Here is a 205,900-nt window from a genome sequence, read left to right as displayed (position 1 = left end):
TTCCATCCACTGAAATCCCTTGCAGGTACCCCCAGCTCAGACACCACCCCTGGGCTCTGTGCTCACCCAGAAACCCAAATTCTGCTCCCTCCCCTCTGGGATGTCACAGCAGAGCTCAGCCTCCATCCCTTCCTCCTTCCCCCTGCTCCAAACAGAACCCTGGGTACTGCTAGCATCCCTGCTCCCCTTCCTGGGCACTGCCACATCCCTGCTCCCCTTCCTGGGCACTGCCACATCCCTGCTCCCATTCCTGGGCACTGCCACATCCCTGCTCCCCTTCCTGGGCACTGTCACATCCCTGCTCCCCTTCCTGGGCACTGTCACATCCCTGCTCCCCTTCCTGGGCACTGCCACATCCCTGCTCCACTTCCCTGGGCACTGCCACATCCCTGCTCCCCTTCCTGGGCACTGCCACATCCCTGCTCCCATCCCTGGGCACTGCCACATCCCTGCTCCCCTTCCTGGGCACTGCCACATCCCTGCTCCCCTTCCTGGGCACTGCCACATCCCTGCTCCCCTTCCCTGGGCACTGCCACATCCCTGCTCCCCTTCCTGGGCACTGCCACATCCCTGCTCCCATTCCTGGGCACTGTCACATCCCTGCTCCCCTTCCCTGGGCACTGCCACATCCCTGCTCCACTTCCCTGGGCACTGCCACATCCCTGCTCCCCTTCCCTGGGCACTGCCACATCCCTGCTCCCCTTCCCTGGGCACTGCCACATCCCTGCTCCACTTCCCTGGGCACTGCCACATCCCTGCTCCCCTTCCCTGGGCACTGCCACATCCCTGGGCACTGCCATGTCCCTTTTCCCGATCCCTGGGCACTGCCATGTCCCTTTTCCCCATCCCTGGGCACTGCCACATCCCTGCTCCCCTTCCCTGGGCACTGTCACATCCCTGGGCACAGCCATGTCCCTTTTCCCGATCCTTGGGCACTGCCATATCCCTTTTCCCCATCCCTGGGCACTGCCATGTCCCTTTTCCCTTCCCTGTGCTCCCCCTCACTGCTGCAGGAGTTATCTGTCCCAGGGTGCTGCCAGTGGCACAGATGGCCTTGGAAATGTCCCCAGCACAGCTGTCACCTCCTTGTGCCCTCCCCCAGCCCCAGCTGGGGTGGGACCGTCCTCTGGAAGGTACATTCATCTCATGTAGTGCATTGAGGGACTGCCCTGGGCCCAACCCAGCTGTGCTGGCCCTGGTGTGACCCAGAGCAGCCCCAGGGGTGAGGGGGCCCACTCTGGGCTCCCAGCAGTGTTTGGGACCAGGAGCTGTCCCAGAACAGCAGCTCTGAGGGGCCTGGAGCTGCCCCACTGTCCTGCCTGCTGAAACCCACAGCACCCACCCGCTGTGTGCAATTCCTGCTGATTTACACCAGGCAGGGCAGGAGCAGGGCCCTGAGCTGCCCCACGGGGTGGATCCTGTTCCTGTGGGTCTGACCCCACACCTGGGGGGCTCAGGCCTCCCAATTCCAGACATTGCAACAAATCCATCAAGTACATTCTGTGTCAGTGGGGATTTGGTTTCCCCTTTCCCTCCCACCCTCCCCAACCCCACAAGAAATTGGCATTTGAAGGGTAAGAGCTTGTGCCACCCCAACACCACCATGGTGCCCCCTCCACGGGGATCCTGCAGGGACAAGGGTCCTGCAGGGACACCCTGCCTCTGGAATGTTCTGCTGGTGCCCATGCTCCAAATAAACCTGAGGGAGTCCCTCAGGGTCGTATTTTGGGGTGAATTTTTGTTGAATTTTGTGAGATACCAGAATTTTGTGAGGTACCAGAAAGTCAAACTGTGGCCCCAAACTCGGTGCAGTGTGGGGGTGACTCAGCTCTCCCCTTTAACCAGCCCAAAGCTTGAAGGGACAGACAGACAGACAGATATCCCCAGAGGGCAGTGTCTCCTCGGAAGGTGCAGTGGCACAGCATCAGCTCAGCACAGCTGCCAGGACCTGGCTTTGGGTCCTGGTCTGCACCAGCACAGGGACTTGGGCAGAGTGTGCTGGGTGGAGGGGTTGGAGAAATGGGGGAGAGAAGAGGAAGAAGAGGAAGAGGAAGAGGAAGAGGAAGAGGAAGAGAAAGAGGAAGAGGAAGAGAAAGAGAAAGAGAAAGAGAAAGAGAAAGAGAAAGAGAAAGAGAAAGAGAAAGAGAAAGAGAAAGAGAAAGAGAAAGAGAAAGAGAAAGAGAAAGAGAAAGAGAAAGAGAAAGAGAAAGAGAAAGAGAAAGAGAAAGAGAAAGAGAAAGAGAAAGAGAGGAGAGGAGAGGAGAGGAGAGGAGAGGAGAGGAGAGGAGAGGAGAGGAGAGGAGAGGAGAGGAGAGGAGAGGAGAGGAGAGGGGAGAGGAGAGGAGAGGAGAGGAGAGGAGAGGAGAGGAGAGGAGAGGAGAGGAGAGGAGAGGAGAGGAGAGGAGAGGAGAGGAGAGGAGAGGAGAGGAGAGGAGAGGAGAGGAGAGGAGAGGAGAGGAGAGGAGAGGAGAGGAGAAATTCCAGTTGGAAGGGGCTGCCATGATCCTTGTCCCACTGCCTGCCCAGCTGGGGATTGATCCAAACTTAACCCCATCCTGTCCTTAGACACCAGCTCAGCAAAGCGTGGCTTAGCCAACCACCTGAGATTAGCAGCACCTCTGTCAGAGGGTGCTGGGTGGGACAAACCCCCCTTCAGGGCTGTGCAGATGGACAGAGCAGCTCCAGCACCATTTCTGCTCCAACACTCCACCCGTGGGCACCTCAGCTTTCCAGGATCTTGGAACCCAGGCCAAAGCCCCTGCGGTATTCCAGGGGGTGGGATCCAGGGCCAGCCAGTCTCACAGTGAAGGGCAGGATGCCACCAGCACTGTCTGCAGCAGGAGGAGGAGGAGGGATGGAGGGCACAGCCCAGCCCTTCACTGGGCACACAGACGTGGCAATTCCCCTTCAGCTCACGAGTGCTGGGGTGGGATGGGCAGGAAATCAACACTAGGCATTCCCAATGCCCTGATCAATCACATCCACGCTCCCCTGGGTCTCTGCAGGCTGGTGCTGTGCAGCAGCAATGGGGACTGAGCTCCCATGGACACAGGATGTGCTGGGTGATGTCTGTGCTGTGCAGGCAGCTCTGAGCTCGCCCCTGGTCTCCCTCCATGCAGTGCCAGCCATTCTGAGTTTTGTTAGCTAGCTCTAAAGTGGTTCAACGTGATTTTATTTGTTGTAGTTGCTGCTCCTGTTGCTAAGTTAAAACTTTTAATATGAATCTTTTTGAGTGGTGTGAGGTGTCAGTTCTCTGCAGGTGTTAATTCACTCCCGGGCTGCCGGGAGCAGCTCCTATCACTGAGCTCTATTATTTCATCTTCTTCTTGCTGTTGTTTGCTTTCTCCAGGGCTGGAGCTTCCCCTCTTCCCTCCCCAGACCTCCTGGGCTGGGATGCTCCTCTTGCACTCACAAGCCTTTGTTGTAGACCACAGTTTTACTGGTGGTGGCCATGGCGATCTCCGGCTCCAGCTGGGACGTCTCGATCTGCGGAGGCAAAGAGGAGCAGGATCAGAGCCCAGGCATGGATCACTTGGAGAATTGATTCACGGAGAGGGAGGAGATGGGGATAATTCCATGCCAACCACGCTGCTGCTGCTGTTTGGTGTGTCCCCCCCCGATGAGGATGGGTTTGCAGCACAGGGAACGCTGCACGTTCTGTGCCTGGCAGTGCTCAATGAATTATTGAGTGTCTGAGGCTCCAGCACATCCCACCCAGCCCAGCCTCCCATCCCTTCCTTCCCTGCAGCTCCCGGCACCCAGAGCCCAGAGCTGGACCTGCCAAAGCCCAGGTGGTGCCTGAGGGAAGAGCCTGGCTGGGCTCCACCCTCATGGCCAAACCCTTCCTGCCCCTTTCTCCATCTCCAGAAATCTCCATCCCTTTCCTAATTTTTTTCCTTCCACCAGCTCCTCCTGAAGCTTTCCCTAGCTCTGAAATCACTTGGAATCTCTGCATCCCCGGGAGGGATCCGTGGCACTCCTGGGCAAGCAAAGACCCCGCTCCCAGCCGGGCCAGGACACCTGGGAAAACCTGGAATTTTGGGAATCCTGTACACTGAACCCACGCTGGTGCTGACACAATGCGAGGAACCCACGTTAAAAATCGAAATGCTTTTGAAAATGTTTAACCTAGTTAGACAAATTAGCAAAAATTTGTGCAAAACAATTTAGGTATTTAAAATATTCAATGTTTTTAAAAACTGGAAAAACTGTTCTTAGCTTTCAGCTGCAAAAACCCAACAAAATATAACATCAAAGCAATCTTAACATGAGGTGCAACATAACCCTTCAGCAAAGCTGTTAAACAGCTACTGAAGCATCATGGGAAATAGCACTTCATTTATTCAAATGCACATATGTCAGGTTTTTGCACCATATGTCATTCCAAGCTATTTACAGTAATAATTAAATCTTAATCAACGTTTAACCTCTGTAAAATGTTTGAAGGGATCTAATCACCCTTCAGACTGCACTAATGAAGGAGAAATATATAAACATAAAAAGAAAATGATGCATAGATAGCACACCAGAAAGAACAGTAATTGCAAAATTGTATTTCTTTTAAATATAATCAGCAAATTATGTAAAGTAAAGCCAACGAGTATTTTAAGTGAAGACATCTTGGGTGTCAGAGGTGTGATCAGCTAATTTTGTACTGCTATCCATAACAGATGTAGCATATTTTCTTTTAGTGCCATTATTAGCAACTTCACCATTGCTTTCAGTGCTGCAGCACAAAGTGAAGCATTGTGCCGGGAGAGCACCGGGAAAGGTGCAGCGGATCCGGATCCCACGGATCCCTCCCGAGGGAGGATCAGCCCTGCTCTGCTCTGCTGCCTCTGACGCAGCTTTCCTCCCATTGTCTGGGCAGCTTTCTGCCAGGGACACACGGAGCAGCTCCGAGGGTTTGGGGCTGGGTGGCTTCAGGAAAATATCCAGGGGGGAAGCGGAACGCCAGCCTGGGGGGCAAGGGATGGCTGGAGGGGGTGATGCCACACTGGTGCCAAGGTGGGGATGGGTCACAGGGTGGGTTCTGTCATCTCAGAGGGTTTTCCAACCTCAGTGATTCTGCTTTGAAATTAATTCCACCTGGAATTGGGAGGGTCAGCACCGACCGCCCACGGGAAATGGGGCAGCTCAAACCCAACCTGCTCCACAGAAACCAAACTGAGATGCCCCCCAATCCCACCCTCTCCAGCAGTTTGGAGAACTGGGAGCCCCAAGGAAGGCACAGCTGCCCTGGTGGAGCCCAGCTCAGTGCTGGGACAGCCCCGGGGTGCTGGGGACAGGGCTGTGCCCAGCTGGAAGCTGAGGCTGTGCAGGGAGAGGGAAGGAAGGAGGGAAGGAAGGAGCAGGGCTGTGCTCACGCTCTCGTGGGACACAATTCAAGAAGCAGCCAGCACAATCCAAGCTGAACAGCAGGAAGAGGATCCTGGTGGGAAGAGCAAAATATCGCAGCCGACTGCTGGGGGAAGGTGTGGGGCGTCTGTGGTGGGAAGTTTTCAGCACAAATTACAGGGAAGCCATCAGGAATAGTTTAGGCAGAGCTGAGCTTGTCTTGGTGGAAGGAAGAGATGAGATGAGATAATTGTTTGGAGATCCTTCCAGCTTCCAGCCCCTGGGCCAGGGGGGAAATTGCTCCTTTCCCCATGTGGGGAATGGGTTCTTCATCCATGGCAAGGCTGGACAGAAGGGTCTGAGGTGGGTTCAGGGAGGTGGGATAGGTCTGGTGATGGAGCAGAAGGACATGGGAAGTGTCTTAGGATTCATACTTAAGGTGGAAGTGCTCAAAAACCACATGGATGTGGCACCTGGGGACATGGTCAGTGGTGGCCTTGGCAGTGCTGGGGGAGTGGTTGGACTGGATGGACTCTGAGGGTTTCTCTATTTTAAGGATTCCATGGTTCTCATGCAGGATGGGCACCAGTCAGGGCCCCCTGTGACACCACCAGTCACAGACACTGCTTTGGAGCTGTGACACAAAGCTCAAGCACCTTCCTGAGGCCTGGGAAGATGTTGGACACACTGGGGGTGACTGGTTGGACTGCAGCCTCCTCTGCAGGTCTCCTCCTGGCTGACTTTAATCAAGAAGGGATTGAAATCTGCTCCAGAGCCTCGGGAGCCCCAAGGGGTGCATCTGCACCAAGGAAAAATGTACAGGAAATTGGGAAAGCTGCTCAGAAATCCATCAGGAGGAACCTGCTCCTCCCACCTGGAAATCAGGCGAAGAACAGGGAGATGGTGGTGGGTTACAGGTACTGAGACAACGTCAAATCCCAACTTTGCTGTGCACCAGCCTTTGACTCCCTTGGTGGTGTTTTTTGTTGCAAAGTGTAATTTCACTCATTTTGGGGTTCTGCTGTTCCAGCTGTCCAGAATCCTGGACCTGCTCAGCCAGCTGGCCAGGGAATTGTGACAGATGTGGAGACCACAGCTCCTGGTCAAGATTTTGGTGTCTCAGCTGCCAAGATGACCTTGATCATGGTCATGGCCATGCTGGGAACCCTCCTGTGAAGGAGCAGCTGCCTTGAGGGTGCTTTGAGGAGCAGGCTGGGCCTGCACTGATGGCACCTGTCCCACTGTCCCACACAGGGCACTTTGTCCCTTCAAACCAATGCCCACCATGGCACTGGGGTTGAATCGTGCCCATCCTCCTCTTCCCAGCTCTATCTGTGCCAAGGCAAAGGAGGGATCCCCCTCCTGCCTTTGGGATGTTACCAGGGAAGGGCCTTCAGCAATGAATCCAGCAGAATTCCAGGAGCAGCACTGAGGGACCCAGGGTGGGAAGCACCACTCCCAGACAGTGCTACAAGGGGGTTGTTTGGGGCAAACCCCAGGATTTGGGGCTGATGGTTGCACTGGCAGCTTGGTACCCAACATGGGGAGCTCTCCAATGAGGCTGTGGGAGAAGCAGGAACACCTTCAGCATCCTGGAAGCTTTGCCATAGATCCAGGGAGATCCCCACTAGGACACCACCAGGGTGCACCTCTCAGCTCACCCAGAAACATGGCTGGGATGAACCACAGCCCACCCCAGCCCCTGGGAGCAGGTGAAACCTGAGGATGCTCCTTTTCCTTCAGCAGACAGCCAAGAGCACCAGAGGAAAATGGGGAAAACCCCCAAAATCTCAGTGCCCTGACCCTTATTGAGCACCTGTTCATGGAGCAGCAGTGCTCAGGTATCTCAGGCAGGATGGCAGCAATGCCAGCAGCAGGGTGAAACCCATCCCTCCCTCCCAGGGAACCACAGCCCACCCCAGCCCCTGGGAGCAGGTGAAACCCGAGGATGCTCCTTTCCCCCTGGCAGACAGTCAAGAGCATGAGAGGAAAAAGGGGGAAAACCCCAAAAAATTCAATGCCCTGACCCTTATTGAGCACCTGTTCATGGCGCAGCAGTGCTCAGGTATCTCGGGCAGGATGGCAGCAATGCCAGCACCTGTGTCCCTGTCCTGGTCCCAGCACCTGTGTCCCACCCATCCCTCCCTCCCAGGGAACCACAGCCCATCCCAGCCCCTGGGAGCAGGTGAATGTTGAGGATGCTCCTTTCCAAGAGTACAAGAGGAAAAAGGGGGGAAACCCCAAAATCTCAGTGTCCTGACCCTTATTAATCACTTGTTCATGGACCAGCAGCGCTCAGGGCAGGATGGCAGCAGTGCCAGCACCAGGGTGGAACCCATCCCTCCCTCCCAGGGAACAAAGCTGGGAATCGCCTCCCCGGCTCTCCAGCTCTCTTCCCCCCATCCCTTGCCTTGCAGTGGGAGCCTCTCTCCTCTCATCAGCTCAGACAAGGCTAATTGGGGTGATAAAGAACTGGCTGGGAGTGCTGGCGTGGGCTGGAGGAACAAATGGTGCGGTGGTCACAGCTGGTGCTGCGGAGCCGGCGCGGGAGCGGGCGCGGGGGGCTCGGGGCGCTGCACGGGGGGCTCCCGGGGGGCTCCCTGTGTTTTGCATGGCTGCTGACACGGGTGCAGCATGCAGGCACGGCCGGTGAGGCAGCAGCAGGCAGGAAGCAGATGCTTTTTGTTTGGGGTTGATACTCATTTCTATCCCAGCTCGGGAAAAGGTGTAGAAAGGAATGTGCTCCGGAGAGTGCGGGGAGAGAGATAGGTCTAGGCTGGCTGCCAGGGATCCTGGAACGATATGGAAGGCAGCTAGGGGAGACAGGAGCAGATGGATTTGGCATACAGCTCATCACTCAGCCAAAAAAAAAAAAAAAAAAAAAAAAAAAGAAAAAAAAAAGGAGAGGGGGGGAGAAAAGGGAGAAAGCAGCCAATTTTGGGAGTGGGAGGGTCAGGGGACTGGAGGATGCTGCTCCGGGCTGGGGGAAGGGAGGGCCAGCGTGGCCACTGTGGCTGCTGCTGCTGCTGCCAGCAGGGAGAGGGGCTGGAGGCTCCTCGGGAGCCTGGGAAGGGTCTCCTGGCCCTTCCAGCAGCTCTGGGCCATCTCCTCCCAGGCCTGTGGTCACCAGGGCACAGCCCAGGGCAGGGCTGGGGGCTCAGAGCCCTCGGGAGGCTCAGCCAGGGGTAGGAAGGGCTGTGGTACCACGGGATCATGGAATGCTTGGGGTGGGAAAGGAGCTTGGAGATCACCAAGCCCAACCATCCCCAGCACTGCCAAGGCCACCCTTGACAGTGTCCCCAAGTGCCACATCCAGAGGGCTGGATATGCCTCCAGGGATGGGCACTCCAAACCTCCCTGGGCACTTCCAGTGCCTGACCCCCCTTTCCATGGGGAAATTCCTGCTGTGCCCACCCTGAGCTCCCCTGAGGCCGTTCCCCCTCTTCTTGTCCCTGTTCCCCTCCTGGCAGGAGCTGTGCAGAGCCACAAGGGCCCCCTGAGCCTCCTTTGCTCCAGGCTGAGCCCCTGCCCAGCTCCCTCAGGGATTGTGCAGCCCCTGCCCAGCTCCCTCAGGGATTGTGCAGCCCCTTCCCAGCTCCCTCAGGGATTGTGCAGCCCCTTCCCAGCTCCCTCAGGGATTGTGCAGCCCCTTCCCAGCTCCCTCAGGGATTCTGCAGCCCCTGCCCAGCTCCCTCAGGGATTGTGCAGCCCCTTCCCAACTCCCTCAGGGATTGTGCAGCTCCTTCCCAGCTCCCTCAGGGATTCTCCAGACCCTGCCCAGCTCTGTTCCCTGCCCTGGTCATGCTCCAGCCCCTTTCTTGTCACCCATTTGCACTCCCAGTCAAATGGGACCTTCCCAGTAATCCAGGAGTGCTGATAAATGATGGGAAATGTCTCCCCAAGTCCTTGCCCCAGCTCTCCCAGCCCCTCTGGATGGATACATCCTGTCCCATGGATTTGTGGAGTCCAGCAGCATTTCAGGTCACTGGCTGGTTCCCCTTGGATTATGGGGCTTGGAGCACCTGGCCTAGAGGAAAGTGTCCATGGAAGGTGTCCTTGACCATAGAAAGTGTCCCTGATCATGGAAAGTGTCCCTGGCCATGAAAGGTGTCCATGGAAAGTGTCCCTGTCCATGGAAAGTGTCCTTGCTCATGGAAAGTGTCCCTGTCCGTGGAAGGTGTCCCTGACCATGGAAGTTGTCCATGGAAAGTGTTCCTGGCCATGGAAGGTGTCCTTGCTCATGGAAGGTGTCCCTGTCCGTGGAAGGTGTCCCTCACCATGGAAGTTGTCCATGGAAAGTGTTCCTGGCCATGGAAGGTGTCCTTGCTCATGGAAGGTGTCCCTGACCATGGAAGTTGTCCATGGAAAGTGTTTCTGTCCATGGAAGGTGTCCCTGACCATGGAAGGTATCCTTCCTTATGGAAGGTGTCCCTACCCACGGAAAGTGTCCCTGCCCATGGAAGGTGTCCATGGAAAGTGTCCCTGCCCATGGAAGGTGTCCATGGAAAGTGTCACTGTCCATAGAAGGTGTCCTTGCTCATGGAAGGTGTCCCTGGCCATGGAAAGTGTCCCTGGCCACGTAAGGTGTCCATGTCCATGGAAAGTGTCCATGGAAAGTGTCCCTGATCATGGAAGGTGTCCCTGCCCATGGAAGGTGTCCATGAAAGGTGTCCTTGCTCATGAAAAGTGTCCCTGCCCATGGAAAGTGTCCATGTCCATGGAAGGTATCAATGGAAGGTGTTCCAGATCATGGAAGGTACTCATGGAAGGTGTCCCTGGCCATGGCAGGGGGTGGAATGAGATGGGTTTTAGGCCCCATCCCACCCAAACCACTCAAGTGCCCCCATGGATGGATCCCTCAGGAATGAGACAAGGACAGCAGTGCTGGCTAAGGAATCCTCCTGGAATTGCCACAGACCTGCAGCCAACTGAGGGGGACCTCAACGTGAGAGAATTCGGGAAATACTCCAGAAACCTTTTGATTATATCACAGGAAACATTTTTCAGAGCATCTCCAGCCTCTGGTTCCAGAGCCCAGCAGCTGTGGAGCCCCAGGGCCTCTCTGTGTCCTGCTCCAAAGGGCACCAGCCATCCCCAGGGTTGGCATTTTCCTAAATCCACAATTTCAGCTCTTCATTTGTCCATTTGCTGCCCTGAGGAGATATCCTGACAGAGATTTTCCTCCCATGCAAGTGTCCAAAGATTATCAGCTCAGCTTTGTTAAAACCAAAGACAAAACTCGTGGTCCTCCTCAGCAAGGCAGATTGTTGCCTGAAATGTTGGTGTTAAAGCTCTTTTCTGACAACTTCCCGGTTTCTCTATCCAGTTGAAATCCTGGTGTGCCCCAAAACTGGACACACTGGTTGAGAGATGTTCTCATGACTGAAGTACAAATGAATGATTAATGAATTATTGATATTCAGTTTTCTGCCCAAATCACTGAGTTGGGGAAAAACAGTTTTGAGAGAAACCTGAATTTTGTGACATTTTCCTTCAAATTAATAATAAAAATCGAATTTAAGAGGTGACCAGTACAGTTCTTTTCATTTTAGGTTTCTCTCAAGTCTTTCTGACCCCTGTCTTTGAAAGAAATGTTCAGTTTTCATAATAAAAAAACATATTCAGTCAAAATGTTTTTCACAAAGCCATGGAAAGTCTCCTGACAGGTCAAGAACCATGGAATCATGGAATGGTTTGGCTTGGAAGGGACCTTAAAAATCCTATCATTTCCACCCTGTCCTACAGCAGCTGAAGGTGGGTGCTGGTGGCCAAAGCCCTCACGGCAAAGAAAAATCTGGAATGGATAAATCTCAGGAGGCAAATATCCCAAATTTACTCCTTTTCATTGTTCCAAAGAATGGAGGAAAGCTGGAAATGCTCTGCCTGTGACAGGAGCCATGGTCAGCACTTTTCCACCAGAGCTGGATCAGGGCTGCTGCCTCATCCTGGGTTGGGGGAATTAAAAAGCACCAGAACTTGAAATGAAAGTTATCTTTAAACAATAAAAATGGAGGAAAGTTGGAATATTTGGCTGTCTGGAATATTTGGTTGTTTTGGCTTTTGAGAATTATTAAGTCCAGGAGATTACTTTTGTACTGCAATATTTGGCTGTTGTGGGTTTTGAAGGTTTTTCCATTTCAGGAGACATTTTGTTTGCCAGGGATGTTCCTGCCCTCAGCTGAAATGGGAATAACCAATTGCCCTGAAGCAAAGCAGATTTCAGGATTTTTGGGGCAGCTGTGGGACTGCAACTTCCCCCCCTTCACTGGGTTGGGCAGTGCTGGTTTCATCGCTGGATTTGATTATTTTAAAGGTTTTTTCCTGCCTAAATGATCATGTGGCTCTGTGGTTTGGTGGTGCTGGATTAATGGTTGGATTTGATGACCTTCAAAGTCTTTTGCAACCTAATTTCATGATTCTACAATCAAGGGTGGGAGTTTTAAAAGTTTTTTAAACTTTTGGGGAATTACCACAGCACAGCTTCTCTGAGGAAAAATACTCAGCAAAGACCTCAACATTTAATGAGGTGGGAAGAAGGGAAATGTGGATTTGGGTAAAGGAAAAGGGAAGGAAATTTGGGAATGTGGATTTGTGGAGACCTGGACATTAAATCAGGTGGGAAGAAGGGAAATGTGGATTTGTGAAAGGGAGAAGGAGGGGAAATTTGGAAATGTGGATTTGGGGAGACCTGGACATTAAATCAGGTGGGAAGAAGGGAAATGTGGATTTGGGGGAAAGAAAAGGAAGGGAAATTTGGGAATGTGGATTTGTGGAGACCTGGACATTAAATCAGGTGGGAAGAAGGGAAATGTGGATTTGTGAAAGGGAGAAGGAGGGGAAATTTGGAAATGTGGATTTGGGGAGACCTGGACATTAAATCAGGTGGGAAGAAGGGAAATGTGGATTTGGGGGAAAGAAAAGGAAGGGAAATTTGGGAATGTGGATTTGTGGAGACCTGGACATTAAATCAGGTGGGAAGAAGGGAAATGTGGATTTGGGGGAAAGAAAAAGAAGGGAAATTTGGGAATACGGATTTATGGCTGGAGCAGGGAGCTGTCCTGGCCCAGGGTGTCTCTGCAATGAGTGATGATAACAGCCATGATAACAGAGCACAGGTGGGATCTCAGCCCACACCTGGGGGAGGTGACCCCGCTCCCTGCATGTCCCAGCCTGTCCTGGAGCAGCAGCTCCTGAGCTCCAGCCCCGTGGTCATCCCCAGTCCAGCCCCCAGGAGCTCTGCTGCTCCCACTGCCCCACCTCAGGGACCCTGCTGGAGCCTCGGGGTGACATCAGGGACACCTGGCAGGCACGAGGAGCTTCTTCTTGGTCTTGCTGTTTGAAATCTGATGGTTTCTGAGCCTTTATTTGTGACTTTTGGGGGGTTTGGTTAATGCTGAGCTCTCAGAGCCTCAGCACTCCCAGCTTTATAAAAACTGGAAACTCAACCCCCAGCATGGCACCAGCTCCAGGTCACTGCAGAGTTGGGAGTTTGGGGCTTCTGGGAAAGCAGAGGGCTGCCCACAGCACCAGAAACCTCAGCTGTTCAAACAAAACCACCAAAACCCCCCCAGATAAAAGCTTTGAGACCCTAAGATTTCAAATAGCAAGATAAAACTATTTACTGTGTCTGATTTCCAGAGACAGTAGACACCCAAGGCCTCTGTGGGAGCTGAACCTTCTCCCCTCTGCTCTGGTGGTTTGCTCAGAGTGGGAGGTCCAGAAACCTCAGCTGCTCAAACAAAACCACCAAAACCCCCCAGATAAAGGCTTTGAGACCCTAAAATTTCAAATAGCAAGATCAGAAAATCTTCCCTGTGCATCTTCCAGAGAGAGGAGACACCCAAGGCCTCTGTGGGAGCTGAACCTTCTCCCCTCTGCTCTGGAGGTTTGCTCAGAGTGGGAGGGGGTGGGATGGGGTAAACCTGAGATTTCCACAATAAATTCATTTCCACAGCAGCTCCAGAAAGGTTTTAGGCTGGCACCTAAACCACACAGGAGCAACTGTGTGGTGACCTCAGGGCTTGTGGCTTTCCTCAGGACAGGGCTGAAGGAACTTCTCCCTGGATCCCTGGGAGAACCATCACATTCCAGGATGCAGTTTTTTGGGTTTTTTTGGAACATCCAAACCAGTGGATTGGTGGAAAAGTCACCAGCCCACTCCTAATATGGCCTTGAGAGCTCCCAAAATCGCACAGTTTGGCTATGATTCCTGATCCCTGATGGAATGGAAAGCACCTACACAGACACTCAGAGTTTCTCCTTTCTTGGAAGGAAAAAAAAATCCTACTTTTGAATGTGGACATTACTAAAAAGTTTCCATTTGGATGAAAATGAGCTCTTAGGTCCATTCCAGCAGGAATTCCTCAAGTAGCTCAAGGAAGAAGGAATTTGTTGCTCTTTGCTGATGACATCGACCCCAGAATTCTCCTGCTGTTCAGGAGGAAGAGCACGATGGAAGAGCAGGATTTAGGATTTCCTTTGGTGATTTAGAGAAGCTGAGTAAATTCCTCAGGATCCCAACCTCCAGCACATTTCCTTCTCTCACAGACCACCAGCCTCACTAGGAACAGGAAATTCAAAAAGCAATTACAGATAATTACATTTGTGAGATGTGATTAATAAGGCATCCTCAGCCCCAAGCAGGCAAGTCTGGACAGCTGATCCCCTTCCTTTGCATTCTGCACCTTTTGAGGAGCTCAGAGCTGCTCCAGATGAGCCAAAACAACTCCAAATACACCAAAAAGGACAAATCCAACCCTGTGTGATGAGAGGGGCAAGGCAGGAGATGGGCAGGGAAAATCTGGGGGTGCACAGATAAAGAGGCCTCTGACCAAGAATGATGATATTAAAGGTTTTTTCTGATTTAATGATTCCTGTGTGGTGCCAGGAGTCAGACTCTTCTTTTTCATTCTTCATGGATCAGTCCTGATTCCAGCTCAGGGTATTGCATGATTGCTGGGAATCACGGAATACCCTGAGCTGGAATGACCCATGGGGGGTCAGGCTGGGCTGGCAGAGGAGGGGCAGGGATTTGGTTTTCAGGCCCAGAATAAAGCAGCAAAGCCCAGGAGCAGGGGAGGGCTCAGGAATGGCCATGGCAGGGCAGGAATCCTGGGGAGGAGCCCCTCTGTTTACAGTAGGTGCTGCTGAAAGGTGTCCTGAAGAAAGACAGCAATTAACAGGCCAGCGAAAAAAATGGCTTCTTTCCACAAAGAGCCTTTTAAGTCTGTTTTTCGGGCCACTTTAAGGGTTAATGTTTAGCTGTTTATCCGGACTTGTCGGATGTCAGCTCTTTCTTTTGACTCCTAATGGCTTATAGCCATCAGGAGGTGAAGCCTCCTCAAAAGAGCTGGTGTCAGGAATGTTTTTTTATGCCCACCAGCACCCACACACCTGCACAGCCTGTGCTTGCAGGGGGATAGTTTACATACTTGAACCTGTCTCCCAGGGCCAGGGGTATAAACATGAAACCAGATCCTGTCTGACAGCCCTGGGCGCTGCAGAGGGTCCCTGCTCCCACAGGCACCCCCTGGCCACAAAGCACAGCTCGGGTCAGGCCCTGCTGCCCAGCTCTGCTGCTCCACCTGGCCGTTTTAGGGCTCTGGAGAATGCTCAGCACCTCTGAGTGGTGAAACAAAGGAGAACTGCCAGGAGCAGCCATCAAAAAGCAGCTGGGTCACAAATCAAAGGCTCCGGGACAGGCAGGGGAGGGAGAACAAAAGCACAGCCCCCACAGCCATCAAGGCTCTGCTCACTGCTGACCTTCCCTGGCCCCGAGGTGTCACCGAGACCAATAATCACCCAAACAGGCGGAGCAGGTGGAAACTGAACCACCCTGAAGTGGCCCAGGGGCTCCTAAGCAGTGGTGGTGGAGTCCCTGAAGGCCAGAGCCTTCTCCTTCTCCTTCTCCTTCTCCTTCTCCTTCTCCTTCTCCTTCTCCTTCTCCTTCTCCTTCTCCTTCTCCTTCTCCTTCTCCTTCTCCTTCTCCTTCCCCTTCTCCTTTCCTCCTTCTCCTCCTTTTCCTCCTTCTCCTTCTCCTCCTTCTTCTTCTCCTCCTTCTCCTCCTCCTTCCTCTTCTCCTTCTCCTTCTCCTTTTCTCCTTCTCCTCCTCCTTCTCCTTTTCTCCTTCTCCTTCCCCTTGTAAATACCCCTGGAACCCTGGCAGTGCCCTAATCCAGGGTGAACAGGGCTTGGAGCAGCCTGGGACAGTGGGAGGTGTCCATGCCTATGGCTGTGGGGGGAACAAGATGAGTTTTAAGGTGGGTCCAACCCAAACCATTCCATAATTCCAGGATTTTAGAGAAGCATTTGCTCCCAGAAGTGACTGAGGTCTCCCAGCTTCAGAGCAGGGAAATGCTTGGATTTCGAGATTTTGAGAATGAAGTGGGGGAGGAAAGCCCCATGGAAATGGGAGATGTCATGGTCCAGAAACGTTCTTTGCTTGGCCAAACTGGCTCCTTCCCTCCTGGTCCAGAAGAGTTTCAGTTGGGACTGAAAAATCCACAAATCCAAAGGGCACTGCAGGGAAGAGCTGCCAAATGAGTTTGGGAAATGAGGATGGCCCTGGGACAAGGCAAGTGCTGCCTCTGTGGCATCACCACCATGGATCTGCAGCTGGAATCCCACCAGGATCTGCAGCTGGAATCCCACCAGGATCTGCAGCTGGAATCCCACCAGGTGGAGCAGGCAGAAGGGAATTACCAGGACACAGCATCTGCTCCATCCCAGAAGGAGAACCTGAGGGAGCATCATCTCATGGTGGGAATGAGGAGTTGCCATGCAGAAAGGAGAACCTGGGGGTTCTCCTCACTGGAATGTCCCAGCAATGGAATGTTTGGGCTGTGGGGTCTCTGCAGAAGCAGCAGGCTCTGACCCAAAGTCCTCCCTGGAGCAGGAAGGGAAATGTGGATTTGGGGAAAGAAAAGGAAGGGAAATATGGGAATGTGGATTTGTGGCCTAGAGGCTGCAGGATCAGCAGCTCAGGACAAAGCACCCCTGCAGCCACTTTGGCTTTGGTATGTCTCCTAGCCATGGCTGTCACTGCCGTCTCTGACACAATGAAAAGCCAGTTCTTCATTCTCAATCACTGAAGTTCTTTGCTTATTCTGAATTCTGTGTTTTCCTTGCTCTTGTCAAAAAATCTTCCTGCATATTGAGCAAAGAGTAATAAAAAACCCCCAACTTTTAATAGTGTTCTGAAGACTCTGCTAATGGAGGAGTAGAAAACATCCTGCAGTGTTTCTTCTGTGAAGGCAGATGAGGAGCTGCTTTACTTAGAAAGCAAAAAGGGAAACTCCTTGCTCCTTGCACTTTACCTTGACTTTTGCTGTATTTGACACTGTAAAGTACAATAGTACAAACAGTACTGTAAAGTAAAAGGGCAGGAGAGGACTAAGCCTGGCATCCCTTCCCATGCTCTTAGGGAATCCCTTCACCAAGGAATGCTCTGGACTTCCTCAGGGAGATCTGGAGCACCTCAACCTGCCTCTGTCCTTGCCCTGAATGCACCTGAGCTCCCCAAAAAGTTCTGCTGTCACACTGACCTGGGGTTTATCCCATGGAGGGTGGCCTGACCTTGCAAGCTCTAAAGCAAACCCAGCTCCAGGTCTCCTTCTGAGGGTGGAGATGATGCCCAAGACTCCAGGTGGGAGCAGGACCTGGGGCAGATCCCTGCAGCCAGGAGCCAGGTGTGGCTCCATCAGAACTGGGGGTGACAGATGTGCCCCTCACCTGAGGAGATCTTTGCCCTCCAATGCTCACCTGAGGCCTGTCCTGCAGCAGGGACACCTGACTCCCCTCAGTGGGGCATTCTGGTGCTCTGGTGTCACAACTCAACTGAGATGAATCCCATCAGCCTTGAGAGACCCCAGGAAAAACCATCACAGCACAACTGCTGAGCACTGATGGATGGACAGATGACTCTTCAACTAATTACAGTTGAAAAGTGGAGTGTTTATTACAGCACTGGGCACAAGCTGAACAATTTCTAAAGGCATGTGCACCCTTTGAGAGTCTAAACTTTGTCTCCTAATTTGTTGCATATGCATTAAGTTTTGCAATAGGTTTATGCATATTTATTTCTTATTAGTCTTCATGCAGAGAGCTCTCTGGTTGTCTGTCCATCTCCTGCTCCTTTGGTTTTGGTTTAGTTCTTGTTTCAAGGTTTAAGGAACCTTTCTTATCTTCTTCTAGCTTGGAAGTTCACATTTCTTTCACCTTGTTCGAGGCAGTTTTGTGAGCTACGGGCTTTTGTGAGCACAAGATTTTCACAAATACAGCAAATTAACGAAACAATTCAAAGCAGCACACTTTACTTAAATCTGAAATAGATTTCTAACTTAAGTCCTAACCCATATCTCAGCACCTGCAGCGGGCCAGGCAGGGAATCCACAGGAACCAGAACACCAGAATGGCACAGTCTGTGTCCATCCACCAGGGCAAACTCTTCCCATCCAAAGGGAGCTTTCATCTCTTGGCAGCTTCCCTGGCAGCAGGATCCTCCAGGATCATCTGGAAAACCCAAACTGCCCCAGGGAGGATGGGGACAATCCACCAGCCATGGCCAGTGCTCCAGGCTGTGCTCAGATCCTGGAAGTCCAGACAGAGTTTAGGACTTCCTTGGGCCATTATTTCCTATCAAAGATGGGCTGGGAGCTTCCACTGGAGTTCTGTGCAACCCCTGGGGCTTGCTGTCCCCAAATGTCACCTCCTCTCCTGCCACTTCACCCTGCCAGAGACAGCACCATGCTCTGGGAGGGTCACTCATTCTCCAGCCTCTGACAGGAACAAGTCCATCCTCACTGAGGAATTCCAGAAACCTCATTAGGCACCACCACCCTTCATCTGAAGGCTGGGAAGGGCTCAACACATTCCCAAATACCTCAGATCTTCCCTCAAGTCCTACTTGACCCATTCCAGTGTTCAGCCACTCACTGTCCTGTAAATCCTGGAGGTTCTTCTCAAATCAATCATTTCATGGGCATTCAAGAAGCCCCCTGGGATCACCTCTTCATTTGAGGTTCACACGGAGAACAAAGATACTCTTGGCTTTGTCAGCAAGGGAAAGGCAAGGAGATAAACCAGAAGATAAGGGAGAAGATAAACCAGAAGATAAGGCAAGGAGATAAACCAGTAGATTAGGCAGAAGATAAGGCAAGGAGATAAAGCACAAGATAAACCAGAAAATAAGACAGAAGATAAACCAGAAGGCAGGAGGTAAACCAGAAGATAAGGCAGGAGATAAACCAGAAGATAAACCAGAAAATAAGGCAGAACATAAACCAGAAGATAAGGGAGAAGATAAACCAGAAGATAAATCAGAGAACAAGACAGAACATAAACCAGAAGATAAGGCAGAAGATAAACCAGAAGATAAGCTGGGTCAGCACTCAGGAGAGGAACCTCAGATGAACCTCATGGTGCTCCCGGAGCAGGAGGAAACCATCTCTGAGGCACAGCTTGAATCCTCTGCAGTCTTTGGGAGATGCTTCCCACTGAGCTCCCAGCCTCCTGCCAGCCCTCCAGGACCTCGTGGCACTTCTTTGCTGAGAGGAGCTCCTTCCAAGCCCAGCCTCCATCCCAAGGGCTCCCAGACTCCCAGGAAACCGTTCCCCAGCCCCAGAAGCAAAGCAGAACTTCTCACTTCTCAAACATTTTTCCCCCATGGCAGCTGGCAAATCCCTTCCCTGGCTTCTCATCCAAGTTGGACAAAATTACTGCAGAGAATCCCTCCTGCTCCCCTCCCCCCCGTGCAAAGCAATCCCAAGGGAGGGATGGTTCCATGGGGACCCCCTGCTGGATTGCATCTGATTTCCCTCCTAAGTATGGAATGGGGAAGCGTCTCGAGGGCTATGGCTGTGACCTCCATACAGCTCTTTTGTCAAGTGCCATTTCATTAAAAAATCAGCCTTTTAACTGTGGACACATTTCAACCTCACCAAATCTGCTAATTATTGACAGTTGGTGAAGAGGAGATTTCACTTGTTCCTCCTGTTAAACTGCATCTAATTAGTAATTACTGGTTCACTGTCATCTTTACTGCAATAATCCCACTGCACATTGGCTCATTAACCTTTTGCTTTTCTAAAGCAGCCTGCCAACAAGATGAAGGCTAAAACAGATTGGAAAACAATAGCTCAGCCTTGGATTTTAGGCTGTTTATTCCCCTTGTCCTGGAGATCCAAAAGGAAGATTATTTTAAAGGAAAGGCTGAAATCAGCCTTGTTCTGGAAGACATCTCGGTTCACATTGAGCATCATCCCAAAAATACCCTTTAAACTTCTCCCAGGTGAGGGGCTCAGGTGGTTGAAGGCTTCTCTGCCATTTTCCAGCTCCATTTCTCCCTTTCTCACCTGGCCCTGTCCACCTCTGTCTCGAGCATCCCTGCGGGCAGGGAGTGACAGGAGCTCCTGGTGGACCTGCTGAGGAACGCTCTGGAGGAGCAGGGCCCACGGGGCAGGGAAGCAACCCCGTGGTTCTTTCTGCTGCTGCTACACTGAATTTCATTTGCACAAGCCCCATTTTCGGTTTGGAGCTGTCACAGCTGTTTCCATTGGCAGTGCATAGCTGAGTAGGAGTTGTCAGTGGGGATGCTGCGGGATTGGGAGAGGGAAGAGATTCCCCGGGGGGCATGGGAGGCAGTTGGAGGTTGTGGGCTAAATGCATTAACTACATGTTTCTCCTAAACTTAACAGCAGTGAATTACTCCATGCATATTGATGGCTTTAGGTACCACAGTTAACACTATCCTGGGATGACAGGAACGTTTCTCAGCAGCTCCAGCGTGAGTATTCCCATGGATCCATGGTTTCGTGGCTGGTACGAGGGGTTTATTTTTGTAATGTTCTCTTTAGAGCCATAATAGCCAGAAACAAGCTGTGATTCTGGAGCACCGCTGCAGAAATCCAAGTGGAATTTCATCCCTACCAAACCCAGGGCTTGGCTAGGCTGGGTATGTACCCAAAAAAGGCTCAGGGTGCATTAACCTTGCCAGCACGTGGAGGCTGCTCACCTCCAGAGCTCCCTTTCTCTGTTTTCAGCCACAGCTGAGCCTGATTTCCCTGGAATTGTTGTAACACAGGAATAACTCTGGAGCAGCTACAGCTGATGGGACAAGGTGGGTACATTTACCCAGAAATTTTATTAAACTATTGCAAGGCTTCAGTTCTGCTGGAAAACCAATTGTGAGCTTGAGCCCTGTTAGGAGAGAGGATCAAAGGTGGCCACACAAACTCCTGGCCCAAAACAAGCCCTCCATGGCACATTAGCCTCTGTGTTTGCTCCCTGACCTCCAAAAGGTTCTGAGTGTGTGAGCAAGGGCAGAACTTGGCTCACTCACAGCTCCTGCTGCTCACACCACAGCCCTGTTTTTGGAACAGAGCACATCTCTTACACCTTGTTGCTGATCTGGTACAACAGCCTGGTCCTGTCCTGCTGTGCCCATGACCATGGGGAAAGCAAAGACATTCCCACAGAGATCAGTGCTTACACACTTCTAAATTCCTCATCTGACAGGACAGAATCATGGAATCATTCAGGCTGGCAAAGACTCCAAGCTGATCAAGCCCAACCACTGAAGTTCAGGGTCTGATTAGTGCCCAAAAATTCACAGGTTTTGAGAAACATTCCCTGCAAAGTTTCTTGGATTTCCTATCCAGAAATGGATCCAGAGGGGTTGGTGCAGGTAAACCACTCACTTTGCTCCCTTGAGCATCCCCACAGAAACCTCCAGAGATTCTGGAGAACGGGGGGAATGTCCTTTGTAAACACTCACACGTTTATAGAAAATGCAAACATAATGGGAAAATAGGCTAGGAGAGCTGGGAATGTTCCCCTGGAGAAGGGAAAATTCCAGGGGATCCTCAGAGTCCCTGAAGGGGCTCCAGGAGAGCTGGAGAGGGACTGGGGACAAGGCCTGCAGGGACAGGAGCCAGGGAATGGCTCCCACTGGGAAAGGGGAGATTGGGCTGGGATCTTGGCAAGGAATTGCTGGCTGGGAGGGTGGGCAGGGGCTGGGCTGGAATTCCCAGATTTTCTGTGGCTGCCCCTGGATCCCTGGCAGTGCCCAAGGCCAGGCTGGACATTGGGGCTGGAGCAGCCTGGGACAGTGGGAGGTGTCCCTGCCATGGCAGGGATGGCACTGGATGGGATTTAGGGTCTCTCCTGATCCAGACCATCCCAGGATTCTGTGACTGATCAGCCCTGGCTGCCCCTGGAGCCCCTGAGCCTGTGGTGTCAGCAGATGTGGGACCCAGCTGTGCAGGGCTCCCATCCCCTGGAGCAGAGCTGGGTGGCAGCAGGCAGAGCCCAGGCAGGCTCTGGAGGGCTCCTTTTCCCTGGCAGGGAGTGTGGGCAGCACACATCATCCTGTCTGATCCCTCAGCAGGGCTGATTCATGTTTGCTCTGCTCAGAACATCTCAGCTGCCTGCACAAGGTCACTCCCCACAAGGCTGTCACTGCTGCCTGCAATCCCAGTGTCCCCAGAGCCAAACCACTCCTGAAATTTCCCTCTGGGTTAGAATTCATTCAGCTCCTAAAATCAATGAGATTTTCCCTGCTGGAATAGCAGGTACTGCACAGGAGAAGTTATGTGAAGTATGTGTTATTTTTAGGAAAAAATTTTTCACTGAAAGAATAACAAAGCACTGGGATGCTCTTCCCAGGGAGGTGGTGCAATCACCATCTCTGGATGGGTTTAAAAAAGACTGGACATGGCACTTGGTGCCATAATTGAGGTGTTAGGGCATAGGTTGGACTTGATGATCTTAGAGGTCTCTTCCAACCTCATTATTCTGTGATTCTGTCACCCAGAAAGGCACAATTCCAGTGGGAGGTGTCCCTGGTCAGGAAGCAAGAGAGTCCTTAAGGTCCTTCCCAGCCCAAACCATTTTAGAATTCCAGGATTTTGGAGGAACGATGGCAATGTCTCCTTTGGGATAAATGAGGTTGGTGGTACCTGCTGTGGCCTTGCTCGAGGATTATCCTGAAAGGTTTTTCCTGGAAATAGGGAGGAAATTGGAATTTTCTAGGAAAATTGCACCAGGGAAGGCTTAAACTGGATATGAGGAAGGAATTCTTCCTGGAAAGGGTGGTCAGGCACCCCCAGGGCAGGTCCCCATCCCTGCAGGGATTTCACAGCCACGTGGCACTTGGGGACAGGGGCAGTGGTGGCCCTGGCAGTGCTGGGGGAACAGTTGGACTCACTGATCTCAGAGGGCTTTTCCAGCCTTAAAACTGCTCAGATTCCCTGGGAAAGGAGCAGAAGGGATGCTGTGTGCCCCAGCCTCCTTCCCACGGGCAGCCTGGACCTGCTCCAGCTGCACCTTGAGCAGGTGTGAGACCTGGCAGTGCTGCTCAGCCTTGCCAAGCCCAGCCTGGGAGCAGAACTGGGGATCAGCACAGAGCTGAGGGCCTGGAGCTGAGGCTGAGCTCCTGCCAAAAGCACTGCCAGGCTCTGGGGGTGCGCAGAGCCCACGAGAGGCAGGGAAATCACATTGCTCCTGCAACTGGGGCTTGTGCAGCTTCTGACTGCAATGCTGTGTCTGCTCCTGATGGAAGGGCTCCAAAAACGATGTTGACTAATTAGAAAAAGTTTAAGGAAGAGCCATATGAATCATTAAAGCTTCAGCAAACACGTCTTTTAGCAAGAGGCTCCAAGACTGAGATAAATTCAGGTTCTTAGAGAGAAGGGACAGTTTTCTCTCAGCCTGGAGACAGCAAGAAGGACAACAGAGAATTCCCAACGTGTTTGTCAGTCAGCACACAAGTGTACAGCAAGATTCCCTGGCTGGAAGTCATGGATAAACCCATCCAGACTGAAAAAAAAATGAATTCACGTGCAGACACTGATACAAACTCCTGATCCAGTGACAGGAAAAGAACCTTGTGAGAGAGCCCTTGTTTTTCTCCCTGTGGAATAGATCCCTTCTCTGGAAATGCACAGATTTACAACCAGGAAAAGCTCCAATCACCAAATTAAAGACTTAAAATAAACCCACCCTAGCAATTTGTTCAGCTAAATTGGTCTGGGTGATTGCATTGGTCATTCCCTGTTTCCTTGGCTGGTTTTCATTTGTTCACCCCCAGGCTGGGCCTTCCCAGGCAATGAAAAAGCAAAAAGCCCTCAGAGAAGCTCTGGGGAAGAACTTCCCCCTCAAAGGGGTGGTCCAGGCTCTTGGCTTCATGGACAGAGCTTGGGTTCAATATTTTAACTCCAAGGAAAGCCCAGTGTGAGGGAGAGGGGCCTTCCCCTGCCTGGTGAAGCTGTGCTGTTCAGGCGAGGAATATTCACAGAATTTTACACAGAATTCTACACAGAACTCACAGAATCACCAGGTTGGAAGAGACCTTCAAGATCGTCAAGTCCAACCCAGCCCCAACACCTCAGCCAGACCCTGGCACCCAGGGCCACATCCAGGCTTTGTTAAACACCCCCAGGCATGGGGACTCCACCACCTCCCTGGGCAGAACATTCCAGAACTTTATCACCTTTCTGTAAAAACCTTTTCCTGCTATCCAACCTATGTTTCCCTTGGCACAGCTCAAGGCTGTGTGCTCTGGTTGTGTTGGTTCCTGCAGACAGAGCCCAGCCCCAGCTGAGCACAGGCACCTTTCAGGGGCTGTGCAGAGTGATGGGGGCACCCCTGAGTCTCCTTTTCTCCAGCTGAGCACCCCCAGCTCCCTCAGGGGTTCCTCACAGGGTTTGTGCTCCCAGCCCCTCTCCAGCCCCCTCTGGATGGGCTCAAACATCTCAAACTGAGGGGCCAGGGCTGGGCACAGCACTCGAGGTGTGCCCTCACCAGTGCCCAGGGCAGGGACACAAACCAAATCCTCCAGGAATGGAGGGCCCACAGGAGTGGGGCATCCCCAGGAAGGCAAAGGGGCCGTGGTTTGTCCCCCCCCGAGAGCCCCAGACCCCACTGACCTCGGACATCTGCGGGAAGAGGCTGATGGCCAGGGGCAGGGCCAGCCCAAAGGCAGCCAGGCACACGAGGCTCTGCACCGGGAGCAGCATCCGGGGCCGGCACCGCAGCAGCCACGTCCTGCAAGGGAAAGGCTCAGTTAGAGCATTCCAGGGACAGGGGACAGTCAGAGCCAGGGTCTGCAAGGGAAAGGCTCAGTTAGAGCATTCCAGGGACAGGGGACAGCCAGAGCCACATCCTGCAAGGGAAAGGCTCAGTTAGAGCATTCCAGGGACAGGGGACAGCCAGAGCCTGAGGCAGAGATGTGGGACTGCAGGCTGCTCTTCAAAATGGGTTTATTGCATAGAAGTTACAGCAGCCTTGGGTCATGGGTGACAGAGCCATGCCTAAAGCTGCCAGCTCCAGCTCTAGGCAAGCCTGAGCACCCTTTAGTTTTGGTTACACTGCATTTTATATTTTCCTTTGCTGAGCATCTTCACACATAACAACCAATCAATACCTTTATTATTACTTACAGCCCATCATAATTTCTATCATTATCATGTTATGGTCAACACTTCCCAATCATATGAGTTAGTATGGTACAATCACCATGTTATGGTCAATACTATCCAGTCACATGGGTTAGTATGGTACAGTTTAAGCTTTGAGTTGTTTTTCAGTTTCATGCTGTGGAAAAATTTTAGATCTTTTTCCTACTTGCCACATCAATGTTTGTTTGCCTGTGCTATCTTTCTGGTTTTTTTTAAGACCTATTTCTGCTTGGAAAAAAGCATCTTTTTGTTTGTGGTCAACAAATCCTTTGTTGTAGTCATAAAACCTCCTTCCAGCTCCACTTAATTGTCCAGTAAATATCCCGGCTCAGCAATTGTCAATTTACACAAATATTGTTCTTCTATATCAAAACTTGCTTCCACCTCTGTTCTGCTCTCAGGTTCTACATCCAGAGAGCTTTCTGCCAAGCACACACATCTGTGAATATCTCCTTGTCAAACTTCCATCCTTCCCAAAGGGGAGTGCAGGACATCCCTGGATGGGCTCTGCTGCTCACCTGGACCTGCTGTGCCCCTCTCCTCACTGGTGTCAGCCCCCTCAGAGAACCATGGAATGGCTTGGCTTGGAAAGAGCCTTAAAGATGATCCAACTCCTCCTTATGCCATGGCAGGGACACCTCCCAGCCCTGCCAGGGGGGACAGCTCTTCCTCAGCAGGTCACCACCAACCCCAGCTCCACCCACCCCAAAATGGGTGAGGCAGAGCAGGTGAGCCCAGAACAGGTGAGCCCAGAACAAGTGAGCCCAGCACAGGGGACACCTGCAGCAGGCTGGGGCTGATGCCCTGTGAACAGAAGGGAATCAGGTCCTTGAGAGGCACTGGGAGCTCTGGGAGCTTTGGGAAAGGCACTGGGAAAGGCACAAAGAGCTTCATTAATGGGGTGATAAAGGCACAGCATTGACAATCCCTTAATTTGTTAAAATCCAGCACCTGCAGAGGGTGGCAAGGATGTTTGAACATTTCCTGTTCCTGGGGGATGTTTATGAGTTCAAGACTTGTTAACAGCAAACTGCTGAAGGTGCCTGCAAGGTCAGGTTCTGGTAATGACCCAAAAGTGACCCTTTGATGGAATTAACACCAGATAATTGGGACAACATTTGGCTAGTAGGAGCTGGTATATTAAATATATTCCAGGATAAATATTAACTAAAATATTATAAATAATAATAAATATTATTTATAAATAGTATATAAATATTATAAATAATAACGAAAATTATATTATTATAAATAATAATATTTAATACATGTTCTAAATAATAATTAAATAAATAATATAAATTATAACTGCCTCAGGCAGTTTACCAGTTTTAAAGGGGAAAATATAATTTGTGAAGGATTTATTCCAGAGCCATTTACAAACATGATCTCTATCATTCAACTGAAATAAATGGGAATATAAACCAACACCAAGACAAGGAGTTTTGTTGGAATGTTCAGTGTGTTTGAGGAATGCGGAGAGGGAGTGGATTTGCTGCTGGGTTATTTTGGACACAGGGAGCAGCTGGAGCTGGGCCAGGGCAGGTTTAGGTTGGATTTTAGGGAAAGGAGGATTTTACCCACCCCCAGAGGGAGAGTAAAAATATCCAGGGGTAAAAATCCAGGCTCCCCAGGGAATGAGCTCTAAGGCTACCAGAGCTCCAGGAGCCTTTGGACAGCTCTCCAGGGATGCCCAGGGTGAGATTTTGGGGGTCAGGGCAGGGTCAGGGGTGGGTGGATGATCCCTGTGGGTCCAGCTCAGGATATTCCATGATCTCCTTCCCCTTGGGGTGGTCACAGGAGCTCTCCTTGGCCAGGGAAGGTACAAGAGATGACACCAAGCCCTGCTCATCCATCCCTGAGGTGACATCCCTGGGATTAAACCATTCCTAACCCAAAGTGCTCCATTCCCAGGTGCCACCAGCCCTTCACAGCCCAGGGCTGCAGCCAGGCTGGACCCAGGTCACCTCAGTCCCTTGCTCCACATCTGCTGCTGGCTCTGAGCACTCCTGGGGGATGTGATGAGAAGGAATTCATGCCCTGCTCCTGCCTGAGCCTCCCCACCCTGCTGAGAGCTGCCTTCATGTGCAGGAGCCTGGGGAGAGCAAGCACCAGGGTTTAACTCCTCCAGCAGCTCAGCTCCTCACTAATAAGCTCTCGAGACAGAGTTGATCCTATCAATTTGTGCTGTGAAAATCAAACTTCTGTTCTCCAATCTTGAGCTGCTCTGTGCTGCACAGAGCATGGCTGCAGCTCAGAGCCTCTCTGAGGAGCCTGCAAGGCTTTGACCAAGCAGGAGAGTGGGTCACCTGTCCCAGCAGGAGAGCAGGGCACATGTCCCAGTAGGAGACCAGGTCACCTGTTCCAGCAGGAGAGTGGGTCACCTATCCAAGGAGGAGAGCAGGTCACCTGTCCTAGCAGGACAGCAGGTCACCTGTCCAAGGAGGGAAAGTCACCTGTCCAAGCAGGACAGCAGGTGACCTGTCCCAGCAGGACAGCAGGTGACCTGCTCCACACCCTGTCACACCTGCCCCATTACAGGACTGCCCTGGATAAGCTCTGATCACCCCTGGGTGCACAGGGGCAGCTCCTGGAGCTGTGATCACCCCTGGGTGCACAGGGGCAGTTTCTGGGTCTGTGATCACCCCTGGGTGCACAGGGGCAGCTCCTGGGTCTGTGATCACCCCTGGGTGCACAGGGACAGCTCCTGGAGCTCTGATCATCCCTGGCATGGGCAGGGGCAGCTCCTGGAGCTGTGATCACCCCTGGGTGCACAGAGGTGTGTGATCACTCCTGGGTGCACAGGGGCAGCTCCTGGGGCTGTGATCACTCCTGGGTGCACAGGGGCAGCTCCTGGGGCTGTGATCACCCCTGGGTGCACAGGGGCAGCTCCTGGAGCTGTGATCACCCCTGGATGCACAGGGGTGTGTGATCACCCCTGGGTGCACAGGGGCAGCTCCTGGGGCTGTGATCACTCCTGGGTGCACAGGGGCAGCTCCTGGGGCTGTGATCACCCCTGGGTGCACAGGGGCAGCTCCTGGAGCTGTGATCACCCCTGGATGCACAGGGGTGTGTGATCACCCCTGGGTGCACAGGGGCAGCTCCTGGAGCTCTGATCATCCCTGGCATGGGCAGGGGCAGCTCCTGGGGCTGGTTTTTGTCCTGCTGAAGCTGCTGGTAAGAGCCCTCATTGGGACATTCCCAGCAGCAGATCCTCGCAGCCTCCTGGGGCTCAGTTTAGAGCCAAGGCATCGCTGCTGCCACCACCCCTGACATCTTAATTTGGAACTGCACCCTCTGTAATTACTGCCCTGTCGGGGACCTTATAATCACCCAAGTAAAACCTTAACCAATTTAAAAGGATCCCAGGTCCAGCCCCCAGGTGTGACTTCCAGGGGTGCTTCCAGCCCAGGCCAGTTCAAATTACAAGGGCCGACCTCCTAATTAGGAAGAGTTATGGCTCGATTTAAAAAGGAGAGCAGACTAATTAACACATGTAGTGTAATGTCTTAATTGGGATTCAGATTGGAGAATTTGTGTGGTTCAGAATAAATGACTCATAATTAGCCAAGAGGTCCAGTTTTCTCCTGTCCCTGGATCCCTGCTCCCGACACCGAGCTGGGGAGGAAGGGGAGTTAAATATTGCATTTTGTGAGCTGTCAGCTGCACTGCAAATCCCTCTTTGCACCCATTAACCCCCCGTTGGAAGGCAGTGATGAGGAGCTTCCAAAGGGTTTCACTGCAGAGGATGAGCACAGATTGAAAATAAATTAATAAAATAAAATATCTGTGTGGAAATAAAATTAATATCCATGTGGTGAGGAGGGATTTAGTTCACACCACTGCCCTGCCTGCTCTGCCAAAGGGTTGGGTCAGGGAATGGGGAGGTCTGGACCTTCAGAGCCCCCTGACAGCCCAACTCTGGCATCTTCTGGAGCCTGAACAATGCCAGGGTGAGTGAGGAGGGGAGGGAGGTCACCCAGTCCCACCTCCCTGCTCCAGCAGGGTCCCCTGGAGCACAGAGTTCAGGATTGTGTCCAGATGCATTCTGAGTATCTCAAAAGATACTCAGAATAGAGATATTAAAAATGGAATTACTGAACATCTCCAGAGATGTTCAAAAAGCAGGGGAATGAGCCTGATTTATTCTCAGGAGCAAACCCCATCCCACCCCACATAACCCTGCAGAAATATTTGTGCTATTTCACCAAGAACAGGAGTTTTAGGGACCTCACCCCATGCACAGGACAGGGGCAGTTCTGGAATTAAACCCTGGTTCAGGTTATTCAGCAAGGGGTTGGAAAGTTTGGTCTCACCCTGGAAAGCTGCAGGAGGGCAAGTGAATCATGGAATGGTTGGGGTTGGAAGGGACCTTAAAGCCCATCAGGGACAGCTCCCATGATCCCAGGTGGATCCAAGCCCCAGTGTCCAACCTGGATTGGGCACTGCCAGGGATCCAGGGGCAGCCACAGCAAATCTGGGAATTCCAGCCCAGCCCCTCCCCACCCTCCCAGCCAGCAATTCCTTCCCAAGATCTAATCCAAGATCTGATTTCCCTCCCTCAGCTTGAGACCATCTCCCCTTGTCCTTGCACTCCCTGCTCCTGGGAAAAGTCCCTCTCCAGCTTTCCCTAAGCCCCCTTTAACATGTTCACTTTATTGTCCCCAGTTTCATAACCCAACATTTTTCTCTGTCCCATAGGCATAACAAACTGCTCCATGATTCTCCCCTGACCTCGGGATGGCAAAGAACAGCAAATTCCACAACACCTCCTCCTTCTCTTCCCCTTTTCCTTACAGCTTTGTCCCTTTCCCCCTTCAAACCCCGCAATGCCCCTTCCTCCTGGGATTTCCCTGTACACCTGTGGTTTTTTCAGAGGTGGTTTTGTGCTGGGAAAACCCTGGGAGAGGCGGGGAGAGGCTGGTGTTGGAGCGTCAGAGGGTGGGACGGTTGAGACGGACGGAGATGAGAGATCTCTGAAGCCAGGTCATGGAACTTGGGGTTTATTGCAGAGGGCCTGGGTACAGGGCCCTGCTGGGAGCTGCCAGCCACAGCTCAGAGCAGTAAAGAGAAAAGAGAGGGGCAGAGAGGATGAGAGGGTAAGAGAGTAAGAGAGTAAAAAAGGTAAGAGTGTAAAAGGGTAAGAGACTAAAAGGCTAAGAGAGTAAAAGGGTAAGAGAGTGAGGTTCCCATTCCAATACAATAAATCATCTTCTGTGTTGAATATTCTGATTCTCATAACCAATCTAGTACAATATACAAATCCTACAGCATTTCCATACAGCCTATAAGAATCATTACATTACCATACTGTGTTACATTTTAAACCCTAAAAACTCCTCTTTGGGCCCCTTCTGCCAAGCTAGCAGGGTCTGCTCTGACCCTTGGACCTGCCTGCAAGCAGAGGGTGTTGTTCCATCAAAAGGGAATTGTCACCCTGATTCTTTAAGATTTTCTAAGCCTTCTTATGTTGACATTCTTGTAGAAAACTTTCTCACACATTTTCTGTAAATAACTCATTGTTTTCCATTCCTTTATGGAGGAAAAGAAAGTTGATTGACTGTTGGTTTGTCCAGTGTCATTGGAGAGGTGGCACTGTCACCCTCCAATCCACTGTCACTCTTAGAAAACTATAAATGTTGGAGTCAGAAAATAAACTTCCCTTTTCTTTTCACCTTGAGAACAGCGGTGTGTGCTTGTGTTCTCTCGTGTCCTATAGTGACAGGGGATTAGCTCTAGGACACAAGTCAGCCATGCCATTGTTTTCCAGTTGTTCAGTAACTGAGGTATCCCAAAGCTTGCTTTCATTTCTTGTTTACAGTTTCCACATTCTCAAAATCTCTTGCCAGACAATCATATTTATAAAGCTTTCCTGTTTCACCTTCCCCACAGGCTGGGGAGGTTCGCTGAGGGCTGGGTAGGCCTGGAGCAGGCCATAGGTACAAACACACACACAGACAGTGCATCTGCTGCATGGAGACACGGCGCTGTAAATACACCTTCATTCAACTCTAATCCTATACAGCCCATAAGAATCACTACATTACCATACTGTGTTACATTTTAAACCCTAAATCTCCTCTTTGGGCCCCTTCTGCCAAGCTGTAAGGTCTGCTCTGACCCTTGGAGCTGCCTGCAAGCAGAGGGTGTTGTTTAATGAAAAGGGAGATGGCCATACCATGGCCTTCAGCTGGCCATGCCATTGTTTTCCAGTTGTTCAGTAACTAAAGAACTCAAAGCTTGCTTTCATTTCTTGTTTATAGTTTCTATATTCTCAAAATCTTTTGCCAGACAGTTATGTTTATAAGGCTTTCCTGTTTCACCTTCCCCACAGGCTGGGGAGGTTCACTGAGGTCTGGGTAGGCCCGGAGTAGCCCATAGGTACAAACACACACACACAGACAGTGCATCTGCTGCACGGAGACACGGCGCTGTAAACACACCTTCATTCAACTTTCATCGCAGCCTTCATTAGTGCTTTGAGTTTTGCATAATTTGGCAGCTGCCCCTGGCGTTTTTCAGGAGGTGCTGTAATTGATTCCATATGGGAGTTATCGGGGGCGCTGAACCGGGCCCGTGTTTGCCGGGGAGGAGGTGTCGGATGCGAAACCAAACATGACGGGAGCGAGCCCCAGGCTCCCAGCTGACACAGTCTGGGGCGTTTCTGGGCTGTTTGCTGCAAACGGGAGCAGAGGCAGCGCAGACACCGCCAGACGCCACGGGGCGCGGGGAGTGACGGGATCCTGAGGGGTTTTGGGGGGTTCTGGGGGATCCTGAGGAGTCCTGGGAGGTTCTGAGGGATCCTGGGGAGTCCTGGAGGATCCTGGGGGATTCTGAAGGATCCTGAGGGATCCTGGGGGGGTCCTGAGCAATCCTGGGGGATTCTGAGGGATCCTGAAGGGTTCTAGGGTGGTCCTGAGGGGTCCTGGGGGAATCCTGGGGCGTCCTGAGGGATTCTGAGTGATCCGGGGATGTCCTGAGTGATCCTGGAGGATCCTGGGTGTTCTGGGGGGTTCTGGGGAATCCTGGGGGATCCTGAGGGATCCTAGGGGGTTCTGGGGAGTCCTGGGTGATCTTGGGGGGTCCTGGGGAATCCTGAGGGATCCTGAGGGGTCCTGGGGGGTCCTGAGTGATCCTGGGGGTCCTGAGCGATCCTAGGGGATCCTGGGGAGTTCTGGGGGATCCTGAGGGGTCCTGAGTGATCCTGAGGGGTGCAGAAGGGTCCTGGAGGATCCAGAGGGGTCCTGAGGGATCCTGGGAGATCCTGGGGGATCCTGAGTGATCCTGAGGGATCCTGGGGGATCCTTGGGGGGATCCTAAGTGATCCTGGGGGGTCTTAGGGAATCCTGGGGGGTTCTGGGGATCCTGAGCAATCTGGGGGGTCCTGAGGGACCCTGGGGGATTCTGGAGGGTTCTGAGTGATCCTGGGGCATCCAGGAGGATCCTGAGCAATCCTGGGGGCGTCTGGGGGGTCCTGAGGAATCCTGGGGGATCTTGAGGGTCCCTGGGGGGTCCTGGGGATCCTGGGGGTTCCTGAGGTATCCTATGGGATCTTGGGGAATCCTGAGCGATCCTGAGGGATCCTGAGTGCTCTCACACTCCTCACAGCACCCCTCTCATGCACCCAGGAAGTTTGGGATCCCCAGATCCCCGTCCTGCTGAGCCTGTCAGGTCTCTCTGCTCTGTCTTCCAGCTTTTCTCACCCGTTTTGGGTCACTTTGGGAAATATGAGTTCTACCAGTGACCAGCAGCTCTGCTGTCCCACCCAGCCAGGCCAGCACTGTCCTCACCCTGCAGCCCAGCCCTGAGCCCCTCAGAGGACACAGCAGATGCAAAAGGAGGGAGGTTGGGCCTTTTTGAGCTTGATTGACACCATTAAAGGAGCAGTTTCCGTGTTTACTCCGGGAACAGCCCCAGCAGTTGAAGGTGTCACTGCTGGCAGCTGCTGAGCCCAAACAAACTTCACACAGGGCTGGGCTGGACGGGGCCTGGGAGGAGAAGCACCTGTGGGAGCACCCTGCACTCCCTGGCACGGGAATGTCTCCAGGAAAACCCAGGGACACCAGGGCCAGGGGGAACTCCTGCCTCACCCCAGCTCTTCAGGAACAAACATGGTTCAAGGAAAAGAAAACGTCCTTCCAGCACCACAAAGCACTGGCCAGCCCCCAGGAAAATCCATTTTTGCTGGTGCCACTGCTTCAGCTCAGCCAGAGCAGCTCTGCAGTGCTGATCCAGCCCGGGAACATCCTGGTTTTATGGGATTTACAGGAAAACAGTCCTGGGAACTGCTGCATGAGGAAGATCTGGAGGTGAAGAAGAGCAGAAATGCTCCTCTTCCATGGACACAACTGTTCTGCTCCCATTTCTCCCTCAGTTCCTGCCCTTTGCCAGCAGCTCCAGCTTTGTCTCTTCCACAGACACTGCCCAGCCAGCTCCAAGGCCTTCTCCAGGGCATCCTGACATTCCCGAGCTCTTGGAACCTTCTCAGTGCTTCAGACTCTCTGAAAGGTCTTCTCTGAGGGACACAGAGGAGACCTGAGATAAGATAAGGATGTAAGAAGAGCTCAGGTTCTGCTCAGAGATCCCCCAAAGTGTCCCCAGCAGATGCTGGTGATGGACTGAGCTTCTCCAACTCTTGGCCAGACCACAGAGGCCAAAAATTTGGGCTCTCCCAGCCCAGAGCTCAGAGTGAGGCTGCACTTAGAGCTGGCCTGCCCTATTCCAAGCAGCTGCAGCTCTGCAGGGAGCTGCTGGAGAAGCCTTGGATGGTGGCTGGGAGCAAACAGCTCCATCTCCCAAATTCCATCATAACAACCAAACAAAGGACTGACAGAAGGGGCTAAATAAAAGGAATAAAGGGAGATGGGGATGAAGAGCCCAACTTCCTGTAGTGGCTGCTGCTGTCCCCACACCTGTGGGACATAGAGACACCACAGAACCCCCATTATCAGTCACCCTCACCCCTCAGACACCTCCAAACCGATATTTCCCCGCGGCGAGAGCTGCCGGCACGGATATTATTTATAAAAGCTCAATGAGAATACATCTGCACGGATAACTGACACCGTGTTCCCTGCGTGGCATATGCAGGCTGAAAATAAACATTGGTTCTATATGTTCACTGCTCCAGCAGAGTCCAAGCAGCAGGAAATGCATGAAACATGGGCAAGAGCGGGAGCGCGGCGGTGGGAGGGAACATGGAATTACTTGGAGAGCAGAGAGGCGGCCCCGGGAGTTAAAATACACAGCAGGCAAAGAGAAGAGAGGAGCCAAGAGAGCTGAAAAAAATGGCACAAGAGACGAGAGAGGCAGCTGGGGGAGTTAAAACATGCAGATGGAGAGATGGCTGGGAGAGAGGAAAGACCTGGATGCGAGCGGAGAGATGGCGGCCGGGAACTGGCCACTTAAAATAAACTTTGGGAGCAGCGAGCTGGGGAGAATTCCTGGGGTCTGACACCCTGCTGGGGGCAGGGGCTGGGCCCTGGAGGGGTGGGAGTCCCACCCAGGTGAGCACCATCACCCACCTGCACCTGGAATCACACTGGGGATGGGAATCGTCCCCTCCTTCCCATATCCCAAATTCAAAGTACTCGAAGGAGTCACCCCCTTCCTTCCCCACAATCCCAAATGCAAATGAGGAGTCTCTCCCTTCCTTCCCCACAATTCCACATGCAAAACCACTGGAGGAATTGTTCCTTCCTTCCCCACTTTCCCAAATTTAAAATACTTGGAGCACTAGCTCCCTTCCTTCCCCATAATCTCAAATGCAAATCCATTGGAAGGATCATCCCCTGATTCCCACAATCCCAAATGCAAATCCATTTGAGGAATTGTTCCTTCCTTCCCCACTTTCCCAAATTCAAAATACTCAGAGGAATAGCTCCCTTCCTTCCCCACAATCCCAAATGCAAATCCATTTGAGGAATTGTTCCTTCCTTCCTCACTTTCCCAAATGTAAATCCATTGAAAGAATCATCCCCTACTTCCCACAATCCCAAATACAAATCCATTGGAGGAATTGTTCCTTCCCCACAATCCCAATTTCACAATACTCGGAGGAATCATTCCCTTCGTTCTCCACATCCCAAATTCAAACAACTTGCAGGAATAGTTCCTTCCTTCCCACAATCCCAAATGCAAACCTATTGGAAGAACCATCCCCTCCTTCCCATATCCCAAATGCAAATCCATTGGAAGATCCAGATTGTGGCTCCTGATCCTAGCTCTGCAGAGTGACACCTTCATCCTTCCCATTTACAGCCCCTGTAGGGATTTCTATAAATAAATGGATAATGCCTGCCTGGATCTCACCCCCATTAAAACACCCTCCTCAAACTCAAATCCCACTAAATTTATCAAGTTACACTTTCCCCAAATGCTCCAATGGATTTTTTTTTCCCCAAAATGAGCTTTCAGCTCTGAGTGAGCCCTTTGGGAACGAGTTTTAAGATCTGAGAGTTGACTTCAGCTCCCTGAGGCACAGACAGGGACACTCCCCATGTCCCAGGGCTGCTCCAGAGCTGCCACCAGCTCCACCAGCGTGGCCAAGCCACACCTCACTCCCCATCCCTGCTGCTTCTCACTGCCAGCCTTCCAGGAACCCGAGGATATCTGATGGAAAATGCAGCAGGCACAAAGCTCCGGGCACAATTCAGGCAGGCAAAAGCAGAGCCCGGATATTTTTATACCCACGGAGTTTTGTGGCAGCGAGAAGGAAAATTTTCTCTCACAAACGTGAATTAAAGCTTTCAATACGTTAAAATGATGATTTTTTTTTTTTTGGAGGGCAATCTCCTGTAAGTTCACAGATAAAATCAGTTTTAGAAAGGCCTGCACTGAGCACAGGTGCATTCAGCAAAGTCTGTATCAATCCAAGGATTTATGATGCCCCTGAGGACAAAGAAGTGATTTACTGGTTTTACTTTGCTGCAAAGGAGGGAGCAAATTTCACCATCAGTTTTATTTTCTCCCCACCTGCCAATCCAATTTTACTGCCAGGTTTATTTCAGCCTGGGGATGGCCCAGGATAGGCCCTCAGTGTGTCCTGCTGGAGACAATAATTTATTAATTTAGAGAGGAGAAATTTTCTACAAATTTCTCCACATTTTTTGCACATAAAGGATTTTATCTGTGGATATTCAGCAATAAAATAATTTGAAGCAATAAAATAATTTGTCCTGAGTGTTGATTTTTTTGATGGTTAAATGGGAGCCAGTTAAACCAGTGGGAACACACAAAACCACCTCAGTGCAAAGCCTCAGTTCTACATATGACTTGGAGTAAGCCCTGAGTAAATTATTGCAGAGTAAGTTACTCCAGAGTAAGGCACAGCCACTCCCAGGCACATTTCCAGCAGATCCTGCAGGTAAATCCTGGCTTTGTGGGTGACAAAGGACTTAGAACAGGGAAGAGGCTGCAGAGATTTTGTCCAGAAGGAGAATGAAATAAAATTCAAATGTTTTGCACAAAATCAGAGGGGTTGGAATCTGCTCCTCCTTGGAATTAGATGGTGTTTAAGGTGTCTTCCTACCCAAGCAATTCCATGATTCCACGATAATCTCTCTGAAAACCAGCTGAGCCCTTTTAATCTCTAATGTTTCCTAAAAACCAGGGGCAGTTTTCCACTGAATTCAGGAGTTTTGTCTCACACTGACCTTCCACCATGGGTTATTGAAACTGCTGGGCTGGCAGGGTGAGTTAAAATAGTCACACCAACATAAAACTTCAACAAGCTGGACATTGGTCCTAAATGATGGAAATTGATTGAAATGATGGAAATGATTGGTCCTAAATGTGGAAATTTAATATGCAAAAAAATCTATTTGGTGGATGAAATGTGAGGAGGGATCTTGTGGCTCTGCACAAGGAGAGGACAGGAGGGGACAGCTGGGGAGGTCAGGCTCTGCTCCAGGGAACAGGGACAGGAGGAGAGGGAACTGCACCAGGGAGGGTTTAGGATGGATTTGGGGGAAATTCCTTCAAGGAAAGGGTTGTTAAGCACTGGGGTTGGAGTCCCCATCCCTGGGGGGGTTTCAAAGCCTGTGGGAAATGGATTTATAGAAAATTCTCAACGCCTGACAGAAGGCTTTCATAGTGTACATCTGTATGCAAACCCTGAGATAAGAAATACTGACTTAGAAATGCCATAGAATAAGAGAGAAAGTGTTGAGAGAGAAGTTTCAAAAGATAACCTTACAAAAAAGACTCTATACTTCAGAGAAATAGAACTGTAAAAGATACACTGTAGTAAAACCCACCAGGGGTAATTTTAAATAACTATCTTCAAAACATTTACAACATAGTGGAGCTAAAGCTCATAAGCGAAGAAACACAGTGTATTATAATTAAGAAACAGCTTCTGATTGTAATAACATAACTTATAACATCTGTATTATCTCACCCTTCACATGGGACTAAAAATAAAATAAAAGTTTTTAAAACCCCATCTCTAAACCAGACTAAAACATAACCCAACAAAAGCCCTGTGGATGTGGTACCTGGGGACATGGGTGGCAGTGCTGGGATGGTTGTACTAGATGACCTTGGAGGACCTTTCCAACCATTCCATGATTCCATTAAATGGTTGGACTCAATGACCTTGGAGGACCTTTCCAACCCAAACCATTCCATGATTCCATTAAATGGTTGGACTCAATGACCTTGAAAGACCTTTCCAACCCAAACCATTCCATGATCCCATAAAATATCCATGCCTGGCACCCTCTGAGGCCCCTCCCTCCCTCCCCCTGGTCAGACTCACTTCTCCAGCACGGACATGATGATGGGAGGTAGAACCAGTATAGGCATGGGCAGGACCACTCTGGTCAGGGCTGTTTCCAGCAGGGCCTGTGGAGCAAACACAAACAAACAAACACATGCAGACATCCCAAACCAACCCAGGATGGACCTGCCAGGCTCAGGATGGCTCTGCTGAGGGCACTGAACTGTCACCCCAGAGTTGGTAGCAGCTGACAAACCTCAAAGCAGCTGGGAATTGCAAAATCATGCCTGGATAATGATTCTCCAAGCTCACTTTAAAAGCAGGCTCAGCTGTCATGTACAGGGGGTCAAATTGCCAAGCCAAAGCAACTTGGATACTTTTTGATGCAGAAAACATCTGGGTTTATCATCAATTATCCCATCTGAATAGAGCTACTGCTTGGCCAGAGCCTGGACTCTAATAGGTGGTGTCACCTATGTCACTGATGGGAATGAGATGGGAATCACTGATGGGAAATATGGAAGAAACATTGCAGGGGAGATGTTGTGGGGGAAATGTAGGGAAATGTTGTAAGGGAAATGTTGTAGGGAGATGTTGTAGGGAAATGTTGTAGGGGAAATGTTATAGGGAGATGTGGAGGAAATGTTGTAGATTAAATGTTGTAGGGAAATATTGTGAGGAAATGTTGGAGGGAAATATTGTAGGGAAATGTTGGAGGGAGATGTGGAGGAAATGTTGTAGGTGAAATGTTGTAGGGGAAATGTAGGGAAATTTTGGAGGGGAAATGTTGTAGGGAAATGTAGGGGAGACATTGTAGGGAAATGTTGTAGGGAAGTGTTGTAGGGAAATGTTGTAGGAAAATGTTGGAGGGGGAATGCTGCAGGGGAAATGCTGGAGGGAAATGTTGCAGGGAATTGTACAGGAGATGATGTAGGGGAAATATTGTAGAGAAATGTAGGGGAGATGATGTAGGGAAATATCCCACCATGGGCCAAGTAGCACTTTCAGCCCTTCCTGCCTGAGCTGAGCTTTGATCTCACTCAGTGCTGGGGATGCAGCTCCTCACTGCTGCTCCAGGAATTGTTTCCCATCATTGCTGGTTCATTCCCTGCAGGGATTTGGGACACACAGGGCTCTCCTCTCCCAGGAAACCCCAACCATGGAGCTGCATTGTGCCTCCACAATCCTTCCTTCCCGGCCAGACTCACCAGAGGGAGCAACCTAGGCAGGGCTTGGATTTATTGAGGCCCAGAGATGTCCCAAGGCCTGGAGGGGCTCCAGGAGAGCTGCAGAGGGACTGGGGACAAGGCCTGCAGGGACAGGAGCCAGGGAATGGCTCCCACTGGGAAAGGGGAGATTGGGCTGGGATCTTGGCAAGGAATTGCTGGCTGGGAGGGTGGGCAGGGGCTGGGCTGGAATTCCCAGATTTGCTGTGGCTGCCCCTGGATCCCTGGCAGTGCCCAAGGCCAGGTTGGACACTGGGGCTTGGATCCACCTGGGATCATGGAAGGTGTCCCTGCCATGGGCAGGGGTGATACTGGATGGGATTTAGGGTCCCTTCCACCCAAACTATCCCATGATTTTATGTCACAGGGACATCTAACATCACAACAAACCCTCACAGAGGGACAGCTGTGTCACACTGAGGATCTGCCACGTTTCACATGACAAAAGCCAGGATTAACCTATCCAGGAGGAAGAGCTGGGATTGGCTGGCAGCTGAGCAGAAGTTCTCAGAACTCCCAAATTTTACATTTAAGCTCCACCTACATCACTTGCACAGTGCCTTCACTTTTAATCTTCATTTTCTCTTTCAGCCATCAGGACAGAGAGGGGAGAGTGGGTCCTGGAGCCAGTTAAGGGAAGTGAGGAAAACTGGCTCCAAGAAGTGTCTCTGAGCCCTTCAGCAGATTGTTTTAATCCCCCTGTTAACCAACAATATGGAGAGCTATTCGAGATCTCCCCGTTCCTGCCGAGGACTGCAGAGCTGTACATTAATTGCTGTCTCTGGAGTGCCTTGGACAGAAGGAGGGAGGGAAATGCCAAGCATTATATTATTAACTCCTGTGCCTGGGCGTGTGCTCAGCACAGCTCCACATCTCAGTCAGAGCCCACTTGGAAACAACAGCTCAGGGGGTGCTCAGGAGCCAGGACTGCACCCAGGGATGGGAAGGGAGCAGTTCCAGGCAGGTGGCACAGAGTGGGTGACAGGGAGAGCAAACCAGCTGTTCACGAGGTTAACAACATCTGGCTGCCCTCAGCCAGCTTTGGGTGGCAGGTTTTGGCGCAGGATTGGCAGGGAAGGGTTGGAAAGCTGCTCAGCCCCGAGCCTGAGTCCTCCTCATTTGGGAAAAGGTGTGAGAGATCTTTGCTGGGTGTTCCACAAGGAATTCCTATGGAAGCACCAGGGATCTGTCCTGTCACTGTGCCCTTCCAAACCACCAGGGCCAGCCCCAAATTTCCATGTTCTCTGCATCTCCTCCACTCCCAGCTTCTACAGCCATGGACCTCCAGAGGCTGTGGGATGTGCTGGGGCTGGAATCAGCTGTGGCCCAGCTCTCCCAGCTCCTGTACTCACGTGTTTGGCAGCAACTCTGGAAGAGCCGACGATGTTCCCATTAGTGTCCAACACATCGATTCCCTCCTCCAGCTCCGTGTGCCTCATCAGGACCACGTTGCAGATGTTGGCACTGGCTGAGGAGGAGAAAGGCAGGAGGATCAGCCCTGATCAATCCCCACTGGCAGGTTCTGTTTGCCCCGACTCCAGATTTCCTCTCCTCAATCTGCTGAGATGAATTGCTCTGATCCCAAAGAAAAGATGGAATTCTCAAGGAGAATAATAACATTTTTTTTCCCCTCTGGGGCAATAAGGGTAAATAGACTTACAGGAAGGTCTAGTGCAAGGTGTCCTTGCCTGTGCTTGGACCTAGGTGGTCTTTATGTCCTTTCCAGCCCAAACTATTCCATAATTTCACACATTTTAGGGGAAAAGTAGCTCTGTGCACCATCTGACCCCTCCTCCTTGCCCAGCCTGTGGCTTTTGAGGCCTTGAGATGACCCCAAATTCTGTCTAAAGTCTGACCAAGAGTTGGGCTTGAGCACCACCCTCCCATATGCAGCCCATCCTCTCATTCAGGCACTTCCCAACTTCTCCCAGGGAAAAGCTGCTCATTCCCACAAAACTTTTGGGCTGATCAAGTGGCATTTTCCAGCACCCCCCACACCACATTTCCCTGCAAACTTTCCACCCAGAACTGAGACAAACCCACTGTTGCTGCAAGTACCAGTGCCTTCCAAAAATGTGTTTCTGCACTGCTTGATGGGTTAATATTCGCTAATTAATCTCAATTCATGTCATATAACAAATGTCTAATTTTTTGAGGGTGGTGGGTGGGTGAGCCCTCTCTGAAGGCAGCTCTGTGCAATCAAGGATGATTTGTGGTGACAAATGCTCCTTCCACTCGAGAGGGAGAGGAACACACACACACGCACACTCTGTCTCTCTCTTTAATATTCCAACGACCAGACCACTCTTCCCATCTATCAAAATATCTGTGTTCCCAACCCTGCAGCTCCTGAATCCCAGAGAAAAAACAAAACAAGGCCTTTCATTTAGAGAAAGTTTAGCCCCTGTTTTTTTTTCGTTTTTAACACTCGCACACCCCGTCCTGCTTGCTGTCAATCAGAACTGAGCAGATCAAAGAGCCCAGCAGGGCTGCTCTGGCCAGGGATGCCCTGGCACAGAGTTCCTGACAGACTCAGGATGGGGTGGCCAGCCCTGATGCTCCCAAGATGCTTTTCCAAGGCTCTGGATTGCCTGCCCTGGTCCCAAAGCCAAAAGCTGCTTGCATGGTTTGTCTGAGACGAGGCGCTCACGTCGCCGCTCCCCTTCTGCTTTCTGAGAGAGCAGAAACGCTGCTAATTATGGCTAAACTTGGATTGCATGGATGTCTCAAATGCACGAGGGGGGGGGGGGAGAAATAAATAAATTTATGTGCAGACAAAGTCATCTGCAGGATTTGGGAAGGAATTGTGGTAATGGAAACTGCGGCTCTGAAAGCATTCTGAGGGGCTTGGGCTCCACACCAAGCCATCACCCCACTCTTGGTGTTTGTAGGGATTCTTCCTATCCCAAGGTGCTTTCCACACTCTAAATGTGTCTTTGGGCATCACCTAAACACAACAATTTTAACCACAAACACAAAAAAGTCCCAAGAGAAGAAATCCTTCCTCCCTCCTCCTTCTCTCCAATGAGGATCTTTCCATCAGCTTTAGCTTCTTTCAGATCAGGGCTGGGATGGGAATTTTGGGGTTTTCTGAGGTAATTAGCCATGAACATCTCCAGTATGAAGCACACTGCATAAGGCTGGGTAGGGGGGGAGAGAAATAAATAAATTTTTGTGCAGACAAAGTCATCTGCAGGATTTGGGGAGGAATTGTGGTAATGAAAGCTGCGGCTCTGAAAGCACTCTGAGGAAACGGGGCTTGGGCTCCACACCAAGGCATCACCCCACTCCTGGTGTTTGTAGGGATTCTTCCTATCCCAAGGTGCTTTCCACACTCTAAATGTGTCTTTGGGCATCACCTAAACACAACAATTTTAACCACACACACACTAAAGCCCAAGGAGGAGAAACCTTTTCTCTCTCTCCCTTCTCTTCAATGAGCTTTAATTCCCTTCAGATCAGGTTTGGGATGAGATTTTTGAGGTTTTCTGAGGTTTTTTAGCCATTAACATCTCCAGTATAAAGCACACCCTCCCCAGTGACACCCTGGCCTTGGGGCCAGCTGTTTACACCCAGTTCTGGGGAAGAAAAGGGTGAATTGGGTTCCTTGAATTCCCCTGGGCACCGAAATCCTTCCCCTCCTCACCTCTGAGCAAGGATCCAGCCCCTCCCTGCTCAGACTCAGGCTCCAAGACCTCCTTCCTTCCCTGCTTTTCCAGGGAACACCTTCAGCCCCTGAGGATGCCCCAACCCCAACCCCAAACCCTTTTCCAGCCCCTGGCTCTGCAGGGCTTTGGCTGCTCCTCCAGGAGCTGCTCCCCTGCCTTGGTTTCCTGGATCCAACCCCTGGTCCTGGGTGGGATTTTTTTTTTTACAATTTGAGATTTTCAGCTGGAAAATTAACCTTGGAAGGGGGTGAGGGCATGGCCTGACCCAGCAACACTGGTGTTAAAGTGTCCTCCAGGCAGAGCTGCTGCAGTGGGCATTCCCTGATGGTGCAAACACAACCTTCACACAGACCTCTCTGAGGGCACCAAGACCTTCCCTAGCACCCATCCTGGCTTCCCAAAGCTCTGTGGAGTCCTCAGGACATCCCTGCTAGAGTCTGGGCTGCCTTCCACCCCAGCAGCAGCTGCCCCTCCTGTAGTAATTTGGGATGGGACCCTGAAGCTTGGATGTCCCCCCCAGTGTTCCAGCTGCCCCCAACCAGCACAGCCCTGGGGGTCAGTGCAGAGGGAGGCAAGGAAGGGATGGGGAAAACTCTCTAATTTCACAGAATCAAGGAATTATTAAGGCTGGAAAGGATCTCTAAGATCAAGTCCAACTATCACTGCCAAATCCACCACCCCATCCCTGAGCACCACATCTGTGGGGTTTTTGGAGCAAGGGCTTTACCCCAGTGTTTGGCTTTTCATATAGAAATAGAGAATTTCTGCCTTGCTGCTGGAGGCTGGAGGCTCAAAAGGAATTAGGAGACATATCTTAATGAAGGGTTTGTCCAGGTCTGCAAAACACAAACCAGCAATTAGTGGGAGGATCCCTGATGTCCTGGCTCATAACAAAGCCAGACAAATAAAACATTATCTGGGGAATTAATTACAGGCTAAACAAATTAATTATGGGTACTCAATCAATGCCAACACAAACACCTGGGTGTGAAAGCAGATCAACCCTGCAGCAAGGATTTCCTGCCTGTCTTTGACTCAAACACCCCTTAGAGCTGCCTCCTGGGGCTGGAACTCATCCCTTGTGCTCTCCTGGTTGTAAAACGCCAAGGAAAGCTGAATCTCCCCAAAACAGATCCCAGAAAAGTCCCAGGAAAACAACAACAGTGCCCACAGACCCCTGGTGTACAAGGAAAAGGCTCAGTGCAACCCCCAGAGCAAAATCCCTGTCCCCCCTGCTCTGCAGGCAGAGCAGGCAGCTGCTCTTGTGGCAGAAAAGAGGAAAAATGTCCAGCAATTCAGCAATTTAGGGCTGGAGGAACACAAAAACCAGTTCTCTGCAAATAAAGGAGCAGAAAGGCCAGAGAAAGTGAGAGCAGCAGACAGGTAAAGGGGCTTAGGAGAGCTCTGAGGATGTGGCACTTGCACAGCAAAGGAAAAACCAGAAAGGAGAATTTGGCATTATATGGCTGAAAAAACAACCTGGATCAGGGAGCAAACCCCATTTTTTTAGTGATTTTGCACCATCTTTGTAAATAAACAAGCTACACAAAAAATTACCCCAAAGCCACTGGTGATTTCTTCAGGGCTAAAATAACAGCATATGCAGGAGGTTGGAACCATGACCCAGCAAAGGCTGAGCGCAGAGCATCCCTGCCCTCAAACATAGGGCTAATAAAACCCCAATAAATGCTCCACCATGCCAGGAGCAGCCTCAGTTCTGCACACACTGGGGGCTGCTCTTAACCAGGGACTCCTCAGAAATCTGCACATTCAGAGCAGAACCATTTCTCTGCATTTTATTGCAAAATAACCCCAGTGTTGCTGCTTATTTGAAGATTTGACACAGCTCAGCCCAGATCCTGCAAATCAAATGCTCTCAGGTTGGAATGGTCGAGGACCACTCAGTGCTGATCACTCCTGAAGCTGCTTCAGGGTGGAAAGTGCAACTGAAAAGCCTGAGGAGCTGCCTCCACCAGCAGCTCTGCAGCATTTTTCTGCCAAAATTCTTCTTTGCAGAGTCGCATCCCTGCCTGCCCCAGCTCAGGGACCACCACTGAGGGGACATGAGCAGCAAGGGAGGAGCTGTGTCCATCCCAGTGGCTTCTGGGCACCTGCAGGTTTGCAGCCACCACCTGGAACACAAAGAAAAGGAATTTTTCCTTACCGACAGCGGGGAATGGCACAAACCTCTGGATCAGCAGCCGAGTGGCCGGGGTAAACTTGTTGGCTCTCTGGATCAGAACATTAAGGCCCACCTTGGAATGGAGAAAAGCAAACCAGAGGAGCAGAGAGTTAATGACCAGCAGCAGGGCAGATGGCACAGTTTGGGGTCCCTCCCCATGAAAAGGTGTTTGAGAACTAAACCTCCCCCAGCTGCAGGGTTTGGCTGTGTTGGGTTCAACCCTTTAGTCAATACAGGGTTAAATCCAATTATTGAGATCAAAATAAGGGTTGAACCCAACCTTTGGACCTAAATGAAGAGTTGAACCCAATCTTTGGGCTTAAATGAAGTGTTGAACCCAATTCTTGGGTTTAAATGAAGTACTGAACCCAACTCTTAGGTTTAAATGAAGGGTGGAACCCAACTCTTGGATTTAAATGAAGAGTTGAACCCAGTCTTTGGGCTTAAATGAAGTGCTGAACCCAACTCTTAGATTTAAATGAAGGGTGGAACCCAACTCTTGGGCTTAAATGAAAAATTGAACCCAACTTTTGGGCTTAAAAGAAGGGTTGAACCCAATGTTTGGGTTAATCCAAAGTGCTGAACCCAACCACTGGATTGAACCAAACCATTGGGTTTAAATGAAGGGTTGAACTATTGGGTTTAAATGAAGGTTTGAACCCAACTCTTGGGTTAAAATTAAGGGTTGAACCCAGCTTGGGTTTGTATGAAGTGTTGACCCCAACCATTGGATGGAACCCAAACATTTGGTTTACGTGAAGGATTGAACCCGACCCTTGGGCTTACAAGAAGGCTTGAACCCAACTCTTGGGTTTATATGAAAGGCTGAACACAACCATTGGGTTTAAATGAAGGTTTGAACCCAACAGCTGGGTTTGTCAAAAGTGCTGACCCCAGCCACTGGATTGAACCAAACCATTGGGTTTAAATGAAGGGTTGAGCCCATTACCGGGTTTAAAGTAAAGATTGGACAAAACTATTGGGTTTACACAAAGCATTGAACCCAACTATTGGACTGGACCAAACCACAGGGTTTAAATGAAGGATTGAACCCAATTATTTGGTTTAAATGAAGGATTGAACCCAATTATTTGGTTTATATGGAGAGTTGAACCCAACTGTTTGGTTTATATGGAAGGTTGAACCCAGTTGTTTGGTTTATACCGAAGGTTGAGCCCAACCATTGGGTTTAAACCCTCCCCTGCTGGAAGATAAGCCAGAACCCATTCCAACACCATCCAGTCCTTCTGGAATTGCCCTTGGCTGGGTTTTTGCCCAGGTCACCATCATTTTCCACATCCACCACAAAATCCTTGGGAGTGGCAGTTCTCACCCAGCTGGGAAAAACCCAAATTTCACTGGTGGTGGTGGCCCAGCACAATCAATTCCTTCGCCAAGGGTCTGGACTACACCACCCCATGCAGCATCAACATTTGGGCTGTAAAGTTTATTATAACCATGGATTTATTTTTGTTGCCTTGTTCAACCCTTGAATAAAGCAGAACTCTCCATCGTTTTTCATGGATCTGGGTCGTTGTGGATGTTCATAGAAACATAGAGGAGTCACTGCCTCCTGACTCTCACATTGATAATGCTGAAAGCTGGGGAGAATTTCCATCAAAACTGGCTTCGTGCACACATGGAGTTAAAAATTAACTAAATCTATTCATGGGGAATGACTTCTGTCTTTAAATTGCTCTTCCTTGCAATATTTTCTCTTATTCTTCTCCCGCCCAAAAAAAACCCAAATGCAAAAACTAAACCAAACAGCCCCAACCTGGGAATTTTCAGCTGGAAATGGAAGGCCTGAGCAATGTGTGGCTGAAATGTTTTCAACCCAAAATGCAGCAAGATTAAAAATTTTTTTTAAATCAGCCAAAACCAAAAAGCTGCCAGAAAAAAAAGCAATTTTTTTGGGTGGGTTTTTTTTTTCTTTTTTTTTTTTTTTTTTTTGGAGGAGGGGGTTTAAAAGCAAAGAGAAGCCTGGGAGAAGATATTTTGCAGGCTGCTACATTATACATGCACAACCCAGCTCATCCTGGCGTGCTGGAGCTTGGGAGGAAGAGGGGGAGAAGCACAACTGCTGGGTAAGCCCTGCATGAGCACAGGGCTGCTTCTCCAGCCCCAGGAAATATTTCCAGAGCCTTTCCCAAGGTTTTTACCCAGATCCCAAGCAGGAACTCTTCCTCTTGTCCTTAGCAAACACAGCCCTAGAGCTGAGTCCAAGAGAGCCATGGTGACTCTGCTTAGTCTGGACAGCAGTGGGGGCTTGTCTTGAACTTCCTTCCCCTCAAAAATGACTGCATGATTTATTTTTTTCAATTTTCCAATTGCTAGGATGAGTCTTTTCAAAGTCTGAACACCTCCATAACCTGTAACACTGTCTAAAATGTGTGGCTTTAAGAGAAGCCAGTTTTAAGCCTGGCTTTGCTGGTCTGCCCCATGGATTTGGGTATTCATTCTGGATATGGTTAATCTGTGTCCATGACAAATTTTGTTGGGTTTGTAGCCCTTGCTTGGAGGTTTGGTGGAGGATTTGACAATGAAGTGGAAGAGCAGCAGCTTTTGAAAGAGAAAAGCTGAGTCTGGGAGAGCCACCACTGTGAGGGCAGTGAAATAAAAGCATTTTATTTCCAGATTTAATGTGATGAACTCAGTCCCCACTTACAGCAACCCTCCTGCTGGGAACATGAAATTAAATGTTGCTGGAGATTAAATCCCATCTCCAAATCCTCAACACAAGGGCTGGATATAGGAAACTAATGAGGGTTTGTTTTCTACAGTTTGGAAATTGCTGTAGCTGATCTGTGAACTCCTTCCCACGGGTCATGAGGTGGGATGAGGGTAAACAGGGCAGGAACTGCTCAACCTCAAGCCACCAAAGCAAAAGGCTCATCAAGGTGATGTTAATGAGTTTAATTACTTGGGATTGGCCAAAGGACGCTCTTGAGGCAAATTCATCATTAAAGACCAACCCCAGGTTAATTATTGTGACCATCACCCAGTCACTGAGCAGGGTCTGCAGCACTGGTGATGGAAACATGGAACAGAACCAGGGGGAATTCACCCTACCCAAGCTGGCACAACCACAGAATCACTGAGGCTGGAAAAGCCCTTCAAGATCAAGTCCAGCCATCCCCAGCACTGCCAGGGCCACCACTGCCCCATGTCCCCAAGTGCCACATGCACAGGGCTGTGAAATTCCCCAGGGATGGGGACACCAGCCCTGCCCTGGGCTGCTGTGCTTGACAACCTTTGGTGAAGGAATTCTTCCTGAAATCCAACCTAAACCTTCCCTGGCACAGCCTGAAGCTGCTTCCTCCTGTCCTGTGGGTCCCTTTGCAGCTCAGCTTCTCTGGGCAGCCTGCTCCAGAGTTTGACAGAACTCCAGGATGGTTTGGGTGGGAAGGGACCTTAAAGAACATCCAAGGCAGGGACACCTCCCACTGTCCCAGGGTGCTCCAAGCCCCCATGTCCAACCTGGCCTGGTGCACATGGTCCATACTGTGACCAGATCAAATCCAGCTTTCTCCAATTGCCTGGTTTGCTGAGGTTTCCTCCTCCAGACCACTCCCTTGATGTGGCTGAGGGAGCTGGGGGAATTGGACACAGGGACACAGGAGTGGACACAGGGACACATGGCTGGACACACGGACACATGGCTGGACACACTGACACATGAGTGGACACAGGGACACATAAGTGGGCACAGGAATATGGGGCAGGACACAGGGACACAGGGACACAAGAGTGGACACAGGGAGAGATTCATGCTGACCTGACACAGGGATATGTGACTGGACACAGGGACACATGAGTGGACACACAAACACATGAGTGGACACAGGGATATGTGACTGGACACCATGAGTGGACACAGAGACACATGGCTGGACCTAGGGACATGAGTGGACACACAACTGGACACAGGGACACACAGCTGGACACAAGGATATGTGACTGGACACAGGGACACATGGCTGGACACAGGGACACACAGCTGGACCCAGGAATACGTGACACCAGCACTTCCTAACACCCCTCAACACTAACCCGGGATCAAACAGGGCCAGTGGGAGAGAAACCTCACCCAGGGCTCTGCTGTGCCTCTGGCAGCACTCTGCCCTTCCTCCCTCCCTCCTCCTCCTCCTCCTCGAGTGCCAAGAATTCCTGCCATTTCTTTAGCTCCTGTTTTGTTTCAGCATCAACAACATTCCCTCAGCAGAACATTTGTGATGTCACTGCACTTTGAAGCAGAACCATCAGACTGTCAGAGACCAATGTTTCTGATTCCTTTTCTTCTCCTTATCTCACAAAGTTCCGGCCTCATGTCTACCAAGACACCAATTATAAAACCATGGGAATTTTAAAAAAATCCTTGCTTTTTTCTGCCTTTTTATGAAGACTTTTGAAGCCTGAGAGATGGTTTTGAATGCCTGACATTGGCAATGACCAAGCCTACACCTCTTAAACCCAGCCTAGAGCAGTAAATCCATCAGAGGAGTTATTTCACTTCATATTGGGAGGGAATTTTTATAAAATAGAGGAATCTCAGGAGTCCAGTGAGCATTAGCTGGTAGATGACACCACCCAAACATTGCTTCATGGGCTGTGCTGGAGAAATCTCCACTGATTTAGGGGATTTAACTCCAGGGCATCCCTGAGCACTGCAGCTGGAGCTGGCTGTTCAAAGGACCTGGAAAGTCAACTTGGAAAGAGGGACTGGCTCCAAAGGAGGTTATCCCTATCCCCCAGTCACCAGATTGGATTAGAACTAATTGGATCTGATGAGTCCCATCCAGCCAAGCTGGAGAAAAGAGCATTAGGAGAAGGAAGGAAAAAACTCATTCATTAGGGCTGGGAGGTGAAGAGATGGAGGCAGAGAGATGGGAAAACTGGGCTCTTTCCCAACTGGAGCTTTCCCAAGCCAAGGAGAACAGAATGGAAGAGTCTAAGGGAAGGGAAAGCAATCAGGATCCGAGTGGGGAAGGAACTTGGTGAGAAGTAAGAGTAAGGGAAGGAGCAGACATCACTCCCAAGACAATTCCAGCAGGGATGGCCACAGCAGCCCCACAGCTGGATGCTTCAAGGGAAGAGAATGGTGCAGCCTGGAGCAAGGCTGGAGGAAAGTGGGATTCATGCTGAGAACACAACAAACTTGGTTTGGGAGATGGTGGAGCAAGGAGGATGAGGGGCCATGCCCAGGACAAGAGGGAGTTGTCTCATACCAAGTTTTCCATGCACCTGGATCCTGTCCAGAGGCAGCAGCACTGCTGGGGTGGTGGGGATGGGCTGGGACAGAGGGAAAGGAAGGGATGAGAACAAACCTGCTGGAAATGGAAACATCCCAGTGGAACGAGAGAGAAAATGCTGCAGAGAGGCACATGGAGTTTGGGAGGGGACAGTCACAGGGGGAACCTTAAGCATCATCTACTTCCAGCTCCCTGCCTTGGACACCTTCCACCATCCCAGGCTGCTCCAAGCCCTTCCAGCCTGGCCTGGGACACTCCCAGGGATGGGTTTGGCAGCACCCAGCAGGTGCCAGGTGCTCCTGACTCCAGGGACAGGACGGTGATGGACACTGGGAGCATTCCCAAAGAACCCCCTGTCCTTGTCCCCCACAAGGCTGTGGCTTTGGGAATGACTGCTCAGCTCCAGCGATTTCGGGGCTCCATGGAGGAACTGCTGGGCTGAGTTTCAGTCTGAGAAATCCAACCACTCCCTTTGGGGTCTGAGAATGAACAGGGAAAGGGATGTGCTCTCTTCAGAGCAGAGAGATGAAGACTTTAGGGCCAGGCACTGCTTCATTTCAAACTTAAACTTCATTTAAAAGAGAAGTTGATCACCAGCTCCTCGGATCCCCTGGGATTTTCCCCCTTCTCATGGAGGAGGGAGCCAGGCCACGCTCCATCCCCTCCCATCCCTCTCCCGACTTTTCCAGCCCCTGAATGTCTCCTGTCCGAGCAGGACAGAGCCGAGGCGGTGGGAGGGCTCCAGCTCTCCCGGCTGATTATGGACATCACACCCCATTCACAGGCTGTCAGCGCAGCCTCGCAGACAATTATCGGGAACAAGGAGAGGATTGGAAAAATCCACAGGGGCACCTCCACCTGGAGAGGAGAGCGAGAAATGGTGTGTGAGAGGTCAGCGTGAACGAGCGGGGAAGGAGGAGCAGCCCCACGGCACGGGAAGGAGCGGGAGTGCTGAAAAGGGATGGAATGGGAGTAATGGAAAGGGAAGAAATGGGATTACTGGAAAGGGAAGAAATGGGGTTGCTGACATGGGATGGAATGGGATTGATGGAAAGGGAAGGAATGGGATAGATGATGTAGGAAGGAATGGGATTGATGGAAAGGGAAGGAATGGGATTGATGCTGTGGTAAGGAATGGGATTGATGGAAAGGGGTTGCTGGAAAGGGATGGAATTGGATTGATGGAAAGGGAAGGAATGGGATTGCTGTCATGGGAAGGAATGGGACTGCTGGAATGGGTAAGGAAGGCATGGGGTTGCTGGAAAGGGAAGAAATGGGATTGCTGACATGGGAATGAGTGGGACTGATGGAAAAGGAAGGAATGGGACTGCCGGAAAGGGATGGAATGGGATTGATGGAATCGGTAGGGAAGAAATAGGATTGATGGCATGGGAAGGAATGGGATTGATGGAATGGGAAGGAATGGGATTGATGGAAAGGGAAGAAATGGGATTGATGGAAAGGGAAGAAATGGGATTGATGGAAAAGGAAGGATTTGGATTGATAGAAAGGGAAGAAATGGGATTGATGGAAAGGGAAGGATTTGGATTGATAGAAAGGGAAGAAATGGGATTGCTGGCATGGAAAGGAATGGGATTGCTGGAAAAGGAAGGATTGGGATTGCAGGATTTGGAGCTGCTCTTGGCAGAACTGGATCAGGGAAATTGAAATGCTGGTGGAGAAAGCTCCAATCCCACAGAAAAAGTGGGAGATGCTCTAAGGAGAAGGTCCAGAGAGACTCAAAAAATGACTCCAGAGGGTTCCAGAAGTGTCAACTCCGCAGTCACCAATCCAAAGGTCCCAGCAGCAGGGACAATGCAGGAAACAGGCAATGGCTGCTCATGGTCCTTGGCTGATTTAATTCAGACCTTTCAGCACAGCCCCAAGAGTCACTTCTCACCCAAAGAGAAGTTTGATCTAAGTCCTGAAGAGCTGAGCCAGCACCAAAAGGGATCAGCAGTGCCAGAGCAAATGGAGCTGGGATCTGGAATTAGGAATCAAAAAATCCTGGAATGGGTTGGGTTGGAAGGGCCTTAAATCCCCTCTCATGCACCCCTCACCTCCCACTGGGCCAGGGTGCTGCAAGCTGCCCTTGGACACTTCCAGGGATTGCCCAATTTCCCTGGGCAGAAGAAACCTACTTCTACATAGAAATAATAAAGTTGTTATAAATAATTATTATCTATATAAAATTATAATATCCAAAAAGCAATTGTTGCCAATAAAATCGGCTTAATGCAGCTTTTTTAATCTCCTAAAAGCGTGAAAAATAGCAGAGTAAGAGTGTGTGTGTCAGCTGGAAAGAGTTTCTGTCTCATCACAGCCCCCCTGATCTGTGCAGCTCTTGGCACTGGAATACTGGGGGAATAAAAAATTCCAAACATTTCAAATACATTTGGTCTCTCTCAAGTCTTTTTACTTCTCCCTGCCTTTGTTTGCCTTGTTTAGGAAAACCAGCTGGTGTTAATTGCACTTCATGCACCACCAGCATGAACAGCAGCCAGATATCAGGAATTGGAGCCTGATCCCAGGAATCCACTCAATTGTTTGGGGAAAAAATTACATTATCACTCTTCAGAACAGAATAAAATGAGGGAGCAAAAGAAAAGGCAGGAAAGAGGCTGGTTGGGGGAAAGTGGGATAAAAATAAATTACAATAATAGAAAGAGAAACGGAGATGTTAGAGGATGGAATTCCCAGAGCAGCTGTGGCTGCCCCTGGATCTATGGGATGTCCCAGGCCAGGTTGGACATTGGGACTTGGAGCACCTGGGACAGTGGGAGGTGTCCCTGCCCATGGCAGGGGTGGGATGGGAGTTGGGACTTGGGATCTGTTCCAACCCAAACACCTTCCCCAGCCTTATTTCAAGTGGTTCCTTCACCTGAGTCGTGCACAGGAGAAGGGATGAAATCCTGGACCTGGCACGGCTCTGTGCTCTGACTTGGGTTGGGATGGGAGTAGTTGGAGAGAAAAGGAAATATGGGGAGAAAAAGGTGGAGTAAAAGAATTGATTCCTACCCAAATTCACCCTGTAGGGCTGGAAATCAGGAGCTGTGGTCGTAGCAATTCCTGTCTCTAAAAAGGGAAGAAAATCAGGATATTTGCAAAGGTTTCCCATTTAACTGCAGGACAATGAGGCCAAAATCTGCTCACTCAGCCCTGATGGAGCAAGGCTGTGAGGCTGTCCCTGCTGTGAGGACAGAGGGTGAGGCACAGCCACAAATTCACTGCTCTGTCCTCTCTGGGCTTCTCCAGGCCCTTTTCCACCTGCACACAGGGAAGGGTCTCCCCCCAGTGACTGAGCCCACATCCCAGAGCTTCCCTGCTGGGCAGGGCTTTCTCCAGGCTGCTGGCAGCTGTGAGGGGTTTCAGCATTCCACAACTTCAGGAGTGTTTCCAGCTGGGATGTCTGTGGGGACACAGAAACCTCACTGCACACCCCCTGTGCCATCCCTGCTCTGCTGGGAAGGTTTTCTTCCAACATCAGAGAGGAGAAGAATCTTTAAAAGCTGCTACCCTTCATGTTTCACATGGAGGAAAACCTCCTCCCAACATCACGATAGAAGAACCCCTGAAGGTTTTTGCCCTTCAGGTTTCCCAAGGAGGAAAAGCTTCCAACATACAGAAGGAGAAGAACCACTAAAGGCTGCTGCCCTTCATGGTTCATGTGAGGGAAAACCTCCCTCCAACATCATGATAGAAGAACCCCTGAAGGTTTTTTTACCCTTCCTGCTCCACATGGAAGAAAACATCCTTCCAACATCAGGAAGGAGAAGAACCCCTAAAGGTTTTTGCCCTTCCTGCTCCACAGGGAGAAAAACATCCCAACATCCAGAAGGAGAAGAACCTCTAAAGGCTGCTGCCCTTCATATTTCACATGGAGAAAAACTTCCTTCCAACATCAGGAAGGAGAAGAACCCAAGAAGGTTTTTGCCCTTCACGCTCCACGTGGAGGAAAAGCTTCCAACATCAGGACAGAAGAACCCCTGAAGGTTTTTGCCTTTCATTCTCCATGTGGAAGAAAACATCCCAATATCCAAAAGGAGAAGAACCTCTAAAGGCTGCTGTTCTCCATGGTCCATGTGGAGGAAAAGCTCATTCCAACATCAGGATAGAAGAAGAACTTCTGAAGGTTTTTACCCTTCAGCTCTACATGGAGGAAAAGCTTCCAACATACGGAAGGAGAAGAACCACTAGAGGCTGCTGCCATTCATGGTTCAGGTGGAGGAAAAGCTCCCAACATCTGGAAGGAGAACCTCTAAAAGCTGCTGCCCTTCATATTTCATGTGGAAGAAAATCTCCTTCCAACATCAGGAAGAAGAACCCCTGAAGGTTTTTGCCCTTCCTGCTCCACGTGGAGAAAAACATCCCAACATGAGGGAGAAGAACCCCTGAAGGTTTTTGCCCTTCAGCTCCAAGTGGAAGAAAACCTCCCAAGCATCAGGAAGGAGAACAACCCAAGATTTTTGCCCTTCATGCTCCACGTGGAGGAAAAGCTCATTCCAACATCATGATAGAAGAAAAATCCCTGAATGTTTTTGCCCTTCATGCTCCACGTGGGGAAAAATATTCCAGCATCCAAAAGAAGAACCTCTAAAGGTTGCTACCCTTCACATTTCATGCGGAGGAGAAGCTCCTTCCAACATCAGGATAGAAGAAGAACCCCTGAAGGTTTTTGCCCCTCATGCTTCATGTGGAGAAAAACATCCCAACATCCAAAAGGAGAATTACCTCTAAAGGCTACTGCCCTTCATAGTCCATGTGGAGGAAAACCTCCTTCCAACATCAGGACAGAAGAACCTCTAAAGGTTTTTGCCCTTCATATTTCATGTGGAGGAAAAGCTCCTTCCAACATCAGGAAAGAGAAGAAGCTGTGAAGGTTTTTGCCCTTCATGGTTTTTGCTCCACATGAAGGTTTTTGCTCCACATGGAGGAAAAGCTCCCAACATCTGGAAGGAGAACCTCTAAAGGCCGCTGCCCTTCATATTTCACGTGGAAGAAAATCTCCTTCCAACATCAGGATAGAAGAATCCCTGAAGGTTTTTGCCCTTCCTGCTCCATGTGGAAGAAAACCTCCCAAATGTCAGGAAGGAGAAGAACCCCTGAAGGTTTTTGCCCTTCCTGCTCCATATGGAAGAAAACCTCCCAAACATCAGGAAGGAGAACCCCAGAAGGTTTTTGCCCTTCATGGTCCATGTGGAAGAAAACCTCCCAAACATCAGGAAGGAGAACCCCAGAAGGTTTTTGCCCTTCTCCACCCTGGACCATCCACAGCCCCACAGAAAGCTCCTGCCTGTCCCTGTGGCACTGTTTTGACCCCTTGAGCACCCCAGCTCACAGCCAGCACTGTTCCACACACCCAGAGCATCCTGGTGAGATGCCAGCCTGGGGGACAGGGTGGCACTGCCCAGGAGGCAGCAGCTCCCCCATGCAGGGAGATCTCTGCTTGCACCAGGCTGAAACTCCCCAATTTATTCCTTGCACATCTCACAGAGCTTCTCACACCTCTTTGCACAGGGGTGATTCCCAGAGCACCCCAAGGTCCCTTCTGCCCTCTGGAGCTGCCCTGCAGGCTCTGAGCAGCCCAAGGGATTCCAGTTCCCCAAGCCCTGCACAGCCCTGCAGCACGGACACCTCCACACCCACGGGGTCCTTACCAAAGCCTCCCAGCTGCTCGGGGGACAAAGCTCTGCCAAGATCCTTGTCCGTGTGTCCTGCCCCTCTAATCTGCCCCTGTTCCAAGAGGGAGAGGAGCATTAATGCCAAAACCACGGGATCAGCAGCACCACAGCGTGCTGGGGTGTGAGGGGCAGCAGCACGTCCAGCTGGAGACTGTCACCTCAGGGACTCACAAGGTGACAAAAATGCTGGCCTAAGCACTGAGGAGCTCAGGGAAACCATCCCATGCTTCCCCTGGAAGCTGTGGATGGAAAACCAAAGCATTGAGGTTGTTAGGATGGGGATTAGGGTTAAAGTTGAGCTGGAAAAGTGAGCACATCTCCTGGGTGAAGAGGTGGGAGCTCAGGAGGGCCAGAGTGTGAGTCCAGGTGAGCCAGGCTGGGTTTTGAGCTCAAGTGAGCCAGTCCAGGAGCCCAGGTGAGCCAGGCTGGGAGCTCAGGTCAGCCAGGCTAGGTTTTGAGCTCAGGTGAGCCAGGCTGGGTTGTGAGCAGGAAGGGACAGCACAGGGGACAGGAGCAGCAGTGCCCAGCACACAGACTGAGACATGGCAAACCATCCTGCACAAGGGTACCCAATAAAATGGAGTTTTCCCTCAAAACCTCAAGGCACTTCAACAACTCCACACCCTTTGGAAAATGGTCGGGCAGCTGCACAAGGAGCAAATTCTCTGTGACCTGAAAAAATGGGGAAATGTCATGGCCAGAGGGGAAAATACCAACTGCTGTGGGATCTGTAATGCTCCAAAGGAAAAGTACAACCATCCAGTTTTGGGCATATTTGAAACCCCAGTGTAAGGAATAACTTTCCCAAGTTGCTCCTCAAAACTGTTCCTGCCCCTTTGGGAAGAGCTGATCCTGCTCCTGATGTCAACCTGTGCTCCTGGGAATGTATTAAAAGCCACAAGAGCTTGATTTTAAGAATGTTAAAAGCTTCTCTCACAGGAGCTTTATAATCTGTGTGATTATTTCACACAGAACTGCAGAGGAGGCCCCAGAGCTGCTCCAGGGCTGGAGCCAGGCTGGGAGAGCTGGGAATGTTCACCCAGAGAAGCAAAAATTCCAGGAAAATCTAAATGTCCCTAAAGAGGCTCCAGGAGAGCTGCAGAGGGACTGGGGACAAGGCCTGCAGGGACAGGAGCCAGGGAATGGCTCCTACTGGGAAAGGCAGATTGGGCTGGGATCTTGGCAAGGAATTGCTGGCTGGGAGGGTGGGCAGGGGCTGGGCTGGAATTCCCAGATTTGCTGTGGCTGCCCCTGGATCCATGGCAGTGGCCAAGGCCAAGCTGGATCCACCTGGGACAGTGGGAGGTGTCCCTGCCATGGCAGGGGTGGCACTGGGTGGGATTTGAGGTCCCTTCCCACCCAAACCATTCCAGGGTTCCACACCGTGACCTGAACTCCAGCTCCAGCTTGGAACACATCTACAGGGGAAGATGTAATTCCATCCTCAGTGGAACATTCCAGAACTCTGCCTCTCCTCTCCTGCCACCCAGCGCCCTGCAGCCTCGAGGTCTCTAAATTAGCCTGGTTAATGAATTCCCCACCAATTAACGCACGAGGGAGAGTGGGAGTTCACAGAGCAGCCAAGGCACAGTGCAGGAGGGGCTGGATTCTGGTTCTGCTGCAAAGCTCGGGCATGCAGGGCCAGCCACACCCCAGGTGACAGCATTTGCTGGTTATCAAAACAGAGTTAAGTCAATTAAAAGACATCAACATGCTCAACAATCCAAAAAACATCTCCCAAGCAGCTCCTTAGTCATGAAATCCAGAGATATAAAGAGTTACCCACTGCTATTGAGACAGCACTTATGACAGCTCCCAAGTAGCCCTGGATGAACTTGGATGTCGGAGAAGGCTTTGGAAAGAAAAACAAAACATATTTTCAATAAACAAACTTCTGGTTATTAATATTCAACCCTTTTTTTTCCTTTTTTTTTTTTTTTTTGTTTGTTTGTTTTGGTTTTGGTGTATTTGTTTCAGAGCAGAGACAGGTTTAATTTTGTCATATTGTTCTGTGACACATGGGCTGTCATCCCAAGAGGCAAAAGCGAGGAAATGGTGGCCTCCTGAGCAAGGTCACAGGGAATGGAAAATTAATTGGCATCAGAAAATTATAATAATAGCAGCTCAAAGGAAGGATGTGAGTGAAATTCAGCAAATGGTACCAAATTAGCATTTCTACCCTGGAGTGCTGAACCCCAAACTCGCCACAGTCAATATTTCATCTGTGAAATGTTCTCTCAGTGAGCTGGATGGATTCCAGCTCAGCTTCCCACATCCCAACACAGGATGAATGGAGGCTGAGGAGAAGGAAGGGAGCAGGAAGAGCCCCAGCACTTTCCAGGGAGAGCCCCACCAAGGATGGAGCAGGGACAGCTTCACCAAGGATGGAGCAGGGACAGCTCCACCAAGGATGGAGCAGGGACAGCTCCACCAAGGATAGAGCAGGGACAGCATCACCAAGGATGGAGCAGGGACAGCTTCACCAAGGATGGAGCAGGGACAGCTCCACCAAGGATGGAGCAAGGACAGCATCACCAAGGATGGAGCAGGGACAGCATCACCAAGGATGGAGCAGGGACAGCCCCACCAGGGATGGAGCAGGGACAGCCCCACCAAGGATGGAGCAGGGACAGCATCACCAAGGATGGAGCAGGGACAGCCCCACCAAGGATGGAGCAAGGACAGCATCACCAAGGATGGAGCAGGGACAGCATCACCAAGGATGGAGCAGGGACAGCTCCAGCATTTCCCAGGGACAGCCCCAGCACTTCCCACTGCCACCAGCATGGACAAAACCCCTGGGAGATGGGATCATGGAGCTTCCTCCTGCTCCCCCAACCCAGGCACTGTTCTGCTCTGTGCTTTTTCAGATCCCAGTTAAACCATTACAGACCAGTTGAGACCATGGACTGGTTCAGCTCCGAGGTCTTGAGCCTCATTTCTGTGCCTGCAGTGATTCCCAGATCCTTGTGCTGGTTACAGAGTTTAAACACGGGACAGTGGCCAGTCCAGAAATCCCCCAGTGGGCACCCCAGAGGTTTCATGGGCACCCCAAAGGTTTCATGGCCAGGGAAAAGGCAGGATTGGTGTTTCCATGTGGGAATGCCCTGGGGCAGGCCCACAGCTGCCTCATGGCTGTGTGTAGGAATTGGCACAGCTGTGACTCAAATTTTACCCCAAAAGAACCAGGCGTGAGTTTCAAGCCTAGGGAATCATTTGTTTAACTTAGGGTGAACTTGAGAGTTCCCCCATAAGCCTTTGGTGTTATGCTAAGGTGTCCAAGTCCTGCTCCCCTATTGGCTAGGCCCTGTTATGTATCCCCTATATGTTACACTAAGTTCTGCTCCCCTATTGGTTACTTGTTTCCCCTATATGGTTATAGTTCCAGAATGTTCCACCCCCAAGTGTATATATTGTTGCTTCCCCTTTGTCTCAGGTCTTTGGATCCTGCCCCTCCTACTGTGCTCGACTTCTCCACAATTGTTGTTTTTCACTCCATTATTAAAGTTCTTTTGGGGCAACTCCATTGAACCTGCTCCTTTTCATTTTCACCACCCTCAGTCCCTGGAGTCAGGAACCAGAGAGGTTTGTCAGCCACCTTCACCATGAAATCAGGAACCAGAGAGGTTTGTCATGGCCACCTTCAGTCCCTGAAGTCAAAGACGAGGGAGGTTTGTCACGGTCACCCTCAGTCCCTGGAATCAGGCCCCAGAGAGGTTTGTTATGGCCACCCTCATCATGAAATCAGAACCCAGGGAGTTTTGTCATGGCCACCCTCACTGCCCTGGAGTCAGGAACTAGGGAGGTTTGTCAGCCACCCTCACCCCAAAGTCAGGGCCCAGAGAGGTTTGTCATGATCATCCTCACTGCTCTGGAGTCAGGAATCAGAGAAGTTTGTCACAGCCACCCTCACCATGAAGTCAGGAACCAGAGAGGTTTGTCATGGTCACCCTCATTGCCCTGAAATCAGGAGCCAGAGAGGTTTGTCAGCCACCCTTACTGTCTGGAGTGAGGAACCAGAGAGGTTTGTCACAGCCACTCTGACTGCCCTGGAGTCAGGGCCCAGAGAGGTTTGTCATGGCCACCCTCACTCTGAAATCAGGAACCAGGGAGGTTTGTCAGTCACCCTGATGCTGGAATCAGGGTCCAGGGAGGTTTGTCACGGCCACCCTCACCCCAAAGTTGGGAACTAGGGGTGTTTGTCACCTCACAGTGACAGCTGGCTCACCTTGCTTGCGTTGCGGTTTGCATAGTTCACACACGCGTTGTGGCTCTGGTTCAACCACTGCGGGACAGAGAGACAGAATCAGCACAAACCCAACAAAATCTGACCTTCTGGGAGTTCTGAGGGAAATCATCTGCCCTTGGACTGCTCCCAGCTCAGCACCTCGCTGCTGCAGGGTCTAGGTGTGATTTGATGCCCTTCAAATGGAGGAATGGGAATTCCAAGGTGTCCAGTGCCCCGAGGGCAGCTCTGCTTCCCTGGATGGACAACTCATCTCCTGGCCCCATCTCCCCCGCTGCTGTTGGGTTTTAATGTCACAAAATCCCAGGATCATTGAGGCCGGAAAATCCCTGCAAGGTCACCGAGCCCAGGCTGTGCCTATTTCCCCCTTGTCCCCAGCCCAGAGCTCTTAATGCCATGTCCAGGCCTTCCTTGGACATCTCCAGGAATAGGGACTCCAAACCTCCCTGGGCAGCTCCTTCCAATACCCAATCTCCTTTAACATGAAGAAATTCCTCCTGGTGTCCTGGCCAAACCCATCTGCAGTCAGGATGCAGCAGTGCCATTCCAGCAGGCCCTTCCTGAGCTCCACAGGCTCCCAGAGGGTCACAGGAGGCTTCTGAGGAGCAGGAGATGAGCAGATGGCCCAGTTTATGGACACACATGGCATTAAACCGGCAGGAACAGAGAACTTGGGGCTGCCCCTGAATCCCTGGAAGTGTCCAAGGCCAGGCTGGACAGGGCTTGGAACACCCTGGGATGGTGGGAGGTGTCCCTGCCCACCTAGGGTGGAATGGGATGGGATTTACTGTCCCTTCCCACCCAAACCAGCCTGGGATTCCATCCCAGAGGTCCCTAAACAGGGCAGGTGAGTGGCCTTCAAAGCCCTGTGTGGCTCAGGATGTCCCCAGCCACTCCTCCTGTGGGACAGCTCCCAGCCAAATGCACCAGACCCCAAACTCGTGGCAGGGCTGTACTGCTGTGCTCCCGGCAGATCCCACTCTGCTCTGAGCCTTCCTGACTGCACAGCTCCATCCCCACTCTCAGTGCAGACAATAAAAAGACATTTGCCACAGAAAGGAGGCTGAAAATAACTCGTTCCTTGGTTTCAGCTGGCGACGGAATCACACTCGTGGTGTGTTTACTATGGAGCTCTCCTTCCCGTGCCTGCTTCCTCCCCTTACTCTCAATTCCCAGAATGTGAACAGGAAATCACACCAGCACCTCCCTACACATAGATTGTTTTCCCCCAGAGTTCCTGTAGCAGACTCAGTGCAGGAGTCCTGGGCTTTGCCATGCACACCTATTCCCAAAATTCCCTGCAACAGGGCCTCCCATCATCCCCAGCCCTTCCAACATCCTTCCCCAAGGAAAATCCCAGCTCCTCATCCTCCCAAAGGCAGATGGGTAAGTTTAGGGCCAACCCCTCCATGGATGTGCCATTTACACCCAGACAAAATGGCTCCAAAATCTGATTTTTACTTCTGGCCTGCTCTGCCTCTTCCTTGCCATGGCACAGGAAGGTGTGGGATGAAAAGGGGAGCCCAAATTTGTTTCCAGCCCCTGGCAGGCCTTTCCCTGAATGGATCCAGGCACATCCTGTCCCTACAGCACGGCCAGGAGGGACAGCCACAGCGGCAGGCTGTCATCTGGGCAGAACCCAGCTCTTCCCTCCTTTCCTGGGATGTAAGATAAGTGTGTATTCTACTGCCACCTGTCAGAGCTGGGGCAGGTATCTGCTGCTCATGGGGCAGTTCTCTTCATCTCTTCCACAGCCAATCCTCCCTCCAGGAGATCTCTGCTGTTTGTGGGCCGTTAATTATTAATTATCTGCTGTCCATGGCCAGTGAGTGTCCCTGCAGGGCTGATCCAATTCCACCATCCCATGGGGAGATGCTCCGCCCAGGGGAGGAGCCAAGCATTCCTACCTGGATCCAATCTGAGCTTTGGGACACCCCAGCAGCCTTTTCCCCCTGCATTGCCAGAGGAGCAGCTTTCTGCTGCCCTGCATTGCCAGAGGGAGCCCAGGCCCATCTCCAGCAGCCCTGGAGCTGCAGAGGAAAACTCCCCCCTTGTGCAGGATCCCTGCTGCAGCAGAGCCACAGCTGGCACTGCAGGAGGGCTGAGCCCCCATGGGATGGGGCTGGGACACCACCCTGGCACACAGGGGGCCAGGGCATGGTCTCACTCTGGCAGTAATTTGTTTTGTACTATTACATTTGTATTTTTAATTTTCTCCTAGTAAAGAACTGTTATTCCTGCTCCCATACCTTTCCCTGAGAGCCCTTTAATTTCAAAACTATAATAATTCGTAGGAAAGGGATTTACATTTTCCATTTCAAGGGAGGCTCCTGCCTTCTTTACAGACACCTGGCTTTTCAAACCATGACACCTTCCCACACTCCCACCCTTCCCAAGGAGCCTCACCTGCCAAAACACAGTGGAGGCCAGAGTCTGGTTGGGCAGGAGGAGACCAACAACCTGCAAGAGGAGAGATTCTCTCATTATTAAAGCATCCCTGCTTTGCTCTCCGTGCTTCTCCAGGCATGCAAACAGCCAAGCTGATTTCCAGGGACTTGAATAAATTATCCTCATTTCTGGCTCTATTTCATTCCTGTTATTTTTGTCATCCCAGTCATTATCAGCCTCCTGTCTCTCTGTTTTCCAGGGGTGGAACTGGCTGATGTCACTGAGCCCCTGAGAGCTCTGCACCTTTAATTATCATAATTAATAATCACCTGCTTGTGATACACCCTGAAAACCCCCTGGCAGCTGGCAGTGCCCAAAGACTCCATGAAAACCCAAAGAATTCCCTAATCCAGGTGTTTCTGGAGGGAAACACAAACTCTGTATGGAGGCAAGAGTTCAAAGCTGTCACTACTGGTAGTAAACAGGGGATTCTCATTTTCCTTTGGCACATTCCCTCTTTGGGGCACCAGGAAAAAAATCCCACTGGAATCTGAGGGCAGCAGAACCACCTGGGAGCACTTTACTCCTTTTTGGGAGCCTGGGGTTTATTTAAATCAGATTTATTTTAATTAATTCATCCTTTTTGGTGTTTCACTGTCCCCCCAAGGCTTGGGGCAGCCCAGCCCAGCACATCTGGCCAGATGTTCCCTGCTGGGGCCTGCACTGGGGCACCAGAGGCTCTGCAAGGTCACTCCTATGGCAGCACCTGAGGCCACACAGGTGTGTCCTGGGCCTGGGGTATCCTTGGCCCCTTTCTGACAGCACCACGGGGACACAGCTCTGCAAATCCCATCCCTGACACACCAAATACCTGCCTCAGGGCCAGCCTTCCTGGTTTAAAGCAGTTTTTTTCTTGTTTTAGGGTCATTTTTCCTGCTTTCAGACAGTTTTTAGGGCCATTTTCCTGCTCTAAGGCAGTTTTTCTTTTCTTAGGACCATCTTTCCTGCTTTAGGGACATTTTTCCTGCTATAGAGCCATTTTTCTTGTTTTAGGGCCACTTTTTCCTGTTTTAGGGCAATTTTTTCCTGTTTTAGGGTAATTTTTCCTGCTTTAGGGCATTTTTTTTCTTGTTTTAAGGCCACATTTCCTGCTTTAGGACCACATTTCCTGCTTTAGGGCCATTTTTTCCTGGTTTAGGCCACAAGAAGCTGAAGAAGAGAAAAAGGATGCAGACAAGGGGACCCCAAGGACCAGCCCCACAAACACAGCCAGGACAAAGAATTCCCAGCCAGATAAGACAGCCCTGCCATCCCTGCCTCCCTCCCTGTGCCCTGAGCTCCCCACATTTCTGGAGGTGTTTCCTGCCTGCAAAACCCCATGGAATTCAAAGGTTGAGCAACTCTTTAACCCCATCCATTCACTCCAAATGCTGGGAGCTCATCCCCACCCTCAGACCTTCCCCAGAGCCTCCTCCCGGCTCATTCCCAGGAATTTGGGAAGGGATGGGATGGAGTCCTGTTCTCCCAGCTCATTCCCAGGAATCTGGGAAGGGATGGGATGGAGTCCTGTTCTCCCAGCTCATTCCCAGGAATCTGGGAAGGGATGGGATGGAATTCTGCCCTCCCAGCTCATTCCCAGGAATCTGGGAAGGGATGGAATGGAGTTCTGTCCTCCCAGCTCATTCCCAGGAATCTGGGAAGGGATGGGATGGAGTTCTGTCCTCCCAGCTCATTCCCAGGAATCTGGGAAGGGATGGAGTCCTGTCCTCCCAGGGGTGAGCTGGGGCCATCCCCAGGGATGGAGGGAACGTCTCAAACGGCACTGAACAAAAGGGGCCGGGGCTTGGGCGGCCTCGCTCCCTTCCCATCCCCTCTCCCTTCTCCTCCTCCTCCTCCAGCTTTTCCTCCCACTCTCGTGGAGTTGCAGGGACTTTGTTCCCTGGCCCCGAGCCAGCTCCCACTAATTTACGGCTCCGTTCCCCCCACGCGGAGCTCGGCATTAATTAACGCGGCCCCAAACGAAGCCCACCCTAACCCCAAACCCAACGCCGAGCCCCTGGTGCCTCCCAAACCAGGGGGAGGAAGAGGCTGGGGAAGGAGCAGGGCCAGGCAGAGGCTGGGGCTGAGCGCCGGGGGAAAATTCCGGCGGGGAAAAATAAATAAATAAAGAAAAAAAAGAGCACCCAAAATCTGTATGACTGAAAGAGGCACGTTTAAATGCAAACTCTCCATATGTGCAAGAGTCTGTCAAGAAATGTACAATTTCACTTTTAATTACTGTCAGGGGAAAAAATAACTAAGAAGGAAAACAAAATATATAAAAAAAAAGAGCTCCTAAACACTGGTGAAGTGTCAGCGACAGAATTTAATTGGTGATCAGGTGTGAAGGGCCCTTGGTGGCCCCCAAAGCCACCCCGTGGACATTAGGGAGCTCTGAGCAGCCCCAGCTCCAACCCCAAATCCTGCCTAAGGTGGGACAGCCACCTGCAGCCCCAGATTCCCACCTGGGTCCTCAGGGGTTCCCTAAAACCTCACCCAGGCCCCAGTTTTGGATGGCTGGGGGAAATCAGGGGCTCAGAGTTGTGGTGGCAGCAGCACTCTGCCCTCAAGGCCGAGTTTGAGCTGAATTTCCTAAAGGTGGATAAATCTTACTCCCAAAGAGGAAACAGCAGCCTGGGGATGAGGCTCCAGCCCAGCACCTGCTTTGCAGGAAAAGAATTCCAGGGGCTGGATCCTCTCCCTCCTGGGCTGGGAATGGCACACTCACACACAGCCCAGGCTGTCCCCTCTGCTGTGGGGTCAGCCCCAAATCTGGGCTGGGAATGGGGGAAAAAAGGGCAAAGCCAAACCCTGAACACTCACCCAAACCACTCTGCTGTGGGGTCAGCCCCAAACCTGGGCTGGAAATGGGAAAAAGGGCAAAGCCAAACCCTGTACAGTCACACAGAGCTCAGGCTTTTCCCTCTGCTGTGGGGTCAGCCCCAAATCTGGGCTGGAAATGAGGAAAAAAAGGCAAAACCAAAGCTGCACACTCACACAGACCCCTCTGCAGTGCGGTCAGCCCCAAACCCAGGCTGGACATGGGGAAAAGGGCAAAGCCAAAGCTGCACACTCACACACAGAGCCCAGGCTGTTCCCTCTGCTGTGGGGTCAGCCCCAAATCTGGGCTGGAAATAGGGAAAAAAGAGCAAAGCCAAACCCTGAACACTCACACACAGAGCCCAGGCTGTCCCTCTGCTGTGGGGTCAGCCCCAAACCCCAAAAGGATGGAGAGGCCAAACCCAGGGCAAGGCCACGGGGAGAGGAAACATTGCCGGGATTTGGGATTTGGGATTTGGAGGTGTCAGGGGAGCTGCTGCCCAGATCCCATTATTTCCCCAAAGCCCTAATCCCCTTCACAATGAGCTACCCCAGAGTGGATTATTCTGCAGGGAAACACCCCGGGGAGGGGGATGGCCCTAAACTGCTCATCCCCACCCCGCTCACGGCCCGGGGCGTCGGGCTGACCCCAAATCCCACCTGGGCACAGGCACAAACCCTCCCTGGGGACAAGGACGGCCCAGCCCGAGCCTCTCTTGAGGAAATCCCATCCCCCTTTGTGGAATAGAAGACTCAAACTGTTTTTATGCTGGAGCAGGCTGCCAATTTTGTCACTAAATTTCACAGATCGATTGGCATAAATGTTACATTTTAATTTTAACATTTGAAACGTTTGGGTTTTTTTTTTTTTTTTTCTAAATGACAAGAGGTTCCAGTTTATCCTTTACAGCTCCTGAAATTGGGCTCATCTGACAGCTCTCGGCTCCTCTGACAGCTCTGGATTGGGGCCGATTTCATTGTCAATTTGATCGTTAACTCGTTTTTGTTTAACCTTTTCTTTTAAAATGCCCCACACAAAGTTCCCACCGAGGCTTTGCCCACCACAACAAACAGCAGCAGCCCTGCTGAGCCCCTCCTTGGGGCCTAGGCCAGGCCTAGAGCACCCCTGGGTTTAAGGAGATTTAATTTAGTCTATTTTGCTCCTTTGACCATTTTTATGGACCAAGAAGTTGAACCAGGAGCTGGTGGCTTTGAGGATAAAATGCCTCTTGACTCCAATTTTTTGGGGCAAAGTGTGCCTCAGTTTCCCACAAAACTGGGCTAAATTACGCATTCCTGTTTGGGTGAGGTGACAATTCAGCAGGAGAACAGGCAGGATTCTCTCCCTTCTGCCTTTGGCCATGGAGAGCACCCAAACACTCCCAAAATTCCCCAAAACAAGGAGAAATCACCCTCAGGCACAGCCTCAGGAGGTGAATTAACCCAATTTCATTCAAGGTTACTTATCTGCTTTTGAGGTTATTTATCTATCAATATATTGAGGTTATTATTTATTAAACATCAGGTTATTGATGAATTAACTCAGCCCCCATTCAAGGTTATTTATCTGCTATTGAGGTTATTTATCTATCAATATATTGAGGTTATTTTGTATTAAATACCAGGTTATTGATGAATTAACCCAACCCCTATTCAAGGTTATTTATGTACTATTGAGGTTATTTTTCTATCAATATACTGAGGTTCTTCTTTATTACACATCAGGTTATTGATCAATTAACCCAACCTCTGTTTGAGGTTATTTATCTACCTTCAAGGTTATTTATCTATTAATACATTGAGGTTATTTTGTATCAAAGACCAGGTTGTTGATCAATTAACCCAACCTCTGTTTGAGGTTATTTATCTACTATCAAGGTTAATTATTTATTCATATGGAGAGGTTATTTTTTATTATCTATCAGGTTATTATGAATTAACCCAGCCTCTGTTTAATCATCTACTATTGAGGTTATTTATTTATTCATATGGAGAGGTTATTTTGTATTAAATATCAGGTTATTGATGAATTAACCCAGCCTCTGTTTGAGGTGATTTATCCATTTAAAATCATTCCCACAACCTCTTCAGCACCTTCATCTTTCCCCCTTCCTCTTCATCTTTGGATTAATTAATCCAAACGAGAGCACACAGCACTGCCTGACTGAGCTGGAGCTCCTCACATTGGGAAGAGACCCTTAAACCACAGAAATGCAAAATAAAAGTGTCCAAAAATGGAATCTGAGAGTTGCAGGAGTTGCATTTTGCCAGCAATGAGTTCAGCTTTGCAGAGGGAAAGATGAAGGTGCTGAAGGGAGGTTGTGGGAACGATTTTAAATGGATAAATAACCTCAAATAGAGGCTGGATTAATTAATAATAACATGATATTTAATACAAAATAACCTCTCCATATGAATAAACAAATAACCTCAACAGCAACTAAATAACCTCAAAAAGACATTGGGTTAATACATCAATAACGTGATAGATAACAGATAAATAACCTCTCTATATGAATAAATAAATAACCTCAATAGTAGGCAATTAACCTCAAACAGAGGCTGGGTTAATTCATCAGTAACCTGATATTTAATAAAAAATAACCTCAATATAGTGATAGAAAAATAACTTCAGTAATAGATAAATAACCTCAAATAGGGGATGGATTGATTCATCAATAAGCTGATAGATAATAGATAAAAAAACCTCATTATATTGGTAGAAAAATAACTTCAGTAATGGATAAATAACTTCAAATAGGGGTTGGGTCAATTCAGCAATGAGTTCAGCTTTGCAGAGGGAAAGATGAAGGTGCTGAAGGAGGTTGTAGGAATGATTTAAAATGGATAAATAACCTCAAACAGAGGCTGGGTTAATTAATCAATAACCTGATAAATAACAGATAAATAACCTCAATATATTAATAGATAAATAACCTCAATAGTACATAAATATCCTTGAATAAGGGTTGGGTTAGTTCATCAATTAGCTGATAGATAACAGATAAATAACCTCAATATATTAAAAAATAAATAACCTTGATAATAGATAAATAACCTTGAATAGGGGTTGGATTAATTCATCAATAACCTCAATAGACATAATATATAATACTAGATAACAGATAAGTATATTGATAGAAAAATAACCTCAATAATAGATAAATAAATAACCTCAGAGGTTGCGTTCATTCCTAAATAACCTCATAAAATGTAAGTAAATAACCTCAATATATTAATGGATAAACCCCCCTTAATAACAGATAAATGCCCTCAATGCATTAATAGATAAATACCCTCAAAGAGAGGTTGGGTTAATTCATCAATAACCTGATAGATAAAAGATAAATACCCTCAATACATTAATAGATAAAACCCCTCAATAACAGGAAATGGGGAAGGTGGGGATGCTGTGGGAATGGCGTGAGGTGCTGGAGTGTGCAGAATTGTGCTCAGGAATCATTTCCTGGTACAGAATTGTGCTCAGGAATCATTTCCTGGTACAGAATTGTGCTCAGGAATCATTTCTTGGTGCCCAAAACCAAATACTTACAATGGGGGTTCCAAAGGGGATGTAACCTGTGAGGGAAAAGAAAAATAAATTCATTAATTTGAATGAATGTCCCAGTTTAGGGACTCCTGGCACAACCAGGTGCCCTCACTGCCACCACCCTGGGGCATCCTGGAGCTCCACCTGATGCTCCAACCCACAACTGCAGCCCTCTCCTGGTTTTCCCATCCTTTATTTTTGCTTTTCCAGCTCTCCCAAGTCTTTTCCTCAAGTTTTATTGAGCACCACAGAAATCAAACGTTTCACATTCCCCCTGCTGTGGCTGCCAATTCCTGTGCTAATTATAATTCATCTCCCTGACTTCCAGGGGGAGGTCTCAGAGCCTTTCCCCAATATCACTGAATGCACTTCCTGCATCCAATTTACAGCCAAAAAGGGCAAAGACCTGAGAGGAAGAAAAAATTGGGAGACAAATTCAGGACAAGGCAGCTGAGCAGAGGGTACTGGCTTCTCCTCCCTTCACCCTCAGCATCATCCCCCAAAGCACTGAGCACAAACCCTGTTCAATTCCCCAGTGCCCAAATCAGGGGATGTTGCACCCAAACCCATGGGAAAGGTCCTGTTTATTTCAATAAATCTGCTGGAAAAGCACCAGGGCTGCCCTGGCATTCGAGAAAAGCTGCTGGGCACCTGAGCATGGTGAGGAAACCCCAAAGGGGGCTTTTAATTTCATTTTTAATCATTGAACAGCTCATTAAGGCACAGAGGGGCTGATCCTCCCTGGAATCCCAGTGCTGGGGCCAGTGGATATCATCACCATTGAAAAACAGGGATCATCCCATTCTTTCCTGAGGAATAAACCCCCCAGCCCCCTCCTCTTCATCCAGTGAGGATGGATCAGGCTGCTGACCTGGAGTTTACACCCCTGAAGTTGTGGGCAGCAAGATTTGCCATTTAGTGTAAAGTTAAAATGCTCCCAATAGTGATGGAAAGGAAAGGGAAAAGGAAAAGGGAAAAAAAAAAAAAAAGAAAGGGGAAAAGGAAAAGGAAAAAAAAGGAAAGGGGAAAAAGGAAAGGGGAAGAAAGGAAAGGGAAAAGGAAAAGGGAAAAAAAGGAAAGGGAAAAGGGAAAAAAGGAAAGAGGAAAAAGGAAAAGGCGAAAGGATAAGGAAAAATTAAAACAAAAAGGAAAAAGTAAAAAGGAAACAGAAAAAGAAAAAGAAAAATGAAAAAGGAAAAGGGAAAGGGAAAGGGAAAGGGAAAGGGAAAGGGAAAGGGAAAGGGAAAGGGAAAGGGAAAGGGAAAAGGAAAGGGAAAAGGAAAGGGAAAAGGAAAGGGAAAAGGAAGAAAGGAAACAAAAAAGGAAAAGGAAAAGGAAAAGGAAAAGGAAAAGGAAAAGGAAAAGGAAAAGGAAAAGGAAAAGGAAAAGGAAAAGGAAAAGGAAAAGGAAAAGGAAAAGGAAAAGGAAAAGGAAAAAGGATAAAAGGAAAGGGGATAAAAGGAAAGGGGAAGAAAGGAAAGGGAGAAAAAGGAAAGGAAGAAAAAGGAAAGGAAGAAAAAGGAAAGGGGAAAGGGAAAAGGGAAAAGGGAAAAGGAAAATATTAAGCACTAAATCTCACAGTGGAATTTAGGATCCTCATTTTCATCGCCTGCAAAGACATTTTGATGTTGGAATTCCTCCCTAATCATGGTTTAAATGCTGACAAGATTCAGTTCCCAAAGAGGAGAACCCCCACCCCAGTATTTATCCAAATTCCAGGAGAATGGCAGACACAGCGTACCTGACATTCGGAAAGGCATGAAGATGGTCTCGTTGGTGTCGGGGTGGATGATGGCCTGGAAAATGTCACCAGAGAGCCACAGTGAGGGCACAGGGCACAGCACAGCCACCCCTCAGCTCCAAACACCTCCTGTGACCACACAGTCCCTGGAAATTCCCCACCTGGGACCCTCCTCGCTTCCACCAAAGGCTCAGCAGCCTCCCCAAAACCCCTCCCCAGCACTGCTCTCCTGCAGTAATTAAAGACACTAAAACAAAAATTTTCATTATTTTAATCATTTAGGAGGAAATCATTGACCCTTACGTACACAGAGTGGCTCTGTCTTGGCTCTGTGTCCCCAAAAGCCACCCCCAGCTGCACCTGAGCCCCAGGAAAGGCAAATGAGGAGGGAAAAGGAAAATGATTTTCTGTCCCTGCCTGTCCTCAGCACCCCCATTGGGGCTGAAATGTGCTGGGTGGGAAAGGTGGGAAATGCCTGGCTGTGGCAGAGGATGGGGAGGATGAGGAGAAAAATCCCTTTATCCTGCAGGGGAGCAAAGGGGCCACAGGGGAAACCCCAAAACCCCTGGGGCCCAAACACAATGGGGGGATTCAGTTCAGGAGCTTCTCCCCCTGCAGCTGTGGATCCCATTCCAGAACCTTCTCACTGCAGGTGTGGATCCCATTCCAGAACCTTCTCCCCATCTCCAGCTGTGGATCCCATTCCAGAACCTTCTCCCCATCTCCAGCTGTGGATCCCATTCCAGAACCTTCTCACTGCAGCTGTGGATCCCATTCCAGAACCTTCTCCCCATCTCCAGCTGTGGATCCCATTCCAGAACCTTCTCACTGCAGCTGTGGATCCCATTCCAGAACCTTCTCCCCATCTCCAGCTGTGGATCCCATTCCAGAACCTTCTCATGAAGTGGATCCCATTCCAGAACTTTCTCCCCCATCTTTATGTGTGGATCCCATTCTAGAACCTTCCCCCCATCTCCAGTTGTGGATCCATTCCAGAACCTTCTCCTACTGCAGGTGTGCATCCCATTCCAGAACCTTCTCCTCTGTATCTAGGTATGGATCCCATTCCAGAACCTTCTCCCCTGTATCTAGGTATGGATCCCATTCCAGAACCTTCTCCCCGCCTGCTCCAGCACCAGCTGGGACACCAACAGGCAGGACCAGCCGTCCCCAAAAACCCCACACAGCACCTGAATTTTCCACAAATTCCAACCCTGATGTTCTCACACAGCCCTGGTGCCTCTGGAGATCCCAAAAACCCCAAAAACCCCAAATCTGCCTCTCTGACCACAGCAGCAAAGCTCACTTGGCCCCTTTTTGCCCACATTTCCCCCAGATTTTCTGCCAAGCCCAGGAGGCTGCACTGGGATTCGCTGGGAAGGAGAAATCCATTCCCATGGGGCTGCAGGGAGGAAGGTACAGCACAGGCACAAACCTTCCCAAGGAACTGTCAAACTGTTTGCAAAAAACTGGAGACAAGAAAGCTCTTGACTAGACAGGAAGGAGAAAATGAAGACATCAAAATATATAAATATATATAAAAAGAAAAAAAATCAGGCTTTTTGGTGGCAGAGTGTTCTCTGCATTTACATTTCCATGGGAAGGCAAAACAGCAACTGGCAAAGGGAACGAGGGAGGACAGGAAAAAGCAGCAATACTTGAAAATAATAAGGAAAATTGAAAATATTTTTTAAAGTGTGTTACCTGTTTGATTTTTTGAGCTCCCCACAGCTGGAAAAACAAAAGAGAACATTAAATGTTAAAAAAAACCAGTGTAGTTTTATTCCAAATATTCATCTTTTAACTGCTGTCATAAACAAACAGAACGGATTGGGACAAAAATCTCATTTCCTGCAGCCCACCAGGATGGATTTAAAGACTCTTTACACACCTGAGCTCCTTCACACCTGCGTGGGCAGCGAGAGACAATATTAAACTTGTATTAAATGGGAAGAAAGAGCAAGAACAGCCAGACTTCAGAGCTTTAAAAACCCCAAATCCTCTGCTGCGACCAGATCTCAATGTAAATTTAGCACAGCCTCTCCCTGGATGAGCTTCCTGCGGAAATCCAGCCCTGCTGGGGAACAAAGGTGGGGCAAACCCTGCAGGGAGCTCTTCAGATAAACCCTGGGCTTCCAATAAATAAAATAAACAACCACCAGTTCTCATTTCTAAATGCACCGAGAAATGCTCAGGGAGAGGGAAAATCTTGTTGAAAACTCTCCCTGTTGCCTCCTGACAGCTCCAAAGCCCCCAAACCCAGCTCAGAGTGAGGGGTTGGAGGAGGAAACATCCCCTGAGAGGTTCAGGAGGAGACAGCGAGCCCGGAGATGCCCTGGCGCAGACACAGCCCCAGGGTTTGCCCTTCCTCCCCATGGCTGAGGGGTTTCCTAAACATAAACTAAAACCTAACCCCAAATTATCACCTCCAAACCCCCAAACGCTGATGTGCATCACCCCAGGGATGGGTGGGAAGCCAGGGCTCTGAAATGTCCCAGCAGCTGCTGGGTTTTGCTGTTAAAAAAACTCGTGTTCAGCCCCGAGGCCCCAGCACCTCTGTCTGGGTTTGTTCTGCCCCCAGGTCCTTGGAGCTGCAATTCCACCCTTTAAGCTCCATTTCCATCTAAAACCCCACAAATTCTCTGCGAGCCAGGCTCCTGGCTGCTTCCCTGGCAAGGCTGCTTTGCCAATCTCTCCCCACCCTCGTGGCTCCTTCACTTCTCTCCAATTTGTCAACATCCTCTTGAGTGGAGGCCGCCAGGAACCGGGGGAATTATTCCAAGGGGAGCTGTGCCAGGAGAACCTGGGGAGTTCTGCTCCTGCTGCTGCCACAGCCCAGCATGGTGATGGCTCTTTTTGGCTCCCGCTTTCCCCACCCAACCCACCCAGCCTGCACATCAGGTGCTCACCCTGCTGAGCTCAGCATTGCCACTGTGTTCATTAAGCTGCATCCCTCACCCCAGCTTTGCTGCCAGTCCCAAATATAAATCCATTTAAATGCTGTTGGGATAAGGTAATTAATCTGCTGTAAATTGCATTAATTGACCCACTGATACTAACAACCCCAAATTTCACTCCAAATTCACCCCAAGCTCCAAAATGAAGCTCTGTGATGAGCTCCACTGCCTGTGATGAGGAACTGAAGATGTAAATGTCACAGACACAATGGAGTTTTCCTGAAGGAAAATTCCCTTCCTAAGGAAAATCATCATTCCCCCTTTCCCGGGTGGAAAACAGAGCCTGGGGCACACAAAGGACAGCCCTGGTGCTAAAGACCGGGTGGGTCAAAACCCCAACACCCAAAGGGAAGGAGGCTCCACACCCAGACAGCGATGAGGTCTCTGCCTGCCCACCAGCTGGAGACCTTCCACGGGGTGATTGTTCACCTGCAGAGGAATTCCTGGGGCTCCAGGAGCCTTCCCAGCCCATCCCAGCGACCCCAGGGCTGCCCACATCCCCTTTATGCAGGGTGGGAAACACAACTGCGGGATTTTCCTCTCCAACTGCAGGCACTGACACCAGCAAAAAGGAAGAGGGATGCTTTCTGAGCCAGCACGAGGGCTTTTTTGGTCAAATTCTCTAATTTCATTAATTGATCCCAATATTTATGCCTTTCCCTGCTGCAGTGCAAATATTGTTAGAACACGCGGTTTCATTACTTCTCCAAAGAGACTTCACAAGATGCACCTGATGAGTCACCTCAGGATTCTGCCAGCTCATTTTCACTTCTTTCTCCTCTAATTCCTCTTCTGTCTGCAGCGTTTTCCAGCAGCTCCAGCTCCCTGACAGCCCTGCCAGCCCGGGCTGCTTTGGGAGAGCAGTCCCTGGGTTTGGGGGGATTTCATTCCTGCCCTGGAGGAACAGCCACGCTCCCACCTCATCCCCCTCACTGGGAAACTGGGGAATCTGCTCTGGAGCTCAGGGAATGACCCCAGATCCGTGCTGGGGTTTAGATTTCAGTCCAGGGGGGCTGGGTAGGACCAGGTGGAGCTCCTGGGATGGAGCATTTCCCTTGGATGGATCCACCTGGAGCAGGAGGGTCCCCTGGGATGGACATTTCCCCTGTGGCCACTGCAGCTCTCCCCTAGGTCAGATCAGGGGAGACCACAGGGGTCAGGTCAGGCTCCGCTTCATGGACATGGATGGGCAGGAACCAGCTCCAGGCTGCTCACAAGTGGTCTCAGATCCACCTTTTCAGGACTCAAGGAAGAGATTTCCACCCGTCCTTTCCAGGATTCTGATTTTTCTACAGTTTTTTCAAGGAAGAGTCACCACTTTTGTCATCACCTGGAGCAGTTTTGAAGCCCTGAGCTCGGGGTGGCAGCACAGGGAGGATCTGGAGCTGCTGGAGAGCCCAGAGGAGGTTCCAGGATGGACCCAGGGATGGAACAGCTCTGCTGGGAGGGAAGGCTGGCAGAGCTGGCATTGTTCACCTGCACAGGAGAAGCTTTGGGGTGAGCCCAGGGTGGCCCTGCAGGGCCTGAAGGAGCTGCAGGAAGATGGAGAGAGACAATTTCCAAGGGATGGAGGGACAGCACACAGGGAATGGCTCCCACTGGGAAAGGGGAGATTGGGCTGGGATCTTGGCAAGGAATTCCTGCCTGGGCTGGAATTCCCAGATTTGCTGTGGCTGCCCCTGGATCCCCTGGCAGTGTCCAAGGGCAGGCTGGATCCATCTGGGACAGTGGGAGATGTCCCTGCCATGGCAGGGATGCCACTGGATGGGCTCTGAGGTCCTTTCCCACCCAACCCATTCCAGGATTCTGGGATTTTATGAACTCAGGAGCTGAGTTCAGTTATCCAAAACATCACCTCAAATATCATGGTGATGTTTAAGGCAGGGCCTCAAAGACCTCCAGAATCTGAAGAGAACCAAAGCTGTGGTGAGGAGATGGAGACTGGAATAAATCTTGGGAATAGATGTGATCTTTGCTTGTCAGGACATTCATTAGCAATCCTTATTTAGCAGCAGAATTGCAGCTTGGAGATAGTTTAAAAAAATAAAAAAAAAAAAAAAAAAAAAGAATTTATTTAAAGAATCCATCCAGCCCCAATCTCTTCCCCAACACCTGTCACTATAAAAACAGCACGGAGGGTTCCAGTTCTCCTTAATGGATGAGCCTCCTCCTATTAAACACGGGAACATTTCACAGTCCTGCACTCAGAGACAGCAATTTATTTGTCACCCTCTCCATAAAAATCTTCTGCCTTATTTCTAATCCAAACTAATCCTCCTTCAGCTTCAAAGCACCTGGTGCCACCCTTTGAGCACTGATCCTCAATCCATGGGTGCCTCTCCAGCTATGCCAGCCAGGAATAACTGCCTGCAGAAAAGCCCTCATTGATTAATCACTCATTAATCACTCGTCATGACAAGGCACAATTACAGACAAAGAACTAATTAGGAGGCATGGGGTGGATGAGCACAACGTGGAAAGGAAAACCCAAAGGTTTAAGTCCTGCAGAGATCCCTCAGTGGGGTCTGCCCGGGCTGGACTTTACACCATTACACAACAAAACCCCTCTGTAAGGACAGGTTGGAGAGGAAATCATTGAAAAACAGTAATTTTAGTTAATTATTTCATCTGTCCAGCCAGTTCTGTATCAAAAGCTGTTCCCATCCTGCTCCAGCAGCGATGCTCTCACCGCCCAGCAGCCCCCCTGCACCCAGGAAATGCAGATTTTAACGAGGTAACAGCGGCACTTTGCACCCCGTCAGGAACTGCCAGTGGTTTCACACCCCGGGGCTTGTGAGGTTTATTAAAGCACAGCTCGGATCACCCAGCCCACGCTGAATTCCAAATATTGGGTGGTGCAGAACGTGGGATGCAGCAGAGCTGCTCCTGGAGCGCTCCAGCTCCTTCCTGTGCCCTGGGGAGGGCAGCCTCCAATCCAGATGTGCTTCCCCAATAATCCCAGTTCTTTAAATGATTGAAATAAAGGGGAAAAAACCAGCCCAACTCCAGCTGCTCACAGATATGGAGCAGTCTGGCATTCCTGACAAACCTGGAAAAGCAGGTAACACCACCTATGGCTCTCCTTCCTCACAGGAAACCTCCCCACTGGTGTTTTTACAGCCCTGCTCCTAAAATCCTGGCATTAGGAAGGGTTTGGTTCTTCAGGACACAGAGCTCAAGGGATCCCAAGAGTGGGATAAATCCCAGAGGGCTCTGATCATTTCTGCCCCTCCTGGGGCTGCAATGAGGCAGCACAGGAGGCACCCGGGACTCCTCCTGGATGCCACAACTCCTCTTTGCCATTCTGAGCATTGTTGAGGCCCTGAGTGGCATCAGGGAATTGTTCAGGTTGGAAAAGATTTCAGGCAATGACACCCAGCACTGCCAGGGCCACCACTGCCCCTGTCCCCAAGTGCCACATCCACAGGGCTTGAAATTCCTGCAGGGATGGGGATTCCACTCTTGCCCTGGGCACTTCCAATACTTCACCACCTTTTCCATGGGGAAATTCCTGCTGTGCCCACCCTGAGCTCCCCTGAGGCCGTTCCCTCTGCTCCTGTCCCTGTTCCCCTCCTGGCAGGAGCTGTGCAGAGCCACAAGGGCCCCCTGAGCCTCCTTTGCTCCAGGCTGAGCCCCTGCCCAGCTCCCTCAGGGATTGTGCAGCCCCTGCCCAGCTCCCTCAGGGATTGTGCAGCCCCTTCCCAGCTCCCTCAGGGATTCTGCAGCCCCTTCCCAGCTCCCTCAGGGATTCTGCAGCCCCTTCCCAGCTCCCTCAGGGATTCTGCAGCCCCTTCCCAGCTCTGTCCCTGCCCTGGCCCCTCGAGGGCTCTCCCCAGCCCTGGAGGTGCCCTGGCAATGCCAGCACAGGGACGGGCACTGCCCTGGCCCTGCTGATTCCCAGCACCAGGAGCTGCTGCCAGATCCCAACCCAAGAGTGGGTGGAACCAGAATCGAGTCCCCACGGCTAAAATCAGCTCTCAAATAACACGGTGCAGCCTCCCAGCACTCAATAAACATTAACTAATTAATCCTCCCAGCACTCTCCTGGAAAGGCTTCAGCAGAGTGAGAATCATTCACTGAAAACCATCCTTGCACCAGGGCTGCAGGAGGACGTGGATGCCACTGGAATCATGGAATGGTTTGGGTTGGATGGCACTTTTGGAGGTGCCCAACCTCTCCCTGGGCTCCCTAATCCAGCTCAGGTCGCTCCAGATCAGATTTGTTTAATCCCATTTTAACCACACCAAGCTGACAGGTGTAATCAGCTCTGTGACCTGGACATGACTTGGAATTGTTAAAAATAGCTTAGAAACTGTTGTAAAATAGTTGATAGGTCGTTAAACACGGGCTGTTAGTTTGGTTATTGTATTGTAAAAGGGGTTAAAAGGGCAGAAATAATAATAATTATTTCTATAAATAATATAGAATAGAAATAATAAGAAATCCGGTGCTCAAGGTACCATAACACACCTCAGTGAACACACCACGAGCCAGCCCGGACAGAACTGTGATGGGCCCGTGTTTATCAGGATGAGCTGATAAAACCAGCTCCTAAATCCCTAAAGCTGAAGGGCTGGAACCAAGCCGGGCTGTGGCTGAGCAGGAGCACCTCCTGGGACCAGGGAGGTTCTTTGGGGTGCATTGCAGCTCCCTCCGTGCCTTGGGTGATGCCTGAACCCCGCTCACCTCAGCGACACCGAGAATATCCCCAAGCCAAAAAAGGGGCATTTTCCTGCCAGGAAAAGGGAGCAGCAGCTCAAGGAACACATCCCGGATCTATCGCATCCTGCGGGAGACCTGAGCGGGGGGAAAAATTACAGTTTACTGCAAATGGGGCTCTTCGCTCTTCATCAACACCGTGAGGAAAAGCCATTACTGCCCAAAAGGGAGGCTCTTATCGCCGATGGATCCGGCGGGCGCTGCTGCGGCTGCGGCAGCGGGAGCGCCTCTCCCCGCTGCTCGCCTGATTGAGGCAGCGGCGCCGCAATGAATGCCTGCCCATCGAGCCGCCGAGCCTCTTTGCACCTCCCCGAGCCTAATGGGGGAGAGATGAAACAGTTTCAGAGCAGCCCGCTTGCCAGAAGTGCGTTTGGAGAGGCTGCGGAGTGAGAAGTCACAAGTGACACAGCTCAGGCTCCGCCAACGCGCAGGAAGGGCTGTGCAGAACAGCGAGTGTCTGTCTGTCTGTCTGTCTGTCTGTCTCCAAGGGACCTCTGCCCGCCGCACATCCACAGCCTGGGCTCATTCTTCAGCTTTTCCCGTTTTTTTTCCCTCTCCCCCTGATGCTGGGGGTACAAAGTCAGTGATGGAGCTGCGTTCGCTCACAAATTTGTGCTCTTGCATTTGGGCAGGAGGTGCTGGCAAACACCCACTCAAATAAACGGGGAGAATTCCAGCAGCAAATCCTGTGGGCTGTGACCTCCCCAGGTCCTCTCCAGCCTATGATCCCACATAGGGATCATAGGGAGGGAGATGTGGGTCAAAAATCCTAAACCCGGTGTCTGGTGCCTCCAAGGATTTTAGTCAGCCAAGATCCACAGCTCAGGGTGTTTATTGCTGGTTTTGTGATCCCTGGATTAATGTCCAGCCTTCACTTCAGGCTTATTGTCGATTTTTCCCGTTTTTTCCCCTCTCCCCCTGATGCTGACGGGTGAAGCTGAGGGCACAAAGTCAGCGATGGAGCTGTGTTCGCTCACAAATTGGTGCTCTTGCATTTGGCAGGAGGTGCAGGCTGAAATGAACAGGCAGCATTCCAGCAGCAAATCCTGGGGGCTGTGACCTCCCCGGATCCTCTCCAGCCTCTGATCCCTCATAAGGATCACAGGGAGGGAGATGTGGGTCAAAAATCCTAAACCTGGTGTCTGGAGGCTACAAGGATTTCAGTCAGCCAAGATCCACAGCTCAGGGTGCTTATTGCTGGTTTTGTGATCCCTGGATTAATGTCCAGCCTCCACTTCAGGCTTATTGTCGATTTTTTCCCGTTTTTCCCATTTTTTCCCCATTTTTTCCCCTCTCCCCCTGATGTTGAGGGTACAAAGTCAGTGATGGAGCTGTGTTCGCTCACAAATTGGTGCTCTTGCATTTGGGCAGGAGGGGCAGGCAAACACCCACTGAAATGAACAGGCAGAATTCCAGCAGCAAATCCTGTGGGCTGTGACCTCCCCAGGTCCTCTCCAGCCTATGATCCTACACTAAGGAGGGAGATGTGGGTCAAAAATCCTAAACCTGGTGTCTGGTGGCTACAAGGATTTTAGCCAGCCAAGATCCACAGCTCAGGGTGTTTACTGCTGGTTTTGTGATCCCTGGATTAATGTCCAGCCTCCACTTCAGGCCTATTGTTGATTCCTTATCAATAAAAATTGTATCTAAAGAGAAATTTAATAGAAAAAAAAAATAGAAATTTGATCGAATTTTATCTTTTCTCTCCCCTTCAGCAGCTGCAGCTGGTTGCTGTTTGGGCAGCACAGCCCCAGCACCCCATATCCCATCCTATCCCATTATCCCATCCCATCCCTCGGGCTGCACAGCCAGCAGGGAAACCAGGGCCAAGCAGAGGCAGAGCAGGCAGGATTTGGGGAGGAGGATGAGCTGGGTTTTTACTAAGCTCAGCTCCTGGAGCAGCCAGCTGTGCCAGTGCAGGCTCGGGAGGTGGGAACACATGGCCCCGAGAAGGAGGCAGAGCTGTGGCACTGCTGGCACTGCCAGGGCTTCACACCTCCCTCCCTCTCCCCTCCCAGAGTCTGGGCATGGAGCACACCCGTGCCAGCTCACATCTGAACTTTGGGGGGAAAAAAACCAGACAGGGAACAGGCAGCACCTCCCTCTGCCTGACCAGGGAGCCTTTATTAATGAGCTGCATTCATTAATGAGCTGCATCTTGTCATAGATGGGTGGTGCCATGGCTGAGTCTCACAAGGAAAAGGAAAATATCCTGTATATGTGTTTAATAGAGAGAAGAATATATATATATATATATATATATATATATATATATATATGTTTAATAGAGAATTAATAGAGAGAATTATATCTATATACATTTAATACAGAGTTAATAGAGAAGTCTATATATGTATATATTAATAAAGAATTAATAGGGAGAAGTCTATATGTGTTTAACAGAGAATTAACAGATATATTTATGTATATATGTTTAATAGAGAATTAATAGAGGTATATATATGTATATATGTTTAATAGAGAATTAATAGAGAGATATATATGTATGTATATATATTTAATAGATAATTAAGAGAGATATATGTGTATATGCTTAATAAAGAATTAATAGAGAGAAGTATATTTATATGTATTTATGTTTAATAAAGAATTAATAAAGAGAAGTATATATATGCATATATGCTTAATAGAGAATTAGAGAGAAGTCATACATTTGTTTAATAGAGAATTAATAGAGGAGTATATATACATATGTATATATATTTAATATAGATTCAATAGAGAGAAGTACATCTATGTATACATGTTTAATAGAAAATTAATAGAAGTATATATGTTTGTATTTTTAATAAAGAAGTAATAGACAGAATTATATATATGTATACATGTTTAATAGATAATTAAGAGAGAGAAGTATATATGTTTCTATTTTAATAAAGAATTAATAGAGAGAATTATATATATACATACATGTTTAATAGAGAATTAATAGAGAGAGGTATATATATGTATATATGTTTAATGGATATTAATAGAGAGAAGTATATATATGCATATATGTTTAGTAGAGAACTAATAGAAGTATATTTATATCTGTATATTTAATAAAGAATTAATATAATTATATATGTATGTTTAATAGAGAATTAAGAGAGAGAAGTATATATATGTTTAATAGAGAATTAATAGCGAGATGTTTTATAGATTCATAGTCATGATTTACTCACTTGTGTTGTTATCAGGGGTGGCCCGGGTTTGGGACATTTGGGAGGACATTTGAGTTGTTACTCTGGCAGCACCTGACCTCCAATCAAGACTTAAGGAAGTGAACTCCACCACTGGACAACAAAAGGGAGTTGGTGGACAGAACTGTGGGAGGGGCTAAAGGGTTAAAAGGCAAAACCTCCATTGCATGATGAGCCCACAGTGGGGAAAATGCTCCCAGCACCTCAATATTTTCTCTATTCAGCATTCTGTTGTATTTTTGATCAGGTTTTAATAAACCATTTTGGTTTTTTGAAAGTGGGTAGCATTTCTCACGATTTCCTTAATGAGCTGCACCTCCAAACCTCTTGTAGGCATTAAAAAACTCCAAACCTCTCCCGGGAAAAGCTTCACTCCCTGCAGAGCCCCCAGCCCTGCTGCTGCTGTGTGGCTCTTTGCCTCTCTCTGCTGGCAGCAGCACCGGGAGGAGCCAGCCCGGGATGGGCACAGGGACACAGGGACACAGGGACAGGGCTGAAGGACCTTCCCCTGCATCCCTGGCACTGTGTCCCACTGCATTTATAGGGTGGAGCATTAGGAACCCACAAGTGGGGGAAATCAGGGCTCTGAGACCAATCTCCAGCAGCTTTCCAGCATCCTGGGCTGCTGCTGGGCAACACTTGGAGCAATACTGAGATTAAACCAGGAGCTGAGCAATGCTTGGAGCAATACTGAGATTAAACCAGGAGCTGAGCAATGCTTGGAGCAATACTGAGATTAAACCAGGAGCTGGGCAACATTTGGAGCAATACTGAGATTAAACCAGGAGCTGGGCAATGCTTGGAGCAATACTGAGATTAAACCAGGAGCTGGGCAATACTTGGAGCAATACTGAGATTAAACCAGGAGCTGGGCAATACTTGGAGCCATACTGAGATTAAACCAGGAGCTGGGCAACATTTGGAGCAATACTGAGATTAAACCAGGAGCTGGGCAATACTTGGAGCACTGAGATTAAACCAGGAGCTGGGCAATACTTGGAGCACTGAGATTAAACCAGGAGCTGGGCAGCACTTGGAGCATTGATATTAAACCAGCAGCTCAGCGGCTCTTCTTACCCCAATTTCTGAGGCAAAAATTCAGCCTGCAAGGGGAAGGAAACGCAGTTCAAACATGGAATGAGTGCAGGGAATTCCAGCTAAGAAAATTCAAGTGTTTTGGGGGAAGAAGGGATGAACAAACCTGAAGTTCATCACGAAATCCCCCCCAGTGCTGATACCCACCTGCAAATGTCCCAAGGCAGATCTTTGGTGCCCAAACCCTGAGCACACCCAAGGTTCCTCAGCCTTGCAAAGAGTTTTTCTGGAGCACAAAAAGCCCACAGAGAAGTTGTGCCCTGAGCAGGAGGGATTTCAATCCGTCTGGGGCTGGGAGTGAGTCAACGAGTGCTGCTTCCTTCAGCCTTCATTTCTGCCCTGCCTGCACCAAGCTGTTCCAGGCTGTGCTGGGCTCTGGGACAGGGTGACAGGGGACTCACACACTCACAGGACACAGATACAACCCCACAAATCAGTGGGATAAAGGACAAAAGCCACACCATTACACCCTGCAGCTGGTACAGCCTTTTGGATGGAGGCTGAACTCAGCATTCCCAAAGCAGGGAAAGGCCAGGTCTAAGTAAGCTGGCCCTTGGTCCTTGTTTGGCAGGCTGCATTTTCCAGCCTTGCTTGCAGGGCAGGAGCCATTCCCCGAAATGAGAGCTCTACCCCGGAGGTTCCCTCCAGGAGGCTCTTTGGGAATCGCTGCCCTGCCTGCAGTTGGAATTGGATCTGTTACAGTCTCCACCTTCTGCTGCAAATTGGCTCCCCGAGCCCTCTGTGTGTCATTTGCACCTTCCCACTCGCAGCAGCCACCGGGGCTCTGGGGACAGACCCTGCCAGCCCTGGGGACAGACCCTGCCAGCACCGAGAGCAGCCACCGAGCGGCAGCGGGGACAGCGGGGACAGGGACAGACAGGGTGGGGACACCTGGGACAGGGACATCATGGACAGAGAGGGACCCTCAGCATGGGGATGTCCAGCACAGGGACATCATGGACAGGGACAGCTGGGACAGGGACATCAAGGATAGGGACAGTCGGGACAGGGACATCTTGGACAGGGACAGCCAGACAAGGACATCTGGGACAGGGACAGCCAGGGCAGGGATATCATGGACAAAGAGGGACCCTCAGCATGGAGACATCCAGGACAGCCACATCATGGACAGGGACACCATGGACAGGGACAGCCAGGGTGGGGACAGCCATCTGGGACAGGGACAGCTGGGACAGGGACATCTTGGTCAGAGATAGCCAGAACAGGGACATGAAGGACAGGGACAGCCAGCAAACGAACATCCAGCAAAGGGACAGCCAGGGCAGGGACGTTATGGACAAGAATATAATGGACAGGGACATCAGGGACAGAGAGGGACCCTCAGCATAGGGACATCCAGCACAAGGGCATCATGGACATCATGGACAGGGACATCAGGGACAGGGACAGCTGGGACAGGGACATCAGGGACAGAGAGGGACTCTCTGCTTGGGGACATCATGGATGGGGACATCATGGACATCATGGACAGGGACAGCCACGGCAGGGACATCAGGGACAGCCAGGGCAGGGACAGCCAGGGTGGGGACACCTGGGACAGGGACATCAGGGACAGGGACAGTCAGGGCAGGGACAGCCAGGGCAGGGACATCAGGGACAGGGACATCATGGACAGAGAGGGACCCTCAGCATGGGGACATCATGGACAGGGACATCATGAACAGGGACATCTGAGGTAGGAACATCTGGGGCAGGGACATCGAGGACAGGGAGGGATCTTCAGCCCACCCCACTCCCAGTCCCTGAGGAATCCTGGCTGAGGGACCACAGGACCCCTTACAGGAGCAGCCTGGGACAGTGGGAGGTGTCCCTGCCATGGCAGGGGTGGCACTGGCTGGGTTTAGGGTCCCTTCCATCCCAAACCATCCCATGACCATGAACCAACACCTGCAGAGCTGGAACAGGTGGCGCAGAAATGACAACTGGAGCAGTTTCTCCATCAGCACAAATCCTCCACATTTCCTTCCCCCCCTCACCTCCCTCCTCAGGACCCTGGTTTGGGGACAGGGGAATGAGAGGGGACACAGGGGGCAGCAGCTGCCCCTCACCCTCACACAGGAGTAGGGAGGAGGAATTTCACCAAACCCCACAATTCCCTTCGGCTTCCCACAGCAAAAATTCCTAATTTTCCAAAACTCCCCAGCCCTGCTAACAAACAGCTGCTGTTTCCATCAAACATTTCTGGATCCACCACCCAAATCCACGTCCCCATGGCCATCAGGGGCTTTTTTCCCCAAACACCTTCTCTAATCCTCCTCAGATATTTAACCCCAACAACCAAGAGAGCAGAAAACCACCCCAAACTGGTGCAATTCCCAAAGATAAGTTTTCATTTCAAGAAAAATTCAGCAATCCTAAGAGCCTGCTGGAGAGGGGGATTGATGACAGTGTGGGGTATTCCCATTGCACAGAATATTTGGGGCTGGGGGCATTTTAACAAACACTCAGCTGCATATTTAATAAAAAAAAAAAAAAAAAAACAAGCCTGGCTTTTAAATATTTCAATAAAAACTCAAGGAAATAAGCTCAGCTGAAGAAATGGAGTGTGTTTTCTTGCTGCCCTGAATAAATAATGATCAAGCAGCTCTTCCTCCTCTGTTTTGCTGACCACATAATTGATACAGCCAGGCTGAAAATCCTGTTTTTAAAACATCTTTCTAACGCAGGAACAAACCCCAGAGCCCCCCTCAGTGAGGAGCTCTCAGCAGTGCAGCAGCTATCGACAGGTGAGGGATCAATTCTTCATTTTGGCTAATGAGGCCCCAGAAATGGCTTTTTCCCACCTTGGGTTAATGGGCACTTTGCTGGGCAGTGAAATCCAGTCCAGGAGGAAGCTCAGGAGCCTCTGGAAGGGTGGGGAGGCTCGGAAGGGGCAGAGCTGCAGGGCTGGCACTGCTGCTGCCCAGTGCTGCAGCATTTCTGCTGCAAACCACCCCAGAGACGGTCCTGGGGACGTGCTGCAAGCACAATCACAGCTCCCGAGAGGGATTTTTATATCTTTAGATAGCCCATGGCTGTGGCACTGCAGCTCATTTGGAAAAAGCTGCCTGGGGAACGCGGCGGAGCGGGGCTGGCTCCACCAGAACCCTGTCAGGAGCTGCGTGTGGAGGAGCTGCTTGCTGTGACATAGCTCTAGGCTCTGTGTTTGCCGCTCCTCGTGTGCTGAAACCATCTCAGCAGGCGCCAGGGGCTGTGCTGAGCTGCTGGAGGCTGCAGCTCCTCCAACTCGCCGTGGATTCCTCAATGAGAGGGATTCGAGCTCTGTCAGGCGCGGCTGCTGCGGCGCGGAGCCTCAGACAGAGCTTGGTGAGAGCTCTGTCAAAACAACTCGTCTGCCTGGGCTCAGAGCTGCCTCCTCAGGGGGGGACTGCTCCTGCTGGGGGGATTGATGCTCCAAAACTCTGCCCCGAGCTGCTTCTGTGTCAGAACCCAGGGCATCCATCCCTGTGCCTGCCCAGGGCCCTCAGAACCCAGCACATCCATCCCTGGGCTCTCAGAACCCAGCACATCCATCCCTGTGCCTGCCCAGGGCCCTCAGAACCCAGCACATCCATCCCTGTGCCTGCCCTGGGCCCTCAGAACCCAGCACATCCATCCCTGTGCCTGCCCTGGGCCCTCAGAACCCAGCACATCCATCCCCCTGCCTGCCCTGGGCCCTCAGAACCCAGCACATCCATCCCTGTGCCTGCCCTGGGCTCTCAGAACCCAGCACATCCATCCCTGTGCCTGCCCTGGGCTCTCAGAACCCAGCACATCCATCCCTGGGCTCTCAGAACCCAGCACATCCATCCCCCTGTCTGCCCTGGGCTCTCAGAACCCAGCTCATCCATCCCTGTGCCTGCCCTGGGCCCTCAGAACCCAGCACATCCATCCCTGTGCTCTCAGAACCCAGCACATCCATCCCTGTGCCTGCCCTGGGCCCTCAGAACCCAGCACATCCATCCCTGTGCTCTCAGAACCCAGCACATCCATCCTTGTGCTCTCAGAACCCAGCTCATCCATCCCTGTGCCTGCCCTGGGCTCTCAGAACCTCTGCTGCCCACAGTGACTCTGAGACACACAAAAGTCTCTTTTCCCAGCCTGGCAGTCAAATAAGAAGTCAGAATTCTTCTGTTCTTGTTCTCAGGGTTATTTATTATTTCTTATCTCTAACATTCTTTCTCCAGCCTGCTGTAGGTCTGTCCCTTCTCCTTCCCATCCCTTCTCCTTCCCAGTCCCTCCTTCCTTCCCATGCTTTCTTCTTCCCAACCCTTCTCCTCCTCAGTCAATCCCTCCACCTTCCCAACCCCTTCTCCTTCCCAGGTCAGACAGAGGCACACTGGCCACCCTCGGGGCAGTGTTATCTTTTTATACTAAAAACTACATTATTTACCATAACATTATTTTACCATTATTTACCATAATTATTTACCATTACATTATTTACCATAACATTATTTTACCATTATTTACCATTGCATTATTTACCATAACATTATTTACCATTATTTACCATAATATTATTTTACATTCTTTACCACTGCATTACTTACCATTACATTATTTACCATTATTTACCATTGCATTATTTACCATTACATGATTTACCATAACATTATTTACCATTATTTACCATTACATTATTTACCATTATTTACCATTGCATTACTTACCATTACATGATTGACCATAATATTATTTACCATTATTTACCATTACATTATTTACCATAACTTCCCAATACCTATCACCCATGTTAGACACTGAGTTTCTACCTCAAACCAAGCCAAAAGGTGCCAACATCACCCAGAAGATGGAGATAGGAAGAAGGATAAAGAAGGAGGACAGGGCACACCCAAATTCCTCCATCTTGGGACCCCAAGCCGCCATTCTTAAAATGCCATAAATCTATTTTTCACCCCATGACAAACTGTTATTCTACTTAAACTCTCTTGACTTGTAATTCTTCATATAAAGGTGGTGATTGGCTCCATGGGTCAAAACCAAAGGTACAGGGGTCCTGGGCTCTGTGCCAGGGTCTCTGAGCCCCCTGCCAGGGGCTGGAGCCATCCAGGGCAGCCAGAGGAATGTCCTGGGTTCCAGAGGAATTTCCTGAGTTTCAGAGGAATTTCCTGGATTCCAACACTGGAGGACTCCAGACCCTGGCAGGGGGCTCAGAGACCTTGGCACGGAGTCACAGCCACCTGTGCGTTGGATTTTAGCCCATGGAAACAATTCCCAACTTTGTGTGAGGAGTTACAAACCACAAAGGTTTGAGTAGAATCATGGTGAATTGGCCAAAGGGTGAAAAAGCAGATTTTTGGGGTTTTTAGAATGGGGGTTCAAGAGGCAGGATGGAGGAATCTGGGTGTGTTCTGTCCTCCTTCTTGGCCTCCACCTTCTACTGTGATGGTGGCACTGCTGGATTGGTTTAGAGACAGACTGCCTAACACAGGAGATAGGTATTGGGAAATTATTGTGAATAAAGTACAGGTAGTTCTTAGTATAAAAAGATAACACCTGCCTGAGGGTGTGGAAAAAGTAGAATTTTGGAAAAGTAGAATTTTGGGGTTTTTAGAATGGGGGTTCAAGTGGCAAGATGGAGGAATCTGGGCATGTTCTGTCCTTCTTCTTCTTGTCCTCCATCTTCTGCTGTGATGTTGACACTCTTGGGTTGGTTTAGAGTAGAGCCAGACTGTCTAATATAGGTGATGGGCATTGAAAAATTATTGTAAATAAAGTATTTTGGTATAAAAAGCTAACAGTGCCCTGAGGGTGTCAGTGTGCCCACACCCGACCTGCTGGACAGATCTCAGCAGGACAGACAGACAATGAATTAGATAACAGCAAATAAACAACCCTGAAAATGAGATTCCTCGACTTCTTCTTCAGTCTTGGGGCTGGGAAAAAGAGACTTTCCAACACCTCGGGGTCATCTCCACCCCAGAGACCCCATCAGTTCTGAGCCCCTGAGGTGAGTGTGGCTCTCCCTCAGCCCTCTCAGACATTCCTTGGTGTGTCACATCCAGTCCAAGGGCTCTGAGGGGCACAGGTGAGCCCTGTGCTGCTCCACTCTCACAATTAAAGGGCAAAAACTCCACTGTGTGGATCAGCACAAGGTGGGGGAAAATCCTCTGCCATTATATTTTCTCTCTTCAGTCTTCTGTTGTGTCTTGGATTTCCTTCCCCTCCCTCACCTGGATTCCCTCCCAGCCTGCTCAGCCTCTCCCCCAGTGGAATTCTGAATGAACCCTGGGAAGAGCCTGGCTTTGTCACTCTGCAAAATGTGGGTCAAAAGTCTGCAAAGTGGTTTGTCACAGAGAGGGCTGTGTGTCATTTGTCACAGAGAGGGCTGTGTGTCATTTGTCACAGAGAGTGGCTGTGTGTCATCTGCCTCGGGCAGATGGGGCTGAGTCACTGCTGCTGCCTCACTCCTGCTCCCAAACAATCCCTCCTTCCCATCCCTTCTTCTTCCCAACCCCTTCTGCTTCTCAATCCCTTCTCCTTCCCAGTCCCTTCTCCTTCCCAGTCTCTTCTCCTTCCCAATCTCTTCTCCTTCCCAATCAATCCCTCCACCTTCCCAATCCCTCCCTCCTTCCCAACCCTTTCTCCTCCCCAGCCTCTTCTCCTTCCCAGTCCCTTCTCCTTCCCAGTCCCTTCTCCTTCCCAACCCTTCCTCCTCCCCAATCCCTTCTCCTTCCTAATTCCTCCCTCCTTCCCATCCTTTCTCCTCCTCAGCCCCTTCTCCTTCCCAGTCCTTTCTTTCCAATCCCTCCTTCCTTCCCAACCCCTTGTCCTTCCAAATCCCTTCCCTCCAGTCCCTTCTCCTTCCCATCCCTTCCTCCTTCTCAATTCCTTCTCTTCCCCAATCAATCCCTTCAACCTCTCCATCCCTTCTCCTTCCCAACCTCTTTTACTTCCCAATCCCTCCACCTTCCCAGTCCCTTCTCCCCAACCCTTTCTTCTTCCCAATCCCTCCTCCCTCCCTCCACCTTCCCAATCCCTCCCTCCTCCCCAACTCCTTCTCCTCCCCAGTCAATCCCTCCTCCTTTCCATCCTTCCTCCTTCCCAACCCCTCCTCCTCCCCAATCCCTTCTCCTCCCCAATCAATCCCTTCTCCTCCCCATCAGGTGCTGCCTGGAAGAGCACAGTGACACCAGGAGAGCCCCAGCCACTGCCTTGTGACAATTTCCCATTGATTTTCTGTGGGAGCTGTTCATGTTCCCCAGCACAGCACCTTCCACACCAGCTGCCCCTTCTGAAGTGAGCAGGAGTTTGAATTTCCTTCATTTTCCTTCTGTTATTTGTCTCTGATGAGAGGAAATTATAGTTGTGAATGGGAAAAAAGGTAAAAGAAGATTTCTGACCTACAGAGTGTGGGGGAAAAGCTCCCAACCCAGCACTTCTATCCCTGTTTATTGGGGAGTGCATTCCCTCAGGCAGCCCTGACAATTATTCACCTTTACAGGACATGAAATCACACAGAGCTGGGTCCTTCTGTGCTGGATGCACAAACTGAGCCATGAAAAGCCCCTGGGTTGGTGCCATGGTCAAGACAGGACTCCCAGACCCAGTGGAGTCTGTGCTCTCCATCTCCTGGCAGGGATCAGCAGAGAGAGCACACCCTGTGCCAATCCCAGCTTTGGCAGCAGCCAGGAACAACCTGGGCAAAACCCCCATACTATGGGTAAAAACTCCATATTCTGGGCAAAAATTCCATATTTCAGGTAAAAACCTCCATATTCTAGGTAAGAACATCCACATTCTGGGCAAAACTCCATATTCTGGGTAAAAACCTCCATATCCTGGGCAAAAACTCCATATTCCAAGTAAAAACCTCCATATTATGGGTAAAAACCTCCATATTCTGGGCAAAACCTCAATATTTCAAGTAAAAATCTCCATATCCTGGGCAAAAACTCCATATTTCAGGTAAAAACCTCCATATTATGGGTAAAAAACCTCCGTATTCTGGGCAAAACCTCCATATTATAGGTATAAACCTCCATATTCTGGGCCAAAACTCCATATTTCATGCAAAACCCTCCATATTATGGGCAAAACCTCTGTATTATGGGTAAAAACCTCCATATTCCAGGTAAAAATCTCCATATTATAGGTAAAAACCTCCATATTCTGGGTAAGAACATCCATATTCTGTGCAAAATCTCCATATTTCAGGCAAAAACCTCCGTATTATGGGTAAAAACTCCATATTCTGGGCAAAAAACTTCACATTCCAGGTAAAAATCTCCATATTATGGGTAAAAACCTCCATATTCTGGGCAAAAAACTTAATATTTCAGGCAAAAACCTCTATATTAGGGGTAAAAGCCTCCATATTCTGGGCAAAAACTCCATATTCTGGGAAAAAAAAAAACATGGACAGGAATGGGGAAGAGTTTGAGGTAACATAGACAGGAATGGGGAAGAGTTTCAGATAACACCCACAAAAGAATTGAAGTTTTTTGTTTCACGACACTGACTTGGAGGTAAAATACTCCAAGAGCAGTTTGATTCCTCTAAAATCCTCATCCCTGCTTCCACAAGTTGCAGAGGAATATGGGGGAAAAGCCCAGAAAATGGGACTGATGTGGTCCTGGAGAGATCACCCAGCCCATCCCTACATCCCAAAAATCATCTTTTCCTCAGGAACCCCATCCCTGAGCATTCCACACCCTCCTGCTCCCATCCCTGGGCCAGGAACATCCCCACTGCTCCTGGAGGAGCCCAGATGAGCTTGGGATCTGGGCAGAAATGGAAATTATTGCACAGGAACAGCCCAGACAAGGCTGGGATCTGGGCAGAAATGGAAATTATTGCACAGGAACAGCCCAGACAAGGCTGGGATTGGGGCGGAAATGGAAATTATTGCACAGGAACAGCCCAGACAAGGCTGGGATTGGGGCGGAAATGGAAATTATTGCACAGGAACAGAGCAGGGGCTGATGCAGCCCAGATAAGGTTGGAATATGGGCAGAAATAGAAATTATTGTACAGGAACAGCCCAGATGAGTTTGGGATTGGGACAGAAATGGAAATTATTGTGCAGGAACAGCCCAGACAAGGTTGGGATCTGGGGACAAATTGAAATTATTTTACAGGAACAGGGCAGGGGTTGAGCCACACAGTTGCCGCTACAGAACTCACAGGAGTGACAAAAAGCTTTCATCCAGCTAAAAATTGACATTTTTTTTCCCTTTAATAGTGTGAGCAGTTGGTGTTTGCCCCCAGAAACACCAGAAATGCCCCTGAGCAGAGCTCTCCCCAGGGAAGAAGCAGAAATGGAAGGGTTTTCCCCTCTGACCTGTTTGTTGGTGACTCCTGGGGGCAGAGTGCCGTGTTTGTAATCCTCCAGCAGCTGCACTGCCTCCTTCAGCCGGCTCTGCAAGGGAAACAAACCAGAATAAAGGGGGGAACCCAGGAAATCACATCAGGGAATCTTGGGGGGGAAAGAGATCTTCACCTGCATGGCCAGGGACACCTCCCACTGGACCAGGGGGCTAAAAATATTATATTATATTATATTATATTATATTATATTATATTATATTATATTATATTATATTATATTATATTATATTATATTATATTATATTATATTATATTATATTATATTATATTATATTATATTATATTATATTATATTATATTATATCATATCATATTATATCATATTATCATATCACATCACATCATATTACATCATATTATATTACAACATATTACATTACATCATATTACATTACATTATATTACATTACATCATATCATATATATTACATCACATTATATTACTTTATCTATTAGATATATTGCATTATAATAACTACAATTTATTTTACATTATATTAACTACCACTTATATTTATAAATATAATTACATATAAATAGCAAATGATATATTATATAATATATAAACATATAATTAATAAGATCATAATATAATAAGATTATAGTATAATATAATATAATATAATATAACTATATCATTAGTAATATATTATTATATACTACATTATGTATCATTATATACTATATACTATTTATACTAGTATTATATAATATATTATATAACATATTATATATTATTATATACTATATACTATATTATATATCATATAATACTATATTATATCATTATATACTATATTATATTCTCTATTCCATATATTGCATTATATTATCCATTATTTACATTACATTAACTACTATTTCTATTTATAAATATAACCACATATAACGCTGCATAATTAAATATATATATATAATGATATATTATATAATTGTGCTCATTACAGGGACGTGGTTTTGTCCCTGCAGTCCCCTCCCCTCTCGCAGAGCAGCTCTGAATGGAGAGCTGCAGCAAGGCATGAATGGGGCTGCTGCTATTTTTTCCCCTTCTCTTGAGGAAATCTCAGTAGTTACTATAACAACCCTGGCCAGATCCCATCTTGTTTAGAATGGTAACAAACAGCAAACAAAAAAGCTCAGGCTGGCTTTTAAAAACCTCAGTCTCCACAAATTCCCTCTCCCAGCTCCACGGGGACAGAGGGGAACTGTGGGAAACAGATTTGTAAAAAATGTTCAAACTTAACACAAAGTTTACACAGCATGTATCTGCATGCAAACTTGAAGAGAAGAAACACTAACTTAAAAATATACAGAATAAGGCAGACACGGTTGAGAGAAAAAAACATATATATCTGTATGCAAACTTGAAGAGAAGAAACACTAACTTAAAAATATATAGAATAAGGCAGACATGGTCGAGAGAAAAAACATATATATCTGTATGCAAAATTTAAGAGAGGAAATACTAACTTTAAAATATATGGAATAAGAGACATTGTTGAGAGAAAAAACCATATATCTGTATGCAAACTTTAAGAGAAGAAATACTAATTAAAAAGTATATAGAATAAGACAGACATTGTTGAAAGAAAAAACAATATATATCTGTATGCAAACTTGAAGAGAAGAAATACTAACTTTAAAACACTAGGGAATAGGACAGGCATTGTTGAGAGAAAAACAGAACTAGAAATAAGCTTCAAAAGATGGCTTTACAAATAAGACTAAATACTTTAAAAAAAACAGAACTGTGAAAAACATATTGTAATATGTCCAACAGGGACTTTTGCAGAGAAAGGAGTGAGGAAAGTATATAATATGTATAAAAATAGATACTATTATAGAGTATCTATAATAATATATACTATTGTAGAGAAAGAAAGGAGAAAGTCCTGAGGGGGACAAAAGGGTGGCACAGAAAGTGAACAAAATGTTAAACTGAGCTCAGGAGATCCTTTCACACAGCCCTGAGCTGCTTTCACCAAACACCCCCAAATTCAGGGAAGATTCAGGGTTGCCTCCTATTCCTTCTGGCACAGTCAGGCAGCTTTTTTTAACCAGAACCTGCAAAAACCCAGGTGTTTGGGAGCAAACTTTGCCACATCAGCAGCTCCAAGCACCAGCAGCTCCAGCTCCTCTCCCTGCTCCCTGCAGCTCCATCCATGGCTGCTGATATCAACATTTCCCTTCACCACAGCTCCATCCATGGCTGCTGATATCAACATTCCACCCAGCTCCATCCATGGCTGCTGATATCAACATTTCATTTCACCACAGCTCCATCCATGGCTGCTGATATCAACATTCCACCCAGCTCCATCCATGGCTGCTGATATCAACATTTCACCACAGCTCCATCCATGGCTGCTGATATCAACATTCCACCACAGCTCCATCCATGGCTGCTGATATCAACATTTCACCCAGCTCCATCCATGGCTGCTGATATCAACATTTCCCTTCACCACAGCTCCATCCCTGGCTGCTGATATCAACATTTCACCACAGCTCCTCCTCAGCAGCAGCCCCAGCTCTCTGCAAGGTTGTGCCCCTGTTTCCATGTTTATTGGTGTTTGCCTTCTCTGCTGCTGCCTGTGGGATGAAGTGTCACTCGAGATTTTACAGCATCCCTGATTAAAAACAAACCCACAACCACGTTTTTTGGGGGGTTTGTGGGTTTTTTTTGGGTTTTGGGGTTTTTTTTAGGTTTGTTTTTTTTTTTTTTTTTTTTTTTTTTTTTTTTTTTTTCCTGGAGTGTCTGATTCCTTGCAGAGCCCCTTTCCTCAGAGGGAAAATCCTCGAGCACTTCTAGTGGTGGCTGCTGGGGTCTGAGCTCTCACCGAGGGGTGCCAGACAGACCATCTGCAGCAGGATGTGCTCAGAGCTCAGCCCTGCCAGCAGCAGCAGCTCCTGCAGCCCTGGGGACAGGGACAGCACGGGCAGGGCAGGGCAGCACAGCTGGGAACAGCTGGGAACAGCTGGGAACAGCTGGGACAGGGACAACAGGGACAGGGCAGTACAACTGGAAACAGCTGGGATGGGCTCCAGCTTGGGGGGTGGACAAGGGATGGGACTGGGGATTGGACTGGGATTGCAGCTGGGATGGGACAGGGAATAGGATTCCAGCTCTGGAAGGGGCAGGGAAAACACCAGGGCTCAGATTCCAGCTTTGAAAGGAGCAGGGAATGGGGCAGGGCTCAGATTCCAGATGGGGAAGGAGAAAGGAATGGGCCAGGGAATGAACCAGGGAATGGGATTCCAACTGGGATGGGCCATGGAATGGGCCAGGGCTGGGATTGCAGCTGGGATGGGCCAGGGAATGGGGCAGGGCTGGGATTTCAGATGGAAATGGGGCAGGGCTGATCCCTCAGCCTGGGTGGGGGGCTGTGCATGTGCCACCCCAGCTGGGATGAGCCCCCATCCCTGGGATCTCTGCTGGGTTTGGATCCAGCCCCTGCCAAGGGGCTCCTGGGCACAGACTGGAGTCACCAGGGCCAGGACAGCACCTGCAGGGACCTTGTGTAGAACAGAGCATGGAGCAAGCCCTGCCAGCTGCTGCACCCAGCCCAGCCCCTGAGCAGTGGGAGGGACAGAACCCCAGAACTGCTCAGGTTGGAATTCTGAGACCATTCCAACCATCCCCAGCACTGCCAGGGCCATCACTGCAGGGCAGTGCCAGCAGCCTGAGAGCCCACGTGTGACACACAGGGCACAGCAGGGCAGTGCCAGCAGCACCACCCTCCTGCCACAGCCCCTGCAGGGCCAGGCCTGCACCAGGTTCTGGAGACACCAGATATGAACTGGGCTCAGGGGACAGCTTGGTGTCACCCCTGGTATTGTCACTCTGGGACTGTCACCCTGGGCTCAGGGGACAGCCTGGCATCACCCGGGGCTCACACTGGGACTGTCACCCTGGGATTGTCACTGTGGGACTGTCAACCTGGGATTGTCACACTGGGCTCAGGAGACAGTCTGGTGTCACCCCTGGGATTGTCACCCCAGGTTCACATTGGAACTGTCACCCTGGGATTGTCACCCCGGGCTTGTCACCCTGGGACTGTTGTCACCCTGAGATTGTCACTGTGGCATTTTGGGCAGGATCTCTGTGTGCCCGGAGCTCTGGGGTCCCACCTCCAGCCCAGCCATGGCTCAGGGCATGTGCTCCAATCCAAGGGGGATGTGCCCCAAAACAAGGGGGATGTGCCCCAACCCAAGGGGTATGTGCCCCAAACAAGGGGGGGATGTGCCCCAAACAAGGGGGGGATGTGCCCCAAACAAGGGGGGGGATGTGCCCCAACCCAAGGGGGGATGTGCCCCAACCCAAGGGGGGATGTGCCCCAAACAAGGGGGGGATGTGCCCCAAACAAGGGGGGGATGTGCCCCAATCCAAGGGGGGACGTGCCCCAATCCAAGGGGGGATGTGCCCCAATCCAAGGGGGGATGTGCCCCAATCCAAGGGGGGGATGTGCCCCAACCCAAGGGGGGGATGTGCCCCAATCCAAGGGGGGATGTGCCCCAACCCAAGGGGGGATGTGCCTCAACCCAAGGGCCCCGTGGCCACCACCAGCAGCTGCACAGCTCTGGCTGGGGGATGCATTGGGGTGGATGCAGCTGCAGTTGGGGGGATGCAGCTCTGGGGATGCAGCTCTGGGGGGATGCATTGGGGGGATGGATGCAGCTGTGCAGGTGCAGCTGTGCAGGTGCAGCTGTGGCCCAGCCCAGTTTGGACTCTGTCCCTGGGCTCCCCAGGATGACACAGACGCACAGACACCAGACTTGACTCCAGCTGGCCCCATTGTATTGGATCCACAGTGACAGACAAGAGGAGCCAGAAACTTTTTGTTCGAGTGGAGCCAGCAGCTGTGACACTGAATAAACACAGACAGGCAATCTGCTGAGTAAGAAGGTATGGTTCATATAAATAACATACATCTAATCCTGCTTCCATCTCAGCCCCAAATATGGCAATGCAAGATGCTCTGCAGCTCCAGGCTCCGAACAATGAGACACAGCAAAGGCAGCAAGAGGCAGCCCCTGGAGCTCTCCTGGGTTCTGATTTCACTGGGAATTTCTGCGAGCCCTCCCTCCTTCCCAGAGTGCTCATGGCATTGGGGTGAGTCCCCTGATCAGAGTATCTGCTTCCCTATGGACCTTCCCCATTACACAGTAATTAAATTATTACTGCAATCATTTGGCCCTCACGCATCCCCATCCAGGCCCTACACTGGGACCTTCCTCATTACACAGCAATTAAATTATTACTGTAATTATTTCAATTTTATGTGGTCCTTCCACATCCCCATCCAGGCCCTGAATTGGGACCTTCCTCATTACAGAGCAATTAAAAGAATTACTGCAACCATTTGGCCCCCACTCATCCCCATCCAGGCCCTGCACTGGAACCTCCCTCATACACAGCAATTAAATTATTACTGCCATCATTTGTCCCTCCCATGTCCCCAGGCCAGGCCCTGCACCCTGAGGGGCACCTTGGGGACAGCACTGGTGACTCTGCAGGACACAGGGTCCCTCTGAGGGCAGCAGTTTGCAGATGTGCAGCTGCCAGGGGATGGGTCCAATGGAGAGGCACTGGGGGGGTCAAGAGAGCCACTAAAGGGTGAAAGAGGGCCACCAAAGGGTGAAGGAGTGCCACCAAAGGGTGAAGGAGAGCCACCAAAGGGGAATGAGAGCCACCAAAGGGGAATGAGAGCCACCAAAGGGTGAAGGAGAGCCACCAAAGGGTGAAGGAGAGCCACCAAAGGGGAATGAGAGCCACCAAAGGGTGAAGGAGAGCCACCAAAGGGTGAAGGAGAGCCACCAAAGGGGAATGAGAGCCACCAAAGGGGAATGAGAGCCACCAAAGGTGAAGGAGAGCCACCAAAGGGTGAAGGAGAGCCACCAAAGGGGAATGAGAGCCACCAAAGGGTGAAGGAGAGCCACCAAAGGTGAAGGAGAGCCACCAAAGGGTGAAGGAGAACCACCAAAGGGGAATGAGAGCCACCAAAGGGTGAAGGAGAGCCACCAAAGGGTGAAGGAGAGCCACCAAAGGTCCTCCCCAGAGGGGCTGCAGCTCTGCCACCACACTGCCATCTCTGTCACCCTACTGCCAGCACTGCCAATACTGCCACCGCTGCCACCTCACTGCCAGCACTGCCACCTCTGTCACTTCACTGCCACCACTGCCACCTCACTGCCACTTCTGTCACCCCTGCCACCCCACTGCCAGGACTGCCAGCACTGCCACTCTACTGCCACTGCTGCCACCACAGCCACCTCACTGCCACCCCATTGTCATTACAGGCAGCACTGCCATCACTGCCACCCCACTGCCACCTCTGTCACCCCACTGCCACCACAGCCACCTCTGTCACCCCACTGCCAGCACTGCCAGTACTGCCACCTCTGTCACTTCACTGCCACCTCACTGCCAGCACAGCCACCACACTGCCAGCTCTGCCACCTCTGCCACCACAGCCACCTCACTGCCACCACTGTCACCCCACTGTCACTACTGCCACCATGGCCGCCACTGTCACCCCACAGCCACCACTGCCACCTCACTGGCACCATATCCAGTACTGCCACCACTGCCAGCTCATTGCCACCACTGCCACCTCACTGCCACCACTGCCACCTCACCGCCACCCCATTGCCAGTACACCACCACTGCCTGCACCACCACTACCACCATTGCCACCTCACTGCCACCCCAGTGCCAGCACTGCCACCTCACTGCCACCCCAGTGCCAGCACTGCCACCTCACTGCCACCCCAGCCAGGGCCATGCTGCAGCCCCTGTGCCCCCAGCTGTGCCCGGTGCCATGGGGTGAGTGTCCCCAGCAGATAAAAGCAGAACAGCCCCAGCAGGACCCAGGGCCATTCCCCCAGGATCCCTCCTCAGGGACCTCTGGAGCACAAGGAAGTTCCTAGTTGTGCTCAGAATCTGCTTTATAGAGAAATAAATGAGCAGGGAGGAGTGGCACTGGTGATCCTCAGCACCCCTCACCCCTCCAGCCCCCACCACAGGATGCCACCATGGAACACACAGCCACCAAAAAAAAAAGGATTAAAATAAAGATGTAAAAAAAAACCAAAATAAAAATATTTACAATAAAATAAAAATATTTTTTAAATTGAGTATCACCCCATTTCCCAGCATTTTCCATGGGGTCCACCTCCACTCCCATCAGACACTGATTTATCTCCTCTTTTCCCCCTCCAAGGCAAGCAGGGATTTGTTTGTTCCCTGAGCCCTGGGAGATGCAGCCAGGAGCTCCCTGCCCAGCCTGGGCTCAGCAAACCCCTCCTGCCTTTCATTCACCCCCTAGCTAACAAAGGAAAGCAAAAAAACCTCAGAGTTCTTCATCTGCACACCCCAATAATTGTAACACCAGAGCAGAGAGAACAAAAAGCAGATTTTGTGCCTGAGGAGTCACCCAGGTCCTGCCAAGAGGCTTCTCCAGGGAAAGGGAATTTCTGGTGCCATCAGGATGTTCAGGTTTCCTGAGGCATCCCTGCCATGGAATTCACACCCCAGAGGAAATGTCAGAGGGCATTTCCCTCCCTGCAGTACCCCCAGGCCATTCCTGAAGCTCAGCCCAGCCCCAGAGATGGACACCAGCCCTCCCTGCTCTGCTGGGATTCACTCTGGCACCCAAAACTGCTCAGTTTGCACCTCGGATAAAACTGGGCCACTCAGGCTTGGTTCTTTTTATTCCTTTTTATTTCACCTTCCTGAAGGAACCTCCCCAAAATGGAGTTACAGCAGCTGATCCCTCTGAACCCACATCCCAAAAATCTGGGAAGGCTTTTTTGAACAGGTGACCAGGGGAAGGCCAGGGATCACCCCAAGGGGTTCAGAGCAGGAGCTGAGCTCAGCCCAAACTCCTCTGCATCCCTGCAGAGCCCCCAGCAGGAAAATCCCCCAGGAGCAGCAGAAATTCAGCCTTAAAAAGTGCTGGGAAGGGAATGGAGCCCCTAGGAGGGGCTGAGGGAGCTGGGAAGGGGCTGCAGAATCCCTGAGGGAGCTGGGAAGGGGCTGCAGAATCCCTGAGGGAGCTGGGAAGGGGCTGCACAATCCCTGAGGGAGCTGGGCAGGGGCTGCACAATCCCTGAGGGAGCTGGGCAGGGGCTGCACAATCCCTGAGGGAGCTGGGAAGGGGCTCAGCCTGGAGCAAAGGAGGCTCAGGGGGCCCTTGTGGCTCTGCACAGCTCCTGCCAGGAGGGCACAGCCGGGGAACAGGGACAGGAGGTTCAGGGTGGACATTGGGAAAAAGATACAATAAAAAGGAAAAAGCAGCTGCCCTTCACTGAAATGCCAAAGTTTCCTGGCCAAAGGGCAGAGTTCCAGAGCAGGAGCAGAACTGTTCCTTCCCCAGGGCTCCCCTTCACCCTCAGCCATTGTCTGGTGGAAGCACAGAGCTGAGGTAAAGCTGGGCAACACCAGATGGAAATGAAGGGGCAGGATCCCCAAAACCTGCTACAAACAGGGAAAGAAGTGAGGAAAAACCAGGCCAAGAGCTGAGGAAAAACCACAGCCCAGAGATCTGGGGTGCAGCCCCTGCCGAGCTGCACCACAACTTCACTCCCCCATGGAATTCATAATTCCTCTCTCATCCCCCCACCTGCATTTCTGCCATGAAAACCTGCAGGGATTTTCTTCCTGAGAGGACAAAATCAGAGGCAGTTTTGCCAAAAGCCAGCTCGGGTGGCAGAGGGAGCTGGGGGTGAGGATTCCCTGGTGCCAGGCAGGTTTCTGTTCCAGATTTACCAGCAGGTTTCTGTTCCAGATTCACCAGCTCTCACTCCTTGGGGCAATCAATCACCTGAGGGACACAAACCCACTGCAAACACGGGCTCAGCACTTCTGCTGCTCACAGGGGGGATTGGGTTTCACCTCCAGCTGTCTGACACCCAGCCCTGTCCCAAAGAGGAGTGCAGACTTTACCTCAGTCACAAACAGAGTGCGGGGGTCGATGATGTCCAGGAAGTGCCTGAATCTGCCATAGAATGAACTCTGCAAAACAAGACACAAAAAACAATAATCATATTCAGTGAGAAATTGCCTTTCAGGGTTTATTTCCTTTGCAGAATGAAGCATCAGCTGAAAATAAATAATACAGGAGGTTTTTTGCTGGTGATTTGGGATAGGAAACCCAAAGCACTCCAGGATTCCCTGGATCCCTCCCTTTGCTCCCAGCAAAAGCCTCCTCAGGCTCTTCCCAGCTCTTCCATCCCCACACAGGCACAGCCAGCCTGGATTACTCCAAAGTGCCACCAAGAACCAACCCAGGCTGCTCAGAGCTGCACCCTGGGCACCTCCAGAGCCAGGAAAAGTCTGCAAGGAGGGGAGAAGATCTGAGAAACAGCAGGGGAAGGTCATGGACAGCTCCAGGGGAAAGGAGAAAACATGACTCAGTATTTAGACAGTGAAAATAAAAATATCAGTGGGGTTTTTACCAACTCCAAGCACCAGACCATGAAATATTGAGCCCTTGGGACACATGAACATCATCACTCCTACCCCAGCTGGATTCCAGGATCCTGGGGCAGGAGAATTCCTGAGAATGCTCAGGGCAGCCCAGTGGCCTTTCCTCATCACCCAGAGTCCCTGGGGACGTGGATCATGGCCAGGGACCCCAGGAGCTCTGGGAATTCTCCATCCTCACATGGCCCAGCTCCTACTGGGTTATAAATATGGGCATGGAGTGGGGATGGAGCAGTGGGAATGGTGTTTAATCACACCAGAATGTGGTGCTGCTGTTTCCCTGCTCCTCCAGATCCCCCCCTGATTCCTGCAGGGACCCCGCATTGATTCCTCCAGGAACCCCCCTGATTCCGGCAGGGATCCCCCCCTGATTCCGGCAGGGATCCTCCTCTGATTCCTGCAGGGATCCTCCTCTGATTCCTGCAGGGATCCCCCCCTGATTCCTGCAGGGATCCCCCAGCCAGGGCCCTGTCCATGGCACTGCTGATCCCCACTGCAGCCTGACCCCACAAACTCCAGCATTCCTCCACATTCTGCACCCAAAAAATTAAAAAAGAACCTTCCAAATGGAACAGAACAGCTCCACACAAGTCCAGGAAAAAAGCACAGCGGTTTTTAATTAGCATGGATCTAATTAATGCTAATTCTGGTATTTCTGAGTGGATTTGAGTTTGACATTTTGATGCCTCCCTTTTATTTTGGGTGTGAGATCCCTGCAGATGGCAGAGCCCTCCCAACACGTGCCAGGGGTGGGTGGGGAGTGAGCAATCCCTGAGTCAGGAATTGAGCAACCCCAGAGCAGCAGCCACAGCCCCTGCCCATCCCACAGAGCCCAGGGCAGCTGGGATGCTGCTGAACTAACAGCTGGACTTGCTGCTAGCATCCTGGAATTACTGCTAAACACCTGGAATTACTGCTAAACACCTGGAATTACTGTTAACCAGCTGGAATTATTGCTAAACACCTGGAATTACTGCTGAACTAACAGCTGGAATTATTGCAAACATCCTGGAATTATTGCTAACCAGCTGGGATTGCTGCTAAACTAACACCTGGAATTACTGCTGAACTAACACCTGGAATTATTGCTAACAACCTGGAATTATTGCTAACCAGCTGAAATTGCTGCTAACCAGCTGGGATTGCTGCTAAACTAACAGCTGGAATTATTGCTAACCAACTGGAATTGCTGCTAACCAGCTGGAATTACTGTTAAACACCTGGAATTATTGCTAACCTGTTGGATTTACTGCTAACCAGCTGGGACTGCTGCTAAACAAACACCTAGAATTACTGCTAACAACCTGGAATTACTGCTAACCAGCTGGGATTACAGCTAAACTATCAAACACCTGGAGTCATTGCTAAACATCTGGAATTATTGCTAACCAGCTGGAATTACTGGTAACCTGTTGGAATTATTGCTAACCAGCTGGAAGTGCTGCTAAACTAACACTTGGAATTGCTACTAAATACTTGGGATTACTGCTAACCAGCTAGAATTACTCTTAAACACCTGGAAAATACTGCTAACCAGCTGGAATTGCTGCTAACAATCTGAAATTGCTGCTAACCAGCTAGAATTACTGTTAAACACTTGGAATTACTTCTAACCAGCTGGAATTGCTGCTAAATACTTGGAATTACTGCTAACAACCTGGAATTACTGCTGACCAGCTGGGACTGCTGCTAAATTAACACTTGGAATTCCTGTTAACCAGCTGGAATTACTGTTAAACACCTGGAATTACTGCTAACCAATAATGAATTTACTGATAACACTTGGAATTACTGCTAACCAGCTGGGATTGCTGTTTAACCAGTTGCAATTACTGCTAACCTCTTGGATTTGCTGCTAACCAGCTGGGATTGCTGCCTTCACCACCAGCAGGATGTGGGGATTCTAAATTTGAGTGGCCTTGGCTTCCCCCCTGCCTTTATCTCTGTGCCACTCTGAGAACAGCAACACCAAATGGAATTAAATGGAATTCAATGGAAATTATTAGAAATTATTTGAATTCATGGAATGAAATGGAAATTAATTGAATGAAATGGAATTAAACCAAGTTAAATGGAATTAAATAGAAATTAGTGGAATTCAGTGTAAATTAATGGAACGAAATGGAAATTAACAGAATTAAATGGAAGTTAATGGAATTAAATTGAAATTAATGGTATTCAATGGAAATTCAATGGAATTCAATGGAAATTAATAAATTAATTTAATTAATGGAATTAAATAGAGATTAACAGAATCCAATGGAAATTAATGGGATTAAATGGAAAATAATGGGATTAAATGGAAATTAAATGGAATTCAATGGAAATGAATAGAAATTATTGGAATTAATGAAATTAAATGGAATTAAATGGAAAATAACAGAATGAAATTGAATAAAATGGAATGAAATGGAATTAATGGAATTCAATGGAAATTAAACAGAATGAAATGGAAATTAATGGAATGAAAGGGAACATCAGTGTTTTACACCCCCTGACCAAGGAGTGGTGACAAAGGAGGGGGAAGGAGAGCCCAGGTTCCAGGGGCACATGGAAATGCCCTCTGGAATGCCCAGCTCCCCTCTGCCAGCTGCCCAGGCCCTGGGGAGCTGCTGCCTGTGCCAGGGTCAGGCCTGGGCTGGCACTGAGCCCCTGCCTGGCCAAGCCCAGCCCAGGCCAAGGCCCAGCTCAAGGCCAGGCCTGAGCACCTCAGCCCCAGCCTGGTGTGATCCCAGCCCCACATTCCCTGCCATGGCTGGGGAGCTGGGAGTGCCCAAACCCCAAAATCAGGGAATGGTTTGGGATGGGAGGGACCCCAAATCCACCCAGTGCCACCCCTGCCACGGCAGGGACACCTCCCACTGTCCCAGGCTGCTCCAGCCCCATGTCCAGCCTGGCCTTGGGCACTGCCTGGGATCCAGGGACAGCCCCAGCTGGGAATGTTCTGGGAATTCTGTGCCAGGGCAGGAGGCAGGGAGGGATTTGTTTCCAGGGCAGGAGGCCATGAGGGATTTGTTTCCAGGTGCTGCTGCCTGAACTTGCCCATTCTGGGGTCAGAGAGCTCCAAAACCACCAGAGAGGCTGGGCCTGAACAGGTTTGGTGGAACTCTGGTGAGTCAGGGCCTCATTGCCCCACAGCAAGAGTGCTCTGAGAGGCAGGCTTAAACTGGGGCCAGGCTTAACCCAGAGCCAGGCTCAAACCCAGACCATGAGGGCTCCACCTCAACCAGAACCAGGCTCAAATCCAGAGCCAGGCTTAAATCAGAGCCAGGCTCAATCCCAGAGCCACCAGGGCTCCTTGGGCTCCACCTCAACTAGAACCAGGCCCAAACCCAGAACCAGGCTCAATCCCAGGGCCATGAGGGCTCCTTGGGCTCCACTCAACCAGAGCCAGCCTCAAATCCAGAGCCAGGCTTAAACCAGAGCCAAGCTCAAACCCAGACCATGAGGACTCCTTGAGCTCCACCTCAACTAGAACCAGGCTCAAACCCAGAGCCAGGGTTAAACCTAGAGCCACCAGGGCTCCTTGGGCTCCACTCAACCAGAACCAGGCTCAAGCCCAGAGCCACCAAGGCTCCCTGGGCTCCACTCAACCAGAGCCAGGCTCAAGCCAAGAGCCAGGCTTAAACTGGAGCCAGGCTCAAACCCAGGCCATGAAGGCTCTACTCAACCAGAGCCAGGCTCAATCCAAGAGCTCAATCCCAGAGCCAGGCTCAATCCCAGAGCTCAAACCAGAGCCAGGCTCAATCCCAGAGCTCAGACCAGAGCCAGGCTCAATGCCAGAGCTCAAACCAGAGCCAGGCTCAATCCCAGAGCTCAAACCACAGCCAGGCTCAATCCCAACCCACCAGGGCTCCCTGGGCTCCCTCCCTGCAGTTCCTGGCCCCTCTGCCAGCCCCTGCCCAACAAGGATCCCTTTGTGTGCTGCTCCCAGCCTGGCACTCGTGATTTCACTCTCAGAGAAGTGCAGGGCAGCCTCAGCGCTGGCATCCCCTCATCCAGGTCAGCCCCTGCTCATTCCCAGCTCCTTCTCCTCACTAGAAGCCAAAGGAACTTTTTTTTCTATTCAGGATTGGTTTTTACAGAGCTGCATACAAAACACAAGGCAAAAAAAAAAAAAAAAAAAAAACAACAAAACCCAAAACAAAAAACAAGCCCCAGCAATTCCCAATGTTAGGATAAATAATCCACAAACACCAGAGGTTTATGTCCAAAGAGGAGACAGAGGAGTCCTTTGGCTTTATTACAATAAAGGGAGAAGCCATGGGGCATTCCCCTGGGGTCTCTCACATTTTTGGAGGACACAGCCTCCCTTTTTACTCCAATTTCCAGCCACATTTCCCACTCTCTTTCCCCATTCCTGAGGCACTTGAGAGGTTCAGACTTCCCAAAACACCTGATCCCAAAGATTCCCCTCTAATGTACAACCCTCCACTTTAATTCTTATAGAATGTAGGGCTTTTTCTTCTTCCCTATTGTTTCTTTCATCCCTCAATGTCCAATTTAATTTCTAAGCAAACTCAAAGTTTATTTGTAAAAGCAAATCTCTTTTTCCATTCATCAATCAGTGCAATCCTCCCATTGTTTCTTTTTTCTCCCAGTGCTGGTTTTATCTACCAGCAGCCCCACAGCTTGTTTGGAAAGACAAATCTGCCATTCCCCTCACTAATAATTCAGAAATTTGGGGGAAATTCTCCCCTGGGAGGGGCTGGGCTGGAATTCCCAGATTTGCTGGGGCTGCCCCTGGATCCCTGGCAGTGCCCAAGGCCAGGTTGGATCCACCTGGGACAGTGGGAGGTGTCCCTGCCATGGATGGGTGGCACTGGGTGGGATTTGGGGTCCCTCCCATCCCAAACCACTCTGGGATTCCCTGATCTGTCACTGTCACATTTTCTGAAAACTCCTCTTTGCCCAGGATTTTGCTCCTGGGAAGCTGAGAAGCCTCAGAGAGGAATGCAAACAATAATTATCTGATTGCTTCTCCTGTGTTTGCTGCTTTGGGATGTGGCCTGGAGATCATTTACCAACAGGTGAGTGTTTGACTGGTTCCATGTGAATTGTTTTAATTAATGACCAATCACCATCAGTTGTGTCAGACTCTGAGGAGTCAGTCAGGAGTTTTTCATTATCATTCTTGTTAAACCTTCTGTCTGAATCCTTTCTTTAGTATAGCATAATAAATTTAATATAATGTAATATAATAAATATGATATATGATATATGATATGATATGATATGATATGATATGATATGATATGATATGATATGATATGATATGATACGATACGATACGATACGATACGATACGATACGATACGATACGATACGATACGATACGATACGATACGATACGATACGATACAATATAATATAATATAATATAATATAATATAATATAATATAATATAATATAATATAATATAATATAATATAATATTTTTTTGAGAGCATGGAGTCAGACTCCTCATCTCTCACCTCATCCTGGGGACCTCACAAACTCCCCAGTGGTGCAGCAAACCCAGAGCTGGCAGGAGATGGGAATGGGATGAGAGGAGCAGCCCTGGGCTCAGGAGCAGCTCTGAGCCCTCCCTGCCAGCCCTGCCTCAGTTTCCCTGAGAGCTGGGGTTGGTTCCATGTGCCAGGCTCATCCCAGCCCTGTGCCAGGCTCTCCCCATACCCATCCCTGGCTCCTGGAGCAGCTGGTGCAGGGAGCTGGAGCACAGTGCAAATCACCCATTTCCTGATGAATTTGGGCTATTTTGGGAGCACTTCCCAGCAGGCTGCAGCACCAGGAGGTGCCCGGGAATGTCAATTCCCTCACAGGGAACATCCTGGAGCTGGGCCCTGGAGGTGCAGCTGGTCCCAAAAGCCATGGGTTTGGGGGCAGGCTGGAATTTGGGATTTCAGCTCAGCATCCTGCCCTAAACAAGGAGCAGGCTGGAATTTGGGATTTCAGCTCAGCATCCTGCCCTAAACAAAGAGCAGGCTGGAATTTGGGATTTCAGCTCCCTGATCCTGCCCTAAACAAGGAGCAGGCTGGAACTTGGGATTTCAGCTCCCTGATCCTGAACAAGGAGCAGGCTGGAATTTGGGATTTCAGCTCAGCATCCTGCCCTAAACAAAGAGCAGGCTGGAATTTGGGATTTCAGCTCAGCATCCTGCCCTAAACAAGGAGCAGGCTGGAATTTGGGATTTCAGCTCCCTGATCCTGCCCTAAACAAGGAGCAGGCTGGAACTTGGGATTTCAGCTCCCTGATCCTGAACAAGGAGCAGGCTGGAATTTGGGATTTCAGCTCCCCATCCTGCCCAGACCAAAGGGAACAGCTGCAGGATCTGGGAGAAGGTGAGAGGCCATTAGGGAGCTGTTAATCACCTTCAGGAGGAGAGGAATCCCGAGGAGCCCGTGCTGGGCAGGCATGGACAGCCTCACCACTTTAATTACAGCCTGCTTTTAAACAGGGTTTAATTAAATCAGAGCAAAAAACATGCAGGCTTGGGATGGGGCTGAGCTCAAAACCAGGCTCAGGTCAGCTTTTAATTAATTAAGAGAGATTTAAGCTAAAGCAAACAAAATTAAGGCAAAGCCATTGAGCAATGGGACTGTGACAAAGCACAGCCAGGGTTGTGACAGCCCACAGCAAGTTTAGGCTAAAACTGGAACCCTTTGATGGCTTTAATTTGGTTTTCCAAAGTTGAGGAGCCAGGATTCCAATGGGAGAAGCTCCTGCACCAGGGGCAGGGCACAGGAACCTGGCAGGAGCGGGAGCTGGGCGTTAAAACCCAGAACATGGGACAGAAACCAAGAAATTCCCCTTTAAACCCAGTCCTGGGTGATGGAGGTGGAAAAAAGAGCAACAGCAGGGGGATGTGGAGCTGCTGGAATAAATCCAGAGGAGACCCCAGGGCTGGAGCCAGGCTGGGAGAGCTGGGGATGTTCCCTGGAGAAGGGAAAATTTGGACTTTGGCATTCCAGCTCAGCATTCTAAACAAGGAGCAGGCTGGAATTTGGGATTTCAGCATCTTGAACAAGGAGCAGGCTGGAATTTGGGATTTCAGCATCTTGAACAAGGAGCAGGGTCGAATTTGGCATTTCAGCATTCTGTCCTAAACAAGGAGCAGGCTGGAATTTGGGATTTCAGCACCCTGACCTAAACAAGGCTGGAATTTAGGATTTCAGCTCAGCATCCTGCCCTACACAAGGAGCAGGCTGGAATTTGGGATTTCAGCTCCCTGATCCTGAACAAGGAGCAGGCTGGAATTTGGGATTTCAGAATCCTGCCCCAAAGAAGGAGCAGGCTGGAATTTGGGATTTCAGAATCCTGCCCCAAAGAAGGAGCAGGCTGGAATTTGGGATTTCAGAATCCTGCCCCAAAGAAGGAGCAGGCTGGAATTTGGGATTTCAGCACCCTGCCCTGAACAAGGAGCAGGCTCTGGCAGCTCCAGCTGAGATCTCAGACACTGAACCAAAGCTGGGCAGAGCAGGGAGGGCTGGGAAAGCCCAGAACTCCTGGCAGGGAAGCTTTGGGGGTTCCTGATCCCCTGGGAATGAGCTGGGGCTCCTCCAGAATAAAATCTGGGGGAAACACCACGGGCAGGATGGGGGAAATAAAGGACTGGAGGGGCTGGGACAGGGATGGAGGGATCCCAGACAGGGATGGAGAGGCTGGGTTCTCATGGAAGATTTTGAACCAGGGATTTAGAGGCTGGGCTCTCCCAGGCCGTGCTGGGAGCAGGGATGTGAGTGGTGCTGCATCCCAAACAGGGCAGAGCCAGCCAGGATCCACAAACCCTGGGAATATCCCAACCCCTCTTCCCTGTGTGACCCCACAGTGCTGCTGGATCCCAGCCTCGGGCAGGCAGGAACGTGGGATGGAGCCAGCAGCACAGCAGCACCTCAGCCCTGCCACAGCTCCTGGCAATGCCCAGGGCAGGGATGAAGCCCCAGGGCACAGAAAGGGGGGTTTGCCATGCTCAGAGTGCCCCCCTGGCAAAGCATTCCCTAGGAATCCCCTCCCAAGGGCTCTCCCAGCACAGGGGGACCCTCACTGCCTGCCCCAGCCCGGGGAGGTTCCCCAGGGCTGCCCCCAGTGCCAGCAGCTCCTGAATGAGCAGAACACAGGAACTCTGCCAGGGCTGTGCTGGGCAGGAAGGGCAGGGAGTGTCTCCTCCTCCTCCTCCTTGAAAACTGCCCAGCTGGAGCGTCCTGCCTGTTCCCAGGGGAGTCAGCCCTCCCTGGGGCTCTGAGATGTGCTCTGTGACCTCTGGAATCCCAAAGCCCTTCCCATTTCCCTTCCCACTCCCATTCCCTTGACCCCTGCACTGTCCCACGTTGCTCCAAGCCCAGGAGGGATGTGGGAGAGGCAGGAGATCCACTCTGGAATGGCCCCACCATGGAATGGCCCCAATATGGGATGCTCCCTGGGAAATCCACAGCTCAGCCCAAAGGTGCTGGGTCACGCCAAGCACAGGTGTGGAGTCAGCCTGTGGTTACATAGGGGTTAAACAGGGATTAAATAGGGGTTAAACGGGTTGAACAGGGATTCTGAATTGTTGTGGACGGTGGGAATGGTCACCCCATGGGAGCTGTCTCAGTGGTAGGACATACTGACACACCCAAGGTAAGGAGCAGCTCCTCCAGGGAGTCCTGCCCAGCTCAGGAGGGACTGACAGAGGTTTATCAGCCTTTTTATCAGCCTCAATAGTTCCACCAGCACAACTAGTCCTCTCTGGTCATCCACAGCGGGTGGCAACATATCCCACCTGCCCCTGCCCTGCTCACCTGGGCACAGGCGTGTGACTGACCAGGGGCTGCTCTGCCCATCTCAGCTGGCAGCTGTGGAGGTGCCAGCTGTTCTATCGGTCACATTCTGTTAACCTGACACCATCCTGGGGGTCACACCCCGCCTCCATCCCTTGGCACCAGAGCTGGGCATTGCCTGGTGGGGCTGGCAAAGCGCCCACCTGGAGCACCCCTGGTTCTGGGAGCCCCGCCCCATCCCAGAGCTGCTCCTCCTCTCCCAGCCAGCCTGGCAGGGGACCCCCGGGACAAGGACGAGCCCCTCGGGGCAAGGACGAGCCCGCGCTATGCCGCACCGGGCCCCTGCCCGCCCCCACGGGGCTCGAACCGACGACCCCCGAGCCCCGCGCCCGCCGCGCTGCGCGCCGCGCCACAGGGGCCGCGGGGCCGCGCAGCGCCCGCCGCGGGCAGGGGGCGGCGGCTCTGACTGACAGCTCGGCCGGCCAATGGCGCGGGGGCTGCGGGCCAATGGGCGCGCGGTACCGCGGGAGGGGCGGGGCGGAGCGGAGCGGGGAGCGAGGGGCTCCGTTCGCGGGTGGGGGGGCGATACCGCGCGCGGGGCGAGGGCAGCTCTCGCCGCCGCTCCCGGTGTCCCCCCCGCCGCCTCCCGCCGCCGGCAGTACCTGCTCGAAGCGGGGCTTCCCCAGCTGGAACGGGGGATAGTCCGCCGGCTCCGCCATCCCGCAAGCGCCACTTTAAACAGCCTCCCCCGCCGCCCGGCCACGCCCCCCGCCGGCCCCGCTCTGATTGGCTGCGGCCAACCGCAGCTGCCGCGGGGCACGCCGGGACATGGAGTCCGCCGGCCACACAGGGGCGGGGCCGCGCCCGCTCCGGTAGCCAATGGGGAATGCGCTTGGCGCGGGGCACCATGGGAAATGTAGTCCGGCGGGGAAAGGGGGACTCCAAAGTGAGGGAAGGGCTGGTGAACGGGACTAGAGAGGTTCACCTTAATTGTGTAATAGACTGGGCTAATAATGAAACACTGACAGGTGAAAGCCCAAAAACGCCTGAAAAACCACCCCAAATGTTACTGAATGACATCTGTGAGAAAAAGGACAGGGAAGGTCTGGAAGCGTGGCCAGTGCAGGGCCTGGAGAGTTCCTGAGAGAGCTGGGAAGGGCTGGAGAATCCCTGAGGGAGCTGGGAAGGGGCTGGAGAATCCCTGAGGGAGCTGGGAAGGGGCTGCACAATCCCTGAGGGAGCTGGGAAGGGGCTGCACAATCCCTGAGGGAGCTGGGCAGGGGCTGCACAACCCCTGAGGGAGCTGGGCAGGGGCTCAGCCTGGAGCAAAGGAGGCTCAGGGGGCCCTTGTGGCTCTGCACAGCTCCTGCCAGGAGGGCACAGCCGGGGGGGTCAGGCTCTGCTCCAGGGAACAGGGACAGGAGCAGAGGGAACGGCCTCAGGGGAGGGTCTGGGTGGACATCGGCAGGAATTTCCCCATGGAAAGGGGGGTCAGGCACTGGAAGTGCCCAGGGAGGTTTGGAGTGCCCATCCCTGAGGGATTTCCAGCCTTGTGGATGTGGCACTTGGGGACATGGGACAGTGGTGGCCCTGGCTGTGCTGGGCATGATTGGACTCGACGCTCTTGGAGTTTTTCCCAATTCCAGGAGCAATTCCCAGTGGAATTGCAGCTCCCGCTCTGACCAAGGCCAGCAGCGCCCTTTGGGGAGCTGATAACGATCTGAATTGATAATGATCTGAGCTGATAAAGATGTGAGTGATAACGATCTAAACTGATAACGATCCGGGCTGATAACGCCAAGGTCGGGGGCACCCGGAGCCGTTCGTGGAATTGTCTGGCCCAGATTAGTGGGATAAGAAATGTCTGCACCTTCGCACCCCGGGAAATTGTTTGGAGGATTAGGATCAATCCCCAGGAAAGCACAGGGGACAGCAAACAGAGGGAATGCGCTGGAGAGGGAGGCAGGGCAGGGCTGGAAATCCAGGAGCAGCACTTCCAGTGAAGGAGGAATTCAAAAATACATCTGAAAGCAAAAAATCCTGTATTTCTGCCACCCAGGGAAAAGTATGAATGCCCTGAAAAAAAAAATCCCGAGTTTTGCCGCCCAGGGAAATATGATTGCCCCGTTTCACTGTGGAATTTCTGCTGCTGTGCCCCGTGGCTGAAGAGCCATCATTGCCCGTTTTCCTCTTTCCTTCCCTCCTGCCGAAGCAGTTTCTGATTTTGGGTAACTCAGCACTGATCGCCTTTAGTGAACCCCAAATCTTTGGGAGGAAGGGATGGAAAAGGGGCTCTGAGGAGTGAAAAGGGGAATAGGAAAGAGCGGGAAAATTGCGTTTTGTCATTTCTTTTGTCATTTGTTTGCTTTTCCTTGGAGCTGTTGCTGAAGCAGAACTTTGGCCCAGCCCAGGCCCCAAACTCAGCCCTGACCCCAAACCCAGCCCCCAGGCTCCCTCTCTCTCCAGCTCCTCTCCAAAGGAAACCAAAGCCATGGATCCAACCCAGCCCTGCCAAAGCTGGGACGGCTCCCCATGCCCCAAGGACTTATCCCAAATCTGTGTGGGGACGGAGGCTGCCCCAAATCCATCCCCAAACCCGTCCTCAAGGCCCATCCAGGCTCTATGTGGGGTTGGAGGCTGCCTAAAATCCTCCCCAAGACTCATCCCAGGATGGAGGCTGCCCCAAATCCCAGATTTGTGAGAGGATCAGGCTGCCCCAAACCTGTCCCCAAGGCTCATCCCAGGATGGAGCTGCCCCAAATCCATCTCAGATCTATGAGAGGATCAGGCTGCCCCAAATCCATCCTAAAGGGCTCATCCTGGGATGGGAGCTGCCCCAAACCTGTCTCCAGGGCTCTGTGTGAGGATGGAGCTGCCCCAAATCCATCCCAGATCTGTGTGAGGATCAGGCTGCCCCAAACCTGTCCCCAAAGGCCCATCCCAGGATGGAGGCTGCCCCAAATCCCAGATCTGTGTGAGGATGGAGCTGCCCCAAATCCATCCACAAAACTCATCCCAGGACGGAGCTGCCCCAAACCCATCCCAGATGTGTGTGGGGATGGAGGCTGCCCCAAACACATCCCCAAACCCGTCCTCAAGGCCCATCCCAGGATGAAGGCTGCCCCAAACCTGTCCCCAAGGCTCTGTGTGGGGATGGAGCTGCCCCAAATCCATCCCAGATCTGTGTGAGGATCAGGCTGCCCCAAATCCCAGATTCATGTGGGGATGGAGGCTGCCCAAAACCCCTTTTCCCCCCCTTTCCCCCTTTCCCCTCTCCGGGAGCTGCTGCTGCCACAGCCGTGTTTGCTGACAGCAGAGGGGAGAGAATCTGTTTATCCCCAGCCCATGTGGAGTGACAGAAGACTATCACATTTTGGTGCCATCCCAGCAGAATATCAATTCCTTGGCTGATTCAATCCACCAGATCCATCCAGGCTGGCAACTTGTGCTTCCCTGCCTGGGAGGAGGGGGAGATCCCCCACCAAAAACAACGGTTTGATCCAATTTTGTGATTTTTTTGTGGAGGGTAAATATCCCCACAGCCTTGGTGTGAGCTCATCTAGAAATGGGAATAACCCCCAGGATTGGGGTGAGCTCATCCAGAAATGGGGAATGATCCCCCAGCCATGGAGTGAGCTCATCCAGAAATGGGGAATAACCCCCAGGATTGGGGTGAGCTCATCCAGAAACAGGGAATGACCCCAAACCATGGGGTGAGCTCATCCAGAAATGGGGAATGATCCCCCAGGATTGGGGTGAGCTCATCCAGAAATGGGGAATGACCCCAAACCATGGTGTGAGCTCATCCAGAAATGGGGAATGATCCCCCAGGATTGGGGTGAGCTCATCCAGAAATGGGGAATGATCCCCCAGCCATGGGGTGAGCTCATCCAGAAACAGGGAATGACCCCAAATCCATGTGGTGAGCTCATCCAGAAATGGGGAATGATGACCCAGCCATGGGGTGAGCTCGTCCAGAAACAGGGAATAACCCCCAGGATTGGGGTGAGCTCATCCAGAAATGGGGAATGATCCCCAGCCATGGGGTGAGCTCATCCAGAAATGGCGTTTGGGGTAGAGGGGCTCCAGGGGGGGCTCCTGTGAGGAGATCTGGAGCTGTGACCCCAAGGGAAGCCCCTGAAGGAGATGTGACCCTATGGGATGTAGGGGCCTGAGTTAACTTATGTATTGTAAATATATGTATGGCAGTGAAAGATCTTTGTATTGTATTAGTGACCCTGCCCTGATTCTAGTTATTGTAAATGGGCTGCAGCTGTGATGTCCTTGATTGGGCAGCAGCTGTAGCCCATGGAGGTAACTGAGATAAAAGGGGGCGGGGTGGTCAGGGAGAGCCTTGGAGAGGAGCCCTGACCGAGAAGCAACAACACCACTGCTGTGAAGATCTGCTGTGAGAAAACCACCAAGAAGGTATGAGACTCAGGAAATATAATTATACAACAATATGAATACAACAATGGGAAGCCCCTGAAGGAGACTGAACCCCAAGAGAAGCTCCAGAAGGAGGTTTGGCCCCATAAGGAATCCCTGAAGGAGCTGCGACCCCTTAAGAAGCCCCTGAAGGAGCTGTGACCCCAAAAGAAGCCCTTGAAGGAAATTTGGCCCCATGAGAAGTCCCTGAAGGAGCTGTGACCCCTGAAGGAGCTGTGACTCCAAGGGAAGCCCACATTGGAGCGGGGGCAGGGTGTCAGAAGAAGGAGGAGGAGGAGGAAGGAGCATAGTGACCATGTGTGATGGACTGAGCACAGCCCCATTCCCTGTCCCCCTGCAGCACTGGGAAGGAGGAGGGAGAGAAGCAGGAGGAGAGCCTGGGCAGGAAGGAGGGGTGGGGAAAAGGGATTTAAAATTTGGGGTTATTTCTTGTTGCCCTGCTCTGGTTAGATTGGCAATAAATGAAATTATTAAATTAAACTGATCTCCTCCATCTCTTGTGCCTGTTCCAGTGGGTTCTGAGGGATCTCTCCCTGCCCTCATCCCCAGATGGGATTTTTGTTGTGTTTTCTCTCCCTGCCCAGCTGAGAGGGGAGTGAGAGCAGCTTTGGGGGCACCTGGTGCCCATCCAGGGTCCCCCCACGCCACGAGGGGGTTTTGGATTGCCCTGGGGGGACACTGGGACAAGGGCACAGGAACAATCCTTGGAAAGGCAGATCTGGAGAAAGCTCTGGGCAGCAGAGCTGGAGCCTGGAGCAGCAGCCAGGCTCCCTCCTCCTGCAGGGCTGGGGGCGCTCTGTGCTCCAGGCAGGGCACAGCGGGAATTTGGGTTTAAATCCTTGGTTTGCCCATCTCCAGAGCCCAGCTCCCCCAGGACTTTCACAGGGTCCCAGCTCAGCCCCAACATTTCCCTGGTGAGCCCCCCAGGGACCCCCCAGGCATGCCCAGCTCCCCAGGGGCTCCATCCCTGCAGCTGCAGGGAAAATGAACCAGGTTGGAGCTGGGGGAGCTCCTCTGGGGGAGCAGCAGGGTCGTTGCTGGGGGCTGAGGGCAGCTCATGTTCTTCGGGGGAAAGGCTTGGATGGAAAGAAGGAGCTGGGAAGGAAAAGGGCTCAGTGGGGAAAGGGGGGGGAACAGAGCTGGGGAGGAGTCTGGGACATCAGAGCTCCCAGAAGCACCAATGGAACCAGATCCCTTCCCTTTCTTTCCTTTTCCCTTTTCTTTCCTTTTCCCTTTCCTTTCCTTTTCCCTTTCCTTTCCTTTTCCCTTTCCTTTCCTTTTCCCTTTCCTTTCCTTTTCCCTTTCCTTTCCTTTTCCCTTTCCTTTCCTTTTCCCTTTCCTTTCCATTTCCCTTTCCTTTCCTTTTCCCTTTCCTTTCCATTTCCCTTTCCTTTCCTTTTCCCTTTCCTTTCCTTTTCCCTTTCCTTTCCTTTTCCCTTTCCTTTCCTTTTCCCTTTCCTTTCCTTTTCCCTTTCCTTTCCTTTTCCCTTTCCTTTCCTTTTCCCTTTCCTTTCCTTTCCCTTTCCTTTCCTTTTCCCTTTCCTTTCCTTTTCCCTTTCCTTTCCTTTTCCCTTTCCTTTCCTTTTCCCTTTCCTTTCCTTTTCCCTTTCCTTTCCTTTTCCCTTTCCTTTCCTTTTCCCTTTCCTTTCCTTTTCCCTTTCCTTTCCTTTTCCCTTTCCTTTCCTTTTCCCTTTCCTTTCCTTTTCCCTTTCCTTTCCTTTCCCTTTCCTTTCCTTTTCCCTTTCCTTTTCCCTTTCCTTTTCCCTTTCCTTTTCCCTTTCCTTTTCCCTTTCCTTTTCCCTTTCCTTTTCCCTTTCCTTTTCCCTTTCCTTTTCCCTTTCCTTTTCCCTTTCCTTTTCCCTTTCCTTTTCCCTTTCCTTTTCCCTTTCCTTTTCCCTTTCCTTTTCCCTTTCCTTTTCCCTTTCCTTTTCCCTTTCCTTTTCCCTTTCCTTTTCCCTTTCCTTTTCCCTTTCCTTTTCCCTTTCCTTTTCCCTTTCCTTTTCCCTTTCCTTTTCCCTTTCCTTTTCCCTTTCCTTTTCCCTTTCCTTTTCCCTTTCCTTTTCCCTTTCCTTTTCCCTTTCCTTTTCCCTTTCCTTTTCCCTTTCCTTTTCCCTTTCCTTTTCCCTTTCCTTTTCCCTTTCCTTTTCCCTTTCCTTTTCCCTTTCCTTTTCCCTTTCCTTTTCCCTTTCCTTTTCCCTTTCCTTTTCCCTTTCCTTTTCCCTTTCCTTTTCCCTTTCCTTTTCCCTTTCCTTTTCCCTTTCCTTTTCCCTTTCCTTTTCCCTTTCCTTTTCCCTTTCCTTTTCCCTTTCCTTTTCCCTTTCCTTTTCCCTTTCCTTTTCCCTTTCCTTTTCCCTTTCCTTTTCCCTTTCCTTTTCCCTTTCCTTTTCCCTTTCCTTTTCCCTTTCCTTTTCCCTTTCCTTTTCCCTTTCCTTTTCCCTTTCCTTTTCCCTTTCCTTTTCCCTTTCCTTTTCCCTTTCCTTTTCCCTTTCCTTTTCCCTTTCCTTTTCCCTTTCCTTTTCCCTTTCCTTTTCCCTTTCCTTTTCCCTTTCCTTTTCCCTTTCCTTTTCCCTTTCCTTTTCCCTTTCCTTTTCCCTTTCCTTTTCCCTTTCCTTTTCCCTTTCCTTTTCCCTTTCCTTTTCCCTTTCCTTTTCCCTTTCCTTTTCCCTTTCCTTTTCCCTTTCCTTTTCCCTTTCCTTTTCCCTTTCCTTTTCCCTTTCCTTTTCCCTTTCCTTTTCCCTTTCCTTTTCCCTTTCCTTTTCCCTTTCCTTTTCCCTTTCCTTTTCCCTTTCCTTTTCCCTTTCCTTTTCCCTTTCCTTTTCCCTTTCCTTTTCCCTTTCCTTTTCCCTTTCCTTTTCCCTTCCTTTTCCCTTCCTTTTCCCTTTCCTTTCCTTTTCCCTTTCCTTTCCTTTTCCCTCTTCCCTTTTCCCTCTTCCCTTTCCTTTCCTTTTCCCTCTTCCCTTTTCCCTCTTCCCTTTCCTTTCCTTTTCCCTCTTCCCTTTTCCCTCTTCCCTTTCCTTTCCTTTTCCCTCTTCCCTTTTCCCTCTTCCCTTTTCCCTTTCCTTTCCTTTTCCCTCTTCCCTTTTCCCTCTTCCCTTTTCCCTTCCCATGAAATTTCCATGGAATTTCCTTTCTTTGAAATTTCCTTTCCCTGGTTGCTCAGGGCACAACACAAAAAACCCAAAAGAATCCCAACCCCCCCATCCAACCCCAGCCTCACTCCCTGGGTGCTCAGGGCACACCCACAACAACCCCAAAGGATCCCAAACCCCTCACATGCCCCACACCTGGGCCAGGAGCAGGATTTGGGGCAGAACTCCAGGTTCCTGCAGCATTCCCACTGCACAGCACTCAGGGACTGTCAGGACAGGTGGAAAAGCTGCTGGAGGAGTTGGACACCCTCCTCCTCCTCCTCCTCCTCTCCTCGTGCAGCAGACAAACAGAAATGTCACTCGGTGTCCAGGCGCCGTCAGCACAGACGCTGTTGTCAATGAATCAGAAGTGTCTAGGAACAGCTTGAACAACTTTTATTTTTTTTTAAAGTGCTTAAAACGTAAATAACAAGCTCTTTATAAACATTAGTTGCAACTCTTAAAACATGAGACACACAGAACCCACTTCCTGCAGACGTGAAGAGAGGGAAACCAACAACTCCAAACCCAACACTTCTCCCACCTGGGGATGCTTTTCCAGGTTTTTTACCCCAAACTGGGGCTCCCTCCAAGAAAAGGCTGAGTCTACATCACACTGGAGAATCCACATCCCTCAGGTCTGTTCCAGTTTGAGGACAAGTCTTGGTGGCTCTCATGGCCCACACGTGGCCAGGAGGACCAGGCAATGGGAAAGGAAATTGGCCAAAGCTCTGGAGAAGCACACCCCAGCTGAGGGCTGGCAGCAAGGTAGAGCACAGCACCCTGCTGCAGCCCCATGGAACAGCTCAAATGTGGAAAAACAAACTCCAGGAGAAAGGCAAAACCACAGGGGTGTCATGGCTGGGTTTGAAACAGAACAGGGAGAGGCTGCTGCTGGCCCTAGGGGTGCTGGGCTCAGCACAGAGGGACAAAGCTCAGGGACACAGAGCAGGAATGCTGCTCCTGTCCCTGGGACGCCAAATAAATCACTAAATAGGAAATTCAGTCACTGAACACAGAGATAAATCCCAGATGGGCAACTTGAGAACATTTCCCCCAGGTCTCTTCCTCATCCCTTCCCTCTCTGGGGAAGCATTTATGCCCTCAGAACCATTCCCTTGGGAAGGTGGAGGTTCAACACCAGCACCAGACCCCACTGCAGGGCTGCTGTGCTGCTCTTGTGCACAGAGCAAAACCTGTGTGCTGAGGGGAGAACCCCAAATCTTCACCCAGAGGGTGGGGAAATGCAGAACAGAGACAGGAGCATCTGTAGGAGCTTTCCCAAGCACAGGGAGGGACCTGCTGAACACTGGGGGACACTGGGGAACACTGAGACACAGAACATCCATCACTGCTCCACGCTCCTGCAGCACCCAGGGAGCCCTGCACACCTGGGCTCCTGCAGCTGGCAGGGGCAGGGAATGCTGGAAATGGGACAGGGGGAGCAGGGATTGCTGGAAATGGGACATGGGGAGCAGGGATTGCTGCAAACGGGACATGGGGAGCAGGAATTGCTGGAAATGGGACATGGGGGAGCAGGGACTGCTGCAAATGGGACATGAGGAGCAGGGATTGCTGGAAATGGGACATGGGTAGCAGGGATTGCTGGAAATGGGACATGGGGAGCAGGGATTGCTGCAAATGGGAGATGGGGGAGCAGGGAATGCTGGAAATGGGACATGAAGAGCAGGGACTGCTGCAAATGGGACATGGGGAGCAGGGATTGCTGGAAATGGGAGATGGGGGAGCAGGGATTGCTGCAAACGGGACATGGGGGAGCAGGGATTGCTGCAAATGGGACATGGGGGAGCAGGGACCGCTGGAAAGGCTGGAGATGGGGGAACAGAATAGGTATTGCTTGAAAGGCAGGAAGTGTGGAAGCACCTATTGCTGGAAAGGCACAAGATGAGGGAACAGGTATTGCTGGAAAGGCATGAGGTGAGGGAACAGAACAGGTATTGCTGCAAGGGCAGGAGATATGGGAACACCCATTGCTGCAAGGGAAGGAGATGAGGGAACAGGACAGGTATTGCTAGAAAGGCAAGAAATGTGGAAGCACCTATTGCTGGAAAGGCAGGAGAGGAGGGAACAGGTATTGCTGGAAAGGCAGGAGATGGAAAGAGCAGATATTGCTTGGAAATGGGAGCTATGGAAGCACCCATTGCTGGAAAGGCAGGAGATGAGGGAACAGGACAGGTATTGCTAGAAAGGCAAGAAATGTGGAAGCACCCATTGATGGAAAGGCAGGAGATGAGGAAACAGGTATTGCTGGAAAGGCTGGAGATGAGGGAATAGAACAGGTATTGCTGCAAGGGCAGGAGATATGGAAACATCTAGTGCTGCAAGAGAAGGAGATGAGGAAACATAACAGGTATTCCTAGAAAGGCAAGAGGTGTGGAAGCACCCATTGCTGGAAAGGCAGGGGATGAGGAATAAGTATTCCTGGAAAGGCAGGAGAGGAGGGAACAGGTATTGCTGGAAAGGCAGGAGATGGAAGGAAAGGATATGGCTTGGAAATTGGAGCTATGGAAGCACCCTTTGCTGGAAAGGCTGGAGATATGGAACACATGTTCTTGGAAAGGCAAGGGATGGAAGGAGCAGGTATTGCTGGAAAGGCAGGAGATATGGGAGCACCCATTGCTGGAAGGGCAGGAGGTGAGGGAACAGAACAGGTATTGCTAGAAAGGCAAGAGCTGTGGAAGCACTCTTTGATGGAAAGGCAGGAGGTGAGGGAACAGGTATTGCTGGAAAAAGGAGATGAAGGAATAGAACAAGAATTGCTGGAAAGGCTAGAGGTGAGGAAATAGGATTGCTGGAAACAGGAGATGAGGGAACAGAACAGATATTGCTAGAAAGGAAGTGTGGAAGCACCTATTGCTGGAAAGGCAGGGGATGAGGGAACACCCATTGCTGGAAACAGGAGGTGAGGGAACAGAACAGGAATTGCTGCAAGGGCAGGAGTTATGGGAACACCCATTGCTGCAAGGGAAGGAGATGAGGTAACATAACAGGTATTGCTAGAAAGGCAAGAGGTGTGGAAGCACCTATTGCTGGAAAGGCAGGAGAGGTGGAAACAGGTATTGCTGGAAAGGCAGGAGACGGCAAAGCACTGCTGGAAAGGCAAGAAAGGAGGAAACAGGTATTGCTGGGAACAGGAGATGGAGGAACAGAACAGGTATTGCTAGGAACAGAGCAGGTATTGCTGGGAACAGAGCAGGTATTGCTGAAAACAGGAGATGGGGAACAGAACAGGTATTGCTGGGAACAGAACAGGTATTGCTGCAAACAGGAGATGGGGGAATGGAGCAGGTATTGCTGGGAACAGAACAGGTATTGCTGGGAACAGAGCAGGTATTGCTGCAAACAGGAGATGAGGGAACAGAACAGGTATTGCTGCAAACAGGAGATGGGGGAATAGAGCAGGTATTGCTGGGAACAGAACAGGTATTGCTGCAAACAGGAGATGTGGAAGCACCTATTGCTGGCAGGGCTGCACACCTGGTACAGCCTGCTGAGCTCTGAGAGTCACTTTTTATATTCAAGTGCAAAACGTTCAGGCTTTTGGAGCAAAACAAGGCAGAGCTGACTAAGGCAGAGGGGGCTGAGGGAGGCGGTGAGACACGACTGAGGGGAGGGAGAGGTGGGAGGGAGGGCCGTGGGATCCACATAAACATTGGCACTTGTGTGGGGAGCACCAGGAGCCGTCCCTGCAGGGGCACAGGGCCAAGAGCAGGGTGTTTGTGAGGCTGGGAGCAGAGAGGAGCTCTGGCTCCCACGGGAGATGTTGGCCCTGCAGCTCCCCCGTGAATGCCCGCTGAGGAATTCCCCTCCCTCTCCCCAGCACTGCTGCATTCCCAGGGCTGCACCCCCAGTGCTCACAGCTCCTCCCTGACTGCTCACACGGGCACAGCTGGGCACAGCTGGGCACCCACAGAGGGCTCAGGCTGCCAGGGCACAGATCTGACCCAACGGGCACAGACGTTCCTGGCACCTTCTGAAACGTGAGAAACACTTCCCTTGGACACCCCCACCCCAGCCCACACACACAGAGGGAGGAGGAGCAGGAACACAGCAGGAGCGGCTGGAGCAGTGCAAACCTCAGGTATTCCCAGGAGGGGAGAGGCAGGAAGGAGTGGGAGGTTCATGGCTGCTGTTCTCCCAGGGAAAACATCCTCCTCTTCCTCCTCCTCGTGCAGGGGTCCAAGGCTTGGACAGGGCAGAGCTCCTTTCCTCCTGACCCAGTTCTGCCTGTCTCCAACTTGGAACGCTCAGCCTGCCCTTGCCTGCTGTGTCAGCTGCTGACCTCTGCCCCAGCTCTCCTGAGCCGCTGTGCAGAACTCCTGGAGGAGCCAGGGCAGCTGCACAGGGGGTGGGGAGGCTCTGCTGTCCCTGGGTGACAATTAACTGCCTTTGCTTGGGTGAGAAGGAAAACAGAGGAGGAACCAGCCCCAGGCAGGTTGTGTGGGATGGAGAATTGGGTTGCAGAGCCTTTTTGGGGTAGGAAACTGCTACTGTGGCAAAAGGCACCCTTCTTCAAAGGCATGGTCTACACTGAAGCAAGTGAAGAGAAGAGCAGGGAGGTTTTAAAAGAACACAGTGACTTTGGGAGGTAGAGAAGAGGGAGAAGATGCCTTTCATGTTGAAATCCCACACTGACTGCCCCTCTGCCTGCATGGGCACCTTCTACAGCCAAAATCCTGGCAGGATGAGGGAGGGAACAGCATCTTTCCTATCCCCTTCCTCAGTAGCTCCAGTTCAGCCAGGTAAATCAGGTGTGGAACTCTTTGAAAACTCCAGGCTTCACCCTGGCAAGATCTACCACAGAGATTTCCCCAGCTAGGCAGAAAGAGAAGACTTCCCCATGGAGCCTCACAACACTGATCCTCCCAGCCTGCTTTCCCCATTTGTCCCGAATTCTCAGGGTTTCTCCTTTCCCTGTTTCCTCACTGGCTGTGGTACCCCTGGTGCCTGCCCTGTTTTCCCTGCAGGGCAGGACAAAGGGCACAGTGCCACCCCTGTGCCCTCAGCACTGCCTGCTGACCCATACATGATTATGCAGAGCACATGGTCTCCTCTTTTGTCCCTGATTTCCCTTCAGCCTGCTGGGACAAACCTCACTGGAATTTATCCTACAAAAGGCCCTTCTTGCCTCAGTGAGCTGAGCTAGCCATGGTGAGTGAGGTGTGTGGACTTGACTGCTTTGCCTGAATTCCTACCCAGGCAGCTTTTCCAGAGGAGATGTTCCTTAGGTTGAAAGATTTAGTTGTGTGTTCTGTTCCCATCTGTCAGAGGTGGGGCAATTATCTTCTGTTAATTGAGCAGTTCCTCTTCCACAACCAATCCTCCCTCTGGGAAATATCCTCTGCTAATGGTCCATCATTATCTTCTGCCAATGGGCCATTGAGTCACACTGATAAAATTCCACCATCCCATTGGGAGATGGGGAGGAGCCAAGCATTCCTACCTGGATATAATCTGAAGATTTGAACACCCCAGCAGCCTTTGCCCCCTGCATTCCTAGAGGAGCAGCTTTCTGCTGCCCTGCATTGCCAGAGGGAGCCCAGTCCCATCTCCAGCATCCCTAGAGCTGCAGAGGAAAACTCCCCCCTTGTGCAGGATCCCTGCTCCAGCAGAACCACCCCTGTTCACATTTTCCATTTCAGAGGAGGATCCTGCCTTCCTTATCAGACACCTGGCTTTTCAAACCAAGGCAAGACCCTTCTTGGGAACCAGGCAGCAGTTTCCACCATCTAAACCCCACTCTGCTCCAGAGTGGTGCCCAGCGTGGGGTGAGCGGTGCGGGAGCAGCCCTGGGGACCGGGAGAAGCCGCGGCCATGTCGGAACGGAAAGTGCTGAACAAATATTACCCCCCAGACTTTGATCCTGCCAAGATCCCCAAGCTGAGGCTCCCAAAGGATCGGCAGTACGTGGTGAGGCTCATGGCCCCCTTCAACATGAGGTGCAGGACGTGTGGGGAGTACATCTACAAGGGCAAGAAGTTCAACGCCCGCAAGGAGACGGTGCAGAACGAGTCCTACCTGGGGCTGCCCATCTTCCGCTTCTACATCAAGTGCCCGCGCTGCCTGGCTGAGATCACCTTCAAGACAGACCCCCAGAACACGGATTACGCCATGGAGCACGGCGCCACCAGGAACTTCCAGGCACAGAAGCTCCTGGAGGAGGAGGAGAAGAGGATGCAGAAGGAGAGGGAAGCGGAGGAGCTCAACAATCCCATGAAGGTCCTCGAGAACTGAAGCAAGGACTCCAAGCTGGAGATGGAGGTCCTGGAGAACCTGCAGGAGCTGAAGGAGCTCAACCAGCGCCAGGTCAACGTGGATTTTGAAGCCATGCTGAAGCAGCACAAGGAGGTGGAGGAGACGCAGAAGCGCAAGGAGCAGGAGGAGGATGAGCAGGAGATGAAGGCCATGTTGGAACAGGCCCAGAACCGCCGGCTCCTGGTGGATTCTGACTGTGATGACGAACCAACAAAACACTGTCCAAATCCCACAGCCCAAACAAAACCCAGGGACATCCTGCAGGAGGACACCCAGAGCAAGAGGCTGACGATGGAGAGCTGGGAGTGCAGCTTGGGCAAGCTCAGCACCAGGGCCCAGCTGGCCGGGCTGGTGGCCCGCAGGAAGGAGAAGCCACATCCTGCCCTGGATAAGGGGATGGAAACCCGAGGCACCACAGCCACCACCAGCTCACTTCCAGCAGCAGCAGCAGCCACGTCCTCGCTGGGCTTGCTGGGAGCCTACTGGGACAGCGAGGACAGCGACTGAAGGGCCAGCAGAGTGGGGACAGAGAAGGGACAGGGCTGTCCCCGCTCCCTGCTGCTCCTGGAACCCCACACGGAGCAGATCCCACCTTTGCACAGACTGGGAGCTCCTCCAGTCCCTCACTGCAGGGACAGGGCTGTCCTGCCATCACCAGCCCCCTAGATGTCCCCAGGAGCTCAGGGACAAACCCCTCCCTGCTGTTCCGTGCTTGCTGGACTTCAGCAGCCACAACACTAGGAAAAATGGGATCTGGCAAAAAAAACCCAAAAAAACCAAAAAAACAAAAACAAAAAAGCCACCAAAAAAACAACCAAACAAAAAAAAACGAAACAAAAAAAAGGACTTGACTGCCCTGCTTGAATTCCTACCCAAGCAGCTTTTCCACAGGAGATGCTTCTTGGGAATCAGGTAGGAGCTTGCAGCTTGCAGCCTCTAAACCCCACGCTGCTACAAATTGGTGCCCTGACTGTGGGGCTTCTCATTAGCCCGTTGAAAGCCTCTCCACTGGCCAGCCACTGGATTTTGAGTTGCAGCCAAGAGCTCCAGTTCCCCAAGGAAAAACACCCAATTTTCTAGGGAATTTCTCAGGGGTCAACTGACAGCCCTCAAGACCTCAAGGGCTGGTTGACTCAGCAAAACTCCTGCGAGATCTTTCTTTTGAGCAGTTTCATCCCTCTTTTCCCACAATCTCAGAGCATCCAGGCACAGAGAAACCATCTATGATGACACTCACTATGAGGAAGGGGCTGACTCTCCCAAGACTACTAACATGTCCAGGCAGGAGTGCTGGTGAGGGCCCTTTCTGTTGAATTTGAGGATGAAGTGATTTGCTGAATCCAGCTGGTAAACCTGGTACTCCTGATGGGCCAGGGGATGTTTTAATCATAGGAGACACTGTTAATGAGTTACATGTGCTTCCAGAAGTGCAGACTGTGGGGCAATGCGTGAGATCACTGTAATATGTACAGACCCACCCTGGGGTTTGACTAAGGGCACACGTATACCCAAGCTTTTCTTGTACCCACCTGGGCTGATGTTTTGCCAGAAAATCCTATGGTTTTTTGGGCAGAGATGCCATGCCAAGACAGACCTCTTATAGAGTGTGGCTTGTCTAACAAATGTACCAAAGTTTCTCTTCCAGGTGTGACTGACACCGGGTCAGATGTCACCATCATTGCTCACTCCAGGTGGCCACAGGGCTGGGAACTGGTGCCAGCCTATGGATCATCTCTGGGATTGGAGCAGCTGCCACCTCTATGTGGAGTAAAAGGTCAATCCTTACTGAAGGTCCTGAGGGTCACATTGCCACAGGAAGACCTTTTGTGGTAAAGGCACCTGTCATTCTGTGGGGCGGAGACAATGGAGATTCAGACCAGAAATCCCTTCACACCCACAGGATTTCCAGCTGGGCCACTGCAGAGCACCCCACCTCACCACACACGTGGAAATCAGATGGTCCCATCTGGGTGGAACAGTGGCCCCTGGTAGAAGTCAAACGAAAGGCACTCAAATCCGTAGTGCAGGAGCAGCTATCTAAGGGCCAAACAGTACCACCCACTAGCCCTTGGAACATCCCTGTCTTTGTCATTCATAAACAGGCAAAGACAAGTGGAGGCTCCTACAAGACCACAGGAAGGTGAATGAGGTCATTGTTACAGTCTGGCTTGCCCTCACCTTCAATGCTCCTGAGATTGGAAACTGGCAGTCATCGATATTAAGGATTGTTTTTTTAATATTCCACTCCATCCTAAAGATGCCCCAAGATTTGCATTTTCATCAATTATTAGACAAGCCCTCTAAAAAGGCATCAAGGGGAAATTCTTTCTAAAGGGATGAAAAACTCATGAGTCATCTGCCAAATGTTTGTTGCCCACATTCTCACGTCCATTTGGGAAAAATTCCCTGATGCCGTAATTCATCACTTTATGGATGATATTTTCATATGCACAGAGACTGACTATTATTTGGAGACTGTTCTCAAACAGACTATCCAAGCCATTGAAGGATTTGAAATTGCTACTGAGAAGATTCAGTGCATCTGCCCATGGACCTACCGTGGGCTCTGGATTGGTGAGCAGACTATCATGCCACAACAGCTCACCATCAAGACAACCCAAGAAGCCTGAGGGACCTTCATCAGCTATGTGGGAGCATAAACTGGGTTTGTTCACTGCTAGGGATCATGACTGAGGACCTTGCACCCCTTTTGAACCTCCTGAGGGGCCCTGATGACCTCAGCTCCCCAGGAACCATCACACTAGAGGCCCATGAAGTGATCCAGAAGGTATCAGAAGCATTGTCCATGAGACAAGCCCACCATGCTGATCCTACCCTGCCTTTCCAATTTGTCATCCTGGGTAAGTCACCCGAGTTCCATGGGCTCATTTTCCAGTGGGACCCCACTCAGGGAGATCAGCTCCTAATCACAGAGTGGGTGTTTCAATCACACAAACCAAATAAGACATCACAACACCTCAGGAGCTTAGGGCCCAGCTTATCAGAAAGGCCAGAGCTCACCTCAGGACCCTAGTGGGGTGTGAATTCACAGGCATTAAACAGTCTAGAACCTTTGTTCCAAACCAGTGAGCACCTCCAGTTCACTCTGGACAGCTACCCAGACCAAATCTCCATCCACCTACCAAAACATAAACTGTTTAATGCTTGCTTTAATTTGGTCCCAAATTCATTAAAAAGTAGAACTCCTCTAAAGGCATAGACTGTGTTTACTGATGGTTCAGGGGGATCCCACAAGTCAGTTATGACGTGGAGGAATCCTGACACTTAAGAGTGGGAGTCTGATGTTCAGATTGCTCGAGGATCCCCACAAACTGCAGAATTAGCAGCCGTTGTCAGAGCCTTTGAGAAATTCAAACAACCCTTAAATTTAGTTACTGACTCGGCCTATGTTGCTGGAATAGCTGAGAGAGCAGAACATTCCTTGCTAAAGGAAGTGCCAAATCCAGATTTGTAAGGCTTGCTCTCAAATTTAATGTACCTCCTCTCCCACTGAGAGCAACCATATCACATTATGCACGTGAGGTCACACACTGACCTCCCAGGACCAGTCACAGAAGGCAACTGGAGGGCAGATATTTAGCCATGGCAGTGCAGACATTTTCAATCAGGCTAAATTGAGCCATCAGCTTTTTCATCAAAATGTGCCAGCCCTTGTCAGAATGTTTAAAATCACAAGGGAACAGGCAAGAGCAATTGTGGGCTCCTGCCCCAATTGCCAGGAGTTTGCTTTGCCCTCTCTGAGGGCCAGGGTTAACCCCTGAGGCCTTGAAAGTTTACAGCTTTGGCAAATAGATGTCACACATTATGCACCTTTTGGGAGACAAAAATAAATTCATTCACAAATACAACACCTGACTAACGTGGTAAATATTGAATATGTAGGCTTCCCCATGGGGGCTAGAGGAAAATGGCATAACAAGAACTCTGAGCTGCTTTTGGCCCTTAATGCCTTCATTCCATAGATACATTCTCTGGGGCAGTATTTGCATCAGCCCATGCAGGAGAAAACCCAAGAGATGTCATCCAACATTTTCTCCTAGCATTCTCCACCCTAGGCATTCTCCAAACAGATAATGGTCCTGCTTACACCTCCAAAAATTTCAAACAGCTCCCAGATCAATGGGGAGTGAAATGCACCAATGGCATTCCCCACTCACCAACAGGGCAATCTGTTGTAGAGAGGGCTCACTGTACACTCAAGAGAGTCCTTGATCAGCAGCACGGGGGAGTTGAAACACTGCTGAATGTACAAAGATTATGTAAGGCTCTTTATGTCATCAGTTTTCTTAATAATTCATTCATGGAGCCAAACCCCCCACTGTCAGGCACTTCTCCAACACTAGCAGAGCTCAGCTCACAGAGAAACCCCCTGTGCTGATCAAAGACCCCAAATTCAAACAAATATTGGGCCCATTTCCATGAATTACTTAGGGCAGAGGTTATGCTTGTGTATCTACAGGATCTGGCCTGAGGTGGATTCCAGGCAGGAATGTCAAGCTGTACATCAAACTGCCAAATGCAGCACCCCGAGACACTCCCCCTGAACCTCAGAGACAGCAAAGAGATCAAGCTTGGGTGGTGTGGAGGAGAGAAGAAAAAAGAGTGTAAACACAGATGTTTGTCACAGAAGATGACTCTGCACTGCTCCAGAAGATCATAAGACTCTGTGTTGAGTTTCATTTGCTCATTGTTTTGCACTTACCCCTCTTTGGTTGGTTTTACTGCTACCCCTCTTTAGTTTGTTGCATTGTTACCCCTTCTTGTTTTCCGTCCCGTTTTCTACTCAGTAAAAACTGAGGGGATCAGATGGGAAGATATGAGGGGCTGGTAAAGCTATATAGGTCTAAAAACCCATTTTTTCAAACTCACAGATCAACTCATCACCCCCAAGTATCCTGCCATGTCTCCAGTGGCAGGGAATCCCCAACTGCTCCAGACAGGATTTTGGATTCTCCTCACCTTTCCATCAGCTGGTGCATGGATTGTCCCTCAGCCCAGCCAGAACATCTGGGTCACACTGGCCAAGACTTTACAGCAGGACAATCTCTGCCTGTCCATGGGCAGTGTGGACAACCCTCTGTCAATGTGCCGGGTAGGGTTCCTTAGCAGCAAATGAATACCCACACACAGGTAAGAAACCCAGTCTGGTAGATGCTTGGGACAGATGGACAAAGACCCTGCCTCGAGCACTAGAGGAACCCCAGGAATTGGAGCTCTTGGGGTCCTCCAAAGCTCATTACTGCATCCAACTTCAATATCAACCTCCCAACCAACACTTGACCCACCTTGAGCTTGTTAAGTCTACCCACAGGAAAGATGTAACCCCATTTAACAAAAATTACACCCCTCCAAATGGGTGCAATTACACCAGTCCTACAGCTTCTTCATCCTCACTCCATCCCAAAGTGCTGCCCCGGGCAGTGTTCCTAATCTGTGGAGATTGAGTATGGGCCAGGATCCCCTCAGGCCTTCAAGGGGGTCCCTGCAGCCTTAGCCAGCTTACTTTACATAACTTTACTTCAAACATAACTTTACTTCAAAACTGGAAACAAAAAGGGGAATTGGCACGCCAAAAGAGATGATATACTGAATTTGATGAAAATTGCAACAGACAAGTTTACAACTGGAACAAAGAACACAGTCGTGGTCTCATGCTGCTTCAGCTTTGGGTGGTCACTCAGGGGGTTTTCAGCAGGGGACAGAGCTGCCCTGAGGCTTGGCACTGCCCTGGGAGAGCTGATCCCAGCCTGTGAATGTGATCAGCAGAGCAGGCTGGGCACTGCCCTGGAGAGCCCATCCCAGCCTGTGGATGTGATCAGGGCAGCAGGCTGGGCACTGCCCTGAAGAGCTGAACCCAGCCTGGGATCTGATCAGGGGAGCAGGCTGGGCACTGCCCTGGAGAGCCCATCCCAGTGTGTGGATATGATCAGGGCAGCAGGCTGGGCACTGCCCTGGAGAGCCCATCCCAGCCTGTGAATGTGATCAGCAGAGCAGGCTGGGCACCGCCCTGCCAGGATTTGGGAATTCTGGGCTGTGCCAAGAGGGTTTGGGGCCCTGCAGAGGGGTCAGACCCCCCAGGCCTTGCTCTGGGGGTGTTTTCTGGCTGTCCTGGACAGATGAGGCAGGGCAGGGCAGCTGTGAGCAGCCATTCCTGGGAATACTGAGTGGAAATTCAATGTGGATTCTGCACTCCTTGGTCCCTCCAGGGCACAGCAGCCCCTGCTGGGTGAGGGCATGCAGAGGATCTCCTGCAGCACGCCTGGGGCGCCTTTGCCATATTCCCAGTCCAGCCATGAGGGACCCAGGCAGTGTCACTGGTGCTGTGACAGAGCCACCAGTGACACCACCCAGGCCTGGCACTCTCCCTTTGTGAAGCATCTCCCACAAGTGTGGTGAGAGAGTGGCACAAACTGGAGTTGGCTCTTCATCCTTCACTGGGGGAGGAGGGGAAGGGGTGTCCCACAGGCTCTGCTGGGGGAGTCTCACTGGGTCTCAGTGTTCCCAGTGTCACCCAGCAGCTCAACACCAGCCAGGGGAAACCACCCTCAAGGGAGAGAGGAGGAGGAGTGTGGGCAGAGGAGCAGCAGCAGGGTGAAGTCACGAGGAGATGGTTTCCAGCTCTCAGATGTCCAGGGGTCACTTAAAGCTCTGGCAGGAGGAGTGCCCGGGAGGTGGCACTCGGTCACAGCAACAGGAACCTGCAGAGGCACCTGCCTGGTGGGGAGGGCTCTGCTCCTCCCCATAGGGTGCTGGCAGCCCACCACCCTACAGCTCCCTGGAGCTGAGCTGGGCTAAGCTTGGGCTGGGAAGGAGCAGATAACCCTTCCTGCTAACTCTGGCAACAGAAGCCACTGCAGGCCTCGGGCGAGAAGAGGGGGTGCAGGGGTGTTGGCAGCGTGGTGGTTACTGGGGCACAGCTCTGCTGGGTGCCCTGGGCAGGCTCAGGGGGCACAGCTCTGCTGGGTGCTGCTGCCCTGGGCAGGCTCAGGGGGCCTGGCCTCCCCCCAGAGGGATCTGCAGCAGCGTGGGGGACTGCTCCATGATGCGCACCAGCAGCTGGTCAATGTAGTTCTCCAGCTCCTGGATGTGCTCCTCCTTCTTGCTCAGCTCGCCCTCCTTCTGCAGCAGCAGCTGGATCAGCTCGTCGTGGGTCAGGTGGTAATACTTGGCTGACTGGTCCAGCTGGCCAGGGTCCTGCTGGGAAGCAAGAGGGACATTCAGGGACTGGCATTAAAATCTCTGCTCCTGGTAATGTTTGCAGGATGCAGAGACAGCCAAAGCACTCCTACTTTCCATGTCTGTCTTTCCAAAGTGGAGAGGCAGGAGCAGTACAGGGGACCCACAGAGACCTTGTGTGCTGCTCATAAAGCACCAGCTGAACACCCTGCAGCACCCACAGGGCTTCTGAGACCCTCAATCAGGTGAACCCAGCAGCATTTTCTATGTGACACTGGGGAGGCAAATGGAGTGGGAGTGGACAAAGGGATGGAAGGGTCACCCTCACAACACCCTCTGTGTCCTCAGAGGTGCCACAGGTGCTTTGCTGGCCCCAGCACAGCAGTGTTTGGAGTATATCCAGGTCAGCAAAGCTCCAGGAAGGACCTTCCACCTTCTATTCCTTGTGGAGACCAGGTTGGACATTCAGGCTTGAAGCAGTCTGGGACAGTGGAACATGTCTCTGCCCATGGCAAGGGTGGCACTGGATGGGATTTAAGGTCCCTCCCAACCCATTCCATGTTTCTACAAGCAGGGATTCACTCACACACTGCACAACACCACCCCCAAAGCAAAGCAGGTGATGGGAGAACAAGGAGGCGAGGAGGTGCAGAGCCAGGGGAGAAGGGAGGCAGAGCAGCCCAAGGGGCTGGACCCTCAACCCCCTCATGGCAGGCCCTGGAGCAGCACACCTGGAGCAGGGGTGGCACAGCCTCCTACCTTTACCTTGGGGTCAGCTTTGTCCTGCTGGGAGGCCGGGGCCAGGGGCTGGATGCTGCTCGTGGTCACTGTCTTCAGCCTCTCCAGGCCATTGCTCAGTGCTGAGCCCAGGCTGGCCCTGTGCTGCTGCTTCCTCTCGCTGGAGCCCTCCTGCACAGCACTCAGGGGCTTCACGGGGTGGGGGCTGTGGGCAACAAGGGTGGGACAGTCAGCACCCCCAGGGTTCCTGTCCCTGGGACTGTACAGGGATGGCACCACCCAGGAGACTGAGGAACTGCTGAACCCTGGTGTCTGTGCCACCCAGAGCTCTCCTGCTCTGAGGAGGGCCCTCTCCTGCCCTCTCAGCAGGGCAGGGCAGAGCCCCTGGAGCTGCTCCCACCCACACACAGGAGACAAGGAGCCCCAGCACACGTGTTAGGCTGAGATCCTGGAGCCCACACCTGCACTGCACATCCTCCCTGGGAATGCTGTGGGTCACAACTCCCAGCTGCCAGGGGCTCAAACGCAGCTCCAGTGTGATCAGAGCCTGCTGCACCCACTGCCCAGAGCAGCTTTTTGCTGCCCAGGGACCCCTAGACTACTCTGGGGTCACCACTGATGCTCCAGCCCAAGAGTTGAATGTCACCTGCCTGAAAGCCACCACAGAATTTGTCCCCCTCCACAAGGCCAAAGGGAGGGTGAGGAGCCAGTTATGGGGGAATTTGATTTTCATTTATTTTTGCCCCGCTTTTCGCCCAAAAGGTTCTTTCTGGGCTTGAACAAAGTCCAGTTTCTTCTCAGTGTGATGGAAAGAGAAGTGACCTGATGCTCCCTCCCTGCAAGGAGCAGGCACAGCTGTGCACCATCCTTGGGATGGAAACATCCAAATATCTGTCCATCAGGATGGAAACATCCAAACATCCATCCACTGGGATGGAAACATCCAAAAATCTATCCATGGGGATGGAAACATCTAAATATTCATCCATGGGGATGGCAACATCCAGATATCCATCCATTGGGATAGAAACATCCAAATATCTGTCCATCAGGATGGAAACATCCAAACATCCATCCATTGGGATGGAAAGATCCAAACCTCCATCCACTGGGATGGAAACATCCAAACATCCATCCATTGGGATGGAAAGATCCAAATATCAATCCTCAGGATGGAAACATCCAAACATCCATCCACTGGGAGGGAAATATCCAAACATCCATCCTTGAGATGGAAAGATCCAAATATCCATCCATTGGGATGGGAATATGCAAACATCCATCCTCAGGATGGGAATATGCAAACATCCATCCTCAGGATGGAAACATCCAAAAGTCCATCCACTGGGATGGAAACACCCAAACATCCATCTGTGGGATGGAAAGATCTAAACATCCATCCATGGGGATGGAAACATCCAAACTTCCATCCATGGGGATGGAAACACCCAAACTTCCATCCATTGGGATGGAAACACCCAAACTTCCATCCATGGGGATGGAAACACCCAAACTTCCATCCATGGGGATGGAAACACCCAAACATCCATCCGTTGGGATGGAAACATCCAAAAGTCCATCCACTGGGATGGAAACACCCAAACATCCATCTGTGGGATGGAAAGATCCAAACATCCATCCATTGGGATGGAAACACCCAAACTTCCATCCACTGGGATGGAAAGATGAAACCTCCACCTGGAGCTCTGCAAAGCCTCTCACAGGTGACAGCCCCACCAGCTGTGTGTCCCAGCGGTGCCTCGGCCATGGTGATGGGATCAGGACATACCAAGGATGTGGAAATCCTCTTCAACCACCACAATGCCTCCTGCTGTCCCTGTGCTGGGAGGGGACAGCACTGCAGCCACCAACCTGCTCCAATAAGCCAAAGGACCAGCTCCTCCCAAGGGACAGCACAGGGCAGCTCTGATCTCTTCCCTCTGGTGACCAGGGACAGCACCAGGGAATGCTGGAGCTGGGCCAGGGCAGGTCAGGCTGGAGCTCAGGAAAGGTTCTTCCCCAGAGGGTGCTGGCACTGCCCAGGCTGCCCAGGGAATGGGCACAGCCCCGAGGCTGCCAGAGCTCCAGGAACATTGGGACAGCACTCCAGGGATGCCCAGGTGGGATTTTGGGGTGTATGAGCAGGGCCAGGGGTGGATGGATGACTCTGGTGGGTCTCTCCCAGCTCAGCACACTCTGTAAGTCTCTGATCCCCTGGCAGAGCTGTCCAGGCACAAGGACAGAGCCCAGCACTCCTGGGCAGCTGGAAAGGATGGAGAGGGATCCCACATCCCTGAGGGGGAGCCACTGACAGTGCCAGGGGCTGCAGGAGCTGCTGTTCTGCACACGAGGCTCAGCACTGCCCACTGGCACTAAACCCTGACCAGGAGCTACAACCACCAGGACACTCCAGGACAGGGGTGAGGAGACGACTGGGGGAGCCACCAGGGCTGCTCATCCAGCCAGGCCTGAGCCCCAAATGTCACTGTCACCTTGTGCATGCCCACAGCCAGCACAGAGGCTACAACCACAGTGTGGCTGGGAACCTCCCTGGGACCAAGCTGCCCTGGGAAGCCAGTGGAGATGCTTGGATGTGTTTGGAACAGGGAGATATTCCCACCCAGCGTGGTGACAGGCAGCTGCCAGCCCCATGGCCAGTGGGAACAGTCACTGCTGCAGGGCTGGAAAAGGGGCTTTTGAAAAGAATTCTTTATCCTGTTGCTCCCCACTGAGGGTGGTGCATGCAGGGCTCTGCCTGCTCCATGTGTCTCTGGGAGGACCCAAGAGCTGGAGACATTCCTTGAGCTGGGTTTGTCCTGGGATGGTGGAACCAGGTCCTCCAGGGGAGCTTCACACCTCACATCAGATCTGAAGGTCTGGTGGACCTGCCAAGAAGCTGGACCAGTTTCCTCTTCTGGTCCATGAACATCAACTGGAGCGTGGAATCAGCTGCTCACCAGCTCCTAATCCAGAACTGCATCCCAAGTGGATCTGAGTTATGATGGAGCTTAAGGCCAAGGTGGAACATCTCAGGGTGACACTGGCCCAGCCCCGTCCCCCTCTCTGAGCCAGCCTTGCCCTGTCCCAGCTTTCACTGGTGCTCCCAAGGTCACTGCAGAGCACAGGGAAAAACTGGGTGTATTTCCCTCAGCAGCTCCCAAAGGGAGCCTTTAAATGCTCATCAAAATGCTCCTCACTCACAGAGAGGGAATCCAAGGGAATCCCTCTCCCATGGAGGAGAACCCCTCTCCCAGCTGTGTGCCTGGAGTACTACTCAGCACCCAAGGGCCAGCTCTCCATGGAGCAAGGGTCCAGAGGAGGAGGGGGAATGGCTGGGCTTGGGATCAGCTCTCCAGGTCTGCCCTGGGTGGGCCAAGCCACACTCCCAGCTCCAGGGGCTCCACGAGGATCACCAAGATGGAGTGACCTAACCTGACACCTCATTTTCAGAACACAGCATCCTCGGCACTCTCGACACAAGGGAGGGACAGCCTGTGCCACCACCTTGGTACCTGTGACACCACCAGTCCTGTCACCTGCATGGGCCACAGGATGCTGGGCCAGCCCCATATCAAAGGGAGCAGGAGCTGCACAACTGCTGGATTCCAATGGAGGAGCAGGAGCTGCACAGCTGCTGAATCCCAAGGAAAGGCAGGAGCTGCACAGCTGCCAGGCTCCTCCAGGCAGTGGGGCTCCCCGGCTGTCCTTGGGGTCCCTCCTGTCCCCGGGATGTGACATGTCCCCAGCAGTGCAGGCACCATCCTGCCCTGTCCCCAGGAGCAGCAAAGCCTCCACACACCTGGGAGCTGCAGCTGATGCTGCCCTGCCCCAGCAGCCACCCAAGATGACCAAAGAGGGCCATGGGACCCCACTGCCCATTTCCAGCTCTCTTGAGGAGGCACTGAAGCCCCTCACCCCAAACTCTCACCATCCCACACCAGGTACCCTCTCCCCTTCACCCTTTAGTTCCAGCCAGGGCTTACTGCCCATTCCAAATCTGAAGTTATTTCCTTTTCCCTTCCACTTTTTTCCTACCACCTTTTCCTCATCTATGTGCCTTTGGTGATTCCAACAGGAAATGATCCTGGGAAGGGAAGCATGGCCATGGAGATTGGGAAAAGATTCCTTCCAGCCTTCCTCCCTCACCTGGCTCAGTTCTCACATCTCCCCAGTGCATTAAAGCAGTTCAGAGCCTCAGAGCCTTCCCAGAGGCCTCAGGAGCTCTTCAGAGCTTCCTCAGTCACAGCAAGGACCCAAACTGTGCCGGAGGAACCCGAGCAGGGACGTTCAGGAGCTCCTGGCCACGCGTCACGACAGAAGCCAGCCCTGATATCCAGGATATGCAGCTCTTGGATCCCAGCCCGTTCCATCCCAGGAGCCAGCCAGGCCTGGGTGGATGCACAGGGATGGCCAGAAGCAGGTACCACCAACACAGAGACCCCTGTGCTTCCCTCACTGCCTCAGTGATCCCTTTGGGACCACAGGACACTTCTCTTTCCATGAAACATAACAAAATCCACGTTTCTGGGCAGCAGCCCTGCAAATTTTGAAGAAGGCTATCTGCTGGTGGATGAATAATCCAATTAAAAATGATTGGAGGGTCTGGCTTAAATAAGAAGAAAAAAATATCATCTGACAGACCCAGCCAGATGCTGTCTTGGCTCCCGAGATCACTTTGCACCTCATGCTCAACCCTGGTGGAAGGACTGGAGCTCAGTGAGTTCTGCTGGCCCCATCCTCCCCCTCTTCCTCTCCCCAGGACCACAATCAGTCTTGTTCAGGTGGGATTTTACCATTTTGGTGCCCCCAGGAAGCTCCATTTACCTCACGATCAGTGAGGCTGATCAATAAACCCCTGCTGGAGCTCAGTAAATCCCCTGGGCAGGCAGAGCCCAGGCAGACCAGGGGAAGGAGAACCAGGAAATTGAGATGAACTGAAGGACACAGAGCAAGACTCCATGCCCTGAACTCACCAGCTTTGCTTTGTGGCATTTGTACAGATCCAGGATTGACCTGGGAGGAGGAACAGCCCCTTCTTTCCACCCTTCCCATTCCCATCAGCCTCAAGGCTAAATCCCAGGTGCTTCATCACCAATGAGCATCTCTGCAGGAGGGAGGGCAGAGGGGCATTTCGCCCTGGTGGAAAAACTCTTTTTTTGGCTATGGACAGAAGGTTTTCAGTACCCAATGGGTACTGGAGAGGAAAGCAGCCAAAGCTGGATGGATGGCAAGGGCAGGGGCAGCAGCTGTGCACATGCCATGAGGGAGCTCAGGAGAGCACAAACAGCCACAAGCTCTCCTGGCAGGCACGGGAAAGGCATTTCTTCTGCAAGCACGGGGTGGGGGATGATGGAACCAAAATCAGCACTGGGTGCAATGTGGGTGCAGCTCTGGATTTCCAGCTGGGGTGCATGGAACCCTTTGCCCCGGCCACACCAGACACCAGTGGCCACTTCCCTCAGCATCCCAGAGAGCCAAGGCTCCCAGCAGCTCGGGCTGGGCTCTCTGGGACCAGGGGAAGGTGAGGGAACAGGAGCTGCAGCAGATGTGGAGCAGCCTCCTCGGAGCCAGCCCTGCCAGCAGCAGAGGGGGCCAGCAGCAGGAGGGGCCAAGGGCTCACCTCTCCCACACACACACACGCCCTTCGCCTTCCCCGCAGTGCTCACCTGGTCGTCTGCTGGCCAAGGGGCTTCTCAGCCGGCCGTGTCTCCCAGGGCAGAACCAGGAGCGCCGAAGCTTCCCCGGGCTGCGGGCACGGGCAGGGCCGGGCGGCGGCGCGGCGGGCGGGGACCCCCGCGGGGGCCCGGGGGCGGCCACACGGCTCGGGGTTAGTGGCAGCCGCGGGGAAAGGGGTGGAGAAGGCCAGGGGCGGGCTGACATGCAGAGGGGTAGCGTTAGTGGGCTGCAAGCCGTGCCCGGGGTGCTCCTCCTGCGGGCTGCGGAAGCTGAAGTCGCCCTGCTCAAGCTTTTCGGGCAGCACAGCCTGGACAGGGGCTGGGGGCCTCTCCACGAAGGGGTTGCTCGGGGAATTGGGGCTCAGCGCCAGGGTGAAGGGGTTTCTCGGGGCTGAAGCTCCCTGTGTGTGCCTCTCTATCTTATCTGGCTTCCAGAAATCGGCTTTCTTGAAGTCTATCCTGCTCTCTGCCCAGCGCCCCTGGGGCTCCTCGCTGGCGGGGGTCCTGCCCTGCTCTGCCTCCCGGGGAGGGGCACGGGGCCTGGGCTGCTCTCCTGCTCGCCCCTCGCCATCCTGGCACGCCAGCTCCAGCTGGCATGGCCTCTGCCTGTGTTCTAACCTTTGGGGCGACGGGTGTGGATGCCCGGCTGCCTCCTGCTCTCCCAGAGCTGTCCAGCTGGTGGGCTGGCCCAGGTCTAGCTTGGAAGGTGGGTTTAGTCCTGAAATACTGAGCTCCTCAGGGAACAGCTCCTGCTTGGAGGCCATTTCCCACTTGGCACTGACTGTGGACCCCTGAGGGGATAAACGGGGCTGGCTCCAGCTCTCCTCAGCACCCGACCGGTCCAGTCCATCCACGGAGAAGTTGGACATGCAAGTCTCAAACTGTTCGGCCACATCTGTCTCGTTCATCTCTGATGGATGCTCGCCCACAGAGGTGTCGGCTCCTGTCCCCAAGCCAGCTGCTGGGTCCATAGCAGCAGCTCTGGCACCCTCAGACGCTGCGAACTCTCTCCCGGCTTCAGCGGCGGCCGCTCCGGGTGCGGGCAGGCTGGGAGGCGCCGGCACGGAGGGCTCGCTGCTCGCACGGCTCCTCGGCAATCCCATCTCTGCTCCTGGGCCCTTTGACTCTTCCCACGGCTCCTGCTTGCCTCGCTGGGTGCCACCAGGCTCCTCGTCCTCGCCGTCCCCCACGGGGCCCGCGGCCGCGAACCGCCGGGGTGGTTTGGGGGGCGGCCCGGGCGGCAGCTCCGGGCAGCCCTGGGGCCCTGCCCACGGCGCCAGCACCACGCGCCTCTCGCGGATGTCGGAGCTGAAGTGCAGCAGGCCCTCGCTGGCCTCCAGCCGCATGCTGGCCTGTAGCCGGAACACCGAGCTGCGGATGTCCAAGGCGCCCTCCCCGGGCTCCGCGCCCGCCTCGGGGAACCTCCGCCCTGCCGCGTCCCCCGGCACCCGCGGGGGCACGGCCGCCACCACGGTGCTGCCCGGCGGGGCCTCGGGGACCGGCTCGGGGGGGAAGGAGCTCATGGGTAGCACACAGGTGGCGGTGGTGGCACGGGACGAGCTCTGGGCCTCAAAGGTGCCCTCGCCCAGGAAGGGCGGGCGCGGGCCGAAGGGGCCCTGAGGAGCCGGGTGCTCCCCGGCGCTCTCTGAGGGCTCGGCGGCGCTCTCCGTGGCTATGGTCATCCAGCCGTTCGTCCCCGTGCTGCAGGACTCCTCCTCACCGCTATCCCCCTCCTCCCTAGCGCTATTTTCAGTGCTCAGTGCTGCTGACCCTTCTTTGTCCCCGGGGTTGCCCGAGGCAAAGGCGGCTGTCCAGACCATGGGCGTGCTGCTTTTCCTCCTCCTGGCCATGGAGCCCGCGGACACGGGGCTCAGCACGTCCTCGATCACCGTGGCCTCCTGGGTGGTGCTCACCAGATTGGCCCCCACGTCTAAGGCGGAGAAATTTGTCCAGGAGCGGAGAGCCGCAGGGATTTCAGCCGCCTTTTCGAACACTTGGGAGCCCTTCTGGCAGGGCGGCCCCGCTGAGCTCTCCGTTGGGCTGGCTCTGGGGTCATCGATGAAAGCCATGCCCTCTGCTGCCACCGAGGCAAAAAAGTTCTCCTTGTTCCGCTCTGGTTTGAGCCTGCTGGTGGCAAAGGCATCGAAGGTATCGTCCCACTCCGAGGGGACGGCGGGCTCGGTGTCGGTGTCGGCAGGAGGGAGCTCTCCCGGTGCTGGGGGACTGGTTTCAGGCACGGGGACACCAACGCTCTGGGCTGGAGACTCCCTCTGGGGCTCTGTGCGCCTTGGGGAGCCAGAGGGACTGCAATCCTCAGAGGAATAAAAGCTCCCAGCGACCTCGGGTGCAGCACGCGGCCCAGGCGGAAAACTAGAGAGAAAGTGAGTAGGTGAAGGAGAATTTAGTACCTGGTCAGCGAGGAGCTCCTCAAAGAAGGGATTGCTCTGCAGGGAGTTGAGGAATGGGTTGGTGGGGGCCAAGCATCCGGCCTGTCTGTCTCCAGGAGCAGGAGGGAGGTTAGAGCTCTGCATGCTAGCAGCAAGGGCAGCGGGGCACAGGGCAGGGGAGCGGGGAGCACAATGAGAAGGAGCATCTGAGCTGGTTTCTACCTGAGGAGACACTTCCAGGCTGTGGAGGGAAGACAGAACAGTCCTCCTGGTTAATGCTGTGACAGGGCTGGAAGCACACACCACACACACCACAGACGCTCCAAGCAGCGCAATGACCGATCCATGCCTGGCTCTTGTTAGGCACAGCAATGATTATGGAGTCACGGCGTGGAAGGGGCATGCACGACACCCAGCGAGGGGCAGCCCTGCTCCCAGGACACTCCTCCACATTCCCCTTCTGCCCAGGAGCCAGAGAGGGTTCCCCACTTTCTCCTGCAGCCCAAGGTGAGTTTGTCCTGGTGCTGGTGGCACCCGGGGCAGGTGCAGCACCAGGAGCAGCCCGGGCTCTTGGATCAGGGTTACCTGAACCAGTGCAGGCACACAGAGGAGCCTTTCCCAGTTCACCCCACTGCCTCCTTACTGGTTTGCCAACATGACCAGCATGGGAGCACACACGGAGCTCACGCCTGCATGGGAGGGAGGGACAGGGCAGAGGGACCAGAGCCCAGCAGGAAGGAGCACCTGGCCAGGACAGGGCCCTGTCCCCACTCTGGACACTGTCCCACCTCCCATATGCCCCTTGTCACATCCCTTTGCCTGAGATCCCGAGATGCCTGAAACCCCAGGGGGATCCCAAGGTGGAAGGGGTTCAGCACACCTGGAATTCAGAGTCTCACCCCAGGTGAGGCTGACAGCGCCCTGCTGCCTGCTCAAGCAGGACTGAGGGACCTTTCTGTGGGATTTCATTGATCTTCCTTTGGGAACAACTGCAGCAATGTGGAGTCACCACAACTGCAGCAATGTGGAGTCACCACCAAGGAGGCTCAGCAGACTCAGAGGTTTTCACATCACAAAGCAGGGTGTGGCGTGGACACCCCACATCCATCTGGTGCTCTGACTGCCATGCTCCCTCCTCTGGGCCCATCCCCTTGCCTCACCCTTGGGAGGAGCAATCCCATCCCCAGGACAGGGCACCTGGCCCTGCTCCATAACAGATCCCATGGGATTGATGCCTCCTGCACCAGAGAGCTCCAGAGAGGTCCCCTCTTGGCTGGGGAGAGATATGGGTGTGGATCAGCCAGCTCTGGGCACACCAAGGTTTAAGAGAAAGGAATAACTGAATTACTTTGCCAAGGTGCCCCAGGGCATGTCCATCCCTGGGGCTCCACCCTGAGATCTCCCTGCCCCGCTGCTGTGAGGGATTGCAGGTGGCACTGCAGGATCACAAAGTTGCTTGGACAACTATTTCCATGTTATTGTACATCCACCAAACTCCTCAGACACATTTTAAAGCACAAAATGCCACCTTGAGGCAAGAGCTGATGCTGGTGATGTGCAGCTGGTCGGTCCCAAAGCAGGGAGGGCATTGGGCTGGCAGCACCTGGCCCAGGAGTGATGCCCCCACCATGGGCACCTCCTGCTCCCACTCTTGACAGCTGCACAGCCCCTTCCCACATCCTGCTCTCAGCAGCTCCTTGGAAAGGTGCCCATTGAAGCCATCCATGCCACCAAAGTCCCCCGTGCCAGTCTGGGGGCAGGAACACTCCTGGCTCTGCTCCAGCACACGTGGGACTCCACTGAAGGGACCTGGTAACCCAAGGCCAAAGAAAAGCCTGGAGCCCTTCATCCTGACTGAGATCTGCAGCTCCTCTGGGGCACAGACAGCTCGTGGGTGCCCTCTCCTGCTGCCACACAGCAGCCATGGTGGCAGTGCCCAGCCTGGTCCCCAGGCAGCCCTGCCCTGCTCCGTGGGCTCTTCTGCTTGGCCCAGGCAGGAGCAGCCAGGAACAACCCCACAGCTGCAGCCCAGTTCCTCCCAGAGGTTTTGAGCTCTGGGTGAGCACACAAAGCCTCCAGAAGTTTTGAGAGAAGCTGATGGACCCTGAGGCACAGAGCACCCCAGACTGGCAGCCACTCTCTGCATGGGGAGAAACCTCTCCTGGCATTGCCAGCCTGGAGATCAGCAGAGGGTTGGACATTTTTCCCCAATCTGGCATTGCCAGCCTGGAGATCAGCAGAGGGTTGGACATTTTTCCCCAATCCCCCTCGAATCTGAGCTCCCCAGAAGAGGGGAGCAGCTGCTCAGCACCTGACCACTCAGTTGGATGAGTTCACAACATCCACAAATAGATTTTAACAGGGCAAATTTTCCTTCCCAGCTGGAAAGGGAAGGTGACAAGGGAAGGTGACAAGGGAAGGTGACAATGTCCAACCACCAGGATGCCAGGGTGGCTGCAAGGGGCACACAGCCCTGCCCCACCTCTGCCTGTCCTGCTGGCACTGCTTCCATGTTTTGCTCCAGACTGAGATCCATCCTTTGTGCTGAGTAAGAGCAGCCAGGGCCTGATCCAGCTCTGCTGGGCTCCAGCTCTAAAAGGCTGCAGAGCATTAATCAGCTGCACTGATTAACGAGCACTGGCTGCTAATGACCGTGCCAGCTGCCAGGAGCTGAGTGGGTGAAGTTCCCTCCTCAGGGGGCGCTGATGCCAGAGCAGCAATTGCAGGCACCTGGACTGCACCAATCCCCACCTGCACAGGTGCAGGAACAGCTTCAAGGCCTCCTCAAACCCCTGAGATGATCCTGTCTTCATTCCCCAGGTCACCATGGAATGGTCTGGGTGGGGAGGGGCCTTAAGGATCATCCCATTCCATCCTGCCATGGCAGGGACACCTCCCACTGTCCCAGGTGCTCCCAGCCCCAGTGTCCAACCTGGCCCTGGGCACTGCCAGGGATCCAGGGGCAGCCACAGCAAATCTGGGAGTTCCAGCCCAGCCCCTGCCCACCCTCCCAGCCAGCAATTCCTTGCCAAGATCCCAGCCCAATCTCCCCTTTCCCAGTGGGAGCCATTCCCTGGCTCCTGTCCCTGCAGGCCTTGTAAAGTCCTGATGGGGCTCATGGGGTGCTGGACCTGCTGATATTGGCTAAATCTGTAAAGACAGAACTTGAATCCATTTGTTGGATTCTCATTTTCCCCTGCAGCTCCACTGTGGAAATTTCCTTTCTGCTCCTCAACCCCATTCCTGCTGGGACCCACTGGGGTTTGTTCAGGGGCTCTTGGCTGCGAGTTCCAGGCAGAAGAATCATGGAATGTTTAGGTTGGAAAAGCCCTCTAAGACCATCAAGTCCAAGCATCCTCAGCGCTGCCAAGGCCACCACTGACCCCTGTCCCCAAATGTCACATCCACAGGGCTTTTAAAGCCCTCCAGGGATGGGAACTCCACCCCTGCCTTGGGAAGCTGTGCCAGGGCTGGACAAACCTTTACAGGAAGAAATTTTCCCAATATCCAGCCTGACCCTGCCCTGGCACAGCCTGAGGCCGTTTGAGAATCTGTGACTTTCCACTGGGATTTCAAATTGCACCATCACCGTTCGACCCCATTCCTTGGGATGGACATCCCTGTTCCTCCTCATTCCTTGGGATGAACATCCCTGCCTGATCCTCCATTCCTTGGGATGGACATCCCTGTTCCTCCCTATTCCTTGGGATGGACATCCCTGTTCCTCCCCATTCCTTGGGATGGACATCCCTGTTCCTCCCTATTCCTTGGGATGGACATCCCTGTTCCTCCCCATTCCTTGGGATGGACATCCCTGCCTGACCCTCCATTCCTTGGGATGGACATCCCTGTTCCTCCCCATTCCTTGGGATGGACATCCCTGTTCCACCCTATTCCTTGGGATGAACATCCCTGTCCGCTCCCATTCCTTGCCCTAAGCCCAAAATCCCCTTTTCCCACCCCCCTGAGGGAGGATGCTGGAAGTGCTGGGTGAGAGCTGGAGTGGAGCACGGCAGATTCCTCTAGAGGGAAACCTACACTTGTCTGATGGCAGCAGCTCTGTGAAACGCTGACTCACCCTCCTCCTCCTCCTCCTCCTCCTCCCGCCGCTCCTCCTTCCCCTCCCATTCCCAGCACACGGCTCCGCCAGCCAAAATAAATCTCGGGTACCTCCCTGCTCTCATTTATTTGTTTGGCAGCACTTCACAGATGCCTTTGAGCCTCGCAGCAATAATAAAAAAAAAAAAAGGAAATAAAATATTGCTGAGCAACCCCCTGATGGAAAAAGTCTATTGGAAACGGCTTGTTCAGTGCAGGGAAATTTCTCCCTCCGGATCCCAGGCTGCTCTCAGGCTGGGCAGGGCTCTGCACCAGCAGCAGAAAGAAGCACATGGGAAGGGCAGGGAGGGACCCAGCCCTGCTGTGCTGAGGGCAGAGCTGTGCTGCAGCCCCAGGGAATCCCTCCAGGAGGGCTGGACCCGCGGGTGCCACTCCTGAGCTGCTTTTGGCCCCATTTTTCCGCAGACAGGGCTCCCCTGGGTGGAAAAGCACAGCATGGAGGGGCTGGAGCATCCTGCAGCAGCTCCAGACCTGGCAGGGATCAGGATCCTCCTCCCACCAGCAGGAGCAGGAATTGTGCTGAAGAGATGGCAACAACAGCCCAGGACATTTTTGTACAGGGCGGGAGCACCAGAGGGAAGGAGTCAGGGAATGTGTTTTAAATAGGAAATCCAGAGGTGGAAGGATTTGGTTTCTCTATAATAAATCACCTATAATAATCCATAAATAATCTATAATAATTATCTGTGCAATAACCACTTTGCTCTTCCCTTGGGCCTCACCTGTCCATCATCCCCATTCAAATGGACAGATCTTCCTTTACAGACATTTGCCCTCAAAACCACAGGAATTTTAAAAAAACAGGAGAAATCTGGGCAGTAGGAACCCAGAGAGATGCCAACATCAACCCCCAATTCCCACTTTTAGGAGTGGGAGTGGGGCTGTGCTTTTCCTGGATGGTTCCAAAGCACATCAGGGCTGAGCTGGTGCCAGCTCTGGGTCCAGCTCCCCATCCTGCCTCCTGTCTATCCCTGGGAAGGGCAGGCTCAGCAGCACCAAGAGCCATTTTCCATCCTCACACTGACCCCACTCCATCCCTGGGGCTGCTCCAAGGCAGGGGCAGAGCTGCACAATTCCTGTGCCACAGCTGTGACCTGATGGCTCCCATGGATTCATCCCTGTTAGCCACAACACTCTGCTTTCACATCATGGCCTTCATTCCCTCTTCCTCAACCTCTGCAGCCTCCCAGGCTCTGCTCTGGGGGTGCTGCTGGCTTTGGAGGGGCTGTCACAGGCTCCATGCTCCATCTCAGCACTGCCAGCCCGGCCAAGGACTCTGCTCCAGCCATCCCAAGCCCTGCTCCCATTCCCAGCCCTTAGGAAAGGCAATTTTTAGGACATGAGGAACAGGGAGGAACTGAGTCAATGTTTGGCCTCACTGCTGATCCAAGGGTATGGGCTCTGGGAAGGGGCTTGATTCTGAAAATGCCCCTGTTTTTATAGGACAGGCCACAATTTCCTCTTTCTCCTGCTGCCAGGCCTAAGATGCAGCCCCATTTTATCATCAGGATTCTCCCCAGGAAGCAGGAGCTGCAGAGCTCTGATAACATTGGAGGAAACCCTGGAAACATGTAAAGGATTGTTTCAGCCCCAGGCTTTGCCTCAAATAAACCTGCTGAGCTTCTTCCTTACACACAGCCTTTAACCACTGACATTCAAAGCAACAACCCCCAACCAGGCTTTTATTCAGCCTCCAAAGAGCAAACAGCATCTTCCTACTGCTCCATCCCCTCCAGGATCAAAGCCTGGAGCTCCAGGGATTAGCAAAGCCAGGGATGATGAGCAGAGCTTCCCTGAGAAGGATCAGGGAAAACGGGGTGTAAATAAGGGCTGAAGGCAGAAATGCCCAATTCTGTCCCCAGGGAGAGCACAGGCAGGTTTGCAGAGCCAGCTCCCACACTGAGGGCTCAGCAAACCCCCTCCAGCACACAACAAAACCCTCTTTATAAAGCTCCAGTTAAACCCAGCCCAAAGCAGCAGCTCCTTATTTTGGGAAGGGTGTGTTTGGCAGAGCAAGTGGGTAAAGATGAGCTGTGCCAGGCTGGGCTTTGCTGCAGGCAATCTCAAACCATCCCTCTGATTACAGACCTTTTAACTAATTACAGGCTGAGGCTTCTGGGCTTGCAAATGACTGATTTTGATGCTTTCTCACCACCTTCAGCCCTGGGTTACGCTTGGCCTATCCAAGGCGGCCAAACAGGTGAGAGGGTGCTGCTGGCAGAAGTTTCCAGAGTCAGGAGAGAAGGAGGGATAAAATCCTTTCTGCAAATAAGTCAAGACTTAAAACTGCTCAGTTCAGAGGCTGCTTCTCTCCAGAGCAAGGGTTAGTCCAGCTCTAGGAGTGACACTGCTACTGAACAGCCACAGATGGACATCAGAGAACTCCAGAGATCACAGAATCTGGAATGGTTTGGGCTAGAAGGGACCTCAAATCCCACCCCATCCCACCCTTGCCATGGCAGGGACACCTCCCACTGTCCCAGGCTGCTCCAGCCCCAGTGTCCAGCCTGGCCTTGGACACTGCCAGGGATCCAGGGGCAGCCACAGCAAATCTGGGAATTCCAGCCCAGCCCCTGCCCACCCTCCCAGCCAGGAATTCCATGCCAAGATCCCATCTGAAATGCCCTCTGGCACTTGGAAGTCACCAAGACCTAAAAGCTCTTCCACAGCTTTGACCTGAGCCACCAGCCTGGGCCATGAGATCGTTCAGTGTAAGGAAGCAAAATGAAATCAGAGAAGTCAGCTGTGTGTAATTAAAACAAGTAATGATGTCCTAATGAATGGCCAGGACAACTGGAGCACTGGGAAGAGCAGGGCAGAGACCAACCCTGTCCCTGTGAGGATGGACAGGGCCCTTCTGCAGCAAATCAGCCTCAGTCACCAAATGATCCCTGCAATGCTCCCCAGAGGTTCTCAGCTGTCCCAATCCCTGGTTCTCAGCTCAGCCCAATCCCTGGACACTGGGAGGGAGAATCCCTTCCCAGCCAGGCATCCCCAGCATTTCCCCATCCTCCAGGAGCCATTCCTCCCAGCTCCTCCTCTCAATCCCCCCCACTCCAGTTCAAGCTCATTATTTTCCATTCTCAATTGCAAACTGCACCTAAAGCCCACTCAGATGTTCCTAAACACCCCAAAGGGGTTCTGTGAATTCCTTCCCTGCAGCTTGTGCTGCTTGGGATCCATTCCTGGTTTTGGGAGAGAAAACCCAGCCAGAGGAGCTGCTGCCACAGCTCACCCAAGCCTCTCCTCAGGGACAAAGTCCTTGGCAAGGCAGCTCTGAGCAAAGCTCAGCTTTGGCTGAGCCTGAGCTTAAACTGTGAGCACTGAAGGGGATTTAAACAAAGCCATGGAGTGGAACTCTGTGGGAAAGGAGCAAGGCTGGGGATGAGTGCAGGGAGCTGTCAGGAAGCTGCAGTGTTTAGGGGCACTCCTGGTGATTATTCACTGGGCTGGATGGACAAGGAGCTGGACCTGACATCCCTGCCTTGAAATCAGAGCATCGTGGCCCTGCCTGCCTCCTTCCCAGACTGCCAAGAGGGGAAAACCTGCTGGCTTCTCACCCATTTCCCAAGGAAAAGGGGAAAACCTGCTGGCTTCTCACCCATTTCCCAAGGAAAAGGGGGAAACCTGCTGGCTTCTCACCCATTTCCCAAGGAAAAGGGGAAAACCTGCTGGCTTCTCACCCATTTCCCAAGGAAAAGGCCCCAGAGAGAGATGCCGAGGGCAGCTCCGTCCCATCCATCCCATCCCGTCCCGTCCCGTCCCATCCCATCCCATCCCATCCCATCCCATCCCATCCCATCCCATCCCATCCCATCCCATCCCATCCCATCCCATCCCATCCCATCCCATCCCATCCCATCCCACTGATGCTTCCCTGGCTGCCTCAGGCACTTGTGGAGGCACTGCCTGGATACAGCAGGATTTTTAAACCTTGATTTTTTACTCTAGGCCTTAATCAGCAGGTTTCTTATCCCAAAATTAGAAAGAAAAATCAAAAGAACAATCTTGAGTGGGAATGCCCTCAAGGACAGGGTGCAGAGACCGGAGTCCTTTAGGCTCATGCACAAACCCTGCCCTGGGATGTGACCCCAAACCACTCCAGGGCTTTGAGTCTCCAGGAAATCCCAGAATCACAGCATGGTGAGGGTTGGAAGGGACCTTACAGCCCACCCCATTCCAGCCCTGCCATGGACAGGGACCTTCCACCAGCCCAGGGTGCTCCAAGCCCCATCCTTGGGCACTGCCAGGCACAGGGAATGCCAGAGGTGCAGCACAGCAGCCCTCAGACCTCACACCTGTCTCACATCCTTCCCACTGCTGGACTTTGTGGTTCTGAGCTCCAGTGGGATGGGATATTGCTGATATTCCTGCCTCAGGGAGCAGCTCCTGCCTGTCCCAGGGTCCCATCTCTGCCTGTGCAGCCTCAAGGCCACCACGAGCATGGGAAAGGAGGAATTTTAGGGCTGGAGCCAGGCTGAGGGATGTGCTCATCCCCTCACAAGTTTAACCTTGTGGGAGCCAGGTTATGTGGAATAAACCAGGAGTGCCCTCTTCATTAAATGAGGCTCAGGCTGAACCAAAATCCTTCTGCTTAATAAATGAGGTTAAAGTCAGCCCAGATTAGAAAATCCCTCCAATAAACAAGCCTGCAGACTGAAGCAGCTCTGCTCTGAGTGCTGCTTGTTTTCTCTGGCTGATTTTAACCCCATTTCCTGCCCTTTACTGACACCACCCTCGACCTCTGGACTGCCAGCTCAGCTCCAGGGGGGACACGGGTGATGAATTCCTCACAGGAACAGCACAAACACCACAAACCCTGAGGACTGGGAGGGATGAATCACCACACAAAGCAAGAAAACAGTCAGAGATTCAAAACTGGGAGAAGGGAAGGCTGGGTGGGATGGGAAGAGGAAGGAGCAGGGTTGGGATTAGTTACATTGGGAATATTAATGATACCTCATGTACCCAAAGTGCTGCACCCTGGCCAGAGCCTATAGGGGGTGTGGGGTTCATAACAGGAATGTGATTACAAATCCCACTACCCCACATCCTAGCCTGACTGCCAGGGAAGCTTTTTTAGTTCATTAAAGGATAATGAATCTGTATTTTGAGGCCACAGAACCACTTGGTGTGACCACACTGAGCCTCCCCTCTCCATGGAGGGGATCCCTCCCTTCCTTGAGAGTAAAACACATCCCACATCCAGCAGAGGTGGTTTCTGGCAGAAACCAGGAAAGGATCCAGGAAAATCCTCTTCCCTTTGAGACATTTAAGAGCAAGGAAGCATTTCCCTGCTCTGCCCTTGCCTGAGCGCTCTCAGGAGCACCCAGGAGCTGCTGGAGACAGGAATTTGGGGCAGGAATCACCAGCCTGGACCTCCACACCCCCTAGCACTGACCTGGGTTTCTGAGGGGACTCTTTGGGCTCCTTGGAGCCAAACCAGCCGCTGCTCTTACTCCTCTCATCCCCCGCGGCCGAGGTGTGGACGGGGGTCCCTCTGTCCCCCTGGCCTTTGCCCCCGTGGTGGAAGAAGCCTCCCTTGGCTTTCTTGTCCTCCTTCCTGGTGTCCTCGGTTGCTCTGTCCTTGGCCGGCTCGGTGGGGAAGCCCGGAGCAGCCGCACCCTGGCTGGGTTTGCCCTCCAGGCGGGCGCTCTCCTCCATCCTGGCCCTGCCCAGGTGGTTGCTGAGGGTCACGGCCTTGGTGGACACCTTGAGCTCTTCCTGCAGAGCCAGGCTGGGAGGGGACGGGATGAAGCGGGGCTCGTCCCTCTGCTGGGCCCTCTCCAGGCTGCCCAGCCCCCAGTGGGGCTCGGCGTGCAGGGGGGTGAAGCCCAGGGGCTCGTCCTGCCTGCGGGGCACGGGCAGGGGCGCGGAGGCGGGCGGGTTCCTGGGCACTGCCGCCTCCTCCCCGTACACGTGGCTGCCGTTGATGCAGAGGGACGAGCGGGGGCCGGGGTCCCTCCGGGCCTGGGGGCTCTGCGGGACCTCTGCGGGGCCGCACTGGGACACATCATCGCTGAACGCTCGCTTGTGGCTCAGCTTGGGCGAGGCCGGCGGCTCCTTCACTGCGGGGAGCAAACACACAACACAACGGAGTGTGAAAAACGCCAATCGCTCGGTTTGAAAATGTTAAAAGTTTAGTAGTAAGAAAATGGTTATAAAAATAGTAATACAAATACAAATACAAATACTAATACTAATAATACTAATACTACTACTACTACTAATAATAATAATTTACTAAAGATTATTTAAAAATAAAAATAGCAACACCAATAATTATTAGAAATAATTATAAAAATAAAATTATATACAAATAACTATATATAATATATATAATATATATAATATATTATATATATTATATATAATATAATATATATATATATTATATATTATATATAATATATAGAATAATATATAATCTATATTCTATATCATTATATACAAATAATTATTAAAATTATAAAAATAGTAGTACAAATATTAATAATAAAAAATTACTAAAAATTATAAAAACTAAAATAGTGCTACAAATAATTATTAAAAATAATTATAAAATTAAAATAATTATTTACAAATAATTATATAGATACAATTATATATAATATATATTATATCATTATATGCAAATAATTATTAAAATTATAAAAATAGTAATACAAATAATAACAATAATAATTTAAAAATTACTAAAATATTAAAAAATTTAAATAGTAATACAAATAATTATAAAAATAATTATAAAAATAAAATAATTATATAAAAATATTTATGTATATATAATATATACTTATATATTATATTTAATGATATGAAAATTATAAAATTATTTAAAATGGTAATAATAATTTTAAAAATTACTAAAAATTATAAAATAGTAATACCAATAATTTTTAAACAATAATAATAAAATAAATAATTATATACAAATAATTCTAAAAATCATTTAAAATAGTAATACAAATATTGATATAATAAAAAATTTACTAAAAATTATAAAAACTAAAAATAGTGATACAAATAATTATTAAAAATAATTATAAAACTAAAATAATTATATACAAATATTATGTATGTATAATATGTATAATTATATAATAGATATAATTATATAGAAATATATACAAATATATACAAATAATTATAAAATTATTTAAAATAGTAATACAAATAATAGTAATAATAATAAAAATATCAATAAAATAGTAATAATAATAGTAATATTATTACAATTAGAGTAATAATAATTTGGACAAATTGAATTAGGACAATATGAGACAATAAAGACAAAGAGTTACGGATGTCCGGGTACCTTTCTCTGGGCAGCAGGAGCCCAAGAAAGGACCCACGTTAACAGAGGATTAACCCTTAAAAACAACAGCCTGTTGTAAATTCATACACCTCATACATGATGCATAAATTCCATTCACACACAGGATTCTGTCTGGTCATCCTCAACTTCTTCCTTCTAATCCTAACAGCGCCTTCAAGGCAAGAAGAAGTTCGTTTCTTCTGATAATGGAGCAATAAATTCTTTTTCTCTGAAAGATTCAGGTTTCCTGGGGCTGCTATCTGGTGTGAGTGCCTCATTCCTTTCTTAAAAAAATCCCACTGACATAGTTCTTATTTTAACTACAAAAGTTACCCTGAAATTACAAGACTACGTTTATTATATTATTAAAATGTTAATACAGCACTACTGATCAATACATCAAAATACATACTGTAAATATCTGTGGAGAACCACATAATGTGCACTTTTCACAAGATGATCCTTGTCTTCTACCTGGACATGCCAAAGAGAGCTGGGAACCACCCCAACCTTCTCCCTGCCACAGGATTGTGATTGAACCCTTGGAAATGCAAACACAGCTCACTGGTGTGTGGCCACACTGGGGACACAAAACTGCAAGGGAGGACCCCAGAGGAGTCTCTGCAAGATGACAAACCCATTGTCTGACAGGATCTGAGCTTGGTAATAAATGCAAGGAACTCCTCAGAAGCTCCTTAAAGGGTTTTTAAGCTTCCATTTGATGTATGAGTTTGTAGTGAACAAGAGATGATGGGGCCATGGGCTCCAGGCCACTGCTTGGTGTGATGAGCCAGGAGGGTGCAGTGCCTGCCTCTCCCTCCCACTGCCTTGAAGGTTGGACTTGATCATCTTAAACATCTTTTCTAACCTTAACAAATCTGTGATTCTATGATCTCATGGCTACTGCCAATTTTTGCATGGAGAACCAAGGAAAACAACTGACAGCTGCCTGCCCCTCCCAGCTGGAGATGCTGCTTCCTTCACAGAATTGTGGAATGGTTTGGGCTGGAAGTGACCTTAAAGACCACCCAGTTCCAGTCCCTGCCATGGGAAGGGAAGCTCCCAGTAGCTGGAAGGCTCAGCCCAAGGAGGATGTGGAACCAGCACAGGAATGTCACCAGCAGAAGCCACAGGGCCTCCCCGAGGACTCCCACCCGACCTGGCAATGTGCTGTCTCAGCCAACTGAGCCATTGAATGATGTATTTGTTTCCAAGGGAGAATTAATTCCCTACAAGGGCCTTTTTTGTTTGTAAATGACTGCCCTGGGAGTGCCAAGAGCTCAGATTGTTTTAATCACCGGAGCCGACCCTGCTTGGGCTTTGCCTGCGAGCAGAGGCGGCTCATTAGAGAGCGAGAGAGCAGTGACCCAGGGCAGGGCCAGCAGCCAGGCCCAGCCCAGCCCAGCCAGGCCCAGCCAGGTTCAGCCCAGCCCAGCCCAGCTCATTTCAGCCCAGCCCGGCCCAGCCTAGCTCATCTCAGCCCAGCCCAGCCGGGCCCTCCTGGCAGGGACTGCCCCGAGGGGCTGAAAGGAACGGCCCTGAGGAACCCCCAAATCCTGGGAGCTCGTGGTGCAGGATGGAAAAGCAAAATCTGTGACGTTCCTCCCATTCTGGCAAACACCTCAGCGCCAGCACACAGGTCTTGGGGGGTTTGTCACCTCTTAGTGACATCCTGGAGCAAAGGAGGCTCAGGGGGCCCTTGTGGCTCTGCACAGCTCCTGCCAGGAGGGCACAGCCGGGGGGGTCGGGCTCTGCTCCAGGGAACAGGGACAGGAGCAGAGGGAACGGCCTCAGGGGAGCCTCAGGGTAGGCATTGGGGACATTCCTCATGGAAAGGGCAGGGATGCAGTCCCCATCCCTGCAGGGATTTCACAGCCCTGTGGCTGTGGCACTTGGGGACACAGTGAGTGGTGGCCTTGGCAGTGCTGACAGAACAGTTGGACTCCATGATCCTGGAGGGCTTTCCCAACCTGACCAATTCCACATTGCTGGTTCCACATTCCACATTCCTGGAACTGGAATCACCAATTCCCCACTCCCTGGCTCTGTGCTGGGTCAGCAATCAGTTAACAGAGCTGCAAGGAACTCTCAGCAGCCCCTTGCAGGGAAAGGAAGGGGAGCAGGGGGGATTATCCCTGATCCTCTTACCAGAGCGCTCGCTGGACAGGCTGCCCTGCCTGCTGGGGGACCTGGGCACCTCGGGCATGGGCGCTGCCAGGCTCAGGCTGGCAGAGGAGATGGTGCTGTCCGAGCCCAGGGACGTGCTGGACTGCGTCAGCGACGACCGCCGCAGCTTGTTCTTCAGGAAGAAACCCTTCAGCTTGGACTTCTTGCCCCCCAGCTCCAGGTCATCCTCCATGTCCAGGGCTCCCATGCTGCTGGGGATGATGGCAGAGGCCGACTCCAGGTCGTATTTCTTCTTGCCCGTCACCTTGTCCTTGAGTTTGCCGAAGGGCGAGCGCGCCTTGTCCTTCATGGACAGGTCGAACATGCTGGCGGTCAGGCTGTGCCTGGTGAACTGCAGGCTCACCAGGATCTCACCACGCTCCTTCTCCTTCTTCCCAGCCTTGGAGTGCAGCTTGTACCACCTGCAGCCACAGGGACACACAAGGGAAGGGCCTCTGTCACCTCTCAGAGCCACAAGCCAGCAGAACTTTGAGGAGAGAAAGCACCAGTGTAGCCATGATACTTTCTGAAAAATCCTTTCCTTAGGATTTTTTCTCCTGAGAATCTGAGAGGCCTCAGGAACAAAATGTAAACAATGGTTATCTGCTGCTGTGGAATGCAACAGGTAAATCTTTGATTGGTCTCATGTGGCTGTTTCTAATTAATGACCAATCACAGCCCAGCTGGCTTGGACTCTCTGTCCGAGCCACAAACCTTTGTTATCATTCTTTCCCATTCTATTCTTAGCCAGCCTTCTGATGAAATCCTTTCTATTCTTTTAGTATAGTTTTAATGTAATATATATCATAAAATAATAAATCAAGCCTTCTGAAACATGGAGTCAACATTCTCATCTCTTCCCTCATCTTAAGACCCCTGCAAACACCATCACACACCAGGGACATCCAGCACGAGTTTCTCCAGGGAAAAGTTTGGAAAATGTTGGAAATACGCAGGAGGTTTGGAGTCCCCATCCCTGGAGGTGTCCAAGGAATGCCTGGATATGGCACTCAGTGCTTTGGGCATTGGACTCAATGATCCAGGAGGGCGTTCCCAACCTCAGTGATGCTGGAATTCTAACCCAAGTGTCCCAGACAGCACCTAAACCCCAAGTCAGAGACACAAACACCCCACACAGAGGTGGCACACAGGACCTGAGCCCTCCCTGGTACATTTGGGAGGTGGCACACAGGACCTGAGCCCTCCCTGGTGCACCTGGGAGGTGGCACAAATGACCTGACCCCTCCATGGTGCACCTGGGAGGTGACAAATGGGATCTGAGCCCTCCACGGTGCACCTGGGAGGTGGCACACAGGACCTGAGCCCTCCATGGTGCACCTGGCACATGGCACACAGGACCTGAGCCCTCCCTGGTACATTTGGGAGGTGGCACACAGGACCTGAGCCCTCCCTGGTACATTAGGGAGGTGGCACACAGGACCTGAGCCCTCCCTGGTACATTTGGGAGGTGGCACACAGGACCTGAGCCCTCCCTGGTACATTAGGGAGGTGGCACAAATGACCTGACCCCTCCATGGTGCACCTGGGAGGTGACAAATGGGATCTGAGCCCTCCATGGTGCACCTGGGAGGTGGCACACAGGACCTGAGCCCTCCCTGCTGCACCTGGCACATGGCACACAGGACCTGAGCCCTCCCTGGTACATTTGGGAGGTGGCACACAGGACCTGAGCCCTCCATGGTGCACCTGCAGCCCCATGTCCATCCCTGCCCTCACCCCAAACCCTGCCCTTCCACTGAACAGCCTGGGAACCAGCAGCTCACTGAGCCCTCCAGGCAGCTCTGTGACTCTGCAGGCAAAGCTGGGAGCTGTGTTTGGAAGGAGACAAAGCCACCAGCGTTTTGTGCTCGTGATTGGAATGTCCCAGAGCCGGTGACTCAGGGATCCTCTCAGCAGAGACTGACCCAGAGTGGCAAAGGAGCTCAAGAGCATCCATTAAATCAGCTTCCTGCCAGACCTGCTGTGTCTCACAGCAGCAAAGATGCTCAGAGCTGCCTGGAAGTGTCCTTGGACCAATGCTTTAAAGGGTGATGCATCCCAGGAGTTCTCTGGGGCAGCAGCAGCTGCTGAGCAGCTCCAGCCCCACCCAACACAAGCCCACCCTTCCCAGGCTGCTAATCTGGGGGCAATTCCCACATTCCCACAGCAGGCTCCAGAAGGAGCTATTGGCCATGCCCAGCACAAAGCTCCCACTGATTCCTGAGGATTCCTGGGAATGCTTCCCACTGTCCCACCCCACACAAAACCCCTGACACAAACATCTTTTATGAAAAATTCTTTCCTTAAGATTTTGCCTCCCGAGAAGCTGAGAGGCCTCAAGGACAAAATGTTTATCAGATAATCAAACAATGGTTATCTGCTGCTGTGGAATGCAACAGGTGCATCTGTGATTGGTCTCATGTGGTTGTTTCTAATTAATGGCCAATCACAAACCTTTGTTATCATTCTTTCCTATTCTATTCTTAGCCAGCCTTCTGATGAAATCTTTTCTTCTATTCTTTTAGCATAGTTTTAAGTAATATATATCATAAAATAATAAATCAGCCTCCTGAAACATGGAGACAGATCCTCATCTCTTCCCTCATCCTAAGACCCTGTGAACACCGTCACAAAACCCCTGACACAGACTTTGCTCTAAAGCTGCCTGTGGAAATGGGGAACACTGGAAAAGGCTCCAAACCATTCCCTGCACAAGGCAAAACCACCCCCAGCCTCCCTTTAGGTGCTGGTGGTCCTCAGGAATGGCTGGGAGCTGGCAGGGCATGGAGCAGCCCTAGAATGGGATGGCAGAGGGGTGTGGACTCCTTCCAGAGGGGAGGAACGGTGGGACAGGGGACACCAAAGCAGAGACACACCCAGAGCCACCCCCTGGCTCTCCACTCCCACATTCCAATGGGGCAGCACCAAACACAGGCCTCCAGGGAACTGTTCCTTCCCAAAAATCTGTTCCTCCCCAAACATCACTTCATCCCCATGGGATGCCCCATCTCTGCCAGTCCAGCACCACTCCCAGGGGTGCAGCAGGATGAGCAGGAACCCAGCACAGCCACAGCCCTGATCCCACCCAGATCCAAGTATTAAATGAATTTCTGATTAAAATTCCCCTTAACAAGGCCCAAGGAAAGCTGCAGCTCAGGACAGATCCTGTTTCTCCAATGTTGTGCTTCTGGGAGCAATGGCAGGTGAAGACACTTCTGACATGCATTAACAATTTCCCAGAAAATAAAAATCCCAGGGGTGTCTTGGATCCACCTGGAGGGTGAAGTCACTGAGAAGGATAAAAATAGGGAAGGAAAATGGGATGGAGTGGGATGGGATGGGATGGGATGGGATGGGATGGGATGGGATGGGATGGGATGGGATGGGATGGGATGGGATGGGATGGGATGGGATGGGATGGGATGGGATGGGGGCAGGTGTGACCATGCTGGAATCACCAGGGTGAGGAAAAAACTGGAGTTGTTTTTTCAGGAAAAAACAACTCCAGGAGTTGCTGAATTTCTGCCAGGGCAGTTATCACAGGCTGGATGAAGGGAGGAGCTGGGAAGCCTGGGAATGGCACAGCTCAGCCTGGAAGTGCCCCAGGCCAGGCTGGACAGGGCTTGGAGGAACTGGGACAGGGGGAGGTGTCCCTGCCCATGGGACTGGATGCTTTTTAAGGTCCCTTCCAACCCAAACAAGTCTGGGATGCCACGAAGGGGGCACAAAATGCCCTCATTCCCTGGTAAATATCCCAGGGGCACAGCTGGCAGCACCCAGGTCCCTCAGCACACAAGGACAGAAGGGACAGAGCCTGGGACTTTGCTGGGTACAGACACAGAATTCAATCCCAGTGAATCCACTCCCATTCCCACCACTGACTTATCCCACCCCATCCACTGCAAAACTTTCAGGGCTCAGGTTGCCAGCTTAAATATATCTAGGCAGGAAAAAAAAAAATAAAATCCATGGAAAAAGGCAGCATTGACCCCTTAGAGCAAGGCAGCCCAGAAGAGGCTGAGCCCCTGGGATGGGATAATGGGATGGGATGGGATAATGGGATAATGGGATGGGATAATGGGATGGGATGGGATGGAACTGGGATTGGGATAATGGGATGGGATGGGATAATGGGATGGGATGGGATGGGAGCAGCAGCAGGTGCATCAGGAGAACACTTCCCAAGGGATTGGAGGGGAAAAGGCTGTCTGGAACATCCCCAGTGCATTTTCCATTTAAAGGAAGAGCTGGAAGCAGCTCAGGAGGGAAGGGCTGCAGCAGCTGGGCAGGGACAGCCTGGGGGGCTGAGTCACTGCTCAGGAAAGACAAAGAGCTCCTGAAAGGAGTTTGTGCGCCTTACATCATCCCATGGAAAAAACAGGGAGGACCTGAGGGGATTAACACAGGGAAAGGCAGGAGCTCCCCTGGAACAGCCTGGATGTGCCCTCAGCACTCCCAGCCCTGTGAGCATCCAAGGGGATTTGAGGGCTGAGCCTGAGCTGCTCCAAAAAGCAGCTGTTCAAGGCAAATCCTCTGCTCCCGCTGGCACTCTGGAGCTATTTCTGGTTCCCAAGACCTCATCAGCAGTCGGGGCTACACCTCTAACAGGCACAGGGCTATTTTTAGGCTGAGCTCTCAGTTTGTGGCACAGGATGAGGGTTTGGGAGGATCCAGCTGCTCCATGTCCAGTGCTTGGGATTTTTGTGAATCAGCCCCAGAGGAAACAGGAGGTGCAAACTGCTGGGAAGCAGCAGGACAGTGGGATCAGGGAGGGAGCAAGTCCCAGGCAGCAACTCACAAACTCCCACAGCACCTTTCCAGCAGGAACCCCCTCCTACAGCCCCGGGTTTCCCAAATTCCTTATAGGAGCTGCCCTGGGGGGAAGCTGGGAGGGGTTTCTGGGCTGGGGCCACCCAAGGTCACATCTTGGACAGGAACACGATGTTTTTTTATGGGAATAGGCAACACAACACACCTGGGAAACAACCATGAGCTCCCTTTTCCAGGTCTGAAGGAGCAGAACTGGGTTACCTCAGCCAGCTCTGGAGCAGGGGAGGGAGGGAGCTGTGCCAAGCACATCCAGCCCCAGGGATCCACCAGGATCTGCTGCCTGGGGGGCTGGGAGGCCACAGCTGGGACCAGCCCCTCTCTGCACAGCACACCCAGGACAAGCCACTCACCCCCAGCCACCTGCTCTGGGGGACCTCCCAAGGTCTGGAGGGGTCCCAGCCCCACAGAGCCTTTGCAGGTCACAAAGTTTCAGTTAAAATGCAGTGAAACCCTGTCCAGAGCCAGAGCTGGTGGGGAGCAGGAGCAGCATTGCTGCAGGTGAGATGTGGCCTGGTCTGTGCTGCTTCCCTGCTCCCCACAGCTGGGATGTGATTCCAGATGTGTCTGGTCTGTGTTCCTTCCCTGCTCCCCACAGCTGGGATGTGCTTCCAGATGTGTCCTGCTCCTTCCCTGCTCCCCACAGCTGGGATGTGCTTCCAGATGTGTCCCAGTCTGTGCTCCTTCCCTGCTCCCCACAGCTGGGATGTGCTTCCAGAGGAGGGAACCTCCTGATCACCATGCCCTGCTCCATGGGGAGCTGCTCCTTTTGCTCCTTTTCTCCCAGCTCCTGCCCCCTGCCCTGCCAGGGGATGTCCTGCTGACACACCGAGAGCTTGGGGACACCTCCAGGGTGACACATCCATGGGACATCTCCAGGGTGACACATCCATGGGACACCTCCAGGGTGACACATCCAAGGTGACACATCTAGGGAATGGAGAGCTCAGAGACACCTCCAGGGTGACACCTCCAGGGAATGGAGAGCCCAGGGACACCTCCAGGGTGTCATATCCATGGGACACCTGCAGGGAATGGGGACACCTCCAGGGCATGGAGCACCCAGGGACACGTCCAGGGTGACACATGGAGAGCCCAGGGACACCTCCAGGGTGACACATCCATGGGACACATCCAGGGTGACACCTCCAGGGTGACACCTCCAGGGTGACACCTCCAGGGAATGGAGAGCCCAGGGACACCTCCAGGGTGACACATGGAGAGCTCAGAGACACCTCCAGGGTGACACATCTATGGGACACCTGCAGGGAATGGGGACACCTCCAGGGCGACACCTCCAGGGCATGGAGGGCCCAGGGACACCTCCAGGGTGACACCTCCATGGGACATCTCTGGGGAACGGAGAACCCAGGGACACCTCCAGGGAATGAAGAGCCCAGGGACACCTCCATGGTGACACATCTAAGGTGACACATGCAGGGACACCTCCAGGGTGTGGGGACACCTCCAGGGTGACACCTCCAGGGCATGGAGCACCCAGGGACACATCCAGGGTGACACATGGAGAGCCCAGGGACACCTGCAGGGTGTCACATCCATGGGACACCTGCAGGGTGCCACCCCCAGGCAGAGCAGCCGCAGCCATTTGGAAGGCACAAGCCACAGGCTGGGACATTGTCTTTGCTGCCAAATGTGCATTGTCCCTGTGACCCTGCACAGAGGCAGCACTGCTGGGGTGCATCCCCAGAGGGAGGGACCCCAGAGCTGTGTTCCATGAGGGCAGGGCCTGGAGAGCAGCCCAGGGAGGCTGAGGGGGAGGAAGCAGAGCAAACCCAGCCAGGAGAGCCTGGCAAGGGGAAGCTGCTGCAGGCTCTGGGGAGGCTCTGGGGAGCTGGGGGTGCTCTGGGGAGGCTCTGGGGAGTTGGGGGGCTCTGAGCCCCCATTCCTAGGCTGTCCCTGGATCAGGAGCAGCCCCATGTGGCAGAGGGGCTGTGCACACTCACCTAGGTCAGGGTGGGTAATGGCACATCCCAGCCCAGCCCTGAATGGCTCTGCTCCTCCTGCTCCCCCTGTGAGGAGAGGAGCAGAGCCAGGGACAGCCTGGGGAGACAAACCCAGCTCTGGTTTTACATCTGCTGTTGCCAGGAGCAGACACAGAGCTCCCAAACCCACAGCTGTCCTCTCCTGCAGCATCCCTGCCTGAGCCAGGGGCAACAGGAGCACAGGAATGTGGTTATGGGGGAAAGAGACCCCACAGAGGATGAGGATGGGGGGGATTTGCTCAGGGAAAACACCTTCCCTTCTTCTCTGTGCTTCATCCTCCCCTGGGCAGCAGGGGACAGTCCAGGGGAGCACGGGGACACCCCTGGTCCATAAACATTCATGGAGCTACAGGGGAATGCTTGGGCACTGCTCTCTCCCCACCAGTGAGAAACCTCTCAGGGTTTGGGAGTGCTGGGCTGGCCATGAGCAGGACATGGCATGAGCAGGACTTGGCATGAGCAGGACACAGCCAGGATCTCTGGGATGGCATGAGCAGGACACAGCCAGCACCAATGGCATGAGCAGGTTATTCCCAGGGAGGATATGGGTTATTCCATGAGCACATGGGTTATTCCAGGAGAACGTGGGTTATTCCAGAGAGGACATGGGTTATTCCCATGGAGAACATGGATTATTCCAGGAGAACATGGGCTATTCCCAAGAAGGAGATGGGTTATTCCCATGAGGATATGGGTTATTCCAGGAGCACATGGGTTATCCCAAGGAGCACATGGGTTATTCCAGGAGAACATGGGTTATTCCATGAACATATGGGTTATTCCAGAGAGGACATGGGTTATTCGAGGGGCACATGGGTTAGTCCAGGAGCACATGGGTTATTCCAGAGAGGACATGGCTTATTCCCATGGAAAACATGGATTATTCCAGGAGAACATGGGTTATTCCCAAGGAGCACATGGGTTATTCCATGAGCACATGGTTTATTCCAGGAGCACATGGGTTATTCCAGAGGACATGGGTTATTCCCATAAGGATATGGGTTATTCAGGAGAACATGGGTTATTCCAGGAGAACATAGGTTATTCCCATGGAGAACATGGATTATTCCAGGAGAACATGGGTTATTCCCAAGGAGGACATGGGTTATTCCCATGGAGAACATGGATTATTCCAGGAGAACGTGGGTTATTCCAGGAGAACATGGGTTATTCCAGGAGAACATGGGTTATTCCCTGGAGAACATGGATTATTCCAGGAGAACGTGGGTTATTCCAGGAGAACATGGGTTATTCCAGGAGGACAAGGTTATTCCCAAGGAAGATAGGGGTTATCCCAGGGAGGACAGGGGTTATTCCAGGAGGACATGGGTTATTCCAGAAGGAGAAGGTTATTCCCAAGGAGAACCACCTTTGCCCTCTGATGGCTCTGGCTGGGCTCCCCAAGATTTCCCTCCAAGCTCCAGCTGAGCTGCACCTCCAGTGCCCCAGCTCAGCTGTACCTCCCTGCTCAGCACACCCTGGGCACCAGGAGCTCCAGTTCCCTTCTCAGTGCTTTGCCAGCAGGGAGTCCAGAGGAGTTTCCTGGGGGAGTGAAGTCCCTTGGTGACTCCTGGGATTCAGGGATGCACCAGGGGAGGAGGCACAGCTGGAGCATTTCTGGGGCACTCCCACTTCAGGTGCTCCCCCAAAGGCTCCCCAAAGCACTGAGCACTGTCAGGGCAGGCCAGGCTCACCTAAAGCAGCAGAAATCCTCCTGCCCTGCCCAGCTCAGAGCTGCAGCCAGGCACAGGCACATCCCAGAGGCTCTTCCCAGCCTGCTCCAGGCTGGCATTTCCTGCTGATTCATCCCTGCAGCAAGGCAAGGTCAGCCTGCCTGGCCAGGAGAGCCCCCAGCCTTCAATCAAGGATTCAGCTGGGCTGACACAGAGCCAGAGCAGGGCAGGGCATGGAGAACCAACCCAGGGCAAACAGAGAACCCAGCCCCTGCTGGCACAGCCCCCTGAGAGCCCGGCACAGGCACATCTCCCTGCAGAGAGGCAGCTGGGCAGGAGGAAGCTCCCCTAGCCCAGAGGGGAAGCACAGGGTGGAAAACAAGGCAGCCCAGGGGAATTCTGTGCTTTTCTGTCTGGTTTGTGTTCCTGCCCCAGCTTCCCCTGCCAGGGCTGGTTTTGGATGGCTGATGCTGCAGGTGATCCCTGTGAGCTGCTGAAAGCACAGATGGAAAATAAACACAGGCTGATTCCCTGAGGATGGAACAGCAGAGGTGGGAAGTTCATCTCTCCAAATGCTCTTCCCAGAAGTGCTCACAAACAAGGCTGAAAGGAACAAAGCCCAGCTGCTCACACAGCCAGAGCCCAGCCCTGCTCCTCCAACAGGCACAGCAGGAGCTGTGTGGAGGGGCAGGGAGCCCTGGGCATGGTGCTGGTGCTCCTCTGGAACACCAGGAACCCAGGGGAGAAAATTCCAGCATGGACTGGCACTTGCCAAAGGGCTCATCCCAGCACTGACAGGCCAGCAACAGAGGTGGTGTCACTCCAGTGGGACTCAGTGGCAGGAACAGCCTGAAAAGCAGGGAAAAGCCAGCCCTACTGGTGTGCCAGCTGCTGGCTGTGCCCAGGGATGGGACAAGGCCTGGCACAGTCACAGGCAAGCAGAGGATGGCATAGAAAAGAGCTCTGAGGCACCAGGATAGGGCTGGCATGGGAGCACAGGCAGCAGCTCCATCCCAAAACACTTTTTTGGGGATCTGAGGCTTTTCTCTGGCACAGGATGGACAGGTGGGAAGAGGGAAGGAGGGAAGATTTCAGGAGCTGTAAAACAGATTGGGACAGCAAGAGCAGGAGTCAGGATGTGACCAGCCCAGCTGGATTTATCTGCTCAGCATTCACAGTTTGTGTCCCCCAGCTGCCTCCCAATAAAGCACCCAGTGGGCACCCAGTGACCTAAGCTGCCCTGACACACAACCCAGGGGACAAGGTGACACTGGCAGTGCTGCTGATCCCTGCCCTGCCCACGAGAGCCCAAAGTGAAGCCAACAGGAGCCCTGAGCTGACTCTGTGAGACTGCAGAGCACCAGGGGCTGCTGCACAGGCCCCATGGGGGCAGCTGCTCCTGGCAGCCCCTCCAGGGCACAGGGGGCACAGGAGAGACACCCTCTGCTGTGGATCCTGGGAGCACAGGAGAGACACCCTCTGCTGTGGATCCTGGGGGCACAGGAGAGACACCCTCTGCTGTGGATCCTGGGGGCACAGGAGAGACACCCTCTGCTGAGAATCCTTCCCACTTCAGGCTGAGAGAGGCACCAGGGCAGGTGAACACACAGAAACAGCACCCAGGGGCTTGGGAGTGCCTGTTCTCCAAAGGGACACCAATGACAGGGCAGGGACACAAACGCCAGGGGAAGGGACACCAACACCAGGGCAGGGACATCAATGACAAGGAAGGGACACCAACCCTGGGGCAGGGACACAAATGACAGGGCAAGGACACCAACCCCGAGGCAGGGACACCAATGACAGGGTAGGGACACCAACCCCAGGGGAAGGGACACCAATACTGGGGAAGGGACACCAATGCTGGGGAAGGGACACCAGCCCCTGGGAAGGGACACCAGTGCCAGGAAAGGGACAGCAATGGCAGGGGAAGGGACAGCAATGCCAGGACAGGGACACCAATGACAGGGAAGTGACACCAGCCCCAGGGCAGGGACACCAATGATAGGGTAGGGATACCAATGACAGGGAAGGAACACCAATGCCAGGGCCGGGACACCAGTGCCAGGGAAGGGACACCAATGCCAGGGCAGGGACACCAATGACAAGGAAGGAACACCAGCCCTGGGGCAGGGACACCAATGACAGGGGAAGGCACACCAGCCCCATGGCTCCACACAGCCTAAAGCACCAGCTACAGCTGCTCTGGGAACAGGTCACCAATGCCAGCACAGGGACACCAACCCCAGGGCAGGGACACCAATGCCAGGGCAGGGACACCAAGCCTGGCGCAGGGACACCAACCCCAGGGCAGTGACACCAGGAGAAATGACACCAATGCTAGCAAAGGGACACCAATGCCAGGAGAGGGACACCAGCCCCATGGCTCCACACAGCCTAAAGCAGCAGCTGCAGCCCCTCTGGGAACAGGTCACACAGGGATGGCTCAACCACCACGCCAGCCCCTGCTCAGGAGCGAGTCAAACACGAGGAAAGGGAAAAGGGAAGGAAGGAATGCTGAGCCCAGCAGCAGCCCCACTCCCTCATCCTGGCTGGGCTGCTCAGGGAAGAGCCCCTTGGCAATGCAGAGCTGGGGAGGAGCCCCAGGCTGCTGCTCCAGGGATGGAATTCCCAAAGGCCACATCCTGGGCAGGCCCTGATGGAGCAAGAGCATTCCAGGGCAGGTCTGAGCACAACTCAGGCAGGCACAGGCTCTGACAGGCCCCAGGCACAGAGAGGGGCTCAGTGCCCACCTGGCACTGCAGAGGATGCCAGCTTTCCCTTGGGCTCCTCCAGCACTGAGCAGATTCCTCCAGGAGCCACAAGGAGCATTCCCCAGAAGGAGGGGAGCAGAGCCCCCCCTGCACCAGGCTCTGGAGGGATGGAGGGAGCAGGGACTGAGCACAGCTGGGCTCAGCACAGGCAGCAGCTCCAGCTGCCCCAGGCCTGCAGCTCTGCACCAACAGCACTGAGGGCTTTGCCCAGGTTTGTGCTGCAGGTTTTTCTGCAGCTGGAGGCACTCAGGGCCCTGGAAAATCCACGTGACACAGTGAGAAGCCTGAGTCTGCAGCTTTTTGGGCTGGAAGATGATGGAGGGCGATGGGCCAGTGCTCACAGCCACCAACACACCGATGTGCCAGGTTAGCTAAGCTGGGAGCAGACCACTCAAACAGCTAAAAAAATGAGAAAAGCAGATTTTCCTGCAGGAGAGCAGAGCAAGGGCCTTAAACTCCTTAAACCAGCAATGGCAGCTGGGTGGAAATGGGGTTAGCTGGGCAGGTAGGAGCAAAATTACACCCAAAATCACACTCAAAATTACACCCAAAATTACACTCAAAATTACACTCAAAATTACACCCAAAATTACACCCAAAATTACACCCAAAATTACACCCAAAATCACACCCTGTGGGGCACCTGGGGCCTCTGCCCTGGGCTCCCAGCTGGGGCAAACACTTGCCTGGGGTCAGCTGGTCACCAAATGTGTTAGCCCAGTTCTGGTCACCATGGATGCTGTCCCAGCTCTGGTCTCCACGGGTGTTATCACACCCTGGTCACCACGGATGTTATCCCACCCTGATCACCACAGATCCATCCCACCGTGGCCCCCATGGGTGTCACCCCACCCTGATCACCACAGATCCATCCCACCGTGGCCCCCATGGGTGTCACCCCACCCTGATCACCACAGATCCATCCCACCCTGGTCCCCACGGGTGTCACCCTACCCTGATTCCCACAGATGCCACCCCAGCTCTGGCTGTCCCCCTGCCCCCACAGCAGAGCATCCTGCCCCAGTTTTTGGCAGCAGCAGCCCCTCCTCCCCTGCAGCATTTCCACACTCCAGGGCGTTTCCTGCCTCAGAGCTGCATTTTCAGCCTGAACCATCCCAGCTCAGGGCACACCAGGAGTTCCCCGGTGCTCCTGCCCCCCCCACAGACCCTCACCAGCCCTGCTGGGCACTCTGCCTGCCCTTGGGTGCAGAGCTGCCACCCCAAACCCACCCCAGAGCAGCAGTTTCCTCCCCACCCCAGTGCAAGGTCTCTCTCTCTCCTCGGGCTAAGGACAGGCGTGCCAAGGACAGAGCTGCAGGGATTTGGCCTCGGCTCAGCTCCCCGGGGAGCAGACAGAGCTCCAGCCTGGGTGTGACAGTGTCCCCTGGCACCAGGACACCAAGGCCAGGCTGGGAATGGAAAGCAGCACCAGGTCCCAGGGAGATGGCACAGCCCCGAGGCTGCCACAGCCCCATTCCACTGCTAATGATCTCCTGATCTTCATTAAACCAGGGAGGGAGGGAGACCCCACGGGCACAGCGTGGGCTGGCACAGCTCCAGAGGGGCTGGGGAGGAGATGGGAGCGGGTCCATGCCAGGGGGAGCACCAGGACAGTGCCAGGGAAGCAAGGAGGGGACAGGATGGGTCCCACCAGGCCAGCAAGGGCCAAGTGCCTGGTGTGGGGCTGCTGGCAGGGGTTTGGGACCATCCTTGGCTCTGAGGGAGCCTCTCAGCCCTGCAGCACACTGAGCACACGGGCAGCACCCATCACTGGGCAGGATGGGCCCCTCTGCGTCAGCCCTCTCCTTCTCCCAGGCTCCTGCCCATGCTGGGGCTCCTTCTCCACTCTCTCTGCCTCCATGGCAGTCCCCCAACCCAGGAATTCCCTGTTCCTTCCCCAGAGGAGCTCCTCCATCCCCACATGGAGCAGAGAAGCCCTGGTGGCCCCAGGGAGCTGAGCTGGCCAAGTTTGGCAGCCAAAGGAGAGGGTCAGGGCCCTGCGCTGGGGGAGAGGGAGGGAGGGGAGCCCCAGAGCCCCCCCAGCAGCAGCTGCCCCACAGCTGGGCAGGAAGGGGAACCAGAACAGGGAAGTGCAGCACGGAAGGGCTTTGGGGAAGTCAGAGCTGAGCTAATTCTGCACAGGGAACAACTCCCCCAGACGAGTTCCCTGTCAGAAGCAAGTGCAAGGCACTGCAGGAAGAGCAGATCAGGAATCCTGACTCCTGCTGCACCCTCACACACAGAGCCCAAACCCTGGGGGTTGAGCCCTGGGGCTCCCTGCCTGCACCTTCACCCTGTCCCATGCCCATGGGAGAGCTTTGGGACAGGGACAAATGGAAACGGTTCTGCAGAGAGGGAGGGACCAGGGAATGGCCACTAAGGGCTTTAGCCAGCCCAGGACACCTTGGACCTTCCTCCTGCCATCAGCCTCACCCTGCAAATCAGGGAATTTTGGGTTCCCAGGCAGGGAGATCCGGGGCCCAGCCCTGCAGGCGTTCCCTCCTGTCCCCTCAGTGTCCCCTCCCCTGCTGCTCACCCTGTGCCAAGGGAAAGGTCCCTCTGGAGAGGGACTGGGGACAAGGGCTGGAGGGATAGGGCACAGGGGATGGATCCCAGAGGGCAGGGCTGGATGGGATCTTGGGAATTGGGAATTGTTCCCTGGCAGGGTGAGCAGGGGCTGGGCTGGAATTCCCAGAGCATTCCCAGCTGTGGCTGCCCCTGGATCCCTGGCATTCCCCAAGGCCAGGTTGGACACTGGGGCTGGAGCAGCCTGGGACAGTGGGAGGTGTCCCTGCCATGGCAGGGGTGGCACTGGGTGACTTTTACAGCCCCTTCCAACCCAAAGCAGTCCAGGATTCTCAGCTGATGGGCTGGGTGTGCAGGGGACAGTCCCTGGCTCACTGCCACACCACAGGATGAGCCCCATGGGGGACTCCAAGGGCATTTCCTGGATGTTGGGAAGCACAAGCAACACCTGCCTTGTGAATTCCCAAAAATCCCTCTTTTCCTGGGCTGGAGCCTGGCTTTGCACAGCACAGGGAGCTGCAGGATCAGCTCAGGGGAGGGAGGTGAGGACCAGGAGAACCTCCCAGGGCTCTCTGGATGCCCAAAGGCTCCATGCAAAGGGGGAAATGATGCTCAGAGCTTGCTTTGCCTGCCAAGCCCGATCCCCGGAGCTGCCTGAGCGTGGGACAAACCCTGGGACGCCCAAAAAGGCCATGAGAGCTCTCAGGCTGCTCTTGTGCAACTCCAGGAGTTGCTTTTCCCCTGGCAAAGCACTGAAATGGCCCAGGCTGAGCAGCTCGTAAACACCCCGGCCCCCCTTCCCGGGGAAGAGTCCAAGCTTGACGGAACATTTTCCAGCAGCCGAAAACAAGGATAACAATTATCACTGCTCGAGTTCCTGTGCAATAAAAACCTGCAGGGAAACGAGAGCAAGGTCAGCACGCCGACAAGGGATGCTTTGCTGGATCAGGCTCCCCCTGCCCTGGCAGAGGGCAGGGCTCAGCCCCACAACCTTGTTATCTCTTCAGCACAGCCCTGCCTGGGCCCTGCAGGGCCAGCCCCAGGGTGGGAGCCTCTGTTTGTTTTGCTCTTTCTAATTTGGGACTCGAAGTTTCCTCCTGAACAAAGATGTTTCCAGACATTGGAGCTGGCTGGGAGCTCCCAAAGAGTCAGAATCCCCTAAGCTCCCTATGATCCTTCTCCCACCCAGCTGGGCAAGCTCCAGCCCCTGGTGTTCTCCTCCAAAACCCAGTGTGGCCCCTCCAGGCTGCAGAGGGGCACAGGGTAAGAGCTTCCCTCATGTTTTCCGTGCTCATTTCCATCCTCAGGGCAACGGGTGAAAACAGAGTTTTAAAAGCTCCTGCGATCCTGAATGCCTCAAGGGGAAGTGAATTTTCCTTATGCAAGCAAAGCTACAGGAAGGGAGGGAAACAGCAAATGAGAGACTCATGGAATGGGTTGGGCTCCAAGGGACCTCAAAGCTCATCCCAGTCCATCCCTTCCCCTGTCCCAGGTGGATCCAAGCCCAATGTCCAACCTGGCCTTGGGCACTGCCAGGGATCCAGGGGCAGCCACAGCAAATCTGGGAATTCCATTCCAGCCAGCAATTCCTTGCCAGGATCCCAGCCCAATCTGCCCTTTCCCAGTGGGAGCCATTCCCTGGCTCCTGTCCCTGCAGGCCTTGTCCCCAGTCCCTCTCCAGCTCTCCTGGAGCCCCTTCAGGGACTCTGAGGATTCCCTGGATTTTTCCCTTCTCCAGGGAACATTCCCATCTCTGTCAGCCTGGCTCCAGAGCAGAGGGGGCTCCAGAACCCTGGAATGGTTTGGGCTGGGAGGGACCTTATTCTCTCCAGGCCCTGGAAGGTGCTGGAAGGTCTCCCTGGAGCCTTCTCCAGGCCCCTGGGTCTCTCCAGGCTGCAGGGTTGGTGTCACGGGGTGACACAGGCTGGACATTGCTCCCGTGGGATTAACAGCCCCTGACGGGACCTTTGGGACTCCAGGAGCCAGGAGCAGGCCCTGGCCAGGAGCAGACCCTGGGGGGCTCCACAAAAACCTCTCCCAGGGCAGGGCTGTCCCCAACCAGGGGGTTTTCCCACATCCCCGGTTCCAGCAGGCCCCAGGAATGCCGGCCCAGCCTCTGAGCCCGCCCAGCTCCGGCGTTTTGCTAAGAAAAGCAGAATAAAGCAGGATAAGCGCGGGGGAGCTGCCAGCCGTGTCCCCGGGGCTCCTCACGCCTCTCCCGGCCCACGCTCCCCTCTGGGCCCGCCGGGAGCCTCGGGGCTGGGGAAATGCGTTTGCTCCGCAGGGAAAGTTCCCCCAGCCCGTTCTGCTGCTGATTTTTGTGGCTGTGAGGGGAGGGAAGGAGGGAGGGAAGGAGGCTCCCTGCGAGGCCGCAGCTCCGGGCAGCGATCCAGCACAGCTGCCGGGTTCGGGGGGCCAGGGGGGCACTGCCAGCCCTGCCCCAACAACGCCCCCAAAACTCCTTCCCTGCAGGAATCCCAGCCCCATTCCCGCCCCTCTGTGCTGGAAAACAGTCTGGTTGTTGTAAACCCTTCTGGGCAGGGAGGAGGAGGAGCAATTCCCTCCACGTACAGGGTGCAGCACGGGGTTGGGGTCTGCACCCCAAACTGGGGACCCTCCATCACAAACCAGGTGACAACGCGGGGGCTGCAAAGCCACCGCGGCCAACAGGGGACACCTGGTGGGACAAACCACCAGGGGACAAACCACGAGGTGCAGGAGGGACAGAGCCCTGGGGATGCAGAGGGACCGCGGGCCATGCTGTGCCTGTCCGGGGAATGGATGCCCCGGTGCCCTGCCCGGGGGATGGGTGCTCTGGTGCCCTGTCCAGCACGATTCCCTCCCAGGGGGATGCAGGGACCGCAGGCCATGCTGTCCCTGCCCAGGGGATGGATGCTGTGCCCTGTCCAGCACGGTTCCCTCCAGGGGGATGCAGGGACCACCGTCCCACATCCCCTTCCTGGCACAGCCGGGATGTCCCACCCCTCCCGCATGTCCTTCCCGGGCATCCCCAGGCCTTGCCATGCCCCGAGTCCTTCCGGGGGGGTGACACAGCCAGCCCGGCCTGGGAACCCCTCCCCAGGGCCACTCTCCTGCGGCGGGCACAGCCATGGATGGAAAGCCCGCAAAGCCCAGACGGGCACGCCCGGATGAGCCCCACCCCAACCCTCGTGGCACGTCCCGAGGGTGCCCATGGAAGTTGTGATGCCCTTCCTCCTCCAGCAGCCGTCCTGGGGACCCAGGGACCATGCGCTGCCCACCCTGGGGCACAGTGACAGCCATGCCAGGGCACTGGGGCATTCCAAGTGCCCACCCTGGAATACACAGTGGCACAGTGACAGCCATGCCAGGCACTGGGGGGGTCCGTGTGCCCACTCCGGGGCACACAGTGACACAGTGACAGCCATGTCAGGGCAATGGGGGATTCCATGTGCCAACCCTGGGGCACACAGTGACACAGTGACAGCCATGGCAGGACACTGGGAGGGTCCATGTGCCCACCCTGGGGCACACTGACACAGTGACAGCCGTGCCAGGGCATTGGGGGATTCCGTGTCCCCCTCCAGGCGTATCCAGGCACGCCGTGACACCACCGTGGGACACATGAGGATCCCAGGACACCAGTCCCCGGGCACACGGGGGGTCCATGTGCCCACCTTGGGGCACAGTGACAGCCATGGCAGGGTACTGGGGGGGGTCCGTGTGCCCAGCCTGGGACCCCGTGCTGCCCACTCGGGGCCACTCAGGGCAACCCCGGCCCCAGCCCCAGCCCCGGCCCCGCTCCCGCGGCCGCCCCGCACTCACCGCTCGTCGGGTCCGCGGCCGCGCTGCCGGGCGGGCTCCAGGGGCACCAGGGCCTGGCCCAGGAACCGGTCCATGCCCACGAGCGCCCGGTGCATCACCGTGAGCACCAGCTCGGCGCAGGCCCCGGGCTCGGGGGGCAGCTCGAAGGCACATTCCTCCCTCCACTCGGGGCTGCCGCCGCTCTTCTCAGCCACCGAGGTGCTGTACTTCTCGCGGCCCAGCTGGATCACGGTGTACGCGTCGCTGCCGCCCGCTTTGCCTTTGCCGCCGCCCTTGCAGCGCAGCCCGCGGGCCCGCACCACCGTCACCTGGACGTGCGTGGGCAGCCAGGCCGGGCAGCCCTCGGCGGGCAGCGCGGCCGCCCGCAGCAGCGCCATGGCCGGGCCGGGCGGGGCGGGGCCGGGAGAAGCGGCCGGGCCGGGCCGGGCCCCGCTCCGGAGCCGCCGCTGCCGCAGCGCGAGCGACACCGGCGGGCCGGCCCCGCCCTCAACGGCGCAGGCCACGCCCCCAGCCGCTCTGACCACGCCCACAACGCGCTCTGCCTCCGCCCCGCTCAAATTTAGCTCCGCCCCAAACGGCCCCGCCGCGCACTGGCCCCGCCCCTGACTCTTAACCACGCCCCACGGCCGCTCTTGCCCCGCCCCTGGCTCTTAACCACGCCCCACGGCAGCCCTTGCCCCGCCCCACCCGCGTTGACTCCGCCCCCAACCGCTTTGCCCCGCCCCGCCCCGCCTGGCGGCTGGAGAGGGCGGGGCTCGGGGCGCGCGCAGGGGGCGGGGCCGAGGGCGGGGCCGGGGTGACGCCCAGTCTGCTGCGGTCACACCCCTGCGGCCACACCCCTGCAGTCACACCCGGGGCGGTCACTCCCCTACTGTCACACCCGGGGCACACACATCGCCAGGGCCCGGGTCACCCCTGGCACCGCATCCCGGGCACGGCTCTGCCTGTCTGTGTCCCAGACCCACATGAATGAGAGCACAGGTGTGTCCCTGTGCACGTGTGTCCCTGCCCAGGTGTGTCCTTGCACAGGTGTGCCATGTACATACAAGCACACAGGTATGTCCGTGCCCAAGTGTGTCCGTGTCCAGGCTTGCCCATACCCGTGTGTGTCCATTCCCAGCTATGCTCATTCCCAGCTGTGTCCATTCCCAGATGTGTCCATTCCCAGGCTTGCCCATGTTCAGGTGTGTCCACATCCAGGTGTGCTCATGTCCAGGTGTGCGCAATTCCTACATGTGTCCATACCCAGATGTGTCCATTCCCAGCTGTGCCCATGCCCAGGTGTGCCCACACCCCACACCTGTGTGTGCCCCCCCGGCTGCCGGAGCCCCCCCCGGGCCGTTCTGCTGTGGCCAGGCACACCAGGAGCAGCTCGCCGGGGTCCCACAGCTGATCCCTAATGTCCCCACTGCTGGCCCCGGTGTGCCCACGGCTGATCCCCGATATCCCCACTGCAGCTCCCCCGTGTCCCCACAGCTGATCCCCGGTGGCCCGAGCCCCACGCACCACCGCTCACCCCTCCCAGCCGTGAGCGTTTCCCAGGCCGGGGCCCCAATCCCAATGTCCCCTCTCAGTGTCCCTAATGTCCCTAATGTCCCGTTAAACCCCAGCCCGGCCCCGCCGCCGTTCCGTGCCCGGGGCAAGGTCAGGCCAGCGGGGCGGCGATCCCGATGCCGATGCCGATGCCGATCCCGCCGCGATAAGGGGCGGCCGGGGCAGCGGGGCCGTGCCAGCCCTGCCCTATCGCTGCCATCGGCCACCGCTGCCACCCTCCCGGCGAGACCGTTCCGCTCCAGCGCGGGGACACCAGCGGGACACAGAGAGGGGAGGGGGACACCGAGAGGGGACACAGAGAGGGGACACGAGAGGGGGCACTGAGCAGGGACATTGAGAAGGGAGACTGAGAGGGGACAGCGAGCAGGAACATGAGCAGGGACGCTGAGTGGGGACGCTGAGAGACAACACGGAGGGGGGACACTGAGTGGGGACACCAAGAGGGGACACCGAGAGGGGACACAGAGGGGACACGGAGCAGGGACACAAGCAGGGACACTGAGTGGGGACAAAGAGAGGGGACACTGAGAGGGGACACTGAGAGGGGACACTGAGTGGGGACACTGAGGGGGGACACCGAGAGGGGACATGAGAGAGAACCACCAAGAGGGGACACTGAGAGGGGACACTGAGTAGGGACACCAAGAGGAGACATTGAGAGGGGACACAGACTGGGGGAACTGAGACGTGACACTGAGAAGGCTCTGAGGTCCCTTCCAACACCATCATTCTGTGATTCCCGTGTCCCTTCCCGTGTCCCTTCCCGTGTCCCTTCCCGTGTCCCTTCCCTTCCCTTGGGGTCTCCACTCACCCCAAACGCAGCAGGCAGGGCTGAAGCTGCCCAGGGCAGGAGGAGGAGGGCAGAAGGAGCCCCATTTCACCCCAAAAAGCCCCCAGGCCAACCCGAGAGCTGCAGAAAATCCCATATTTTCCTGTTGGGATGTGCTGCCCCGGCCATATTCAAATCCCCCATTAAAATTTGCTTCATAGGGAATAAAACCCTCCCCAGGAACTGCTTATCACCCCGAGATGAACTCAAATCCAATTATCCCTCCAGTCCAGGGCCTGCTCCCACTCCCCCGGCTGCCCCTTATCCCTCCTCAGCATCTGCTTTTGATTTTCCCTTCTTTTGATTGTTTTTGCCCAGTTTTTTATGCTCTGATTATCTCTACTCTCAGCACATCTCCTCCTCTCCGCCACTTCCCATCTTTTACCTCCATAATTGGGATTTTTTTCCATCTCCCTTCACCTTCCCTGCCCTGCTCCGATTTATTTATCTCATATTTATTCATCTCTTTGATTTCACGCTCACCTTTGCATTTGTTGCATAAGGAGGGTTTTTAATTACCCCTAAATCAATTTCTGTATTTTTTATTCCACTCTGGAATCAAAGGGAACATTGGGATCCTTTGCAGCATCCTCAGCGAGCCTGGGCTGAGTGAAATTTTCCTTTAATTCTTGCTCCACCTTTAATTTTTTTGCTTTAAATTTTCCTTCACATTTAATTTTTGTTTTAACATCAATTTTTGATTTGCCTTTAATTCCTGCTGTAATTTCATTTCCCCCCTCAATTTTAATTTATTTTTTTTCCTTTCATTTCTCCTTCAACTTTAACCAGTCCTTCAATTTCTGAATAATTTAATTTTTTTCCTTTACTTTCTCCCTCAACTGTAACTTTTCCTTCAATTTTTGATTAACTTAATTTTTTCTTCCTCCTCCTGCTCCATGGAATCTCCCTCCCCCAGCTCACCCTGGTGCTCCCCTGAAACACTGGGTGTGGACTCCCAACAAACCCAGCTCCCATCCTGGGAAGAAGCTGGGAAACAACACCAATGCAATGGCATTTTTTCTCTCTTCCCATATATATTTGGTCCAAAATCCCTCTCTCCATCCCAATGGAGAAGGACATCTCCATCCCAAGCCCACCCCAAGAGCTTCCCAGCCTGGAGCTGCCCCTCCCTGGGGATGGGAGAAGCTCCTGGTTGGGGCTGTAGAGAAATGGGATTTTCATGGGAGACAAGGAAAGTGCTGCAGGAACAGTGGGAGCTGCATGATGGGATTGAGATTGGGATTGGGGATGGGATTGGATTGGGATTGAGACTGGGGATGCCAAGCCAGGCTTTGCTTGGGAAGGCTCGGATCCCATTCCCCAGGCTGAGATCCCATTCCCAAGGTTCGGATCTCATTCCCATGGCTGGGATCTCATTCCCAGCACTCAGATCCCATTCCCAGGGCTCAGATCCCATTCCCAAGGCTGGGATCCCATTCCCAGGGCTGAGATCCCATTCCCAGGGCTGAGATCCCATTCCCAAGGCTCAGACCACATTCCCAGTGTTCAGATCCCATTCCCATGGCTGGGATTCCATTTCCAAGACTGAGATCCCATTCCCTGGGCTCAGATCTCATTCCCAGGGCTCAGATCCCATTCCCAAGGCTGGGATCCCATTCCCAGGGCTGAGATCCCATTCCCAAGGCTCAGATCTCATTCCCAGGGCTCAGATCTCATTCCCAGGGCTGAGATCCCATTCCCAAGGCTCAGATCACGTTCCAAGTGTTCAGATCCCATTCCCATGGCTGGGATTCTATTTCCAAGGCTGAGATCCCATTCCCAGGGCTCAGATCACATTCTCAGTGTTCAGATCCCATTCCCAAGGCTGGGATCCCATTCCCAAGGCTGAGATCCCATTCCCAGGGCTCGTTGGGTGTTTGGATCCATTGTGTGGCGGAGCCAAGCGCCAGGGTGGGAGTGAGAGCAGCACCAGCCCTGCAGGGAAGGGAAGGGGTGAAGGAAGAGCCAGGGCTGGGAATGCAGCACCTCTAAGGTGGGAGAGGCTGGAAACGACCCAAAACCCCCCAGCCCTGGGCTGATGGCAAAGGCAAGGTGGGAATTGTGTCCCTGTGCCCCTCCCTCAGGTGAGAGCCCACCTGCAGAGCTGCCCCAGCCCTGGGGCCAACAGCAGGAGGACGTGGAGCTGCTGCAGAGAGCCCAGAGGAGGCCCCGGAGCTGCTGCAGGGCTGGAGCCCCTCTGCTCTGGAGCCAGGCTGGCAGGGCTGGGAATGTTCCCCTGGAGAAGGGAAGGCTCCAGGCAGAGCTCAGAGCCCCTGGCAAGGCCTGGAGGGGCTCCAGGAGAGCTGCAGAGGGACTGGGGACAAGGGACAGAGGGACAGGAGCCAGGGAATGGCTCCCACTGGGAAAGGGGAGATTGGGCTGGGATCTTGGCAAGGAATTCCTGGCTGGAATGGAATTCCCAGATTTGCTGTGGCTGCCCCTGGATCCCTGGCAGTGCCCAAGGCCAGGCTGGACACTTGGATCCACCTGGGATCATAGAAGGTGTCCCTGCCATGGAACTGGATGAGCTTTTGTTCCCTTCCAACTCAAAACACTCCATGGTTCCATGGCATCTCTTCCCAAGAAAGCACATCCCCGCAAATATTCCCAAACCATCAAAACACCCCCAAACCCAGACACACAGACCGGGACCGACAGCAACACCCAAAGCTCCCCCAGCCCCAATTCCTTGGAATAGAAGCAGCAAAACTCATTCCAACCCATTGGGAAGGGGCAGGCAGAGCAGAATTCCCAGCTGGCAGTGCAGGGATGCCCGGGAATGGAGGGGAGCTGTGGGGGAAGGGGCCTGAGCCAAGACAAATAAAGAGTTCAAATGGGAAACGATTAAAACTAAACTAAAGTCACATAAATGGAAAGCGGGGGAGATAAGGCGCGGGCGCCCTCGCTGCCTATTTAACATTCATTGGATTGAATAATCAGGCCTCATTATCTCAAATTGCTGCATATTTGCCCTCAAAATGCTAATTTGAAAGTTGGCTGCGAGCGCCGTCTGCCTATTTTGACTAAAATATGATTTTGCTTTATTGAGCGGCGCTCGTAGCTCCGGGGGCATTTCCCCTGCGCCGAGCACACGGGAATGGGCAAAAAAAGGGGAGGAAAAATCCCCCAACATTTATCAAGAGCCGGCCGGGGAGGAGAGCGGGCCCTGCTTTGCGTAGAAATGGCATTTTTAGGGCTGGCAGTGAAATTAAAGCGTTATCAGGCGCTTTTGGGGATGGACACTTTATCGCTCATCTCGGGAAAGGAAATGGGAGAAATAATTTGCTTTTATTCTGATTGTTTGGCGGAGCGGGGAGGGCTGCAGGCTCCTCCTTGCCCCCCCTGTCCCCTTCACCCGCCCTTCCAGGGGGCAGAATCGACGCTCTGGGCTTTATCCAGCGGATCCCACATGGAAAATTTGCTCCATTTGATCTGCGGCCGGGATTCAGAGCATCAGTCTCGGGCTGTTATTACCCTTCCCAGGAGTCAATCAATGGATAGCAGGGAGGGATAACAGCCTCCCCCGGTCCCGGCGGGGCTGGGGTGAGCCGGGGTTGCCGCTCCGAGCGCCTCAATCCCCGTGAGCGATGCCGGGATCCGCTCCCGGCCCCGCCGCACCCCCGAAGGACGCGCTTGTCATGCAAAGCCCCCCGCGCTGTTTGCACAGCAAACTGCAATTGTGTGCGGGATTAAGGGGGTCCCGGGAGGCCACGGAGCCTTGTTGACACTCGGCGCTGGAAATCCGGCGCCATCAATTCCGTGGGCGCCTCTGGATTTGGCAATGACACCGCGGGTGACATTCCCGCTGGCAGATGGACGGGCGCTGACCCCCCCACGTCTGGGGGCAGATGGCGACACAAGGGGGACACACCGAGGGGCTGCTGGCCCTGGGGATGCTGCAAACCCCCGGGGGAAGTCACAGCAGTTTGGTCCTGCTGTCCCAAAATCGGCACGTGAAGGACAAACGTCCCCCTTGCCATGTCCCCATTGCTGCTGTGCCTCGGGGTGGGGGGAGCGTGTCCCACCTCGGCACCAAAGGCAAAGCCAGAGCCCGTGTGGGACAGTGGCACCCAAAGCACAGAGAGGGGACAGCTCAGAGCCCCCCTTTATCCATGGGGATAAACCTCTGTGACAAACATCCTGGCACTGTGTGTCCCATCCTGGTGTGTCCCAGCCCACTGTGCCAGCCCAGTGTGTCCCACTCTGATGTGCCCTATTCTGGTGTGTCCGCATCCCACTGTCCCCATCCTGCTGCCCCATCCTGCTGTCTCTATCCCACTGTCCCTGTCACTGTCCCCATCCCACTGTCCCATGTCACTGTCCCATGTCACTGTCCCTGTCACTGTCCCCATCCCGCTGTCCTGTCACTGTCCCATGTCACTGTCCCCATCCCTCTGTCCCTGTCACTGTAACCATCCCTCTGTCCCGTGTCGCTGTTCCCATCCCTCTGTCACTGTCCCTGTCACTGTCCCCATCCAACTGTCCCATGTCACTGTCCCTGTCACTGTCCCGTGTCACTGTCCCTGTCACTGTCCCGTGTCACTGTCCCTGTCACGGTCTCCATCCCACTGTCCCCTGTCACTGTCCCCATCCCGCCGTCCCCTCCCGGTCCTGCCGGGCCCCAGCGCGGTCTGGGATCGCCCTCTGGCGGTCACGGAGGGAACGGCTCCAGAGAGACCTCACGGGGACCTTCCCAGGACCCCACCGGGACCCCACCGGGACCCCGCCCTGCAGCCCCTCCCGCCCGGGATTCTCTGGGATCCCGGTAACGATACCCGGGGTCTCTGGATGCACTCACCGGGATCGGTCCTGACCGGCATCCGCAGTAATTAGCAGTCTGTTAATTGGGGTGCCCGGTGATGGGAGCTGGCAGCTGACTGCGGCTCTGCCAGCTGGGATTGTCACTAACTGGGGTCCCTGCTCACTGGGATTGTCACTAACTGGGATCCCTGCTCACTGGGATTGTCCCTAACTGGGATTGTCACTAACTGGGATTGTCACTAACTGGGATTGTCACTAACTGGGATCCCTGCTCACTGGGATTGTCACTAACTGGAATCCCTGCTCACTGGGGTTGCCATTAACTGGGATTGTCACTAACTGGGATTGTCACTAGCTGCTATTGTCACTAACTGGGATTCCTGCTCACTGGGATTGTCACTAACGGGGGTCCCTGCTAACTGAGATTGTCACTAACTGGGATTGTCACTAACTGGGATTGTCCCTAACTGGGATCCCTGCTCACTGGGATTGTCCCTAACTGGGATTGTCACTAACTGGGATTGTCACTAGCTGCTATTGTCACTAACTGGGATCCCTGCTCACTGGGATTGTCACTAACGGGGGTCCCTGCTCACTGAGATTGTCACTAACTGGGATTGTCACTAACTGGGATTGTCCCTAACTGGAATTGTCACTAACTGGGATCCCTGTGGATCAGAGATGCTCAGCACTCCAGAAGCCTTTGGGAATCCAGCCCAGATGCCCCAAAAAGAGATTTTTTTTTTTTTTTTTCTGGAGGCGGCTCCTATGGCACCATCAGCATCCAAAGGAGTTTGGGTAGGGAGCAGGACCAGAGCAGAGTGGGAAGGGCAGGGAAGGGCAGGAACCCCAGGAACACCCACAGTTACAAAAGCCCCAGAATAGAAATGAGGAAGATGTGGAGAGAAAACCAAATCATCATTTTTTCCTTCAGGTGCAGGGAAAGAAAGAAACATACCCTGAAACTGAACATCACATACCCTGTTCTGCTGCTTCAGTTCCTGAAGGATCCATCCCATTCCTGGGGTGATCAAACCCAGTCTGGGGGGCCCTGTCCCCGTCCCAAGGGTCCCCTCCCAGCACCCAGTCCTGCTGCAGGACCCCCACTTTGGGATTTTGGGCACATTCAACCCCACATCATTCAGCTGTGGACGTCATTATTTGCAGAAATTCCTCTGTTGGAGCTCCCAACTTCTACAATCTCCTGTGCAAGGAGTTTCTCAGGTCAGGCAAATCTTCCAGGGTTTAAAAATATTTTTTTTCCTTCATTTTTCCTGCATTTCCAGCCTCAAACAGCCGAGGTGACCTGTGCACGTCCAAGTCCTGCTTGGGAAAACCTCCCTGGAGCTGGGTCAGGTCTTTGGAGAGGAGAAGTGGAGCTGCATATCTTAGGATGCTTAAGGAGGGCTTTGCTCTGCATCCCAAATGCAGGTGGGAGACCTTTAATAACTGGAAAAAAGAGAGAGGATTTTCTTGGGGAACTCTGATAAAATGATCCCACAAAGGGCTGGGGTCAGCTCTGGACCCTCCTCAGCCACTTGATGGCAGTGGGTATCCAAACACTTACCTCTTTTCCAGTAATTTCAGCTGAATTGGTAGAAGATGTCCCTTTTCCCCCGGACTGGGGGTGACCCTGGCCCCACAGTGCAGGGCTGGCAGCTGGGATGGACACATGGACACAGGGACAGATGGAAAGAGGGATGCTGCAGGACAGAGGGATGCTGCAGGTGGGTCCTGAGACTCTGGGATCATCGGAGCCTATCCAGGGACCCTGGAGCTCCATCCCCCTGCACTGCACACCCCACCAAGGGCTAATGAGCACCTTTGTCACTAATTAGCTCAGGGGCTTCAGCAATTAATCCTCAAAATCAGGCACAGCCATCCCTGGTTCACATCCCACTCCTGGATCCCAAGGAGACCCTGGGTTTGTGGGCAGTGACCCCAGTTCCAGCTCTCCCTGCTCCCTGTCTGCACAGCAGCACCCCCCCAGATTCCTGGCACCTCTCTCCAGGACAGGATTCTCCCACCTGCAAAAGAACTGAGCCAGAAAACTGCTGGGTTCCTCTGTCTCCATTTCACTTGGATCCCAAACATCACTGGGACCCCATCCCCATGGACCCCAAACACCAGTTCGGGACACCAGAACCCCCATTCAGCCCCAAATCACTGGGACCCCCATCCCCATGGACCCCAAACACCAGTTTGGGACACCAGAACCCCCATTCAGCCCCAGAGCACAGGGACCCCAAAGCCTCACTGAGCCCCAGTGTCCCCATTCTGGCCCCAAATCACCTGGATCCCAATCCCACAGGTGCCACCAATGTCCCACCCAGCTCAGGGACCCTGAGCACCCCTATCCAGGGACCACCCAGCTCTGTGAGGGCTCCAGGGGTGTTTGCTGAGCTCCATCAAACAGGGGAGAGGAAAAAGGGAATAAATAAAGGGAAAGCACCTCCTATCCAAACACAGCCGGGCCCACCAAGGGCCTCCTGCCTTGTTATCTTCCCAAGGCCCTCATTAAGGCTCAGCAACACCAAACCTGCCCCCTTTCATCTGTGCCCCTTCCCCAGGGCCTTCATCTGCCCCCAGTAACCCCAAACCTGTCCCCCTCTCACCTGTGCCCCCTCCCCAGGGCCTTTATCTGCCCCCAGTAACCCCAAACCTGCCCCCCATTCTCTCTGCCCCCTTCCCAGGGCCTTTATCTGCCCCAGGGCAGTGGCAGGAGCAGTAGGACAGGTCCCTGTGCTGCTCCAGGGAATGAATGCCATGTCCACTGCAGGATTTTAGGGATAATTTGGATTTTTTTGGGGTACAGACCCCCCCTGGGGAGGTTCCCCCTGCAGCCTTCCCTGGGGGTGCCCCAGCACTGCAGCTCTGGGGGTCCCTTGGGTGTGGGGGGAGCAGAGCAGAGGCTGCCCTGGCCAGGGCACAGCCCCTGATGACTTTTCCAGCGATGCTCGGGGTCATTCCCAGCCTGGAGCAGTTCGGGGTTTGTTCCCAGTTCGGGGTTTGTTCCCAGTTCGGGGTTTGTTCCCAGTCCAGAGAAGTTCGGGGTTTGTTCCCATTTCGGGGTTTGTTCCCAGTTCAGGGCTGTTCCCAGTTGGGGGTTTGTTCCCAGTTGGGGGTTTTTTCCCAGTTCAGGGCTGTTCCCATTTCGGGGTTTGCTCCCAGTTCAGGGCTGTTCCCAGTTCAGGGTTTGTTCCCATTTCAGGGTTTGTTCCCAGTTCGGGGTTTGCTCCCAGTTCAGGGCTGTTCCCAGTTCAGGGCTGTTCCCAGTTCAGGGCTGTTCCCATTTCAGGGTTTGTTCCCAGTTCAGGGCTGTTCCCAGTTTGGGGTTTGTTCCCAGTTCAGGGCTGTTCCCAGTTCGGGGTTTGTTCCCAGTTCAGGGCTGTTCCCAGTTCAGGGCTGTTCCCAGTTCAGGGCTGTTCCCAATTCAGGGTTTGTTCCCATTTCGGGGTTTGTTCCCATTTCGGGGTTTGTTCCCAGTTCAGGGCTGTTCCCAGTTCGGGGTTTGTTCCCAGTTCAGGGCTGTTCCCAGTTCAGGGCTGTTCCCAGTTCGGGGTTTGTTCCCAGTTCAGGGCTGTTCCCAGTTCAGGGCTGTTCCCAGTTCAGGGCTGTTCCCAGCCCAGACCAGTCGGGGTTTGGCCCTGGGGAGGGCCGGCCCGGGGGCTGCAGGGGCTGCTGCGGTGCAGATGTGGCCCCGGGCCGCTCCCCCTGCCCCGTTTCCTCCCCGACAAAGCCCCGGGCCCCGGGGAGGCCGTGGCCGGCCCAGGTGTGACTTTTCCCAGCTCATTAGGACGAGCTGCGGGGGTTTTAGGAATCTCAGCCCCTAATGACCATCTGAATCCCATCAGCCGAGCTGGGGCTGCAGGGAGAGCCCCGGCACATCCCTCGCTGGCCCGGGCTGTGCTGAGCCCCAAAATTCACCTGTGGGGAGGGGGGTGCAGAGCTCAGGGGGCCAAGGGGGTCCCCAAGTGCCTGCCCCGGGAATTTGGTGGCCTTGGGGTGACACTGAGCTCCTGTGTGGTCCCACTGAGTAATTCAGAGCCAGTGTCACCCTGTGGGAGGACATGAGGGGTCTCTGCCCCAGGGACGGGGCACATGGGGGGACATCCAAATGGGGGACAGGAGAACATGGGGGACACTCAGTCAAGCGTAGGGGGACATGGGACAGCATCTCAAATGGGGACAGGGGACATGGCGGGGTAAGGTGACACGGGGGGACACCCAGCCGAGGGCAGGGGGACACGGGGTGACATTGCCATGGAGATCAGGGGACACTGCAGCGGGACACCCCTGCTGAGGGCTGGGGGCTGGAGGGGACACCGTGTGGGAGCAGCGGGCAGGGCAGGGGACATCCGGGCGGGCACAGGGACAAGGAGCACCTCTCCTGGGGATACCCCTCCATGGGGACCCCTCCCTGCCCCCACAGGGGACACCCCCTCTCCCCACGGGGACCTGCATCCTCCTCTGCCAGGGGCACCCCCAAACGGGGACCTTCCTCCCCAGGGGACACCCTCAAACGGGGACCTTCCTCCCCAGGGGCACCCCCAAACGGGGACCTTCCTCCCCAGGGGACACCCCAAAATGGGGACCTTCCTCCTTAGGGACACCCCCAAACGGGGACCTTCCTCCCCAGGGGGACACCCCCAAACAGGGACCTTCCTCCCCAGGGGACACCCCAAAATGGGGACCTTCCTCCTTAGGGAGACCCCCAATGGGGACCTTCCTCCCATGGGGACACCCCATGATGGGGACCTTCCTCCCCAGGGGGACACTCCCAAACAGGGACCTTCCTCCCCACCCACAATGGAGACCTTCCTCCCCAAGGGGCACCCTCAAACGGGGACCTTCCTCCCCAGGGGCACCCCCAAATGGGGACCTTCCTCCCCAGGGGGACACCCCCAAACAGGGACCTTCCTCCCCAGGGGACACCCCACAATGGGGACCTTCCTCCCCAGGAACACCCCACAATAGACACCTTCCTCCCCAGGGGGACACCCCACAATGGGGACCTTCCTCCTCACCCACAATGGGGGACCTTCTTCCCCAGGGGACATCCTGCAATGGGGACCTTCCTCCCCAGGGACACCCCCAAATGGGGACCTTCCTCCCTAGGGGACACCCCCAAATGGGGACCTTCACCCCCAAATGGGGACTCCCTTCCAGCACTCCAAGGGAGACCTTTGGCCCCCTCTCTGAACAGGGGATCCCATCATTCACAGGGATCTCTTCCAGAGGGATCCCCAGCCCCCTCTCCAGCAGGGATACCCCCAAATGGGGACCCCCTTCCATCCCCAAGGGGAGACCCTTGCCTGCCCCTCAGGGACCCCTCTCAGGGGAGTTCTCCCAGGAGGGTCCTGCCCACCTCTCCCAGGGAATGGCTCCAAACGGGGCCTGAACCCACCTCTCCTGTGGGGCCCTCTGCAATGGGGATCCCCTTTCACCTCTCCAAGGAGAGGGATCTCTTCCAGGAGAACCCATTCCCATCTCTACTGGGATACCCCCAAAAGGGACAAGTATAAGGGAGCTCCTTCCACCTCCACATGGGAAATTCCCTCACAGGGATGTTTCTCCATGAGGGACCTGTGTCCACCTCTCCCAGGAGATCCTCAGGAAATGTGGGGCCTGTGACAGTGATCACAGGGGTCTGAGGATGAGGGAAGAGACGAGGATCTGACTCCATGTTTCAGAAGGCTAATTTATTGTTTTATCATATATATTATATTAAAACTATACTAAAAGAAGAAAGGATTTCATCAGGAAGCTAGCTAGGGTTAGGAAAGAATGATGAAAAAGGTTTGTGTCTCGGACAGAGAGTCCGAGCCAGTTGACTGTGATTGGCCATTAATTAGAAACATCCACATGAGACCAATCACAGATGCACCTGTTGCATCCCACAGCAGCAGATAACCATTGTTTACATTCTGTTCCTGAGGCCTCTCAGCTTGTCAGGAGGAAAAATCCGAAGGAAAGGATTTTTCAGAAAATATCATGGCTACAGGGGCCCTCTTGGAAAAAATCTCTTTAAAGGGGACACCTCCAATGGGAAGATTCCTTCTGCCTCTGCAGGAAAGAAGGACCCAGGACACACCAGAGGGGACCCCTCCAAGAGCTCCTCTCCACCCGCTCTGTGTCACTCCAGGCTTCCTGATCTCTGAGTGCTTCTCTCCCCTGCTCAAAGCCAAGCCTGGCAAAGCCAAGTGAGCCCGGACCACCTTCAGCAGCGAGCAGCTAGCACAGCTGGCACAGCTGGAGCAGCAGTTCACCCGGACCACCTTCAGCAGTGAGCAGCTGGCACAGCTGGCACAGCTGGCACAGCTGGAGCAGGAGTTCAGCTGGCAGCAGTACCTGGTGGGGCAGGAGCGCTGCCTGCTGGCCTGGAACCTGCAGTTCAGCCAGGAGCAGGGGAGCCCCCTGCCTCGATCCGCCTCCTGTCCTCCTGTGCCACCAGCAGCTCCAGGATGTGTCCCCACGGAGCTGGGACACTGGGATGTGTCGCTCAGGGAGCTGGGATGTGTCCCTCAGAGAGCTGGGATGTGTGACCTGTCCCTCAGGGAGCTGGGATGTGTCCCTAGAGGAGCTGAGATGTGTCCCCAGGGAGCTGGGACACTGGGACATGTCCCTTGGGGAACCGGGACATTGGGATGTGTCCCTAAAGGAGCTGGGATGTGTCCCTTGAGGAGATGGGACATGTCTCTAAAGGAGCTGGGATATGTCCCTCAGAGAGCTGGGATGTGTCCCTCACGGAACTGGGACACTGGGACATGTCCCTAAAGGAGCTGGGATGTGTCCCTCAGAGAGCTGGGGTGTGTCCCTAAAGGAGCTGGGATGTGTCCCCAGGGAGCTGGGACACTGGGACATGTCCCTTGGGGAACTGGGACATTGGGATGTGTCCCTTGGGGAGCTGGGACGTGTCCCCAGGGAGCTGGGACGTGTCTCTCAGCCTGGCACAGAGCCCCAGGGTGCTGATTGCACAGTTCCAGTTAAAAGGGTGGTTGATGGCAGGTGGGGAAACTGAGGCACGGCACGGCTGTCCCAGAGCCAGGAACTTGTGTCCCTCTTCAGGCTGGGCTCCAGCTCAGGCAGGTGCAGCTCCTGGGATGCAGGGAGCAGTTTTCCATCTTGGTGGGGACAGATGGACACTGCCTGAGCCCAGGGGGCCGTGGAGCAGCCAGGCTGGAGAGCCGAGCTCGGCCCTTTCCCAAGGGGGAATTCTGGAATCTCCATCCTTGGAAGTGCTTAAACACACCAGGGTGGCACTTGGGAACACGGGTCAGGGGGAAGGTGGTGGGGCTGGGTTCATGGCTGGACTCTGACCTTTCCACACTCAGTAATTCCATGATTCTGTGCTCAAACACACTCGGGTGGCACTTGGGGACACAGGTCAGGGGGGAAGGTGGTGGGGCTGGGTTCATGGCTGGACTCAGTGACCTTTCCACTCTCAGTAATTCCATGATTCTGTGATCCCAGGTGAAAGTCTCGTTCCAAAACCGCAGGATCAAGTGGAGGAAACAGAGCCTGGAACAGCAACAAGCCAAAGTGGCCAAAACGGGTTTGGGCACCCCACAGAGAAGCCCAGACCCACAGAGCCACCTCGAGGAGGACAAGGACTGCCCAGCAGAGCCAGGGGACAGCCAGGAGGACACATCCTTGTCCCCAGGCTCAGGGACAGCCCCTGCACAGACTGTGACAAAGAGCTGCTGAGCCACCACAGACCCTTTGTGGTGTGTTATCGATGTACCATAGCTGGAAATATCCAATATATATACAGGATATATGGGGCACCCCTGGGGTTTGGGGGTGAAATAAATTATTTATGCAACTCTTGGGCAGGAATAGCCCCCATCCTGCAGGGCTTCTTCCTGGGGGAGTGGGAGCCACTGCAGCCTCAGCTCATCCCAGAGGTGTCGGGAGCTTGGAAATCTCCCAGCTCAGGAGCTTCACAGAGCCCCTGGATCCTGGACAGGATCTGTTCACCACAACACCCTGCTCTGCCCACAGCTCATAAATGCCAGTGCTGCCTTCCTCTCCAGGACTCAGAGCCAGGGCAGCAGGGAAATGCACCTGGAGACAGAGCTGGAGGGAGCTCTGTGACCTGGGCTCCAGGGGTGACATCTCATCTGGGCAAGGATTAGCCAGGCTTTGATTCTCGTTGCTTGGCTCTGCTTAGGCACAGGTGGAGGTTTCAAATGCAGCAGTTTTGGGGTGCACACTGAGCAGGGGATGATCCCAAGGTGGGATCCATGGGAGGCTGGGCAGCTCCTTGAAGGGTGCAAAGCAAGGGAGCACCTGGGGTGTCCCAGAGGAGAGCAGCAGTGGGACATGGGGTGCTCAGATGGCAGTGCCAGTCCTGGAGCTCAGCTTTGTCCCTGTCTGGGTTTGGAGCTTGGGGAGAAAGAGCCTCAGGTGCAGGATTTGTTTGGGCAGGCGTGAAATGTGGGGCAAGGACAGGGGGGGCAGTCCAGGGGATGGTGCAGAGAGAAGGGATCAGTGCAAGGAGAAGGGGGAGGATGTGGGGAGAGGGGATGATGTGGGGGAGTCTCGGGAGGCTGCAGTTTATTGCAGCCCCGAGATACATGAACAGTCTCTGTTTCGGCAGGCATGCTCCAAGAATGAGTCAGAACTCTTCAGTTTTTGGTCTCAAGGTTGTTTATTGTATCTTATCTATAAAAATTTTTCTCCTGCCCTGCTGAGATCTGTCCAGCAGGACAATTTCAGGCATTCTGCCTGACCCCGGGGTGGTGTTATCTCTTTATACTGCAAACTACATATAACATGTTTACAATTACTTTCCAATACCTGTCACCTATGTTAGACAGTGAGCTTCTACTCTAAACCAATCCCAAAGTGCCAACATCACTGCAGAAAATGGAGGTAGAGAAGAAGAAAGGCTGGACATGCCCAAGTGCCTCCATCTTGTCCCCACAAGCCCTATTCTAAAAACCCCAAAATCTACTTTTTCACCTAGTGATAATTTTACTATTACTTTACCTAAACTTCTGTGGCTTTCAGGTTTTCATACAAAGCTGACAATTTGCTCCAGGTGTCATAATCAAACCCACAGGTGCTCTGGGCTGTGTGCCAGGGTCTCTGAGCCCCCTGGCAGGGGTCCCGGCAACTCTGGACACCCAGAGGGATGTGCTGAGTTCCGACAGGGGAGAAAAGGGGATGGTGCAGGGAAAAGGGGGTGGTGCAGGGAAAAGGGGGTGGTGCAGGGAGCTGAGGACAATATCAGGAGAAGGAGATGCTGCAGGGGAAGGGGGAATGACGCCTGGAAATGGGGATGCTGCAGGAGAAGGGGACAATATAAGAAGGGGCAGTGCAAGGGGGGTGATACAGGGAAAGGGGGACAATGCAAAAAGGGGACAGCGCAAGGACAGAGGGACAGTGCAAGGAGAGGGGGACAGTGCCAGGACAGAGGGACAGCACAAGGAGAGGGGACAGCACAAGGACAGAGGGACAGCACAAGGAGAGGGGACGCAGTGACGGAAGCTGCCCTTTGTCCCGGCCCTGGCAGGGATTAGCCGGCACATCTCAAAGAGCCCAAACTGTGCTGATGTCCTGCCATGTGTGCCGGGAGCGCGGGCTGGGCCGGGTTTAAGGCGCTAATCTGGCATGCCGGCGGTTCATTACAATCGGCCCGAGACAAGAGGGCTCTCGGGGCCGCTTCAATCCCGCCCGGCCGGGGGCTGAGCCGATTGCGGCGCTCTCGTTGTTCTCGGGACCCCGTTAATCCCCGGGAGCTGGCGGGGCTGGACCCGGCTCCTCCCGGCAGCAGCGGGGAACCCGACCCCGCTCCGGGGATGCTCCCGCAGGCTCTGCCCGGCTCGGCCCCCGCTGCGGGGAATGCCCGAGCCGGGAGTGATTTAATTAAAACCGCTGGGCTTGGTCGGGTGCTTAAAATGTACTTGTGTATGAGACGGATTAAATCACATTCCTCTGGCACCTCGGGAGTGGAGCGGGAGGGTTTTGTCATGGGGGGTGATAACCCCTGAGGGCTCGGGAGGGCTCTGTCCCCTCGGGACAGCTGAGTCACAGGGAATGCCGTCCCTCGTCTGCCTCTTCAGCGAGTGACCTGTCCTGTTCTCAGGTTCCTTGGGGTGGGGAAGGGACTGTGAGGGACAAAGCAGGGCACGAGGAGAGCCAGGCCCCAGGTCTGCCCCCGTTATGGGATGGATTTGATGGCCTTGCCACGATCCGTCCTTACGAACGGGGTTCGTGATGGTTCGTGGATTGATCTCAGGGTGCAAAAGCAACCGACACGGCACGGGGGTGTTTGCAGTGATAAAACAAATGCACCTTTATTGAATGATCACAGCAAAATGTGATAGAGATTAATGGAGAGAAAAAGAGAAAGAGAGAGAAAAGAGAGAGAGAGAAAGAGCGGGATATAGCTACCAAACGTAGAGACGAAGTCCTTTGGTCCAGTCCAGTTGAGGATCCGCCTGTTACATCGGGGAGATCTCAAAGTCCCTATCTAACTCAGAGGTTTTTATTATGATAACTCTATTGGAAATTGTGAGGGGGGAGGAACAGATTTTCAGATGGGGAAGGTCTTCTCTTCAGTGGTCCCCAAATGACGATCGTGAGGCAGATGAGGGAATATTTGGACAGACTCTCACAGGCCCGCAGAAAAGCTGGATTCATCCTGGCCATTTTCTGTCCTGCTGAGCCCTGCCAGGCTGGGCAGGGGGTAGGAATGCACTTTCCTTCCTCTCCAATCCTGCTGTCTGCAGCTCAGCCCAGCTCCTGGCAGCTCTACTGGGGCACCAGGATTGGGATCAAGTCTGGGCACTGATTTGGCACTGTGGAAAATAAGAGAGAGAGATGCTTGGGAAGGTCTCGGGCTGCATCGATCCACTTGGGGCACAGCCTTGGTCCTCTCATCCCCCAGAAATCTGTGTATAAAAGAGTTAGAATAAAGAAAGAAAAAGAGCTGTGTGTCCAAATGGCCCCCACATCCCAAATACCCTGCCAGCCCTTTCCCCATCCATGGCTCTCAGAAAGACGCTGCTTTTTCACCTGTCTGCAAAACCCGAGGTGGCTTTCAGCGACAGATAATTAAAAGCAAGTGAGAATTAAGCAGCTTTATTAAGGGGATAAGGGTTATCTGCCGAAGATGCAGCGCTGAGCCCTTCCCGGCAAATCTCCTCTCGGTGATAAGCGGGAGCACAGTGGGGCAGGCAGGGATGGGTGATGGATCTGGGAGAGGAGTTGAGTTTTCCGAGGGATTGCAGTGGGATTTTTCCTTAGGATTTTTCCTCCTGAGAAGCTGGGAGGCCTCAGGAACAAAATGTAAACAATGGTTATCTGCTGCTGTGGAATGCAACAGGTGCATCTGTGATTGGTCTCATGTGGTTGTTTCTAATTAATGGTCAATCACAGCCCAGATGGCTCGGACAGAGAGCCGAGCCACAAACCTTTGTTATTCATTCTTTCCCATTCTATTCTTAGCTAACCTTCTGATGAAACCTTTTCTTCTATTCTTTTAGTATAGTTTTAATATAATATATATGATAAAACAATAAATCAGCCTTCTGAAACACGGAGTCAGATCCTCACCTCTTCCCTCATCCTGGGACCCCTGTGAACACGGTCAGAGGGGTGAGTGAGGCTGACCAGGGAGAGGCGTTTCCCGAGGGAGCACAGTGGGGCAGGCAGGGATGGGTGATGGATCAGGGAGAGATTTTTCCCCGAGGGACTGCAGTGGGGCAGGCAGGGATGGGTGATGGATCAGGGAAAGGCGTTTCCCGAGGTTTCCCCGAGGGACAGCAGTGGGACGGACGGACAGGAGGATGATTGGGATGAATGCAGGGCGCTGCTGAGGAGGTGCAAACGGCCTGGCTAAACGGGATGGGTCCGGGCTGGAGAGATCGCAGAGAGGATAACCAGGCGGAGCCGAGCCTCAGGCTCTCGGGATGCCCCCGTTCCTGCCGGGGTGGTTCCCCCTGTGCACGGTCGGTGTTTGCAGGACGGGACCCCCGTGCTGTGCCCCGGCTGCTCTGCAGGCGCCTTGCCCGGGCTGGGAGCGCCGTTCCCCTTTGGAGGGGTCTCTCGATGGGATTAGCACGTCCCGAGCCGGGCCCGGGTGCCGGGGGGCACCGGGGGGTTCAAGCAAAGCCCGAGCCGGGCCGGGGCGGCCGTGCGTGCTGCGGGCCCCATCCCCTCGTGTAATCTTGTTAAATGGTCAGGGAGCATTTCCCCTGCCTCCCCCTCCCCGCTAATTCCCGAGTGAAACATCAAATGAGTTTCCCGAGGCTGCGGGGCGGCTCTGCCCGGCTCCAGTGGGAATGTAAAAGAGACATCATGAGCAGTGGGAGGAAATCCCACTGCAGCCCCTATTTTCCAGACTGGCTGGGATGAATTCACCCCAAGCCGCCTTGCACAGGGAGCAAAGGCATCACATTTTAAATTAAACTCTCCTGGATTCCTGGATACATGAAAATAAGGATGAATTGGAGTGACCTGCCTGGAGATGCAGAAGAGGAACTGGTAAACTGAGGATTCATTCCCCTTTATGGACTGAGCATTGCAGTGACCAAAACCTTAGAGTTTAAAAATCCTGGCTTTAGACCAGTTCTGGTGAAATGAGCTGTTATGAAAAAGAGAAAAGAAATTAAAAAAAAAAAAAATTAAAGGAAATTTCACCATCTCCCTCTTTGCAAACGTTTTGTCGCAAAAAAAAAAAAAAAAAAAAAAGAAAAAAAAAAAAAAAAACAAAAAAAACAAAAAAAAAAAAAAACCAAAAAAAACCCCAAAAACCAAAATCCATTTCCCTGTGGCACTGCCATCCCAGCATGGATAAACCGGGATTTCCTGGGGGGAACCTGGCACCAGAACCCCCTGCCTGGTGGGATTTTATTGTAAAAACTGAACAAATAGTTCAATCAAGTGATGTCTGCTGCTCTCTGCTCTGGAATGAATTTGGGTGACTTTGGCGCTATCTTTGCATAAAATTTGTTTGATTTTATTGTAAAAACCGATTAAATCGTTAAATAGGCGAGCGCTGATGCTGCGGGATGAACACGGGGATCCTGACGAAGGTGTGGGACTAGCAGGGCAGATTTAGCTTCCCAACCCTGCTAAAGCCTCGTGCTGGGGCTGGTTTCGGCTGTGCAGCCGCCGTGCCTCAGTTTCCCCGCGGCAGGAGCGGGGTGAGCAGAGCCCCGGGGCCGGGCCGGGGGTGACCCCGCACCCCGCGGGGAGCAGAGCCGGATCCGAGCCGGGATCGGCCCCGTCCTCCCCCCCCCGCCCCATCTCTATTGATTTAATAAGATGGAGAGGAATTAACGGGGCCGGAGCATTGGAATAATGCAAGATGAACAAAGGGGCAGCGCTAGCAAAGATGCTGCCAGCTTTTAATGATGAGGCCGGGCAGATCCCCCGCCAGTTGTCCCTTTGGAGTGGCGATTAAGAACATACTGTTATTGTTAAGGCCGAGAGATAAATCCCTGCACCGTTTCTGATGTGATCAGCCGGGGCTTCTCCCTACAATTTGTGATCCTATTGTGGACGGTGTTTGCCCTGGGCAAGGAGAGTCTGGGAACCACTTATGAACCATCCTTTGGTCATTAGTCTCCTCATTAGGGGAGAACAATGTGGGAAAAAAAAGATAATTGAAGGGAGCAGCGGGCTGATGGCGCACTCAGGCCCGGCCCAGCGCTGCCTCAATGCTTAGTTGCTTGATAATTCCCAATTAATTTGAAATGCGCAGGTTTGGGATGCTCTCGACACCTGGAATTGCAGCCCCTGTGAGCAGGGGCTCCGGGGCTGTGCGTGACGGGAGGAGCACGGAGCGTTTTGAGTGTTAATTGATTTTTGGGGGTTCTCCCAGGCTTTGCTGTCAGCTGGATGAACCCCATGGAATCACGGAATTCCAGCCTTGGAAGAGATTTTTAAAGTTCATCCAGCCCGAGCACAACTCACGCGGTGCTGGGAGGGACCCCGGGGAGCCGCCGGGAGAGGGCGGGGGTGCAGCACGTCCCGCTCCCTCACTGCACATCTGGCTGAGTTATGGGGCCAGATGTGCACGGAGGAGCGCGACCCGCAGGGAGGAGCCCGCCGGGATCGGGGGTTTGTCCCCAGGAAAGGCAGAATCCGATCCTGCCCCGCCTGGCTGCGGGGGCTGCCTGGACATGCCCGGGTGCCCGGGTGATGAATCAGCCCCGGCTGGGGAGGAGGAGGGGGAAAAGCCCTAATTCCTCAGGATGCTCGATATTATCAAGTGCTAATGAGGCTGGATGGGGCTGAGGTGCTTTGCAGGCCATTATCCCAAATTAACCTGACAATGAGGCCGGGCAGCGGTGTCTGAGGGGCGGCCCGGGTGTGTATTGGCTGTCTGGGCTGGGGGCTGCTGTCCTCTGCCTCCCCCAGCACATACCCAGGGCCCTGGGGACTGCAGGGAAGCTTCCATTGCATGGAAATCACGGAATGGCTGGGGCTGGAGGGACCTTGGGGACCATCTCCATCCACCCCTGCCACGGCAGGGACACGTGCCACTGTCCCAGGCTGTCCCAAACCCCATCCAGCCTGGCCTGGGACATGTTGGGTCAGCTTGGGGGGTTTGACAGGCAGAAGACAAAATGAGGTGACAAGGATGGAGAGAACTGGCAGGGACTCCTCTCCAGGCCAGCGTTTGGGATGACCTATGGCACTGGCATGTCCCCAAACTGTCCTATGACGCTGGCATGTCCCCAAATTATCCTGTCCATCCCATGCTCCACTGACACCTGGCTCTGGCAGGGTCTTTGAGGGGTGACCTTGCCCTTGTCACCTGGAACCCAGGCTCCCCTTGCTCCTGTCCTCACCCAGTCTGGGGCTGCTGGGGGGACCCTGTGAGGTGCTGAGGATCCAGAAGGAGACTTGGATCCTCCTGCAAAGGGAGAGACAGGATTCACCAGGAGCAGTCAGCCCCAGCACTGTGGTCTGCAGTTCCCCAGGGCCTGCCTGAGGGTGACAGAGCTGAGGCAGGGGGGCTCCTTGGCACCCACTTCCAGATGCTCCCAATGCACAGAGCACCCACAGCTGTTGCTGTGAGCCAGAGGAATTTATCTTTTTAGGCGTTATGATGGAGGAATAGGAACACATCCATTCTCCTCCTCGAAGAGAACTGATGCTCCTCTTCCCACTGCAGAGAGGGATCCCCATTCCCCTCTCCTAGAGGACTCAGTGGGATCTGGTTTGGACAGGGGCAATGCACCAGCTCAAGGAGCCATGGGGCTGAGAACATTCCTAATTTCCCATTGCTCCTTCATGGATTATCATTTACTGGCACTTTGGATTAGCACAGGAGAAAGCTTTGCAAAAATCTGATGTAAGGGCAAAACCAGGTGCTCAGAATCCCATTTTTAAGGCAATTTTCATTAAAAGACACGAGCTCAGGATTTCAGCCTCGTCAGGTTGGCAGTGCCGGGCCATTTATTCCAATGAGCAGGAGCACCCTCCTGGCTCAGCAGCATGGGCAGTCTGGGATCCATCCTCCCCTGACTGCAGGGAACCTGGAATCCATCTTTCCCTGACTGCAGGGGCATCAGGAACATGGGATCCATCTTCTCCCTCATTGCAGGGAGCCTGGGATCCATCCTCCCCTGACTGCAGGGCCACCAGGAACAAGGGATTCATCCTCTCCTGATTGCAGGAGGGCTGGGATCCCTCCTCCCCTGATTGCAGGGACACCAGGAACCTGGAATCCATCCTCCCTGACTGCAGGATCCTGGGATCCATCCTCTCCTAATTGCAGTAGCACTGGGGGCCTGGGATCCATCCTCCCCTGACTGCAGGGAACCTGGAATCCATCTTTCCCTGACTGCAGGGGCACCAGGAACATGGGATCCATCCTCTCCCTCATTGCAGGGATCCTGGGATCCATCCTCTTTCCCCTGACTGCAGGGAGCCTGGGATCCATCCTCCCCTGGTTGCAGGAGCACAAGGAAAATGGGATCCATCCTCCCCTGACTGCAGGACCACCAAGAACCTGGCATTCATCCTCTCTCCCTGACTGCAGGAGCACTGGGATCCATCCTCCTCTGACTCCAGGAGCACCAGGAACCTGGGACCCATCCTCCCCTGCGTGCAGGAGCACAGGGAACCTGGGATCCATCCTTTCCTGATTGCAGGAGCACTGGGATCCATCCTCCTCTGACTCCAGGAGCACAGGGAGCCTGGGATCCATCCTCCCCTGCCCGCAGGGGTGCTCCCGATGGATGGATCGCTCCCTCCCGGCGCTGTGTCCCGCTGGCAGGAGCACGCAGGAGCACTCAGGAGCACTCACGCCTGGGATTACAGATGCACCAAATCCCCGTCACGTTTTCGCGTGTGCTTGCTGCGCGGTTGGGGAAATTTCCGCCGCCCCTCTCGCCCCGCTGGGATGGGTTTGGGGCTGGGAGAGGGATGGAAATGGAGCCGGGCTCTCCTCACCGAGAGGCGAGGTGTGAAATTTCTCATGGGCAAACAAGTGAGAGCTGCGGGGTGCCCAGAAGAAGGGGGACAGAAAAGATGAAGCGGGGAGGGGGGGGATGAGGAGGAGGAGGAGGAGAGAAAGCAGCAGCCAGGGAGGAACAAAAATCCCTAAAGCACCAACCTGGATTGAAGAGTGGGGCGTTTTCTATGGGGGGATTGTAAAATGCGCTCTCTCTTTCCCCTTGGCAGGGGGAAAAAGGGCCCCCCCCTCTATCTGATAGTCATTAGCATCAATTAGCCCCGTTTGAAGTAGGCAACATCTTTGTCTCTTTGCAAAAAAAGAAATAAAAAAACCTTTCAGGGAGCCCATAATAACATCTGGAGCAGGAGAGGCTGAACTGAGTTCCCCACTTTCATCTCTTGTCGAGGGACTTGGAATGTTAATGCAGCCTCATTCTTTAATGGAGTTATCAGGAAATGCTTTTCACCTCCTTCCCTTTGCTCAGGGGGGATGTTTACAAAGGGCTGGGGGCTTTTTTGGGGGGCTTTTTGGGTTGTTGTTTTGTTGTTGGGATTTTTTTTACCCCTTCTCTAAGAAACTCCCCCTAAGAGATTCCCCCTCCCTTCCCCTTTTATTTTCTACACTCTTGAAAAACAAAACAGGAATAAAATATAATGAATAGAATAAAGTGAATAGAATAAAATAAATAAAATAACCACCACCAGAAAACCAAAGAGGATCAGATCCCACACTTTCATGTCCCCTCTCTGGAGGGTCTGGGGCTGGTGCTTGGAGCAGGTGTGGGCAGGGGAGGTGGGGGGTCCTGGCCAGAGCCCCCCGCCCTGCCTGGCTTCTGGGTGCTACATTTCCCAAGTCATTACCAGCGGGTGAAAATTTCCAGCTTTCCCACCAAAATGCATTAGCTGAGCACACAGCACTAATGGGAAACAGGACACGTCATTAGGCACCGGCTGTGGGTGAGCACGAGGAGGGAAGGGAAAAGTCAGCTGGGCTTTGGCTGCTGGGGCATCCCTCGGTTCATCCCAGTGGCTCCCTGTCCATCCCTGCTGCAGCTCCTCGTCCATCCCAGCAGCTCCCTGTCCATTCCAGAGTCTCCCTGTCCATCCCAGCAGCTCCCTGTCCATCCCAGCATCTCCCTGTCCATTCCAGAGTCTCCCTGTCCATCCCAGCAGCTCCCTGTCAATCCCTGTGGTTCCCCATCCATCCCAGCAGCTCCCTGTCCATTCCAGAGTCTCCCTGTCCATCCCTGTGGTTCCCTGTCCATCCCAGCAGCTCCCTGTCCATCTCAGCAGCCCCCTGTCCATTCCAGAGTCTCCCCGTCCACCCCTGCAGCTCCCTGTCCATCCCTGTGGTTCCCTGTCCATCCCAGCAGCTCCCTGTCCATCCCAGCAGCTCTCTGTCCATCTCTGTGGCTCCCTGTCCATCCCTGCTGCAGCTCCCTGTCCATCCCAGCAGCTCCCTGTCCTTTTCAGAGTCTCCCTGTCCATCCCAGCAGCTCCCTGTCTATCCGTCTGTCCTCCCATCCTGCCAGGGGGATCCATCAGTGTCCCTGCCCTGCCTGCAGCTCGCCCATCCCAGCTCCAACAAAGATCCTTTGATAACTGCAGCAGCTCTGACATTGCTTTCCCTGGGAATCACAGCACCAGTCAGGACTTAAAAAGAGCAAAAATCATGAACTGATTTAATAACCTTTTAATAACCCCAAACCTCATCTAATGACACCCATGTTCAGTCTCACACATCCTCTGTGCCAGCAAAGCCAGGAGCTGTGAATCTCTGAGGATGTTTTATTTTCCCAAGGTGACTTTTTTTGGGAGAGGCTTCAGCACTCACCCAGCTTTGAACGTGTGATTCCAATTAAGGCCGTGGCTCCACCGCAGCAGGATCAGAGCTGCCTGTTTGGATAAGGAGCAATAAAGCAGCAGCTGTATTTATTCACTTATTTGGAAGCTGCTGGGAAAGACAGGATGCTAAAAGGCAGGAAAAAAACCAACTTGTTTTAAAGGCAAACTTCAGGGACTCTTTTGTCTCCTGTGGGCATCCTCCTCCCTGAGGATCTTGTAGCCATCACCAGGGTGCTTCCTCATGAGCAGGATAATCCTGCCTGTGTATTCCCATCTGCTTTGAAATGCTCAAAAATACAGAGATGTTTGTAATTATTTCTATGCATTGTGCAGGGAAAAGAAACTTAAAATGGCATGAATGCCTGTTTAAGGCAGGATTTACTGGATATGGCCTGTGAGCCTGTGCATGCAGGGATGGCTAATGCCAGGTTATTAAACCACAGGGGATTTTTGCTCTGTGTTTATTAACCTGGAGACTCCGGGATTCCTCTGTGTTTGTACACACCAGAGTGAATTTCCAGTGAGAATTTGGTGGGATTTGAGCAGGAATCCCACCTGGGAGAGGTGTCTGTGCCATCCACAGCTCCCCATCAGCCATGTGGCTGTGCCCAGTTCCAAGGGTGTCCCACAGGGATGGCACCAGTCCCATTCCCAGGGCATGGTCACCTCGGATCCTGTGTGAGCTCCTGAGGTGCTTGTTCTGTATCCCAGATATTCCCACTCACTGTGGCACACCTGGGCAGGTACAGACACATTCCCTTGGCACAGGGGCACAATGTGATGTGCTGGCACAGCCTGGGGTCCATAGGCTGTGCCCTGAGAAGGCTCCTGTGAGGCCTGGGGATCTCAGGGGGAGTTTGGGAATGGGACTGAGGGATTGTTTGGGAATAGGACTGAAGGATTGTTTGTGTCCCTGTGGGTGTCTGTGGGGAAGGGATTGGTGCTGGTGAGAGGTGTCCATCAGGAAGGGGTTTAGGCGCTGTTCTGGATGTCTGAGGAAGGAACAGGTGTTGGTTTGGGGTCCATGAGGAAGGAACCATTATCCATAGGGCATCCTTGGGGAAGGAGGGACTGCCAGTGTGGTGATCCATGGGCAAAGAGCACAGGTCACTGTAGGGGAAAATGCAGGGCAGGTGACAGCTCAGAAAGAAGGGTGTCCATGGGGTGCCAGGGCAAAAGGAGCAGTGTCTGTGGGAGTGCTCATGGAATGTGGGGTGACTGTGGGGCTGTCCATGGGAACAGAGGATCCGTGGGGCTGTCACTGTGGAAGCAGGGTTCTCCATGGAGGTGCTGGTGTGGAAGGAGGGGTGTCCATGAAGGAGCTTGAGCGTAAGGAGGGTTTCCATGGGAGCATCGGTGGGGAGGAAGAGGTGTCTGTGTGGGTATTGGGGGTCAGTGGGGTATTGGGAGGGAAGCAGAGGTGTCGATAGGGGTGTCGGTGAGGAAGCAGGGGTGTTAGTAAAGAAGCAGGGGTGTCTGTGGGGTGTCGGTGGGGAAGCAGGGGTGTCGATAAGGAAGCAGGGGTGTCGGTGGGATATTGGTAGGGAAGCAAGGGTGGTGTTGCTGGCGGCCAGCGGGGTGTGTGCAGCCCCCGCCGCCCCCCCGCCGCCGCTTTGCATAGGAGCACGGCTGTCCCCGGCCCCCGCCCTCCATATAAGCGGCCGGGACGGCGGCGGCCGCACCGTCCCGGCCATGCTGCAGAGCCCGGCGTGCCCCCGGCCCGGGCCGCCGCCCTCCAAGACCCCGTTCCACATCGAAGCGCTGCTGGCCCGGGAGCCGCCGCGCCGCGGCCCCGCCGCCCCCGTGAGCCCCGCGCCGCCCGCCCCGCGCTGGCCCCCGGCGGGACCCGCAGCCGGACCGGGCCCGGTGGCGGCAGCGGGGCTGGGACCGCTGCCCGCAGCGTGGGGCTGGCCCTGGCCCTGGCCCGGTGCAGGTGAGTGGGGTCTTGGGCGGGAGCGGGGCCGGGGCGCGGAGCGGGGATGCCGCACACCGGGACGGGATGCGGGACCAGAGCAGCAGGCGGGGATGCCGCACACCGGGACGGGATGAGGGACAGGAGCGCCGGGCGGGGATGCCGCACACCAGGACGGGATGAGGGACAGGAGCAGCAGGCGGGGATGCCGCACACCGGGACGGGATGCGGGACAGGAGCGCCGGGCGGGGATGCCGCGCAGCTGGACGGGATGCGGGGCCGGGGTGCGGAGCGGGGATGCCGTGCACAGGGACAGGATGAGGGATAGGAATGCCGGGCGGGGATGCCGTTCACAGGGACGGGATGAGGGATAGGAATGCCGGACGGGGATGCCGTGCACAGGGACGGGGTGAGGCACAGGAATGCCGGGCGCTGGGCTGGCACCCGAGCGGGGAAATAACGGGGTCGGAGTCACCTCAAAGCACTTCGATCCTCGCTGCCGCTGTGGTTTCATTCCTGCAGCCTCTGGAGAGGCCCCGAGCTGAAGCGCTGGGCTGCGGCTGCGGGACAGGGACAGGGACGAGGCAGAGGGAAAACTCTCCTTGGACTTTTTTCCCCTCTGTAGGATCGATATAGCGAGACCAAAAATTACCGGTTTATGTAGGGGTTTTTGTTTATTTATTTTGCGAGGCAGTTTCTAACACACCTGATGTCTCTGAACAGTTTGGCAAAGAAAGAGCCTGTGGTTGATTCCTGAAGATGCTGCAGGATTTTACTAATCCCCGATTCAGTCCCCAGTCTAGAACCGGGTGCAGAATATCCAAACTCATTTTGCATTTGAGATGGAGCCAGAAACTTGGAATAGGTTTAATAGTAAAGGGCAGAGTTAAAATCAGGATTGCAGTGCCTGGGCTAGTGGAAGGTGTTGGAGGGGGAACTGGATGATCTTTAAGGAGCTTTCCAACCCAAAGCAGTCTGTGATTCCATGAGATTTTACGGGTGACTTTACACACGCTGGCACTTATTTCTCCTTTCATATAGCAGGAAGGCACTTCACTGCCAGAGTTTTAATCAAAAAACCTGCTGTAATTTCCCAAAGCCTCGCTCCCAAAATTAATTTCTTCACCTCTTCTGCTGTGTGGGTCCCTCTTCTCCCAAATTTGCTATCATCTCTCTCTAATTTTGCTTTCCCTGCAATTTTTCACTCACAGAAGTGAAACTGCCAAGTGTTTTGCAGCACTTGGTCCTCAAAACTGCATGTTTTTAGTGCAGAATTATCTCAGGAAAATTATCTCAGGAAAATGTTTGTTGTTGATCTGTGGGTAAAATTTGCACCGTGGTGATGGATGATACTGCCTGATCTGTCAGGATCTATTTTCACTGGAACTTTATAAGGACAACGACCAAGTGATTTTAACAAAGTATCTCTATTCAGAGTATTTTTCTTGAAGTATTTCTTTTTAGCAGTGAGAGAGTGATCTTGCTGTTGTCCAGGCAAAACCTGCAGCCAGGTTTCCCTGTATACAAAGAAATCCAGATTTGATCCTGATGCTACAATATTTAGGCACCAAAAGCATTTGCTGATCTTTTATTAAGTACTTAGCACAACTATTGAATATATTATTTCTTTCACGAGACAGCATCTGCAGAATTGTGTTAATCTTTGTATTATATCAATCTTCCAGGTATGAAAACAACAGTTAAACAATTTGCAGAGAGATTTCCACTCAGCGTTCCATGTTGGAAATTACACTTGCTATTATTCCAGTGTTAAAATAGAAACAAAAAGTGATGGGTGAAAAGATTTTAATGATGAAAATAGTTTAAAGTGCAATTACGGCTGTTAAGCTGTCAGGTCTCCGTCCCACAAATCCTTAAACACACGCAGAACTTGCACCCAATTAATGAAAATAAGTAGGTCAAGGTGCAGATTTGTGCCTGGAGAACGTGACAAGATCAGTCATTAAAGGAGAGATAAGTAGCAGGTGTGAATGGGGATCATTATGTGCAGTATTTCCATAAAACCTAGAGAAACCTGGCTTGCCACAATATTTAGGAACAGCAGAGATGGGGACCATTATTGGTCCGATCCTGCCAGTGCTGTTCGGTGCTTTCCACAGGGAAAATCCCACTGGCTGTAATTCGTGGGTTGTGTTAAAGTGAATCTGGTGCTGGAGAAACCGTGGTGCCATCAGTGCTGGCTTTTCGTGGCTCCTATGGCTCCTAAACCCTCCAGGCTGTGCAGGGAGCTCTGCAGTGCAATCACCTGGGCCTGGAGTCACGGTGGCTGGGCTGGGAAGGGATTTTCAAGGACCTGCCCTGCAGTGAGCAGAGACATCAGCTGGAGCAGGGAGAATGAGGGGCTGGGGAAGGCGAGACCTGCTCTCAGTCAGGTGCCAGTGGCAGTGCTGGTGTTGGATTGTATGTTAATTTATGCTAATTACGGCTATCCTCAGGCCACAGCTGGAGACCAGACAGGTCAGATACACTTGTTAGTCCTGCTGAATCATCAGCACCCCTGGGAACTTTGTGGGGAGCAGAGGTGCAGGATGTGGTCCTGCATGAAAGCTGGATCCTGGACGCTGAGTCCGTGTGCCACAGGAAGGGGAAAATCAGGGGCCAGTCTGGGGTCAACTCCCCAAAACTTTGAACATTTTGTTTTGGGGGTTTTTGAGACAGAGGTGGGATTTTTGTGTTCTGCAGCTCTGTATGCAATTTATTGTCCTGTTACGAAGGTGCTGTGCAGGCAAAGGTCAAGTCCTGCCCACCTCACTGAGTGCTGATTTCTCCGGGTCTGGCTGCATGTCCAGGACTGTCCTTGGTGTACCCTGAGGGTAAAACCACAGAACAGGCCCTCAAAAGTTCTTCTACTCCAGCTTTTCATGGGAAAAGGAGCCTGGATGAGATTATCTGGGTAGGGACAGGGCAGGGACATCCCTGCTGGGTTCGGTGCTACTTTCTCCCAGCTTCTTTAGTGCAGACCCCTTAAATTTTCGCTGCTTTCTTGCAGGTCTGGAATTGTCTCACTGTGTGGGGACCACCCCGCTGGGTCCTGCTGGGCCTTGGAGGTCAGGGGGGCCCTGCAAGATGAAGAGAGTGCGCACGGTGTTCAAACCAGAGCAGCTGGAGAGGCTGGAGCAGGAGTTCCTCAAGCAGCAGTACATGGTGGGCACGGAGAGGGTGGACCTGGCTGCAACTCTGCATCTCACAGAGACCCAGGTAAGGGACGGGGGAGCTGAGCTCTGGGACTGATCCTGGGGTGCTCTGTGCTGATGGTCCCACTGCTCTGTGCTGATCTTCCCACTGGGAAGTGTGCTGGGAGGAGGACCTGGTGCAAAGTGACCTGTGGGACACCCTGCTGCCAGGTGACATTGGAGAGATGTGCCTGGAGTTTGGATGGTTCCTGGATAAGATTTCTGAATCCATGAAGTGGAACAAAAAGCATTCAGGAGCTCAACCTTGCTGTGCTTTAGAGTTTAAGCTGGGTTGGTTGCTGTGTCTGCATTGTCATGATCCTCTGGAGACTGTTTCAAGTGTCCTTGTATGACACTGGATATAATTATTTCCCTGCTCTGCCCTGTGAGTTCCTGCTCCTCCCACAGTAAGCTGCTTGTTTAGTGTGGAAAGAAGGAGCCAGGGGATCTTCCACAGTGGGCTCTAAATTCAGCTGGGGAGAAGGGAGAGCAAAACAAGGCCAGTTCTGGGGGGACAATAGATAATTATTGGGGGTCTCATCTTGGCAGCTGCAGTCCTGGGGATGGGTTCAGGGGCTCCTTAGGGAGCTGCCTCCTTCACTTCCCTGGCCAGAGCCTTCTCAGTGCAGCTGTAGTCCCCTGATCCTTTCCTATCACTGCTCTGCCCTCTGTAGTTTCACCTCCTCCTGTCCTCACTCACCATTTCCTGAGGGAATAATGCACGTCCCCATTTAAGGAACTCCACTTTTTGGGGATACCCGCCTCAGAAGCACAAGGATTGGAAAAGGGTTCCTGGAGCCCTTGGGTTAAGCTGCTGTGCCATTCCCATCCAGGTCAAAGTGTGGTTCCAGAACCGGAGGATCAAGTGGAGGAAGCAGAGCATGGAGCAGAAGGCAGCAAAGCTGTCTCAGTTCGGGGTGATCCAGCCTGCGAGCGCCGACTCCACTGACAGCAAGGAGCACGAGGAGGACCCCGTGGACGTGGAGCTTTGAACAGCCCACGAGACTGGGCTGCTTTTTGGTGCCTGGGGACATGTCTGGGCTGCTTTGGTCCAAATGAGGCTGATATGAGAGCTGGAGCCACAGGACTAAACTGCAGCTGGCTGGAAGGAACCCCCCGAATTTCTTTGGCTGCTGTTCGGTAGCCAGGTGCTGTAATTCCTGGGGCTTCATCATCACTCGATGGCAGGTGACCTCCTGTTAGCTCATGGAGCACCAGGACACACAAACAGTTTCCAGCAGAGAGCCTGGGGTGACAATCGGGGTGTCTCTGGTGCTGGGGTGACAATCAGAGGGTGATTCTGATGGTGGGGTGACAATCTGCTGGTTTCTCTGGTGTGGGGGTGACAGAGTGTCTCTGCTGCTGGAGTGACAATCAGAGGGTAACTTTGATGTTGGGGTGACAATCAGAGTGTCTCTGTTGCTGGAGTGACAATCACAGGGTAACTTTGATGTTGGGGTGACAATCAGAATGTCTCTGGTGCTGGAGTGACAATCAGAGGGTAACTGTGACGTTGGGTTGACAATCAGAATGTCTCTGGTGCTGGGGTGACAATCAGTATCTCTGCTGCTGGAGTGACAATCAGAGGGTAACTTTGATGTTGGGGTGACAATCAGAATGTCTCTGGTACTGGGGTGACAATCAGAGTGTCTCTGGTGCTGGGGTGACAATCAGAGGGTGACTTTGATGTCGGGGTGACAATCAAAGTCTGTGATGCTGGGCAGGCAATGGGATGCTGTCTCTGATGCCCCTGAGCACAAGGGCATTTCAAACCAGGGACACTCATGTCCTGTGTGGCTGTGTGCTCCAAGGAGGAAGAAGGAGAATCTCCCTGATCACTTCCTTCTCTCAGCTTGACTCCCATGTTTGATGTTCAGATCACTCACAACCACAATACCCCAAACAGGGATGCCCTTTGCTGCCAGGCTCAGACTCCTGGCTGCAAGGAGCAGGGTCTGCCCCTGCCCTGGAGCAGAAGTGCCTCCTCTGTCAGTGTCAGTGCCTTGCTGTACCTGTGCCTTTTCCATGGATCCAGCCGCAGCAGTGTGTGTCCCCTGGCCCTGCTGTCCTTGCCCAGGGTGTGTGTGTGTGTGTGTGTGTCTGTGTGTGTGCTGCTGGCCCCAGGGCTGGCCGAGGTGCAGGGCTGGAGGCTGCAGTAAAACCCAGCCCCAACACTCAGCAGCTGCAGCAGACACCCCCTGCCCCGCAGCCAGATGTGCCACTGTGGCCCAGACACAGGCAGCTGCTCTGTTCTCTCCTCATTATCCCTGCAGGTGCCCTGGGACACAGCACCTGGAGCTCTCTGAGCACATCTGGAGCAGCCTGATGAGGTTAACAGCTGGATTTTTGGGGGTAGGGAGGGCTTTGGGGGGCCACGACTAAGGACTCAGGCTGTCACCTTGCCTTCCTATGGCAGTGACCACGGCCCATCAGCTCAGGATAATTTATTCTGTCTCTTTCTGACCTAGAACACTGTATATCACTTTACTCTTACATTGTTATTTATAGAAATACCTTTTTTTTTTTTGCCTTAATATGTGTCACTTATTTATTTGCTTTGTCTCTTGATAAAAATCAAGTTAATTTTAAAAAGAGATGGAATGAGTGTAAAAAACAAAAAAAAGGAAAAATTTCCAAGTACTCACTTAAATTTTCAATTGAAATTAGTACCAAAAAAAAAAACTAAAACACACACAAAAAAAAAAACAAAAAAAAAAAAAAAACAAAAAAACAAACAACCCACACAAAAAATAATCAAACCAAATATATTTTCATCTTTCTCAAAAGAGTTTGAGGTTTTTATCCTTAATAAACTATTTTGGACAAAATAAATATGAAAGATCTTCTTTTCAATTGATTGATGACCCCATATCAAAGCAGATGAAGGGAGTGACTGTCTCGGGGCCGGAAACTACATTTTCAGGAAGAGCAGTCATGCCTGGTGAGTATGGGGTGCTCAGGCTCCTGGAGAACAAGAATTTGTGTCTGCAGGTGGATGTGACCAAGCCTTTTCTGTAGGTCCTGCTCTGCCAGTCTGAGCAGCATGGCCAGGGAAGGGAACAGAGCTGGGAAGGGGCTGCACAATCCCTGAGGGAGCTGGAAAGGGGCTGCACAATCCCTGAGGGAGCTGGGCAGGGGCTCAGCCTGGAGCAAAGGAGGCTCAGGGGGCCCTTGTGGCTCTGCACAGCTCCTGCCAGGAGGGCACAGCCAGGGGGGTTGGGCTCTGCTCCAGGGAACAGGGACAGGAGCAGAGGAATCCCAGGATCACTGAGGCTGGAAAATCCCTCCAAGGTCACCGAGTCCAAGCTGTGCTTGGTCCCCACCTTGTCCCCAGCTCACAGCTCTGTGCCACGTCCAGACCTTCCTTGGACATCTCAGGGGATGGGGTCTCCAAACCTCCCTGGGCAGCCCCTGCCAGTGCCCATTCTGCCTCTTTCCATGAAGAAATCTCTGAGGATATGGCCTCAGGTTGTGACAGGGGAGGTTTGTATGGGATGTTGGGGAAAATTCATTCACAGGAAGGGATGTCCAGCCCTGGCACAGCTGCAGTGGTGGAAACCCCATCCCTGGAGGGATTTAAAAGCCATGTGGATGTGGCACTTGGGGACATGGCTCAGTTGTGGCCTTGGCAGTGCCAGGGAACATTGGACTCGTTAGTCTTAGAGGGCTTTTCCCACATAAATATTCCACGAACCGCTGAGGATGTAATGGTGAGTGACAGCAGCATTCCCACACTGTGCCTTGTCCTCATGGTCCCTGCCATGGGCACAGTGTGATGGAGCACAGCCTGCGCTGGCTCCACGGGCTCTGCATCCCACAGCACGGCCAGGGGACATGGCCCTGGCAGCCTGTTTGTCCCTTGTCCCCCGGCCGGGTGGCCAGAGCAGTGGCCAGCCCTGCGGCCCTGCCGTGGCTCAGTGGCCAATCCTGAGGCCATGCTGCAGCTGCTGGCCCGGGGATGGAGGTGGCAGCTCCCGCCTTGTCACCCGGTGTCGTGTCTCCGCCACGAGCCAACAGTGACATCTAGTGACACCAAATCACTGCCCAAAGCCTCGCACACGGAATCGTCCCGAATTCCCAGCCCTGCTCCCGCCGCCTGGCCAGCGACGAGCGGGGCTGAGCCGCGGCGCTGTGAATTAGTAAATACAACCAAACACGCGTTTCCGTGGACTCTAAGGCTTTGCAGACCCCCAAGCAGGAGGTAGCGAGGGCAGAATGGCCACAGTAGTGTATTTTGAAGGCTTTTTTGGGAAAAGTCGGGCCACTTTTGGGTGCGCAGGACAGTGGGCGATGCCTCCTCACTCCCCGAGGGGAGACCTCAAGGTGAGGGGGGAACTTGTGCCTGACAGGGCTCTGACAGCTATTCCTCTACCATTAAATAATAATAACTGACTGGGGAGAGACCGCAAACTCCTGCACGGTTTGGGGTGGCAGCGGCAGC

At 52.7% G+C, this 205,900-nt stretch overlaps 3 protein-coding genes and 1 pseudogene across 7 annotated transcripts; 2 read left to right on the top strand and 2 right to left on the bottom strand.

Moving 5' to 3' along the window:
* Positions 1-2,435: 2,435 nt before the first annotated feature.
* On the bottom strand, positions 2,436-110,651 carry SFXN5 (sideroflexin 5). Of its 2 annotated transcripts, XM_063157776.1 has the most exons (14): positions 110,545-110,651; positions 100,585-100,653; positions 91,591-91,668; positions 72,010-72,036; positions 70,306-70,360; positions 68,568-68,593; positions 62,174-62,227; positions 59,750-59,806; positions 57,308-57,373; positions 44,571-44,661; positions 40,091-40,206; positions 37,552-37,637; positions 24,261-24,378; positions 2,436-3,486 (listed from the first exon to the last, which is right to left on the bottom strand). In XM_063157776.1, exons 1-14 carry the CDS (start codon positions 110,599-110,601, stop codon positions 3,409-3,411), a joined length of 978 nt encoding a protein of 325 aa, XP_063013846.1. In that variant the 5' UTR covers positions 110,602-110,651; the 3' UTR covers positions 2,436-3,408. The 2 variants fall into 2 exon arrangements, with proteins under 2 accessions (XP_063013846.1, XP_063013847.1); XM_063157777.1 differs by lacking the exons at positions 91,591-91,668; positions 100,585-100,653; positions 110,545-110,651 and adding an exon at positions 72,197-72,292.
* A 7,181-nt stretch (positions 110,652-117,832) lies between these two features.
* RAB11FIP5 (RAB11 family interacting protein 5) lies at positions 117,833-171,319 on the bottom strand. 4 transcript variants are annotated; one of them, XM_063157772.1, is made up of 6 exons: positions 170,943-171,319; positions 153,318-153,757; positions 149,253-149,919; positions 137,337-139,715; positions 131,692-131,875; positions 117,833-130,950 (listed from the first exon to the last, which is right to left on the bottom strand). In XM_063157772.1, exons 1-6 carry the CDS (start codon positions 171,317-171,319, stop codon positions 130,741-130,743), a joined length of 4,257 nt encoding a protein of 1,418 aa, XP_063013842.1. In that variant the 3' UTR covers positions 117,833-130,740. The 4 variants fall into 4 exon arrangements, with proteins under 4 accessions (XP_063013842.1, XP_063013843.1, XP_063013844.1 ...); XM_063157773.1 differs by having other exon boundaries at positions 117,833-130,953; positions 137,964-139,715; XM_063157774.1 differs by having other exon boundaries at positions 117,833-130,953; positions 131,698-131,875; positions 137,964-139,715.
* Positions 123,197-124,242, top strand: LOC134418844 (splicing factor YJU2-like; annotated as a pseudogene).
* A 10,964-nt stretch (positions 171,320-182,283) lies between the features above and the next one.
* Positions 182,284-202,451, top strand: LOC134419142 (T-cell leukemia homeobox protein 2-like). The gene is made up of 7 exons (XM_063158104.1): positions 182,284-182,291; positions 184,311-184,530; positions 185,560-185,641; positions 197,942-198,156; positions 200,722-200,743; positions 201,276-201,484; positions 202,293-202,451. Exons 1-7 carry the CDS (start codon positions 182,284-182,286, stop codon positions 202,449-202,451), a joined length of 915 nt encoding a protein of 304 aa, XP_063014174.1.
* Positions 202,452-205,900: the final 3,449 nt, after the last annotated feature.

The sequence above is a fragment of the Melospiza melodia genome, chromosome 5, assembly GCF_035770615.1.
Source record: "Melospiza melodia melodia isolate bMelMel2 chromosome 5, bMelMel2.pri, whole genome shotgun sequence".
Classification (NCBI taxonomy): domain Eukaryota; kingdom Metazoa; phylum Chordata; class Aves; order Passeriformes; family Passerellidae; genus Melospiza; species Melospiza melodia.
This window is presented reverse-complemented; position numbering and strand designations above follow the sequence as displayed.

Bases quoted from the DNA above. Each gene is read 5' to 3' on its own strand.
- SFXN5 (XM_063157776.1), bottom strand. From the start codon at position 110,601: ATGGCGGAGCCGGCGGACTATCCCCCGTTCCAGCTGGGGAAGCCCCGC. The intron at 59,807-62,173 runs GTGAGGCTCCTT...TCTGTCCCGCAG, and splicing joins CCTCCACTGTGTTTTGGCAG to TGGTTGAACCAGAGCCACAA. The intron at 24,379-37,551 runs GTGAGTCTGACC...TTTCCCTTGCAG, and splicing joins ATCATGTCCGTGCTGGAGAA to GACGTGGCTGCTGCGGTGCC.
- RAB11FIP5 (XM_063157772.1), bottom strand. From the start codon at position 171,319: ATGGCGCTGCTGCGGGCGGCCGCGCTGCCCGCCGAGGGCTGCCCGGCC. The intron at 149,920-153,317 runs GTAAGAGGATCA...TGCTCCCCGCAG, and splicing joins CCTGTCCAGCGAGCGCTCTG to TGAAGGAGCCGCCGGCCTCG. The intron at 130,951-131,691 runs GTAGGAGGCTGT...GCTTCCCAGCAG, and splicing joins AAGCTGACCCCAAGGTAAAG to GACCCTGGCCAGCTGGACCA.
- LOC134419142 (XM_063158104.1), top strand. The intron at 185,642-197,941 runs GTTTGGGCACCC...GGGTGTGTGCAG, and splicing joins AGCCAAAGTGGCCAAAACGG to CCCCCGCCGCCCCCCCGCCG. The intron at 201,485-202,292 runs GTAAGGGACGGG...ATTCCCATCCAG, and splicing joins TGCATCTCACAGAGACCCAG to GTCAAAGTGTGGTTCCAGAA.